At 47.3% G+C, this 243,793-nt stretch overlaps 2 protein-coding genes across 3 annotated transcripts; one reads left to right on the top strand and one right to left on the bottom strand.

Annotated features, from left to right (window-relative positions):
- The first annotated feature begins 702 nt into the window (after positions 1–702).
- On the top strand, positions 703–217,607 carry ROR2 (receptor tyrosine kinase like orphan receptor 2). Of its 2 annotated transcripts, none has more exons than XM_036894644.2 (9): positions 703–1,500; positions 164,966–165,043; positions 184,686–184,973; positions 185,725–185,755; positions 203,331–203,458; positions 206,615–206,929; positions 208,003–208,248; positions 211,314–211,516; positions 212,761–217,607. In XM_036894644.2, the coding sequence occupies exons 1-9, from the start codon at positions 1,413–1,415 to the stop codon at positions 214,201–214,203; spliced, it is 2,820 nt and encodes a 939-aa protein (XP_036750539.2). In that variant the 5' UTR covers positions 703–1,412; the 3' UTR covers positions 214,204–217,607. The 2 variants fall into 2 exon arrangements, 1 of the variants encoding a protein (XP_036750539.2); XR_005026703.2 differs by having other exon boundaries at positions 710–1,500; positions 208,003–208,214; positions 212,761–212,988.
- Positions 48,330–50,699, bottom strand: LOC118917155 (tyrosine-protein kinase Yes-like). Its single transcript, XM_036894645.2, is given in 2 exon segments — positions 48,330–49,238; positions 49,241–50,699. Coding segments are annotated over 2 exon segments (1,632 nt in total). The 5' UTR covers positions 50,462–50,699; the 3' UTR covers positions 48,330–48,827.
- Positions 217,608–243,793: the final 26,186 nt, after the last annotated feature.

Raw genomic sequence — 243,793 nt, 5'->3', positions numbered from 1 at the left:
TCCGCAGTCGGAGGGAGAACGGTGTGAGACATTCCTCCAAACAGACTGGGCAGGGCGGTGCGAGGCCTCGGGACCTTCCCAGGGTCAGGGGCTGGCTGGCTCAGCGTTGCCAGCAGAAAACAGCCAGAAAACATTTATTTCCTGCTGTGCGCAAGGCAGCGAGGGTGCAAAGGCAGGGCTAGGGCGAGCTCCGCAGCCTCGGGGCGGGCACCCAAGGCCAGGGCTCCCCCTAATTCACTCCGGCTCACAGGATATGGTGCCTGAGCAAAACCGCCAAGCTGCTTGATAATCAGTTAAAAGATAAATCTCGTAAAACAAACAACCAGGACGCTAGAGGTTCCAAACCCTTACTTCAAGAGGGCAAAAACAAAGAAAATTCCTCAGTTGCAAACAGGAGGGTCAGGCTTTCCGATTCCAGCCCGTGGCATGTGTTAAGCAAAATCAAGAATAAGCAAGAAAATATGCTATTTGAATTGCATTCAAAATATCTTTTACAAGGGAAGCAAATTGCTTCTGCATGTTCTGGGGGCTCTGCAGAGAACAAATAGTGTTCTGCCTTTAATGGGTAAAATTACACAATTTGCTTTTAACAGTAAACCAAAGCCGCGGTGGCTTCAGATAGAATCGGGCTCCCGAGGGGTCCCTACTCGCAGCTCCAGTGCCTGCAGTTCTGGAGCATTTTGAGGGACGCGGTAGTCCACACCGGGTGCAGCGTGGCGCGGAAGGCCCAGGAGGGTGACGGCGGGGACACTGCCTGCTTCTCTCCTTGAACATTTGGCTTCTCCAAGCCCTCACTGTTCTTCCTCCGGCGCCGCTGGTTTCTGCGACTGAGGGGCTCTCAGATTTGCCCGGGTGGGGGCTGGCGGAACGCAGAGTGGTCCTGAGTTACGGATTTGTTACCAGGCCCCCACCGCCCCCTAAAGGAGGAAGCCAGCTGCCTCCGACACCTCTACAGAGAGGGGGGCGCGGGCGAGGTCTCGCTGGACGCCCTCGAGGTGCCACCTTTGCGTCCAAGCAGCGTGAGGGCCGAGGGCGCGCGCGGTAGGCACTTCGGGGACCGAGCGGTGGTCCCCGGTCCAGCCCCCCAGCTTCCCGCGAGCTCCGCCCGCCGCAGGCGCAGCCCTCCGGCAGGGGGCGCCGGCGCGGGCCTCTCTGCCCATCGGGGCGGGCGAGCCCGGGACCCTGCCTCCCGCGCGCCCGCGCGCCCGCGGTCCGCCCCTCGCGCTCGTCCCGGCGGCTGGCGAGCCTGCGCCTGGCCGGAGCTGAGCGGCGCACCGGGCCGCCAGAGGAGGAGGGCCACGAGTTCCTCGAAAGGACCAACTTGCGGAGTGACCCGGAGAAAGGGCAGCGGAACCGCGGCGGAAAGGGGTGGTGGCGTCCGGCCCCGCCGGCCCCGCGCCCCGGCCCCCACCATGGCCCGGGGCTCGGCGCTGCAGCGGCTGTGCGCCCCGGCCGTCTGGGCGGCCGCAGCGCTCCTGATCTGCGCGCCCCGGACCTCAGGTAGAACCCAACGTCTCTGTGCGCTGGCGGAGGCTCAAGGCTTGCGCGTCCGTCCCCTCCTCCGTGGTTGGGGCCCGTGCCGCCGCGCCGGCGCCCCGGTCCCCGAGCTGGGGGCGCCCGCCTCTGTCCCGCGCCCTGCAGCCCCAGGCTGCTTCCAAGAAGGCGGGCTCTGGGGACGGCTGTTTCCAGAGGCCGGGCGGGCGGCGCTGGCGGGTTTGCGGGCCGTGAGCTTGAAAACGGCCGGCCCTGGGCCCCCAGACGTGTCCGAGGTTCTCAGGACCTGGACTCGGCCTTCCTCCCCGAGGTTACCCTTCCAGGGCTCACGGTCCCCGGGGCCCCTATCTGCGCTGGAGTCTCCCTCCCTCCCCACCCCCACAACCCCGGCCCGAGGCGCGCGCCGCGGCCGGGTGAGGCCAAGAAAGGGGATTCGGGATCCCCCGCCGCTCGCTTGAAAGGGGCCTCGTTTTCCCTTTTGTTGGCCCCTCCCCCTCCCCCACTCCCTGGAGGTGGCCGAAGTGGCTCTTCCTGTGCCTGGGGTCGGGGTTCTTCGGCGGCCTTTCGGCTGCTGGGGCCCAGCTGCCTTCGGGCCGCACTCTGAGACTCGAGATCCGGGACGAGGAGCACAGCTGGACGGGCTGGCCCGGCTCCCAGGTGGCATTTTCCTCGAGAGGCACACGCTGCCTCCGTGGCTCTGCGCGGGCTCGACTGTGTGGACCCCGAGGCGCGCAGGCACTGCTGCGAGGTTCAGAGGGTCCTGGAGGACCGGTCTTAGGGTGCTCGAGGGGCGGCGCTAGCCCACACGGTCCCGACCCCGGCGTCAGCTCCGGCCAGCGGGCCGCCCGCCGGATTCCGGGCACCCTGCCGGGGTGGGGGAGGGCGGTGGTGCCTCCAGGCTGGGAGGTTTGGAAGCTAGGGCGGTTCACCTTCAGCCCCAGAAATGTATGAGCCGCTCCCTTACAAGTAAGTGGGTTTCAGTGCCGCCCACCCCTTTCCTGCAGGCAGATGAGAATTTGGGGAAGCGTAGGAAGGGGACTCAGCTCCAGCCGCATCTTGCTGCCAACTGCGCGCTCCAGGGTACCTGTCCGCCGAAGCACGAGTGCTTGGGCCACCTTTCCTAGGGGGGCGTCGGGGTTTTTAAGCAGATGCTGATTAAGTCAGACATTTCTGGTTGCTTGATTTGGGAAGGGCGTTTGCATTTGTGCTGCTGTCCCTGAAAGCAGAAACCGCTCGGGGTGCTGGGTGCAGTGATAAGTAGACTGGCACACCCTGGGTCAGTCGGCGGGACGCTCGAAATATCCTGGGGACTTCCAGCTCCACAAGCACCCCTCTCCGCGTTAGAGGCTGGGGATCAGCGTGCTGCGCTATGGGAGGGGAGGAGGCTCAGCGCGGCCCCGGCGCCTGGCGCGCGGCGCTGGCCTGGCCGTCGCGCGGCGGTTGAGCGCGCTGCCGACTCCGCCCTGCAGACCTGCCCGCGGCTGGCGGAGCGGCCGGGCGGGGGCGGCGCGGGGGCGGCGCGGGGGCGGGGCTTGAGGTGCAGGAGGTGAGCGCGGGCGAGGTGGCTGGTGCCCAAAGCAGGGTTGGAACTGGACTCGGAAAGTTGCTCGCGTTCCAGGCGGAGTAGTTCAAACAGTGCCGTCGTTTGCAGTCGATTTAGGAAATCTCTGAGGAACAAAGCAGTCCAGTGTCATTTTTCGTTAATTTTTGAACCTAGTGTCGAGGGAACTTTCTTTTTCCAGTAAAGTAGCAATAATCTCTACAGGGCAGGGAGTAGGAAAGCTGTTTATAGTTCTTTTCCTTCTGGAATGCCAGGTTAACTGAAAATCCAAAGAATATGGTCATTCATAGTCAAAATAGGAATACAGTGTCAGGATTACAGGAGTTCTGGTTGTTTGGCATCTTTTCTGCTGTGAAGAGGAATCCCTGTAATTTGAGTGTATTTTATACACAAAACATAAGTTATTATATGAAAACATAGTATAAACAGGGTATTCTAAAAGGACCTAGAAGTTCTGATGCTGCATTGTATAGAAGGTTCTATTCCCTAAGGAGACAAATACCTGACTTGGGGCGGTTCTCTCCTGTTCTGGGGTTCTCCCCGCATTTTGACAGTGCAGTGTTTACTTCTGGCCCAGATCCCTGCAGTGATGGTCATGTGGTCGTAACAAATAAGGATTGTGATCCATTTGGAAGTAAGTAAACGAAAACATCTTGAGTAAGAAGACTGGAAAAAGAGAAGTTTGTATGTATAGTAAGGCCACATGTTTTTCTTATTATGGCTGTGTAGCAAAGAAGAAACACACGTTTGAGATGTTTTTGTATTTAATAGTAAGAGCAAGTTTAACCCTAGCATCTACCTGATAAAGAATGCCATCCTGAATGAACACCACTGACCCCATGTGACATCCAGTGTGAGCTGCCCTAGTAAGTGTTTATAAAAACAGTGGTGTGTGGCCAAGGGAGCTTCAGTCAGTGGGGCTGAACTTCTGATTAGTAAAGCATGTCGTAGTTGGAAAACTGACATCTGCTTACTATTTTGCATGTGAAAAAGCAACATGGGTATAAAAATGTGCTTTTACGGGGGTTGAGGGTGGGGGTGGTGTTTGTATGTCCCTCTTCTGTTATGATGTGATTTGCAGTGAACTACTTGTTTCCCGTGAACGTTTAGCCTGGGTTTAACCTCCAAGACACTTGAGCCTTGCAGAGTCTGGGTTTAACGCTGCTTTTTTCCTTTGGAAGCTTTTCTTGAGCATAATGGGATAGAAATGCAGAAGGGCCACAAACTGAGGGGTAGGGAGGACTAATCCCTTAAAGGGGGATTTCTAAAGCGCAGTCTCAGCTGGAGAAGTGACACTCCTTCAAAATGCATTCCATGGAGGCCAGGAAGTGCAAAGTTACCAGGATGGTTGAAATGGGAACTGGTGTGAAGCTTGGTTTGGCCTCCCTGATGTGCAGAACCCTGGCCAGTCTGATTAAGTACAGGATATTTGTCTACTCTACTCTTCCTGGGAGAGCTCTAATTACATGACCCCAAATTGTAGTCTGGGAAAAGAAAGTGGGCTACAAAGTGTTATCCCCCGTTTACTGATGTCAGCGGCCTTTTGGTGTTTATATGGTTCATTCCCTGGCAACCTGGAGAGGGACCAGAGACCCCCCACCCCCACCCCAGCATCTTTGGTTACCCCGCAGAGAGCAGGACTGGGCTGCAAAGCTGTAGGTTTAGCCTAGTAGGCCTCATGGGGGTGGGGGCCCTTATGGCTGTGAGTCTGTTCCTGGTAAAGAAAGTTGTCATTAAGATAATCTCCTTCTTTAGGGACCCTGCTGGTGACCGCTAAGTAGACCCTATGACAGGTTTCCAAGCAAAGTAACCAGGAGACTGTGCTTTGCAGAGGAACCTTGCTTGTTAAGTCAGAGGTTTGCATGACCAAGAGCACTTGCGTGAAGGACGATTGGATGAGAAGGACTGGTTTGGAAAGCATTGCTTCTCAGGGACCCTTGTGGTCTTTGGTTTTGTGTTGCTCAGTGCAAAGCTCTGACGGAAATGTTCAGGGCTCTGAGGGTGCTGTGGACTTCTTGAGTTTTGAAGTAAAAAGCTAAGCAACAAGAATAGCTCTAGCCCCTTAATTAGGCTGCAACTGGCTGGGGTTTGTACCCGCCTCCTTCTGGTGTGTATTTATTTGGTTTTGTGGAGGAGCTCGCCAGGGTGGAAGTAAGAGCAGGACAGCTCTGCTGGCATGTGCAGTTGTCATGCAATACGTCTGGGGTGCCATCTGTTTAAAAATCAGATTAATAAAGCTGGCAAGGAGTCATTAAGCAATATTGGGAATTTTCAGAAAGCTTCTAAGTATCTCAAAAATAAGGAATTGTGTTGCTGTGGTTTGTGCCACTTTTGGGATTTCTGTGTGTGTATGTTTTTTTTAGGTTCTATTTCTGACAGAACCTAAAAATCAAAAGCCAAAGGGAAGGAAATAATTACAGGAAAATTTAGCCTAATTAGACTGAGTGGCTTGTCCCCTAGAAAGTCTTTAGTTCCAGTGGGAAGTGGTGTGTCTGTCTTTAATTGTCCTTGGAGTGAGCTTCAGTAAGCACTCTGTCACTTTTGAGACGTTATTTGGGGAGACTGAATGCTTCTTCAAGTCGTCCATGAGTGGGGGAGGGTCCCCGCAAATCCCAAATGCTCCCGGCCTAATGGTTTCCACAACCAGCGCCCTGCAGGAGGGCTAGTTAACCCAACTGCATGGTTAAATTCCAGGAATCTCCTTGCAGGCTTGTGCTGCAGAGAATGGTAGCCGCCTGGCACATGTAGAGATTTGGGTTAAAACTGATTACACTGAAGTGACATGGGAGACTCAGAGCCTGCATTACACGATCTGCTTTTCAGCAGGCACATGTGGTGGGCCGCCCAGACGGGCCGGTGCTCAGAGAATGAGGGCTGTCCATCATTGCAGACCGCTACCACCTCTTCGTCCAGGCTCTGCCTGTTTGTCACTGTTGCTTCAGGAACCTCTTGTAGAATCCAGAGCAGGGAGGGGCTTTACCTTGTTTGCTTGGAGTTTGTTTTGCAGACTGGGGGAGATTTGATGGCAGAAGTGAATTGGGTTGGCCCTAACCCGTGGCAGCAGAGGGCCCTGCTTGGAGGGGCTCCACGGATGTGTGATGGCCTTAGCTGTGTGCTTGTCCACTGGGCCCTGCTGACTTGGGGTAGTGGTAGGTTTTGAGCTTCCACATGTACTTTTTGGGGGGCATGGGACTGGTCAAGGTGTGCACACGTGTGCACCCATGTGTGCATGCATGTGTTTGGGAGGGGCAACACCGTGGCTTCTGTACCATCAAGAGCGCATGGTAGTGATGACTGTTTACACACAGTAGGCTGCTGTAATGAGAGGACTTTAAGTGGTGGAGTGGTGGAGGCAGACAGATGTCCCAGGGAAAACGCTAACAGTGCAAATTTCGGGAATCCTTGTGCAAGGAAGGCTCTGCAGGATGCTGGCACGCCGGGGTGCAAAGCCTCTCCCACGTGGAGGCCGGAATCACCGTGGGGAACAAGTGGAGAGCAGGGATGATATTCGACCCTCAGTCTGTCCGTGAGCACTTTCCTCTGCCTCAGCTTCCTCCCAGGATGCTCCCAGGAGGTACACGAATAATCGAATAATCTAGGGGCTTGGTCTGGGGCCCACTGGGGAATTTCTAGGAAAGGTCATCCTGATTGAGGAGCGTCCTGGTAGGAGGAGCATCCTGGGAGGAAACTGAGGCAGAGGAAAGCTCCCTCATCTCTTGGGGTCTGGAGGAGGGACTCACAGACCATAGGCATAGGAACGATAGGCATTGGAAAGGAGAATGAGAAGGGTTTGGGGGACGATGAGGGCTTTGGTGGGCACATGAGTTCCATCTGGAAAGTGAGCAGCCCACACACGGATGGTGAGACGGCCAGGCACGAATGAGGGCTGCAGGCTGAGAAAGCGCTCAGGTGCAACCTCTGGGTCATATAGACAGTCCACCTTGTGGTCCTATTGTGGAATGTTACTTTGTGTTTTCAACTCTTATATAACATTTGGAAATTGGGAGTTTTCTTGCCAGCAGTGAGGTAACCCCAGGTCACCATAGCATAGTCCTTGTATTTACCATTGGATATGTTTCCAGAATAGTTCAAAGGAGTGAAACATTGAGGGCCACAGTACGTCTCTGGGGGCAGATGGGAACTAGGGGAAGCTGTCTTCATGAGAGAGCGAGGTGGTGTGGGCAGGCGTGGAGGGGCTGGCTTGGACGTGCATCCGCTTAGTTTTGCAAAAAAGAAGCACAGAATGGAGAACCTAGAAAGTGGTGTTGGTTCTCTCTGATCTTTGTCTTTTAAATTAAGGTAAAATACACGTGAAGTAGACCCTCCTAACCCTTCTAAGCATCCAGCTAGTGGCATTAAGCATGTTCACACTGTTGGGCAGCTCTTATCACCGTCCCCCTTGAGATTTCTTTGCATCTTCCCATCTGGAACTCTGTCCCCATTAAACACCATCTCCTCGTCCCCCTTCTTCCAGCCCCTGGAAACCACCACTCTATTTTCCATGTCTAGATTTGGAGACTGCAGGTACCTCAAATAAATGGAATTCTATGGTGTTTGTCTATTTGTCACTGTGTTCTTTTCACATAGGCATTTGTCCTTTTGTAACTGACTGCTGTCATGCTTCCCAGGGCTCATCCCTGTGGTAGCGTGTGTCTATCCATTTCTTTTGAAGGCTGAATAACATTCCATTATATATACACACGCATACTATATATGTGCCACCTTTTGTTTTTTTCTACCTCTTGGTTATTGTGAGTAATGCTGCTCTGAACATGACTGTACAAATATCTGTTCAAGTCTCTGCATCCAGTTGTTTTAGGTATATACCCAGCAGTAGAGTAGCTGGGTTATATGTTAGTTATATTTTTAATTTTTTGAGGAATCATTATACTGTCAGTACTTGCTCTTTTCTGTTTTATTGATTATAGCCATCGTAATGAGTGTGAAATGGTATCTCATTGTGGTTTTGATTTGCATTTCTCTAATGACTAGAGATGTTGAGCACTTTTTCATACCATTTGTATTTTTTTGGGAGAAATGTCTATTCAAAACTTTGCCCATATTAAAATCAGATTGTTTAGGTTTTCTTGGTTGAGTTACAGGAATTCTGTACATTCTGGATGTTAGCTCCTTATCAGATAGATGATCTGCATATATTCTTCCCATTCTCTGGGTTGCTTTTCCACTCTTGTGATAATGTCCTTTGATGTACAAACATTTTTAATTTTAATGAATCCAGTTTATTCTTTCTTGTTCTACCTGTGCTTTTGATGTCATATCCAAGAAATCGTTACTGAGTTCAAGGTCATGAAGCTTTTCCCCCATGTTTTCTTCTAAAAGTTTTCTAGTTTTAGCTGTTGTATTTAGGTCTGTGATCTGTTTTGAGTTAATTTTTGTATATGGTTTAAGGTAAGGGTCCAACTTCATCTTTTGAATGTAATCATCCAGTTTTCTCATCACCATTTGTTGAAATGACTGTTTTTTTTTCAATGAATGATCTTGGCATCCTTGCTATTTTGTCATATATTTAGGGTTTGTTCGTGGGCTCTCTGTTCTAGTCCATTGATCTGTGTGTCAGAACTTATACCACTGTTTTGATTACTGTAGCTTTGTAGTATGGTTTAAAGTCAGGAAGTATGAGTCCACATTGGTTTTTTTTTTTCTAGATTGTCTTTGCTCTGTGAGATCCCTTGAAATTCCATATGAATTTTAGGATGGGTTTTCTATTTGCAGAAATCATCATTGGTATTTTGATAAGATTGCGCTGAAAGTATAGATTGCTTTGGAGAGGATGGACATCTTGACACACCTCATAGTCCACCAACATGGGATGTCTTCCCTTTTAGTTAGATGTTTAAAAATTTCTCTCAATGTTTTATAGTTTCCAGTGTACAAGTCTTTGCCATTTGATTACATTTATTCATAAGTATTTTTATTCTGTTTGATGCTATTGTGAATGGAAATGTTTCCTTTGTCTCCTTTTTGGGTGGTTCTTTGTTAGTGTTTGGAAAACTGATTTTTGCCTGTTGGTTTTGTGTCCTGCAAATTTGGTGACTTCATTTATTAGCTTAAGTAGGATTTTTGTGGATCTATATGTAGAGTCATGCCATCTGTAAACAGAGATAATTTTTCTTCTTTCAATTTTGGATGGCTTTTATTTCTTTTTTTAAATTTTTGCCTAATTGCTCTGTGTAGTTTCCAGTACCATCTCTAATGAAAGTGGTGAAATTGGCCATCCTTGTCTTCTTCCTGATCTTAGAGGAAATACTTGCAGCTTTTCACCACCGAGTATGATGTTAGCTGTGGGCTTAGCACACATGACCTTTAGTATGTTAAGGTAGTTTTCTTCTGTTTCTAGTTTATTCTAGTTATGTATTTTTATATAGTTCTGACTTTTGGAACATGCTAATGTTCTACATGTTCAAAAAATAAAACTAAATCACCCAACATGGCAGGAAACTAAAGCCGAATGGAGGTGAGTAAGTAAACCCAACAGTATTGCAAATGAATATGTAACTACACTGATGGGAAAAAGAAACCCAGTTCAAGTGAATGTGGCCCTGTTCTTTGACTATATATCCTCAGTCTGGATTTAAAAGACAAAATCTGCGAATGATCTTGCATTCTTGGTAGGACTGTTCCTCACAGTGGTGTGAGTACAATCATTCTGAAACTGTTTTGCGTGAATGGTGGGACTGGGCGAATTAGAGGTGTGTTGATATTGTTGGAGCCGGAGTTCCCACTGTGGAAAGGGAGATGCGGACATGGGTGGGGGAGGCAAGAAGGGACCTGGAGGGGCTGGATTGGAATTGGAGAGATTGCGTGACTCAGGGTTCCACATATTCACTCACACATACACACACACACACGTAACATACATACATGTATATATATGACAGCATATATTAAGCTTATAAACTCATAATTTATAAAATACATGTTTTTATGCATAATGGTTGCTTCCTAGCACCTCATTAGCAATGAGCGCTGTTAGCACCCAGATGTAGGTTTCTAAATATTGTTACAGGTTAAAGGAACTAGAATGCCTGGGGGAAAGACTGCTTATGGAGCCAGGACAGGGGAAAATACAAGATGATTCAGTAGCATGTTGTTGTGATGAAAGTGAGCGATCAAAAGTAGTGGGAACATATCAAATGCACAGGTGCCCAGTTGGAGGAGTGCCAGTGGTCAAATCTGGGACAATTTAAGCATCAAATAAATAAAGAGGAATATGGAACAAAAAAAGAATCTCTGATTCAACATTGATAATAAGTAATGAAACACATTAGGAGGTTCCTGATGCTGCTGTAACAAAGCATTGCAAACTAGGTGTCTTGAACCAGCAGAAGTGGGTTGTCTCATGGTTATGGAGGCTGGAAGTCTGAAGTCAGGGTATCAGCAGTCCAGGCTCCCTCCGGAGGCCCTGAGGGGTCCTCGTTGCCTCTGCAGCTCCTGGTGGCTCCTGGCATTCCTGACCGTGGTAGCACCAGTCCCATCTCTGCTAGGTCTTCATGTGGCCTCTTTCCTCTGTGTCTCTGTGTCCCTTCCTGTATTTACAAGGACACCAGTCAGTGGATTGAGGCCACTTTAAATCCAGGGTGATATCCTCTCAGGATCCTGAACTCATTACACTTGCAGAGACAATTTCTCCGTCAGGTCATATTTGTAGTTCTGGGTGTCTGAATTTGCGGGGGAACCCTGTTTAATCTACTACATTACATAACTAAGTGGAGGGCGGCTAAGGAGAGGGCACTTCCTCACAGCAAAACGCTAACCCTAAATGTGAGGGGAATTGGAAGCATCATGTTTGGTAGCAGTAATTGTACAGGTTGATTTGGGTAAGTTGTCAATGAATACCCAGCCTCAGTGGAGCAGGAAGTGTTCATGGCTTAGCGCATTTCCCCACAGAGCCCTTGTTTGCCAGGGGTGAATCAGTGACTGTGGACTGGGGACACCAGATATCACCTGACTGGGTGGCTGACCAGCGTGGGCAGATGGACATCACCCTTCTGAGAAGGCCGTCACTTCGGCTGCCTTCCAGCCGGGGATGCAGAACCTGAACTGGTGAGGACATAAGCCAGCAAGCCCAATTGGCTGCTATGAGGAAGCATCTGTGTCTTGAAGGACAAAAACTGCTAAGGAACAGGTCCAGCTCAAAAGGTACGGTGGGACGAGCCAGCTGTTTGCAGAGTGATTCTGGGTGGGTCCGAGCTGGGGCGGGAACAGGCCGCGTGGGTGTCACTGGAACCTCTGATGAGACTACACTGCCGAGGTCAGTTATTTAAATGTGTTGTTAAAGTTAGCTTTCCCAATTTGTTAATTGTATGGAGGTGTCAGAGAAAGCCCTTGCTCTGAGGCGGGATAGGCAGTGTGAGAAGGGGTAACAAGTGATGTCTGCAGCCTAGTCTCAGGGAGTTCAGGAAAAACAAACATGTATGTGTGTGCGTGCGTGCGTGCATGTGTGTGTGTGTGTGTGTCTGTATCTGTGTAGAGTGAGGAAGCCCACCATGGGTAATGTGAAAAATCAGTGAGTCTTGGTATAAAGAGTATGGGTGGGGTGGGGGGGTCATACCTGAATCTCACAACTTTTCTGTAAATTTAAAGTAAAGAACTAAAAATGTTCTGTGGTAGGAATGTGTGCCTGCAGCCAGCGGAATCAACAAGAGAGTTTCAGCAAATTCTCCTACAACAAAGACTCAAACGGTTTTAATTTTACTGGAAATGGTGTCAGACCTCACACAACGATGAAGGGGTGGGGCCGCGTGCCTTCCAGGCCAGACAGCGTTTCATCGACAGGACTGAAAATCGTCACATCTTAGTCAAGTTTCTGGATCGCCAGAACTTAAACATGTTTTTCTTTAGCTTTTTATCATAAAAAACTTCAAACATACATAAAATTAGACTAATACAGTGAACCCCTGTATATTTTTCAGCCAGCTTCAACAGTTACCACTTTCTGTTAATTCTGTTTCATTTCCCCAGCCCACTTAATGGGTCCCAGACAGACTTAATTCTTACCTGTGAATCGTCCAGCATGAATGGTGAGAGCTGTTTCCCATATAAGCCCAGCACTGTTATCCCAGACAAGCATTAGCTGACACGCAGGCCCCGCCCCATTCCCAGCTCACTGGGAAATAGCCCTTTACACTTGGTTTGCTGGCAGCGGGATCCAGGCAAGGTGTGCATGGACCCTGGTGTCCACTGGAGGAGGGCCGATTCTCGCGGCTTTGTGGCCCTGAGTCCCAGCAGGTGCACGCGCTGCTTGCCTGTGTTCCTGACCAAGGCTGCAGGGACCCCTGCAGTGCTGGGCCTGGTGCAGGGGCCCCGGGCCCCCTGGAGGTGCATGGGCACAGAGAGGCCCCGGCCCTTCATCCTGGATGCCTCCATTGTCTGGGCTCTCCAGTTACCACCACCAGGAGAGATGTCCTGTCCTGCTCTGCCCTGCCCTGCGCTTGGTGGACTGTTCTTCATTCTCTGTGCCAGGCTTACTCAAAGTTTCCTAAGGTGCTGAGAGGGAGGGAGGCAGGCATTTGGGCTTTCTGGTCTGCACTCCTCTCCCTCCCGCCCGTTTTCAACAACAGTGCAACAGAAGACTCAGTTTTGTGCTTCTGGCGTGGAGGGTCTGACGTCCCACTGGAAAATTCGGACTGTTGGGTGGAGAGAACTAGTTTATAACATAGAGGAAGGAGAAGGGGGTTTGGATCCAGAATATATGAAGAACCCATGAGATAAATAGAAATAATCGTCCCAGTTAAAAGAGGGATGCTGGGCACAGCAGGCACTTTGCAGAACAACAAATACAAAAGGTTAAAAACTTAAGTTTGGCCTTCTTAGGAGTTAGGGAAACACGGGTTATACAGCCAGTTACCCAGTGAGCCTTGGCTGAAGGGAGAAGTGGGCAATAGGGAGTCAGCAGTGACGAGGCAGGCGTGGTGCTGCTGGTGTCAGCTGTCCCTTGGAGGGCAGTTTGGCTTCACCTAGTGACGTTCAAATGGACACATCCTGCTTTAAAAAAAAACACCTGCATGCCTGGAGGCATGCTGTTCACTGCCCCACCTTTTCTAAGAGTGAGAAGTTGGAAATATGGGCATGTCTTTTAATGGGAGCAGCATGTCTCAACTGTGGGTTATTGTGCAGCGGCCGTGTGAACTTGGAGCCCTGTGGATGCCAGCAGGAGATTTCAAAGAGAGATCCTGAGCGGGGAGAAAATCAAGTTGCAGAAGGCTCTGGGCTGCATACGGTTGGCCTAAAAAGTCTTACCTCCCTCCCCTGTTTCTGGGGTGGTAGTCTCTACAGCAAGGACCCCAGCCTGCAGGTGACAATGATGGTAGTTGCCCTGGGCACGATGGGAGGAGGTCAGAGGAATTTCCAGGGCTTTTGACACCATTATATCTCCCATGCCAAGAAGTACTGTATCGGATCCTTTCTTTAAGCCCTCTGGGAAGACATCTGTGTCCACTGATTACATAAAGAGCAGGGACTGCTGCCGTGGGGGTCGCCTCTTCCCCAAGTCTTCCTTCTTGCTCTGTCCAGCTTTGCCAGAGGGGAAGTTGGGGAAAAACATGGGAAGGCAGTTTATTGAGCAGACAGTAGAAGTTCATAAGCTCTCGAGGGGTGCATTGATCTTTAGGGTGTTCTGTGAACAGGTCAAGAATAGAAGGCTGGAGATGCAGGAGACTCACGTCAGCTAGTTCTCTGGGTTCTCAGACTGTCCCCACGAGTCTTCTCTTGGCTTTACAAACATTTGATCCACATCCCATTCTAAGCATATTTAACCTTTTTAAAGCTGTCATGCAACCCTCCACGTGAGGTTGCTTCAGGCCTGCCCAGCAGGGCGCCAGCGGGCATTGTCTGTGAGCTTGTTTGAGTGCAGATGGGAGCAGCCATCTCTTTCACTCTAGAATCCTGACTTGGCATCAACAGCTGTGGCAGTACTTTACCCTGAGTAAATGGCCACAAGAATCAGAATTTTCTTGATATTATGAAACTAAAGCAAATACAGGAAGTCTTAAAGGATGTTGAGGTGGCACTAGCTTTCAAAACTTAAGAGTTTACAGATTTGATAGCTATCAGGATAGAGGCTCATTGCTCTCCCTTAATGAATTTTTTATAAAGAAAGTACTAGTTATAGGCTGAATTGTATAGCCCCCGCAAAGAAGATATATTATGGTCCTAACTGCCAGTACTTCAGAATAATATGACCTTATTTGGAGAGAGGGTCTTTACAGATGTAATCAAGTTAAAATGAGGCCATATATAAATATGACTGGTCTCCTTGTAAAAAGGGGGTTTTGAACACAGAGACACAGACAATGGGAAGACAATGTGAAGACACAAGGAGGTGACAGCATCTGTAAGCTGAGCAGGTCCTTGGGAGAAACTGGCCCTGCTCACACCTTGATTTTGGGCTTAGAGCCTCCAGAACATTGAGGCCATAGATGTCTGTTAGGCTGCCAGGCTGTGGTGTTTTGTTACACAGCCCATGTACACTCACACATGCATGTCTATGCTGGCGTGCATGCTGATCAAGGACTGCTTTCTGTTATTTGTTTCTGGAGCATCTGTGTAGGTATTTATTTGATAAAAAAGTTGCATGGCAAACTGACACGCCTTCTGCCCCCGAGCTCTCAGTGCCTGGGTGGTCGGCTAAGGGGCTTGGGCCCATGGCTGTTAGTGTCGTGGTCAGGAGTCAGGGCAGAGAGTCTGCAGCCCAGCATGGCCACAGGCAGGGTGCCTCTGTGTGTCCACAGCCTGGCACAGGTGAGTCACTCGGCATCAGAAGGCAAGTGCCTCCTCCTGGAGAGCTTGTTGGCAGGTGCTGCCTCCCCAGACCGCACTGTGGCCACCCTGTGACCTCCAGGGCCCCTCTGTGTGATGGTCCCTGTCCAGGCCTGCCCTCTGGGGGGCTGACTGGTCAGCTGGCCATCTGTCCCCCTCACCTTCCTCCAGCTGCTTGCCTGGCTCTGCAGAGGGACTGGAGGCTTTGAATGGGGGCCTCCAGACTGTGAGGCCCTGAGGTGCCAGGCGCCCATCCTGGCCTTTGTTTCCCTTGGGGGAGCCTGGGTAACATCAACAAGACCTCCCAGAAGAGAACGGGCTGGGTGCTGAGGCTGTGCAGCTGTCAGCATGTGTGATTTATCTGGCCTGGAGGCCTTTGAAGCAGGAGGTGAGTGGAGGCTGCAGGCTGGCCCGGCGGGGAGGCCGCGGACGTGCCAAATGGAGAGAGAGGAAGAGGCAAGTCGGCCCAGCTGGCTCTTGGGTCTGCCGGGTCTGTGAAGGAGCCCTCGGGAGGGCATTTCCATGTTCCAAAGCTCCCCCCGGACAGAGAAGGCGCTGACCTGCTGACTCGGAGTTTGCCACTGGGGCCCTGGCTGTACCCCCGGCTGTGCCCCCGGTAGCTTTGGTTGAGACTCTGCCCTGAGGTGCGGGGCCAGCTGCTCACTGGAGAGACACCTGGTACGGGACGGTGGGGTGGGTATGGGGCCACGCAGTGGTGATGTGAGCAGGAGCTTAGGTGGGGGGGTAGTGTGGACCCGGTGACTGCAGGGGCTTGTGACCAGAAGGTGACTCTTCAAAAAGGAGCCGAGTGGACGCTTTTGATGGTGTTGCTAATGGCCAAGTACGCAAGTGTTTTACTGCTAAGATTCAGCTCACTTCTTTGATGTACTAGTTTTCCTTTGCTATTTGCAAAATTAAGTACTTTATAATCATTTTATTTTGGAAGCAGGAAAACCCGTTATTTCACAAGGCCGTGCCTAGGCACAATTATCTCTACTGGTAAAGTGTTTTCAAAGTTCAGATAAGGTTCACTTTCTTTTTTTTTCCTACTCTGAGCACATTTATTTTATTAAAAAAAAATTAAAAAAAGAACAAGATAGTCAAGTTTCTTTTAGTTGGCTAACCACAAATTTCTTTGGGGTCTAAAAGCCAAGCTGATTTCAAAACAAAACGAAATAGAACAGAACAAAACAAAAGAAGGAAAGCCAAGTGTGAGTCTCAGTTGATCTGCCCAGGATTAAGTTTTTAAAATGTTCTCTATGATCTCTTTTCCCCCCAGCTGTAGAACCCGGGCCTCCCTGTGCTTTGGGTGTGTGTGAGTGGGGTTGGGGGCTCCTCTGGACCTTGAAGAAGCTTTGGCTTGGGACTGATTATCTATTTATAATTGCAAGTATTTATTTAAAAAAATCACTATGTGAAAATCCCCGCAAAACAACACTACATTTTCCATCTTTTATGCAGGCAGATAATTTGAAGAAGCCCGTCCTGGCATGGGTGAGGTCATAGGAACTTTGTTTAGCTTTCTCTGGAATGTTTTAATTTTATATCAGGGTAATAATGTATTTGTTACTTGAAGTAAAAATCAAAACAAAACCAAAAACTCAGTAACAAATGCTGATGGTTCGGAAAAGAACAAAACCGAGAAGGGTGTAAAATGGAAAAGCACATGCCTCCTCGTCTCCCTCCCACCCATGCGCCTGCCCAGGTCCCCTGAGAACATGGCCAGCAGTCTTTGTGCTTCATTCCAGACATTTCCTAGGCACATGCGCTTGTCTCTGCATCTACTTTATTTCTTTTTTTAAAATAATATTTATTTAAAAATTTTTTATTTTGTTATCATTAATCTACAATTACATGAAGAACATTATGGTTACTAGGCTTCCCCCTTCACCCAGTCTCCCCCACAAACCCCATTACAGTCACTGTCCATTGGCGTAGTAAGATGCTGTAGAATCACTGCTTGTCTTCTCTGTTGCACAGCCCTCCCTATGCCCCAACAACATTATACATGATAATCGTAAGGCCCCCTTTCTTTTTCCCTGCCCTTATCCCTGCCTTCCCACCCATCCTCTCCAGACCCTTTCCCTTTGGTAACTGTTAGTCCATTCTTGGGTTCTGTGATTCTGCTGCTGTTTTGTTCCTTCAGTTTTTCTTTGTTCTTATACTCCACATATGAGTGAAATCATTTGGTATTTGTCTTTCTCTGCCTGGCTTATTTCACTGAGCATAATACCCTCTAGCTCCATCCATGTAGTTGCAAATGGTAGGATTTGTTTCCTTCTTATGGCTGAATAATATTCCATTGTGTATATGTACCACATCTTCTTTATCCATTATCTACTTGATGGACACTTAGGTTGCTTCCATTTCTTGGCTATCATAAATAGTGCTGCGATAAACATAGGGGTGCATATGTTTTTTCCAAACAGGGCTGCTGCATTCTTAGGGTAAATTCCTAGAAGTGGAATTCCTGGGTCAAATGGTATTTCCATTTTGAGCATTTTGAGGAACCTCCATACTGCTTTCCACAATGGTTGAACTAATTTACATTCCCACCAGCAGTGTAGGAGGGTTCCCCTTTCTCCACAACCTCGCCAACATTTGTTGTTGTTTGTCTTTTGGATAGTGGTGATCCTTACTGGTGTGAGGTGATATCTCATTGTGGTTTTAATTTGCGTTTCTCTGATGACAAGCGATGTGGAGCATTTTTTCATGTGTCTGTTGGCCGTCTGAATTTCTTCTTTGGAGAACTGTCTGTTCAGCTCCTCTGCCCATTTTTTAATTGGATTATTCGCTTTTTGTTTGTTGAGGTGCGTGAGCTCTTTATATATTTTGGATGTCAACTCTTTATCAGATCATTCATTTATGAATATATTCTCCCATACTGTAGGTTGCCTTTTTGTTCTCTTGGTGGTGTCCTTTGCTGTACAGAAGCTTTTCAGCTTGATATAGTCCCACATGTTCATTTTTGCTTTTGTTACCCTTGCGCAGGGAGATATGTTCATGAAGATGTCGCTCATGTTTATATCCAAGAGATTTTTGCCTATGTTTATTTCTAAGAGTTCTATGGTTTGATGACTTACATTCTGGTCTTTGATCCATTTCGAATTTACTTTTGTATATGGGGTTAGACAGTGATCCAGTTTCATTCTCTTACATATAGCTGTCCAGTTTTGCTAGCACCATCTGTTGAAGAGACTGTCATTTCCCCATTGTATGTCCATGGCTCGTTTATCATATATTAATTGATCATATATGTTTGGGTTAATGTCTGGAGTCTCTGTTCTGTTCCACTGGTCTGTGGCTCTGTTCTTGTGCCAGTACCAAACTGTCTTGATTACTGTGGCTTTGTAGTAGAGATTGAAGTTGGGGAGTGAGATCCCCCCCAGTTTATTCTTCCTTCTCAGGATTGCTTTGGCTATTTGCAGTCTTTGGTGTTTCCATATGAATTTTTGAACTATTTGTTCCAGTTCGTTGAAGAATGCTGTTGGTAATTTGATAGGGATTGCATCAAATCTGTATATTGCTTTGGGCAGGATGGCCATTTTGACGATATTAATTCTTCCTAGCCAAGAGCATGAGATGAGTTTCCATTTGCTAGTGTCCTCTTTAATTTCTCTTAAGAGTGTCATATAGTTTTCAGGGTATAGGTCTTTCACTTCCTTGGTTAGGTTTATTCCAAAATATTTTATACTTTTTGATGCAATTGTGAATGGAATTGTTTTCCTGATTTCTCTTTCTATTACTTAATTGTTTCTTTGTGTTAATTTTGTATCCTGCAACTTTGCTGTATTCCAATATCAATTCTATTAGTTTTGGCGTGGAGTCTTTAGGGTTTTTTATGTACAATATCATGTCATCTGCAAATAGTGACAGTTTAACTTCTTCTTTACCAATTTGGATTGGTTGTATTTCTTTGTTTTGTCTAATTGCTGTGGCTAGCACCTCCAGTACTATGTTGAATAACAGTGGGGAGAGTGGGCATCTCTGTCTTGTTCCCGATCTCAGAGGAAAAGCTTTCAGCTTCTCACAGTTTAGTATGATGTTGGCTGTGGGTTTATCATATATGGCCTTTATTATGTTGAGGTATTTGCCCTGTATACCCATTGTGCTGAGAGTTTTTATCATGAATGAATGTTGAATTTTGTTGAATGCTCTTTCAGCATCTATGGAGATGATCATGTGGTTTTTGTCCTTCTTTTTGTTTATGTGGTGGATGATGTTGATGGATTTTCGAATGTTGTACCATCCTTGCATCCCTGGGAAGAATTCCACTTGGTCATGGTGTATCATCCTTTTGATGTATTTTTGAATTCTGTTTGCTAATATTTTGTTGAGTATTTTTGCATCTACGTTCATCAGGGATATTGGTCTGTAGTTTTCTTTTTTGGTGGGGTCTTTGCCTGGTTTTGGTATTAGGGTGATGTTGACTTCATAGAATGAGTTTGGGAGTATTCCCTCCTCTTCTATTTTTTGGAAAATTTTAAGGAGAATGGGTATTATATCTTCTCTGTATGTCTGATAAAATTCTGAGGTAAATCCATCTGGCCCGGGGGTTTTGTTCTTGGGTGGTTTTTGATTATTGCTTCAGTTTCTTTGCTGGTAATTGGTTTGTTTAGATTTTGTGTTTCTTCCTTGGTCAGTCTTGGAAGGTTGTATTTTTCTAGGAAGCTGTCCATTTCTTCTAGGTTTTCCAGCTTGTTAGCATATAGGTTTTCATAGTAGTCTCTAATAATTCTTTGTATTTCTGTGGGGTCTGTCATGATGTTTCCTTTCTCGTTTCTGATTCTGTTGATGTGTGTTGATTCTCTTTTTCTCTTAATAAGTCTGTCTAGAGGCTTATCTATTTTGTTTATTTTCTCAAAGAACCAGCTCTTGGTTTCATTGATTTTTTTCTATTCTTTTATTCTTCTCAATTTTATTTATTTCTTCTCTGATCTTTATTATGTCCCTCCTTCTGCTGACTTTGGGCCTCATTTGTTCTTCTTTTTCCAATTTTGATAATTGTGATGTTAGACTATTCATTTGGGATTGTTCTTCCTTCTTTAAGTATGCCTGGATTGCTATATACTTTCCTCTTAAGAGTGCTTTTGCTGTGTCCCATAGAAGTTGGGGCTTTGTGTTGTTGTTGTCATTTGTTTCCATATATTGCTTGATCTCTATTTTAATTTGGTCATTGATCCATTGATTATTTAGGAGCATGTTGTTAAGCCTCCATGTGTTTGTCGGCCTTTTTGTTTTCTTTGTGCAATTTAGTTATAGTTTTATACCTTTGTGGTCTGAAAAGTTGGTTGGTAGAATTTCAATCTTTTTGAATTTCCTGAGGCTCTTTTTGTGGCCTAGTATGTGGTCTATTCTGTGGAATGTTCCATGCGCACTTGAGAAGAATGTGTATCCTGTTGCTTTTGGATGTAGAGTTCTATAGGTGTGTATTAGGTCCATCTGTTCTAGTGTGTTGTTCAGTGCCTCTGTGTCCTTATTTTCTGTGCAGTGGATCTATCCTTTGGGGGTGAGTGGCGTGTTGAAGTTTCCTAAAATGAATGCATTGAATTCTGTTTCCTCCTTTAGTTCTATTAGTATTTGTTTCACATATGCTGGTGCTCCTGTGGTGGGTGCATATATATTTATAATGGTTATATCCTCTTATTGGACTGACCCCTTTATCATTATGTAATGTCCTTCTTTATATCTTGTTACTTTCTTTGCTTTGAAGTCTATTTTGTCTGATAGTACTACTGCAGCACCTGATTTTTTCTGTGTTGTTTGCATGAAATTCTTTTTCCATCCCTTGACTTTTAGTCTGTGCATGTCTTTGGGTTTGAGGTGAGTGTCTTGTAAGTAGCGTATAGATGGGTCTTGTTTTTTTATCCATTCAGTGACTCTATGTCTTTTGATTGGTGCATTCAGTCCATTTACATTTAGGGTGATTATCGATAGGTATGTACTTATTGCCATGGCAGGCTTTAGGTTCGTGGTTACCAAAGGTTCAAGGGTAATTCCCTTACTATCTAAGCGTCTAACTTAACTCACTTAGTATGCTGTCACAAACACAATCTAAAGGTGCTTTTCTGTTTCTCGTCCTTTTTCTTCCTCCTCCATTCTTTATGTATTAGGTATCATATTCTGTACTTTTTGTCTATCCCTTGATTGACTTTGGGGATAGTTAATTTAATTTTGCATTTGCTTAGTAATTAGCTGTTCTACTTTACTGTGGTTTTATTACCTTTGTTGACAGCTATTCAACCTTAGGAACACTGCCATCTATAGCAGTCCCTCCAAAATAGACTGTAGAGATGGTTTGTGGGAGGTAAATTCTCTCAGCTTTTGCTTATCTGGAAATTGTTTAATCCCTCCTTCAAATTTAAATGATAATCTTGCCTTATAAGGTAATCTTGGTTCCAGGCACTTCTGCTTCATGGTGTTAAATACATCATGCAACCCACTTCTGGCCTGTAAGGTTTCTGCTGAGAAGTCTGATGTTAGCCTGATGGGCTTTCCTTTGTATGTGATCTTATTTCTCTCTCTGGCTGCTTTGAACAGTCTGTCCTTATCCTTGATCTTTGCCAGTTTTATTACTATATGTCTTGGTGTTGTGTTCCTTGGGTCTCTTGTGTTGGGAGATCTGTGGATCTCCATGGCCTGAGAGACTACCTCCTTCCCCAGATTGGGGAAGTTTTCAGCAACTACCTCAAGACACTTTCTATCCCTTTCTCTCTTTCTTCTTCTTCTGATATCCCTATAATGCGAATATTGTTCCATTTGGATTGGTCACACAGTTCTCAATATTCTTTCATTCTTAGAGATCCTTATTTCTCTCTGTGCCTCAGCTTCTTTGTATTCCTCGAGAATTCTCGAGTTTCTATTTCATTTATCATCTCCTCCACTGTATCCAACCTGCTTTTAATACCCTCATTGTGCTCTTCAACGATTGGATCTCTGACCTGAATTTATTCCTGAGTTCTTGGATGTCTTTCCATACCTCCATTAGCATGTTGACGATTTTTATTTTGAACTCCCTTTCAGGAAGAGTCATGAGGTCCATATCATTTAAATCTTTCTCAGGAGTTGTATTAATAATTTTACTGTGGACCAGGTTCCTTTGGCGTTTCATATTTGTATATGGCATCCTCTAGTGTCCAGAAGCTCTGCTCTCTCAAGCTGCTCAGCCCCTGAAGCAATGTCGGGGGTCTCAGGGGAGTGGTACTGGTGCCTGGGGGGAGGAAAGAGCTGTTCCCCGCCTTCTGGCTCCTGTGCCTGTCTCCACTGCCTGAGCCAGTGGGCCAGTCACACAGGTATAAGCTTTTGTCCCAGAGCAGCTGGATGTGGATCCCTGCTTTCCAGAAGCGGCTGGAATCCCAGTCTCCCTAGGAACTCTGCCTGTCCCAGCTTTCCAACCCCATAATCACAAGAGTATGATGAAAGCACCATGAAATGTAGGTTTGTGCTCCCAGTGCAGATCTCCGGAGCTAGGTATTCAGCAGTCCCAAGCCTTCCACTCCTTCCCTGCTCCGTTTCTCTTCCTCCCGCCGGTGAGCTGGGGTGGGGGAGGGGCTCGGGTCCCACGGAGCCACAGCTCCGGTACGTTACCCCGTTCGCTGAGGTCTGCTCTTTTCTCCAGGTGTGTGCAGTCTGACTCGTCCTCTTTCCTGTTGCTCTCTCAGGATTAGTTGCGCCAACTATATTTTCTAATTGTATCCAGTTTTAGGAGGAAGCCTCTGTCTCTCCTCTCATGCCGCCATCTTTAATCTCTCCTTTATTTTTTTAAGTTGTGGTAAAGTTCACATAACATAAGGTGAACCATTTTGAAGTGCCCAAGGAAGGGACATTTGGTACACGCAGTGTTGTATGACCACAGCACTGCCTCCATCTAGTTGAGAGCATTTCCATCACTCCCAGGGAAAGCCCCTTCCAGGAGCGGTCACTGCCCGTCCGCCCAACTCTCCCAACCTCTAATCTACTTTCTCTCTCCTGATTTGCCTCTTCTGGACATTTCATATAAATAGAATCATAAAATATGTGGCCTTTGTATCTGGCTTCTTTCACTGAGTATAATGTTTTCAAGGCTCATCTACCTTGATTTGTTTTTATATACAATGAGATTATTCCATATGTACTGAGCTGAGGTTTGCTGTTTCACTTAACAATAGTTCTTATAAATCTTTCCATATTGGTGCATGCTAGGTACCTCATTTTTTAAAAAATCGTTTGCTGTTATATGTCATTTGGGTATATATAATTTATTCCACTGATCTCCTGTGGATGGACACTTTTGATTTGTAGCTATTACATAAAACAGGGCTTCAGTGAACATCTGTAGATTATATATATATATATATATATATATATATATATACATCTTTGCACTTGGGTAAAGACCTGCAGAGTCATTTCCCAGCAATGAATATTTTTTCCAAGGTATTTGTGGGCTCTGTGTTGTCTGGTTTGCATATGAAAGCGCATCCCCACCCCCTAGCCCTTTGCAGTTGCTAAGAGTTGGCTGGTCCTGGGAAGGATAGCGAAGCCACAGACTCTAGAACATTGAGAATCCAGCAAATGAGATATGGAGTCAGTGTAGCTGGCCCTGTGATGAGTGGATACCAAGTAGACAAGCACAGATTCTCAGGCAGCACAGGACTGCGGGTGGGTGGAGGTGGCCCCCAGTGCCGTGCCCCTGGCAGGCAGGCCTGCCCGCAGTGGGGTGGGGGACCCAGGATGTTTCCTGGGGGCAGGCTGCCGAGTCGCACTCCGCTCTGGGTGGTTTGGGATTTGGGTAAGTGTCCAGACGGGGCCAAGGGCAGAGCTCACCAAGTGACCGTGAGAGCTCAGCTTCCCAGGGCCTTGGGTTGCCCTCTCCCACCCATGCCAGGATCCAGGGGGGCCACTCTGGGACCAGCATGACCTCTGGCCTGCTGCTCTGGAGGAACATCCTGTCTAGCACTCAGTGTGGGTGTTTATGAAATAGTTATGGTCCAAAAAACACTATGTTGCTCTTGGGCTGAGTCTGGCCTGTGAAATGGGGCAAAAGAGTCATTTCACCAACTTGAATGATGTGCCACTCTTAAAAAAGCATATTATTTTTCATTTTTAAAAATCGTAAAGTGCACACTACGAAATTTGCCATTTTGATCATTTTTAGTGTACAATTGAATTCAGTACATTCACATTGTTGTGCAGCTAGCACCACCATACATCTCCAGAGCTTTTTCATCTTTCCGAACTGAGTCTCTGTCCCCATTAAATACTAACTGCCCATCCCCCTTCCCCAGCCCATGGTGCCCACCCTTCTAGTCTCTCTGAATTTGCCCACTCTAGGCACCTCATGTGAGTGGAATCACAGTATTGGTTCCTTTGTGACTCAGCGGAGTGTCCTTAAGTTTATTCCGAGACCTAACACTCTTAATCTTTCATAAGGGGGTGGGTGCATTTCTGTGAAGGTACATCTTGTGGCAGTGATGAGCAGTAGCATTGATGATGATCTGAAGTTGGAAAATTCACCCCGTATTGATGTTTTAGATTTCTGTTGGAGGGGAAGATATAGGACATCTTGAGTGTATATGAAAACCAGACACTGGAGAAACTAGACAGGACACGTGGAAGCCAAGTTACCTGTTCCCCATGCAGAGGGAACTGTTTCTCTGAGGCCCTGTGGGTGCCTTTTCTACCCAGACATCTTCAGTATGGAATCCAGAGTGGTGTCACACCTCAAGACCCAAACTCCCAAAATTCTGTCAGGTGGATTGGACAGCAGGGAAGATTTCATTTCCTCTGGCTGGTACTCCTCATACAGGAACACCCTAATGCCCAGTTGGAGTTCCTGAGGGTTATGTGTGTGTAGATTTTCTGTCCAGGAAGCTTAGGTGTATGTGCGAATTTTGGGTCAGGGAATAATTATGGCAGGGAATTGGGAATTGGAGCTTGTGTAGAAATGAGTCATAAACATGAGAAGTGGGTGCTTGTGCCAGGCACAGAAAGCAAGCAGTTGTGCATGTGCACATGCGCAAATACATATGCACGTGCACGTGTACAGATATACAAGCATGTGTGCACACGTGCAGGTACACAGGCGCATATGCATGCACACAGGTGCATGTGCATGTGTGCAGATACAGGCGCGTGTGCATGCACACAGGTACACAGGCATGTGTGTACCCACACAGATACACAGACTGGAGGCTGAGAACATGACTGGGGACCTGGCTGGGGGACCCCCATGCACTGGGTGGGGACAGAGCTCACCTGGGAGGGGCTGAGGTCACTTGGTGCAGTGGGCAAAGGCTGTAACTTGGGAAGTGCATTCCTGACAGCTGTGTTGTTCATCTACAGGGTGAACAGATAGATGCTCGGTGTTATGAAGGTGGCATTTTCTAGAAAGCGAGAACCAGTGATGGTCTCAACGTGGTCCCTGGACCAGCAGTGCCAGCAGCCCCTGGGACAGAATGTGGTAGGAGTGCAAGTTCTTGGTGCAGCCCCAGAACCTCCTGAATCAAAAACTTTGACTTGGGCTCAGCAATCCATGTGTCCCGGGAGTTCAAGTGTGTGGAAGTTTGAGATCCACCTGTTGTGTTCCTGCAGTGGGCCTGGGATAGGAGAAGGCTGGCAGGGCCTGAAGGGTGTCACCAAGGGCCAAGGAATTAATACCTGATGTCCCCTTCCTTTAGCTTTGTCCTTGCTTCTCCCTCTCTGTCGCAGGGACAGGGCACTTCCCAGCCTGACCACAGGATTCCTCGTGTTACAGGCAAAGAAGAAAGGCAGGGGGCTGGTAAGCACCCACCACGGAGGACCAAAGCCCCCACCCAGAGGGCCCCTGCCAGCCAGGGACTCCAAACCACGTGTGAGCAGTGCCCGTGGGTGGCAGGTTGTGGTTGGGGGACAGCTGGAGAGACTGAGTGGGCAGTGGTGTGGCCGAGACAGGTTTCAGTGGCAAGTTACAGGCCAGAGGGTGGCCTGCAGTGGGAAGTGAGTTCTGCCATGGCAGCAGCCAGGCTCTGTGTCCAGTAGCCACCTATGGCTGGACTGTAGCGGACAGTGCCCTACACAGCCCTGTATCGTGTCCACCTGTCCCCATCGTTGCACCAGTCTGAGCAGTTATTGAGTACCTGCTGGTTGCCTAAGCTGCTAATTTGTTGGTTTATTCAACAAGTGGTTTCCTTTCTCTGTGTGAAGGTCTGGCTTGGGGAAGGTGGAGGTGTCCTTGCTGGATGTGCTCAGTGGAGCTGGCCCGCCAGGTGGGCTGCGCCGTGCCCTGGGGGTGGGACCACGGCGCTGCCCGGCCAGGAGAACGGGAAGGCCATGTGGCCCAGCCACCCGCCCGGATGGCGGAGCTTGGCGGAGAGGAAATGCTGACAGCCACCAGGGAGTGGACAGGTTTGGGAATGGTTCCCATCGACGGTGAGAGAAAACACTTTCCAAGTCCATTTGACATACAGCGTTTAGTAGGACACCAAACAGTTACCGCTGAAGCTGCTCCTCCGGGTTGCAGAGGTGGGCAGGAGAGCAGGGGTGCGGGCGCCCTGGGAGTGCCTGCAGCTTTCCGCGCCCGGGAAGGTGTGGGCGCTTGTCTCTGAGGTGCCTGGCTGCGTCTGCAGGCCGCTGTGCCACCATGTCCAGCAGCGCGTGCCAGGAGCCTGCTCCGGGCCTGCCTTTGGACAGGGGCCTCCTGTGGGCTGAAGTGGCCATCACTGTCCGCCTTCTTCTGGCTTCCCTTCTGAAGAGTGATGTTGAGCCCTTTCTGTGTGCACTTGGCAGTTGGCTGGCCAGCCTTCTTTGGAGAAATGTCTGTGCATGTCTTCTATCCAGTTTTCCTCGGGCTGTCTGTTTATTATTGGTTCTGGCCTTGCCATCCCCTTGAGGTGGTAGGTGAAGAGCCTGGTGACACAGGCTTGAGGTGGAGACAGGGAGGCAGAGGCCTGAACTGTCCTCTCCCTGCCCGATGTGGGCTTGGCATTCCCCAGCCCCCGTGAGCCACTGCTGTCCCAATTCTCTTCACTTTTGCCATAAATACATTTTTTAAGAAAACTGGGAGGAAGTCTATTTACCCAACTAAAAGATTTACCATACTCGATTGGTTAAAGACTCTGAATCTGCGTAATGTTTTTATTTGAAGTCCACTTTACCTTCCCCTCTTGGTGAGGTCATAGGAAGCAGAACTGAGGTCAGGGGCTTGGGTTAAGCCTACCTTTGCCTCCCCTCTCCGCTGGCAGGTGGAGGACTTCAGTGGGCTGGTGGAAGCAGCTGAAATAAGGATTAATGTTGCCAACTGTCAAAGGGAACAAGTTCCTCCAGAGCCTTAACTAAGTTGCTATTGTAGGAACCCAGGCACACATTTGGTAAGAAGAAAAAAATTAAACGAGGCAGTTAACACGTGAAATGATCCTCTGAGATCTCTGAAAACATCAATACTGGGGCAAGGTGGAGGTGGAGGAATAATATTTGGAAGGTCATGAATCATGTTAGCTGCTCAGACGGTCCTCTCTGCAGAGACAGGGTGGTGCCTGTGGGTTCTATTGAGCCATTTTTTTATGAGCTGGCCTTGAGCTTTAATATGAATTTATACTGGATCAATTTGGTATTTAAAGAAAGAATGGAGTCAAGGAAAGTAGGCTCGTGGAGGAATCCAGAGCCGTCGTGGTATGAAGTGGGGCTGAGAAGTTCTGGTTGCCTGAGAAATCAACTGTTTAAAAGCAAAGGGATCATGTATAAAAACATCAGTTATCAGTAGCAACCATTATCACTTCCTGAGTGCCCATTTAAGAGCAAAGTGTTGCCGTGGGTGACAGGAAGTTCGTTTTTGATGTCCTGTTTATCCTTAGAGATTTTCCAGTGTATCTGGGAAGCTAGGCTCCATACCTTAAAAATGTAAAATCGTCAGTAGTGACTATGACAGAGGAGGGCCTGGAAAATAGTCTCAGGGGATGTGGACTGCAGGGAGAGGTCGCCCTGAGGGGGGAACCAGGAGAGATCTGGGAGTGGCCATGACACACCGCCATGGGCCAGACGAGGGCCAGGGGGTGCTGATGGCTAATTCTGCCATAGTTTGTTTTCAACTCTAGTCACCTGGAACGAAAGAAATTTTTGGGAGATAGATCTGACCACACAACTTTGTGCATGGAACATTGGCAAGTACTTCCTGCTCTTTTTACTTTAACAAAGTCACTGAAATTGGTGCCCAAACATGAAGTCTTGCTTTCAAAGCGTCCAATTCATGGTTTTTGGGATAGTCACAGAATCGTGCTGCTGCACTGCTGTCAGTTGCAGGACAGACCCTCCCTTGCGTCTGCTTGAAGAAGAGATGAGTTTGTTCCATATAAGATAGCCTGTCTTTGGCTATCTCAGCCTACAGAAATGGCAAACGCATACATTCCTGCTTTGAAACATTTGTCTTAAAAGACCTCCTGAAGGCTAGTAAGATTTTCCCTCCACCCTAAAAGTGTTTGTGTCAGGAACCCCAGGTGTGGAGAAGAGCTGAAGGGGACTTACAGGCTGCCCTGGGATCCCTGAAGTCCCACGGGGCTTCAGGGACCCCATGGTGCTGTGGCCTTGTGCGATTTGGCTTCCTAGGGGAGTGGCAGGAGGGGACAGTAGGATTGCTGCCCGTGGGCTATGGGGACATGGATTTCAGTTTGACGCAATGGGGAACTTTCTAGTTACAAAGCAGCCTGAGCAGTGAGCTCTGTGCTGGGACCAGGTGCCACTGGTGAGCCCGAGCAGAGAGGTTTGGGTGGGAGGGGCTTCTGCTTACCTGTCCAGGTGATCTCCTGAACACCCCACATGCCCCGGGCTGCTCCACACTAGCCACGTGTATATGCATGCTGTATACATGTGTTTTATTTTGTATGTACCTGAAGGCATAATTCTGTTAGCTGGAATGAACAGTATGAATTGCTGCCTTTGTAAGTGAAAAATGATTGACTGTTGAGTGAAAGAAACCAACCTGAGAAAGCTACAGGCTGTTCATCCCAACTGCATGACATCCCAGAAGGGGCGGATCTGTGGCAACAGAAAGATCGGTGGTTGCCAGGGCCCGGCGGCGAGGGATGAACAGGTGGAGCACCGCGGATTTTTAGGGCAGTGTAACGGTAGGTACATGATTTATGCATCAGTTAAGACTCATGGAGCTTTATAATAGCCCAGAGAGGGACCCTGGATGTAACAGTGGGCTTCAGTTAACCAGTCTGTCCGTATTGGTTCATCTGTGTAACAAATGCACCACCACTAATGGGAGCAGTAGGTGACAGGGTGCAGTGGGAAGGGGGCCCTGGAAATCTGTACTTTCTGCTCTGTTTTTCTGTATACTTGCTCTAAAAAATAAAGTCTATTATAAAAAATGGTTGAATGGCAGCAATGTTGTACGATTCAACCTTCTCTTAGATTCCTTTCTTTTCAATAATAGTCACTTTATGTGATTCATATGCTCCAAGATTCACCATCTTAGAGTTACAATTCAATGATTTTTCATACATTCCCAGTGCTGGGCAGCCATTACCACAGTCAGTTTCAGGATGTGCTCGTTACCCGCCAGAGAAACCCTGCACCTCCCTCCTGGCACCGACCGTCTACTTTCTGTCTCCACGGATTATCTGTTCCAGATACTTATTAGTGGAATCACACAAAAAGTACAAAGAAAATAATTTAGATCATTTTAAATTCACAGAAAAAGTACAAAGATGGTACAGAGAGTTCCTATACCATACTCTCCGTTTCCCCAGTTATTAACATGGACATTAGTATAGCACATTTCTCAAAATGAATCACACCGAAGTCCATCCTTTATTCATCTGTCCTGAGTTTTTGCCTAATGACCTGTTGCATTCCAGGAGCCCAATCACATTAGTCGTCACGTTTCCTTAAGTTCCTCTGGGCCGTGACAGGTTCTCAGACTTTGTTTTGATGACCATGCCAGTAGTGAGGTGGTCTGGTGTTTGTCTCGGGTTGGCTGGGAATGAAGTCCACAGAGGCGGAGCGTGCCGCCCACCTCCTGCGCACGGTTCTTGCGCCTGCGCGGCCGGCGCTGGTGACGTCCACTGTGCGCCTCCTTCCCTTCTTGTTCTGTCCGTCCCAGTGAGGTACCGCATTTGGTTTCTGTTTTCATCCATGGGTGGGCACGTGACTTGTTCCACTGTCCGGCTCTCACGAATGGTGCGGCGGTGAACAGGGTGTACCAGCGGCTGTAGGACCTACGGTTTCAGGTCTTTGGGGTGTCTGCCTAGGAGTAGAATTGGGTGTCATGTGGTAACTAAACCGTTTGGAGGAACCTTCCAGCCTGTACCCGTGGAGTCTACACCGTGTTCCTCTCCCACCACAGTGTGCGAGGGCTCCGGTTTCCACACACATTCGCCAGCAGTTGTCACTGGTTGTCTCTGGAGGACCCTGTGTCTGAGGGACCCAGGGTCTGGCCCTTTGGAATGACGCCTGTGCATTTTCTGTGCCCTGGAGGTGGCAGTGGGCCTGGCCTGAGAAGCAGCAGTGAGCGGGCCCTGTGCCTCCGTGGGAAGGTCGGGAGGGGCGGCGGATGCCGCGGCCCGGGTCCCCCTGTGCGGCTTCTTCGTGCTGCTCATGTCTCTCGGCACACGGAGGGCTCTGGAAGGTCCAGAGGTGCTGCCCACCGGTGCCGCCAACGGCGAGGGCATGGATCTTCCCACCGTGTGCTGCATGATGAGCAGTGTCCCCAGATCAAGCCTCCGTGCCTTTTTCAGTGACATTAATTGTCTGCTCGAAACCTCCCTCCTGCCAATTTCTCTTCAGGTAAGTATCTGAGTCTTGGATTCTTCCTCCTGAGTTGATTTTGATAGTAGTGGCTGAAGAGCCTAGGACGAAGAACCCTGCAGAGCAGCGGTGGTGGTGGTGGTGGTGGTGGGACGTGCCAGCGTGGGAGACAGCACGGATTCCGGCGGAGGAGGGAGTGTGGAATCCGTGCCAGACCAAAGTGTGGCTCTTACACTATTTAAGGGAGCAATGAAGGAGGCAGAGGGGTCAGGAAATTAATGACCATCGACTGCGATGGCTGGTGATAGAGCAGATAAGAACACGAGTAAACATGTGGGATTAATTTTGGAGCCTCTGGGAAGGAGTGAAGCGAAAGATTTGTGGAAGAACACAGGGTCCCGTGGGTTATTCTGTTACCACAGACTCGGAGGCAGCGAACACTTTGGGTCAGAGGAAGAACCCTGGGCACGAGAAGCCTGTTCCTTCTAAAGGTCGGAGAGGGTCTTTCTGCCACCACTCACGGTTTTCTTCCCCCTTCGTGTGTTTCTTGGGAGAAGGCGGCGGGTAGTTTAGGGTTACTCTGGAGGAGGGCGGTGACCAGTGAGTCTCTGGGAAGGGGTCGGGGCTGGGAGGGATGGCTGCTGATCCGAGGTTCATGGGCAGGGCACTGCACTTGGGAAATGCTTGGCCAGATTGAAGAATTCACCAACAGCAATTTCCCCTGAACAGAGTAAGCTAACAGGACTTGAAATCCATCTGACACTATTCATAACTTTGTGTTTCTCATTTCATCTTGGAATTACTGACCCCAGGCAAGACCATGGAGGGATTCCAGGTGCCAAAACGATTAGTGGCCAAGAAGACGCATTTCCAGGATTTGATCAGATGTGCATGGGCTCCTAGGACAGAATCAGCTTGCTGTCCTGGTCGATCCCGAGTGGTGGCAGTTGTTGTCAAGATGAGACTTCACACACAGCCCAGAAGCTGCTGGGCTTCCTCATGCGGGCTTCAGCTGTCTGCAGATACATTTGGGATATTGTCGAGTTATATCTGGTAGGAAGAATAAAAATATCCACTAGAAGCTGACCTAATGAGCTGGAATGCGCTAGTTTGTGCCCTGAGTTCTTAGCTTATAAACTTGAAGTTGATTTGGCTCTGTGTGTAGCTTCCCTCCTTCCTGGGCCTGGCTGGGAAAGAGGCCTGCCCTGCCCGTGGGGCACCACCTGGCAAACAGGCAGGTAGGCCTCTGGCTGGAGGCCGGTCACACTTCTGGTCGACCGGTGAGCCCCAGCCTGAGTGGTTCTGGGTAGGTGTACAGAGTTCTGGCTAGGAGCCCTCCAGAGAGCATGTGTAGTCTTACTTTGTGAAAGCCTTCTTTGTTTCTTAACGTTTAAAAAGTTGTGGTTACATATATAAATAAACTTACCATTTTAACCATTTTTAAGTTCACTGGCATTAAGCACATTCACATTGTTATGCCTCCATCCCCACTGTCCATCCTCAGATCTCTTCATCTTCCCAAACTGAGACTCTACCCACTAAACACAAACTGCCCACCTTCCCCCCACCTTCCCCTCCCCACCGCCGGTACCCATCATCCTACCTCTCTCTCTGTGGCTGTTCGAGGCACCTCATAAGTGAAAGCTTTGTGCAAATCAGATTTCTTAAACTTTGAAGACTGGTGAAAGCGTAGACTGGCTGAAACTGAGATTTCAGATAGTTTGGGAGAGAACTCCACCTGGGCTTTTAAGTTGTCCATGGGAAGCAGCTCATGCCCCTGGGGGATTTCCTATAGAACAAGAAGTGCCTAACACAGGATTCTGGGTGGAATCCCTCACCCTCACTGCCTTCTAGAGCCTTCTGTGGACAATTTTAGTTCTCGCCTTCCATTGTTGAAGTCCATTATTGGCTGCCTCAGTTGATGTCTCATTTTTAATTAATGGTGGGTCTTGGGGCAGCTGCTGGGAGTTCTGTCCTCTCTGTGGTCAGTTTTGTCCACTAAGTCTGGAGAAGGCAGCTGAAAAGTCCTAGTGAATTCTCCCAGCTGGTGCACCGTAGAATCCCATGCCGTTTTCGCTGACGCCGGACGTTTTTGTAGAGAGAAGAAACTAAACTTTTCAATGTGATTCATTCCAAAAAGTAAAAATCTTCTCGGTCTGAGTATCAAGTGTGGATCCTTGTTATCAGTGCTTGAAGGCTTTATGTCAGATGTTGTCATATGACAGATTTTTGTAGTCATTTTAAATTTTAATAAATATTGTCAGTTTTTCTTTTTAAAAGATGTACCATTTATACTCTTTGCTGGCCTGCCCATATTTATGATCTCAAGATAAAATTAAACTAAAGATCTAATTACTAATACAATGTGGGAAACAGAATATTAAAGAAGTATTACATTTAAAAATTGCTTGAGGAATACAGTTATAACTGATAAAAAGATCCTAAGTTTTCATCTATTGCATGTTTAATGGATGAAATAATTTTGTTGTGAAATATTTATCTGCCACATTCTTTCAAATACAGGGATTTTTGCTTTGACTTAAGAAGAAAGTACATCTGACAGAAGAATTCCCATACAGAAACACACACCTCTTTACTCTGAAATATTTCTAGATGTATGTGAAGGTTATAAAAATAGTACAGTTCCCTGCCTCTTCATCCAGCTTTCCCCCGTGTTCACATTATACATCAAAATGTCACATCTGTCAAAAGTAGGAGATTAACACTGGTGTGATAGTGTTAACTGAACCACAGACTGGATTTGAATCTTGCCAGTTTTCTCACTAATGCCTGTTTTTGGTCTGGGATCCAATCCAGGATCCCACATTTCATTTATTTCCTTCTTTTCTAATGTGTGTGATAGCTCCTCAGAATTGCCCTGCTTCTCCTGACCATGACACTTTTGCAGACATTAGCCAGTCCTTTTGCAGACTGGCCCTCCCTTGGGGTTCCTGTGTTTCCTTCTGGGGAGATTCAGGTGATGTGTTCTTGGCAGGAAGACAGCAGAAGTGATGGTGCTTTGTCTCGGGAGGTGCATGGTGTCCCCACGTCCCTCTGCTGGAGAAGTTAGCCTGATCACTTCTTTTGGGTGGTGTCTGCCAGGTTTCTCTGCTGGACGGTTTTTATTTTTCCCTTTTGGATTAGTACCTATCTCCAGGGAGATACTTTGAGACTATGGAATTACCCTGTTTCTCCTCATGCCTTTGTGTCCATTGATTTTAACAACCACAATAATTACTGTGGTTTTTGATTAGGTTGGCTTTGTTCCATATCTCTTCTATATGCAGCGATTGGAATGTCTACATTCAAAAGAGAGCATGTGTGGGGAACACTGAGTTTTGTCTGTTTTTAAAACGAGCAAGTGATGGGTTGAGTGGAGTCATAGTGATGGAATCCTTTCCTTTGTCCCAGATATTTGTTTGGAGACATCATTTAAAGTTAATGCATAATAGTGGTTTTAAGCATTTTTCCTTTGTTCTATTTTAAGTCACTTCCATTGTTCCATATTCTGAACAGTGTTACATGTTTTATGCATTAAAAATAAAGCCATATTTCTTGGAATATGAGTGTCTCTGTATTCAAAGCTATTTAAGTGTAGATTTCCATATGTGAAGTCAGTAGGTTCTCAGCCTGAGATTAGCACATATCTCCAGGGAGAGACTTTGAGACTGTGACATGCTCCGTAGTCTCATACATAGTTACAGATCATATATGTTTACATGTATACAGTATATATGGGGATGTGATATTAGCCATAGTAATAATAGTGCAGGAATTTGGCATTGGTTTGATCAATTTCTACTCCTGCCAGCAATGTTGCCAGCACCAAGCATGACCATTTTAAGCTTCTTTTTTTGCTAACTCGGCAAGTCGGAAATAATGAGAATCATAAAGCTTGAAAAAAAAAAAGATTATTGGAAGGAAAAGCACAGTATTTCTTTACTTTTGAACACAGTACAGTTTCCCGAGGGATCCAATCCACAGATGGAATGGGAGGGAAAAACCAGGTCCATTGCTGGTTCTTAATTCTGGAGTGCCAGAGGCAGGCGCGGCTCCTGAGGTTTTGGTCTTGGTTCCTGGTTTCCCGATCAGTGGCGGAACCTCTTTCCTTAAGAGGAGCCTTGCGGCTTTGGAGCTGGGAATGCGCGAGCACAGCCTCCCGCGTGCTGTCTCCTGGACCTGCTTGGACCACCTCCCGGGAAGCAGCTGTGCAGACGCTGACCCACCCTGCTCCCCGGAGGTAGGATGCACACATTTGACGCTTGTTGCCCCTGTGGGACAAGCGCTCCCAGGCTCAGAGTCCGAGACGGGTCACTGGAGAGGAAAAGCAATGCAAATTTAAGCCATTTTAATTTTCTCATCCGGAAGAAATCCTATAGGTTGTTTTTGGCAAAGTGGCATGCTGCATTAGGCCCCTGGACTCTGGCGCTCTGTAAATTACAGAGGCTTAGGGTCATTGTGGTTTCTCCTTAAATTCCTCTTGTTGGCATGATGCCGACGGCAGCCGGATCTGCCATGATGGGCTAATTTGGGGTGATGGGAGGGAAACGTTCCCACACCATCAGCAGGCTCCAACTGTCCGAGGTGTCAGCTTTATAGGTTTTCATAGTGAAATTATAAGGGGCTTGCATTTCTAGGAATTTGAGTCACTTTTCTTAATTGGCACCTTCCACTTGAAGTCTCAGTGCTGTTTGTTTTGGCTCTATTAGTGTTTTAACAGCTCGGTGGAGCTCATTTTGGATATCTCTTAAACCTGAGATTAATTTGATTGGTTCTTCATGTCAGTCAATAATCAATTATGAAGGAGCAGTGGAGGGGTGTTGAGTTTATTGTAAGCATCTCTCTTTGGCACTGCTATTGTTTGTGTCCCCATGGCAATGGTGTGCCCCAGATCTCTATGTAAACCCCCCGCCTGTAGGTCAGTACCTGCACCGGCCTACCTCATGGGGTCTTAGTCCTGGGACTTAAATGAGTTAATAGTTATAAAGCCCTTAGGACCGTGCTTGGCTTGTGGAAAGTGCTGGATTGGCATTTAAGATAACTTCTATAAAGCCTGTTTGTGCTCCTTGTTAAAAAGTCATTCAAAACTTAAATTTTTCCAAGTTAAATACTCTATTTAAAAAACTGTCTGCCTCCCCAGAGCTGGGAGACATTTTGGTGGATGTTTTCCACAGATCAGCTACCACAGCTCTTGAATGTGCCGTACCTGGGTGGCTCCGGGGCTGCATCTCCGGAGCAGACTCAGCCTCATGTGGGGTCTACCAGCCTGTTCTTCTGGGCATGGAGGGCATACTCCCTCTTCTCTCGTGACCATGACAGAGTCAGGGACTTGTTTCCAACTCCAGCCTCTCTTCACTCTGCCCCCCTCATTGCTCATAAACAGCAATGTCAGCTTCAGTTCCTAACTTTCCATGCCCCTGTTGCTCTGAACCGCCTTACCTAACCTGTCCCCTGCCTGCCGTGCCCTGCAGGCCCAGAACACCCGATGTCCAAGGCACTTTGGGGTGCCCTTCACAAGAGCCTCGAGGATGCTGAAGCTGCTGTGGAATCCAGAAGTGGCTTCCAGAAGCAGTGTTAGCATCTGAGAGTAACCAGCCTGCTTGTTGTGCCTGTCTTCCGTGCTGTGCTCCTGGTGGCTGGCCTTGGCTCCTTCCCTGAGTAGCACCTCAAATTAAAAGCTGTGCCTAAGAGCTTTTAGGAAGGTGCAGGGTTCGTTTAGGGAAGGACCCTCCTGAGCTCGCATCTGACTGTGCATCCTCCAGTCAGGGCACTTCATTCTCAGCCACTGTGATCCACATCTTGGTGAGGCTGAGACTGTCATTGGTCAGAAGAGGCCAATTTCTGGAAAAACCACAAAGCTTAATGTGAAAACCAGAAACTTGTCTGAGAAGAAAACAAAGGTCACCCTGCTTCATAGGGCCCCGCCCATGAACCCGAGTGTTCATTTGGAAGCCTCTTTGCCAAATTGAGCATCTGCGGTCTTCAGGTACATAACTCGGCCTGTGCCTATGCTAATGAACTCCTAATTCTCTGTTTATTTGCCTGGAAAGGGGATGGGCGCTCCCTGTTCCCACAGCCAGGTTCCCGGCTCCCCATTGTATCCCAAGTGCCCAGATGCACAGAAGACCCTTAATAACTCATCTGGGACTTTTAAAAAATCTTGAAAATTTTTTCATTGTGGTAAATTATACATAACATAAACCTGACCATTTTAACCATTCACTTCAAGCAGCTAAACAGTTAAGTTAAATAGCTCAGTGGTATTAAGTACATTGATGTTGTGCAACCATCCATCACACCTGCCAGTCCACAGAATGTTACCATCTTCCCAACTGAAACCACTAAACACTAGTCCTCCTCCCCAGCCCCTGGCACCCACCACCCGGCACCCACTGCCCTCTTTCCTGTCTCTGTGACTGTGGCTATTGTATGTACTCAGAGTGAGTGGAACCTTATGGGATTTGTCCTTCCGTGGCTGGCTGGCTTCAGTGCAGTGCCGTCAGGAGTCCCCTGTTCTGGGATGTGTTGTTCCTGAGGCTCGTGTCCACCGTAGATGTGTTCCTCATCTGTGTGTCTGTGCGTCTGCCCACGGACGCCGCTGGACTGTCGTGAAAAACGCTGCTGTGAGCACGGTGCCCATGTCGGGGCAACCATGCTTCGGTTCTCTTGCTGTCAGTCTTTCCGGTACCCAGGAGAGGAATGCCCACCGTGTGCTAATTCTGTTCTAAGTTCTGCTTCCTGGGGCTTTGCTGCACCACGGTGTTTGCAGTCTCTCAGAGTTATTTTCCTTAGAGTAAGCTAGGTCACAAACCCGGATGTTTCCCAGGCCACCAGACTCACTTTCTTTCCCTCCCTATGAACCTTCGCCCCACCCCCACTGGAGGCAGCGCGTGTGGGGGTGCGCAGGGGTGGGGCGGCACCCCCCTTCCCTCATGGCAGTCAGTGACTGTGAGAGGCTATGCTGGCAGGAGGCCCAGGAGCTGTTCTCACATCCTTTCAGAAAACTTGTGAAAGGATGACCTCTGCTCAGGGAGTGGAAGGTGGCCCCCTTAGACGTGAGGGTGGGTGGAAGGGCGTGGTGTGCACCGGGGGCCCTTCAGGGTGGCTGCTCCCTGTGTGGCTTTCTCAGAAAGTCGCTTCATCAGTGGCAGTGTGATCCCTTCTGATCCAGATCACCGTTCCCAGCCCTCTCTGTTCTTTGATTTTCCTTCTGCAGAGTCCACCTCCTTCCCTTTGGGAGTAACGGGGTGATGTCCTAGAAGACACTGGGCCTGGCAGCTGCCCAGACCCTCTGTGCAGCCCGCAGCAGGAGTGCAGGACACTGCATTCTTCACGTTCTGTCCTTATGAGTTGGGACAAATAGTCTGCATCCATTTCTGTTTGGAAAGGGCATTCAGACATTAGTGGGCTCCCATGGCACCCCATGATTGGAGGAGGGATCTGGGGTTTGTGATGTTCAACTTGTCATAAAAATGCATACTGTTCCCTGAGAATGTGAGGTCTGACCGTGTTTTGGGGTTTGTGAATCTGGCTTCCTGTGTAGGGTTTATAGATTATTATGCAGATTTCTCACGTACATGGGGTTCTGTTTGCTGCCCTGGGTCAGCCTCTGCCAGCTTGTCTCCCTTGACTTAAAATGAGACGAGAGCCAGTGGAGAGTGTTGCATGGGACAAGTTTCAGTCTTGCAGGATGAAGACCTTTTTTCATGGATGGTGGTGGTGATGGCCGCACACCAGTGTGAATGTACTTAATGCCACTCAACTGTACGCTTAAAAATGGTTCTGATGGTAGACTTTATTTCACAATTTTAAAACTCTAAAAAAAAGAAATGCCTAAAGTCTTGTTGGCACTGGGCTGGTAGGAAGCTGTGTAAGTCTGGAGCCTGCCGCTAACAGTCCTCTGCACTGGTTAGACCATCAGGGAAAGAACTAGTCAGTTTTCTCCCAAATCATTGCAAACCAGCACTTTTCTAAAGCATGAGAAAAAGAATTAATGGAAGAATGGACAAATGAATTAGATATAATCCATTTAATAATGAAAAGACCATAGGAGCATGCCTTACAGGAAAAAACAAGAAAAGCCCTTCAAGCTATGTAATACAATAAACATAGCTGAAGGGCTTTTTTTTAAAACCCCATGACAGTGTGCGGAAGAGCCCACTCTTCACTGGCTCCTGGGAAGCCGGATCGGGGCGGCACCAGCGCAGCAGTGAGGTGGGCCTCTGACTGCTCAGTGATCCAGGCGCCCTGCTACCACGGGCCAGTGGGAAGGCCACTCAGGCTTTGGTGGGAGCGCAGACAGCGAGCCCCCTCCATGGGTTCCTCTCCCAAAAATTCGCAGTCTTCTAAAAGGTTGCTGTGCACAGACTGTGTTCCTTTGGTCAGGGAGGAATTTGCCTTAGAAAATGGAAGTTTTGTCTTTGCTGAGTCCCAGGTGGGTATCCAGGATGACCTCCTGAGAAATCAGTCTCTCCCCAGGGAGAGCAGCCTGCAGCCCTGGGGGCACACAGGCTCCATCCCCCTGCCCTGCACCCCGCTTGAGGGGTTGGGGAGGCTGGCTCTGAGCATACCCATCCTCTTGTAGCCAGAGCTGAAGTTGCTGCTGACCACTGGTGCTGCTTCTCTGGGTGTGGTGTGCTTTAAAGCCTTCCTCTGAGTTTTACTTTATTAAAGTGCCTGCTCACAATTATTACTGTTTTTTTTTTAGAGGATTTTCTTCAAATGAACGGTGTTCTTCTTATTAATAATAGTTTTTTAAAACCAGCAATTCATAGCTGCACATAAATCTAGTCTGTAATTTTCTACACTTTCATTAATGTACAATCTTCTACTGGGTTCTAGAATTTCCCAGAGAAGGCTCTACTCTTGGTTCTTAAAAAAAGAAAAAGCATTCTCGTTGGCTTCCTTTCTTTGTTGATGGACTTTCTCTCCAGTTTCTTTACAGTAGCTGCCATTTCCATTTCCTCTTCTGAAAAGTGTGATGTTTTGCCACATCCACTCCTGCCTTCATCTCCCGTGTGGAACAAGGGTCTTTTAAGAAAGAAAAAACGTTGGGGCGCATGTCTGTGTGTGTGTGTGTGTGTGCGCGCGCACGCCTACTGGTGCACGAATGTCCATTGTACATTCGCATACGCGTGCATGTGTTCTGCGGCTATGAGCACAGCCCTGTCAGGCAGCAGGTGGCATGGAGTTCCCTTTTGTGTGCGCTGCTGCCTCGTTAGCTTGGAAGGAGGCCCCTAAAGCCATGGGCGACATCAAAAATGAGGTGGGGAGTGTGGTGAGCCGGGGGTGTCTGATTTTGGAGACTGGACCTTGTCAGCCTGGGAGGCACCTAAAGTGTATCTGGTTGCCCTCCATCCTCATGCCTTCCTGTAGGGCTGGTGGCTTCTGTGTAGAGAGGAGGCCCCACCCTGATGTCTCAAGGTCAGTGTGGCAGCTGGTATGCTGCCTGGACTCCTGCCTTGGTTTCCCCATTAGGCAATGGAAAGAGCTGAGACTTTTTACAGGGTGGGGGCATGTGGCCCAGGTTCTGCCACCCATTTCTGAAGGTGGCTGGAGGAAGACAGTGCCCCCCTGCCTGGCTAAATGTGCCCGATGCAGCATTCCAGGACCCTGGTTACTCATGCCACACCTGAGTGATGACAGATGCAGAGAAAGATCAGGCACCATCTGGGGGTCTCCTCGCCCCAGGGCCTGTTATCCTCCAGGTGGTCTATCTGACTGAGGGTTTCCACGGGGCTTTCACTCCTACGAGGTAGAGCAGCCTGGCCTCATGGCTGCTCCACCTTGTTTCCTGAATTCCCTTGAATGTGTAAAGCCATTCTCCTTTTAAAATATTTCAGCCATGCACTGACTGCGTGTTTGGAATCAAATTGGAATGTAGCAATGTCCCTTTCTATGGGCAAATCAAGTGTGGGTATTTAGTGCCATATCCTTTTTAGCCGACCTTGGTCTCAGTTGTGTTGATGAGCTCCTAGTGAGCCTGCTCTGCAGCTGGCTGAATCTGTTGTTAGTGCCTTTGTCTGCAGAACAACTCACCTTCTCTATAATGGGGAATGGGGTGGGCAGCACTGTCTTCTGGAACATCGACAAGTTGGGGGAAATCCAGTCTGGGGAAGGAGCCGATTTGCTAGCTGCAAGGAGAAAATTGTTCTCTTTATGGAGAACACTTTAGCTGAGGTGGTTCAGTCTACAAGTGTCTGCCTTTGAAGTATTCCATGGAAGAATTTGGAGACCTGGAACTGGCTTCATTTCTGACTTGAGAAGAGAAAGTATGGATCTACCTTGGGGGTACAAGCCACCCCAGTCTAATACACATTTATTTTGGGGGCTTTTGTTGCAGAAGGGAGAGGGTGCTTGGTAGTGGGAAGGACGGGGTTGAGCCCCTTCCCTTGGCTTTTGCAGCAAGCAGGGCCTGTAGCAGGTATGTCAGCCAGAATCTGAGCCCCCCACCCAGTGTCCGCCTGTCCCCTCCAGGCTGCCCACCAGTCCTTCCAGCCAGGGGCACATAAAAACTTGATTGCTCTCTCCAAGTGTCAGTAAAGCTCCTTTTCCTTGAATTCACACTTGGGGGAGAAGGATTTTTTGTATTTTGTTATTTTTGAGTATAAATTTTTTCTTTATGACTTTACAGTGATAGTATATATGTATCATAAAATTGGCCATCATAACCATTTTCAAGTGTACAGCTCAGTGGCATTAGGGATGGTAACAGTGTTGTGCAAACATACCCGCCATCCATCTTCAGAACTCTCCATCCTGCCATGCTGAAACTCTATCCCCATGAAACACTAAACCCCCATCTCTTCTCCTTTGCCCCTGGGAGCCACCCTCCCACTTTCTGTCTGAATTTTACTGCTCTACATACCTCCTGTAAGCAGAATTGTAGTCTCTTTCCATTGGTGACTGGCTTAGTGGGCTTGGCATAATGCCCTCAAGATTCATCTGTGTTGGAGCAGGGGCCAGAATTCCCTTCCTGATGATAACGGTTTTAAAATGGTCATTAATTTACTAGTGCAGATAAAATGTCACGTTAACTTCATCCTGAAGAAGCAGGGTTATATTTAAATGAGCTCAGCCATGTTCTTGGACCAGGGTGTCAGTGAGGCCCAGGCCCTGCCCCCAGGGTCTGTTGGGGGTGGGCCCTGAACATTGTGGCCCTGTGCATATAGAGTTAGGAGATCCCTAGAGTGGGCACCCGGATCAGCTTTTGCAGGGAACTTTCAGGAGGGGCAGCTGCCCGCCAGGAGTGGGGAGGCCTGGAGGCCTGACTTGCTGGCTGGGGCAGGTAAGGTGGGCCTGCTGCCCAGCTGATCCTGGAGGGAAGGGAGGGAAATGAGGGAGGGTCCTTGTGGGGAGGGTTACCTCATTCTGTGGACGACAAGTGCAGAAAATGGAGGGTTCTTCTTTGGCTTAGAAAGGAGGTGTTTCTGCCACGTAGGAAAGAATTAAAGAAAACATAAGGAAAACCTTAAAAGTAATTGCCTGTCACCCATTTCTCTTCACTTGTGTAGGAGCCCGTGTCTTGGTTATTTCCAGAGTATGGAGAATGCCAGTCAGCCACGTTGAGGTTGTTTCCCCATGGCCCATGGGAGGGGGTCCCACCTGCTCAGGCCTCCAGTTTGTGGAGGAGAAGGGGCTGAAGGCAGAAGGCCTTGGGGCTGGGGCCTTGAGTCAGTGGGGAGCTCTTTTGAGTTATTTTACCTTCCTGAGCCTCAGTTTCTACATCTGCAAAGTGGGCATGGTGGCCTCATTGTGTGGCATGGAGGGAATTGAGGGGGTGCTTGCAGTGGTCTCTTTCAGGAGTCTCACACTGTATCCGAGCACGCCAGTCTGGTGCAGGCTGGGAGAACAGAGCTGTCCTATGCCTCAGGCTGAGAAAAAGGAGCCCTTTTCTTCTTCACCCTCCACAGAGGGACAGGATGTGCTAAGCCAGCATTTGAAGTCACATGGAGCTTTTCCTTCTCTTCTAAATTGAGGGTGGTGGGGGATAAGCCGATGAAGTCATTGTAGGCCTGGTCACATTTGAAGCAACCTGTAACTGTCTCTTAGCTGTACAAGTTTGATGGCTTCCCACAGGCCCCTGGAACCGTCCACAAACGGGCAGCTTCAGGTCTGCATTTCGCATGGGTATAGTCGGATGTAGTATGATTCATACTGGATAGACTCTGTAATCCACCTGTTCATATGTGCCGTGTGATTGAACTGTCCTTATCTGTGGTACAGTTTGCGCCCCACATGGGTACATTTGGGCTGTCAAGTAAAACAGTTGGCTGGGACAGTCCTTGTTTCTTTACATTGAATCACAGGAATGTGGAGGAAGATGGGAGAACTCATGGGTGACGGCCCACTGTGCAGCTTTCCGAAATGAAAACCCTGTAGTTTTTAACAAAATCTGCCCAGAAAAGGGATTTAGCGATCTTGTACCTGATTATACAGTGTGCCTTTTCATTCCCAGAGTTTTGCTTCTTGGTTGTGCTTCAATTAATAACAGGTTCCTTTCTGAGAAACACATGTGCCCTCCTGTCCTAGAGGTTTTGCCTCCACAAGGGACTTATGTTCCTGTTTCCACAGAGTTAAGGAGCAAAGTAGGGAGTGTCTTAGTGACAGCTGTGGGGACATTTCCTCTAAGAAGCCAGCCTGTGGATTCTGAAAAGTCTTCACCTCATCTCCCCCCAGTGCCATCCTCCCTCCATCCTCCAGCTTCCCCTGTGGGCCATCAGGGCACCTGGGGCCCAGGCTGCGGGCTGTGGGCCTGTGAAGAGCAGGAGCCCCCAGGGCCTCCCTGAGCACCACTGCTGGTGGCCCAGCAGCGGGGAGCTGTTCTGGGCACCCCCAGTATTTACACCTTACCATCTTCCCCGGGGTCCTGGGCATGGCTGGCAGGCTGGCACCCCCAGCCTTTACACCTTACCATCTTCTGTGTGGCCCTGGGCACAGCCTGTAGGCTTCACTCGTGCTGCATCTTCCGTCTGGTTGATGCAGCTCCCAGCCCTAGCCAACTGCATGCTGGTGTGGGGTGGGACCTGCAGCCTTATGCCCCCTGGACCTGGGGTCTTTGGGTCATCTGTGGCTCATCTGGAGCCCAGGCTGATGACATGTGCTGGACCAACCCCTCCTGTCTCCATGGCTGCCTCTCAGCAGGGACCCCTGGGATGTGAGGCTGATCTCCAGGTGAAGTAGCCCTGGGCCCAGGCCGGACGCCCTTGGCCTCCAGGTCCTGGGGAGGTGCGTTCACAGCTGGGCTGCAGGGTTTATACTTCCGTGAGACGAATTCTTTGACTCAGGTTTCCTGGGTTGTGTGTGTGACCGTGCAGTGCCCACATGCACTGTATTGGAATGCATGGATGTGTGTGTCTAGTTTCCTGGTGTGTGTGTGGAGTCTATTGTGCGTATGTGTTTGCATGTGCGATGTGTGCATGTATGTGTAGTTTCCGAGTGTGTGTGTATGTTGTGTATTTGTGTGTTGGGTTTCCTGGTTTGTGTGTGTGTTGAGGTCGAGGTGGTGGGTGGGTAAAGGCATAGTTTAGGGACTCTTCAGGGGACCAGGTCTCTGGTGGATGCCTCACCCGAGGCACCTTTACCCCCATTCTGTGCTCCTAGGAAGTCACTTCCCAGGTGTACCAACTTGCCATTTACACATGTGCCTGAGGCACAGCCTGGAGGACAGAGGCCCAGCCTGTGGCCCCACTAGCAGTGAGTGCTAGCACCCCCTGACCAGGGTCTTGCTCTTCCTGCTGCTCCCAGATGTTTGCAGACCCTCCAGCTTGGCCCCCCTGTGCCTTTCCCACCTGATGTCCCATGTGTACCCAGCACCTGGTGCTGAGTTTAACCGACAAGGAAAAGGGGCTCTCCTGGGGCAGAACTGCCCTCTCCCTCCCTGCCTTGCTCTCTCCAGATGAGCCGGGTAGTCCCAGGAGGGGGTCTGAGGCGAGGGGACAGCGTGGAGCCAAAAGGAGGCCTGCAGGAGTGACAGACAGCCCAGTGTCGGGAAAGAGCAGGCCTTTATGTTGGTGGTAAAATGATTAGGAAATAAGAAGAAAATCATAGGTTTGGACAGAACATTGTTTTGTTTAAACTGTTCTAAGTCCATAAGGAAAAAAAAGGACCCTTGGAAGCCATTTAAAAGGGATTAATTACAACACTCCCGTGAACATTTTTCCACCTAGTTCACGGGTTTGAACTTCAGGGGGAAAGGGCCAGACAGGCTCTATTCCCGGTTCTGTTCCTCATTCCTCATTTGGATGAGGCAATTTCAATAATGGAAACAGAAGGGCAGGATGAGGAGAGGCAGACTGGTGGGTGACAATACTTGGTGATTTCAGTTCTGTCTGCTGCACAAGGTCCAGAAGGGGCCAAATCCTTCCAGAAGCTGAAGGGAGAAATCTGGAATTTGATCTCCTTGCAGGGAGAACGGAGGCTCTGAAGGTGGCTGAGTTCTGTTGGTTTTAAAGTAGTGTTTCCGAAGATAATCTTGACTGGGACAGAACTGTGGGGAAGCAGGGGGTCCAAGGTTGCATCTGGAAGATTCAGCGGGAGACAGAAGTCAGCGGCTATGAATGTGTCCAGTGGACTGGCACGTGTAGGCCGGATGGGGTGGCCTGGTGCTGCTTTTTCTTACAGATGACAGGACGCAGAGACCTGAATTTCACTTTTGGAGGGAGGAAGACAGATTTGAGGAAACTTTTCCAATAATGGGTTTTGATTTCTCTTGGACCCTACGGATTTTATTATTGTTTGCAACACAAACTTCAACATTTGTAAAAAACAGAGGCTGTTTGAATACGTGATTTGACATGGGCTAATGCTTTCCTGATATTGAATCAGTCTCACAGCTTCCGCAGGGCCCCTGGGGAGAGGCGCTGACTGGGGCTGGTGTGACACACAGGGACTTCTCTGTACCACTAGGTGCTTCAATCATCAATTAATGGATGGCTGGTTATTTTTTTAAATAGATTTTGTCTTTTAGAGCAATTGAAGTTCACAGCAAAACTGAGGGGAAGGCACAGAGAGTTCCCATATGTTACTTGCCCCCCATACGTGCACAACCTCCCCCATGATCAGCATCCCCACCAGACGGTGCATTTGTCACAGTTGATGGACCTGTTCCCTGCACCCCATACGTGCACAGCCTCCCCCATCATCAGCATCCCTACCAGATGGTGCATTTGTCACAGTTGATGGACCTGCCATGATACGTGATCATCACCCTAAGTCTATGGTTTGCACTGGGCTCACTCTTGGTGTTTGGACAGTTGAGTATAATGACATAATCTGCCTTTACAGTATCACACAAAATAGTTCATCTGCCATAAAAATCCTTGTTGCCTATCTATTTATCCCTCCACCCAAACCCCTGGCAACCACTGATCTTGTTCTTGTCTCTAGTTTTGCCTTTTCCAGAATGTCATAGAGTTTGGGTCATACAGTATGTGGCCTTTTCAGACTGGCTTCTCATTTAGTGGTGTACAGTTAAGGTTCCTTCATGCCTTTTCATGGTTCGATAGCTCATTGCATTTCAGTACTGAGTAATACTCCATTGACTGGGTGGGCCAGTTTGCTTATCCAATTACCTACTGAAGGACATCTTGGCTGCTTGCAAGTTTGGCAATTATGAGTAAACCTTCTGTAAAACGTGTATGTTTTTGCATGAACGTAAATTTGATTCAGTTCATTTGCTTAGATGCCAGGAAGTGTGACTGTGGGATTGGTTGTTAGGTCTGCGTAGTTTTGTAGGAAACCGCCAAACCGTATTCCAGAGTGGCTCCATCATTTTGCAATCCCACCAGCAATAAATGAGAATTCCTGTTGCTCTACATCCTTGCCAGCATTTGGTGTTGTTCAGTGTTTTGTATAGAAAGAACCTTCAGTGAAGAAATAATTGAGTATCCTAAAGGGACCAGAAGGGACAGAATTCCCTTTCATCCTCAGTTATAACAACGGAAATGCCCAGGGATATCCCATGCTTCTGGCTAGGGTCTTGGGCATATTTGGGGCACCTATAAGGTCTCTATGAGAATTTTCAAGGTTTGTGTTTTTCTGTTCAGTAGTTATCTTGTTATCAATCAGTTAGCAAATACACATCCAGGTTCCCTCTGCTTTTCGAGAAAGTTAATGTTACACCACTTTTTTTTTTTTTCAAATGTACAAAGTTGTTTATTTTTCTTGGCAATTTAAAAAATACATAACCATTTAAACTGAATACACATTAAGTTAGTGTTTTGTTTCCTTACTGTACAATTGCTATTATAAGGAACCCATTATTCAGTTAAAACCTAATATCATCAATTTTACCTGGCTTATTTTTCTCAACAGAATTAGTACAGAAACATATAATTTTGTTATCATTTTTTAAATGCTTAGAAAAATTATAATATCATAGTTCACATAAAACCCTTAAAAAATCTTATGTCACAGGTTATAGATGTTAAGGGTAAATGACAATGGCAGTCTTCTTTTAGGAAGAGTAATTCAATACTAAGCAGGTTACGTAAACATAAGAAACCACCATGATTTCTGGTACCAGACTGTAGCCATTTGCATGAAGTTCATCTCTCACATCTTAAAATGGTCTCAATTTCAACATAGATACCATGGCACAAAATTTTTAATCTAATGATTAAATCAGGTAAGTGATGGTAGTTAAAAATTGTAATTCTAAAATAAGGGACCCGATGTATTGCTTTATTTAAAGTGTGATGATAAAAAGAGAAAAATTTTAAATATAAATACCCAACTTTTATTTGTTGGATTCAGTTCCTTTACTGGACAGTTAAACCTATGATGTTGTTTTCTAATTCATACTTTGGAATTTCTTTTTGAGTTAGTCATAAAAATCAGTTTTATTTTGTATGTTTCACTTTATTTTAAATGGACAAAAACTATACCCTCTTTCACCACTGTTACTATTCTGAGTAAGTTTTTCTCCCCAAATCAACTAAATTCTAAGAAGAAAAAAATGATTACCATTATGTATTTTTAAAAAGTGAATGTAGATTTAAACACAAATTTGAAAACTGGAGTTCTGAAAATGTTTTACATGAAAGTTGTATCACTGGATTAAATGAGAAGCCTTAACTTAGGTATTTTTGAGGGTATAACACCCATTTAGTGTTTATGTTAATAATGATTAGCTTTATAATCATACCTTATTAACTCTTAAAATCCCAGAGAACAGTTAAGTGAGGAGCTTGGGGTGCCAGCAAAGTCTCTTGTCTTTCCTTAACATCGACACCAAGCATAACGTCCCATCCCTCTAGCTGCGAAACTTTCACATTTTCTTTTTTCATATTTCTTTTAAATACATTTTCCTGTTAGTCTATATTCAGTAAGAGCAAAAGTGCATTCAAGTCCCTGATCTAGTGATATTTTATATTTGTGGCACCCATCACCATAAGTACACATTAGCAATCTCTCACAGTATCAGTCTGTTGTTTCAAAAGGACTGCTTAAATGCTTGGTCTTATTTTTTCATGCTATCTAAAGATTTAAAAATTTTCCCCTTCGATTGGATATATTGCCTTAAAAAAAATGCAATCTTATGACCGATTAACCCACTTAGTAGTTACTTTCATTATGCTAAATCGAGCTATTCAGAAAACCATTAAAGTGAAAAATTTCCTCTACTTTCCAGTTCCATGAGTATGAGTATTAATAAGTGAATTATTCTTTCAAATTCCACTACTGTCATCTAATATTTAATCAATTTTAGAGTTGTTTATATCCCTTTTTGCTTCTGAGAGCCTGGCCCATTTCCATGCAAAAGGAGACATATATTAAGATTGCATACTGACTGTCCAATTTAGAAAAAACTTCTCAGAATAATGAATGCAAATTTCTAAAAACTGGAATGGAATTGTTTGGTCCCATGAAATTCCTTAATTTTAGATTTTATTGTAGTAAAACTACTTTCATCTCCCAAGTTTTATCTATAATGATAAATAATTTTCTCTAATCAAGTCTGAGTTTGGGGAATAAAACAAAGGAGTAATTTCTAAAATAGTAGCCTGCTGCTCTTCATTGTCATGCAATCAGTCTCACTGTCATCAATATCTCAACTATACTTTCTTTGGACCCTGAAATAAGTTGGACAATTCATCATCGGTACTTGAGAGTTTAACACTTGGAGGAAAAAAAAAGTGGTTTTGTGCAACCATATCTGGAATTCCAGTTTATCATTAAAAACATGCAGAGTGAAGATGATTATCTTCTTTTGATTCCTGTATGTCAGTGAGGAAGTCTACGTAAGTTCTTTACATTTTGGCAGATTTGTGCATATAAAAGGCTGCTTGGATTATAAATTTTCTCCTGGCTGGTACTGTGGCTCTGTAGCAGTGAAGTAGTCTTCCAAGAAGGACTGAATATATTCAAATGTTGGTCTTTCATCAGGGTCTTTCTTCCAACAAAGATTCATCAATTCATGTAGAGATTCTGGACAACCCTGAGGGCAAGGCATCATATATCCTCGTTCCACCTGTTCCAGCACTTCATGGTTTACCATGCCTGGATATGGCACTCTGCCCTTTGTTACCAGCTCTGTCTGCAGAATTCCAAATGACCATACATCAGACTTTATTGTAAATCGACCATATAGGGCAGCCTCAGGAGCTGTCCATTTGATTGGAAACTTTGCACCTTGTCTTGACGTATATTCATTGTCTTCAATTAACCTTGCTAATCCAAAATCTGCTATTTTGCTATTTTGCCTACAAGATTTTCTCCTACAAGAATATTAGCAGCCCGAAGATCTCGGTGAATATAATTCATTCTTTCAATATATGCCATACCATCAGCAATCTGAGCAGCCATATCAACCAGTTGTGGGAGCTTCAAATACTTTCCATCTCCCTCCTTCAGGAATTCTAACAAACTGCCTTTTGACATAAATTCAGTGACAATGTAAATTGGCTCTTCAGAAACAACAGCATATAGTGGAATAAGTTTATCATGTCTTAATTTTTTCATTATCTGAGCCTCTTGAAGAAAAGCTTCTGGCATCATTGTACCTGGTTTTAGTGTTTTGATTGCTACTTTTGTGGTTCCATCCCATGTTCCCATCCATACTTCACCAAAACATCCTTGTCCTAGTTTAACCTCTAGTCGTAAAGATTCTCGAGGGATTTCCCAAGCATCTTTTGCTAGACCTTGAGTCTGTGGTTTCACAGTTGGACACACAGTTGTTAACTTATGGCATAAACCATCAGCATGTTCTGTGTAGTGCTTAACCAATTTCTGCAGAGTATCAAACTGTGCTCTAGTTGTGATATAGTATCCACCGTTGTCAAGTTTCCTAATTTTGTAGTGTTTTACATTGTCACCCCTTACCTCATCCCAATCACTTATAGAGAGGGAATAAGCACCTTTAGTAGTTTCACTCTCTCTTACTAAGAAAATGCCTCTTTGATTCCCAGGATTCAAAAGTAATCTTTCAGCATCTTTTCTCCCCATTTTGCCAAAATACCACTCTTCTGCCTGAATGGAATCTGCAGGGGCTACATAATTGCTAGGGATATAGCCATTCTTTCCTGTAGCAATTGATCTTGCTTCCCACCAGTCTCCTTCCGTATTGTTAATTATTTGAAATCTTTCACCCTTCCTAAATGAAAGGTCTTCCGAAGTTCTAGCTTCATAATCATATAAGGCCACAAATATAGTAACACCACCTGTTAAACCAGCAGGGTAGGAACTTTGCACCATTGAGAATGAGGAAGATGCTCCTCCAAAGGGCGTCACCCCTGAGAATCCTCCAAAAGGTGTTATGGAAAGACTGCTAAAATTAACATATGTTCCCTTTGCTGAAGAGGATGGTATCACTGCAGTGTGCTCTGCTCCATAATGGCTGACACTTGTACTGACAGGTTCTGGAGTGTTTTCAGTTCTGTATTTAATGGCTGGACTTTTGTTCTCTTTACTTTTAATGCAGCCCATTATCAAATCTGCCCTCCAGCCGCGTTCGCATGAGTTGCTGCGGCTGCAACTCGGGTAGCGGGGAGGGGGCGGTGGGCGGAGGCGAGGCCCTCGGGGCCCTCTCCGTCCTCCATCTCCGCGTCCCGAGCGCCCGGCGGCAGCGACGAAGGCACGGCGGGCCCCGGACTCGCTACCTCAAGAGGAGGGAATTCCCGGGCTCCCCACCCCTCGGCCTCACTCTCCACCTCCTCCCGGCGCGGCTCCCGCCTCGCTCCCGGCTCCGCCCCGGGGGCGGGACTACACCACTTTGTTTTTACAAAAGATCTGCATTAGTACCTGTTTTCACTAACCAAAAGAAATCTGAAGAGGATTTTCACTTCTAGAAAAAAAGGTGGAAGCATTCAGTGTTGGCTTTGCAGTAAGCGGTTAGAGAGGCAGCGAGAGGGGCCTGCGCAGCTCCTGGGGAACTACGCTCAGAATCTCAGCACCCAGCCCCGGAGCTTGGAGCTGTCTGCGATCATCTGTGCTTCATCTCGATTTATTCTGTGTATCCATTCCCAAGATGTGTCCTAAGGTACCAGGAAAGCCTAAGAGAGGATATTTTTTGGAGTCTGGGAACACTAACATTTTTTCCATTAAATTAGTGGTAATTATCTCTTTGCTTTATGCCATTTTGGCTTATGAAAAGTTTCATAGGCACACATTACTTTTGGATAGTGAGGGGAAACCTGTGTTATGATGTCAGTGGAGATCAAGTGAGCCTGAGGCACATTGTGCAAATGGAGGTAGGAAATGAGGGACAGAAACACTGGATCTGTGGAAGAACTTCTGTGGTGGAGAGAAAGGCTGGTTGCCGAGGCCCTGAGGTTGGAATAAGCTTGGAAATGCTGGGGGAGCAGCACAGAGCCTCAGTGTGGCGGGGAGGGGTGCTGGGGGAGCAGGTCAGGCTGGGAGGGCTTTCCAAGCCACAGTAGGTAGTTAGACTTTATTCTGCATGTGCTAGGAAGTTTTGGAAGGCTTTGAGCAGAGGAATGTTCTGATCTGGTTTTATGTTAAGAACAGCCTGCCCAGAGTCGAGCCAGAGTGTCAGGAGATGGTGCTCAGTGCCGGGTGTCTAGCCTCGGGGCTGGGCCATTCTACTTCCTTTCAGTGGTGGGCAGGATGCTAAGGTGCCCCAGCTTCCTGCCCACTTCCCAGCCTTGTTTATGATGCATTTCCCTTTTGTCTTTAGGTTATGTTACGTGGCACAGTTGAGTTTAAGAAAGGGAGATGATCTGGCTGGTCTGGTCATGTCGCATGAGACCCATCCAGGCCTAGAAGTCAGGAGTCCACTGTGAGAGGGCCTTGACGTGTGTTGCTGGCTTTCAAAGTGGAGGGAGCAATGTGGCTAGGAATGTGGGCAGCTTCTAGAAGCTGAGAGCAGCCTCCCAGATGACAGCCAGCAAGGTAAGGGGCCTCAGTCCTGTAGGCATAAGGAACTGGATTCAGACAACAACCCAAGTGAGCCCTGAGATACTAGACAGGAGCACAGCCTTGCTGACACCTTGATTTTAGCTTTGTGAGACCCTGAGCTGAGAGCATGAGCACCGAGCCTGGGCTTCTCATCTGCAGAACTGTAAGCTAATCATTGAGTGCTATTTTAAGCCTCTAAATTTGTGGAAATTTATTTTGCAGTGGTGGAAGTACACTGAATGTAGATGCCTTCTGATTGCTTGAAAATGCAGATGCAAAAATCCAATGCAGAATTTAGCAAATAAGAGCTGACAATGTGTTCAAAAAACAGTAATAAAAAAGGTGTATCTTAGGACTAATAGGATGATTCAGCATTAAAAAAATCCTCATTAGCATATTAGAGGGAAAAATAATCTCAGTGGATGCTCTGAGTGCTTCTGCTAAATTTTGGAATTTTTTGCTGATGAAAAAGCTAGCACGGTGGGCTTAGTTAACTCAATGAAGGGAACTTTTGGAAACCTACAGTGGTTGTTACATTTCGGGTAAAATATCAGAAAGTCAGTAACATGATACAGATGGCCACTGTCAGTGTTCCTGTCCAGCACCATTCAGAAGTCCCTGACAACATGACCATTAGGAGAGCTGACACAAACTGCCAGTATTTGTAGGTTACATAAATGTTGCTCTGGAAAATTCAAGAGAATCAACCCACAAGTATTAAAGCTAAGGTGAGCGTTTGCAAGATTATTGGCTATGAGTTAACATAGAAAGCACCCCCAGCTTCCCGAGCCGTCAGGAGTAACCTATTAGAACAAAACCTGAAACTGTAAAACACCTAGGAATAAGTCTCCTAAGAAATGTGCAAATCCATGAGAAGAAAACCATAAACTTTACCAACAGACCCCAGATGGAGACCCAAATGAATGGAGACAGTGTTATTATCTAGGAAGACTCAGTTTTTTTCAAATATCAGTTCTCTAACAGATAATCTATAAATACAGTGTATTGTTAATCAAACTCCCAAAAGGCTTTTTCATCAAACTCAATGAGCTGATGCTAAAATTCATGCAGAAGAGCAAAATCGAAAAGCAGTCAAGACCATTTTGACAATGGCAGTAAAAGTTGGGAGGTTACCTTACTAGATATCAAAATGTGGTCTGAGGCTCTAGTAATTGGCATTGTGTGGTGTTGCCGTAGGAATAGACAACTGCCATGGGCTGAACTGTGTATCTCCTGCCCAAATTCATTATGTTGGCCTCAGAATGTGACTGCATTTGGAGATAAGGTCTTCAAAGAGATTATTAAGGTTAAATGAGGTCAGGAGGGTGGGCCCTAATGCATTGTGACTGGTGTCCTTATAGGAAGAGGCAATCAGGACACAGCACAGAGGGAAGCCCACATGAGGATACAGGGAGGAGATGGCGTCTACACAGCAAGGAAGGGCCTCCGGAGGAACCAGCCCTGCCAGCACCTTGACCTCGGACTTCTGGGCTCCAGGACTGTGAGAAAATAAATGTCTGTTGTTTAAGCACCCGGGCTGTGGTACCTTGTTGCCAGCGCCAGCAAACCAGCACTTGGCTGAAGGAGAGGATGGAAAGGATTCCAGAAGGGAGCCTCGTCTGTGTGAGCATCGAACTTGATGCCGGTGCAGGATGTTGGGTATCCCCGAGGAAGAAGAGCTCCGCCTCCCTGTTCCCAAACAAGCGTTTCAGATGGAACACTGAGCTGAAATATAAAGAAGTGCACTTTTTATAATCTTGGTCTGGGAAGACTTCTCAGTGAAAACAAACAAACAAAAAGCTATGTGGGATGTTCTTGCATTTTTTATGTGAAATATCATTCCATAGTGACGGTATCTTCGAGTGATTTCTACTCCTGTTTTCCTAAGATGATCTTTCACTTTGAAATCTGATGCAGTGGTTTCCTGTTCTGGAGAAGGAGGCCAGGCTGAGGGGCTGGTCGGGGGTCCGCATGGCGCTGGTAGGAGTGAGCTTTGTTTGAGAAGCAACAAAATCCGCCATGTTCCTGCCAGGTCACATTCATGGCTAGAGTCAGCCCTTCCTCGCCAATCCTCACTTTAAACCACATGTGTCAGGAGTACAGCTGTTATGTTTATTCCAAAACATGAAAGAAAAATGGCTCTTTGGGTAGAGGGGTCCTTTTTCTGCTGAAAGAGCCATTAGTAGGCTCAGTGGGTGTGAACCTGGGTTTTCAAACAAAATTAGTTTTATGTGACACCTTTTTGGCCCTTTGAAGCCCAGTTGTGTGGCCTACGCTGTGGTTACAAGTCAGTCCAAAAACCTCTGGATTCGCGGAGGGCACATCTTTGTGTGCGCACACAGGGGTCCCTGTCAACCCCAGACAGTATCTGGGTACCTGGAGCATTTGGCCTCCTCTGTCTGGGGTCATGGGAAATGGATGCTGCTGCTGTCACCAGAGAGGCTGGGATGGCAGACACATGGATGGAGGAGAGGAGTGGCACTGCTGTCCCGAAGCACAGGCTGCCCGAGATTCCTAGAAGTTTCCAGAAGCTTGGTTCGAGTGTCCCTGCTTGAGGCTGAGCACAGCTCCCTGGGGGGCGAATGTCTGCTCACAGGCATGTCCTTGCCCAGCCTTTTGGAATTCCCAGAGATGGCCTTTGAATTGCTCTCTTGCCTCTGATTTTTTCTTCAGTCTTTTCTTCCAGGAAATTGAGAAGAAAATGTTGTTTCTATTTTTAAGAAAAGAACAGTCTGGGAGAACACCTCTGACCCATGCTGGACTCTCACTGCTCACATGGTAGTGTGGGGAGGTAGCCAGCAAAGCCCTTCTGCCCTGCTGCGGGGGGCTGGCTGGGGGCCCTGGAGCCCTGGTGGCTCCTGACAACCCAGTGTCCTTGGGCCCCAGCCAAGCGCCTCTGAGTCTGTGCTGTGTAGGTCAGCCGTAAGACCCTTCATTTCTCACCCTGCTGGCCCCTTGAAGAGGTGAAGTGCGTAAATGTGAACTTTAAAGCTGAGTGCTAAGTTTTTGGACCTCGAGACATTTTTGAGTCACCCTTTTTGAAGCTGGTCTCTCTGGGCCCGGTTTTTGGGAATCGACATGTTCTGTGCTGTTTCTGAGTCTGGTGAGTTTAATAAGCCCACCATTGATTTTGTTACTGGAAGGAACTGGAGACGTCTCCTGGTGTAGCCGGTGCACTGGCCAGGAGGCATTGTGGAGGGTGGGGGACTTGTCCTCAGAGGCAGGGACAGCAGGTCCTGGGCCCAGTAGACCTCTGGACCTGGAGAACTCCAGGCACATTGGGACATTTCAGGGCTGTGGGGTGACTTTCCTGACATAGATTTGAGACGGGTCCTCGCAGTGTGTCTGATGTGTGCAGTGGCCCAGCTGTAGTTTGGGGCCCCTGAGGGCTGGGGGTGGGCCTGCGACCGGCAGCTTCAGCTCTGCAGGTCGGCTGCTGCACAATGGCAGGCATGAGCCTCACCAGAGCCACCAAGATTTAGTGCTGTGTTGGCTGGGCGTGGAGGAACAAGGCATCCGAGCCACCCCATCTCTTTATTGCCTGGCCTCTGTTCCGAACAGAAGTACTCTCTCATCATTTTTTTCTGAGGAATTAATTTGGACCCAATTAGACAGCAAAGAAAAATGGGCAGAGCCATAAATGTTAAAAAGTGGGAGGAACCCCCACCAAGGCACCTTGTGGACTGCCCGCGTACGAATAAATCAAGGAGCAGACTTGGCCCAGAGCACTGCAGCCCCCAGGGCTGGGCACCAGGTGTGCCTGGTGTTCAGAGGGGATCCCATGCAGTGTATGTAACTGTGGGACTGTTTCTCCTGGAGGTCAGTGTGGTTTGTGGCCCATTGTTTGTACCTTCACATCTATGTGAATATCCACCTTCCCCTCTGTGTAAATAAATGGAACTGAAAAATATGACAGGCAGATCCCCTGAGAGGAAACCTTGGAAAGACTCATGAGCCAGGAAATGCAAGTTCAGATCACCAGGGGGTACCACTTTGCCCTAATCATGGTCACAGAATTTAGAAGTCTGATAATTCCAAGTGCTGGCAAAAACGTGCTGCTGTTGGGAGAGGAGGGAGTTGAGGTTGATACCCCACGTTATTGGGCAACCTGGCCCCATGTGGAACAGTGCTGTGGTGCCTGTCTCTGCAGAGCTCCACTGCAAGGCATGTCCCATAGAGACCCACACACAGGGTAGAAAGATCCCAGTGGGTGCTTGTAGCAGCTCTGTTTGTTATTTGCAAAAACGACCAGCGACCCAGATGCCCACTGAAGGAGAACTCTGGAGAACAGTTGCCATATGTTTGCTGATGGTCAAAGCATGGATGGTGTTCACAACAGAGCTTCAGCAGGAAAAGCCACTTGCTGGACACAAATGGCCTGGAGACATTTAACTGCTTATGGAAAGGTTACATCTCTGCAGAGTGAATCTCCTGTGTTGCTTTAGGATCAATACATATGTGGTGAAAGCGTAAAGCTAGTTATGAGAATACTAAATTAATATAAATCTGGGATTGGGACCACTGGAGAGGGTCTGAGGAAAGGAATAGGGCTTTAACTTGGCTGTGTATTATTTACCCACTTTTTTGGGATACATCTGAAACAGTACATCCTAAATTAAAACGTTTCCGAACCAGAAAAGGAAGTGGACCCCAAAAGCTTTACATGATTGGATGTTAGACGTGGAACTCTGAAAGATTAATTTTCTTCCCACGAATTCTCCTGGTGCTCAGGATGGGAGACTGTCACTTGAAGCCAAACTCCGCCTGGCAGGTCCTGTTCCCCACCCCCCACTCCTCACCTTTGTGGGTCTGCCCTAGGGGCTGTCCAAAGCCGTTCTGCTCCGGGTTCCTGAAGAGCTTGAATTTCCCTGCCATCTCTGAAAAAAGAGGCCGGGCATCCCTCTGAAATCCGGGGAGCCGATTGTGGGCTTATATTTATCTATTCATAGGATCCTCTCCTTCTGGGCTTTTAAATGGTAAGTAATGGGTTCGTGACCCCTGGTGAGAAGAAAGATAACCCCAGCAGGTAATACTATCTCCCTTTCATCCGCTAATCTCCCTGTTGCCGACCACATGCGCCGTCTGGGTCTCTGTGCTTGCCGGATCCCTGCAATTACTCCCTTTTGCCATCTCCCAAAGCTGGAAAACCTGATTTTCTTAAGGAGAAAAGAAACCTCATCCCAGGAACGGAATTTAGTTTGTATTTCCAGAGCAGTGTGAGGTGGTCAGGGATCACTTCTGACCCCTCCGGGCAACCCCCGAGCGGAAATCCAGTCGTGGAGTCTGGAAGAAGGCCTTTGTCGCAGTGCCAGGCCAGCTGCACCCGATCCTGGCCCTCCTGCCCAGTCACAGCGGTGTAGACCATCCGGTGTAGACAGGGGCAGTCCCGCCAGATCTGTCCAGACTCAGTAGGCACCCTGGAAGCGGGGAGGGAGAAGGGTTGGTATGAAGTTTTCATTTGTAAACATCTTACTGTGTGTCTCAAAACATTAAGCTCCTTTACAGAGGAACCGCACTGCCATTATCACACTTAAAACGGTGAATGGTGGTTTCATAACAGAAAATATTCAGTCACGGCTCACATGTCACTGTTTATTTTATGCTTATTTTATTTTTTGAATTGTCCAGGTGACGTTGATAAAAGGCCTAGACATTGCAACTGGTTGATGTGGATACATTAAATGACAATGGATATCAGGAGGAAATGCACCCTGGGGAGGGGCTTTGGGATTGTGTTTCCTGAGGCTCAGCCACAACCCTTCCGAGCCTCCTCGCCCAGGCGTTTGGCCCTGTTCTTTGATGATGACAGCCTACATCACACCCACCCTGGTGCAGGAGGCAAGCAGTGGGGTCACGCTTAGCTCCGGCAGCCCCTCCCCCTGCCACCGGCTATGGTGAAGGGACCTCGAAGCCAGTTTGCAGAGGACAAGTGGCTGTCCTCATGTGACAGCCCTCTCACCTACAGAAAGCACAGTCCTTGAAGGAGGCTGGTCCGTTGCTGCTGGAGAGATAAAGAAAGGGGCCTCCAGAACCATAGACCACCCCCCGAACCACTGTCATCTGAGGTTTTTTTTTTTTAAACTTCTCTGTCTACCTTTGCCGATTCCCTCCTCCCTTGGTTCTTCTCTGGCCAGGGGCAGGCCACCGTGCCATTTGGAAACCCTGCTGTCTCCTGGGGGCTTGTTAACAAATGAGGGAGGGTGCGGCCTTTCAGTGCACATTTTGGGAACAGTGGGAAATGGAGAGAGCACTGGCTTTATTACCTCGGGGCTCCTGAGCAACTGCATAAAGGGGTGGGTTAGTGAGCTTTGCTGGTAACAGAATATGCTGGGTTGGGGCAATAAAATGTTTCCTATATTGTCTCCCCCCAGCAGTTAATCAGCTTCTCAGCATAGGAAGTCAATGAGTTAATTTAGAAAATAGGATTAAAAAAAGTTGGTCCAGAGGCTGTTTGGATTTAATTCAGTGAATGTTCATATCTATCCATATTACATCCTTATATTCATTAAAAAAAAAAAAGGCTCAGAAGTTCTGCCGAATAGGAACATATTCAGTGGACGGTTGGGTCCTGGATGTGCTTGGCAGCCCAGGGCTGTGTTACCTCCAGGTCAGGCTGAAACCCAGGAGAGGGGAGTGTCCGATACCATCGGGTCAGGCCGAAATTGAGGGAAAGCCCTCCCCATGGATACTCTGACAATATGAAAAACTCAGAAAAACAGGGGTGCAGAGGATGTAGAAGGAAGAATTTCTTACCTAGGAGGCCTGCCTTTTTTTTTTTTAAGGTAATCAAGGAGATGAGAGTATAGCTCAGTTAGGTAAGGCGTGCCTGAACGTGGGCACTGGAGGTGGTGCCTGTTTGCCGTGGGACTCCTTGGGGAATGCTGGTGGGGAGGGCCTGGACTGGCTGTGTCCCGTGGGCTGTGCCCTGCCTGTGTTGATCTCGGTCTGTGTCACAGAAGCTGTCACGTGGGGCGGGCAATATCGGATGGTGTTGAATGACGGATGGTGGAACGGGGCTGAGCAGGATGGACAGACAGACAGACAGCCGAGAGACGAAGGCAGCAGACTGCAGCTCGAGTGTCACCGCTCCTCCCAGGAGGCCCCCTTATGAGGACACCACTCTGATTGGATTAGGGCTCACCCAAATGACCTCATTTTAACATAATCACCTCTGAAAAGCCTGCATTTCCAAATACAGTGGCCCTCTGAGGTATACTGGGGGTTAGGGCTTCCACATACGAAGTTTTGGAGGGGCGTCATTTGGCCCATGACAGTTACTAACTAGGCTTTTTTTTTGAGTGACATTCTGCCTGGCCAGCTTTTACTATGATGAATAACTCAATTTTGACCTCCTTAGCCTTGTCGCGAATCTTCTCAGGCAGCGTGAGCTCAAACCTGCAAAGGCTCTGAAGTGAAGAGGGGCCAGAGGACAAAGAAGGCCTTACTTTACACAGCTTTTTAACTTCTGAGTTTTGTTCCATGTACACGTATATATTACCTATTCAGAGAATAAATGAAATTGTCTTTGAGAAAAGGAAGTAGAGTGGTAAGAGGGTCAGTGTCCCATCTCTCAGTTTGTCCTTTGTCCTTGAAGTTTAGAAGGATGTGTCATTCTCCCCACTGCCTGTGTGGCCCAGGATGCTGGGACTTGAGGCTCTAGCCCCAGGTCCCATTTGCTGGTGATGTGAATGAATATATACCACCCAGTACGCGCTCCTTTTTCTGTGTTTGATCAATGACCATGGCCTTTGGGAATGCCTGTCTTTTGGATTCGTTTTTTTAAGAAAGCTGGGGCTTTTTGTAGTGAGCTCTTTGCTGGAGAATTCTGGAAATAGGGTTAGCTTTTAACTTTGGTTTCTGGAGAGTAAGGACTTGCCTCATGTTGTGTACTTCTTAGTAAATGATAGATTGATTTAAGCTGCTAAATGGCGTCACAAAGAGGCTATTTTGCCTCATTTTTCCAAAAGGAAAGTGTCCAGCCAACAGGGTCCTGGCGCTGCAGCTTCTGGGGATGGGCACAGGCCCTGACCTGTCCTCAGGGAAGGCACAGAGGTGGAAGGGGCTGCACACTGAACAGCTGCTCTGTTTGGTAGGTGCTGCGGGGCGGGTCTGTGTGAATCACCATGAGGACCCAGAGGAGAGCATGTGCTGCTGCCAGGTGAGGCCCGAAAGGCTTTGGGGGAGCATGCAGCCCCTGGAGCTGACCACGAAGGGTGAGGCGTCTCACCAGGCGGGCAGGGAGGAGGGTCACGGAGGCATGAAGGAGCTCGTGTCCTCGGACCCAGGCTGGGAGGGGCTGACATGGTCTGCTGAGGCAAGACTCACTCATTCGTACTGTTCCACCGCCCACGCCCCCCACCAGTCTGTAGAATAAGTGAATTCAATGAGTGTGCATGAAGGTTAACTCTGGTACCATTTTTCTAGCAGTAAAGGGATTCCACTGATGGAGGAAGCCAGAGTTGGTACTGGGGCCCTGTGAAGTGCTAAACACTCTGGAAATGTTGTTAAAGGGGGAATCTTAAACAAATGAAGGGGGTTCCCCATCCTTAAAGCCCTTCTTTGTTAGCTTTCTTTTGATGAGAAAAATAACTGATTGTCTTTGGTGATAATAGTACCTTGAGTTATTTATAGCTATTCTCCCTGGGAAGCTCTGGAAGAGTTTGCAAATGCAATCTAATTATAAGTCTTACAAGCTCTCACCGAGGTAGGAGGCAAGGATTGTTATCCTTTTGGCCGCTTGCCCCTCCTGGTTTAGCATAAATCTAAACTTGGGAGATGAAGCTACTTGCCTAAGTAGAATTTAATCTGTCTATAGACGTAACAGGGAAAGCTTGTATCTAACAAACTCCAGCTGTAAGTGATTTGATAACATCATTCGTGGTGGTTCTTCAGAATTATTAGAGACTGAATATTGACTCCCAGGAGTGAATGCCACAGGGTCATCTGCATTACCATGTATGTTTCCTAGAAATCCAGTTATTCGGCACATATAGATGATGATTTTATTTTTATGGGTATCCTTCTTTCTCTCAATGTTGTGGTATTTGACTGACTTCCTTGATCCTTTTCTGGTCACAAATCCCCCCAGTCCCCTAGGGAGCTCATTCCGTGTCTTTCTGTGTCTCATCAGTCAATGCTGGGCACATGGCTTACAGGTGGTCAGGTGCCCTGGGACTTCCTGCTCTCTTCTTTCTTTCAGGAAGTGTAGAACAAACCTTGAGTGTGTGGAGGTGTGTGAGGTTGGAGAGAGAGAGGACAGAGGCTTGGGAGTTGGAGGGGAAATGCTGTGTAAATGGTAAGTTTTCTGAGTCCTTGTATGTTCTACCCACTTGTGCATGATAGTTTGGCTGGGTATCATTCTTGGTTGAATGTCATTCTCTGGGGTGGTTGTTTCACTTTCCCTGTAAATAACAGGGATGGTCTTTTTATGTCCCCCAGGGGTTAGGAGAAGGATAAGGAATGGAAGCCTGCGTACAAGGCCTGCTCTGAGCTTGAATGGGAAAGGGTGTAAGGCCTGGTTAGGCTGCAGTTGGCAGTTTGAATTTCTACTCGTTCATCTATCTGTTTGCAGTCCCACTGTTTTCCCCACTTCCCACTCTCTGGAGGTGAATTTATGAGCCTGAATCTTCTTGCCCTGTGTACACCACCTGGACCCTTTGATGCTGCCATCCTTCAGGTGCATCCCTGTACATCCTTGTGGCTCTGGCTCTTCTGCTGTGTCTGCTGACCTGCTTTCTTCTGTAAATTTGTGGGCTCTCTCATTTCCTATGATCATTCTTTTGTTCTTTATATGGTTTTGAGTTTATTATACCTTATTTTACTTCATTCCTATTATTTTGTGGGGTCTTTTTAAAGGAAAACAAAAACATTTGGTCAATCCCACATGTTTTTCACACCTAGATATAATAATTTGAAAAGCACTACAGTTATCCTTTGCTGTTTTCTGTTGGCTCTTAAAATAAGAAAATCAACCAGTTACTTTCTTAAAGGCATTTGGGATTTCTTTTAAGAGCATTTACAGTTCTACACCTTTATCAACTGGATTGAGCACTCTTCTGGGATTTCTACATAGGCTTCATACTGCCAGATGTTTGCTACTTCTGACTGAGTCAACTTCTTGTCTATTTAAAAAATTGCCATCAACAAAATTAGGGAAGCAACTTGGAGGAAATCTTTAGGCATTTCACTGACAGCGCTGCTGAGATTAGAGTGGAAAGCTGCTTGCACTCTGCTATTTGAACCTGTAATTGGGTGAGCTAACTAGAAAATGCCTTTCAAAGTCAGTGAAAGATAACGAAACAATGCATCCACATGTTAAATGCTGTATTAGGCGAAGGTCCCTTAGGGAGGGTCACCTGATAGGAGCCCACTTGTCTTTTTGGCAAAGGCATCCTTTCAGTTTTGATTTCTTTAGAAATGGGGTGCAAACGGAAAGAAACTTGTGAAGCAGACGAAGCTCATATGTGTCTATTTTCTTAGTCATTTATACTTTCATCTCCCACACCTCATTTTAACACGTTTTTTCCATTGTATTGAGTCTTCTAGAAGTGAGCTTAGTTTTCCAGAAAGAGCTCCTTTCACACTAATATTTCCTTATAAATGTTACATATGTAGACAGTGTTTAATTGAATGATTTAATACTCTGACAGGTAAAGTGCAGATGGAAGCAGATGTGTCTGAGTGCTGGTGAGCATGTGCCCCTCTCCCGCCACGCCCCAGGGCAGCTGGGAGACGTGGGGACTCACTGTGGTTGCTCAGGCTGTGTTATGGGGCCACATGGCTAACCAGAGCAGTTAGTGGAGTTGAAGTTGTTTGAGAGCCATTTGCTGGAATAATGCTGCTCTGGCTCAGACTGAGTTTCCCACCGTGGGAGTAGATGTGAAGGGTCTTCTTCCTTCCCTGAGTGTGATCCTGAACTCGATGGCTCCTGTGGGCCCTTCTGGGAGCCCTCGCAGGTGGCTGCTGTCACTTCCCCATGTCCTGACTTGATTTTCTAGGACAGACACCAAATTAAGTCTGTTGAAACAAAAGATGCACAACTCCTCCAGCCAGTTCAGCAGACCACCAGATGGGAAAGCCTTTAATGGAGTTACTCTCTTAGATGCTCTCCTTTTACAATTTATCTCCGAGAAGTGAAAGTTAATTTGTCAAAGGTAATTTACAGCCTGAATTTCCAGGGAGGAAAAGTTTCCCTGAAGGCATCTCTTTATGGAAGAATCTGGGTATAGAATGAGGCATTGGACTCTGGGATTCAGCTGCTGGGCGCTGGATAAATTACAGTGCTGTCAACGCAGCAGTATATATGGCTGGGCCGGGTACACTGTGTCACGGTGGAGGAGCTATGTGCATCTGCCCTGGGGAAAATGCACTTCAGATGTCCATGGGACTGCAGCAAAGAGGCCCTGTGTGCCGTGTTCCCCTCGGTGGCATTTTGGTGCTCTTGCCGGAGCTCATCCCATGGTTGACCAGGGCGGTGAGGGCCAGATACACAGCAGCAGTGCTAGGTGAGGCCCTGTGGAGGTCTGGCACATGGAAATGATGGGATGGGGACAGCATAGGGAGGAGGTAAAGACCAACCTTTACGCTGTTTCATCCAGGGGCAGGAAGCAGACCCACAGGGCCAGGAAGCACTGGTGGGCTGGTGGAGGGCAGGCCTCAGCCTCTTGCTGCTGCAGGTGGAGGAAGACATGATGATAGCGATAATGTCTCCATGAGCTTCAGGGATGTCAGGCTGTACTCAGGATCCCTGCAGATAAGAAGTGTGAGTCATCCCACGCCAAGAGGATGCTGGGCCCTGGGACCTGCAGGGCAAGTTCTTTGGTTTAAGAGCACAGTGCTTTTTATTTCTGTCGGTGTGAGCAGGACCTGTGTCCAGAGCCCCTCTGTCCCCCAGTGTGTGTTGTACTTTGGCTGCAAGCCACACCTTCCTAATTTACCCAGAGGAGCTGCTGAAGGAGATCTCCCGCTGTATGTTTTTACGTTTCTAGCCCAGCTTTCCGGGCTGCCTCGTAAAATGCCTGGCCTGTGTGTGGCAGCCCACAGTGTTGCCCATTGAGCAGTGTGTGGTGTAGAGGACGTGGGAGTCCTGTCTGAGCAGGAGCTGGGACAGGCTGAATGAAAGAAAGGTTCACTTAGTAGTGACCTTACATGACAAGAGTAGAATGCATTCAGCCACGTGTGAACACTGCCTGATGCCTCCTTCAGGCCGAGCAATTTGGAAATCTCAGGGGTCAGTGACATCTGTCCAGAAAGACTAGCCACTTCCCTTGGGTAGTGCAGTTATTTGGAATTGAAATGATTAGATGGATCAAAGGGTGAACAGCAGCACCTGGGTGGTAGCTCCAGGTGCGTTTATATGAGGGACCCAGGTCACAACACTTGCCACATGCCACAGAGTTTGTTTATCTGGACCAAAGCGGGGGTATCTTTCATGCTGTTTTCCAGAAGGCATACAAATAAAAACAAAAAGTGAAACAAAAGACCCAGATGAGGTTGAACAATGCAAACTTCTTTCTTTCTTGGTGGAGAAAATGTGATTCCTCTATAGATCTGTGTAATAAAACACTCCACAACTTAGAGGCTAACAATGATAACCTATTGTTATGCCACCCATTTGTATCGGTTAATGGCTACCTGCGTGGGGTCTCCAGGGTGGCTGTGGTGAGATGTTTCATCTGAAGGCCGGACCAGACCATTTGTCTGAGATGGCACACTGGATGTGGCTGGGGGTTGATGCCAATTGTTGGCTTGGAGCTCAGGGGTCCCCTTGGCCTGAGAACCCACATGTGGCCTCTTCGTGGGTTGGCCTTCTCATGGCATCATGGCTGGGTTCCAAGACTCACTCAAGAGTGAGTGTCCTAAGGGCAAAAAGTGGAATTTGCCCAGCTATGGGCTTCATTCAGAACTGGCACAGAGTCACTTCCTGTATGTTCTGTGGGTCAAAGCAATCCCAGTGCCTACGCTGATTCTGGAGGGTGGGGAAGTAGACCCCAGCTCTGGACAGGGAGTATCAGGGTCACTTTGCATAAGAGCATGTAAAACGTTGCAGCCGTGTTTGGAAAATATAACCTGTCACAAGACTTTAAAATCAAAATTGGATATAAAGTCCCTTTAAAATTGGCATGTACACATTTGTATGTATTTCAGCACATGAACACATCCTAATCTGCAGGTTGATTCATTCATTCATTCAACATTTATGTGGTACAAGCTGTGTATGCATCATGGCCAACAAATGGTGAGATGGAAGAACGGTTGAGTAAAAGATGGATGATGGCTTAGATAAGGACAAACACAGAGTGGCACATATATATATATGTCTGTGTGTGTGTATATCAGACAGCTGTTCTCCATGTGGGGGGAGCCTAGTGTGTCAGCTGAGCAATGAGGCTCTCCCGAGTGGAGTGCCGCATGGCAGAGTTTTGGGCACACAGGGCAGGCTGCCTCAAGTTCTACTTTCTCACCACTGGAGAAGAGGCAAGTTCTACTTTCTCACCACTGGAGAAGAGGCGAGCTCTCGCCTGCGGGCCATGCTAAATAAAGTAACCAGGGGTTTCTGTGGCTGGGAGAGTCCCTGGACCTGGATGTTTGTGGCTCCCTCTGGAAGGTGCTGCTTTAAAGAGTGATGTGAGCTGTAGGCCAGTACTATTTTTGATGTTGGTTTTAACTTCTTTGCTATTGTATTTTTACTTAATATGAACTCTGCTAATAGCATCCTGGAAACTAGAGTAGGCTAATGCCTGGAGTTTTCTTGCTCCTGGGAGTGTCATTAGAATAAATATTTCCCCTAAGTATATAGAAATATTATACACACTTGCTCAGACTCTCCTTAAAATCAGTTCCAAATCTGTGGCTCAGGGCCATGTGCAGGCTGCATGAAATAATGCACTCCAGATTTGTTGAAATATGAGAGCTTTTTTTCTTTTGACGTCTGCACTTTCAGCATTTAGTATTTTATTCAATGTTGAAAAATCACTTTTGATCTTGAGTTGCTTTCAACATCACAAGTATAGATTGTTTTGTGTAACCTCCACCAAAATCAGGATACAGAACAGTTCCAGCAGACCCCAAGACTTCCTTGTGCTGCCGCTTTATAGTTGCCCTTCCCCCTGTAAACCTTGGCAGCCCCTGATCTTTTCTCTGTCCTTATTTTGTCTTTCCAAGAATGTCACATGGTGTAAATCATGAAATGCTGACTAACCTGATCAACATAGTACCTATGTGATTTGCCCATGTTTTGAGGTGTCTGCAGTTCATCCCTTTTTATGGCTGAGCAGCAGTCCACTGTGCACATGAACCACAATTTCCTGTCCACCAGTCCATGGGCATCTGGGTTGTTTCTGGTTTCTGATGATTACAAATAGATGTGTTTTGCTAGTCATCTATTAGTTTTTGTGAGAATATGTTTTCATTTCTCTACTGCAAATACCTAGCAGTGTGTCACAATAGAGTGTATGTTCACTTTTATAAGCAACTGCTAGCCTGTTTTCCAGAGCGGTGCTGCCATTTTGCATCCCCCAGCACTGGAGAAGGGTTCCAGCTCACCGTGTTTGTCCTTCATTTCTGGTCATCCACGTTCCCCTCCCGCTGTGTAACCTACCTCTTTCAGTGGTTCTTTCACTGCCCGTCTGCTGGTGGCCAAGCGCGTTAGCTTTCCTTTACTTGAAAATGTCACCTTCATCCCGTAAGAATGTTTCTGCTGGGTGGGTGTGGAATTCTGGGTTGATTGTTTGTTTCTTTGAGCACTTTAATATTCTGCCCCACATCCTTTTGACCTCCATTATTTTTCATGAGAAATTTGCAGCCCTTAAAATAGTTTTTCCTAGAGAGACGGGAAGATGGTGGCGTGAGTAGAGCAGCGGAAATCTCCTCCCAAAACAACATATATCTATGAAAATATAACAAAGACAACCCTTCCTAGAATAAAGACCAGAGGACACAGGACAATATCCAGACCACATCCGCACCTGAGAGAACCCAGCGCCTCGCCAAGGGGGTAAGATACAAGCCCCGGCCCTGCGGGAGCCGAGCGCCCCTCCCCCCAGCTCCCGGCGGGAGAAGAGCAGGCAGAGCGGGAGGGAGACGGAGCACAGGGCTGCCGAACACCCAGCCCCAGCCATCCGGGCCAGAGTGCAGGGCCCTCGATACTAGGAAAACAGGGCAGCAAGAACAGTGAGCAGGCACTGGAGGCCGGGTGCCGGAGGACATAAGAAAAGCGCGCAATCATTTTTTTTTGCTTTTCTGCTGTTCTGTTTTGGCGAGCGCTTTTTGGAAGTCTTAAAGGGATAGGGACCCCAATACTAGGGAAACAGGGCAGAAAGACTGGTGAGCAGAGGCCTGAGGCTGGCGCCAGAGAATAAAGAAAAAAGAGCGGCCACCCTTTTTTTTTTTTTAATTTAAAATTTTGTTTTTCTTTTTTTCTTTGCGGTTGTTGTTTTGTTTTGGCAGGTGCTTTTTGGAAGTCTTAAAGGGACAGGGCGGGACACTTAATCCAGAGGTAGGGAATCCGGGATCTCTGGGCACCCTAACCCCTGGGCTGCAGGGAGCAGGGAGGCCCCTTACGGAGATAAATAGCCTCCCAGCAGCTCCTGCTCCAATGCAACTCCACCATTTTGGAGTAGCTGCCCGAGCCAGGCAACGCCCACAGCAACAGCGAAGATTAACTCCATAGCAGCCGGGCAGGAAGCAGAAACCCTGTCTGCGCGCAGCTGCGCAGCACAAGCCACTAGAGGTCGCTGTTCTCCCAGGAGAGGAGGGCCACAAACCAACAAGAAAGGAAGTCCTTCCAGCCGTCACTCGTCCCAGCTCTGCAAACTATTCCTATCACCATGAAAAGGCAAAGCTACAGGCAGACAAAGATCACAGAGACAACACCAGAGAAGGAGACAGACCTAACCAGTCTTCCTGAAAAAGAATTCAAAATAAGAATCATAAACATGCTGACAGAGATGCAGAGAAATACGCAAGAGAAATGGGATGAAGTCCGGAGGGAGATCACAGATGCCAGAAAGGAGATCGCAGAAATGAAACAAACTCTGGAAGGGTTTATAAGCAGAATGGATAGGATGCAAGAGGCCATTGATGGAATTGAAACCAGAGAACAGGAACGCATAGAAGCTGACATAGAGAGAGACAAAAGGATCTCCAGGAATGAAACAATATTAAGAGAACTGTGTGACCAATCCAAAAGGAACAATATCCGTATTATAGGGGTCCCAGAAGAAGAAGAGAGAGGAAAAGAGATGGAAAGTATCTTAGAAGAAATAATTGCTGAAAACTTCCCCACACTGGGGGAGGAAGTAATCGAACAGACCACGGAAATACACAGAACCCCCAACAGAAAGGATCCAAGGAGGACAACACCAAGACACATAATAATTAAAATGGCAAAGATCAAGGACAAGGAAAGAGTGTTAAAGGCAGCTAGAGAGAAAAAGGTCACCTATAAAGGGAAACCCATCAGGCTAACATCAGATTTCTCAACAGAAACCCTACAGGCCAGAAGAGAATGGCATGATATATTTAATACAATGAAACAGAAGGGCCTTGAACCAAGGATACTGTATCCAGCACGACTATCATTCAAATGTGACGGTGGGATTAAACAATTCCCAGACAAACAAAAGCTGAGGGAATTTGCTTCCCACAAACCACCTCTACACAACATCTTACAGGGACTGCTCTAGATGGGAGCACTCCTAGAAAGAGCACAGCACAAAACACCCAACATATGAAGAATCGAGGAGGAGGAACAAGAAGGGAGAGAAGAAAACAATCTCCAAACAGTGTATATAACAGCTCAATAAGCGAGCTAAGTTAGGCAGTAAGATACTAAAGAGGCTAACCTTGAACCTTTGGTAACCACGAATTTAAAGCCTGCAATGGCAATAAGTACATATCTTTCAATAGCCACCCTAAATGTTAATGGGTTGAATGCAACAATCAAAAGACACAGAGTAACAGAATGGATAAAAAAGCAAGACCCATCTATATGCTGCTTACAAGAAACTCACCTCAAACCCAAAGACATGTACAGACTAAAAGTCAAGGGATGGAAAAACATATTTCAAGCAAACAACAGTGAGAAGAAAGCAGGGGTTGCAGTACTAATATCAGACAAAATAGACTTCAAAACAAAGAAAGTAACAAGAGATAAAGAAGGACACTACATAATGATAAAGGGCTCAGTCAAACAAGAGGATATAACCATTCTAAATATATATGCACCCAACACAGGAGCACCAGCATATGTGAAACAAATACTAACAGAACTAAAGGGGGATATAGACTGCAATGCATTCATTCTAGGAGACTTCAACACACCACTCACCCCAAAGGATAGATCCACTGGGCAGAAAATAAGTAAGGACACGGAAGCACTGAACAACACAGTAGAGCAGATGGACCTAATAGACATCTATAGAACTCTACATCCAAAAGCAGCGGGATATACATTCTTCTCAAGTGCACATGGAACATTCTCCAGAATAGACCACATAGTAGGCCACAAAAAGAGCCTCAGAAAGTTCCAAAAGATTGAAATCCTACCAACCAACTTTTCAGACCACAAAGGCATAAAACTTGAAATTATCTGTACAAAGAAAGCAAAGAGGCTCACAAACACATGGAGGCTTAACAACACGCTCCTAAATAATCAATGGATCAATGACCAAATCAAAATGGAGATCCAGCAATATATGGAAACAAATGACAACAACAACACTAAGCCCCAACTTCTGTGGGACACAGCAAAAGCAGTCTTAAGAGGAAAGTATATAGCAATCAAAGCATATTTAAAAAAGGAAGAGCAATCCCAAATGAATGGTCTAATGTCACAATTATCGAAATTGGAAAAAGAAGAACAGATGAGGCCTAAGGTCAGCAGAAGGAGGGACATAATAAAGATCAGAGAAGAAATAAATAAAATTGAGAAGAATAAAACAATAGCAAAAATCAATGAAACCAAGAGCTGGTTCTTCGAGAAAATAAACAAAATAGATAAGCCTCTAGCCAGACTTATTAAGAAGAAAAGAGAGTCAACACAAATCAACAGTATCGGAAACGAGAAAGGAAAAATCACGACGGACCCCACGGAAATGTAAAGAATTATTGGAGAATACTATGAAAACCTATATGCTAACAAGCTGGGAAACCTAGGAGAAATGGACAACTTCCTAGAAAAATACAACCTTCCAAGATTGACCCAGGAAGAAACAGAAAATCTAAACAGACCAATTACCAGCAACGAAATTGAAGCAGTAATCAAAAAACTACCAAAGAACAAAACCCCCGGGCCAGATGGATTTACCTTGGAATTTTATCAGACATACAGGGAAGACATAATACCCATTCTCCTTAGAGTTTTCCAAAAAATAGAGGAGGAGGGGATACTCCCAAACTCATTCTATGAAGCTAACATCACCCTAACACCAAAACCAGGCAAAGACCCCACCAAAAAAGAAAACTACAGACCAATATCCCTGATGAACGTAGATGCAAAAATACTCAACAAAATATTAGCAAACCGAATTCAAAAATACATCAAAAGGATCATACACCATGACCAAGTGGGATTCATCCCAGGGATGCAAGGATGGTACAACATTCGAAAGTCCATCAACATCATCCACCACATCAACAAAAAGAAAGACAAAAACCACATGATCATCTCCATAGATGCTGAAAAAGCATTTGACAAAGTTCAACATCCATTCATGTTAAAAACTCTCAGCAAAATGGGAATAGAGGGCAAGTACCTCAACATAATAAAGGCCATCTATGATAAACCCACAGCCAACATTATATTGAATAGCGAGAAGCTGAAAGCATTTCCTCTGAGATCGGGAACTAGACAGGGATGCCCACTCTCTCCACTGTTATTTAACATAGTACTGGAGGTCCTAGCCACGGCAATCAGACAAAATAAAGAAATACAAGGAATCCAGATTGGTAAAGAAGAAGTTAAACTGTCACTATTTGCAGATGACATGTTACTGTACATAAAAAACCCTAAAGACTCCACCCCAAAACTACTAGAACTGATATCGGAATACAGCAAACTTGCAGGATACAAAATCAACACACAGAAATCTGTGGCTTTCCTATATACTAACAATGAACCAACAGAAAGAGAAATCAGGAAAACAACTCCATTCACAATTGCATCAAAAAAAATAAAATACGTAGGAATAAACCTAACCAAAGAAGTGAAAGACTTATACTCTGAAAACTACAAGTCACTCTTAAGAGAAATTAAAGGGGACACTAACAGATGGAAACTCATCCCATGCTCTTGGCTAGGAAGAATTAACATTGTCAAAATGGCCATCCTGCCCAAAGCAATATACAGATTTTATGCAATCCCTATGAAACTACCAGCAACATTCTTCAATGAACTGGAACAAATAATTCAAAAATTCATATGGAACCACCAAAGACCCCGAATAGCCAAAGCAATCCTGAGAAAGAAGAATAAAGTAGGGGGGATCTCACTCCCCAACTTCAAGCTCTACTATAAAGCCATAGTAATCAAGACAATTTGGTACTGGCACAAGAGCAGAGCCACAGACCAATGGAACAGACTAGAGAACCCAGACATTAACCCAGACATATATGGTCAATTAATATTTGATAAAGGAGCCATGGACATACAATGGCGAAATGACAGTCTCTTCAACAGGTGGTGCTGGCAAAACTGGACAGCTACATGTAGGAGAATGAAACTGGACCATTGTCTAACCCCATATACAAAAGTAAACTCAAAATGGATCAAAGACCTGAATGTAAGCCATGAAACCATTAAACTCTTGGAAGAAAACATAGGCAAAAACCTCTTAGACATAAACATGAGTGACCTCTTCTTGAACATATCTCCCTGGGCAAGGGAAACAAAAGCAAAAATGAACAAGTGGGACTATATCAAGCTGAAAACCTTCTGTACAGCAAAGGACACCATGAATAGAACAAAAAGGTATCCTACAGTATGGGAGAATATATTCATAAATGACAGATCCGATAAAGGGTTGACATCTAAAATATATAAAGAGCTCACGCACCTCAACAAACAAAAAGAAAATAATCCAATTAAAAAATGGGCAGAGGATTTGAGCAGACACCTCTCCAAAGAAATTCAGATGGCCAACAGGCACATGAAAAGATGCTCCACATCACTTGTCATCAGAGAAATGCAAATTAAAACTACAATGAGATATCACCTCACACCAGTAAGGTTGGCTACCATCCAAAAGACAAACAACAACAAATGTTAGCAAGGTTGTGGAGAAAGAGGATCCCTCCTATACTGCTGGTGGGAATGTAAGTTAGTTCAACCATTGTGGAAAGCAGTATGGAGGTACATCAAAATGCTCAAAACAGACTTACCATTTGACCCAGGAATTCCACTCCTAGGAATTTACCCTAAGAATGCAGCAATCAAGTTTCAGAAAGACAGATGCACCCCTATGTTTATTGCAGCACTATTTACAATAGCCAAGAATTGGAAGCAACCTAAATGTCCATCAATAGATGAATGGATAAAGAAGAGGTGGTACATATACACAATGGAATACTACTCAGCCATAAGAAAAGGGCAAATCCAATCATTTGCAGCAACATGGATGGAGCTGGAGGGTATTATGCTCAGTGAAACAAGCCAAGCGGAGAAAGAGAAATACCAAATGATTTCACTTATCTGTGGAATATAAGAACAAAGGAAAAACTGAAGGAACAAAACAGCAGCAGAATCACAGAACTCAAGAATGGACTAACAGGTACCAAAGGGAAAGGGAATGGGGAGGATGGGTGGGTAGGGAGGGATAAGGGGGGGGAGAAGTAGGGGGGTATTAAGATTAACATGCATGGGGGGTAGGAGAAAAGGGAGGGCTGTACAACACAGAGAAGGCAAGTAGTGATTCTACAACATTTTGGTATGCTGATGGACAGTGACTGTAAAGGGGTTTATTGGGGAGACCTGGTATAGGGGAGAGCCTAGTAAACCTAATATTCGTCATGTAAGTGTAGATTAGTGATACCAAAAAGAAAGCAAAAAAAAAAAGGGCAGTTCCTGTGTGGTAACCTACAATGAGTTCTACACAAGGGTATAAAGGGCATATAAAAGTGTAGGCAAAGGGTCTGTTTGCGTCTATACAGAAGATCAAAGCCTAATTGGGCTATCCCGAAAATGAACTAAGATACGATATGAAAGAGAACTTCCAACATCGGCACTCTCGGGAAGACTCATGCCAGAAGATGATCATCAAAAAACCCCAACAAAGATCCACGCACTGCTACAGCTATAGATGCACTCATCCCACCAGTTCCTGGACTTGCCATGGGAATGAGGAAGGAGATATCTAAGCTGGCCTGTGCATACAGTAAAACAACAAATTTGACTGGATCTATACTGTTGGAACTCAACCAAGAATTAGGAGAAGTGCAAATTGTAGCGCTCCAAAATCTTACAACTACAGACTATTTACTGTTAAAAGAACATAAGGGATGTGAACATTCCCCAGGAATGGGTTGTTTTAATTTGTCTGATTTCTCTCAGACTGTTCAAGTTCAGTTGGACAATATCCACCATATCATAAATAAGTTTTCACAAATGCCTAAGGTGCCTAATTGGTTTTCTTGGTTTCACTGGAGATGGCAGGTAATTATAGAGATGCTTTGGTTATGTAACTATACTCCTATTATGTTAATGTGTGTGGACAATTTAAGTAGTAGCTTAAAAACCTATACATGCTGAAGTTACTCTACAAGAAGATATGTCAAAGAAATAATCAATCTTCCCATGTTTTCTTCCGCCTGCTACTTCTATAGCTTTTCTTCTTCCTTCCTAATTACAACCCTTAAATAGAATTCGTGCCTCATATCAAATTTACCGAGTATCATAATTCTTCCAAGTGGTAAAGATACCTCAAGACAAATGCTGAGCATAGAAGCCACAGGGCATAAATAATGCAAAGAAGTAAAAAGGTAACCTTTTCAAACAATAAGGCTTCCCTCTCACTTACCAACTTCACATTTCCCTGTATGGCCCCGGAAGATGACTGGTTAGCCAGAGACGGGTAAGATTCCTCAAGGGAGGAACAACCTAAGACAGGCACAGTCGTAGGGGGGCCATCAGGTGAGAAATTGGGGATCAACAGCGGTGAGGCTTAGAACCTCACCCCCCCGTTCTGAGAGAAATCTTCTGCATACGTGGATGTTTTATTGCCCTTGTCTAGCTTGGATTAACATATAGTCTACAGACACACACCTGATCATCTACATTTGCTCTCTTACAACACTAAACTATGTTTTCTACCTTTATCTTGTATCTACCTACCACTTCAGCATTTTATTAAAAATAATAATAATAAAGAGAGAAATGTGGTATCCACATATAAATCAAGTATAAAAACCAAATGAGTATTCATATTTGAACTGACTGTTTATAGTTCATAATGCATGAGCAAAACTGAAAGTTTCTGTGATGACTGCCCTTGTACTGTTCACTATGTAACTTATTCATTATGTAAGAATTTGTTCTCCATGTAAGAACTTGTTTGTTATGCCTCAGAAGATTGGAGACTGACGAAAATTAGGCTTGGGGTGGATTAATGATTGTGCATTGAGCATTGACTCCCCTATACAGAATTTTATTGTCGTTAACAACCATTTGATCAATAAATATGAGAGATGCCCTCACCAAAAAAAAAAAAAAAAAAAAAGGACAGACTTCCAATGGTAAAATAAATAAGTAACCGGGATGTAATGTATAGCATAAGGAATATAGTCAAGATATTGTAACAGCTTGGTAGGGTGATAGCTGGAACCTAGAATTATGTATATAAATGTTTTATCACTGTGTTGTACACTTGAAACTAATGTAATGTAATACTGTGCGTCAACTACCCTTCAATAAAAAATAATTATTTAAAAAAAAAAAGTTTTTCTTCTGTTAAGTAATTTGTTGTTTCACTTGTTTTGCTTCTAAGATTTTTCCTCTTTGTTCTTGTCTTTAGTTTTTTAACAGTTTGATTATTATGTTTTGGGCGTAGGTTTCTTTGAGATTGTTAAGGGTTCACTGGATGTCTTTTTGCCACATTTCGGAAGTTCTTAGCCAGTATTTCTCCACCGTCTTTCCCCCTTCTTCCGGGCCTCTGATGTGATACAAATGGCAGACTTAACTTTGTCTCACGTGTCTGTGACGCTCTGTTCACTTTTTTCCAATCTTTTTTTCTCTTTTGTTCAGATCTGTAATTTTTATCAGCACCTCTCTATCATCTCCGTACTAGGATCAGTACCATCCAGCAAGATTTTTCTTCTACTTCCTGAATGTTCTCATTCTAAATTTCCATTTTTAATTGCTTTGTGTCTTCAGATATTTTGCTGATACATTCTGTCTTCCTTTTGGTTTCCAAAGTGCTTATTCTTGTTGGAGCATTTTAGTAGCAGTTATACTAAATTTTTTTCAGGTAATTCATTGTCTCATTTTGTTTTTAATGTCTGTTGACTGAGATTTTCCTGGTTGTCTGCGTGTTGAGTTATTTTGAATCATACCTTGGAGATGTAAAATGTTGCATGTTGGCTGGGGGACTGCAAACGTGTTCACCCCATGGGGAATGCTGATATTGCTGTAGCAGGCGGTTGATCTTCGGGTTCAGCTGCAAGTTCCCAGAGTCTCTGTGGTGGTGCTTCCTGTGTCCTGCTTCCAAAGCCTTTTGTTGTGCTCTGTGCCACCCCCCCCCCCCCCCCCCCGCATACACACAGTCAGGAACCTGGGTGGTGGCCTGCCTCCCAGTTCTAATCTCAGTATCTGTCTGGGGTCTGATCCACACAGACACAGCCCATGGGTGGTCCCAGGAGTTTGTGAACAGCTTTCTCTGGTTGTCTCTGGAGCTCCTCACGACCTCTCTCTACTCTCTGCTTCCCCAGGGCTCCCGTTTTCATTCCCGTAGCACAAAATCATGGGCTTAGTTGCCTGTGCTGCTACTTACTCACCTTGACTGTGCCTGTGTCCAGGGTTAAGTCTTTGCAGGACAGAAAGAGAAAAAGGCAGTAGGTGTGACCACCTCTTGGGACCTCAGCTCCTTCCGTTGCAGAGGTGGGCTCTTTTCCCTGAGGAGTAGAAGCTTGCATGGTTCTGGGGTGCTGGAGAGAGAAGAAAAGCAGGAATACACAAAAGAAATAAACAAGGTGCTCTCTGTGCGCTCTGGGGAGGCGCATGTCTTTACACCTCCCAGGTGCCTGGCAGGCTTCTCCTGGCCCTCTCTCTTCTGTGCCGATGCCCAGAAGTTGTGAGTTGTGCTCCATGTCACATTGAGGTGTGGGGGCCTGCTGCACTTCTGTGCAGCTGCTCCCTGCATTCATTTGGGCAGAGAAATAGGCATCTTACGCAGAGCCGCAACCCTCAAGGTGTTTGGGTCATGACAGATAATTTGCAAATTTCTTTTTCTATTTTTTCATAAGACACAATAGCACCGACCCCATTTGAGGAGAATTTGCAGATTTCAGATTCTTTTAAGGTCCTTTCCATTTTTTCCCCAAGCAAAAACACATATATGCGGGGTTAATCGAGTCCTTTGTTGATTATGTCCCCCTAGAACTTCAGGGATGGTGGAATCCTTCCACATCTGCATATGGGAGCCATTAGCTTCAGGGGTCCACTCAGCACTAGAAATGTGGCTAGTGGAACTGGGTAGCTGACTTTTAAGTCCTTCATTTTGGTTGGCTTTACGTTCAGTTGTCCCATTTGTCTGATGGTTCCCCAGCTGCACAGCGCAGCTGGCAAGCTTAGATTTGGGTCAAGGGACAGAGCATCTCTCTCTTCCTTGGCCAGTTTGCAGGGAAGCATTTTGCTGTGATTCCACTGACCCCATCCCTGGCTGGAGTGTTCTCACTGAGGTCATTCAGGAGGTGTCCGTTTTTCAACAGGTGTTACCAAATTTGGGTAGTGTACCACATTAGAGGCATATTCTCTGGAGCAGTTGAAAGAAAACACCCTCTGTGTTACACTTTTGGGTGGAGCCTTGTTGACCATCTCTGGCAACTCTGATTAGCTGTCTCCCTTCTTTTCAAAGTCACCTTGGGCACGGCAGCCTGGCCACCAAAGCTGGCGCTTATTCGTTACACCCCTATGTGTCCAACTGTAAAATCAATGTAGACCTTTTCCACAAGCTCGTACCTGAGTGTGTAAAATAAACTCTTGTCTTGAGTCCATATTTGGAAATCAAAATGCTATCACACCCTTGTCTAATTTTATAGGGAATGATGGAGGGCCAACCTGCCAAATGGTGTCTCTTTATTTTACAGTAAGGTATTTGCCTAAGTGCTCTTGGTTCCTTCACATGCTTTTAAAATGGAATGACTTTTCACCCTCCCTAGTTTTACTCCCACAAAGTCAGCATTTTGATACCTTAATCTGTAAACCGGAGGAAAGTAAGTTTGATTAATGTCACATTACTTTTCAGTTAAAAAAAAACAACTAAAGTTGTTTCACCATTGAGTCATTTGATTCTGCAGGACTGTGTAATCTGGGGACTGTCTTCCTGAGCCGAGACGTCACTTACCCTGAGAGGTGTTGCTGGAGGACTGCCGGTAGGTGTCGCACATGCTGCTGGTGCACCTTGGGTGGGGGGCTTAGGGACCGTGGGCACTTCCGTGTGGTTCTTCCCTCTGTTGTCCCGGGAAGGAGCTAGCGGAGACCTGTTAAGCTTATTGCCATATAGAATTACTGCATTTGAAAACTATACTAAAAAAAGTTTTAGTTTTAGCTTTTACTGGGGGGATTTGTAGATCAAAACTGACCGAAGACGCCCCTGTCGGCAGGGAGTACTTACAAGCACAGAAATCCTGACTAAGGCAATTGTGTGGCCTCTCAAGTTTCCCCCTCCAGGAAGGCTGTCGGCTAATGTGACAAGAGGACTTGATCTTTGTGAACCGCTGACTGCCCCTTCAGAGCAGGCAGCAGGAAGGTATAACGGGGTGAAACACAGCGGAAACGAAGCATGTGGCTCATTGGGATCCACGAGATCAGGTTTATCTGATACTTTTAAGGTGCTCACTTACAGTGAAAAGGATTCCTTTTTCTAAAATGTTGTCTGAAGTGAGTACGATCTGAGAATACCCTGGCCTCATCCGCTCCTTTGGCAGGCCCTCGGGGACCCTGGAAACAGATTCTTGGGACTGCTGCTTGGAGGAAGAAACTGTGAGTTAGCACTCTGCACAGGGAGCGAATTTCCTGGTCCAGGCTGGGCGCCTTCCCTGCGCTTTCATCTGTGGTGGCGTTTGCCTGCAAACTTCACACGAGCACCGTGACATCTCCGGGTTGTGATTAAGACTGTGTGACAGGCCTGGAAGGCCCCCTTCGTGATGTGTGTGTTGACAGTGCTGTCTTGTCCCACACCCCTCCTCCCCTTGATGTCCCATGTTCTCAGCCCCCAGGGAAGGGGGATGAGCCTTGGGGGCAGGGGTGTTCATTGACTTGGGGTGGAACGTAGGCTTTTCTCCATTGCAAGAATCAGGTGTGGTTTGGGCCCCAGCCACTTACAAACGTGTCAGAAGTGGGAGGACCTTGTCGCAGGTCAGTTTCTGGTGGTCTAACTAGCATGAGTCCTGGGGCCTTCCAGGTTGTGTCTAACTTCTGGGGACCACAGAGGTGTGTAGTGGAAGGGAAATCTGCATGTACACCAGGGCAAGGATGGGGGCCTCGCCTGCTGAAGAGAATCCAGGAGTTCATCCCCCAGACAGAGCCCAGCTGCACCTTTCCCTGAGACCACCTTGCTTTCCACTTTGCTTCTGCTTCCTCACTTTGGTTCTAGATTTTATGTTGCCTGAACCTGCCTCCCCTTCCCTTCCTACTTCCAGCATCTTCAAATTACTCATTCTTATTGACACTTTTATTGAGACAGACTCAAATACAAATGCAATTCACTGTTTAAAGTGTACGATTCTGTGATTTTTGGTACATGCATAGTTGTGCAGCCATCATCACCATTGATTTTAGAACATTTTCATCGCCCAAGGAAACCCATTCCTTTTAGCCATCACCCCAATCTCTCCAGTGCCCCCACAGCCTCCTGCCCAACTGTCCACTAGTGTGCTTTTGTCTCTAGAGATTTATCAGTCTGGGACATTTCATGTAAGTGGAATCAGGCAATGTGTGGTCTGTGACCGGCTGTGTTTTCACCTAGTGTAGTGTTTCAGGGTTCGCCCCTCTTGTAACATGTACTGCAACTTCATTCCTTTTAGTGGCTGAATGATATTGCATTGCACAGATAGGCCACCTTTTATTTATTTATGTATCAGTGTGGAAATTAAGTTGTTTTTACCTTTTGAACATCATGAGTAATGCTGCTGGGAATGCTCCTGAGCAGGCTTTTGTGTGGATATGTGTCTTAATCTCTCTTGGGGATATACCCAGGAATGGAATTTCTGGTCACACGGTAGCTCTGTGTTTAACATTTTGAGGGGGTTCCAGCCTGTTTCCACACCAACTGCACCATTTTATTTTCCCAAGTCTTTCTGACTGTCTTAGGAGGTATATCATATCATGATTTTGATTTGCTTTTCAAGGATGGCTAATGATGTTGAGCAGCATCTTTTCATGTGCTTGCTTGCCATTCATGAATCATCACTGGAGGAGAAACTGCCCAGATCCCCAGGCCACATCATCGAGTTATTTGTCTTTTTATTATGCATTAGTCAGCTTGGGCTGCCATAACAAAACACCCTAGACTGGGAGGCTTAAACAGCAGACACTTATTTCTCTTTCTGAAGGCTGGGAAGCCCAGAATTAAGGTGCTGATATGGATGGTGCCTAGTGAGGGCTTTCTTCCTGACGTGTAGACAGTCGCCTTCTCCCGGTGGCCTCACATGGCAAGAGACAGCATTAGCTCTGAGCTCATCCTCTTCTACATGGGGCACAATCCCATCGTGGGTGCCCACATCAGGACCTCATGTAAACTTGGTCATCTCTCAAAACCCTGCCTCTAAATACCATCACATTTGTGTTAGGGCTTCAACATGTGAATCTTAGGAAGCATAATCATTCCATCCCTTATGGTATTCTTTATATATGCTAGACACAAGTCCCTCATCAAATATGTTATTTGCAAATCTTTTCTTCTACTTTGTGGGTGTCTTTTTACTTTCTTGATGATGTCCACTGAAGCCCCAAAGTTTTTAATATTGATGAAGCACAGTCTATGTACTTTTTGTTGCTTTTTCTTTTGGTGTCATATGGTAGATACCATTGTCTACCTCAAAGCCACGAGGATAAACACCCGCGTTTTCTTTGAAGTGTTTTATAGTTTCACCTCTTGTGTTCAGGTCTGTGGTTGATTTGAGTTAATTTTTGTATATTTTGTGAGGAAGGAGTTCAACCTCATTGTTCTCTGTATGTGAACTTGCAGGGGTTCTAGAACCAAGTGAATGGTCTTGGCAGCTTTGAGAAAAATCAGTTGGCCATAAATGTGAGGGTTCACTTCTGGGCTTTGAATTTGATTCCATTTATCTATATGTCTATCCTGTGTCATTAACTCACTTCTCACTGGGAAGTGTGAGGCCTCCAACTTCTATTTCAAGATTATTCTGGCTATTTTGGGTCCCTTGCATTTCCATACGAATTTTAGGAGAAGCAGATCAATTCCTGTTGGAACTTTGGTAGGGATTGTGTTCATCAATAGAAAAATTTGAGGAGTATTGCCATCTTAACACTATTAAGTCTTCTAATCCATGAGCATGGGATGTATTTTTTCACTTTATTTAAATCTTCTGTAATTTCTTTCAACAAGGTTTTGTAGGTCTCAGATTTTGAGTTTTGCGCTTTGTTAGTGGTGAAATTTATTTCTAAGTAGTTCATAATTTTTATACTTATAAATGGAATTGTTTCTAAATTTCATCTTCAGATTGTTCATTGCTAGTGTATAGAAATACAGTTGCTTTTTTATTCATTTTTGTATTTCTGTTTTGTATCATGAGCATCAACATGCTCACGGGTGGATTTAATATCCTCCCTTCCTGAAGAAGGTCACTGCATTTGTCCTGAGAGCAGGAGACAACCCTGGGTGAGATTGGACTTTATTCACAGTCAGGGAGCCCCTGGAGGGGGCTGCCCCCTGCCCCGCCTCTGTGGGGGCCAACCGGCCCTTCACAGGCAGGGGAGCGAACTTGCTGTCCTGCTGGCCCCTGGTCGGGGTGTTGTTTTTTCAGAGTCCTGATAGGAAGGGCTGAGGCCCTAACTGTCCTGAGGGCCTCCCGTTTGCCCCTGTGCCTTCCTCAAACCACCCCCGTGGAATCTGCGCTCACCCCCAGAGAAAGGGCTCTGCCCTCAGCTGAACCACCAGCCCTCGGAAGGGGCAGCGGCTGGGAGGGGTTGGGTCGTCTCAGTGTGGTTTTCTCTGTGAGGCTCCCACCGGATGGAGCTGCCCTGCCTGTTGATCAGAGCTTTTCTTGGGTATGTGGGAGAGAGAATTTTAAGTGCTCCCTCTGCTAGGACTGTTACCCCCAGCTGGGGCCTTCATGATCCTCAGGCTTCACCTGGGGCAGCATCAGCATGGGGGTCTCCACGGGTCACCACAGTTCTCACTGACGGACCTGCCCCCACAAGGCCTCACACTTGGCGGGACCCAGGCCAGCAGGGTCCTAAGCCCCCTGCCCTCGGCCTTTCAGCATTTGCTCTTCACGTCTCCTGTGGGGACTCCGGGAGGCAGGACTGTATGCCCAGGATGGTGAATGTGAGGAGGTGGGCTCTGGGACCTGGCATGCCGGCCCAGACGCCCCACTAGCTGTGTGATCTTCGGCAAGTCACTCAGCCTTTCTGTGATGCAGCTTCTGCACCTGTAGGGCACACAGGTAGCATTAGCCTCAAAGGGTCATGTGAAGATGGAGCTGGCATGTGTCAGTGTGCAGCACTCGTGTGGCCTGGGGAGGCACTGAGAAAATGCTGAGCGCTCTTGTTACTACTGTCTGTGAGCAAAAGAGTTTTAGGTGAGATCCTAAAGCCGCTCATTTAAAAAATGTAAACAGACTTTACTTGTAGAGTGGTTTTGGGTTCACAGGTAACTTGGAGGGAAGGCACAGAGATTTCCCATATGCCTCCTAACCCCACATGCAGCCTCCCTGATCGTGAACACCCATCCACGTGGTGTGTTTGTCACAGCTGACACACCTGCAGTGATGGTCATTGCCACCTAGGCTCCACAGTTTACCTTAGGGTAACGTTTGGTGGGGTCCATTGCAGGCTTTGGGCAAATGGGGAATGCCATGCGTGACCTGTGACAGCAGTGCATATTCTCTGCCCTGAAAGTCCCCCGTGTTCAGCCTGTTCATCCCTGCCCCCCCTCCCCTGGCAGCTGCCAAGCTTCCTGCTGACCCCATGGTTCTGCACTCCAGGAGGTCGCAGACGGGAGTGCATGCAGCCTTCTCGGATGGCTCCTTCCCCTTAGTCTGCGGAGAGGAAAAGCACTGAGGATTTCTCCACATCTTCATGTCTGGATGGCTCACTTTTGAGTGCTGAATACTTCTCCCATGTCTGGGCAGCTCTTTTATTCACGTATTTATTTATTTGTTCACACAATTAAAGTCCATTTATTTATTTATTTATTTAAAAAATTTTTTACTAAGGTATGATTGATATACACTCTTTTGAAGGTTTCACATGAAAACACAATGTGGTTGCTACATTTACCATTATTGTCAAGTCCCCACCCACACCCCAATGCATTCACTGTCCATCAGTGCAGCAAGTTGCGAGAGATCTACTATGTCCCTTCTCTGTGATACACTGTTCTCCCCGTGATCCCCCACACCATGTGTACTAAACATAATACCCCTCAATCCCCTTCTCCCTCCCTCCCCACCCACCCTCCCACACCCCTCCCCTTTGGTAACCACTAGTTCCTTCTTGGAGTCTGTGAGTCTGCTGCTATTTTGTTCCTTCAGTTTTGCTTTGTTACGCTCCACAAATGAGGGAAATCATTTGGCACTTGCCTTTCTCCGCCTGGCTTATTTCACTGGACATAGTGTCCTCCAGCTCCATCCATATTGTTGCAAAAGGTAGGATTTGTTTCTTTCTTATGGCTGAATAGTATTCCATTCTGTATATGTACCACATCTTCTTTGTTCATTCAGCTACTGATGGACACTTAGGTTGCTTCCATATCTTGCCTATTGTAAAAAGTGCTGTGATAAACATAGGGGTGCAAATGTCTTTTTGAATCTGAGAAGTTGTATTCTTTGGCTATATTCTAAGAAGTGGGATTCCCGGGTCAAATGATATTTCTATTTTTAGTTTTTTGAGGAACCTCCATATTGCTTTCCACAATGGTTGAACTAGCTTACATTCCCACCAGCAGTGTAGGAGGGTTCCCCTTTCTCCTTATCCTCGCCAACATTTGTTGTTCATAGTCTTTTCAATGCTGGCCATGTTTACTGGTGTGAGGTGATATCTCATTGTGGTTTTAATTTGCATTTCCCTGATGATTAGTGAAAGGAAAGGAGCGACACACAGCAGCAATTCACCGGAGAATTCCGCTTTATTAGGGAAAGGTGCTGGGTTATATAGGAAGGGGCATGGGGTGATTGTGGTATTACTTCTACGGGACTGGTGGCTATTGGCTAGGTGCTGGAATTAGGGGGGCAAGGGGTGACTGGGGTTCAGATGGCGCTGGCAGGAACCGAGGACCTGGACGAGAAGCAGGAATTTCGCCATCTTATGGGTGGGGGCCCTTCATTCCCCTCTTTCTCCTCTGTGGGGTTGTGGACGTTGCTTTCTCTCTGACTGCTTCCTGCTGAACGGGGGCGGAGAAGGGAGTGAGGGCTTGAGGACCGGGAGGAAAGGGTTGATAGGACGCCCCACAGTAAGGACGACTAGATGTGGACTTCAGGTTGGAAATCAATGAAGGTTCCCTGTAACCATAGGTCGAGGACTTGTTGATTCTAATGGTGCCAAGAGGATACGGGTGCCAGAAGCCAGGCGTCTGTGGCCATTGTTTCCAGGAACACTTTCCAGCGGAGAGAGGGGTCCATCTCAGCGTGTGGTGAGGAGGTTACGTGAGGGTGAGGGATCTTCTGTGACTAAAAGCTGGTAGTTCCTGAGTAAAAGCTGGTTGAAAGTTTGATTAGAGATTTTACCGACTTGGGATTTGATAAACTTTACTATACAAGGTAAGAAGAGACAGGCGAGAAGAATGATTATTATAGGGCCTGCAATGGGCCACAGCCAGGTGAGGAAGGGGTTTGTTAGTATTGAAGAGAATGGGTTGGAGGAGTAATACTTTGGGTACTGGGAGTTACCCATGTAGTGAATGGCACAAGACCAGTAGGGACATCACCTGTAGGTGTCTGGCTATCGCCTGCAACAGGCTTGTTTTCGGTCATAGAGGAAGCAGAGGTAGGGAGAATAAAGGTAGCTGCTAGTGAACACTTCGGTGGAGGGAGGAAAGTGGAGGTATAAAGGCTCGGAGCAGCCTTTCAGAGGGCAGTCTGATGTGGCAATGAGGGCAGTAATTTTTGTTTGATGCTGTGTGTAAGTCTGTCTGACTTTGAATCGCCATACAAGGGAGGCTGGGGTGGCGGGGAAGACAATAGGAATGAGGAAAAAAAGCGAGAGAGAGCGAGGGAGCAGTAAAGGAGGAAAAAGTCATGATTCGGGTATGGATGGCAAAGGGGGGAACGGGATTTTGGAGGAAAGAGGACAGTAAGGTCAGGAGTCTGGAGGGAGGGAGAGTCTGTAAACTTTTGTAGGTTAAGAGATCCTTTAGGTGATGTGGGGACAGAATGGTAAGGGGCGCCCCGAATGTCAGTTTATGAGCTTCCTTCTGCAAGAGCTGTCCAGCGGCTAATGCCCGTAGGCAGGGGGCCCATCCCCGAACTGTGGGGTCTAATTGCTTGGAAAGATAAGCTACTGGGGCAAAGGATGGGCCATAATATTGGCCTAGGACTCCTAGAGCTTGACTGGACCTCTCATGAATGTATAATGAGAAGGGCTTCGACAAATCAGGAAGATGGAGAGCTGGGGCTTCCACAAGGGCTCCACGGAGCTTAATGAAGGAATGTCGGGGTGAGGAGGATAATGGTTCTTCAGGGGGGTCCTTGCTGAGGTCGTATAGGGGTCTTGCCAACAGGGAGAAGTTAGGGATCCACGCTCTAAAATACCCAGCCAGGCCTAGAAAGGAAAGGATTTCTGTCTTGGTTTTGGAAACGGGCAGGTCAGAGAGGAGCCGTTTTCTGTCTAAGGTAATGGACTTTCTTTGTTGAGATAGAAGAAATCCGAGGTAAGTGACAGAAGGGGAAGAGATTTGAGTTTTGACAGGGGATACTCGGTAACCTCTGGAAGCTAGAAGGTTAAGTAGGGAGGCAGTGTCAAGTTGAGACTGTTCCCACGAGGGACTGCAGAGTAGAAGATCGTCCACGTATTGTAATAAGGTGGACTCGGAAGCCTTGTGGCAAAACTGTTCAAGTGAGTTGTTCAGAATGTCTTGTGTATGGGTCCGTCCAGATGAAGGCGAAAAAATCTTGGGAGGAGGGGTCCAGAGGGATAGAAAAAAAAAACGTGTCATTGAGATCTAGAACTGAGAAGTGGGAGGCTGAGGCAGGGATCTGCGATAAAAGGGTGTATGGATTTGGGACTAAGGGATGGATAGGGACGATGGCCATGTTGATGAGGCGAAGGTCTTGGACGAGGCGGAAAGATCTGTTGGTTTTTTTTAACAGCTAATATGGGGGTATTAAACGGGGAGTGAGTGGGTCTGAGGTAATTTTTGTTTAAAAGATCTTGAATGATGGGTTGGAGGCCTATGAGGGCTGAAGTGGTTAGGGGGTATTGGGCCTGACAGATATACTGAGAGGGGTCATGTAATTTGATAGAGGCAGGAGGACATAGAGCCATGGAGGGGCTTGTAATATCCCAAACTTTGGGATTTACAGGGTGTATGAGGGCGGAACTGGAGCTTTCATTGGGTAGAGGGGGGTCGTCGGCTATGAGGGCCATCAGAAAGGGAGTGCTGGGGACTGTGGGAGTGGATATAGTTATGGAAACATGGAGGAGAGAAAGGATGTCCCGTCCTAGTAAGGGGATGGGACACTGGGGCATAACCAGGAAGGAGTGGGAGAAAGGTATGGGATTGTCTTGGATTGTGCATAAAAGGGGGGAGTTTTAATGGGAAAATCTGTTTACCTCCTACCCCGACTATAGGAGTAATGGCAGGCGTGGTAGGGCCCTGGTATTCTCGCAAGACTGAGAAGGTGGCTCCTGTATCTAGGAGGAAGGAGATGGGGCGACCATCTACTATTAAAGTAACCCTGGGCTCCTGTTTGGTGATGGAAATGGTCAGGCGAGAAGCCCCCGGGCCCCGTCAATCTTCTTCTGCCAGCCCCACTATGGCGGGCTTAGGATGGGGATTGTTCGTCCAGCCTCCCCTTCGGGTGGCTGGGCAATCAGACCCCCAGTGGCCCTTTTTGTGGCATCTGGGGCATGGGGTGGTAGGAGATCTGGGGGAGGGGCACGCCCTTGACCAATGTCCTTCTTTTCCGCACTTGAAACAAGCTCCTGGGGGGGGCTTGTTTGTAGAGAGGCGCCCAGGTTGTGGTTTTATCAGCTGGGCCAACATTTGGAAATTGGCCTGATCAGCCTTTTGTTTACGGCGTTCTTTCTCCTCCTCCCGGTTATGGAAGACTTTAAAGGCCACTGTTAGGATCTCAGTCTGTGGGGTAGCGGGGCCCTGTTCTAACTTTTTTAATTTAGCTTTAATGTCGGGGTAGCTTTGAGCAAGGAAGTATGTCATAAGGACCTGTCTCCCGTCAGGCGTTTCTGGGTCCAGGCTGGTATACTGTAATAGGGCTTGAGTGAGTCTGTCTAAGAACTCAGAGGGAGCTTACTCTTTCCTTTGAATTATTTCTTGGAGCTTTTGAAAATTGACTACTTTACGAGCTGCGTTTTTCAGACCTGCTATTAAGCAGCCGGCGAAGATATCTCGAGAGCGGAGACCCACGGTGGTGGGGGACTGAAGGGTTCTGGCTCAGTCTGTGGGGGAGAAACAGGTGATGGGGGCAAAGACGGAGGAGGCTCCTGGGACTTAGAGGGGGGCTGCAAGGCTCAGGCTTGATCTGCAGGGTGATGAGGTTTGGGAGGAAATGGTGGTGGAGGAAGGGGGAGGGGCTGTTGTAGGTGAGGAGGGGGAAGGGAGTGAACGGGAGGCTTCTGCGGGGGAGACGGCTTGCAGGCTAGGAGAACTTGGGGGGAGGCAGGGGGAGGAGGAGGCAGCAGCGGCGAGGGAGGCAGAAGGAGGAGGCGGAAAGCTTCGGTATAGGGAATCTCCTTCCATTTTTTCAGGCGTTGGCAGTAGTTAAAGAGATCGTGAGTAGTTAAAGAGATAACGAGTAGTTAAAGAGGATCAAGAGTTCCCCCTGCGGGCCATTGGTTGTTATTGTCTAGGGGGTGTGTCGGCCAATCTTGGGAGCAGTATTTGCAGAGAAGTTTTGGTTTTATATCAGGCGTCAGGGAGAGGGTGGCTAGATGCTTGAGCAGGCATTCAAGAGGTGAGCTTCCAGGGAGGGATGAGGAGGCTCCCATGGCTAAAGGACAGACAGGGGGAGACGAACGGAGATCCTCGGACTGGGAGCAGACCGCAAGGAGACAAAGGGCGTCCCCGATGATCCTTGGTGGTCTGCGGAAACTCGTATACGAGTCGGTTTCTTGGGAAGTGTGGGTCGTCACCCGGACTTCTCTAAGAAGGCAGAGTGCCGGGGTCACGAGTACCTAGTACTAGGAGTTTTCAGTGGAAGGAATTTTCGGCAGAATGAACGGAAGGAGGACGGGGGGAAAAAAGGGAGCGTTCTCATCCACAAAGGAGTCACCTCGTTTATGGCTGTTGGAGGAGGGGCCTGAGGGTCCGCTGCAGCCGTGAAGGCCTAAGGCGGGGAGAGTTCCCTCCTCGTCAGGGAAGAGCGGCCCGCTCCGGGGAAAACTTACCCAAAGGCCTAAGTGGAGTGGTGAGTGTGAGGAGCCAGCGCCGGAAAAAGAGGACGAGGGCAAGCTGCTGCTGGTGTCGGGGGGAAGACGGGGCCCAGTTGGGGTGTCCCGTCTCCCAGGTTTCGGCACCAGTGAAAGGAAGGGAGCGACACACAGTAGCAATTCACTGGAGAATTTCGCTTTATTAGGGAAAGGTGCTGGGTTATATAGGAAGGGGCATGGGGTGATTGTGATGTTACTTCTATGGGGCTGGTGGCTATTTTCTGGGTGCTGTGATTAGGGGGGCGAGGGGTGATTGGGCTTCAGGTGGTGCCGGCGGGAACCGAGGACCTGGAAGAGAAGCAGGAATTTCGCCATCTTATGGGTGGGGGCCCTTCAATTAGTGATGTGGAGCATCATTTCATGTGTCTGTTGGCCATCTGAATTTCTTGTTTGGAGAACCGTCTCTTCATATCCTGTGCCCATTTGTTAGTCAGATTATTTGCTTTTTTGGTGTTGAGGTGTGTAAGTTCTTTATATATTTTGGATGTTAACCCCTTGTTGGATATGTCATTTACAAATATATTCTCCCATACTGTAGGATGCCTTTTTGTTTTGTTGATGATGTCCTTTGCCGTACAAAAACTTTTTAGTTTGATGTAGTCCCATGAGTTCATTTTTGCTTTTGTTTCTCTTGCTCAAGGAGATGCATTCAGGAAGAAGTTGCTCATGCTTATATTCAGGAGTTGTTTGCCTATGTTGTCTTCTAAGAGTTTTATGGTTTCATGACTTACATTCAAGTCTTTAATCCGTCTCGAGTTTACTTTTGTGTATGGGGTTAAACAATAATCCAGTTTCATTCTCTTGCATGTAGCTGTCCAGTTTTGCTAACACCAGCTGTTGAAGAGACTGTCATTTCCCCATTGTATGTCCATGGCTCCTTTGTCATATATTAATTGACCATATATGGTTGGGTTTATATCAGGGCTCTCTAGGCTGTTCCATTGGTCTATGCATCTGTTCTTGTGCCAGTACCCAATTGTCTTGATTACTGTGGCTTTGTAGTAGAGCTTGAAGTTGGGGAGCGTAGTTCCCCCTGCTTTATTCTTCCTTCTCAGGATTGCTTTGGCTATTCAAGGTCTTTTGTGGTTCCATATGAATTTTAGGACAATTTTCTCTAGTTTGTTGAAGAATGCTGTTGGTATTTTGATAGGAATTGCATTAAATTTATAGATTGCTTTAGGCAGGATGGCTATTTTGAAAATATTAATTCTTCCTATCCATGAGCATGGGATGTGTTTGCATTTATTGGTATCTAATTTCTCTCATGAGTGTCTTGTAGTTTTCAGAGTATAGGTCTTTCACTTCCTTGGTTAGGTTTATTCCTAGGTATTTTATTCTTTTTGATACAATTATGAATGGAATTGTTTTCCTGATTTCTCTCTCTGCTAGTTCATTGTTAGTGTGTAGAAATGCCACAGAATTGTGTGTATTAATTTTGTATCCTGCAACTTTGCTGAATTCAGATATTAGATCTAGTAGTTTTGGAGTGGATTCTTTAGGTTTTTTTATGTACAATATCATGTCATCTGCAAACAAGGACAGTTTAACTTCTTCCTTGCCCATCTGGATGTCTTTTATTTCTTTGTGTTGTCTGATTGCCGTGGCTAGGACCTCCAGTACTATGTTGAATTGAAGTGGGGAGAGTGGGCATCCTTGTCTTATTCCTGATCTTAAAGGAAAAGCTTTCAGCTTCTTGCTATTAAGTATGATGTTGGCTATGGGTTTGTCATATATGGCCTTTATTATGTTGAGGTACTTGCCCTCTATACCCATTTTGTTATGGCTCTCTTATTTTTTAAGCCAACTCTTTACCTCTACGTTAGTAAGACCTGCTCTCAGTAGTGCCAGTTCTCAGCCTTGGCCTGGAGGGTTGTTAACAGAGACAGCAGCCCCAGCCCAGAGTATTGGGCTCTGTAGGTCTGCGGCGGGGGCTGAGTGCTGGCATTTCTATGGACTTCCTGGGGCTCCTGTGGCCACAAGGCACTTTGGGGGGTGCTCTGCGTGGGGGTGTTAGTATACCCATGTGTTCATATGTGTACATGTGTATTTTGCATGTGTGTGCATTCCTGCATATGTGCACACCTGTGCACGTGTATTGTGTGTGCATGTGCACCTTTCCATTGCCCAGGTGGGCTGCTGATGGCCACCACTGTACCTGGTTAGTCCTGGGGGGCTGAAGCCCAGACTGGGGGCTGCAGGAACCCACGCCCCCACCCTGGGGACACCTGGAGGAAGCTGGTGCCATAGGCAGGCAGGGTCAGGGTCAGGGTCAGGGTCAAGGCCAGGCTGCCTTTGTTTCCTCTTCCGAGGATAACTAGGGCCAACTGAGTGGGAACCAGAGACCTTGTTCTTTCCTGGGCCTGATGGCCACGCTGGCCTCCTCCTAAATCCTGAGGACCTGTGGGCGTGGCTTCCACCCCCTTTCCCACATTCTCTATTTTCTCATGTTCATTTCAACAGGATTTATGCTTGATTAAGTTACTCTCTTTTATCATAATTAAAGAAAAACGTGGTGGGAGAGTGCTCCAAACTGCTTTCAATGAAAACCAGATTGTTGGACCCGTGGGGAGAGGGGGGCTGCCATGCGTGGTGCCAGCTTTCAGGGGGTTGCCGGCACCTGATGACCTGCCCACGCCCCGCGGCTCTGTACCCCGCATTGGCCTCAGGGCAGGGATGGTGGGGGCAGCTGGGGGCATAGTGGCTGGGAAGGTCCTTCCTGGGGGCAGCTCCGCTGTCTGTGAGCAGTGCTCCAGCAGGCTCCTTCATTACAGAGGCCACTGTGAGCCCTGCAGTACCACTGGGTGTCCCAAAACCCACACTCCTGCAGCACCAGGGGGGCGAGGACCCCAGGGACCTGACTCTGTGAGGTTAGGGCTGGAGGGGGACTGCAGGAGCAGTTACCTCTGTGACCTGGTGGGAAGCCCAGTGACAGTGACAGTGACAGTGCTTTCAGATGTGCAGAGCTAGATGGGGAGGGTGGGGGTGACACTGCTGGTGTTCCCCAGGGGCCCTGGAGCAGGGTCAGGACGCACCATCCACGCCCTGTTTGGCCGCAGCATGCAGGACCGTGCGCCAGGTCCCCTGCTTGGGGGCCACTGTGGGGCGGGTGTGAACCTGAGTCCTGGAGGCCCACAGGCCTAGTCTTGGCCCCCCATTCAGTGGGGGCATCTGGGGAGTTACCTCAGCAGAGAATTGTCGAATCTGTGGCTCTGTGCTTGGTGGGGTCATGGGACTCACAGCCAGTGCATGGTTTCATGGTGGCGATGAGCTGAGATGGCACAGAAAGCAGTCAGGACTGCGGGCGTCCGTCAGACCCCAGGGATCATCCCCACTTTTACAGGGTGTCCATTCGGGAGGTGATGCTTCAGACCACGGCCTTGTGTCTGTGGGCTCAGGCTGCTGTAAAATTAACCACAGCCTGGGCAGCTTCGACCACAGGCTGATGGCCTCCTGGTCCCGGAGGCTGGATGTCTGGGTTGAGTGTGCTGGCAGGGCTGGTCTCCTGCGGCCTCTTCTGCGGCTTGCAGACAGCTATCTTCTCTCTGTGTCCTCACGTGGGCGCCCCTCTGTGGGTCTGTGTGAATAAGACTGCACCCTGGACTGTGGGGAGGCCTGCGTGGTGTCAGGGGAGGGAAAACAGGGAGGCGGGGGGCTCAGGTTTGTCACTTGGCTGACGTCCACAGGGTCCCGTGTGACCCCACACTGGGTGTGCCACACCCCTGCCCTGAACAGCTGTCAGTTCTGGGCTTTGCCCTGAGTCCCATCTTCCATTTAGACCCTTACTGCCATCTGGTTGCAGGAGACCTGTGGGGGTGCCTCACTGCTTGTGTGGACCGTGCCTGTTCCAGCTCTGCGATGGTCAGCACTCCCTCCTCCTGTCTCCAGGGCAGAACTTATGCCAGCCTGGGAGTTTGGGCCTGAGGGCCTTCAGGATCTCCTGAGCATGGCCTGGGGCCAGGCAGAGACCTGGGGTGGGCTGCTTGCTGTGCCCTGGTGCAGAGCCTTCTGGGTTGGGTCCTGTCCAGCATCTCCACGCCTCTCCCAGGGGCACCCTCAGACCTGGTCTGGAAACACGGGCAGGAGAAAAGGCCCAGGGATTTTTACTGAGCTTTCTGGGAACGTGGGGCTGATGTATAGGAGCTTCCTGGATCCACAGAACCCTGGACAGCTCTGTGAGAACTGTGGGCCCAGCTACATGCTACCCCGTGAAAGGTAAGCTCTTCTTCTGGGGATGGGGCAGGAGTGATAATGTAATGTGAGGATACAGTTAAGAGGAACTGAGCTAAATTTTATGTTTTTGAGTATGGAACAATACCTTGATGTGAGGATAATTCCATTCTCCTGAAAACACTTTTAAGCATTTGAGAAATACTGGTTGTGATGATAAACTATTGATAGATGTTTTCACTTGACTCTTCTAAACTATGTGAGGCATCTCTACGAATTACTAATTACTGGCGTACCTCAGAGATACTGCGTTTGCTTCCAGGCCACTGACAGCAAAGTGAGTCAAGCCAGAGCATATAAAAGGTGTGTCCATAATGCACTGTAGTCTTTTAAGTGGGCAACAGCATTATGTCTAAAAGAAATGGACATGCCTTCATTAATAAATACTTTACTGCTAAAAATGCTACCCATCATCTGAGCTTTCAGTGAGTCTTAACCACTGGTCACTGGTAATAATGAGAGTATTTGAAATATTGTGAGAACTTCTAAAGTGGACACACTGAGGTGAGCAGATGCTGTTGGAAAACTGGTGCTGATAGACCTGCTCCATGCAGGGCTGCCACAAACCTTCAGTTTGTAAAAAAAAAACACATTTGTGAAGTGCAGTAAAATGAAATCAGGTGTGCCTCTACAGTTTTAAAAATCAAGCCTTTGCTTGATTCCTGTTGGCTTATCCAAACCAAGTGACTGGTAGTAAGTGTACTTCACTGAGGCCCTAGGTTCCAAGCTGCCCTTCTAACTAGAGTCAAGGCTAGTAAGGGCTTATTCTGGGAGCGTTTTGCTTTGTAACTTCTCTGTGCAAGACCCTCAGCTTACCAAGTGTCCATGACCGTGCCACGTTCTTCGAGGTGCTCTCAGGTGAAGAAGCTGGCACTCCCATAGCATGACTTGGGCTCCTTAAAAGAGGACACTTGACCCTAATTTCTTGAGTTAAATAGTTGGGGAGTGATGTGGGGCCATATCATGTTCACTGAGAGATTAGGATGAAGTGGAATTACTGCCTTATTACTCTGCAGCATGAAGCGCAGACTTGGCAGATGAGTGATGTCCGCGCACCAAGTGTCAGCAGCGGCAGAGATTCGTGTGACAAGGAGTGTGCAGAACCCGGTAACTGTAGTGCAGAGCGCTGCCCTTTTTGCCCTCTCCTGCCCCTTACCACCTCATGCAGGCTGTTGACTCCAAGCTGTAGACTGCCCCAGTGTTAGAGTTGGACTATCGGACTCCCAGTTGGCGTCTGAGGAGTTGAAGAATCGGTTGGTGTGCGGAAAATGCCCTTCATACTTGGTGTCACAAGTGTTGTGAGCAGAGAAACAGTTTTCCTCGCCAGGGCCTCCTGGGGTCTCTCCCCAATACACTACTTTCTCTCAAACATTTGTCTTCAGTTTGGCTTTGAGGGGACCCTAACCCATGATAGAAATACTGCAGACTGTGGCTAAGGAATGCTTTGTTCAACTGCACTTCATGAGTCTTTGCTTTGCCGACTGTTCATCTTTTCCTGTCATTTTCTAGCTCTGCTATTTTATGGAGCTGGTGCAGGCTTCAGAGCACAGTCAGGCCACATAGCACATGTGGAGTCTGACGGAACACAGCTGCGCACGCTGTACTGTCAGAGTATCGGCCTGCGCACTGTTGACTCACCTGTGGGGGTGTCCGGTGGGATGCGTCCTGTTCTCTTGAATTAGCAGCTGAGACCCAGAGCTGAGGACAGATGGGTTGGGTGGCCGCTGCGCTGCAGCCTTGCTCTACAGCCCTGCCACCTTCCAGGGCCATGCCCTCTGAGACTCCTGCTCATGCTCCTTAGAGAAGAAGAAAGGAAGAGGAGGAAGCTGGACAGCAGCCGTCCTTGCCACCTCAGTTTAGTGGCGATGCTGCATGTCCACAGAGGTCATCCGTGCGGGTGGCTCACTGGACATCGTGATGCCTGGGGCCTCGGCTCCTCACCTCGAGGCACTTTCTCCTACACCCCATGCTGGGCTCTGCCGTGCCTGAATGCAGGCTCAGTTCTGGGAAAGCCTCTCCTTCCACTGCCGGGGAGCCGCCCACCCACCCCTGCCTGTTCCTGGTGTGGTCCCACCCCTACCTGCTCCTGCTCAGTGTGATAAATATGCTCCAGTAATTAAATAGACACTTAGATGAAAGCAAAGAATAGATAATCCATTAACAGAGCCATGGAACATGTGGGCATTTATTAAGTAAGTATTCCTTTTCAGATAAGTGGGGAAATAGTGAAGTTTTTAATAGTGTTAGAATAATTGTGTGTGTCTTTAGAGAATCTTGTGTTAGATATCTGCTTTATACCAGTCACAGACACACACACACACACAGACACACACACACACACACACACACATACACACACACACACACACAGATGTAAGACTTTATGACCTTGGGGTAGGAAATTCATTCTTAAATAAGTCAACCAAAACCAAAATAGAAATAATTGACAAATCTTAATAGAAGCTCTCTTGGGCAAAGGATATTAAAAAAGGAATTTACAGAAAGGAATACACAGATAAGCAGTAAAATTAGAAAAAATACTCATTCTTAGTTGTATTTTTTTCTTTCTTACTGCTGCTGTAACAAGTTCTGTAAACATAGTTGCTTAAAACAACACAGATTTATTCTCTGCCAGTTCTGGAGGTCAGAAATCTGAAATGGGTCCGTGGGGCTTGCTCCTTCTGGAGCCTCCGGGAGAGTCGGCCTGCATTTCCCAGCGTCTGGAGGCGCCCACATGCCTGACTGGGCCCCTCGTCTGTCTGCAAAGCCTCAGTGGTGCTCCTCTCTCCTCTCCCCCTTGATCACATTGCCTTTTGCCCCTCAGCCTCTCCTCCAAGGACCCTGGCGATGACACTGGACTCACCCTGATCCAGGGTGATCTCCCCATCTCAGGGTCCTTAATCACATCTGCAAAGTGCCTTGTGCCATGTAAGCTGATATATTAATACATTCTGGGGATAGGATGTGGACATCTTTGATGGATCATTATTCGGTCTGCCACACTAGTATTAGGAAACACAAAATAAGTTACGGTGTTCAGCCATTGTTTTGGTGAGGTTTAAGGAGTTTGGAAATAGATGTTTTCATAAACTGTGGAGTGTAGACTGGTCTTTCATTTCTTAAAATCAACTGTGTACCTGCCCCCAGACCTGGAGAGTCCATGCCTTGGGCTTATGCTCCAGACTCATTGAGTTTGGGGTATGGCAGTGCTGTTTGTGAGGGAGAAAAACTTCTCATTGTTTAGAAATGGGAGCAGTGGTAAAAAGCAAAATTGAAAATGAAAGCAAACTCACAAATGTGGCATTTTTACACCAGGAAATATTACAGAGCAGAGGCAAAGCCAAGGCCCTGCCCTCAGACTGTGGCTCAGTGAGTAAAGACATTTGCAAAATGCATACAGGATGCTGTGTAGGGGAAAAATACACCCAAAGCAACATATTTCTGGAGGTAGAGAAAGATATGGACACATAAATGACCAAGTAAGACCCAGTTCTGTGCAAGGAGCCCGAGGTAACGTCACTTTCACCTGGGAGCAGGACTCAGGAGCAGTGGCCACCCGCTACTCGCAAAGCACTGAAGAGCAAGGGAGACTCTGACTTGAAGCAAAAGTCAGATATTTGGCAGGGAGCCCCCAGAAGCATGGGCCCTTTAGGAAGGTGACTTGGCTCTTGGGCTGTGGCCCTGTATGAACTCGGCCATGTGGCCGGGCCGGAACTGGGCTAAGCTGGATGCCAGTGTTTGTCCTCCCTGGAGTGTGGACGGACAGAGCCTGGAAGCACATGGTCTCACTCAGAGGTGGTCTCTCGCTGCCAGTCCTCTCTGGCTTGTCCATGGAGATGTTTTTTTTTTTATATCTTTAATGTACAATTACTTGAACAACATTATGGTTACTAGACTACCCCTATTATCAAGTCCCTCCCATATACCCCATTACAGTCACTGTCCATCAGCATAGTAAGGTGCTATAGAATCATTACTTGTCTTCTCTGTATATACTGCCTTTCCCGTGTCCCTCCCGCTACATTATGTCTGCTAATCGTAATGCCCCTTTCCCCCCTTATCCCTCCCTTCCCTTCCATCCTCCCCAGTCCCTTTCCCTTTGGTAACTGTTGGTTCATTCTTGGGTTCTGTGAGTCTGCTGCTGTTTTGTTCTTTCAGTTTTTGCTTTGTTGTTATACTCCACAGATGAGTGAAATCATTTGATACTTGTCTTTCTCCTTCTGGCTTATTTCACTGAGCATAATACCCTCTAGCTCCATCCATATTGTTGCAAATGGGAGGATTTGTTTTCTTCTTATGGCTGAATAATATACCATTGTGTATATGTACCACATCTTCTTTATCCATTCATCTACTGATGGACACTTAGGTTGCTTCCATTTCTTGGCTATTGTAAATAGTGCTGCGATAAACATAGGGGTGCATCTGTCTTTTTCAAACTGGGCTTCTGCATTCTTAGGGTAAATTCCTAGAAGTGGAATTCCTGGGTCAAATGGTATTTCTATTTTGAGCATTTTGAGGAACCTCTGTACTGCTTTCCCCAATGGTTGAACTAATTTACATTCCCACCAGCAGTGTAGGAGGGTTCCCCTTTCTCCACAACCTCGCCAACATGTGTTGTTGTTTGTCTTTTGGATGGTGGTGATCCTTACTGGTGTGAGGTGGTATCTCATTGTGGTTTTAATTTGCATTTCTCTGATGACTAGCTATGTGGAGCATTTTTTCATGTGTCTGTTGGCCATCTGAATTTCTTCTTTGGAGAACTGTCTATTCAGCTCCTCTGCCCATTTTTTAATTGGATTATTCGCTTTTTGTTTGTTGAGGTGTGTGAGCTCTTTTTATAATTTGGATGTCAACCCCTTATCGGATATGTCATTTGTGAATATATTCTCCCATACTGTAGGATGTCTTTTTGTTCTCTTGGTGGTGTCCTTTGCTGTACAGAAGCTTTTTAGTTTGATATAGTCCTATTTTTTCATTTTTGCTTTTGTTTCCCTTGTCCGGGGAGATATGTTCATGAAGAAGTTGCTCATGTTTATGTCCAAGAGATTTTTACCTATGTTTTTTTCTTGAGTTTTATGGTTTCATGACTTACATTCAGGTCTTTGATCCATTTTGAGTTTAGTTTTGTGTATTGGGTTAGACAATAATCCAGTTTCATTCTCTTACATATAGCTGTCCAGTTTTGCCAACACCAGCTGTTGAAGAGGCTGTCATTTCCCCGTTGTATATCCATGGCTCCTTTTTCGTATATTAATTGGCCATATATGTTTGGGTTTATATCTGGACCCTCTGTTCTGTTCCATCGTTGGTCTGTGGGTCTGTTCTTGTGCCAGTACCAAATTGTCTTGATTACTGTGGCTTTGTAGTAGAGCTGGAAGTCAGGGAGCATAATTCCCCCTGCTTTATTCATGGAGATGTTTTTATGTTGCAGTTTATTTCTACCCCTCTGGGCCCCTTCATCTGGTCTTTTTGTCTATGTTGAAATGAAGAGAAGTCTGGGAGTTGACAGTGGTTGGGGAGTGGAGCTGGGTTTGGGGCACGTTTCTTGTGATGCTCCTGAAATCACCAGGCTTGGTCCGCGGTAAGATTGGCTGAGGTGCTCTCCTATCACGGCAGCCGTTCTGTGGCTGCCTTTTGAATGACACAGTTTGAAAGCAAACATATCGGTGGGCTTGAGGATGTGGTGACTGTGGTGTGGACTTGAACCATCTGCTCTTGGGGAGCAAGTGTTATGAATCCTGATTTTCCTAGAGAAGAATACTTAGACCTGTAATTGCTTTAAAAGTCTTTGAACACAAAGGGATTGTATAATGAGCTCCTTTCCTTCGTGTATTATCTGGAGATTATTATGAAAATGTCTGCAGCTGTGGGCTAGCATGAGTCCAACATGGTATCATGAACTAAAGCCTTATATCCAGGCATTGTTGAAATAATCGAGCATCAGGCAGGTGAAGAAAGTGGACAGCCCAGAGCAGACACCTTGTACAAGTGCACCCCTCCTCATGTCCCTGGGTGGGTGGACACATGGATGTCCCCCTGTCCTGAAAACCAGCAGAGTTTAGACACAATGTCCCTCCCCTGGTTAACGCACCTTAGGACCTCCTTCTTAATCCTGACCTTGGGAAGGATTCTCTCAGGAAATAGTCCTTCACCAAGCTCATTGAATGGTGTTTTTTCCTTGATTGAGGAGAGCCAGCACGCATGCTTTACTGTAAAGAGAAACTGAGAAATAGGATCAAACCAGCACATTTCCTTGTCTTCATTTGCCATGAAACACATCCGCCCCTCCAGTGCAAGAGGACTCAAGTATCATTTGCTTTGTGCCCCAGGTGATAAAGCCCCTTCAGGTTTCCGCTTGCTCTGAAAGAGTCCACAATATAAATAACTTTGTCTTAAAAGGCTCATCTGTTTTACATTTTGAGGGTGTTTCGACACTGCTGGGTGGGGAAGCTGGCCTGGGAGCTGTGTTGAAGTTGGGGCCTGAGTATTTCCCATCCTGGAGCATGAGTCCGTCTGCTGCTTTCAAGATCAAAGACGGACTCATGTCTAGCCGAGCGGAACTGGAGCTCTGGGGAGTGTAGCTTTGGTGGCCGCAGACATGAAGGATGCTCAATAGCCCTGCTCAGATGGAAAGAGCAGGGCCCACCATGTGCCGGGGGTGCTCCCACCGGAACTCCCGCCCCACACTCGGTGCAGGAATGAGAGAAGCTGCTCTGGAGGGGACACGTGATTTAGTGGAGAGGTGGTTCTTGTGTGCTCAGACTTTATTTTAAAGATTGGGGTTGCTGCTCTGGCTGACGCTCTCATTGTCTCCTCTGTGGTCCTCGTGGCCTGCCCACGTGGGCATGGGGGGGTTGCTGCCGTGAATGTCAGTGTCCCCCCAAATCCATATATTGAAACCATAACCCGCAGTGAGATGGTATTTGGAGGTGGGCGTTTGGGAGGTGAGTGGTGTCAGATGAGCTCATGAGAGTGGCTCCATGATGGGACTGGCACCCTTAAGGAGAGACACCAGAGCTCGCTCCCCGCCACACAGATGGTGAGAAGGCAGTGTCTGCAAGCCAGCGTGTAGATTAAGAGGCCTCACCAGGACCAAATCTGCCAGCACCTTGAGCTTGACTTCCAGCTTCCAGAACTGTAAGAAATATCTGTTGTTTAAGCCACCCAGTCTGTGGTGTTTTGTCCCGGCAGCCCCAGCTGACTGAGAATGGGCAGTTAGGTTTGCAGGCCTTTTCTGGGATCCTTTTGGGGCTTCTGTGTGGCATGTGAATATTGCACAGAAGAGCAGGGGCAGGTAAGATGGGCCCTGGAAGGACCTGCTGGAGCCCAGACAGTGGCCCTGCCTGCTGTGATTAACACTGGCCTTGAGCTGAATGACAGGGCCCAGGAGGGAGGGGCTCAGGTGTGGTGCCCCCTGCCCACCGCACTGCTGGAGCCCTTGTTTGGGTTGGGGGGCTCCCTTCAGCACCCAGCCCGCACCTCTGCTGACACTTAGAATCTCACTCCTCTGCTGTGGGGCAAAGTTCTGTGCTGGGCTCATGGGCTATTGTGAATGCCTGTCATCCTTGACACAGTAGCTCCAGTGTAGTTTTTGGGAAGAATGGGGTCACACATCAAGTCCATGTTCCTTTGCATAGCTGCTGCCTTCTACCCTCTCTGTTCACCACCCCCACCCATGCTGCTGTGTTCTGGGCCTTTGCACATGCTATTCCTTCAGCTTGCACTGCCTTTCCCTCTGTTTCCTGGGATGTCCACTCACTGTTCAGCTATGGCTCTGCCCTTAACATCTCCACCCTGTGCTCCAGTTGGCCTGGTATCTGATCAGCACCCTTAAGCATGTCTTGTGCACTTTGACACATTTCTGGAGGCACAAGTCCACCATGATGCCATTGACATTTGGGCCCTGATGATGGGCCTCTCATCTTCCCTGGCAGGCTAAGGGGCAATAAACAAAAAGACATTTCCAGCCCAGCAGCCTTTCAGAGGTGTTCTACAGAGCTCCAGGGCTCAGGCGAAGTTCAGCCCGAAGGCAGCAGAAAGCCTGGGAAACCCATAGCCCTCTCCCACTGCAAGGGCACGCCCATCACACATGGAAGAGGGAGGCTCCACCTGAGATTTCCTTCAAGGAGGGTGTTCTGCTGAGGGAAAGCAAGTCTGTCCCAGTCAGCTTGGCTGCCATGCATACAGATGCCATGGAGGGGCAGCTTAAAGAACATGTTCATTCCTCACGGCTCTGCAGGATGGAAGTCCAGGTCAGGGGCTGGCATGGTTGTGCCCTGGTGAGGCCCATTCCAGGCTGCAGATGGCCCTTCTCGCTGTGCCCTCGTGCAGTGGAGAAAGCTCTGCTGTCCCTTCCTCTTCTTAGCAGGGGAACAGCCCTGTGAGATCAGGCCCACCCTGTGACCTCACATAACCTTTATCCTCCTCGAGGCTCATCTCCATCACACTGGGGGCTAGGGCTTCAAGATTTTGGGGGATGCAGTCTAGTCCACAACAAAGTCCAAATCTACTACAGAGCATTCTTAGTCTTAAGATGGGAGCCTTAACATGGCCACCGTCATTCAGGAGCCGCCAGCACTGGGCTAGGCCCTTGTTGCAGCTGCCTTGGTGGGGGGCTCTTGAAACTGCCCAGCCCCTCAGGGCACCTCCTGCTCATGTCTCAGCCATCCCTGACAATGCCAGCTCACCATGGTCATTCTGCCCACTGCCTCCCGGGGCTGCTTGCCGGAGGGCCGGTGTCAGGACCCTCAGTGTTGGTATTTGTTGGCACTCAAAATTGTCCTGACTGGTGCCTTCTGTAGTGTGTAAATTATACCCAGTGCAGTTGAGAATTGTTCTTTAGTGTGAATGGTGTGATATGCGTGGGTGTATGTTCATTTGAATCCACCCCACACCATTACACCCATCAGGAATTCCCACATCATCAGGTGGGTGAGTTTTAAGCCTTCCCAATCCAGTAGCTTCTGGGGGCAGCAAGGTGTTCCCCAGTAGAGGACCTGCTATGTTGCAGACAGCCAGAAGGTCGTGAGTAAAATGCAGCCTGTGTGGCCGCGGTTGGCAGGGACGTCAGTGGTGCAGTGTCCTTGCATGGTGAACAAGTGCCTGCCTGTGGAAGGAGCCCGAGCCCAGTGCACCTTTTTGCAGGAGGCCCTTGCCCCACCAACAGTGTTTCTTTGTGCTTGGGGCTCCCGGGACTAACGGCCTGAAGCTGGTAGCTGGAAGTCTGGCCAACGAGGCAGCGGTTTAAATCAAAATAATCACTTTACAAAAACAGTAGGGAGCTTAGCTGGAGAACCATTTCCTCTGCCCTGAAATGCTCACACACATTCTGATTTATGCCATTGGCTCCAGGCAGCTTGCTGAAACCTTGGGAGCTCAGAGTTGTGACCCCTCCCTTTTTCCTGCCCCGCTCCGGGGATGGATAAACATTTCCAGGAGGGTTTGTGGAAAGTGTGTAGCACATGGCGGTGGAAAGGACATGGTCTGCAGGGAGGTGGCTGTGGGGCAGACATGGGGACTGCAACAGGCGGCCAGCCAGCAGGCAACGGCACACTGAGGCTTCTTTTCTTTTGTCCTGAATTGAGATTTTAAAGGCACTGTGCTCGGCCTGTCTAACTGAATGGGGTTACAGGAACTCGATGTTGAGGACCTCTGTTCCTCCGAGAGAAGCAGGGGCAACGCCAGCCACTCAGGCCTTGTATGGGTCGGGGCTCTTGTGGGGAGGGCACACTGCACCTGTCAAGTCGGGGTTTGGGCTTGACACGATGCTCTACCACAGGGTGATGTCTCGGTCATATCACATGGCTCCTCTTCATAGGTACTGAGGCTGTCTGAACTTCCTGCATTGAGCAGGTGTGGATTTGGGTGGCAGGTGGGAGCTGCAGAATCCCAGCCTGGGCCCTGGTCCCTGTCTCATCTTTGATCCAGGAGCGCCCCACTCTCCTCCCCTCCGACTGGGTCTAGTCCTTTGGCTTTTGGTTTTGGTCCACAGAATATGTACCAAGTGCTTGGGGAGTCATATCTGGCCTCTTCTGTCAGCTCTGGTGTGGGCAGAGCATGTGGCTCTGCTCAGGGCCTGGGGCGGCCCTAGATCTGGAGGAACAGCAGGTAGAAAGCAGGGCAGCAGCAGGGGCCTCAGGCTCCTGTCTGCCCCATGGGTTTATTACATATTGCCATTGACCTGCACTAGAAAGACAGCCACGCTGGGTCTGCAGACCTAGGGTGATCGTCTAGTGGGAGTAGGCTCCACCGAACCCTGCAGGTCTGTTTTCTCCCCAAAGAGGAGGAACTTGAAGTGCTATCACCCCTCCCCTCTACCCACCATCAGCATTTCTTAGCAGCATTCTTAGAGCGTTTCAGGGCTGTGGGCTGTCAGGATGTGTTGTGGGGCCTAAAGAACGTTTCTGGGCCCGAATTAGTCCTCGGGACCCCATTAAGTTTATGATAAATGGGTTGTCTTGTCCGGGCCCTGTGGGCTCCGACCCACTCCTGCACCGCTGCCCTCAACCCCCTACAGGGGGCAGCATGGAGGGGAGCTGGTTGTGCCCCATCGGTGGTCGGGGTCTTCCCAAAGTCCTGCTGCCCTCCTGTGGCCCCTAGCCACCCTCAGTTCGTTCAGAATTCCAAGGATAACTGCAGGTGCTCCCTCCAGCTCTGGCACTTGGTCCTGCTGCCACTCGTAGGCTGGGCTGCCTTCCCCCATTCCCGTCCCTGGGTGTTCTCTTGTAAACTCATAATGTCCCAGCGAACGCTTCTAAAAAGCAAGTCCCAAGGCCCCCCTGGAGGGACGGGGGTCTCCTCCACACTCCACTGGTGGGGTGCGCGGCCATCGGCCCAAGGGATGGGTGGGAGTGCCCCTGAGAGGCCACTGCCACTGCCGGTTCCTTCCAGCTGCAGGGCAGCCCGGGTCCCAGGGATGAGCAGGGCCGGCGGTGCGGGGCCGCGGGCGTGGTCTCCGGGTGGCAGCGAGGGCAGGGCCCCTCTGCCCTCGGTCCGGCGCTGGGTGCTCGTCTTCACTTGCATGCCGCCGGGCCCAGTGAACCGCGGAAACGTCCAGAAGTGTCCTGTTTCCCCTCGGGTCTCGGGCCCTGAAGAGCTGCGGACTTGGAAACGCGCTGCTGCATCGTTCCTAGACGGTGGGGCTAGGAGGCCACGGGGTGGCCCGGGCTCCCTCGCCGGGCAAGCTCGCGCCTGGCTCGCCTGGGGTCACGAGGACTAAATGCGGTAACAGGCCTGCACCTGGCACCCGGTGGCGGCAGCAGGCGTGAGGACCGCAGCTCTCTGCCTCGGCCGGCATCCACAGGCCGTGGGGAGAATACCTGAGGAATCCCCAGGTGGGTGACGGGCCGGAGGGCGCTGTTCTCGGGCCTCTGCGCGCCAGGCCTCTCTCTGTGTCGGGTGCAGGGAGCAGAGGGCAACCAAACCCCCCGGGATGCTGTCCACGGCGAGGACACGGCCAGGTGCCTGCAGAGGCCTGCTGGCTCCCTCTGGAAACGGCGCAGATGCCCTCAGACGTCAGGAAACTCTCGGATTCTGGCAGTCGAGGCGCCGGGAACATGCACGAGGATGTACAGGAAGAGGCAGCCCCGCCGGGTTTGGGGCAGGACACTCCCTGTCACCTGGAGAGGCCCTGCGAGGGCCTGGGGGCGGGAGGGTCTGGGGGAGAGAGGCTGGGTGGGGAGGGGGCCCCAGGAGGGTCCGGGGAGGGGGCGGGGACCCGGCTGGGAAAGAGCGCCTGGGGGCCAGAGGCGGGGGCGGGGTGTGTGGAGGGGGAGAGGGCCCTGGGGGTCTGGGGGAGAGGGCCCCACTAGGGTCCCACTGCAGGTACTTGATGCGCGCCAGGGATCCGAGAGTGGATTCGAAGGCAGCAGTGCAGCTTGGGAGGTTAGAGTGGGGTTGCCATGGGTGGGAGGGCAGTCGGGGTGGGGAGGCCGCCTAGGAGGCCCCCTGCTGCTCTGTGCCTGGTAAAGAGACCTCCCCACAGTGCAGGGCCGCACCCTCCTACCCATCACCCAGCAGCTAGAATTAGAGGTCATTTCAAGTAAACCAGCATAAACAGTTGTTTAAACTTAACTTCTGAAGAGCCTCAGGCTTCTGTGGGCCTGGAGGCGTGGCCTTCTCAGGGGCTGTCCTGCCCACCTTGGGAGGTTGGGGCCCATGGAACATTCTGAGGCTCCCTGGGGATTTATTAAGGTACATTCAGTGGAAGAGCTTCTCAAAGTGTCCATGCCACAGAAAGAACCATGTAGCCCAAAGAGAGGATTGCTTTAAGTTTTAAAAATTCTTGATCAGCCTCCAGAAAATGCTGAATGGCCTTGGGCCTGGGGTGCCGATAGTAGATTTATTAATAAGGCATCACCCTAGGAATGGAAACCTTGTGGTCCCAGGTCATGTGTGTAGAGCCCTCATCACCCTGCTCTGTAAGGTGAGGATTGGGGGAGCCTCAACTGATGAGCACGTGGGTGGTGGGATGGGACCTAGAGTACATCTGCCTCTGGCCCTGCTCAAGGGCACCCTTGTCCTGGGGGCATTTTCCTGTCTTCTGCTATATTGTGTTTAAAGAGATACTCCAACTTGTCTTTAATGGGTAGACACACAAGGTCTTCAGGAAAATGCTGATGGCTTTGTTGTCACGTGTCTGTGATGTTTTCATGCATATGAAACATAACTTAATGCAGCAGAATGGTTTGAAAATAGCAGCTCAAGGAGGTGGAAGCTCTTCCGGTTCTGAATCTAGGCCCTTCCCAGGCACAGGCTCCTGCGATCTCAGGCTCCTGGTGCACTGGCTGCGCCAGCCTCCTGGGAGACAGGAGGGGAGCCAGGCTGCCCTGGGTCTGGTTCATCATATCCTCTGCAGCCACAGCTGTTGGTGTCTGTCTTGTGCTTTTTCCTGGGCATGTGGCAGATGCTGTCATAGGGCAGGGGTACACACTGCTGTAGGGACAGGAGCAGGCTGTGGGCCAGCCCAGGGCTTCTATTTTGACCAGGGGCCTCTGAGAGGTAGTTTGGTGGGTGAACGGGGAGAATGTGCCATGGGAAGCCTGAGTTCTTGTCATGGGTCTGCCACTCCGAGGCCTAACTTTGTGCTTCTCAACATAAAGGCAAGGTTGGAAAAAGGAAGAACACATTGATGTTGCCCTAGTTCCTGGGACATGTTAATGAGGAAGCATGGAAGTACAGGCCGTGCGTCTGGGCATTTCTCCTCAGCCAGCCACTGCCTCTTTGATTTCCATAAGCCACACACCTAGGTACTGTTATTTTATTAGAACCCAACCCCCAGTTCCCAGGCCTGACATCCAGCCTCCCTAGGACAATGGGACCCACTCAGGACTGTCTTTGAATCACGCAGGGCTCCTGGTGGGTCTCGGGAATACTATGGGCAGGCTCACCTGCAAGGTGCTGTTCCTCCAGGAGAAGCGGACAGAGTCAGGGAAGGAAGGCTGGCCATGCAGGAGTGGCTTGGAGCCACACAGGTGTGGATGTCGTCACCACCAAGGCCTTTTTGTGAGTGACTGAAAGAAACATGTTTGTGAAAGAGAGAAATGCAGTTGGATGTGGCATCCTAAAATAGAAGGAAGACGAGAGCAGGAACTCTTTCTAAACATACCTTCACCAGGAAGTGGTGTGGCAGCAGCTGAGAAAAGGGCTTCTGGCCCTTGATGCTGCCCTAATTCACCCCTCTCTCCAGACACACACACAGAGACATAGACACACAGATATAAGGGACACATGTGTACAGACACAGATACACGTGGATACACACACTGACATGCAGATGGATGTACCACCCACATACACATGCACAGGGACACACACAGATGCATACACACATGCACAAATACCTATGTTAGACATAGAGTCATACAAACACATACACACATGGAAACACACACACACACATGTCCAGGCATCAGTCCAGGATACTGGAGGAGGTGTTTTGTGAACAAGGTCAGCCTGGCACCCCTCCCTCCCCTCCGCACCCCTCCATCTGCCAAACCACCAAGCTTATTCCCACTCCTCCATTCTGGGCCTGTCATTAGCCATGTGCCTGGTGGTGCAGAGAGCCTGTGCCTTATGGAGCCTGGGCTCCGAGCCTCTTTATTTTAATGCCCTTGACTCTTTGCCCAGGGTCTTACTAGGTTTCCTCTTCACCAAAGTGAAATGTATCCACATTTCCTTCAGCATTCACAAAGAAACCTTCTCTCTACTTTCTGCTGAAGTAGACGTCTACTGTATGCTGAAAAAATGATTTTCTTGTTCTTTGTGCTCTTTTATTTAAAACTGCAGCATAGAGCGTTTGCTTGTATGAATGCTGCATTTCACGAAGATTTGTAACATCTACAGGGTGAGGTGTGTAAACACAGTGCCTGCATTGATGTTTTAAAAGCACCTGGTAAGATCCATCACATTTTCTGGCTGCTCAGGGTCTCTGTCCCCAGGAGGTTGCCCCCCACCTGCTTGAGGGGACGGAGTCATGCTGTGGGTTCCCAGTAGGGTAAGGGTCTGGGCAGCAGCAGACCAGCACAGAAACGGAGAAGTTTTGAATGTGTGGTGCTAAATCAGAGTGGAAACCTCTGTGTTTTGATCTTTGAGTGTTTTTGTGTCCTGGTTTATAAGGTGAGGTATGATACAGGGAGACAGGTAGAGGGTGAGGCAGGATGTAGGAGTGGTTCTGGACTGTTGCAGGTGGGCAAGGAGAAGTAACTGCAGAGACCCTGGGGGAAGATGTTGCCAGCCTGCCTGTGGCCAGGAGGTCCATTCAGGGACAGCCATGCCCTTCCAGGTGGGCTTGGAGAAGAAGACATATGGCTACATCTGGGCAGTCGGGGCCTCCTGACTGGCGGGTGAGGACTGGACACATAGGGCAGGCAGTGCAGAGCTCTGGATGGGCTCATGCTGATACCTTCTCTCTGGGCCTTCAGGTTAATCAAGTCTCAAAACTGTGGTCTGGGTGGCTTGCTCTGTCCCAAAGTGGCCTCATACCACTTGGTTGAAGTGGCATTTACAGACTGTTAGGCAAAGTTGGGCTTTTCAAAAAGGCACTGTTTCAAGAGGTACTTTTTCCTCTTTTGTGAATTACGGTAGACACAGCTTTCAGGAGCAGAAAGGAGAATGCTACATCTCTGCTGAACCCAGGATAAGGGATAGGGTAAAGATGTTAACTGCCTAATAAACTATAAATCCCAAAATAAACTCTGGATAAGGTAGGAAAAGGTCCAAGTCAACATGCAAACATGAAACCAGTCTTGTGAGTGCAATAGGAGTTTGGGTGAACCCTATATTTCCCAAAATACGGATTTGATATGGCACTTTGACATTGAGAGCTATCACCTGTGATTTTTCTTCTTTTTATGTGTTCCAGTTAGAATATGTCAGCAAGTGGCACTTTAATTTACATTTGTTTCTTACTCCTTCACTTCTACTTTGTACTTTAAACTCCAGGCATGGGGAAAATAAATTGAACCCACAATAGCACTTAAAAAATATGTTTTTCTACTTGCTAAGTGTGTGTAAATCAATGTAAGAACTCTGGGCCTTAAGAAGTTTTCTTGTGCACAATTGGAATTTTTCTTCTCTTTTTAAAACACTTTAGACATCCTGGAAATGAGACAACTGGGAGATGAAAAGTGTATGAGAAGCCTCTGAGAGTGCGTGCCTACCCTCTAACTGGTCCCTCCCTCGCCCCCCACCCCAAAGCCCCTGCAGACCATTCACATGTGTATGCTGTTAATGAACATGCAGGGTTTCTTGTGATAGAGCCAGGTTTTTTACCTTCCCTTGCTAAACAGATAAGCCTCAGCATAGATTATTGATGATTTTTTTTGATGTTACAATGTTTGATTTCACTATACTGGATGTGACCTTGTTATATGGTTTTTTGTTTTAAGACCAGGAAACACAGGGCTACTAAAGGGGCAAGGATTTCACAGAGCTTGCTGCTTAGTAGGTAGACCAAATTGTCCTGGCACACTCAGCCCAGCAGGTTGGGAACTTCCAGGAGCTTCAGGCACTCCATCCCCTGACTGGCAACGCAGCTCCAAGGCCTCCCACTGCAATATGCAGCCTGCCACTCCTTCCTTCTGGCGGCACCCGCTCACAAACCAGCTGCCTCTGCCATTGCACCAGGTCAGCCAGAGGGCGGCTCTGCCTACAGCAGCTACAAGGGCATAGCATAGAGGCTCCTACCTGCATGCTCAGCCTACTAGCCCTGGCAGTGGAGGCAGGCACAACAGCCGGGAAGCAGGAAAGAGCTCTTTCCTTGCTGGCAGCCACCGGCGCTGCTCAGCTGCGAGCCCTGCCATAACTCCAGGGGCTGAGCAGCTCCAGAGAGTAGAGCTTCTGGGCACTAGAGGGTGCCACCTACACCAAGTTATTTTGACAAATATGAAATGTCGAAAAGAACCTGGTACAAACCAAAACCCCAAAAACACCAGAAAGAGGGCCAAGTGAAACTGAACTCAACAATCTTCCTGAAAAAGATTTCAAAATAAAAATCATAAACATGCTCATGGAGCTACAGAAAAATATCCAAGACCTCAGGGAGGAATTCAAGAAAGAGATAGAAACTTTGAAAAATACAGTATCTGAGATGAAACATACAATGGAGGGATTTAAAAGTAGATTAGATGAAGTAGAGGAGACGGTAAATGAAATAGAAACTAGAGAACAGGAATACAAAGAAACTGAAGCACGGAGAGAAAAAAGGATTTCTAGGAATGAAAGAATATTAAGAGAACTGTGTGACCAATCCAAATGGAACAATTATTCGCATTATAGGGGTACCAGAAGAAGACAGAGAAAGGGATAGAGAGCGTCTTTGAGGAAGTTATTGCTGAAAACTCACCCAATCTGGGGAAGGAGATAGTCTCTCAGGCCATGGAGGTGCATAGATCTCCCAACACAAGGGACCCAAGGAAGACAACATCAAGACATAATAATTAAAATGGAAAAGATCAAGGATAAGGACAGAGTATTAAAAGCAGCCAGAGAGAGAAAAAAGATCACATACAAAGGAATCATCAGACATCTCAACAGAAACCTCACAGGCCAGAAGGGAGTGGCATGATATATGTAATGCAATGAAACAGAAGGGTCTCAAACCAAGAATACTTTATCCAGCAAGATTATCATTTAAATTTGAAGTTGGGATCAGGCAATTTCCAGATAAGTAAAAGTTATGAGAATTTACCTCCCACAAACCATTTCTACAGTGTATTTAGGAGGAATTGCTATAGATGGAAGTGTTCCTAAGGCTAAATAGCTATCACCAGAGAAAATAATTATGAACAGTTAATTATTAAGCAAATGAAAAATTAAGTCAATTATCCACAAAATCAGTTAAGGGATACACAAAGAGTACAGAATATGATATGTAATATATTAAGAATGGAAAAGGAAGAAAAAGGAAAAAAAAAAAGAACCCTTAGATTGTGTTTGTAATAGTGTACTAAGTGAGTTAAGTTAGACTGTTAAATAGTAAAGAAGCTAGCCTTGAACCTTTGGTAACCATGACTCTAAAGCCTGCAATGGCAATAAGTACATATCTATCGGTAATTACCCTACATGTAAATGGTCTGAATGCACCAATCAAAAGACAAAAGACATAGAGTCACTGAATGTATAAAAAGCAAGACCCATCTATATACTGCCTACAAGAGACTCACTTCAAACCCAAAGACATACACAGACTAAAAGTGAAGGGATGGAAAAAGACATTTCATGCAACTAATAGGGAGAAAAAATCAGGAGTTGCAGTACTTGAATGAGACAAAATAGACTTCAAAACAAAGAAAGTAAGGAGACAAAGAAGGACATTACATAATGATAAAGGGGTCAGGATATAACCATTATAAATATCCAAGCACCCAACATAGGAGCACCTATATATGTGAAACAAATACTAAGAGAATTAAAGGGGGAAATAGAATGCAATGCATTCATTTTAGGAGACTTCAACACTCTACTCACTCCAAAGGACAGATCAACCAGAGAAAATAAGTAAGGAGACAGAGGCACTGAATAACATGTTAGAACAGGTGGACCTAACAGATATCTACAGAACTTAACACCTAAAAGCAGCATGATACACATTCTTCTCAAGTGCACATGGAACATTTTCAAGAATAGATCATATACTAGGCCAGAAAAAGAGCCTCTGTAAATTAAAAAAGATTTAAATTATACCAATCAGCTTCTCAGATCACAAAAGTATGAAATTAGAAATAAATTACGCAAAGAAAACAAAAAAGCCCACCAACACATGGAGGCTTAACAACATGCTCCTAAATAATCAATGGATCAATGACCAAATAAAAACAGATCAAGCAATATATGGAGACAAATGACAACAGTAACTCAACACCACAAAAACCTGTGGGACGCAGCAAAGGCTGTGCTAAGAGGGAAGTATATTGCAGTACAGGGTTACTTCAGGAAAGAACAATCCCATATGAATAGTCTGAACTCATAATTAATGAAACTAGAAAAAGAACAAATGAGGCCCAAAGTCAGTAGAAGGAGGGACATAATAAAGATTAGAGAAGAAATAAATAAAATTGAGAAGAATAAAACAATAGAAAGAATCAATGAAAGCAAGAGCTGGTTCTTCAAGAAAATAAAGAAAATAGATAAACCCCTAGCCAGACTTATCAAGAAAAAAAGAGAGTCTACAAGCATAAACAGAATCAGAAATGAGAAAGGAAAAAATCACTACAGACACTACAGAAATACAGAGAATTATTAGAGAATACTATGGAAAATTATATGCTAACAAACTGGATAACCTAGAAGAAATGGACAACTTTCTAGAAAAATACAACCTAGAAAAATAAGTCTGACCCAGGAAGAAACAGAAAATCTGAACAGACCAATTACTAGCAATGAAATTGAATTGGTAATCCAAAACTACCTAAGAACAAAACTCCTGGACCATATGGCTTCACCCCTGCATTTTATCAAACATTTAGTGAAGACCTAATACTCATCCTCCTTAAAGTTTTCCAAAAAGTAGAAGAGGAAGTAATACTCCCAAACTCATTCTATGAGGCCAGCATCAGTCTAATACCAAAACCAGGCAAAGACACTACAAAAAAGGAAAACTATAGACCAATATCCCTGATGAATATAGATGCAAAAATACTTAACAAAATATTAGCAAACCAAATAAAAAAATACATCAAAAAGATCATCCATCATGATCAAGTAAGATTTATTCCAGGGATGCAAGGATGGTACAATATTTGAAAATCCATCAACATCATATACCATATCAACAAAAAGGACAAAAATCACAGAACCATCTCCATAGATGCTGAAAAAGCAGTCGACAAAATTCAACACCCATTCATGATAAAAACTCTCAACAAAATGGGTATAGAGGGCAAGTACCTCAACATAATAAAGGCCATGTATGACAAACCCACAGCCAACATCATACTTAACAGCAAAAAGGTGAAAGCTTTTCCTTTAAGATCGGAAACAAGACAAGGATGCCCACTCTCCCCACTTTTATTCAACATAGTACTGGAGGTCCTAGCAATGGCAGACAACACAAGGAAATAAAAGGCATCCAGATTGGTAAGGAAGAAATTAAACTGTCCGTGTTTGCAGATGATATGATATTGTGCATAAAAAAACCTAAGGAGTCCAGCCCAAAACTACTAGAACTAATAACTGAATTCAGCAAAGTTGCAGGATACAAAATCAATACATGAAAGTCTGTTGCATTACTATATACTAGTGATTAACTGGCAGAAAAATCAGGAAAAAATTCCATCCACAATTGAATAAAAAAGAATAAAATACTTAGTAATAAACCTTACCATGGAGTTGAAAGACCTATAGCCTGAAAACTACAAGACACTCATGAGAGAAATTAAAGAAGACACCAATAAATGGAAGTACATCCTGTGCTCATGGATAGGAAGAATTAATATTGTCAAAATTGCCATCCTGCCTAAAGCAATCAACAGATTCAATCCAATCCCTGTCAAAGTACTAACGACATTCTTCAACGAACTAGAACAAATAGTTCTAAAATTCATATGGCACCACAAAAGACCTCAAATAGCCAAAGCAACCCTGAGAACGAAGAATAAAGTTGGGGGGATTATGCTCCCCAACTTCAAGCTCTACTACAAAGCCACAGTAAACAAGACAATTTTGTACTGGCACAGAAACAGATCCATAGATCAATGGAACAGAATAGAGAGCCCAGAAATAAACCCAAGCATATATGGTGAATTAATATACGATAAAGAAGCCATGGATATTCAATGGGGAAGTGACAGCCTCTTCAACAACTGGTGTCGGTAAAACTGGACAGCTACATGTAAGAGAATGAAACTGGATTACTGTCTAACCCCATACACAAAATTAAACTTGAAATGGATCAAAGACTTGAATGTAAGTCATGAAACCATAAAACTCTTAGAAGAAAACAGGCAGAAATCTTTTGAATATAAACATGTGCAACTTTTTCCTGAACACGTCTCCTTGGGCAAGGGAAACAAAAGCAAAAATGAACAAATGAGACTACATCAAACTAAAAAGCTTCTGTATAGCAAAGGACACCATCAGTAGAACAAAAAGGCATCCTACGGTATGGGAGAATATATTCATAAATGACATCCAATAAAGAGTTAACATTCAAAATATATAAAGAATTCACACAGCTCAACACCCAAAAAGCAAATAACCATATTAAAAAATGCACAGAGGATGTAAACAAACACTTCTCCAGAGAAGAAATTGAGATGGCCAATGGACACATGAAAAGGTGCTCCACATTGCTAATTGTCAGGGAAATGCAAATTGAAACCACAATGGGATATCACCTCACGCTAGTTAGGATTCCCAACATCAAAAAGACAAGGAACAACAAATACTGGTGAGGATGTGGTGAGAGGGAAACCCTCCTACACTGCTGGTGGAAATGTAAATTAGTTCTATCATTGTGGAAAACAATATGGAGGTTCCTCAAAAAACTAGAAATAGAAATACCATTTGACTCAGGAATTCCATTCCTACGAATTTACTCAAGGAAAACAAGATCTCAGATTCAAAAGACAGATGCACCCGTATGTTTATCACAGCACTATTTACAATATCCAAGATATGGAAGCAACATAAGTGTCCATCAGTAGATGAATGGATAAAGAAGATGTGGTACATGTACACAATGGAATATTATTCAGCCATAAGAAGAAAACAAATCCTACCATTTGCAACAACATGGATGGAGCTGGAGGACATTATGCTCAGTGAAATAAGCCAGGTGGAGAAGGACAAGTACCAAATAATTTCCCTCATTTGTGGAGTATAACAAAAAAGCAAAACAAACTGAAGGAACAAAACAGCAGCAGACTCACTGACTCCAAGAAGGGACTAGTGGTTAATGGGAAGGGGATGGAGAGGGTAGGTGGGGAAGGAGGGAGAACGGGATTGAGGGGTATTATGATTGGCGCACATGGTTTGGCAGGGGTTATGGGGAAAACAGTGTAGCACAGAGAAGACAAGTAGTGACTGTGTGGCATCGTAATATGCTGATGGACAGTGAATGCAATGGATTGGGGAGGTGACTTGATGATATGGGTGAATGTAGGTGTTTGGTATGTAAGCCAATGTTTTTCATGTGAAACCTAATAAAAAAAGACAGGGAAACGCTGCAGAACAGAAAATCTTCAGGAAAGATTTAATATTTTTTCTAATCTGAAATGAACTTTTTAAATAGTTTCCCTTGGGTACCCGTAACTTAAAGAAAAATGTCTTCCTTAATTTTCTTCTGATAGTTCTCAAATTCACTCATCTTAAATTACTCTTAACTCCTCTTGAAACAAATATACTGTGTACCATTTACTGGAATTGCAAACAAAAATCATGCAAAGTTTAAATGTTGTGCTCAGTATGGTGCTTCGGAGCTGAGAGAGCGTGCTGGACAGGGCTCAGGTGGCCTGGGGCAGCTCCCTGGCTGTCAGGTCGCTGTTCTCTCTCCGGGTGCATGTGGAGCCTAGGGCAGGTGGCACCTCATCTTGGCACTCAGCTCCTGAGGGGAGTGTCCTGGGAGCCCGGAAGCAGAGCTGCCAGGCTCAGGAGACTTGGGCTCGGGAATGGCACGGCTTTGCCTCAACGTTATTCTTCCGATTGGAGCAGCCATGAAGCCCAGATTCAAGGGGAGGTGGGTCCGGACCAAGGCGTCCCTGCCATTCCAGCCCGGACTCCCAGGATTCTCCCTTCAGGCCATCTCTGGTCTGCATGCCTGGAGAGCCTGACTTCGTTGGTCCAGGGTGCGACCTAGGAATATGTGTTTTTTAAAGTGCCCTCAGGTAGTTCTCAAGTGTGGTTGAGGTTAAGAGCCACTGTTAAGACTGAACAGAAGTAGGTGTTTGGTACCTAAGCCAACATGCCCAGTGGGGCCTCAGTAAGTACATCCTCAGTTCACTGTTAGACCTTGTTCACTATTATTTTGTAGATCTTACTGGAAGGTTCCATGGGCTTCCGGTCCGTGGCTGTGAGTTGGGAGTGTTATGTTTTTCCTGGTGGGTGATGGGGGGCCAGGGATGGGGCTACTGGGCCACAGAGAGACTTTTTCCAAGGTATGTTGAACCCGAAGCATGCCAGGCATTCCCCAGGATCCTTTTTGGGCATATGGATGGGGGCAGAGGTGGGGATGTGTGGAGAGAGCATGGAGCTCTGAAACCATCACCACAATGCTGGTGAGATTGCAGATGTTTTCTGAAAGAAGCCACCGATTCAAAGTGTTTCAAGATGAGACAAGGCTATTTTTTGAGCATGTTTGGCAAATGAGGCACATCTGTGGTTTCATAGCGATGGCTGCTCTGAGCTTGGCTGGGCCGGTGAGGAGCAGCAGGAGGGGAAGAGGGGTCCGTTTAAGAAGCCCCTTCCAGCCCTGCTGCTACTAGGCCGAAGGGGCTGTTTCCACAGGGTCCTGTTGGGCATGCTGACTCTTGGGGCCGTGTTTACAGACCTGTGCAGGCCTCTGGCCCTCCACCCCAGCCCACCCATCTGCATGACGTCCTTGCTCAGAGACATAAGGCAGAGCGCATTCCTGTGCTGGACTGGAAAAGCAGTCATTTCCTGGCAGAGGGCTTGGTCAAGTCGTAAAGTGGCCTCACTTGAGCAGAGCCCACGCTATCGGGTTTTATTAAGGCTGTGTTTATCTTGAGCCCCATGGGAGTCAGAGCTGTTGCTCAAATGGAACTTTCAGGTAAACCTGTGGGCTGTGTCTTGTGGACCACGCTTGCTTATTCAAGACTCAAAAGTTTTCCTAGCCTTAAAATGGCAAGATTTTTTACTTGGGACCCATACCATTTGAGAAGGCTTTGAAAATTAGCTTCCACTTCAGTGTTTCATTTGGGAATTTCCTGTGTCTGGATAGATGGGTCCTTTGCCCAGTGGTGTGTTCCTGTTTGGGCGGGAACGGAAATCTCGATGACAGTTGCTGTCCGTGGCTTTAAAAGAGCAGCTTTGCTGACTGTGCTGGGGACGTTCTCTCCCCGTCATTCCACGTGGGAGTCTGGCGGGAGGTCTTCTGCCTCTGCTAGTTAGATGTAACCAGAATGCAGGCAGAGCACGTGCCAGGCCTGGTTTAGGATCCAGGTTTGCTCAGTGGGCTGGATTGAAAAATAAACCACAGAACACAGTGGCTTTTCTGGCAGGGCTGCCTGTGAGAGTTTGCAGCGGGAGAATGGCTTGCAGGCGGTAGATTTGAATGCGGGGAGGATAGTCTGGTGGTGTCAGAGGGGCTCATGAAGTAGGGGGCTGAGGGTCCAAGGTTCAGGGGCAGACCTGCCCCACTCTGCCTCCCACCGCGCTGCTCCTAGGTCCCGTGCCCTGGACCATTGTGTATTCTCTTTGGGTAGTGAGTTACCTGTCATTGACATGGAGATCATCTTGCAACCTGAGACTCATTTGTACTTTCCATTCATCAGCCGGAATGGAACTTGGGTGAGCTTTGTGGCCCTGTGGCCCTGGAGGCCAGGCTAGTCCCTCTTGGACCATCCCTGACCTCAGCCAGCGACACCTGAGGCTGGGCGAGACCACCTGAAGTAATCGTGTAGTTCACAGATGCCTTGGTTTTTCCCTGAAGCCGGGCTGAGACAAAGCGGTTCTAATCAGTATGTTTAAGCCAACCCACAGCGGGCCTGAGGAGCTCGCTCTCTGCTCTGTGGGGAGATGGACCGTGAGCCTAGCCCCCTGGGTGGGGCCCAGCAGGCGGACTGGGGAAGGCTGGCAGGATGGGAGTCGCTGAGGGTGGTCGGGTCCCACGGGGTCTGCAGGCTGGGCTGGGGTTTGGGCTACTCTAGTGAGACAAGGTGCCCAGAGCTGGGGTGTGTGGTACCCTGAGGGGCAGTGTGGGGAAGTTGGGGTTCCTATGGCCAGGATCCTCACTGAACTTAAACCACCTGATGATGTAACTGGCCTGTTGCCGGGCTGCCGCTTCCACACCCGTAGGCAATAAGCTATTCTTGTGCTATATAGAGAGCTCGGCCCAGTGCTCTGGGCGGAGGCAGAGACGCTGGTGGTCGACCTACGGCTGGAGAACAAGCCGGGTAATAAACCCTTTCACCCCAAGAACGTTTTGCTGTTGATTCCTTTGGTCACACTGAATCCGTAGCGAACTTGCCCGGGGCTGAAACCCATTGGCAAGACAGGCAGGGAAAAGGGACTGGGGCACCTGCAAGACATGGCTGCCATGCTGTGGGAGTGGGATCGGTGGGCTGGGAGCTGCGGTGTGGGCTTGGTGCACTTGCTCACCTCCCTCCATCCTCTTCTGGGCTGTCGTGGGGCCTGGGGGACTGACCCCCTGCCCCTGTACGGTCGCCGCCTGGGTTCTCATGTCCACCAGGGAGAGCCATGTGCATCATGAGGGCCTCACTGCAGCCTCTTCTCGGGGACCTCTCCTCACCCACATCTGAGCCCTTCCTCCACTGAGGTTCCTCCTCCCACCCGTTGCTTCTTATCTCCCCCACAAACACACATGTGGGGATGGTGTTTGTTTCTGTTGTTTTGGGGTGATTTGGGGAGTGTTTCAGTTAGGATTCAGCATGAGAAGCAGAACCAGGAGGACATGTATGCAGAGCTCGCCCTCTAGGATTGAACGGGCTTGGGCTCTGGCCTGGGCTGAGGCTGCTGACCACAGCCAGACCCCGTCCTCAGGGGTTGCGCCCCCTGCTCAGAAGCTGGTCAGCTGGTCAGTCGGGACCTCGGATGAGCCCCTTCCGTAATGACAGCTGGTGATGGATGTTGATCGCACACCTTCTCTTTGAATGGCTGGACCCTCCCTTTGAATGGCTGGACTGTAGCTGGCTACATGGCTGGGCTGTCACAGGGGAGCATGACTCTTCTTTGTTTTAATAATGCTTAATTTAACATCTCATTGATGTTCTAAAACAATCATCAGTGCTTTCTTCTGTAGCCAGTTTCTGTGTTTGAATTTAAAGTAGAAAGATGTACTAGTGTCCATCTGCAGGAGGCCTCCCCTTCTGGAATGACATGGGCTACCAGCCTCCTGTGTCCCAGGCACTTGAGTGCCTCTCTGGGGCTCTCCCCATTCCTCCAGTCTCCCACCAGGCCAACATCTGTAGGAACTTGGCCTGCTTTTAAGAAACGATGTCGTAACACACAGCTGCCTCTAAAAAACAGCAGCACGAAACCCTTGTTTCATTCCAGCCAAACTCTGCTGGTCCCTTCCAGGAAGTCATTTGATCCATCTGTGCCCCAAAATGCCACTTCCTGCTTGCATTCCTTTTCTTAAAAACAAACTTACTTTGCAAAAGTAATAACATGAATTCTGTAAAAAATTAAAAAAATCATAAACTGTGTGTGATAATTCTTACCTTTCCATTTCTCAAAGGCCAAATGTAGTTACTGGCAACAGTTTGCTGTCTTTCCAAACTTTTCCTTTATACATACAAGAACTTTTTTTGGGTAAAGAGTGTTCATGTTAGCTTGTTGTTGGAAACTTTCCTCTTAATATTGTAACATAAACATCATTCACTCCAAGGACTGGAACTATACTTCCTTATTCTTTTTAATGGCTGCAGAAAAAGCCAGAAGCTCCACTCACTGTGTAAATAAACTGATGGTTCCCTGCTTATAGCCACATGGGAGGCCGCTGGGTTCCTCTGCCCAGTGTTTCCACGCTTCTGCTTCCACAGATGGGTTGGCTTTCATAGCCCTGTGTCTCCCAAACCTGTCGATGGGAGTGGGTCACGACACGTGCATAATATCGCTGTGTAAGCCATGAGGCAATAGGATGCACATTGGGAAGGAAGGAGGCCTCTGGTTAAATGCGTTGAAAATGCAGAATGAGGAAGACTGGTTAACCCAGTTGCTGTGGATTTAGATATGTCTTAATGAAAATGGATCACGGCTTTGTGTTCAGATGCACAGGTGAATGTAAACACACCACTTTGTAGATGATATAATACATGTGATTTGTGAAGAAATATAAACAAATCAGTTGAGTTTTACTCAAAGGAAGGGCCTAAGCTTTACATGAATGGATTGATTCATGATGGTTTATTTATGTGTTTTAGGTTAAAATAAAATATTTATTGTAGATGTACATCATTATTTTGTGACTTCTCCCTTTGTGTGGTTCCATTAATCAGCCGTCTACAAACCCCAGTCACTTTGGTGGGAAGGCGTCTGCTGACCTGCCCAGAAAGTGGCTGCGCCTTCACCTCCTCACTCCCTGCTCCAGTTATTTAAAAATCTCCCTCATGTGTTTCCAGGTATGTGGCAATCCGCACAGATCATGCCCGAGCGAGGCACCTGCCTCAGACGCTTGTGTTCAGTTACAGATATGTGTGTAAACGTGGCCATACAGTCACGAGATGGGGGCATGTCCATTCATCTGTCTCTGAATGTGCTCAGGGAGGCAGCTGCACGAGCAGTGTAATGTTTCTGGAGGTGGGACAGTGTGACAATGGTGCGTTAGTGTATAGTTAAGCTATACCTTGAGGTCATTTGAAAATGGAATTCTCCCTCATTCTTAGCTTGCATTTACTTTCTGATGTCTGTAATCACTTAGACATTATAAATAGGGAGATTATGAGATACCCAAAAGGCTTTTAAGAAAATTAATCACAAGTTTCTCATTTTAAAGAACTATAGGAAACTAGAGATAGGAGGATAAGTTTTCATTACGTTAATTAATATCTAGGTCAAACTAAAAACAAACATTAGTGGTGTAACCTAGATAGACCCATTAATGTCAAGGCCCATTAGAAAGCCTTACGTGGCATTGTTCCACAGGTCTTGCCAATGTGTTAAGACATAAGCAGAAAGCAGGGGAGGTTTACTGGTTTGTATGAGACACAGTTACTGTTTTTAAGAGAATGTGTATCTTAAAAACCCAGGTGTGGGTAAAATGAGAGTTCCTGTAGCCAGGATTCTCACCTGGCCATGGTTGACTAGCTCACTGCACACCTGTGGGCAATACATGGCTTTGGACTCTATAAAGAGCTCCGTCCAGTGCTCTGCACATGACATAGTGGCAGGGCTGCAGGAGAGCAGAGCAGAGGCTGGAGTGGTGGCAGCACTGAGGACAGGCCCAGAGGACGGCTGTGCGGGACGACTGTGCAGAGAGGCCCAGAGGACGGCTGTGCAGGATGACTGTGCAGAGAGGCCCAGGGGATGGCTGTGCAGAGAGGCCCAGAGGATGGCTGTACAGACAGAGGCAGAGACTGGCTTGCTGCATGCAGACTCGCTCTGAGTGAATGGGATTTTAGTGACTGACCTGCCACCTGGAAATAAAGGTGGGTATAACCCTTTCACCCCAAGAACGTTTTGCTGTCATTTTCTTTGGTCACACTGAATCCATAGTGCACTTGCCTGGGGCTGAAACCCATTGGCAAGACACCGGGTAAAAACATTAAAAATCTTGAGGATGACCAAACTCATTAATGTGTTTGCAATAAAAAATGTGTTGGAAAAGCTTTCCTGTATATCACCAACCATCAGAAGCCATGTGGAAAAATTCTGGTGCCAAAGCAAAGCTGGATAAAGGACACTGCAGTCCACCATCCCATCCAGAATGGGTGGGTCCTTCTGAAGTGACCTAAAAAGTTCACCAAAGGAGACAAAACCATGTTAGAAAAATGAAATTTTTAGAAAGGACAATAACTGATTCATGCTCCTGAAGACTAAAGGATTTGAAGATGTTAGTTCATTATTATTTCTTCCCAGGGTGCAAACATTAAACACAATCTTCGTCCATATTCCAGAGAGACCTTTGGGGGATGCTGGACAAAATGGCCCTAGGGCATGTCTGGAAGAATAAAGAAATGGTTGAGTGGCTAAGAAAACGTTGAGTGTAAAAAGTGGTAAAAGGAGATCTTTATTATGTTTTAAAATGTACCATAAAACTAGAAACACTACAACAATATGATACTGTCTCAAGAGATGACTATGAACAGGAGAATACAGACAAGGACAGTTGGACATTCCTCAGAGAAAAATACTCATGGGAGGAATAGAAATCTAAAGACTCAGAATCCTTCAACATCCAGAAATAGAAAATAAGCCTATTGGTGGACCTTTTGGCTATTGAATTGCAAAGTTTTAAAAAACGATATTCTTACACACTGCTGGCAGATGCGTGAATGATGTCTGGGAATCCATCCTGAGAATGTGGGGAGAGAAATCAGCAAAGATTACAGATAGGGATATTTGTCATAGCTGTATTTGGTACAGTCAGAGATGAGAAAGTTAGTGTTCCGTAGCAGGTGAATAGGTAAGTAAACTTGGTAAGAAATATTTCGTAGACATTTAAAAAATCACATTTTCAAAGAACAAGGATACAGCAAAATTGTCATAATGTTACCTATAAGAACATGGGATAAGTTTTACAATATAATATTCATCCATTCAACTAAGACTTAGCCTACCTACTACACTCTGTGCCTTTCTTCTGTGCGAGGGTGCAGCACCTTCCCCACTTCACGCTTCCTTCTTGGGAGCTGTCTTTGCCAGCTAGTACATACCTGACCTGGGACTTGAACCCAGGGAGCAGGGCCATGAGATGTCTGCAACACTAGGTCAGCATGGCCTCCTGTGCTTAATGTGCACCAGGTGGAGACCAAACTCCCAGGCTCTGTTTGAACAGCACAGAATTCCCTTCCTTATGGGGCATGTAGTCCATGGAGGAATATAATCAGCGTAATATATTTTCAGTGGTAATATAACAATAAAAGCTCAACTTACAAAATGACTAACCTTTTAACAAAAAGTGTTTGTGTCAACATGTACAGTGTATATAGTCTGGGAAGTTGGAAATAAATGCACCAACACTTCAATTACTGTGTTTTTCTGGGTCATAGTAGGACCAGTGATTTTTTTGTTCTTCATGCTTTCCAGTACTTTCCATCCAGATTTCTCTAAAATCTGGCTTATATTTTAGTAATCAAAACAAAGGTTAAAAAAACCCCACGGTTTTCTCTTCTCAAAATGTTAAACACTCAGTACTTGTTGCTTATTCCCATTTACAAAAGACCATTTGCTTAACCTATGGGTGAAACACTGGACTTCTTCTCAGAAGGTTACCTTGTACAATTGCAGGGTCATGGACTTCAACCATGATCTATTTGGCTGTTTTAGGATACTTTGGTTATAATGCAAAAAAGATGTAGGGGTGTCAATATTAAAAATACCATTAAATAGGAAACCGGGCCTGGAGAGTGTTTGGGGACATACACAGGTGTAAAAATAAAATAGTACTGTCAGCACAGGTGGGATGATCCCTGGGCCACACTCCTGTCTACACTCTGCATTTCATCCTTAGAGATGGGAAGGCATTGTCCCCATTTTATGTTTCCTTCTTGGGAGCGTCCTTTGCCTGACTAGCACTGGACTGAGCTGAAATTTGAACACGGAGCAAAACCATGGGGCATCTCCTCTCGGAAAAGCAGTTGTTTCCCTGGCAGCCTGGAGGCTGAGCTGCCAGTTAGATTTTCACCTACACTGCGTGGAGGAGGACCAGGAACGCTCCATCCCTCCCTCCAGTGGATCAGTGCTGACTTAACGGCCATGGTGTATTTCCTCAGGAAGGGCCTGCTCTGTCTTTTCCCTGCTGAAAAGTCAGGGTGCTGTCAAAGTCAGCAGTTTGTGGCAGTGGAGAAAATCTGAGGGCTCTGTGGTTTTGCTAAATTGATGCCTCTCTTTGCATGGCCCAATTCAGAGCTGATTCAAAAGTCCTGTGATTCATAAAAGGTGACATGTGACCAGTGCCCCCTTCCTTTGGGGGGGGAGGTGCTCTCAAAGAGGCCTCTCCTCTCCTTGCAGTCTCATGCAGAGGCTTGTGGAGAAATCATTGTAAACACTTGGGGCGATGGCAGGTCTCTCACGTGCAAGACTTCAACACGGCTTCTCAGATACTTTGCTTCTGTTTCACATTTTTGCCCCAGAGTGAGTAGGGGTGAGTTAAGTATGAGCTGGATGTACTGGCTGGTTGTCTGGCTAGTGTGAAAATGCCTGAGCCCTGCACACTGGATCTCCAGGGCTGTGTGGCCTGGGCCTGCCTGAGGTCCCTGTCTGCACCTCAGAGCGTCGGCTCACGTGGGGGCAGGTGGCCGAAGCACAGGCTGGTCACATCTCCCAGGGTCACCAAAGGCTTTCTTCCACAGCCGGGCAGGGGGCTTGTCTTAAGGGCTTCTGTGTATCACAGACTCGTTGCCAGGAACCAGATGTGTGTGCATTTTTCTTATTGTTGCTCTGTCTGAAAGACACATGTTATTTGTCACTGGCTTCCATAAGGCCACAAAGAAACCATTAGAGCCTCGGCCACGTGGCCTGTCTAACTCAGGGCATGTGACTGAGCCCCAAGGTCCCTTCCCCCTTTGCTTCCTGGAGTCCAGAGGACTGGGGGTGCCCTGGGGGCAGTGCTTTCCTCTGGGCTAAAGAGAAGAAATTACAGTTGGCAAGGGGCCTCGCTGGGCCCTCCTCCTGCTGGGCGGGCTGCTTCCTAATTGGGAACACATGGGCTTGTTTCCGGGCAGGCTGATTCCATGTCCTGCCAGGTGAGAGCTGTGGGTGTCTCCCCACTACTGCCCTGCTGCTTGTCAAGTAAATGGGCATCATACCAGGCACAGAGGACAGCTGCCTCAGCTTAGGCAGGCCTTCCCAAATGTGCCTGCTGTGAGCATTTGGAGCAAGTTGGTGGTTGTTGGGATTGGGTTACACTTCAGCCATGCTCCATTTGCCTCCTGCAGTTTGGGGGAATAATTCTGAAGTCTTTCTTCCTTTCTCTTCCTGTGAACATGTTTGCTGTCATAAATAGACCATCAAAGGCACTGTGGCCCGCAGAGGGGTCTGTGCTCAGCTCATGCATGTTCCCATGCTCAGCGAAGTTCATTGTCCCTAAGAAATCTGCGAGGCTCACCTCCTGGTGCAGGAGAGGCCCCACTCGGAGCGGGAATCCCCTGTGCATGGCAGTGAGTGGGGACTCATGGGCTTGTGTCAGACCCTCCTGTGTTCAGCACCCAGTCAGTCATGTCGTGGTGGCCCTGGGGTGTGACTGTCACACCATCCGTCCTGCAGGGAAGTAGCGCCTGGCAGAAGCACTCATAGACCTCATTATTTCTCCCCAGAGACCACACTGCATGCCTTGAGCTCATCGCAGATCTGCTCTTTAAGAGCTTGGCTTGTGCCTGAGGGTGATGGGGCTGAGCGGACAACTGAGGAGCTTGCAGGAGCCACCCTGAACCCCCGGGGACCACATGTAAGGACAACCGGGGTGATGCAGAAGCCCAGGCACCAGGAACATTGGGGTGTGCTTATCCAGGCTCCACCCTAGCTGAGCCAAGTGGAATCCTGTGGATTCCTGCCACCCTGCCATGGAGAGCCTTTTTATTTCCCATCTTTTGATCTGACAGTCTTCCAGTGTGTAAAAACGCTGGTACTGTTAGAGCAGGCCCACAGAACTCTCCATTGTGGTGGGGCTGGCCTTGAAGGGATGCACGTCTCCTGCCTCTTCTGCTGTCAGTGCAGACATTTTTTTTTTATCATTAATCTACAATTACATGAGGAACATTATGTTTACTAGGCTCCCCCCTTCACCAAGTCCTCCCCACACACCCCATTACAGTCACTGTCCATCAGCATAGTAAGATGCTATAGAATCACTACTTGTCTTTGTGCTGCACAGCCCTCCCCATGCCCCCCCACCACATTATACATGCTAATCATAATGCCCCATTTCTTTTTCCCCACCCTTATCCCTTCCTTCCACCCATCCTCCCTAGTCCCTTTCCCTTTGGTAACCGTTAGTCCATTCTTGGGTTCTGTGATTCTGCTGCTGTTTTGTTCTTTCAGTTTTTCTTTGTTCTTATACTCCACATACGAGTGAAATCATTTGATACTTGTCTTTCTCCGCCTGGCTTATTTCACTGAGCATAATACCCTCTAGCTCCATCCATGTTGTTGCAAATGGTAGGATTTGTTTTCTTCTTATGGCTGAATAATATTCCATTGTGTATATGTACCACATCTTCTTTATCCATTCATCTACTGATGGACACTTAGGTTGCTTCCATTTCTTGGCTATTGTAAATAGTGCTGCGATAAACATAGGGGCACATCTGTCTTTTTCAAACTGGGCTGCTGTATTCTTAGGGTAAATCCTAGAAGTGGAATTCCTGGGTCAAATGGTATTTCTATTTTGAGCATTTTGAGGAACCTCCATACTGCTTTCCACAATGGTTGAATTAATTTACATTCCCACCAGCAGTGTAGGAGGGTTCCCCTTTTTCCACAACCTCGCCAACATGTGTTGTTGTTTGTCTCTTGGATGGTGGCCATCCTTACTGGTGTGAGGTGATATCTCATTGTGGTTTTAATTTGCATTTCTCTGATGACTAGCAATGTGGAGCATCTTTTCATGTGTCTGTTGGCCATCTGAATTTCTTCTTTGGAGAACTGTCTGTTCAGCTCCTCTGCCCATTTTGTAATTGGATTATTTGCTTTTTGTTTGTTGAGGTATATGAGCTCTTTATATATTTTGGATGTCAACCCTTTATCGGATCTGTCATTTATGAGTATATTCTCCCATACTGTAGGGTACCTTTTTGTTCTATTGATGGTGTCCTTTGCTGTATAGAAGCTTTTCAGCTTGATATAGTCCCACTTGTTCATTTTTGCTTTTGTTTCCCTTGCCTGGGGAGATATGTTCATGAAGAAGTCGCTCATGTTTATGTCTAAGAGATTTTTGCCTATGTTTTTTTCTAAAAGTTTTATGGTTTCATGACTTACATTCTGGTTTTTGATCCATTTTGAATTTACTTTTGTGTATGGGGTTAGACAGTGATCCAGTTTCATTCTCTTACATGTAGCTGTCCAGTTTTGCCAGCACCAACTGTTAAAGAGACTGTCATTTCCCCATTGTATGTCCATGGCTCCTTTATTGTATATTAACTGGCCATATATGTTTGGGTTAATGTCTGGAGTCTCTATTCTGTTCCACTGGTCTGTGGCTCTGTTCTTGTGCCAGTACCAAATTGTCTTGACTACTGTGGCTTTGTAGTAGAGCTTGAAGTTGGGGAGCGAGATCCCCCCCCCCCCACTTTATTCTTCCTTCTCAGGATCTGTGCAGACATTTTAACGGGCCTGTTCGCTCCCCTAATTGATGTGCTCCAGCCTTACGTGCCTTCATTCCCAGGAACTCACCCACTAGGTGCCCTGAGCAAGGGAGCCTTGTTTTTTGATTTCTTGGGCCAGGATCTGTGTGCCTCTGTCTTGCGGATGAGGCTCTGAGAGCTCACAATATGCTCCTGGTGTGGTGAGGACCCTGGGTTCCATGGAGCCGGCGTGAGTAAATGCTGCCATTGAGCCAAATGTGGTGGGGTGGTAGACAGAGCCACTGGGGTCCTTGCCCCGAGATGTTGTGGGGTTGTCTTCCAAGTTGGAGATGCTTGTGCCCAGAGAAAATGCCTGAGCCAAGTTTATGCTTGAGGGAACTAGAGACTGAAGGTCTGGCCTAGGCAGGCGACTGATCAGCACTTGGGCTGGGGACCAGGCCAGTGGAGGGCCGGATGACAAGAGCTGTGACCTGTGACCAGAGGGGCAGCCCACTTGAGGTGCCGCTGAGGGCGCAAGTAGGTGTGGAAGGGAGGTGGGGATGGTGTGGACAGTGCAGTGGTGGCTCTGTGGTGGAGGGGAATATTTGCAGCCCAAGAGGAAATGGGCAGTGATAAAAATGCGGTGCCAGTGCCTGTCAGAGACCACTGGAGTCGGCTACAAAGCATCAGCCACTGGGCGGCATAAATGGGCCTTTACCATGTCCCAGTTCTCCAGGAGAGATGTCCCGGATCAAGGAGCTGGCCGGGCTGGTTCCCTCCTTGGGTGTGCGGTCAGACCCAGGCCAGGCCTCTCCTCCCTGTGCCCTCTCATGGGCTTCCCAGCTGGAATTGAGGTTCCTGACTTCCTGAAGGTGGGACGACCATGGCGAGCCTGTCACAGTGGAGCTCACATCAGGCACACAGACCTAGACAAGAGCTGTCTTTCCAGTCCTTTTTGCTTTGTCCTTAAAAATTAATGTGAATTTTGCCCTCTGTCCATTACATACCCATGTTTGCTTAGATTTTTAAATTTGCCCCCTAAATTTCGAGTTTAAAGAAATGACCCACTATCTGGGAAGATGGGTGTGTTTCACCTGTGGCTCCTGACTTGTACTCACATGTGTGCATACACACAGAGACATACACACATACATGCACATACACAGACTCACAGACACACACAGACATATATACAGGCACAAAGATATAGACATATCCACACAGACACTCAAGCACAGACATACATAGATTGACATATACATAGGCATGCATACATACGTAAATGTACACACAGACACATAGGTGCACATATAGACCTAGACATGCACACACAGAGACATATGTACACATAGACATGCACATTAAAATACATACACATATAGACGCACACACATAGATGTGCACACAGACACCCCCCAAACATACACAGATACACACACAGACATACACACACACCCAAGCATACAAATACACATGCACACATATAGACATACATACACGTAGACCTTCATACACAAACACCACTGCCTTGGGGCCTCTTGGTGGGAGACTGAGAAGCCTGTATGTCTCTATAGTCATAACTCTTTGAGGGGCCCAGTGGCTGAAGGAATCAGCAGCTCAGTGAGAGAAGCAGGTGGGTGATGACTGGTCCAGGTGTGCCCTGGGGGGCTCTGGGAGCACATTCTGTTCATGGAGCAGGAAGAGAGGAGTGCCACCCTTCTAGGACAGAGACGCAGGCTGCAGACCCATGGAGAGCAGGGTAGAGGGCACTCTGCAGGCCTGAGAGGTCCTGCTTCCACAATGGCTGGTGCTCCGCAGGTCACAAGTAGGGATCTGGAGCTGGAAGGCCAGATTCAGGTGGTGGCATCGTCAGGTTCTGGTGAGGGCTGTCTTCTCCTGTGTGCTCACGTGGCGGGAGGGCGAGGGGACTCGAGTCCCTTCATGAGGGCACTGCCACTCATGAGAACCCCACCCTCATGACCTTCTCATCTCCTAACGCCACCTCATTGCAGGCTAGGTTTCAACCCATGAATTTTGAGGGATACAGCATCGAGAGCCTGACCCAAGTCCACAGGGCCATTGCCAGGTGCCCCCGGGCTCTGCCCCGGCTTTCTGCTGTCTCTTGTATGAGGGAGTCAGGCTTTTCTGTGGCCAGCTCTCACAGATGTTGCACTTCTCTGCAGAGAGCCCTGGGGCTGCCTTGGTATGGGTAACAAATTCTCCACCCCTCCACTCCACAGGGCTCTGTTAGGAAGGATTCTGGCTTTCAGCACACCTGGAGTGCAGGCAGCTGGGGTGGCTCAGCAGGGGAGGGCCGGCAGCGCCACGTCGGGGTTTATGGCTATGACGGGTGGAGTAGGTGGACTCAGGGGGACTCATGTGGCCTCTTGTTCTAGTTAAAGATATTACAAGAGATACTAGGGTGGTTGTAGGGGGTTTGATGGTGGGGGCATTGCTGTTGAGAGGTGTTTCTGCCCAGCATGAATGAAAGACATTCTCTGTGCCTATCAAAGAACAGAGATCTGTCATCCTAGAAGTCACTGATTTACAGTCGTGTGACACAGATTTGAGTAATTAGGGTTGTTGATCACTAGGCATGTGAAACCTATACAAATGTTGGTCGAGGTTCTTGGAAAGAAGTCAAACCAAAGTGAGTCGTGACTTTTTAAAGGTTGCCACCAGCTGAATTGATTTAGTTTGGCAGAAACTACAAAAACAAACATGGAGTTTGGAAAAGCACCGGCACGTGATCACAGCTCTGGCCCCAGAGAAAAGGAAATGCTTTGTGAATTGCACCATGGACCAGCACCGGAGGCTCCCTCCCCTCCCCCCGCCGCCTGATCATTTTAAGATAGTCTGGAACAGCTATAAACAAAAGCTGGAGACCCTGAAACTCTAGTGGGCCTCTCCCTGCTGCCCCATTAACAACCCGCTGGGCTTGTGGTTTCTCTGCTCTTACTCTCTAAGTAAATCTCCATCACGGGAGTTAAACCCAGCCTTGACTTTTTTTCCGTTCCCATGGATACCAGATGGGGCCTCGCCTGGCGAGCTAGCCACGGGGCTGCCTGGATCCCGAGGGGCCCAGACACCGAGTACCTGGGCTTAGGGTCTGGACTGGTGGAGAATGAGGGAGGCTCCTGCTTGGGGCGGTGCTGGCGCCTGCCAGGTGTGGGGAGGTGGGGTCACAGCCGGCAGGGCACGAACCCCCTTTCTGGCTCCTTGTGCAGACAGCCTCTCCTCAGATGGTCCACACTCCACGGCCATAGTCACTCTGGTGCCGACTTGCTCAGTTATGGCAGTCGTGTGTTTCTGCCCGGCCACCGTAGGCCTGGTGAGGTCCTGTGGGTCTGCGCGGATACCTTGATCCATGGACGTTATGGAAAGACCCCATGTTGTGCTCACGGCCCTGCAGTAAACCTGGGATATGGGGGACACACCCACCCAGGCTGCACCTTAGGACTGAGGTCCGCCAAGACCAAGTCAAAGGGCCTCCGGCACCCGCTTCCTGGGGGTGTTGCCCATCATGGTTGACGTGGGGATGTTGGTGCCCCCACCACCTGGGGGCTTCCTCCTGGGAGTTTTTCACCTCTCTTTCAGAAATGTATGGTGGCTTTAATCCAAAAGCGTGGGTAGTCAGTGTAAAAGCACGTTGCCACATTCCTAGGCGAGCTAAGATAATACCTACGTATACTGGTACAGTTTGCTAGTGAACCGCTATACGTATGTATTTCCCACACCCCATTTGTGTCTTTTCTTCCCGAATTTGAGCGCAGAACCAGTAACAGCACCAAGTGATGGTCTTTCCCTGTGGTCCTTGCTTCTTTTTGTCTCGTGTTTAAATCTGTGGATCGTCATGTCACTTACCTTGAAATATACAGACCCCACCATTCTGAAGAGGAGTGGACATAATAAGCTAAAAACAAGGGATTTTGGATGGAGGTAATGATAGTGAAAATGCTTGCAGGAGGGACTGTGATGGGGTGAGGGGCATGGGGGGCAGGCCTGTCAGAGAAGGGGCTGTGGCATATGGAAACTGGGCCAGCAAGCATGTGTCCATGTGTTGGGGCAGGAAAGAGCCAGGCTGGCCCAGACCCAGACCCGCAGGGAGGTTGTGCCTGCCAGTGTGAGGACAGCCTCAGCAGGTGCAGTGAGGATTCAGGGCTTTAGCTGATGTGGGATTGGTGTCTTCAAACCCCTTAGAGGGTTTGGAGCAAGGAAGTGACATGGTGGGGTCTGTGTTTGGAAGGGGCCCTCTGGCTGCGTGCTGACACATTGCCATGGTGGTTGGGTGTGGAAGCAGGGACCTCGGTGGAGGCCACATCGGTGGGCCAGAACAGGGATGGCGGTGGCCGGTGATAGGGTGGGGTTGGGAGGAGACAAGGAGCTGGCTTCCGGACCTGTGCTGGGGATGGACCTGGCTCCTGACCAACCAGCTGCCAGGGCGTGGCTGGTATTTGCCCTGAGCAAGCTGGATCACAGGTGGGCTGCTCTCTGTCAGCCGGGAAGGGCTTTCTCGAGAGGGAAGCCACGGGCTCTGGGCACTCCATGAGGCTGCTTGTTCTGGGTTGTCCATGACCATGAGCCCAGTGAGAAGATGGCCATGGGAGCAGATGGATTGTAGCTGTTCCTCTGTTGGCGGCTGTGCTTTTCTGTTCTTGCTAGGTTTTCGCACCATACCCGTCTTGCTGACATCTGGGTGTTGCCTAGGGATCGGATGATTTCTTTCCAATTGATTAGAAAGGGCCTTCAGTGCTGCACTGCACTGCAACGTGGTCCTTTTTTATTTCTTTGGCATCCCATCAAATAATGTTGGTTTGCAGGGAATTTACACGAAGACCATCAGCTTCTTGAAGGCTGACAGTTGAACTGCTGTCACATTTTCCATCAGGACTACCCCTTGATAGCCAGCAGGCATTTTCTGAGCTAAGAACAGTATTTACATTGTTTATTTGAGGATTAGCAAAAATCCTCTAATTCTCTGTGAGCCTGTCAAAAGCAAGTGGAGCTTGATTTAAAGCCTCAGTCTTGAGCAAAAGGCACTGATTTTACCTGTAAATATTTAATGTTCTCCTTTAAGCACCTTTTCTGACCCATGTGTTCTAATTGCCTTCAAGTTTATTTTTCAAACCATGTGATAACTTTTACTATGAATGAAAATGCCTGCGGTTTCTTTGCTGCTGAGAGGGAGCTATAGTGTTCTGTAATAACTGCTCATCAGAGTAAAACCATTTTATATATGCCATGAATCTGTATGTAATATGGCATGTTGGAAGCCGTAGATCATTTAAAAATGTAATGCATATCATTTATGGTGGAACTGGGTAGTTGACATTATTGGATTTCCTTCTTGAAACATAATACATATAACCATGAACTTTTTCTTAAACCTATTACATAAGTAGACTTTCGCAGTTCATTACGAGAATTCCATTAGTGCATTCACTGGTTCTGACGGAATGGTTGTCATTTTCTGTGCCCTTTTTTTTTGAACAGGTGTCGAGAGGGTGGCAAACACTTGTGGGGGGCTTTGCAGCCACAGCCTGCCTCTCGCCTTTGCCTGTGATGAAGGGAAGTAAGGGTTGTCCCTGAATGTGTCAGCCTGGTGGGCTGTTGAGGAAAGGGGTGTCCTGTGAGTTTATAGTGGATAGAAACCAGCAGTCGACGTTTGAACTCAGTTCACTGTGTTCTGGTTTTTAAATCCCAAAGCCTAAATTCTTGCTTTACAGCCATGCTTGGAGGTACGTATTAATCAATAACTCCTTCTCCTGGGTGTTCAGTGGTCTTCCCACCTTCGTGAGGTCCTTGGAAGGAGGGAAGGGCCCCTGTTGCTTTTATCTTCCAGAGGAGGAATTAGGGGCACTTCTGGAGTCCTTAATCCTTACCACTGGAGTTAACTCCTGTTTTCATGTGGTCCCAAGTGTGCTACTTAGCAGCTGGTCTGTTTTTAGTCGTTGTGTTGCTTACACACGATATTTTTGTTTCATATTCATCAGAAGTCCTGGCTTGTTGGCAGCATGGCTCTCACTGAAGGAAATCTCAAGAAGGCGATTCAAATCTAGGATGGCTGTCATACCGTGGCCCCTAACAACCTGTTGCCTCTGCAGTTAGGGCAGCACCTGCCCCCAGAGCGAGCACAGGTCTGTGATTTAGGCCGGATGCATGCACTTTGGGTGGGTTTCTGTGTCTGGGTGGCTGACAAGCTGGCTGCCACCTTCCAGAGATGGAGGATGCCTTCCGAAAGTAGAAATATGCCAAAGTTTCTTTTACTTTGATTTTCCGTCCTTGAAGATTTCTCTTCCTGACAGAATGCCTTATTTGGTGACTTCTCCTCCTTTAGGAGAGAAAATGCAATACAGTTCAGGATTGTCACTGACTGCTCAGGGTGCCCGGCACAGTCTCAGTGCACTCTCTCTGCTACCAGTAAGTTTTCCCAGTGGATTTTGCTCACTTCCAGTGTCTAAGGGCCTTCTCTTAACTTTGACTGGAGGAGGCCTCGCATTATTGAGTCATAAATGCTCTCTCCTGAGAACTGCATGGTCACGATGGCCGTCTGTGATGGGAGAGTGAGGATGGTCCATTCAGAGAACTTCCTAGAGTGAGCCTGACTTCATACCAAGGGGTGCAGTGTGGCCAAGGGGATGGGGCATGACAGAATCTTCTAGAAGGCTATGCTGGCTCTGGACAGGGACGAACTCAGAACTCAGTTTCTGTGGTTGGATGTTGTAGGGAAAATGGAAGTTGCATGGCCAGGATCCTCCCCTGACCCTGGTTTGCTCCCACACATGTGGGCAGCGAGCTATTAGTGACTCTATACAAAGAGCTCTGGGACTACGGAGGTAGTGAGGCCTGGAGGCGGGGATCCGCTTCATGTATGCAGACTGCCCCAAGGTGGGTGGGGTTCTAGCACTCAACCTGCCACCCCAAGTGTAAAGCTGATATAAGGCCCTTTACCCCCAACATTCTGTGGTCACTTTGGTTTCCTGAATCTGGAGTGAACTTGCCGGGGGCTGAAACTCTTGGGCAAGACAGATATCTTTTGACATCCGATTGCTGAGCAGTTAGTCAGGGACCCAGAAAGCAGGCCCCACAATGCTGGGTTGCTTACGATTCACAAAGACCCTTTCTCAAGTCATAATTTCCCCTCTGCCCATCTGTTTGGCTTCTTTAAGCTTGTGGGCTCTGAGTGGTGGTCCACAGACGGCAAACCCAGCCCGACCCAGACGCGCCAGCCCTAAACAATCTGGTTACTGTTTAAACAACCGGGGTAAATAATGAGCCCCTCCATTACCAAGAGTATAAATACATTTGGACAAGTAAGAGTTCTGTGGAGTGAAAGTTTAGGTTATACGAAAACCTCAGCAGCTGTAGTTTGTAGGCCCTTGCAGGGAGAGGGGTGTGAGTGATGTAAACTGGGGAAGGCCGGCGTTCCGTTTATGTGTATTCTGTCATTGTGCCAGGAGGCCGACTTTGCTACATTTCCTTCGCTGTGAATTGATCTTGAGGGGACAGCACCTGCCAGAAAAAGCTTTTTTTGGCCAGAAGTAAACTTCGCGTAGAGGGCTGGTGTTAATGAGCACCTGGCAGGGCTGGTTAGGGCATGACCGCTAGTTTTGTATGGGGAACTGCAGTTCCTAATTAAAGGCAAACTTCAAAGGCCTGTGGTTCAGGTGAGTTCAGCAGTAAGCGGACAGCATCTCACGTGAGGAGGAGCCACGCTGGCCCCGGCTGTGCGGCCCAGGACTCACTGCGTAGGAGCACAGGAGCTGGGCTGTGTGGGTGTACCCAGCTTTGGCCCAGTTCTCCTGGTGCAAGGGCCAAGTGGAGGCCCTGTCTTTATTTTTTGGCCAAGGTGGGAACTATCTGAGAACCTATGAAATTAAGTAGTTTTTTTTACAAGTGTGAGGCAGAGAGTCACCTGGCTGTGAGGGATTACTGGGCTTTCTCCTCACCAGCGTGCCCGGCTCCTGTCCTGTGTGAGTCAGGGCCACACATGTATGTGCTTGACCCCCAAGGGGCTATCTGCCTTGTGTGTGCAAGTGATGTTTGTGCACATTTTCACTGTCACTGCAAATTCGTGGATTAGCTTCTGAGGCCTGCCCTCATGCATGCCCCCTCCTCTCCAAGTGCTTAGCCCAGGATGGTGGCTTTTGGATATATTTGCTTTAAGATCACCTACTTGGGAAGATGGGCGGATCCAGTGATCTGAACTAGCTGTTTGCTGAATCCACTCACTCTCTTCCATGTGTCCACTTGCAGGAGACGTGAGCGGCTGATTCCACCCGTGGAAGGAGCTAAAGGGATTGCACAGATTTTATTAGAAACGAGGGACAAGTGACCCAGCGCAGGCCCAGCCACGGTCCAGATAAGGAGGCAGCCCTTCACGTGTGTGGGGAATTCCCCAGGCAGGAAGGTCCTGTTTTAAAAGGTGCCGAGGATTTTTTCTAATCAGGTGTGGTAAACACACAGCACGGAAATGACTGGCACACAGGATTGCAGGAAGCAGGAGGCAGGCATGCGGTGCCTGATAGGAGGCTCCAGGGTTGCTCCGGAGGCAGAGGGGAGACGTGGAGGGCACCTTTACTGTGCTTTTATCAGAAGACATGGGCGAGGCAGGCGAGCAGGCAAAGCAGGCTGGGGTGTCCAGGTGCCCCAGGTGTCTGGCTCCTGGCCCTGCTGGGGAGTGAGCAGGGATGGTCTGAGAAGTGGTGGGTTGGCATGTTGGCTAGCCCTGGGGGGCAGGCAGTCTATCTGGGGTCACAAGACCTCAGAGGTCAAACCATCAGAAATGCAGAAAATAAAAAGGAGTGATTCATACAACCTCTTCCTCAAGGAGGCCTCAGCTGGAGAAGGGCTGGAGGGAGGACCTGGATAAAACTGCCAGCTTCCTCGGTTGGCTGATGGCAGTATCCCCCCAGCCCCCCCAGGAGGAGGATGTGTCCCTGCAGGCCTGGGCTCCCCCTTGGGCCCTGTGCTTGGGGGAGGACGAGGGTCAGTGTGCTGCCTGCCAGCATCCTGTCCTCCCGGCTGCCCCCACCTGTGGCCCCTTGGGAACTCTGGTCTTGTGTTTTTCACTGGGCTCAGTTGAGTTTTGTCAGCTCCTTAGACTCCTGTGTGAAACTTCACATTGTACTTCTGCTGGGAAAAGAGTGACAGGCTACCTGGGTCAACACCATGGCCCCCACTGACCCCGAGAAGCTTTATATCCTGTGTGTGTTCTAGAAATACTCTGTGAGAAGATAGACACTTCATTCATGGTCTGTAAACTGTTAACTTGACAAGTCATGAGGACATCTGTGCAGCTATAGCCTTGAGTATGGAAAGATGCTCCATAGGCTGTACAGTGCTTACCAGGTTATTTGGAATGAAAGTGGTCCCAGGACAAGGCAAGGCATATGTGGTAAGAATATCTCAGAATACGTGTATCCTGGAATAGATCTACTTGTGTATATGTTACAGAAATTAACTTTATGTGGTTTCTTGGATTTATTTATATATTGGATTTATTTGGGTACTTTAATTGGATCACAGAACTGTATCATACTGGCATCAGAGTTCATTTACTTTACAAGCATGTGATATTTATGTGAAGAAAAAAGAAGCTAGATTGTTGTGAGAGAAATAAGAGTGTCAGACTGCACGTTGCCAGTGCCTTCTGTGGCTGTGGGTCCAGCTTCATGCACACAGGCAGAGAGGCGTTCCAGACAGTCACAAGTTTGTAATGGCCCTTCCACGTGCGTTTGTGCATCAGCCTACCTTTTACCCTAATGTGGTTCTGGAAACATAAGTTGTGAACATGTCACGCTCTTCGCTTCTCTTCTTGAACCTGAGTGTGTGCTCTGCACTGCCGCATGCCAGAATCCAGCGCCATTTGACCAGCATGGGTGGGGGGATCCATTCATGCTTTGCCCTTTGCTTCCCGTGGGTTGTGGTTTCAAGTCCCGCAGGCTGGCTGGACCAGAACCCTCAATCCTGTTTGGAAATGTGCTTTAGAATCATTGTTTTGATGCTGTTGTCATCATTAAGGACCTTGACTTCCTGTAACTTAAACTGTTTCATTCAAGGATATGTAGGGATTCTGACTGGACCTCAGAAACCTGATGGGGCCTCCAAGTTCTGTCCCCCGTCCTTGTCCGAAGAAGGAGCTGCTGGGCATGGCGTAGAAAGTCAGGGCCGACGGTTCTGCTAGCAGGGCTCTGGACTCTCCCCCAAGGCTACTGCTTGTCGACTTAAAAAAAAAGTCATAGAATGAGCAGCCTCTGGGGGGCTAGTCAGCTCAGCACCCTCTCCACCTCCCATCTTCACTGAGGACTTCTTGCCCATCTGTTCGGGCCCATTTGCATCCACGCATCTTTTCCTCCTGCAGAATGACCCCTGGCCACCTTGCTCAGCCCCCTGGCCCTTGGCACCCTCACCCTCAGCCCGAGCCTCACCCTCCTGGGTCCCTGCATGCCTTGCTCTTCTGGGGATCCTATCCAACCTTCTGCTCAGGACTCCTGCTGCTGGCCAGCACCCTTGCTGCACTGGTGTGGCCTCTCAGTGCTAGATGAGCCTCAGGAGGACAGGGTCTCTTGGGGCCACCTGACCTGCAGACCCGGGTGGTATGGGTGCTTGGGACTTGCTGAGTGAGCCGAGGAATTCAGGGCCCAGTGATCATGGGAGGGAGTTCAGGACTGAGTCCACCCTTGAGGGCTCCTCACGTGCGTGGGCTGTGCTGTGTGCAGGTGGTGGCCATGCCCAGCGCCCGGCAGGTGGTGGAGGACAGCTGTGGTATGCTTCCCCTTTTACATCTGGAGTCATGACGAAGAGCAGATCGTAAATTGCTCGTATGTATCGCCAGCCTGCTCTTTGCTCTCCTTCAGGAGACGAGTGGGCCAAGCAGCTGCAGTGGGCTTCTGACAGTTCACCATCCTGCCAGCACTTACTGACTGCTCTTCTTTTTAAAGGATGCTGGGTTCATTTTCTGGGGCTGCTGTAGCAAAGTAGCACAGCCTGGGCAGCTTACACAGCAGACCTTTGCTGTCTCTCAGTCCTGGGGGCTGGAGGTCCGCAATGAAGGCACTGGCCTTGTCCCTCCTGAGGCCTTTCCATGTGGTGTGCAGGTGTCGTCTCCTCCTGTGTGTTTCCACGGGCCTCCCTCTGTGCTTGTCCATGTCCTGACCTCCTCTTAGAAGGAAACCAGCCCTACGGGATTGAGCCCCACCCTAATGACCTCATTTCATTATAATCACCTCTTTAAAGGCCCTATTTTGACAGTCCCATTCCAAAGGATGGGGGTGAGGGCACCAACACACGGATTTTGGGGGACACAGCTCAGTCCATCATAGATGCCAGTCTGAGAAACTGGGACAGTGAAACTCCTTCTGTCCATGTGGGGACCGAACACTAGTCAGTGGAGGGAAATCTGAGTTGCTCTTCTTCGGCTGCATCTTCTGTTGTGTGGTTGAGGTGGGGGGCCACCCTGCTTCCTGTGCAAAGTGCCTGAGTCACTTGGGCCTAGGTAGCTCTGTCCAGCTCCTGTGCAGCTTGAATACATCACCTTCCCCCTGGGGGCCCCCGGTCCTTGGAAGGATAAGGGAGGTCATCTCCAAGGCGCATGCTCACTGGGCCGAGTTCCTGTGTGTGACCCTCGCAGCAAGCTACCAGCCTTCCTGGATGTGCTGGCTCTTCTGTACCCAACGTTGCAGCTTCCAGTGGGTCCCTGCTTTCCAGGCTGCCTCTGTGACCATGGCCACTGGGCTCATGGTGCTGCCCCCCTGTCAAGCATGCAGCTGCACACAGGCTTCTGTTGGGAGGCCCTAGAACACCCTGTGTCTCCACACAGTTGGAGGTCAAATTTATACAAGTTTTAGCCATCCGTGGGCTGCAGGACATCATGCATTGTGGCTTCCCTCTCCCAGCAGGTCCATGCCCTGCAGCCCTGGTGAATTAGCCCCTCACCACGGCTAGAGTGGAGATGGCAGTGGCCCGAACTTGTCACCAGCCAAAAGCACAGAGGTGGAGGAGGTTCAGCCTTGGCTCATACGTAATGGCTCCTCCTGTAGAGCTGTATGGCCATGCCTCCCAGGTAAGTAACCCATGAAAAATCTGCTTACCCCTAATGCAAAACCAACCTGTCCACCCCTGAGGCCCTTTGGGGCCTGTCAGCTGCCTGTAAGAAGGTGTTTGCCAGCTGCTTCTCCTGTGTGTGATGGAATCCTTGCATGTGAGTGCTTCAGGACGAGCTTGGTTTTTCACTGTGAAGCAGCTAGAGGATAGCTGTGAAGTTTTCCCAGGGAGGCAGGACCTGGTACCCGCACCCTCCTCAATGTCAGGAGCTCCCCGAGCCCCACTGCGGAGTCTCTCCAGGGCAGCCTCAGGCAGCGTGGGAGCTGATTAGCCCAAGCGTGGTGCTGTGGTAGGAGGTCGCCTCGTGTCGCTGTCTTGCACTGGTAGGTCCAGAGGGTGGACAGCAGGCATGTCTGTGGCAGAGCGTTGCTGGGCATTAACAGCACAGCCTGGCTGTGTTCCCCAATTGGTGTGAATTATCTGTTTCACTACTGAATCACCGCAAACGTGTGTACAGAGGTGCTCGTTTTCCTTTACAGCTCTGCTTCCTTCAGACACTGCTGACGGGGTTGGGAATGTGGAACACCTTTCCCTAGTGATGGCATTCCGTTCCCTAAAGATTAACATTAGCCCTTAGAGCACCCATGGGGGTCCATGGAAGCTTCCGGGCCTGGTCTGTGCAGCAGTAAGCACACCTGTTGCCTTTGCCCTCCCTTGCTGCCCACCAGTCCCTGGCCACCCACACGGAGATGTTGCCACATGTAAACCTCTCTGGTGAGGGCGGGGCTGCTGACCAGGCCAGGGGGTGGGGAGGGGTGTTGGCCCAGGACCCACCTCATTGGCAGAAGCTAAGATTTAGGGAGTACAGCATCACACTTCCCCCCTTCAAAGCCCACTGTCCCTTCCCTCTGTCTTTCTCTCCTTCTCTGACCCTCTGGTGTGTGTGTGGGGTCAGGGGGTTTATCAGAACAGATGCAGAGAACTGGGAAGCAAAATTATGTTTTGCCAGAGGAGTGACTGAAAATGCATGTAGTTATTTGCAGAGAAGCAAGAATAAAGAAGTGGAGGAAAGCTGGCACCTGTTCACTGCTGATAGGCACAGTGATGGAGGATGGGGAGCAGCCCACAGACCCTGGCCTAAAAGGACCCCAAACCTGGGCTGGCTCATGAGCAAAATGATAGGCTTCATCACAACATTCCCATTGAGCCAGTTGTCTGCATTTTTTCCCGGGAGTCTTGGCGGAACAGAATGCCTGCCAGGGAGAGAAGGCAGGCAAGAAGGGAGGGCACTGTGGATGACTCAGAGACCCCGAAGAAGGCAAGGCAGGAGGTTGTGAGCTTCTCAGGCGAGCCGGAGCTTGTCCTCCTTCTGGGCGGGTGCAGGTTCTAAGGACAGAACCCAGAGGGCCAACTGTGGAAGCAGCCTCACCCCGGGCGGGGGTCCTTCTGAAGCAGGTGTAATGTCTGTAAATGTGCCTAAACTGAGCATCTGAGTCTCAGGTCCTGTCTGGCATGGCTCAGGTGGCATGATGGTAGCAGGATGTCCAGGCAGCTGTTGAGCTGTGGTCTCCCACCTGCAGTGTCAGCATCAGCAGGAAGCATGCTGGAAACGCAGATTCCTGGGCTGCACCCCTGACCTGCTGAGCAGGAAGCACAGGGTGGGCCCAGAGTTCTTGCAGCGGCTCCCAGGTAATCCTTGCCTACTCAAGCATAAGACGAATGGGGCAGAGGGGGTCGTCCCTCTGTACAGGACAGCATGTGGGGCTTTGTAGGGCCCCCGGCTGTTGTTGGAATCACCCAGGAAGCCTGGCAGCTCTGGGATGCTGCCGAGAATGGGGTTTACATGGCCCCATGATTCTGGAGTGCACCCTGGCTCAGAGCCAACTCTTTCCCGTCTTGGAGCCCTCTACTGTGGGGGGCTTCTCTGTGTGTGATGTTGATAAAGTTTAGGTTGAACAGTGAATGGGCTCCATGGCCCGGGCAAGCAGGCCCTGGCAGTTTCTCGAGCCTGCTTTCTCCATGTGACCCAGGGAAGAGGAGGCACATGGCGCTATCTGGGGACTGATTCACCACTTAGGCATTCAGGTGTCCTGAAAAGCTGTTTGTGCACAAAACCACTTCGAGTGTCTTTTCAGGAAGACAAGGACAGCCTCTCATCTGTCAGTGTGCCTTCCCTAAACCTGAAAACTGTCCTCTGGCGGCCCAGAGGTCTCACTGCTGGCTGTGTGGCGCTCGGGCCACACAGAAGAGCCATGCTGTGTCTGGTGGCCTGAAGGAGTCCCGTCTGTGCCGGTCACACGAGGACAGCTGAAGAGACTCCTTCATGGGCCAGCCATGCTGTGTGCCATGGCAGCTCTTGGCCACTCAGACCTCGGCCTCATTTACAGAGCAGAGTTCGGTGTAACTTCTGTTTCACTGCCTCTAAATATTCTAGATATTTTTTGGCATGGTCTTTGCCCATGGTCTGGTCTTTCATTTAGGAGACAGGTGTTTGCATGTTTTGGTTTTTTAAGCTGCCCCCAGGCCAGGCCGAGGGCAGGGTCCAGGGGTAGGTGCTGAACCGGTGATTGGGAGGTGGGCAGTGGTCTGAATCTATGGGTTGGGGGTGAGCAGAGATTTCCAGTTTTTTTTTAAAGAGAATTACTTTTGAAATCTTACTGTGGCTTAGTATATGCTTGGGTTTACACTTCCCTCCATTGATTGCTTCATTACACGGTTTCAGTGGAATCCAACAATCTTCCATGCAGGTACAACCAGCTCCCATGATCTGAGGCCTGAGAGGTCAGCGTGGGTCGCGCACAAGCTGTGGATAGGGAAGGTGCCCTGCAGCCTCTGCGCGACCTTGTGCAGATTTGGTTAAATTGCTTATTTCCTTTTCACCTTAGTTTACGCATCTAAAGGATGGTTATAAAAATTACCACTTCATAGTGTCACTGACAGAAATAAAAAAGATAGTCTTGTAAAGTCCTTAGCACATTCCATGGCACATGATAAACGTCTGCAGACGAGAAGCTTGGTGGTTGCTCCTAGGGTTTGAGTCCCCACGTGCAATGAGAGCGCCAGCTGGAAAAGTAGGTTAAATTGGGGAACATTAATGCATTCAGCACCTCATATGTTATAGTGTAACCTACAGTGTGTGTTAATTTACAAATATTTGAGCTGAGGACAGGTTTGCTGATGCAGCACTATGTCATTATTATCAGCATGCCCAAGCGTGAATTTCCCATGAGCTCTAGGCTTGGTGTCTTTAAAATGGAGCAGACGCTCTTGGGCACTGGCTGCATGTGGAATCCTAGCAGGTTTTCACTCCCTGCAGCACTTTACCATCAGCACACACGAGGAACTGATGATTTTTATTTTCCTTCCGAAAGTGTTCAGTTGAGGTCTGTTAGCAATGATTTTCTTGTCGGCACCCCTTTGTCACTGCATTTGGTAAAAGGTAACTAGTGCAGTACAGCAACGTTGCAGCCAGCCTCAGAGGTTGGGGACAACAGCTGGCCGTGGTGCCAATAGAGGCAAGGAGGGGCCAGGACACCAGTCAGGGGAGAACAGTGGGCAGCCGTCTGTCCCCTGGCACACTAGCCTGGCCTGTTTGGAAATGGTCTGTCATCCACATTCTCATAATTTAGTTACCTCATTGACCTCCCCCCACAGGTCCGAAATGGAATTTGTCCATCCCCTCCAAACCACCACTGCGCTGTTGCCCTGTTTCTGTTAATAAACCACCCCGGGCCCTTTCTCTAGCCTTCCCACCCAGATGGACACAGAGCAGCCGGCTCTGCTGTGGAAATGCACATCGTGAATGGTTTTTCTTTTTAACAGCAAATTGAAACAACTTTATACTGAACTCCGCTGGATTCTCACTGCCTCAGCATACATATTATGGGTGATGTGTGCTCCTCTGTTGGGCATGTGAGTAGTGCTTTCCCATTAGTCATCCCCCTGGGAGAGCGTCGGATGAGGGTAATACGGACCTTGGTCCTCAGGGTGGATGATGTTGAGGATGGAATGTGATCAGTTGAATGTTTGAGTGGACTTCCATCATCCCTTTTCTTTCTTAATTCAACCCTGGGTGTCTTGTGGGGTGCTTGCTGCCGAGTGTTGTGTATGCTTGTGAGTGTGTGTGTGCATTTGCATGTGTACCTTATGTGTATGCACATATTTTGCATGTGTGTGCACATATGTGTACATGTGTGCATTCATGTGTCTGTATGTGTGCACATTTGTATATGCATGCATGTATGTGTAGGCATTTGCACATGTGCCTTATGTGTATGCATGTACACCTGCTTGTATGTGTGTACACGCGTGTATGTGTATGCATGTGTGTCCATGTGCATGAGTGTATGTGTGCACAAGTGCAGCTTTTCCCCGAGAATACACTCAGAGCATGCTGGCATTTCTCCCTTTGCTTGGAAGTGTCTGTGTTGTGGATTTTCAGTTCTTATGCCAAGATTGTGACTGCTTAGTGAGGAGGTGCAGCTTCTCCGGGCTTGTTGCTTGAGATGAGAATGGAGTGTCATTCACTGGGTGGGTGGGAGATGGGCAGCTACAGTTGATGGAAGGTGAGGGGCCAGCGGGGGGAGTTCTGGCCCTGCTGCTCTGGCCCAGGGCTGTCTTTGCATCCTCACCTGCACTCCGGGGCCCAGGTTGGCGGGATTAATGCCTGGTGAGGGGTCTTTCATCTTGGCTCTGCCTCCCCAAATGCAGTGCCTATTAAGTGGGTGGATAGTAACCAAGGGTCCTGTGACAGTGGCCGGCCGAGTGTGGGCCTCCCAGGGCTGGTTTGGGCCCAGGGTGACTGTATGGCAGCTGTGGGCCTGCATGTGCCCCTGGTGTGTGAGCATGCTGAGGCACAGAGGGGGGTCTCAGGGGACTGAGAACAGCCTGGTGGCTTTTGAAGACCAGAAGCCATTTGACACGGTTGTAACCATTAAATGCTTACTATTCAAGTATTAATATGAAGTCTTTGGATAAGAAGGGTTCTTCTGTGAGGAGGAGGATTAAGGGAATAGACCTCACTCTGCAGAGCTTCTTGGTTTAAACTTTTAAATCATAAAGGAAATAAAAAGGAATTTTCTGTTGGGTCGGGGGTGAGTGTTAATAGACAGGCAAGATAATACCAATGAAGCTGTTGAATGATCCAGGAAATTAAGATAGAGGAAAACCATTCAGAAGTTGTGCGCTAAGGGAATTTACCAGCGGTTCTCCTTTGTGCCTGTGGTCTGCCAGGCCCACTCTCAACCAATTGGTGTGGTTTCATCCTTAAATATTTACCTGTATTGGTCAGCATTCCAGGACCTGGGGTGGCCTGGGAATGTTGGTGGCATCACCAGGTAGGAGCCAGCCAAAGGCAGAGGCCTGGGATGGCACACTGGGAAGCAGGCTCTTGCCCACCTGCTAGATCCTGACCTGGAAGCAATGCCTTCCTTATCTTCTGTGCCCAGGCCAGGAGAGAAGTCAGGCCCTCCAGGCTGCGAGCGCTTGCTGGACGGTCCCAAGCAGGCCGGGAAAGGGATCATCCCAGGGTGGCCAGGTGACTTTGCAGCTGGGGGAACAGGCATGAGATGCTAAAGCTACTCCTGGGTGGTGGCGATGTATAAATGGGACACAGGAGAGACAAGTAAAGAGGCAGAGATGGTATCAAATGCATTGCACTATGAGCTCTGGGTTAGCTGAGGCCTGCAGCGGGGGTCAGCGCTGCTCAGCACGCATGTAGCTTGCTGGGGTGGGTCCTCTTTGGGCTATTCCCATTTCCAGATGAAGACTAAGACCACAAGAAGCTCTCCTGATGTTACAGACTTAGAAATGAGTGTGTTTCTGGTGATGGTTGCCCCCATGGGGTCACAGTACATAAAAACAAAATAAAAAATGTTTTCTCCCACAGAAGATACTGTGTGTGAAAGTGTGTGGTGTAGGTCCTAACATCTGCGCCTTAACTCGGTGAGATTCTAAACACAGCTGTGGAGCAAAACTTGTGTTGTCAGACCACTTCTCAGAGACTGAGGCTCCACGGAAAGTCCAGATTGTAGGGCTTTGTGTGCAAGGGTCCAGACAGGCCTGGGTGGATGCACATCCCTGTTCGTCCATGTGTGGCTGTGGTCCTGCTGACAGCATGTACGTAGCTCTGCATGAGACCATTAGGTGTGTCTCTGCTTGCAGAGTTATGCATGGGGGTCCCTTCCATGTTCTCATCTAGTTTGCATGGATTTGTTTAATTGTTAAAAAAACTCCACATAACAAAGTATAGAGTTCAGTAATGTTAAGGACATTCACATTGTTGAGCAGCTGAACTCCAGAAACTATGTACCCCTGGAACAGTCACTCCCCATTTCCTCCTCCTCTGGCCTCCTGCAGTCACTGTTCTATATTCTGTTTCCATGGATTAGACCGCTCTGAGTACTTCATCTGAGTCATATGTATCTGTCTTTTTGTGACTGGGATTTTTCACTCAGCATAATGTCCTCAGGTTGATCCATGTTGTAGCAGGTGTCAGAACTTCCTTTCTAAGACTGAGTACTACTCCATTGCATTTATATACCTCATTTTGTTTATCCACTTGTCCATTGATGGACACTTGGGTTGCTTCCACCTCTTAGCTGTTGTGAATAATGCTGCCGTGAAAGTGGGTGTGCAAATATCTTTTCAAAACCTTGCTTTCAAGTTTTTTGGGTGTATACTCAGAAGTAGAATTGCTGGATCATATGATAATTATGTTTTTAATTTTTTGAGGCACTTTTCCATAGTGGCTGCACCATTTTCCACTCTGCCCAGCAGTGCACAAGGCTTCTGGTCTCTCCACAGCTTTGCTGACCCTTGTCACTTTCTGGCCATGGATGTGAAGTGGCATCTCCTCCTGGTTTTGTTTTGCATCTCTCTAATGATAAGTGATTTGCTGGCCACATGTAATATCCTCTGTGGGGAAATGGGCTTTCCTGTCCTTTGCCCGTGTTTGGGCCAGTCCCATTGACTCTTCTTGAGGCAGCTCCCTGCCTGGCCCTCGGGGGCCCTGCCCCTTCTCCCTGGAGTAATGCTGTGGTGCCCCCCCACCAACCTTGGGGGCCAGGAAACCAGGAAGACCTCACATTCTTTTCACAGTGGCTCTGCTGACACACTCTGCCCCCTGGGGCTGGATTCAGTCCCTTTCCTGGGGGCAAAAGGGCGAGGTTGCTGGCCCTGTTCACAGAGATGTTCTCTTTGCCGAGCCCAGTATTTGGAAGTTGCCTGTGGCTAAACGGCCTTTTGAAGCCCTGCCATAGAGGGAGTGCTGCCCCACATCCTCGGCTCTGTTCAGTGCTTCGCTTCCTCTGCCCGTGACTGACACTCAGCAGGCTCAGGTGGGCAGTGTAAGAGCCAGTGCATGCTTCATTTTAAACCTTGCAAAGTAAGGAGAGGATTATTTGTGATTGCTTCGTTGACCAGTCAACTTTGTTGACCTAGCGACAGCTCCCATTCTTACCCCCTGGTCACCCAGCCCTGAAAGGCTCACCCCTTGGGCCTGTCTGCCTGGAAGCCAGGACCTCATCAGAGCAGCCCTGCATTGCCTGGTATTCGTGAAGCCTACAGACTCCCAGGCCCCACCCCGCAGAGTCAGGTTCTGCACATAGCAAGCTCTCTGGGTGGTTTGTGTTCTGCATAAAGAGTGAGAGAGCTGGCCCAAGGGGATCAGCTCAGAGTAGACGCCCCTGCTTCTGGCTGTTGCCCAGAAAAAGGAGACATGTTCTCACAAAAGCCTGTCCGCAAGTGTTCTTAGCAGCTGTATTTGGAATAGCCAGAAACGAAACAGCACAGACGTCCTTCCATGAATGAACAGATGAACAAGCTGTGGCCCATTCACACCACAGAATACTGTTTTGCAAAAAGGAATGAATTATTTCTACTGGCACCAAGTTTGATGGCCCTCAAAGGCATAATGTTAGGTGAAAGGAGCCAGTTTCAAAGTTTCTGTAGGGGAGGAAAAACCTTCCTTTACCTTGGGTCTATGGCTGGGGCCTGGGAATTAAACTGTCAAAAGACAGCTTAACAGAGAGGTGGCACACGGATTTGATTGATGTTGATATTTTTATGTATTCAGACTTCCAGAAAAAAAAGTGAAAACCCAAAGAAGTGGTTAGGCTTGGTGCTTATATACCATATAAACAAAGGGTGATAAACTGTGGAGATGGGATTAGAAAAGGAAAGGGGTTTTGGGCTTCTTGGGTGGTAGGTTGTGACAAAGTGATTAGGCAATGTATGTGGGAGACTCATGGTAGGCAAGGGTTAATTGGTAAGCGTTATTTGTGCTGACTGATCTTGGTGCCAGCTCCATTCACGGTGATAATGGCTATTCTTCCCTTCCTGATACAAGGGAGGGGGACACCTTCACAAAGGAAGTGTGTGTCCTGGGTTAGGCAGGTGGGGGAGGGCAGAGAGCTCTCCTGCCTCTGCTGTTTCTCAGTTGTCTTCAGCTCAGAATAATCCTTAGGCCAAAGGGCCATGTCTGGTGCATGTTCTGGTCCCCTTTAGTTACATCCTGTGTGATTCCATTTTTTTTTCAAAAAGACGGTCTGTGCAAATCTTACCATTGACCAGTTCCTGTGTTCAGAGCATCCTCATGGAACTTGCCCTGGGGGATTAGAGTGGCATAGAGACCCCGCAACTGCTTAGCCTCCTGTTGTGGGGTGCATCTGTGTTTGGTAGACTTGTCATAGTATCAGTGTCCACTCTGTCTAGATTCTTCCATGCTTAGATTCTTTACACATAAAAACAGTGAAGAAAGTGGGGTGGGGTGGGGTGGGATCCATCCGGCTCCCTAAATAGTAACCACCCTCGCTGTTGGACCACCTTGGCCTGATGTTCCCATAGCTACAAAACCTTACCCTCCAGGAAGGAGGTTTTCCAGGCCTTTCCTCCTCTCAACTTTTACATGGTGTTAGACTTGGCATCTGTTTTGGCAAATGTTTTGAACAGCACTGTGGCCCGATGTGAGCTCCTTGCTGTCTGCAAGCTAGAGCGCTTGGAAGAATGTCTCGTTTGCATACAGAGTGAGTCTCTTTGGAAGCATGGCTGTGAACTTTACTGTGGCCTAGTAACTAAACATGAAATCGGCTGAGGTTTGCAGGCTTGGAGTAGGGTGTCAGCTCTGTGTGCCCCTGGTCCCTCCACCTGGCCTGTGCTGCTGTCTCATTGGGTGTCCTTCCATTTTGTGTTTACATTTTTATTACACTGAGGTACCACAGGAAGCTGAGACCGTGAAGTGCTTCCTGCCTTGTTTCAGGGCACGTATTTCCTCAAACAGTTCAAATGTCTGGGCAGCCCAAGACTCTCTAGCCTGCGACAACATCCCCACCTCTCTCTATCACCCCAGCCAGGGGCTGCTGGCAGGCCATCTGCCACATCCGGATGGTGACAGTGTCTGCAGTGATGCCTTTCCTGAGAAGCAGGCTCCGCACAAAGAAAAAGGCACAGATGTGGCCCATGTCACGGAGAAGGGAGGCAGGGCCCCGGCGTTGGGGCTGCCCCACCCCCACCCCCACCCCCCGCCCTTGTCAGCTGCCACCTCTCTGTTTGGTGACCCGCGTCCTGCACACCTGGTCCTGGTGCCTGTGGCCCTGGGGGCATCCCTCAGAGGAAGGAGCCACGGCCCCGCCAGAAGCTGCCTCAGTTGCGCGGGCCTTCCTGGCATCTGGTGTCTTCAGCAGAATTGGAAGAGGTGAAAAAAATCAGGAAAATGAGGACAGATGGAGGAAAAGAATAGCAGTTACCGACTTCCATGTAAGGACCGAAAGCACAGTGGAGCAGTGTTTTGAGACTCTCACTGAGTCGTCACGGAGAGAGGTCTCCTGTGCCCAGTTTGCGTTTAAGGAGTCTGAGATGTTGAGAAGCCGATTCTCTCTCCCGAGGAGGTGGCAGGGCCGGGTTGGCATGGCCATCTGTCTGATTGTGAAGGTTGGGCTTTTCCAACACGCCAGAACCTTTTGAGCCTAGGAAACTGGGAGAAGGAAGAGTGAGGTGTTGATGGCTGGACGAGTTGGTATCTCAATTTTGCTTTGACTCTCAAGTTTGCTGACTCTAAACTGAGAACATGCCATGAAATGTAAGCAGAATGGAGCCGAGCCGAGCTTCTTAAGCTCACACTGCTGACGTGTGGGGCCCAGGACCCCTTCGGGGTGGGGCTGCCAGTGCACTGCAGGGCTGGGCAGCATCCCGGGCCTCAACCCACCAGGTGCCACCAGTGTTGCAGCCCCAGTCTGACCGTCAAAAACATCTCTGGGCGCTGCCAGGTGTCCCCTAGGGGCAAAATCTTCCCTTCCCACAGAGACCCATTAGAGAAGAGGAAGGACCTCCCTGGCAGGGTGGGCAGAGAAAGAACCAGAATGGGAAACAGAAAAGGGCTATTACAGCGTCCTCTGATGCCCACACATATAGGCCTCCTAAACAAAATGGAAAAACAGAAAATTAAAGTGAGAGGAAGAGGACAGGAGCGGGATGTGTGTGTGAGGGGGACAGAGAAGGAAAGGGAGGGAGAGGGAGGGAGAGGGAGATCAATTCTAATCAATCTCGGTTGACTTGGTTGTTCTGTCTGAAACGTCTTCCCAGGAAGGTCTCCAAGGGGTGCTTTGTCCACGTGGAATTGCTTGCAGGGAGCAGATTTTCTGGAGGGGAGCCTCTCTTCTGCTACCCTCATCTCAAGGTGCATGCAGCCTCACAGATACATTATGAGCAGGAAGAGCCATATTTCCTCTGAGACCAGTGTTGGGGAAAGAAGGTTTGAGGAAACTGGAGCCCAGTGCTGGAAGGTTTCATGGGAGGCATCCCATGTCGACACTTTTAAGGACAAGGAGGGAAAGCCCAGGGATGTCAGCCCCCTGTTGTTGTGTCCAGGGCTGTAAACCCGCATAGTTCTTTTCATCAGATCACATTTTCCCTCCAAATCTAACCACTTAAGTCAATGGAAAGCTTCAGACCAGGAGGATGAAACCCTAGGGAGTCTGAGTCTCAAGAGCTCGTGTGTGTGTGTTTCCTGGGTGTCCCGCACGTGTGTTTCATGCAGCTTTTTTTGCAGTAATGACAGAGATTCCTGGGTGCTGTTTGGTTGTTAAGGAAAAAGCGCTTTAAAATACCAAGCTGTGAGCACACCTGCAGCCTCCAGAGACAGAAAGGCGAGTCCACCCTGTGGTAATTACCCATGACACTATTCGTGATTGATTAGTTTAGGGCTTCTGGCTGTGAAAATAAAAAAGCCTTAAAGAAAAGCCTGAAACAACCATGATTTATGAGTTTGAGAGCCTCAATTAGATAAAACAATGTATTGAAAAATGTCCCTTTTTATAGGGGCTCCAGGAAAAAGCAGTGTCTGGTGATATGATTGCTAACTTAATTCTTTCATTAAATTTTTCCCTTTAAAAGGAGAAGCTTAGAAAAGACACATAAATTTATAGAAAGAAATAATAGTTGGCAATTACATGCATTTTTATGATAGCCACTAGCACTGGTTTACATTGCTTTGTTATAGTCAACATTAATGCTGCAATACTATAACTATACAATGCAAATATTTGTGTTGATGTTACAAAAATCCTTGCTCTTTATACTGAAGAAATCAGACATCATTCAGTGGTACCCACTGTGTAAAGAGGGTAGATGGAAGATATTCAGGAAATAGAATATAAAGACTATCTTCAAGTTGCCTGAAAGTCATGGCGGCAGGGGTGGGTGGTGAATGCTGAGAAATCTAAATACAGCTACATCTCTTTTGTGCAGTAGGTACTTCAAGTTATATAATTTATTAAATTGTCAACATTCTTAAAGAACTAGAGAATCTCATTGATCATAGAATTTCCAAGGTGAATTATTTTATTTTATTAAAAAAAAATTTAGTGTTTTTTTCATTGGAAAGGAAATGTTTGCTAAAACAATTCTGACATAGGCCCACCCTGTTCCCTCCGTAGTCCCTGCGCTGTTTCCTGTGCAGCCCAGGCTGTGTGCAACCAAAGGGACATCGGGGACACACAGTGTACAGTTGGTTCCCAGCTTGCTTTGCTCACTCGTGAGTCTGTCTTGCCACCTTTCTGTATCTCTTGCACAAATTTGCTTTGTGTTCCTGAAGGGTAGTGGTTTCTTTATCTGTGACTGAGGGTGACAGACACTAGAAGCCCACAGGGTCCTTTGAGGGTTAGACAAGATAGTCCACAAGAAGGGGTTTTGCCAGTGCCCACCAGGAGCTATGAGTTTAAACTTGCAGTGATTGATGTATATACTATATTCATTGTTAGCTATTCCAAACCTTTCTGTGTCTCTACCATCACTATTAACCAGTACTGGCCTGATCAGTATTTGGTTATTCTTCCGTCTTGTGCTGGGCAGCTAGGACTGGAACTTAGACTTGCACCATCCCCTCCAGAGGGCCTGCATGGGGCCCAGCTCCATGGGGCCTGGTGGGTGCGGGCACTTGCCCTCAGATTCAGGCACTCAGACCTGGGGCCAGTAGAAAGTGCTTGCTTCCCTCCCTTCCAGTCCCACTGCAGTTCACCTTTGTTGAATTGACACTGTAGTTATTGAGTCTTTGCAAATACTTTGCATTTGAATTCATTCACAAACTCTTCATGTCCTTAGCTATCTGTATTGGGTTGTTAGTCTTTTTCCCATTCATGCGCAGACTTTACTCATGGTTTCATATTACATGCTGCTTAAGTCTTTGATCAGGTGGAATTCATAGTTTTTCATGAAGAGGGATAGAGTTGCAGCTTTATTTTTACCCCAAATCTCTGCCCTGTCCCAACCATTTATGAATTCATTCTCATTTAGCTAAAAACCCACCTTGCTTATAGCTGTCATTTCCATATATACCTGGGTCATTTCTGGATTCTCAAATTTGGATCTGTCTATCCATATGCTGGTGGGAAGAGACATTTCTCCAAAGATAAGCTGTTTGTATTTTGTTGAGAACTTTGGCATTTGGACTCATGAGAAATATTGTAGTTTTGTTTTCTTGTGATGTCTTTGTCTGGTTTTGGTATTGGGATAATACTGGCCTCATAGAAGGAGTTGGAAAGTATCCCCTCTCCTATTTTCTTAGAGTCTGTGAAGGATTGGTTTTAATGCTCCTCCATACATGTGGTAGAGTTCACCAGAAAAGCCATCTGGTCCTGCACTTTCCTTCCTGGGAAGTTTTTGATTACCAATTCATCCTCTTTACTTATTATAGATGTACTCAGATTTTCTGTTTCTTCTCAAGTCTGTTTCAGTGGTTCTATTTCAGAAGGAGTTTGTCCACTTCATGTACATTGTCTAATTTGCTGTTCATAGTGTTCTCTTACAGTTCTTTTTATTTCTGTAAGGTCAATAGCAGTGCCCTCTCTTTCACTTCTGCTTTTAATTTGAGTCTCTCTTTTTCTTTGGCCGCTGCAGCTAAAGGTTTGTCAATTTTGTTGATCTTTTTCAAAGAGCTGACTTTGGGTTTTGTTGATTTTTCTCTGTTGTTTTTCTGTTCTCTATTTATCTCTGCTCTAATCTTTATTCTTTCCTTTCTTCCACTAGCTTTGGGTTTAGTTTGCTCTTCTTTTATAAGTCCTTAAGGTGTAAACAGGTTATTGATTTGAGATCTTTTTCAACATAGACATTTAAAGCTGTAAATTTATTGCTAAGCACTGCTTTAGTTGAACTCCTTGATTTTCATTATGTTGTGTTTCACTTTTATTCGTCTCCAGGTATTTTCTAATGTTCCCTGGGACTTTTTCCATGATTCATTGGTTATTGAGAAATATTTTGCTTAATTTCCACATATGTGTGAATTTTCCAGATTTTCTTTTGTTATTGATTTCTGTATTTTCATTCCATTGTTAGAGAGCATAGTGTGTATGATTTTTATCCTTTTACATTTATTAAGGCTTATTTTATGGCCTAGACTGTGGCCTGTCCTACAGAACATTCTGTTAAGCTTGAGAAGAAATGTGTATCTTCCCTTTGGGGTGGAGTGTTCTATAGTGTCAGGTCCCATTGGTTTGTAATGTTGTTAAGTCTTTTATTTACTTTCTAATCAACTTAGTTCTTATATTGTTCATTGACAGTAGTGTATTGATGTCTCCAGTTATTATTGTAAAATTATCTGTAAGTTAATTTCCCCTCATTTCTGTAAGTTCTTGCAGTATGCATTTTGGGGCTTTGTTGTTAGGTACATATATGTTTATACTAGATTGACCTTCTTATTATAAAAGAAGAATATATCTTTGTTTTATAGTTTTGTCTTGTAGTTTATTTTGTCTATACTAGTATAGCCATTACAGCTTTCTTATGATGTCTGCATATATATCTTTTCAACCTGTTTGTTTTTTAATATAAAGTATCTCTTATAGATAGTATATGTTTGAAATAATTTTTTAAAATCCATTTTACCAAACTCTTCTATTTTTGATTTGTCCTTTTAACCCATTTGCCTTTAATTTAATTAATGATAAGGTAGGTTTGATATCTACCATTTTGCTACTTGTTTTCTTTATGTCGTTTCTTTTTTGTTCCTCAGTTCCTTGATTCTGCCTTTTCTGTGTTATAGAGATATTTCCTAGTGTACTTTTAAAATTCTTTTATTTCCTCTCTCTTTTATACATGTAATTTAAAAAATTATTTTCTTAGTGGCTGTCATGAGGATTGCTATTACTATCTTATATTTCTAAAGATCTACTTAAGATTAATACTAACTTAATCTAACAATTTTAATAGCAACTACTTTCTTCCAGTATATAGTTGTTGCTTCCCCTCCTCTCTGAATTATTAGTGTCATATAAATTATGTTCTTTATGTTTTAAGTCCAACACAGTTTTATAATTATAGCTTTGTGTAGTTGTTATTTAAAACAAATAGGACAAGAAAAGAGTTACAAACAAAAATACATTCATATTATCCTTTATAATACCAATGTAGTTGCCTTACTGATACTTTTATTTACTTGTGTCAATTAGAACTCCTTCCAATGTCCCTTTATTTCATCTTGAATGACTCCCTTTACTATTTCTTGTAGAGCAGTTTGCTAATGACAGATTTTCTCTTTATTTTTTAATTTTTTCTTTATATGGAAGTATCCTAAATTCATTTTTGAATAAGAGCTTAGCCTTAATATAGAATTCTTGGGCAACAGCCTTTTCTCCCCCCAACACTTTCGGTAAGTCATCCCAGTGGGTGTCTGATGAGAAGCCAGCTCTTAATCCCACTGAGCATCCTTTGTAAGTGATGAGTCATTTCTCTTGCTGCATTCAAGATTCTGCCTGTTTTTCAAGTTTGTTTATGATATATGTAGCTGTGGATAGCTTGGAGGCCATCCTGCTTAGAGTTCTCTAAGTTTCTTAAGTGTTAAGTTTACGTCAATTAATGCATTTTATCAAATTCGGTAAGCTTTTGGCCATTATTCCTTCAAATGTTCTTTCTGCCTTTTTCTTCTCCCTGTGGACTCTCCCTACGAATGTGTTTGTACTCTCGGTAGTGTTCCATAGGTCTCAAGCTCTGCTATTTTCCTTTATCTTTTTATTTTCTTCTCATCAGAGGGATAATGCCTATTCCAGTAAAGGTATAAAACTGTTTTCCAGTTTACTGACAGTTTTTTCTGCCAGTTCAAATCAGTTGTTGAGACCACATAGTGAATTTCAGTTGTCGCTCTCAACTGTAGAATTTTTATTTGATTATTTTAATTTTTATCCCTTCATTAATAGTCTCCATTTGGTGAGATAAAGTGGTGGCAATTTTTTTACTCTTTTGATAACCCTTTTCTTCAGTTCTTGAACATACTTATAATAGTCACAGACCCCTTTGGGACATTTTCTGTGTATGTGGAGTATTTTCTACTTTCTTGTATGTCTTTGCAATCTTTTGTTAACAACTGGACAGGTTAGATAACATTTTAACAACTCTGGTAGCAAACCCCTCTACTCTTCCGTATTTATTGCTGCTATGGTTTTATTTTTGTTTCCCATTCTGCTTTTTGGTGGCATTTTTCTTGTTTCTGTTGATTGTTGAGCAGCCCAGTGCTCTGGGCGACACGGTGGCACAGCTGCATGGCTGCAGGAGAGCAGAGGCTGGAGTGGAGCACCAAGGACAGTGGCCCAGAGGACGGCTGTGGGGGCGGAGAGGCCCAGAGGCAGAGACCGGCTTGCTGCATGCAGACTCGCTCTTAGCGAACAGGAGTTTAGTGACTGACCTGCCACTGTGGAAATAAAGTTGGGTAATAAACCCTTTCATCCCAAGAACGTTCTACTGCCATTCCTTTGGTCACATTGAATCCATAGTGAACTTGCCCAGGGCTGAAACCCATGGGCAGGACAGTGGGGATAAGGATGCACCCATGGAACGTCACCACAGTCTGTGCCGTAAACACATCCATCCCCCAAAGATCCCCTCCTGCCTCTTTATTTATTATGATTATTATTGTGTGTGTGGTAAGAACACTTAACACAGATCCTTTACATTTAAGCCTGGATTCCTGTGGGGCCCCATCTGACTCAGTATTACTGTGTGGCTAGCCAGACACTGGTCAGATTTTTTTACATTCCTCGCTGTCTGTTGTGCCCCTTTTGCTGAGGGGGTGATGCAAGAAGGCATGCCATCAAACCTCAGCCCTAGCTGTTACTTCCTGATGGCACCAGAGGTGAGGGGCAGGTGCCTCTCCTACCCAGGTCTTCCCTGAGGATGTGCTTGAGCTTCTGCGTGTGCACAGCCTTTCTGGTCCTGGAGACATGCCCACCTTTCGAAGTCGCCTGTGATCCTGTCTCTCTCCCCAGTTTCCTTTAAAATTCTGGGCTGGGCTCTTGTTTCCTGCAGCTGTAGTCAGCATGAGCACCAGGTTGTTGTTTTGCTATTACCCCAGGGATGACCACCCCCCGCCCCCACCTTCCCACTGCCCAGCTCTGAGTCAGGCCTGGCTTTCCCAGGTGCTGCAAGCCGAGACGGCACAGTGACTGTGTGGTGGACCCTTATCAGAGCATCAGGGCGTCACATGCACCGGCCGCCACAGCCATGGTAAGCCAGCTCAGTCTGCTGTTGTACCAAGGTTCAGGCTCTTCCCATGAATGGATGATTTTTCAGTTTATTGTGGAACTTTGGTTAATGTTCTGAGGTCTGAAATGGTTGGTTTTAGTTTTGTTTGTATTTTTGTTGTCTAAGAGGGAGCGCGAATGCACTGAGACCCTCATGCCACCATGAGCTGTGCAGGGTGTCTCCCGGGGCCCAGCAGACTGCACCTGAGCTGCCCCACGGAGTGTCTGCTGTGGGCCCGTTGATGATGTAGTGGCACATGGTGCAGGGTAAAGCTGTGAAAGCTTCTCCTCATTCCTTGGAGCTGTAAAGATGTAGACACACATCTAAAAGGACCTGCTGTGAGAGCGTGTGGATCACGGGGCCAGGTGATGCTCTGTGGGGCAGTCTGGGGAATCTCAGGTCTGAGCAGCCAAGCCAGGGGGCATTCTCAGGTGGTGGAGGAGCAGGGCCGGGCCTGCACAGGGTGGAACCATGGCACCACTGTCTGATCCATCCAGCAGGAGCATGCTGCTGCATTGGGCCCCTTCCTACCTGAGCAGTGACGAGGCCTGCCGTCCTTCACTGTGGGCTGAAACTCAGGGCTGCCGCTGAAACGCGAGCCTGATGGTCACACAACACTGCCAGCATTTGCTTGTTCCTCACCAGTCATGGCATGCCTTGTGCACGCCAGGGTTCCAGCTGCTGCCGGGGACTGCCACCCAGAGCCTGCAGCCAGAGGCCACCCCCTCCTGACGCGAGACAGGCATGCTGCTCTGAGGGCAGTGTGGGTGGCATGTGGGCCCCAGATGTTCCCAGTGAGGGTGTCTGTGGGGGATGCCCACTCACGAGCTTGCACTGGCACAGAGGAAGTGAGGGTGGGCTGAAGAGAGATCTGGAGAAGGGCTTTCCAGGCAGGGGGAAGAATCAATGCAAACCCCGGAGGTGGAAGATGCTGGAATTGTTCCCAGGGTGTGTGGGAGAGAGTAGCTGAGGTGAGGTCAGGGGGTATGTGTGCGTGGAGTGGGGCTGGATAGGAGAGCTGGCTGTTCCTTTAAGGAGGTGGAATGTGCTGGAAGGTGTTGAGCACAGGAGCTTCATTGATTCATTTATTCATTCATACATTCACCAAAGGAACAACAACACCATGCTTCAGGTGCTGGGAATAGAGCAGTGAACAAACAGAAACTCCTGCTCCCAGGGAGGGAGACAAAAAAATAAGTGAACAAATTGTCTCTTGGAAATGTTAATCAGAAAAGAAAAATGGGAAGCAGATTCGGCATAGGAATTTTTAAATCGTGTGCAGGGAAGGGTTCAGCATGACCACTAAAGTCAGGTCCTAAGGTCAGGTGGGCCTTGCTCAAGGGGTAGCGTTATAGGGGAGAGATTCAGGAGAAGAAATGTGGTAGCTTTGTGTAAGTATACTGTACGTAGATAAGAGTACATGAATTCCCACATCACTAGGCCATTCCAGCAACCTCTCGGACATGCTTCTCTCCTGTGCCTTCTCAGCCACCACCCCAGAAGTGACCAGTCTTATGACCTCCATTACAGCAGATGATGCGACAGCCTTTTTTGGAATATAGCATTAGTGGGGTCATTCAGTTTGGGCTTTTAACATGTCTCATGTCTTCCACTCAAGCTTATGCTTTGGGGATCATCTTTGCTCTTGCAGGTGACAGTGTTAAAGCCCCTTTTAGAGGTTCCATATGGCTGCTGCTTGGAGAGCGGACTGCGGGGTGGGGGGTGGGCCTGGTGGGCCTGTCCAGGGGCTGCTGTATGATCTGGGAGCCACTGAGACTGGTCAGCAGGGAGAGGTGAGCAGTGTCGGACTGAAGATTGAGCAAACCCCATTTCTTGATGGGTTGGGTGTGGAAGGGCGAAGAGAGCCGAAGACAGCTGGAATCTGTGGTTGTAGCTGTGGAAGGTGGAGTGGAGGCAGGGAACAGTCTGTGGAGGGACGCTGGGCTCGTGTTTGGATAGGTCGAATGTGACGCGTCTCTAAGACACAAGGGAGGCACGAGCAGGTCCTAGGGTGTCTGGGTCTGGCTTTCCACGGAGAGGTCTGGTGTGGAGAGGCACATTTGGGAGTTGTGGGCGTTTTGCTGTCTTTTACACCCAGGGTTCAAGGGTGCAGTCTAGAAAGTATGTGCTTTTGCAGGCCAGCTCTGAGCACTCCAGCATGAAGAAGACCAGAGCGAAGGAGACCCTCGCCAGGGAGGCGAAGGCAGGAGAACTCGCAGTGTGGAAACTCAAGAGCGGTTCTGAGGATGAGTTGCATAAAATGGGGACACGCTATAAATGTTGAGCAATGTCTTTACCAAAAACAGTCAGGCAGCTGCAAGCAGGCTGGGCCCGCAGCCGACTGTGGCCTTTCCTGCTGTGCAGCTCACAGGAGGAGTGGAGTATTATAAATATTATGAGAAAAGGATGCCAGCCCAAGAGGAAGGGGCCTGGGAAGGTGTCACCATGGCTGCTGGGACCTGCTTGGGGAGTCGAGCTCGGAAGTGGAGCCCTGGCTGATACCTGTTCCAGGGCAGCCAGGGGACCTCTTTTGTGAAAGAAGGAAGCTGGCGTCAGAAGGAAGGCTTTCGGGGCTAGGTTCATCAGCCAGTTCTTGGCAGTTCCCTCCAGTGTGTGGGCAGCCCCACCCCCAGCACCTCTGGGCTTAGTCCAGATACAAATACTGCTCATTCCTTCCCACCGAGGAGGCTTTCTCTGTCTCTGTCAGTCTGTTCCACACAGTGGCAAAACTCCCTTTTAAATCAGTATTAATTATAAAGACACTTTAAGGATAAATAACAGTACCTGTTAAGGGTTGAGCTGTGTTCCCCCGAAATAGTTACATGGGAGTTCTAAACCCCAGCATCCCAGAATGTGATCTTGTTTGGAGACAGAGTCTTTACAGAAGTAATTAAGGTAAAGCCAGGTCATGTGGGTGGACTCTAATCCGGTAGGATAGGTGTCCTTACGGGAAGAGGAGATGGGGACACTGACACAGAATGAGGACGCAGGGGGAAGACAGCTGTCTGCGCGCTAAGGAGAGAGACCTGAGAGGAAGCCAGCCACGCCCACACCTAGATCGTGGGCTTCAGCCTCCAGAACTCCTAGTGGCACTCGGTCATGGCAGCTGGAGCAAATTCACACAGAAGCCACCTTTTGAAGTTCACTGTTGCCACCTTGGGTTGTGGCCAACGTTTACCCCTTTGTTTCCTCGAGTGATTATAACTGATGGAACTTTTGCTTTCAAGCCAACTGGTGGACCCCTTCTGCGGACGTGTGTCTCCTCTGCTCATGAAGGCTGGATTTAGATCCCGGTTGGCCGAGGCCACTGCAGAACCATACTGTGCAGACCTCATTGACCCCAACCTGAGGGGTCTCCGGTCAATGCTGGGCTCCGGGACCACAGCATGTGCCGCTGAGACCTTTAACAACTCTTTCTTATGCAAGTAGACGGTGACTTCCATCACTCACTGCCATGGGATGGAACAAGCTTAATTCTTTTCCTGACAAGGGCTGTTTTTTTAAAAAGCTGTCTTTTCCTCCCTCCCTTACCTTTAATTAAATCATTCCAGAGATTCAAGGGGAAAAAGTGATTCCTTGTGTATAGAGGAGTAACTGATACTCAGAGCGTCTTGCATGAAACCAGGTGAAACAAAGGAATCCCAGGTTTCTTCCCCAGCAGCTCTATTTGCAATCCGGCGGGCAGGCGCGGGAGAGGATGTAGGCCCTGCAGCTGGTCGCGGTGAGGGCCCGGTGGGGTCTCGCCTCGTCCTGCCGCGTGCGGGGGCGCTCCTCCTTCCCGCTGAGGGGCGAGAGGCGTTAGGAAAGAGAAGGTCGGTGAGAGGCTCCAGTTGGGTCTCCTGAGCGGCCTCTCCTGTCCTCGGCTGCCTCCCCGTCCTCGGCAAATGCTAACTTGGCCCCGACAGGGCGCCTTTGTCGGGGGCTGCGGGGCTGTCCGTGACAGGAAGTAGGAAAAGCTTCATGAAGGCAATATCGGAGGGAGTTGGGCTTGTGCACAGACATTGGCGGTTTGATGTTTTCACTGTGGAAGTGGAATGAAAGCAAAGTTTAGGTTGGTGCGGGACACTGGTTTACTCCATTTGCAGGCTTTGGATTTTACTTCCTATTTCCAAAGCAGACTTAGGCCAGCCCTTTGAGGAATACAGAACCAGAGGCGAATACTGACCCAACCTGAAGGTAGAAATAATGAAAACTAAAAATTACACACTGTGAAGGCTGCTACTGATTAGGTTCTGAGCTCACCTTGAATACTGTGTGGTTTTCTAGCTGGCAATTAAGACACACAGTGTAACGTTTTGATTCGTGGTCCCAGAAACATTACGGAGTCTCTTCACTGTTGACATACTTTCTCTGGCCAGGTTCCTGGGCTAATGCACTCGCCTTCAGGACTTTATACTCTCCTCCTTTCCAGTTACTAATTTCCCCCCTTAACTCCTGCATTTCCAGTGCCATGGATGTTTTTGATTTGATGTGTTGTTGAGCTGGGCGATTGTTCTGGAACCTTGGCTGACATTTCCTGTTGCAAGTGGGTATACAGTCTGCGTTTGCATTGCAGGCTCTGTGCTTGCCCTTCCAGAGGCCACTAGCCTGCCACACAGTCACCGTCCAGGCCAGGGCCTTTGCCGGGCCCTGACTCCTCTTTCCCATATCCTGTAAGTATACTTTTCATAAGGACCACCAAATCCAGAAGGCCAAGCTTTGGTGAATAAAATACCCTCACTAACTGAAAGGAGACTGCTTTGCATCTTACCACGCTGATGGACAGTGACTGTAATGGCGTATGGGGGGGGGACTTGGTGATGGGGGTAGTTTAGTAACTACAATGTTCCTCATGTAACTGTAGATTAATGACACCAAAAAAAAAAAAAAAAGGAGACTGCTTTGAAGTTGTCCAAATATGCCAGAGATTGCATCTAATTAAATCACATTGTACGGATTCAGATCAACAGGTAGAGATTAATGGATGAAAAGTCTTAGTAACAAAACATTTGCAGAGAAACATAAAAACAGACTACGGCCTCAAACCCAAGGGCATGGGTTGAATTTCATTAGTAAATTCTTGCTTAATAGCGTCTTTGCTGTTAAGGAGAGAGCTAGTATTTTAATAGTACAGAAGAGCCTGGAAACCAGAACAGACCCGTTGCTACTTTGCAGATACAAATTTCTCTTACCTTATTTATTGGTGCCATACCTCAAGATGTCGCGTTCTAGCCCCACGCTGAGAGATCTGAAGATGCTCTTTGGCTGGCGGGTGTTTGTGATTGCTCAGCTTGTGCACCTCCAGCTTTTGGAGGCCCTGAGCGCACCTCTGAGTACTTACCAAGCATCCTCAGATCGGCAAGGGACCTCTTCATCTGGTCATTCTGCAGACACCAGATGTTCAGCCCTGAATGTGTAGAATGTTGTTAAGAGCTGACAAGAACACATGCTGCGTTCCTGTTAAGGACTCCTATCACCATGCCTGACAGTTAGGCATTGAGCTCAATACCAACATCCTCCTAAGGGACTTAACTTCTGTGTATTCCCTGGCTTGCTGTTGAATCTTTGAGTAACCTACAATAAGTCCAGTGACTCTGTAGATCTGTTAGTGTGGTTAGCATTCATGTCTGGCTGTGGGGCTCTGCCCAGTGATGAAGAATGTAGGGTGTTTGCCATAGGTAAGCCCTAGGAGCCTTGATGGTGGGCATGAACAGTGTGATGGGATGTGTAATGTTTTTAAGTACATTTTACTTTAGAATACTTTTTTGTAGAAAAGTTGTGAAGATAGAAGGAGAGCCACGTATACTGCACACTGTTTCCCTGGTGTGAATCCTTACATTAGTACAGTGCATTTGTCTATGTGCCCATATGAATACCTTATTCTTCACTAAAATCTGTATTTCCATAGACGTCACCTAACATCTGTTTTCCTGTCCCAAAATCCTATCTGGGTTACCACATTGTAGTCTTTGCTTCTGGGTATGAAAGTGTCATTTTGACATGGATTAAGCAATACATTTAATATCTCATTGCATTACAACCAGCTACACTTAAATATTGAATGTTCTTCTTTCTTTAAACATCAACACTACTTGACTGATGCCACCAGAGGTTTGAGTTTCCCAGCAGCTTTACCTTGTCCCACCGTGTGTGCTTAGAGAGAAAATCACCACGTTCAGGGGGATGTTAGAGTATCCTGAATCTGACACTCTTGAGGGGCACATATGACGTTCATAGCACACTGTTTAGTATTTTACCAAAATGAAGGGCATGTCGTTTGCCCTGGGTAGTATCGTTTATGTTCAGAAGAAAACAATTAAGTCCCAAGGAGTGAACAGATGCATCTCCTCTCAGAATCTAGGTCTTGCTCCCATCCAGTCAGCCAGCTGGGGCAAGGTACCCATGCCAGGTAAGCACAAGTGTAAAGAAACACTCAGGACAGCCATCTAGGAGCTGTTCGGGGCCTCACACCACCAAGGGCCATCCCCAGCTATGCCGGGCTGACTGTGATTGCCAGGGTAGGTCATGGTGTAGGCAGGTGGCTGAGGTTGTCCCCTCAGCACCAGTGACATGCTGTGACCTGTGGAAGAATGTGCCAGTTGGGAGAAGCAGGTGACATGGGTTCCCAGTGCTCATCCACCATGGTGTGGCCCCTAACCCTGCCTGTTCTGCTGCACAGGGCCCCTGCCCTCAGTGTGTTGTGGCCCCTAATCGTGCTTGTGCTGTGGTACCTTGTGGATGCGGGCTGCTGGCTTGGCCGAGTGAGCCTGTGAGCTCCTGAGCCACCTCATATGTGATCCTGGTTGCCCCAGACATTTCGAGAGTGCCCTCCCTCATCCTTCAGTCATCTCTGAGTCTTGCATGTTTGCTCCACATCCTTTTCTGCTTTGGAGCCACACCTGCCCACCGATTCCGGGCAGTGGCCCTACATGCCAATGAGGCATTTGGTGGCCTCCTTTGCTAACCGCCTAGTCCAGGGCACTGCTATCCAGCCTTCTCATTTTCCTCTTTTTTGCCACTACTGGCCATGACATTTTAGAAATCTAATCGTAAAATTGGTCTTTGTTCCAAAGGCCACAGACTGTATGATTCCATTAATATGAAATGTCGTAAACCGATAAACCCATAGAGACAGAAAGGAGGTTAGTGGGTGCAGGGTCTGGGGAGGTGGGAGTGGGTGCCTGCTAATGGGAATAGTGTTTCTTTGGGGGTGATGAAATATTCTGGAGTTATGTGGTGGGTTAGTTGCACAACCTTGTGAATATACTGAAACCACCAGATTGTAGACTTCAATATGGTGAATTTTGTGGCAAGTCACATCAATTAAAAATCTGATTCTTGTTCACTGTAGAAATGTCTACAAATAAAACACAAGAAGTCATTTAAATTACCTGTACAATTCCAGATACCTAACAGTGATGTGTTGATGTGTGTGGAGCAGTTTCAGTGGTGGTCTTTGTTTTGTGTATGTTCTCTTTCTTCCTTTGGCCTGTTCTTAACCCTTCCTAGGGCCAGAAGGAAGTGCGCCAGACCGTGCTGATGTGCCAGGCCCTGTCCGCACTGGTCTTCACCCACTGGATTCACATTTACCCCGATTACATTTTGTTTATAAATTTTAGGAGGCACAGCATCTTGAGTGCTACACATTGTACCTAAAGTTTATGCAGTGGAGGAGAGCAGTAGCTTTTGATTCTAGAACATAAAGGATGTCCTTACTTCCCAGCTAGGAAACAACAGTGGAGCCTAATTTTGCCAAAACCTAAGTTGTCAATTCTAAGAACTGTGGCGGTTGGACACCCTGAATTGATTCACGCATTTGACCTGGAGAGGAAATGCACTGGGACACTTAGCCTTCGTTGCATTCATGTTCTTGAAATTTTACCTGTTTATCCATATATGTAGATGATATTCCTTGTGCTCAAATGCCCAAACTAACTTTCACCTGAAAAAGATGCAAAATTGAATCCCAGCGTATTTACTGACCAGCCCAACACATTCAGGGGGACTTAGCATTTCCCACGCAGCTGCGACTTTGTGTGTCTGGGTGGGGGTGGCATCTGCTTATGGGTTAACAGAAGCCTCTGGACCACTTCCAGCCCTTGTCCCATGAGGAGGTGCTTGTCCGCGTCCAACTCAGATGTGCTCAAAGGAACTTACACTTCCGAATTGAAAGCTGCCTTGGAAGAGCTGGGAAGCATTCCATAGTGGAATTGGACTAATGGTGCTTATTTTTCTTCAGGGTGTATATTTATTTGACTGTTTCACACCATTTGTCAATTTCTAAGCAGTTAACAATTTTTATGCCTCTTTCAGATGTGTATACATAGTACAAGTGTGTTTGATTTCCTGTGGTCTCTCTCCATTTAAACAGTGCTGAGTGATGGTATGTGTAACATGCCAATTTAAAATTTCAAACCCAAACTGAAGTCTCTAATTCTTCAGCAGAAATCCATGGACTGCCTTGCATAGCTTTGCTTGTCTGGAGCAGCCGAGACTCCGTCTAGGCCTCAATGCTGGGACCATTAGCCCTCACTAGAGGGCTGCATCTGCTCTCTTGCAGCTGGTTGCTGCCCGTTGAGGAAGATTAAAATACATGCAACTGTCAACTCAGTGTGAATGATAAGATTGCCACAGGAGAGACACATGTTTTGGAGTAGTTTTCGAGACTAAAGATGTTATTCTGATGTTTGATGGGGACGATTTATGAAAGATGGCATGGGAGCGTGGCCTCTGACGGGGGATAAGTTTGGACCAGAAGGGTTATAAAGAAGAAACTTAACATACCTGGATGTGAAAAGCTACGACCTAACCAGGAACAGTGTCCTGCGTCAGCTGGCTGGGAGCTGGGCTGAATTCGGAGGGTGTTGGGGACCGACATGTTCCTGGAGCATCCTGTGATTTAGGAACAGGTGTATGGAGAAATTAGCTTAGAGACACTGGTGTCGTAGGTGTAAACAGTGTTTATTTAACAATTTGGAGAACCTTGCGTGCCTGCTTCCATCAGAAAAGCACCTGCACCCTCTTCCCAGGCCCCATCTCAAGAGGGGTCTGAAGCTCCTGTTGCTCTGTTAGTTGTCCCTCATTTAGGAGAGAGGAGTGGGGTGACCCAGTGTTGAATTAGAAACTGCCTTTCATTGGCTTTTTAAAACCTGTGGCAAAGACCCGTTGCATAAAATTTACCATCTTAACCATTTAAGTATTTGGGTCAGTAGCATTAAGCACACTTGCACTGCTGTGCTGCCATCCCCACCGTCCATCCCCAGAACGTCCCCGTCTACCCGGACTGAATCTCTGTGCCTACTGGACGCTAGCTCCTCACCCTCCCAGCCCCGGCACCTGCCATCCTGCTGTGTCCCTGTGACTGTGCTCCCCCAGGCAGCTCCCTGATCACACAGCGTCTGTCCTTCTGTGTCTGGCGCGCTCCCAGTGTGATATCTTCAAGGTTCATCCCCGTTGTAGCCGGAGTCAGGATTTCCTTCTTTCTAAGCTGCCTGTATTCCACTGTATGGGAGTCCCACTCTCTTCAGGCTTTGATGCCATAAACCCCAGGTCTGCCCAGACGTGTGGCCACTGCCACACCCACTGGCACCCCAGCCAGTAGGATGCAGTCAAGGCCAAGGTACCAGGTGAAAGCTGAACGTAAAATGGATGGGAAGGGGCTGCAACGGGATAGGAGAGGGGTCTGTGTGAGGACAGGCAGCTTCTAGGTCTTAAGTCACACCTGCCCATCCACCCTGGGATCTGGGCCCAGGCCCTTCTCTGTACTGTGTCCCCAGCTGAGCAGGTCAGATTTGCTCTCACCCTTGGAGTTCATGAGTTTGGGGGGTGGCTGCTCCCACTGACCAGAGAGTGGGTTACTACAGCTGTAAACGTGAGAAACTAGACTGCAGTTGGTGAGTGAGTTTGGGGGCCTGGAGGGGAATGAGCTGCTGAAGAGAGTTGCCGATTCTGAACTTCTCCAGAATTACCAGTCTGCAGAAGTGTTTCATTTTGCCAGCCAGGGTTTTAATCTCCCCCTTCCAGAACGATGCCTGGGTGTCTGTCATGTGTGCTCCACCTGTGTGTCCTGTTCTTGGGATGAATGGGAGAATCGCTCTCACTGAAACAAGAGATCGGGTGCTACAAAAGCCCTCCCCAAGCGACCTGGATGCCTCCTTCCTCCCGGTTTTCTGTAAACGGTGGCCGTTAGCTGAAATGCTGACCATCTGAGCCTCATTAATGTGTGTGCTGTGCTCTTTTGCCCAGGGGAAGCGGAGGTTCCTGATCCGAATGACCCTTTGGGACAACTGGATGGACTTGACAGCCCTGTTCCAACCCTGAAAGGTAAGCTGTGAAGTGCTCTTTGATGGCAGGTGTTTGCAAGTGTGTCCAGGGATCCGTGTAGAGAGGCTCACTGAATCTGGCAGTTGGCCTGGCAGTTGTGCAGGCGCTGAGGGCTGGTCAAAGCCAGTCAGAAGCTGGCCGTGGAAAGTGACAGGGAGATCAGCAGGTGGCAGTGGTGGGAGGAGGGCCTTGGGGAGCTTGGTGGGCCCGAGTGGAGCCTTACGAGCTGGCTTCCTGGCTCAGCCACTACATTTGCAGACAAGCCGCTGGAGTGGCCAGGCTTGCTCTCTTATGTGACTGTCTGGAGCAGGTGGCATCTCAGTTGGGCAGGTGGCTCTCCATAGGGTCAGCCGGGGGCAGGTGCTTTGTCTTGTCACTTCCGCCTTTCCTAGAGGCCACTGCTCACTCGGCACACTTGGCTTGTAGAGTGGTGAGATCATGTGGCCTCAGACACAGCCAGTGACGAAGATGAACAGGGAGTGGGCCTTCTCCGTGCTTCATCCGCATCACCATGTTGCCTTAGCTCCTTGCCCCTGTCTGCTCGGCCGGCCATCAGAGCACCACCGATAGGCAGCATGGTCCACAAGAGCTCACTTCCCACAGTCCTGGAGGCTGGAAGTCAGTCAGACCCCAGCACGGCCTCCTGGTGAGGCCTTTCCCTGGCCCGCAGACGGCACCTTCCCGCTGTGTTCACGTGGTGGAGAGTGGGCTCTGGTGTCTTCTCTGGGCACCAGTCCCACCAGGGCCACCCGCCATGAGCTGCTCTAATGCCACTCACCTCCCCGAGGCCCACCCCACACAACATCACACTGGGAGCTGGTGAACGTAACAACTAGGTCTCAATCCAGGGCCCAACAGTTATCTATTAAAATAGTCATGTTATTTCTGCTTCACTTTTTTCTTTTGAGCATTTTTCAATCCGTAATCATTTCTTAGCCCCCTGCGTGTTGAGGGTCCCCGTGTCCTCTCAGGAACATGTTCACCTCCATGTGTCCAAGGCTGGGTCTCCTGGGGATTGAGCAGCGATGGCTCAAGTCCACCGGCCTCAGCCTGGGTGTCCAGAATGTCCCTTTCTGTCCTAAAAGGGCTTCTTGGGGCCACACAGGGTGCCGAGCTCCCTTCTTGCCTGAGAATGCTTGCTGGTGCACACCATCTGCCAAGAGGTCAGCTGTTTAAATCCAGGGTGGGTGGGGCCCCACCTGCTGTAGGGGCCCCAGCATGTAGAAGCTCCCTGACAAGGGTCCTCCTCTTTAGTTAAATGTAGTAACTACGAGAACCGGCCTCCTTGTGTGGACCCCCCACCCCAAGGCCCTCACCCGGTGAGGGACCCAGGACAGGAGGAAAGCCCTGTGCTCTGGGAGCTGGTGTGTGGGGCTGGGCCCAGGAACGTGTCTCAGGAAGAACGATAGTAATTGATGGCTAGATTCTGAAGTCAGTTCTTAAGAGCCTGAAGCCCAGGTGGCCCATGTGCACCCACTGGCCACCCCTCTGCGCCAGGCGCTGTGAGAGGCTTGGGCACCTGCTGGTGGTCCAACAAGCACAGCCCCACCCAACTGCATGGAGTTCACTGCCTGGGGCGGCGGGCAGGGGGACAGTCAGCGTAAGGGAAAACAACATTATGAAATCAGGAATTGTGTGAGCACCGAGGTGGAAAGAGGTGAGGGTGGGCGAGCTGGAGCAGAGGAAGGGCTGTGGGTTTGGGGGCAGGGTGTTGTGCTGAGACCTGAAGGCTGACGCTAGGAGCAGATGGGAGGGATGTGTCCTGGGCCTAGGCAGCGGCCTGTGCAGAGGCCCCGAGGCCAGGAGGACTCTGCAAGAGAAGGTAGGACCTTGTGGCGGGAGCTGCTGCGATAGGGGTGGGGCGAAGCCTGCATGGCCCAGTACTGTGGCCCTCAACCATGCATGGGTCTTTAAATATACATCAATTAAAAGTCACTGAAATTAAGAATCCAGTTATTTAGTCCTACTAGCTACATTTTTTTTTTTTTGAGAGGGCATCTCTCATATTTACTGATCAAATGGTTGTTAACAACAATAAAATTCTGTATAGGGGACTCAATGCACAATCATTAATCAACCCCAAGCCTAATTCTCAACAGTCTCCAATCTTCTGAAGCATAACAAATAAGTTCTTACATGGTGAACAGTGCAAGGGCAGTCATCCCAGAAATTTTCGGTTTTGATCACACATCATGAACTATAAACAATCAGGTCAAATATGATTATTCATTTGATTTTTATACTTGATTTATATGTGAATCCCACATTTCCCCCTTATTATTATTATTATTTTTAATAAAATGCTGAAGTGGTAGGTAGATGCAAGATAAAGGTAGAAAACATAGTTTAGTGCTGTAAGAGGGCAAATGTAGATGATCAGGTGTGTGCCTATAGACTAAGTATTAATCCAAGCTAGACAAGGGCAACAAAACATCCACGGATGCAGAAGATTTCTCTCAAAACAGGAGGGGTGAGGTTCTAAGCCTCACCTCTGTTGATCCCCAATTTCTCACCTGATGGCCCTCCTGCGACTGTGCCTGTCTTAGGTTGTTCCTCCCTTGAGGAATCTTACCCGTCTCTGGCTAACCAGTCATCTTCCGGGGCCATACAGGGAGATGTAAAGTTGGTAAGTGAGAGAGAAGCAATATTGTTTGAAAAGGTTAGCTTTTTACTTCTTTGCAGATTTATGCCCTGTGGCTTCTATGCCCAGCATTTGTCTTGAGGTATCTTTACCACTTGGAAGAATTATGATACTCGGTAAATTTGATATGAGGCACGAATTCTATTTAAGGGTTGTAATTAGGAAGGAAGAAGAAAAGCTATAGAAGTAGCAGGTGGAAGAAAACATGGGAAGATTGATTATTTCTTTGACATATCTTCTTGTAGAGTAACATAAGCATGTATAAGTTTTAAAGTACTAATTAAATTGCGCACACACATTAACATAATAGGAATATAGCTACATAACCAAAGCAGACCTACAATTACCAGCCATATCCAGTGAAACCAAGAACACCAGTTAGGCACCCTAGGCATTTGTGAAAACTTATCAATGATAAGATGGATATTGTCTAACTGAATTTGAATAGTTTGAGAAAAATCAGACAAATTAAAACAACCCATTCCTGGGAACTGTTCACATCCCATATGTTCTTTTAACAGTAGATAGTCTATAGTCACAAGATTTTGGAGTGCTGCAACTTGCACTTCTCCTAATTCTTGGTTGAGTTGCAACAGTATAGATCCAGTCAAATTTGTTGTTTTACTGTATGCACAGGCCAGCTTAGATATCTCCTTCTTCATTCCCATGGCAAGTCCAGGAACCAGTGGGATGAATGCAGCTACAACTGCAACAGCGCCAGGATCTTTGTTGAAGTTTTTTGATGATCATCTTCTGGAATGACTCTTCCAGAGAATGTTGATGTTGGAAGTTCTTCATATCGTATCTTAATTCATTTTCTGGGTAGCCAAATTAGGCTTTGATCCTCTGTATAAACACAAACAAACCCTTTGCCTACACTTTGATATGCCCTTTATACCATTGTGAAGAACTTATTGGAGATCACCACACAGGAACTGCTTTTTTTTTTTAAGAGAAAGGAATATTATCAGAAAAATGTACTTCCATAGCTGATCATCTGACACCCTTTAAATGATCAAAATTAAGGATATTTAAAGCATGCATTAATCATTGATTTGCAGTTAGTTTTATCCTATCAGGGAGTAATCCCCCTTTTCTTTCTTTTTTTTTTTGTTATCATTAATCTATAATTACATGAAGAATATTATGTTTACTAGGCTCTCCCCTATACCAGGTCCCCCCCACAAACCCCTTTACAGTCACTGTCCATCAGCATAGCAAAATGTTGTAGAATCACTACTTGTCTTCTGTGTGTTGTACAGCCCTCCCCTTTCTCTAGCTACATTTTTTTAAGTGCTCAATGACCACATGTGGCTGAGGCCACCATGATGGGCAGCACAGAGCCAGAAAGTTCTGTCACCACAGTTCTGCCGGGCAGCCCTGGTAGAGTGCACGCGACTCTCTGGCTGGGGCTGGACCTGACCTGATTCACTGTGTGTGAGGTAGCCTGGCAGCTGGAGGAGGATGGGACTTTGGGAGGAGGGGGAATTTAGGAGGCAGGTGGGCCAGGGAAGAGAGTGGGCAAAGCAGAGAACCCTCCCCAGCCCAGCTGTGGTCACTCTCAGTTGCTGCTGATCCCTGGGCAGTCGCACTGGGGCAGACCTCCCTGCAGGCAGAGAGCTCGGGGCCTGGGCTGGGGGTCTGCATGGGGCTGGGGAGGGTAGAGGGTTCCCCCCAACCCCCTGCTGCTCTTTCAGCCGAGCACTGTCAGTGCCCTCCCTGAGGCAGGGCCGCTGTAGGACTTGGTGTCCTGGGAGGGAAGGTGCCTTTGCTGATGGAGGTGCACATGTGGGGTGGGCTCAGGGTTCTTCAGAACGTCTGTCCGTCTCTGGCCCCACGCCCCAGACACTGGTATCAGACTGCGCTGTGGGTGGGCCTCTTTGACCTCCTCTCTGGTTCTCAAGCCCAGAACAGAACGCATCCTAATGCCCTCTGCCTAGTTGGGATTCGATTGCCCCCCGACTGTGATGATGTTCATACTCACAAGTGCTGTGTTAAAACCGTGTTCGCTTCAGCTTCAGTTAGAGGTTGGAAGCCTGCCTTGGGCCTCTCCAGCGTACAGAAACACCAGAAGTTAGCTGGTCACTTGTATGTGTGTGCGTGCGTGTGTGTGTGTGTGCATGCTTGTACAAGGCCACCTCCTCTGCGGGCAGCATGGCTCTGCCGTGTGGGGAGTGCAGCAGTCTGAGCTTGCTTGGCCAGCAGACAGACCTGGACTGGATGGTGGCTGTGCCTTCCCACTGGGGCTGGGCACTGCTGTCAGCCGAGTGTCACCCCAGCCCCACGGGGATGAAAGGACTTAACCAACAGCACCCCCAGAAAGCAGTGGCTGCACCTTGCCATTGTAATGGTCCGGTATAGTCGTCAGCATGTCCATCAGTTCCCAGGGGTCGAGAATTCAGCAGCCCCGCAGGGATGGGATCCTAAGGAGTGGCTCCCAGGGCATCCTGGGAGGGCCCAGGGGCCCCATCTTCCTCTTGCAGCCAATTCTCTGGTCCCGTGGTGCAATTTTGCCTCCTTCTGGGTTGTGGCTCTTGCACAGTGGGCCACCCTCCTACCTCCCCTTCTGGTCCCCTGCCTGCTCATACCCTCTGTGGTGGAGGGAACTGGCCAGGCAATGCCAGTCTCCTTATTACACATGCTTTATTTTGTTTTAGTTGCTTCAGTGCTTGGCCATGGTTGGCTTGAGTCATATATAAAATGTAATCATAGCTGAATGGACTGTATGAGCTATTTCTTTAACCAGCTACCATTTATGATGGCCACACATCTATAAAATCACAGATGGGTGAGACTGGCCAGTGGGCCAGTCCATCGGCGATACACCACTGTGCCTCGCCCGAGCGCGATGGGATCTGAGAATTAGTTACTAGCACAAAAGCATTTGTGTTCAGATGCACTGGGCCAGTGTTGGGCACTTAACATACAGAGAGTGATCCCAGAGCAAAAAGCCCTTAGGGAAGAGAGAGAAATGCAAAGGATGTTGTGGTTTACAGCTGAAAACCGCCTCAACTTTTCGTATGCCCAAGTTCTGCCGTCATTAGGACTGAAGCGGGCTGTAGGACTGTGGGTGGGAGTTAGTATTTATTTACCAGGAGTTTTGGGCTCCTTGTGACATTAGATGCTCTGTCATTATCATTATTATACTTATGAAAGCATATATTTAGCCTAGAAACCATTTGCTCCTTTGTTGCAAGGTTGTATTATAAATGCACATGTGACACATCTGGGGGTTTGTAAAATCAGTACTTTGGAATGTCTGTGGGAAGTGGATCATATCTGAGAGCCTGGTGGGTGGTGCTGGACACGTCTGTCCTGTAGCCTCCCAAAACAGACCAGGCGTGGCTGCGTCTTCTGCCTTAGGGGAAGAGCAGCTCGTAGTCCATGCAGAAACCAGACGGGTGCTCCTGGCTCTTCCCCTGAGACTGCGTGGTGCTTACAGGTTGTCTCAAGAGCTCTGTAAATCACAGGCCTTAACAGGAATCAGGCCTTAACTCATGCCATCCCTGCTGTTTGTGACATGGTGCGCTTGCTGCTGAACTGGACTCTTCAGAGAGAGAGAACATAGCCATCTGCAGAGCTCCCACGAAATCTCTTCCGCTTACTGAGCACCGCTTCCCTGCAGGACACGTGCAGTGATGAACATGCTGGTGCATTTCTGGTTTATTCTGCTGTTCTTGGTGGGTGTGTATGTGTGAGAGTGTGTGTGCGCCTACATCTGTGATTGTTTCCTGGAGCTCACTATTCAGTGGGGGTCTCTGAGGCTGACAGGGAAATTGAAGACAGCCCCCCAGGTGCAGACACAGGCCTTGTGGTGTGGGCCTGGGAATTCAGGCTCAGGCTGGAGCTGTGGGTCTGGGCCCTGGCCCTGGCGCCTGCATCTCCTGCCGAGTGTCCTCTGGCCATGCATTGAAACTGGGGCTCCCCAGGCAGTGAACAGAGGCATAAAATGTCCCCAAACTCCCTCTGAGCAGAACTAATGTGAGGTTCCAGGCTCTGAGCCCCATGCACTGACTGGGTGGAGGCCATTAACAGAGCCAGTTGGGAATCTGTAGTGCCTACGGGCTCTCTGGGGAGTGGCACGCTGCTGGTGTTGGGAGGAAAGCTCAACCCACAGATGAGAGATTTCAAAGTGCACACAGTCATGACAGTGTGGCCCAGGCCCTCGGACACGCGTGTGCGAGCCCACCCCACATGGGGAGGTAGGGGACGCTCCCAGCTTCCAGGGCCCCTGGGCTGCTCGGCCTCCATGCCTTCCTCCTCATTTCTCCATCTTCACAGGGTCCCCACACACCCCCTCTTGCTCTCTCACGGGTAGCTTCTGGTCACCTGCACTTCAGCTGGGATGGATTCGCTGCAGCGGGTGGCCTTGGCCACCTGCTAGGTGGTTGTTTCTTGCTCCTACCGGAGGTGACCCAGAAACAGTGATTCCTCCTCGTCTCATCGGGTTTGAGCACCACACTGCAAATGAGCTTATCCATGTGTGCTTGTCTGCCTGTCCCTGGTGTGAGTGTGTGTGTGTGTGTGTGTGTCCTGTGTATGTGTGTCCTGTGTGTGTCTGTGACCCCATGCTCTGGCTCCTGTGTACTCCCCTCCTGCCTGTTTTTTGCATGTATGGGTTTGTCCATGTCTGCATCTGTCTTTCTGTCCCTGAGTCTAACTTCCTGTGTCTGAACCCTATATGTGTGTGTGTGTGTGTGTGTGTGTGTCCCTGGCCCTGTGCATAGGCCTGGTCTGTCATCTGTCGAGCTGTCTACTCCCTTCCAGGTCCCTTCTCCTCCCTCCCCTACCCCCCGGCTGCTGTCCCTCTGCATTAGTTGCTTTACTAACAAAGCGCCACAGATGAGGTGCCGCAAACAAGACGTCTCCTCTCACTGTCTGGAGCCATGAAGCAGGTTGGTTCCTTCTGGAGGCTGCGAAGGGAGCCTCTCCCCCAGCTCAGGGTTGCCAGCAGCCTGAGGCCCTCCTTGGTGTGTGACGGCATCGCTCCATCTCTGCCTCTGTTGTTGCATGGGCTTCTTCTCTGTGTGTCTGTGCCCACAGGTCCCTTTGCTTACAAGGATACCAGCCATGGGCTTGGGGCCCCACCCATATGACCTCATCTTAACTTGATGGCATTTGCAGTGACCCTATTTCCAAAGAAGGTCGTGTGCACAGACTGTAGGCATTAGGCCTCTAGCACAGCGTATCGCACTGGGCATTTAGTTCATTGCCAGGCACCTTCCCTCCAGATGTGCACACTCTCTTTGGTACTTTCTCCATTTCACAGGTCCTTTAATTTTGCTTTCTCCTGTTTTTTCGTTTCCCATCCTTTCTGATCTCACACCTTTCACTACTCCCTTGCCCCCATTTTCTGCAGCTGGTCCTGTGCAGAACACTAGACTGCCCCAAGGGGAAGTCTGAGCAGGAGTGACCCACTGCCAGAGCCGCCAGCTGATTTAGTGGCCTGTAAATACGTCCCTGGGGAGGCAGCTTTATGTCCTCTGTGCTCCCAGGGTCTCCTCACCACCTGCCCTGCCAGGCAGGTTGTTTTATTTCCCACTGTCCAGGCCCTGTGACCTTGTGACCCTTAGTCAGTAAGTCTTTCCTTATCTCCTTCCCAGACTAGTCAGTTTGGCCTCATAAACAAGCAGATTCTCAGACACTCAAGTAGTCTGACCAAGCTGGTGAATAGGTGGCCAGCCTGCTGGGATAAAACACCAGTAGTCCTTGATCTGACTGTGAGGCAGGGGTGGTGGCCCCGGCAGTGGGTTCTGCCTTTTCCTCTTCCTTTGGTGTGTTTTCATGCATAGGCTCAGCGCCACTGTCTGGAGTTTAGGGGTGAGCCGGAGCCGGCTGGGCAGTGGGGGATGGAATCCATTAGCATTAGTCATTAAGGCTACCCTGCTGTGGGGAGGGGACCCCTCTTGCAGAATTAAAGGGGAAGCTGTCTGTTCTCTCTACCATGACGTGTGACAGAGCCCAGCTTGCTGGTTTCTCAGCCGCTCATGCCTAGGCCCCCTGCCCCGTCCAGTCGTGTCTGGAGAGGTTCACTAAAGGGAGCCGTACGAGCTGGGGAGAGCCGAGCACTCGTTGGTACCGGCCCCCATATTTTGCACATAATGAAATGAAGCCAAGAGGTTACATTGCTGCCTGTGAACTAAACCCTAAGGGGGAAAGCAGCATTGTGCTTCATCTTCAGAGAACTTCCCAGCCTTCATTTTGGCCTCCAGAGAATTAATGAAAGTCAAAATAGCAGGCCCAACTAACTCAGCCACCTTCCCACTTAAATTACATGCAAGTGCTCAATTACGTATTAGTAAAAGATGTGAATGCTCCGGTCAATTGGCAGGAGAGGTGGAGAAATGCCCAGGAGCCAGAACTAGAATGTAGGCAGAAGTGTGGCAGCCCTGGGCTGCCAGAGCAGGACCCATTCGAGGTGGCGCCACACCATCTGCAGACTTAGGCAATGGCCCAGGGTTCCTGGGAGAAAGTTTTTTCAAGACAAAGTTTGGATTCTGCAGGGGTCATGCAGTTGTGTCATGGGCTCCCCCGTAGTGAAAGGGGGTGTCACTACATGGCTGTGCAGCTGATGTGCATGCATCTGTGGGTCCAGAGTAGAAGGAGAACCTATAAGACGTGGGCACCTTGGCAAAAACTGGTGCAGGCAAAGGACATATGCAGATAATCAAATCCTCTGCTGCACAGATGCTGGAGCAGCCCCTAGACATAAATGCTATGCTGGGGAGAATACCCAGGGGCAGGGAAACACAGAGATTATGTGAAATAAATAAGTACCATAAAGTCACTGATTTCTCTTGGAATTGCATATATTACGTTTTCTTCAATCCAGAGAAATATAGGGGGTTGAGACAAAAATGAAGTTTGATGTTAGAAAAATGAGGGAATTTACATTTCTTGTCCCCATATACAGCCTGTGGAAAGTCATCCCTGCCCCAGCTATTGTTCTGTGAGGCTCCGTTGCATCAGGAGCCTGGGGTTTCAACGTTAAGCCAGAAGGGGACCCATGCGGTCCAGAGAACTAGGGTGTTGTGCCTAAGCCTCCCGCAACAAGCTAGGAGCCTGACGGGAGGTAGTCCTGGGGTGGGGTGATTCTCACCCATCAGCCTAGGGAGATGGAAGAGGGCTGGCCTCAATCCTGCTCGAGATGGGAAGCATAGACTGCTTTCCCATGAGAAATTAAACTGGGACTCACACCTCCAGAAACCAAGTTTACAGTATCAGAATGTTGTGGGGAATCCCAAGCCCAGGAGTTCACCTGAAAACTTGGCCCCACCTGTGGCAGGAACGCAGTCCTCAGGGGATTCCTGCAGAAAAACCAGCCCTACATTGAAAAAATGACAAATGAGAGCCTCAGGAGGAGTGCTGAGTTACTAAACAGTGAGGCCAAAGGAGCAAAGACAAAGGAAAAGGACAGTGGTGGGTTTGAAAAGGAACCAGAGACCTTCTAGAAATGAAAAATAATAGTCACTGAAGTGAGTGATGTGATGGCCAGGTTGAGGTGCAGAGCCAAAGAGGAAAGAAGGATGGGAATATCAGAGTCAGTGAAGAGCATGAGGGAATCCACATGGAAGCTCAGCCTGTATCTAGAAAGAGGCTTCAAATAGGGAGAAGGGAGAGGCAATATTTCATGAGATATTTATTGGTAGAGAATTTTGCAGAATTTATGGAAGGCATGAGTCCTCAGGTGTTGGGGATGGCACTAAGTCCACTGAGGCTAAAATAAAAATAAATTCACAGTTGGTGGTCTTGGAATGGCAAAGACAAAGGGAAAAATATGAAGGGTACCTAAGAAAGGTCAAATTACCTGCAAAGGAACAAGAACCACAGAAGTGTGACTGCCAGGCTAGAATTCTGTACCCAGCTAAACTTACTCCAGTGTGAAATGGGTAGTTTTTGGACCAAGAGCTAGAGCGGTGACAACCACATTCCTTTACCCAGAGAGCAAACGGCACTCAGGATGAGCTCGGCTGAGCCAGGAAGGAAGGAATGAGTGTGAGCAGGGCCGAAAAACTTGGTAGGCAGGTTGGCAAACCTAAAGAAACTCTGATAGTAAAAGTCACCAACAATAATAACCACTGAGGCTTCAAAACAGGCTGTGCCAAAACACCAGGAAGCAGTGACCCCGAATCCATGGTGGTTGGCTGTGTGATGGCAGCTCACGGCGTTCCAAGGTGCTTGCGTCTGGGGATTTTACCTATGAAAAGTAGTTAAGTTAGCTGCTTAAGCAAAACTTTAAAACAAATAAAGGGAGAAGTGATGAATAAAGAAAAAATCCAGAGGAAATAGAAAAGGGGAATTAAAGCACAGAATAAAAACATTGTTAGAACTGAACTCGCCAGTTAAAAAACTCAGATTATAAAGTATATAGACTCCTCAATTAGCATGTTAAATTATATATTGTTTTTGGATTCATGTCTACTGTGTAATCATAAAAAAATATTTAAAAAATTAAAAATATAAAGTAAAACTAGATTAACCTAGTACCCTGAGGCAGCTACATTAATATCAGACAAAATGGTCTTTAGACAAAAGCCTTACGTGGTGAGATAGGACTTGGTGATGTAATTAACTCGAAGTTTATTGCACCCAGTAACATAGTTTCCAATATTTAAACACAACCTGATGGAATTACTAATAGCCATTTGACAAATACAGAACCAATGAACACATATGTCATTGAAACTAATTCGATGAACAGATTATGGGCAACAGAATGGGCAAATTAAAAATTTGAACAAACTTGACAAGCTTTATCTAATGGGTATATAGAAACCCCAGCACAAAGCAGTTAGAGAAAACACATTCTTACCCATCAAATGTGGAATATTTACAGGAACTGACTATGCTAGGCGACAGAGTGAATCTCCACAGTATTAAACAGTCACCCTCATGTTGGCCGTGTTCTATGACAATGGTGAAATTAAGACACACTTATAATAATAACATGTTGCTGAAATTTTAAACATTAAAAAGTAAATTATAAGATATTTGGGTCTGACCAAAAATAATTTATTGGATGGCTAAAGAAGTTGAAGGGAATGTTTACATTTAATGCATATATTAGAAAAGGAAAAAGGAAACTCATTAACTGCAGAAGTTAGTAGATCAGCAACAGTACAAAGATTTGAACAGACAGCTACAGGAGAACCCCCATCGGCCAATAAACCTGTCAAAAGACACTCAAGCTCACAGGGAATTCTTAAGGTGCAAATTAAAACAATAGTACTCCTTCATGTCCTTCAGATTGTTGTCAGACATTTTAAAGCCCCTCAGTACCCGATGTTGACAGAGTCGTGGGGGAAACACTCCCACTCAGATACGATCCTGGAGCACAAATGGTTCCCAGCACTCTTGAGACCTAGACAAACGAAAGAGTTCAAGGTCCTGTGATGTACCACTTCTGCACCCAGGGATGTGCTTTCAAGGACTTCTTGCACATGTGCAGGATGAGACATGAATCTGGAGATAATTAAACACCATACTAGCAAAAATGCAGGGGAAGACTTACTGCCCCTCAGTTGAGGAAAGGATAAAGAAATTGTGGTTTGTACAGTGGAATATTATACAATAAGCAAAATAAATGAATGATATCGACAAAGAAACATCCCAAGCTGACTTCCAGGGGGGCATAGAACAACAACTAGCAAAGACGAAAATTTCAGGGAAATATTCTAAAAATATAAAACAATACCAATATGTGTTGGAATAGTGTATGCCAGTTCTCCAGAGAGTAAGGGAGAAGTGAGGGCAGTTTGGACATTAGCTGTGTGCTGGAATGTTTAATTTTCTTAAGTGTTCTAATTCAAATATACTAAAATGTTAGGACAAAGTCTTGATGTTGTGTACATGGGTGTCTATATTTTATCAGTACCCATATTTTTCTGTGTGTCCTATTTCAGTAGTAAAAACTGTTAAAAAACACTAATATTGAAAAGAACAATTAGGCAGAAGAGACAGATACAAGCAGGGTGAATTTTGAAAGCAAGAAGGCTCTGTTAACTGTTATTTGAGCAAGATGACTTCTTCCTAGAAGACCCAGACATAGAAAATCCAATACAATCAACTCAGAGACAGAATAATATGGCTCAGTAAAGTGTCAAGATAAAAGGAAAATGAGCATGGTGGCTGGAATAATGGCCCCCAAAGATGTCCACGTCCTGCTCCTCAGAACCTGTGAATGCATCACTTTTCAAGGCACAGGGATTTGCAGCTGGGATAAGGTGAAGGATTTTGAGATGGGACGTGAGGATGATCTAGGTGGACACTGTAATCCCAGAGGTCCTTATAAAAGGGAGGCAGCTGGTCAGAGGCGCTAGCTGGAGCTGTTGCTGCAGAGGTTGGAGTGATGCCGGGAAGGGTCACCAGCCTGAGCAAGCGGCAGCCCCCAGAAGCCAGGAAGGGCGGGAAGGGAGCCTCTCAGAGCCTCCAGAAGGAATGTAGCCCAGCAGACACCTTGATTTAGGACTTCTGACCTGTAAGGTAATAAACTTGTGTTGTATGTCACTAAGTTTGTGCTAATGTGTTATAGAAGCCATAGGAAATGAGTACAAAATACATAGAAATCTAATCGTTTTCTTATAAGCCTTAAACCGTTTAGATAGAAATAAAATCAATTCACACAGTAGTAAGGAAAAGTATGAAGCATCTGGAAAACCACTTAAAAAGAAATGTGAAGATTTGCATGAAGAAAGTGATAAAAGCTTTTCTGAATAGATGAGGAGGTCTGCAATCAAGACACAGATCACACTTGCTCAATATTGTCAAGAGGGCAGTTTCAGACAGATCATCTATAAATGCAGTTCTCTCTTATCAACAATCCAGTTTTTAGATGGCGCTTATCAGGATGATTCTAAATTAAATCTGGGAGAAAACTAGCCGTGAAATTGAGAAGGTTGCCTCAAATGGTAACAATGGTTATTGATGTCAAAGCATATTTCAGTCTTCCTAATTTAACAAATGTGACATTGCTGTAACAGCAGGTGCAAGTCAGTGGAGTGTGAGGCAGGGTGAGAAATGAGCCAAGTTGTTGGGGTGCAGCAGCCAAGGGTACACCTCTGGAGGCAGCCTCGACAGAGGCCTGACCCTGTAGAAGCAGCATGGATGTGAGGACGGGGTGTTCCAGGCTGACTGCACAAGGAGGGGTAGCTGGGTGTGTCTTAGGAAGCACAACGGACCCTTCTGTCCCCCACATGCCAGTGGGGAAGAGTGTGATAAGGGTAGAGAAAATTCCAGAAGTGTGGATACCTGGGGAATAAACTAGCTTTTCTCTGTTGTGTGTCCTGTTTTCTTCTAGAAACTCAGTCTTACTTACCTAGGGAGGGCGCTGTGAATGTATCAAGTTTCCATGTTACTGACCTATGATTTTGGTCTCTCTGTTCTTCCATTAGAGTGTGAAGGAGGCACATGGTGCCATCTGTGGAGATTCTGCCCTGTCCCTCCCAGCCGGATGGGCCTGGTCTGAGCCACTGCAGGCAGGACCTCCCCGGTACCACTGCTGGCCATTAGGGACCTTCTGTCTTGTCCTGGTACTCCTCTCCGTTGATGCTTCCTCTGTTGTTTCTGGTGCTCTTAAGCTCCTCCTTAGATGGAGTTGGTCCACTGAGACCACAGCTTTCCCTTCTCCTCAGCCCTTTAGAGCAGGGTTCCTCGGCCCGGCTGCACACCTGGAGCTGTTGACACATGCCATTGCCTGGGCCCCCGGGGTTGCTGCCCTGGGGCGCAGGCAGACCTTTTTATAAGCTTCAGAGACCCATCGTGAAGAGAGCTGAGGCCCCCTGGCGTAGATGGTGTAGGATGGAGGAGAGAATTGGTCAACTTCTGTAGATTCTCCTTTGTTTGCTGTAAAGCGAGGGCGGTGTGGCTGCTGGGGTGAATGTTCATCTAGTTGAAAGTGAAGAGGATCCAGATGAACTGGCTTGGAGCAGGTGAGCAGAGGCCTCCCCCCGGGCTCCGGGCAAAGCTGGGAGTGGTAGCCAGCGCCCTGGGAAGGACGATTTCAACACAGTGGCCCCTGCCCTTTACGTGATACCGCCCCCAGCCACCCCCTGTTCTTACCTGGTTTGTCCACCAGGCCTCGCCTTGCCCATCCCTCCTCAGGGGGCATTTCCTGACCCCAGGGCTGCATCTGTAATGTTGTGTGACCATCACCATCTGTAGTTCCAGAGATTTCCATCACCCCACAGGGAGACTGCCCCCAGTGAGGGCCACTCCCTGATTTCCCCACCCTTGCCTCTGGCAGCCGCCACTAATCTGTTTCCTGTTTCTGTAGATTTACCTGTTCTTGGGTGTTTCATATAAGTGGAGTGAAGAGTTTTTTAATGAGTGAACCAACGATACATGGTGCTGGACTTAAGCACATGTGGATTTCTTCATGTTCGCTGTTGTTACAAAAGCATCTGAACAGGAAATACTGGCTCCATCCTGGCATTAACCCGAGTTGTGCCTCCAGGAGATGGTTTCACAGCATCCCACCTGGGGGATGAGGGTTAGCACCGAGCTCTCCTTATCCACATGGAGGGCAGAGCAGGCAGAAGCTCGTCCTCCTGCTCTGCACCCACAGAACAGAGTCCTCTTGGGGGACACAGAAAGACGAACAGTGGTCAGTGTGTTGGTCAAGGGTGTAGGAGGAGCTATTGGCTGGCAGAATGAAGAATTCCATGTTTCCTTCCCGATTCTATGTAAAAAAGATATTCTTGAAAAGAAGTCCATTCTGAGGGTCTGTTCTGACTGTGCAGGCCTGGGTTCTCCCCACGTTTCCTTCTAGGCTGTACAAAAGGAATGGTCTCTTTAACTTTATATTTTGAGTACTCTCCACTCTCCCTAGACAAATGGTTTTTCCATTTCGAAGATCATTCTGTAGTTTTTAAGAGCTTTAGGCCATCATTAGAGATGTTCCATGCTGATGTATGTAGATGCCCTAAGAAGGAAGGTAGGGGGGGCAGAACTGCTCTCAGCCAGCCCCCAGATGGGTGACATGAGAGCACACAGTGACCACTGGGCCCCAGCCATCAGAACCCTGGGCCTGCTCCTTGTACACCTTTGCTAGTCAGCTCAGAGACACAGACCCTTGCCTTCTGCCTTTATAGGATGGCAGTTGCATGTATCCGCCCAGAAGCCATGGCTTGGTTAGTGGAGAGATGAGAATTATTTTTTAGTTTATGCTAAGCAGAAGAGATCATTGTGACTTTAATATGTCATTTGCTGTTTTAAATTATGATTTGATGACTCTTTTATGTGTCCTACCATGCACTTAGTGTTAATGAGACCTGAAGGAAGTATTTGAATATTAAGCAGCTTGCGAGTACTTGGAAGGAAACCCTCTGATTAAGATGGGCTCTGCCCAGAACACAGTGAAACAATGTGTCTGCCAGATCCCATCAAAGTAACTGCTTCAGACCATCAAACCAGATTGGACTTTGAACTGGAGACACAGGGTCTAGTGTGGGAGGCTCAGGAATGTGGGTCTCCCCAAGCTAAACTTTGCGGTGAGGTTAATGAAGAGCGTACATCCAGATGCCACCCTGCTGGACACAGCCCGTCTTCTCCGGGGTTGTCATTGGCATGCCAGCTACCTCCAGCTTTGTGTCACCCATGAGAATTCTCTTCTACAACTTAATTCAGGGTGTTGAGGGAGGGTTGGCTAGGAGAGAATCCAGGTAGAACCTAAGGGGTTTGTTACCTATAACCATACATCATAACCAGTGCTACTTAGTGACATGTGAAGACGCTCATGAGAGAAGTTAAAGAAGACACCAATAAATGGAAATCTATCCTGTGCTTATGGATAGGAAGACTTAATTTTGTCAAAATGGCCATCCTGCCTAAAGCAATCTACAGATTCAGTGCAATCCCTATCAAAATACCAACAGCATTCTTCAATGAACTAGAACAAATAGTTCTAAAATTCATATGGAGCCACAAAAGACCGCAAATAGCCAAAGCAACCCTGAGAAGGAAGAACAAAGCTGGGGTGATTATGCTCCCCAACTTCAAGCTCTACTACAAAGCCATAGTAATCAAGACAATTGGGTACTGGCAGAACAGAACCCATAGACCAGTGGAACAGAATAGAGAGCCCAGATACAAACCCAAGCATATATGGTCAACTAATATATGATAACGGAGCCATGGATATACAATGGGGGAATGACAGCCTCTTCAACAACTGATGTTAGCAAAACTGTACAGCTACATGTAAGAGAATGAAACTAGATTGTTGTCTAACTCCATATACAAAAGTAAACTCAAAATGGATCAAAGATGTGAATGTAAAATGTAAGTCATGAAACCATAAAACTCTTAGAAGAAAACATAGGCAAAAATCTTTTGAATATAAACATGAGCAAATTTTTCCTGAACACATCTCCTCGGGCAAGGGAAACAAAAGCAAAATGAACAAGTGAGACTACATTAAACTAAAAAGCTTCTGTACAGCAAAGAACACCATCAGAACAAAAAGGCATCCTACAGTATGGGATAATATATTCATAAACAATTCATCTGATAAGGGGTTAATGTCCAAAATATACAAATGCCTCAACACCCAAAAAACAAGTAACCTGATTAGAAAATGGGTGGAGGACCTGAACAGACACTTCTCCAAAGAAGAAATTCAGATGGCCAACAGGCACATGAAAAGATGCTCCACATCACTAATCATCAGAGAAATGCAAATTAAAACCACAATGAGATATCATCTCACACCAGTTAGGATGGCCATCATCCAAAAGACAAGGAACAACAAATGCTGGCAAGGATGCGAAGAAAGGGGAACCCTCCTACACTGCTGGTGGGAATGTAAATTAGTTCAACCATTGTGGAAAGCAATGGTTTGGTTCCTCAAACCAATGGTATAGAGGTTCCTCAAAAAACTAAAGATAAAAATATGTTTGACAAAGTAATTCCACTTATAGGAATTTACCCAATAAAACAAGATCCCTGATTCAAAAAGACATATATGCACCCCTATGTTTATGGCAGCACTATTTACAATAGGCAAGATATGGAAGCAACCTATGTGTCTATCAGTAGATGAATGGATAAAGAAGATGTGGTACGTGTACACAATGGAATATTATTCAGCTATAAAAAGGAAAAAAATCCTACCATTTGCAACAACATGGATGGAGCTAGAGGGTATTATGCTCAGTGAAATAAGCCAGGTGGAGAAGGACAAGTCAAAATGACTTCACTCATTTGTGGAGTATAAAACAAAGCAAAACTGAAGGAACAAAACAGCAGCAGACTCCCAGACTCTAAAGAAGGGACTAGCAGCTACCAAAGGGAGGGGTGGGGGAGGTTAGGTGGGGAGAGAGGGAGAAGAGGATTAAAGGACATTATGATTAACACACATAATGTAGGGAACATGGGGAAGGAGGTATAGCACAGAGAAAACAAGTAATGAGTCTATAGCATCTTATTACGCTGATGGACAGTGACTGCAATGGAGTATGGGGTGGACTTGATAATATGGGTGAATGTTTTAACCACAATGTTGCTTATGTGAAACCTTCATAAGATTATATATATCAGTACTTTAATAAAAAATATTAGTAACACGTGTCCAGACAGATCTCTATCCATGCTCCCTTGTGGAGGAAAACTGCATTCTCCAAATCCACAGTCTCCCACCCACTCAGCTGCCTTCCACCACCCGGCATCTAGGGGCCTCACCCACCATTTGGAACTCTCCGCGGGGCCACTAGAAGTCTCGTAACTTTTCACCCAGTCAGTCAGTCAGTCAGTCAGTCAGTCAGTCATAACGGATATATGCAATCTTTCATCCTGTTAACTTCATTTAAAAAAAAAAATAGGTACCAACCAGAAATCAAGCTGTAAGTTTCAGAAGGTGTATATATTCTGTTGTCATTTGCATATTGCTGTAACCTGGTTTTATCTAGAGTGAATTCATCTGATGATGATTTTTTAATGTGTTAATGGAATTTTAGCATGCAGGTTCATCTTGATGGAGAGGAGCTCCGAGTCCCTGACATACACCACACACACTGCACCCCCCCACATCCACTCTCTTCCTCGATCCCGACTTCCTCCCGTGCCCCTGGGGTTTGCCTCAGCGGAGACTCCTGCCGGGGTTGAACTGGCCACGCATCCTGGAGCAGATCAAACTCCAGGCCTGCTCACTCCGGGTCCAGGGACTGCTGGGCCCGCTCTGCCCACTGGCTTCCTCCTGCTCCCGACTGGAGCCTCCTGCTCTGCCGCCCCCGCGCGCCCCCACCCGGCAGGCCCGTGATTCACCTGCTTCAGGGCGTTTCTCTCCACCTCTCCTTGTTGCGGCTTGTGGCATTGTGGGAGGGAGGATGGACGTCCTGAGCGTGGATTTACTTCCCGGGATAGTGAGACGAGCCTAGACTAGGCAGTGCTGCAGGGAGAAGAGCAGTTGGCCCCGATGTTTGCAGGGTCCATGTTTGCACGTTCGCCTGCTCCCCTGGTCATATTTGTAACCCCCGCCAGTGTCCACAGCGCTTCTGCGATCATTTGCAGATGTGCTCAACACTGACGTTTTGAATTGCCGGAGGCACAGCTGAGTTTCTTCCTTACTGCTTCGCTCAAACTGCAGACAACTGTCCTTGCAGCCTGTGTAGGCCTATGTTTTCTCACTTAGTGACTTTGCTGTTTAAAATGCCAGTCATGGAGCTGAAGTGCTGTCTGGGTTTGTGAGCTCCATGTTCATGAACCGACAGTACACATTAAACTAGGTGTCTTTAAACACACACACAACTTGAGGCTGTGCCTGGATCTGTTGACAGAAATGCTGTGTGTGACCAGAGGCCCGTAGGAACCTGCAGGCAACAGGGGTTCTGTATCTGCTAATCAGGGTTCTTGGCATCATTCTAGGACGTAAGTGCCACTGTAACAGAATGGCCTGACCATGTGGGGGAGAAAAGGGAAACCCTCCAGGCGGTCCGCACAAGGCGCCCCCACAGCCCCTTCTTCCAGCCGCCGCTGAGCTCTGCTCTTCTGTGACCTCCTCCTTTGCAGGTTACTTTCTGAATTTTCTGGAGCCAGTAAACAATATCACCATAGTCCAAGGCCAAACAGCAATTCTGCACTGCAAGGTGGCCGGAAACCCGCCGCCCAGCGTGCGGTGGCTGAAGAACGACGCCCCCGTGGTGCAGGAGCCGCGCCGGGTCATTATCCGCAAGACAGAGTATGGCTCTCGGCTGCGCATCCAGGACCTGGACACGACGGACACTGGCTACTACCAGTGTGTGGCCACCAACGGGGTGAAGACCATCACCGCCACCGGAGTCCTGTTTGTGCGGCTTGGTGAGTCGGGGACTCCAGGAGTGTCGGTGACCCTGTAGGAAGGTTCACACCCCCAGCAGGAGATGGGTGGCAGTTTGAACGAGGCAGCGGAAAGGAAATGAGCAAAACGCTCCCCCGAGGTCTCTCCCATTGAGCACCAAGTCCCGGGTTAGACTGCTACCCGTTTACTAGTAACAGAAGGGAATAGATACCCGTGGTGCTCTGTAAACCTGGAGTGTGGAAAACCAGCCCAGACACAAAGGGGAGCCTCGAGGTTTGGGGGAGGCTGCCTGCTGTCTGCACAGGGCAGGATGGCCCTGGGGCCCTGACGAGGCACCCAACCGCCCACAGGAGCCTGGGCCAGCCGAGGGGAGTGAGGAGAGCAGAGCGTGCTGACAGTTCTGCATCCAGGTGCTAGTCACAGGTGGGGGCAGAATGAACGGTGGGGAGGAATGTGTCCCCTTTCATCGCAGTGAGAAGGTCCCCTCACTGCCCAGCCATTCTGTCACCAATCAGTAAAATAGAGCTTGTGAATCAAGGTTAGATGAGGGGAGGGAGGAAAGGCCACAGAACCCCAGAAACATCTCCAAACGTTGGTTCTCTGTGGCTTCCCTGTCCCTGGCTTATGATTATGGGCAGGGCCAGAGCTGGGCCCCGGGACAGCTCACCACAAATGAGCGCCCTGGACTGCGGCCGCCTTCTCCATTGCTGGATTGGAAAAAAGGTTTATTCCAAATCATGAAATATTCTTAACATGCCTTTTTCTTTTTAGGGCCAACACACAGCCCAAATCATAACTTTCAGTAAGTATCTATTTTCCTCAAGCCATTTTCTCATTTTCTGAGGGTTTCCTTTATGTAAGAATCCAGGTTTTAAATCCAGCAAATGCATGTCTTTGCCAAAGTTGCTAGAAGTTGGCTGGACTTCCCACAAGGATGGGAGGGTGCTGGCTTTGGGCTGGAAGATGATTACATTTCCCATGTTTAGTGTCAGGGGAAACATGTCCTGAAAACTAAGTGTTCTCTCCTTTAAGGAACGGTGACCCTGCGGGGCCACTGAAAAGAGTGTAAGCTCATAGACCGGCTTGCCGGGGCCACTAGGACCCTGGCCTCCAAGCCCTTTTGGAAAGAGGGAGGCAGTTTACTGAAACCCCAGCACTCTGTGATTGATTGCCTCTGTAACCCCTTCTGTAATCGGGCCTCGGGGCAGCCTCCACCACAGGCGGGTCTCTGACCTCTGAAAAGGTGTAAGTCTTTTCGAAAGTCAAACTATTGTATTCTTTTCTTTTATATCTTATGTAATTTCTAATATAACTCCTTTTATGTAATTTCTATAGGTATTATATAATAGAAATATATATAGTATATTGTAAATAACATTTAGTTGTAATTTTTGAAGCATATAGATATCAAATATATTTACATATTTAGATTTTATACAAATATGTAACAGTATTTTTACATTTGTCTTATTTTCAATTGGATTACATGGGCCATCCCTGTAAATAATTTGGGTGGCTCTGGTAAAGTGGAAGTCTGTCGACCCCACCTGTCCACCTGTGCCCCAGGACCCTCCGTTGCATGTGGATGTGCCAGACCAGGGCCTTCCTCCCCAGTCAGCACGGATATGTACCCGGGAGATACGTCAGCTCATCTTACTCACTTGTTTACATAAGCAATGCTATACTTAGCATGTTTAATTACACGTGTGTCACTGTGGCTTAAATTCCATGCTGGTCTCTGTCCAGAGACTGTGCCCTTGGTAAGGGGATTTCTTCTTTCCCTCATCTGCAGGGGCCTCCCTGTCTGCTCCTGAGACAGTTCTCCTACTGGGGGTGTCTGAAGGGTGGGCTGTGCAGGAGCTCAGGAGGCACCTCCATAGCCAGCCTGCCAGGGGCGGGTGTGTGTGTGCACGTCCCTTCCCTGCCACAGCCCGAGAGGCCTGTGTTTCCTCCTCTTCCCAGGGATTTCCATCTGTTTGTCCTGCTGCTCTGAGGGAGGAAATGGGCACCCACAGCTTTATTCTGGCCCCATCAGCAGGGGCCTCTGGTCCCGGCACTGGTGGCCGCTCTGCCAGCTGTCTCATCATGGCCCTGGCCCACTGCCCTTGCAAGCCTCATCTCCTAATGATTTCCAACAATTATTTAGGTCTTATTTCTTGATGTTATAGAAACTAAAATTTTCTGTCCTTTGTCAATAATTACCATGTGGGTTTCTATGTTGTGTCTTGTCAGAGATCCTAATTTCCGTGAAAAATTCTGATGGTATTTTGATTGGAATTACAATGAGTTTTGAGATAAATTGGGTGAAAATTAATGTCTAAATTGAATTGTCCTATCAAAGACCCCTTTTTTCTGCTTTGAGATGTTCTTTTTTTCCTAATATTTTTATTATGAAAAATTTCAAAGATACGGGAAAGTGGAAGGAATTTTATGGTGAGCACATCCAGTAACACACCTACCAAGTAGACCCCACCGTTCACATTCTTCTGTGCTCACTTCACTGTTTATCTTACCATCTGTCTCTGCACATCGGTCCATCTTACTTTTCTGATGCATTTCACAATAAATTGCCTGTATCTGTACACTTAGCCTGAAGTATTTCAGCATGGGAATCATTAAAGGGCTCACTCTCTGTGGGCTCTTGTTTTCTTCTTTCTGGATCAAAACTTGCATGCAATGAAATGCACAAATTTTAATATTCCATCAATAAAGTCCAAGAGATGCAAAAACCTCAGCAACCCAAACCCCTCTCCAGGCACAGAACATCCTATCATTCAAGAAAGTTCCATCATTAAGCTTCCTAGTCAACTCCCCTCCTCTCCAGGCAACCACTGTTCTGATTTTGCTCTGCCATGGACTATTTTGCATGTCTTAGAACTTCATAGAAATGATATCCTACAGCACAAAGCCACTGAAGCCTGCCTTCCTTCACTTAGCATAATGTTTCCAGACTCGTCTATGTTGCATGTGTATCAGTGGGTCACAGCGTTTTACTGTGGAATAGTGTTCCGTTGTATGACTCTACCAGTTGGTTTATTTGTTTTGTTGATGGACACATGAGCAGATTGTGTCTGTTGACTAGTATGAATAAGCTACTTTGGATATTCTCATACCAGTTTTTTGCAGACATACTTTCATTTCTGTTGGGTATGAATTTGTAGGAGTAGAATTGCTGGCTTAGGGGAGCGTTCACGTGCTGAGTTTTGTAAGAAATACCAGACCTTTCCCGAAGGTGGCTGGGCTGCTTTCCGCCCTTACCGCAGGTCCCTGCACTTGCTCAACAACATTTGGTCTCACAAGTCTTTATAAGTTGAACCATTCTGGTGTGTGTGTAGTGGTTCAAGTGATCTCTATGTCATTCTAACTTCTTGAAAAAGTAAGTTCTATCAGTCATTTTAAACTTTCAAACAAATGGTTTATAACTACAAAGTATCCTCTGAATACTAGTTTGACTACATCTTTTTCTGCCCAGGCACATAGGCTTTTAATTTGTGTTATTTTCTGATTTTATCAGTGAATTTGGGATGTATTTTACTTTTGGTAATTTGTTGAGATTTTCTTTGTGACCAGTTAGATATGGTCCACATTTGTGAATATTTCCTGTTGTTTCAATTAAATAAGTGTGCTCTGATGGTCACACATAAATTGATTCATGTATTAGATCACGTGTGTTAAGTGTGTTGCTGAAAGTATCTTGTCCTCATAGGTGTAGACATGTGAAGACACATGAAAGTGGTCCATTCTGTTTTTGTTTTTACATCCCTTTTATGCTTTTCTTGGTTTGAATTCAGTTTTGCTGAACAATAATGCTGTTACACCTACTTTCTTTTTAATTGTATTTGCTAGGAGCTTTTTTTACTATTGCTGTACCACTTTTTTTCAACTTTGTGTTCTGTTTTAATAAGTAGGTCTCTTATAAATAGCACATAGGTATGGTCTTTTTTGTTTGGTGAGAAGGATTTTCCAACCTGGTAGTCCATGGTAATTCGTGTAGGTTATGCTCATTTTAATGAATATACAATATAACATTCTGTGAGTCAATCCCACTGTAATCATCCATGTGCCCTGTGTGTGAAAGTTAGGTTTTTTTCACTAGTATGTACTGTCTCACATGAACTTCTGTCCATGTCTTTTTGTCTTTGTGGGCAAGAGTCCCCCAGCGACAGACATCTGGAGTCTAATTGAAGGCGTGCACCTCCCACCTATGCCAGGTGTGGCCAGATTGCCCTCCAGAGTGGCTGTGGAATTCATAGCCCACCAGCAAAGCACAAGTCATTTCCCTACATTTTCTTGCACGTGGTAATATCAGAACTTAAAATTTTGTGAATGTCTTGAGTGTCAAATAGTAGTTTTACCTTTGATCCCATCAGTAAGTAGTGAAGTTGAATGTATTTTGTTGGTTTGATAGCTGTTGAATTGCCTGTTCCTATACAGTCTGTCTTCTTCATTTGAGGATTCCATACCTGAGTATTCTTCTACTCACTGAAATTTCTTTGTAACCCCAAAGTCAGGACTCTGGGGTGTTTTCACAGTCACTTGTGGACATGTGCAGAGCAGTGAAAAATGTGCACCACCCACGCACAGGTCCCCAGCCAGGCCTTTCCCCGTGTTGGAGCTCTCCTACTGTGAACAAGGCTCTTGTGCTGTTTCCAGTTGGGGCTTTTTCTTGGTGATTTTGCTGTTTGGAATGGCACCAAGTGTAGAGCTGAATTGCCATCTCATGCTCCTAAGCTCCAGAAGGTTGGGGTGTGTCCTATGGAGGACATGCCTTCAGTAGCTAAGCTTCCTTCAGGTGTGAGTCATGGTGGCTATGAGCTCAATGGTAATGAATCATCAGCGCACATTATTAAATGACATGTCTTTAAATAGAGGCACACATAAAACAGATTTTGTATTGATTGGCTAGTGCAAATGGATGACCACGGACTTACAGAACACTATCTCTGACTATCTCTGTACTTCCCCAAGAGCAATGGCTCAGTGTTTGCTAATTGTCTGTGGTGACTATTAAAAAATAACTACTGCAAATAACCAGAATAGACTATATTTTGTCCATTTTTCATAAGGATATTTGTCTCATTCTTACTGATTTGCATAATTTTTAAAGTATATTCTAGATATAACTTTTTACATAGTTTTTATTCCATCCATAATTGATTTTTATGCTAGAATATCTAGGATTGTATTAACTGTTTTTCTATGTCAGTGGCCTGGTGCCTGGACAGCACCTAATGAATTGCCCCATCTGTAATCATTAAATTTAATATCATCCTGTCATATGTGAAATTTCCATACATGTGGATCTTCTAGGCTTCTACTTTATTCCAGTGGCTTTGGTACCTGGAATAATAACACTATTCTATCAGTATGGCTTTAGAACGTATCTTGCTGTGCGTAGAGAAAGATTTTCACCTGCTATGGACAGAATTGTGTCCCAGCCCCCCAAATTCTTATCTGATACGACTGTTGTCCTTATACAAAGAGGAAGAGGCCACAGAGATCTCTCTCTTCCATGACAGTGAATAGTGAGAAGTCAGTCCGTTGTTTAAGTCATGGGTCTGTGCCATTTGTCAGGGCTCCTGTTACATAAGGAAGAGCAGAAGGCAATGGTCAAGTTAAATTAGGGAAATGGCACAGGAGTGGAGTAGGTGTGTTAGCCCGGCTGCCGTAGGAAATATCACCATAGCTGGGTACTTAAACAGTGGAGTGAGCCAGGGCACTCAGTGTCCAGGGCCAGCCTACACGGCCCTTAGCCTCGTAGTCCTTCATTCATATGAAATTCTTCCATATGAATTTTGTCAGTTCATGCTTTTACTGGAATTGCAAAGAAGTTTGATTTTTGCAACTACTTTTTTAGATATGAAGGTGCTTGTGTGGGTTTTCTCCTTTTGACATATTAATGTTATTACATAATAGAGTTGCTGTTATTGAATAACTTTACAGTTCTAGACCCAAACCCACTCGGTCAGGGCGAGTTATTCTTTTAATGTGTTGGTGAACCGATCTGCTAACTTTGTGCTGGCCGGTGGCCTTCTCTGGCCTGAGTCACTGGCCCATTGGCGGTGTCTGTGACTTTCCCTCCCCATTGGCTGCGGTTTTGTTCCATAGACTGACCACCACCTCCTTCATGCTGTGTCTGGAAGTTAAACGGAAGACAGACAGAGGGAGAGTCAGTGGGCTTAAGGCAGAGCTGCCCACAAGTTCTGCTTTGTCACCGGATGTTGCAGCTCATCCTGTGCTGTGACTCGGGTCCTGGTCATTGTTGGAGAGCGCCCTCACTGTTGGTCTGCAGGTGTCCCCCCGTACCTGCAGCTGGAGTCCCAGTGGGGGTTCCCCCCATGCCTGCAGCTGGAGTCGCAGTGGAGGTTCCCCCCATACCTGCAGCTGGTGTCCCAGTGGGGGTTCCCCCTATGCCTGCAGCTGGAGTCCCAGTGGAGGTTCCCCGCATACCTGCAGCTGGTGTCCCAGTGGGGATTCCCCCCATGCCTGCAACTGGAGTCCCAGTGGGGGTTTCCCCCATGCCTGCAGCTGGAGTCCCAGTGGAGGTTCCCCGCATACCTGCAGCTGGAGTCCCAGTGGGGGTTCCCCCCGTGCCTGCAGCTGGAGTCCCAGTGGGGGTTCCCCCTGTGCCTGCAGCTGGAGTCCCAGTGGGGGTTCCCCCAGTACCTACAGCTGGAGTCCCAATGGGGTTTCCCCCGTACCTGCAGCTGGAGTCCCAGCAGTAATGCTGCTGTGGTTGATCCCCAGGTACAGCAAGTCCGAGCTGGCACTCGCTGCTGCAGGTTCTGAAACGTGACCGTGAGCGGTGTGGGTGACTCACCCAGCAAGCCCATCACTCTGTCGCTGGCTGCTGCCCTCACACATCCACACACGTGGATACTGGCATGTGGTGGGCCTCGGGTAGTGTTTGTAGAGGAGAGTCGGGGGTGAAGCCCTCAGAGGTTAACAGATTTATTGCTATTCCAACATTGTGTCCCTTCCTTCCATTTGAAGGTGGGAAGAGGGAGTATATATGGGGAAGAGAGCTTTCAGAACAGACTGTGTCTCCATGTATGTAGGTTCAAAGACAGGGTTATTTCAGCTTATTCAGGTAGCAGTTTAGGTAATGCAAGGGGATTAATGTGAGGCCATGTGTCTCACATTTCATGCGTGGGTTTCATTTTAAAAAGTGGTTCATTTTTAAGATTATAGAACCATGCATATACCAGTAAGGTAGCCCGGTGGGCTGTCATGATGGTAGGGTGGCATGCTAATGGAGTAGCAGGGCAGTAGAGTGGGGTAGGGGGTTGGGGTTGGCATGGTGGTGGGTGATGGGGTAGCGGGGTGATGGAGTACATGACGGTGGGGAGCGGTGTGTGCCCCCTGAAGCCGGAGCATTAGCTCCCATGTTTCCTGTGCTGCTGTCCTGGGCCAACCTCACACCGACAGAGTGTGCACACATCGTGTGCTTGAACAAGTGCCTGCCTAAGGAAAGTGTATTGTCTTTTTGGACAATTAAAAGTGATGTTGATTATTGGCCTCTGGGAAATCACCTCCCTTGGAGCTGTGCACTGAGCCCTCTTATTTTCTTACTTCACAAACTGCAGGTCACCCCAAGGCTTCTGCCATTCTCTACCTAAATGCTCATGAGTCTCCCAGTCTGACTTACCTTCCATCTCCAGGCCCCCAAATCCAGCTACATATTGGGCATGTCCTGACAGCGGACTCCAGACCTCACACTCTGTGTCTAAATGGAACTTAACCATCTCCTACTTCAAATTCCATATACTGCTATTTTTGGGGAATTGTCTTAAGTCTAGTTCAAACTTTATCTTAATTACAGGAAAATAGCACTATAAAAATACTGAAACTGCCAACTGACCAGCCAGTAATTAAAAATGACTTCAAGAGAAACCCAGCTGCCTTACTGTTGGTAAGCAAATGAACTCAGGCAACGGCTGATATTAGCATTTGGTGTTAAAGCCAATAAACCACCAGCCTAGTCACCTTGAGTTGGAAGGAGGAGAGAAGCCAACCTGATTTTTTTCCCCATGACTTCTTGTTATGCTAGGTTCTATTTTCTGGAAAATGTAGCTTTCTTTAAATCCCAGAGTACAGAACACTTGAATAAAAGATAGAAACGTAATTCAATTTAAGATTATGTGATAAAGGCAAAAAGTGGCCAAACACACTGGAGAGTATGCACATGTTCCTCAGTTTGGGCCAGACAGTCTCACAGATGACAGTGTGTGTTAGTTCAGGGTCATGTTAGCGCTTGAGATAACACAGTTAGTGATCCCACTAAGTTTTCTTGTCTTCACTTGAGCCACATGTATTAGCTAACATACCCTATTATGCGTGGATAATAGCTATTTGCACACTGACCTCCAAAGTCACTCAAGGAAGTAAAACCTTCCCAGCTTTGCCTGAGAGGGACCGCCCCCCTGAATACAGGGGAAGAGAGCATTTACTTCCCAGGGAAATGGTAACACGGGAGCCACTGTTCCTCTGCCTCTGGCCGCCTCGTGTGATCCTGGCCTTAGCAATGGCCGTGGCAAAAGCCAGTGTTTCTGAAAGGTTCCACTGACTTGGGTTTTATGACATGAACATTAGTGTTCGGTGTGTTCAGTTGGACCAAATGACATTTTTGCTGTGTCTAATATGACATCAGTATAAGTGGATGCTAGGAGTATTTCATCTTGGAAGTTAAGGGAAATTTAAAGTACGGTGTCTAGTTTTCAAGGAAATTATTCATTCATTTAACAACTTTACATTGAGGGCCAACTATGTGCCAAGCCCGGTCCAAGGTGTTGGGGATACAACAGTGACGGAAATAATCAAACACAAAAAATTCCTGCCTTGTGCTACTTACATTCTTTTTGGAAACTTGTATGTCTGGGCTCTTGAACAAAGCATAATATCTGAAAGATTCCCATGTGGTTTACTCCTTTTTATTGATGACAAGTGTTCTGTTGTATGAAGGTGCTACAGTATGTTTATCTGTTTACTTGTTGATGGACATTTGGGTTTCCATTTTAGGGCAATTGTAAATAAAGCTGCTGTGAACATTTGTGTTCAAGTATTTTTGTGAATATGTATGATGGTAAATGTACATATAAACTGAATAAGAAACCGCTAAACTCTTCCCCAGAGTGGTCTTACACTGCCACCAGCAATATATGATCTTCCTGGTTGCTCCACATCCTTGTCAGCATTTGATGTCATCAGTGATTTAATTTTAGCTATTTAGTGTCTTGGGCTGTGATGGTCACAGTAGTTTAATTTACATTTCCTTGATCACTAAAAATGAAACCATCTTTTCAGTCCACACTCTTGTGAACTATCTGTTGGGCCCTTTGCCCAGTTTTACTGGGTGTTTGTCTTCCTATTGAGTTATGGGAATTCTTGTCTGTATACAGTTCCTCTGTCAGATGTATAAAATGCTTCCTGCCTGCCTGTGGTTTGCCTGCTTATTTTCTAATGCTGTCTTTTGATGAGCAGGAAAATTTAATTTTGGTAAATTGATCATTTTTTTCTGTTATGCATCATGTCTAAGAAATCTTTACCTTTGCCTACCTCAATGCCATAAAGATTTTCTCCCATGTTTCCTTCTTTACATGTTATAATTTTAACTCTTAAGTTTAGACCTGAGATTAATCTTAAAAGCAATTTTTGTGTACAGTGGTGAGTTACAGATTTGAGTTTTCTTCCATATAATTATCCAGTCGTTCCAGCACCATTTTTGAGAAGACTGTCCTGTTCTCCTTGAATGACTTGGTGACGTTATTGAATATCAGGCGGTCATATGTGAAGGTCTGTTTTGGGGTTCTTTGTCATATTCTGTTGATCTGTCTTTACACCCCAATTCCACATTGTCTTGATAATTGTAATGTTATAGTAACTCTTAACAATCAGGTAGTGTCAAGAAACCATAATTATTCTTCTCTTTCATGATTGTTTTGGGTATTGTAGTACCTTTGCATTTGCATATAAATTCTAGAATCAGTTTGCCAATTTCTACAAAAGAGCCTACTGGAAATTCTTTTAACTTTTGATTTTGAAATAACTTCAAGCCTATGGAAAAGTTACAAGAATAGTAATAAGTAATACTATGTGCTCTTTACTCAGGTTTACCAATTTTTATAACTTTGCCATATTTGACTCATTTCTTCTATGCACATTTGCAATTATTAGTTTTTCTGAACTATTTGAGAGTAGGTTGCACTCATTACACCCTTTTGCCCCTTAATACTTCTGTGTGTATTCCCTTCAACAATATTCCCTTAGAACTGTTTCCAATTCAAGATATATGTCTTTGAATTGCTATTTGTACTCCCATTCCCATTTCTTTAATGTCACAGTAATGCTATTTAGATCCTGCTCCTCAGTACAGGATTCTCACCATACTGCTCTAGTCTCCTTCACTCTGAAACAGTTCCTCAACCTTTCATCACATTGACGTTTTTGATGAATGAAGGGCAGTTATTGTATACACTGTCCCTAAATTTGGGTTTGGCCGATGTTTACTCATGATTAGATTGTGGTTATGCATTTCTGACTAAAATCACACCAGGAAGTACCTGGTATCAGTTTATCCATTATTGTAATGTTAATTTTGCTCACTTGGGTAAAATCCATTTTTCTCATAATACAGTTTTTTTTTCTCCTTTGTAAGTGAAAGTAATTTGAGGGGGAAATCCTGCTATGATTTGATGGGGTGGTATTACATTTTGGAGAACTGACCTTCTTTTTTTAAATAAATAAATAAATAAATTTTATTTTGGTATCATTAATATACAATCACATAAGCAACATTGTGGTTACTAGATTTCCCACCATTATAAAGTCCCCACCACATACCCCATTACAGTCACTGTCCATCAGCATAGTAAGATGCTAGAGTATAGAGTCACTATTTGTCTTCTCTGTGCTATACTGCCTTCCCCATGTCCCCCCTATATTATGTGTGCTAATCGTAATGCCCCTTATTCCCCTTATCCCTCCCTTCCCACCCATCCTCCCCAGTCTCTTTCCCTTTGGTAACTGTTAGTCCATTCTTGGGTACTGTGAGTCTGCTGCTGTTTTGCTCCTTCAGTTTTTTCTTTGTTCTTATGCTCCACAGATGAGTGAAATTACTCAGTAATTCTCTTTCTCCACCTAGCTTATTTCACTGAGTATAATACCCTCTAGCTCCATCCATGTTGTTGCAAATGGTAGGATTTGTTTTCTTCTTATGGCTGAATAATATTCCATTGTGTATATGTACCACGTCTTCTTTATCCATTCATCTACTGATGGACACTTAGGTTGCTTCCATTTCTTGGCTATTGTAAATAGTGCTGTAATAAACATAGGGGTGCATATGTCTTTTTGAAGCTGGGCTTCTGCATTCTTAGGGTAAATACTTAGGAGTGGAATTCCTGGGTCAAATGGTATTTCTATTTTGAGCTTTTTGAGAAACCTCCATATTGCTTTCCACAATGATTAAACTAGTTTACATTCCCACCAGCAGTGTAGGAGGGTTCCCCTTTCTCTGCATCCTTGCCAGCATTTGTTATTCCTAGTCTTTTCTATGTTGGCCATCCTAACTGGTGTGAGGTGGTATTTCATTGTGGTTTTAATTTGCATTTCCCTGATAATTAGCGATGTGGAGCATCTTTTCATGTGCCTGTTGGCCGACTGAATTTCTTCTTTGGAGAAGTGTCTGTTCAGATCCTCTACCCATTTTTTAATAGGGTTATTTGCTTTTTGGGTGTTGAGGTGTGTGAGATCTTTTTGTATCTTATATGTTAACCCCTTGTCAGAAATGTCATTTACAAATATATTCTCCCATACTGTAGGATGCCTTTTTGTTCTGCTGTGGTGTCCTTTGCTGTACAGAAGCTTTTTAGCATGACCTGGTCCCATTTGTTCATTTTTTATTTTGTTTCCTTTGCCTGAGGAGATGCATTCAGGAAAAAGTTGCTCATGTTTATATTTAAGAGATTTTTGCTAATTTTTCTTCTAAGAGTTCTTATGGTTTCATGACTTACATTCAGGTCTTTGATCCATTTTTAGTTTACTTTTGTGTATGGTGTTAGACAATAATCCAGTTTTATTCTCTTACATGTAGCTGTTGAGTTTTACCAACACCAGCTGTTGAAGAGGCTGTCCTTTGTATATCCATGGCTCCTTTATTGTAAATTAATTGACCATATATGCTTGGGTTTATATCTGGGCTCTCTATTCTGTTCCATTGGTCTATGGGTCTGTTCTTGTGCCAGTACCAAACTGTCTTGATTACTGTGGCTTTGTAGTAGAGCTTGAAGTTGGGGAGTCTCATTCCTCCAACTTTATTCTTCCTTCTCAGGATTACTTTGGCTATTCGGAGTCTTTTGTGGTTTGGAGAACTGACTTGTTAAAATTATTGAGTATTCCAATCCATAAACATGGTATATATTTCTATTTGTTTAGGTTTTCTTTTTCTCTTCAGGGTTTTGAAGTTCTAAGTGTGGAGGTCTTGTACAAATTTTATTAAGTTTACTCCTAATAATTAAGCATTTTAAGTGCATACTTCTGTAACATTAAATACATTCACATTGTTGTGCAACCATCATGACATCCATCTCCAGGACATTCATCTTCACAAACTGAAACTGTACCCATTAAACACTCACTGCCTCTCCCTGCAGCTCCTGGAACCTACCATCTTACTTTCTGGCTCTGATTACTCTTTCATGTATTTTTAACATTACCATATATTTTCATTTGCTAATTGTTTGTCACATACAGAAGTATAATTATATTGACCTTATTTGTGGCCTTACTAAATTCATAAGTTTTAGTAGTTTTTAAATATATTTCCTAGGATTTTCTATTTAAATTTTGATATCATCTGTGAGTAAAGAGAGTTTATTTCTTCAATTCGATCTGTAGACCATTTATCTATACATAATCTATGTATCTTTCTATTGGTCTATCATACTTACCTTCATCCTCTGATCATAATGGTTAAGATCTCCACAGCAATGTTGGATGGAATTGGTAAAAGCGGACATCTTTGTCTTGTTTCTGTTTCTATGGGGAAAATGTTCCTTATTTCACCATTAAGTAACATGTCTGTGGTAGGATTTTCATAGATGATTGATTGATTTCTTATAGATGATTTTTCTCATAGATACTTTTTATTAGATTGAGAAAGTTATTTTCTTTGTTGAGAGCTTTAGAGAATATTGACCTCCGTCAGCTGCTTTTTCTATGTCACCTGAGATTATGCATGATTTCCCTCTTTGTGGTTTTGGTGATTGGTTCTTAAATGTTGAAAAACTTGTATTCCTGGGTTAACCCAATTGGTCCATCATTCATTTGTATATTTTCTTTTTACTTTTCTGGGGGCAGTTTGCTATTATTTCTTGGAGCACGGTGCCCGTTTTGATCAGGAGGCATCGCTCGGTCTGTAATGTCCCTGGGACATCCTTGTCAGGTATTTGTATCAAGGTTGTGCTTGCCTCATAAAATGAATTAGGAAGTATCCCATACTCCTTTATTTCTGTAAGGGTTTGTGTAAAATTGCTGAGGTTTCTTCCTTAAATGTTTGACAGAATTCACCAATTTCTGTTATTCAAGGCTGTAGTTTTAATTATGGGAAGGCTTTTTATTACAACTTCAAGCTCCTCAAGAGAATTAGGACTACTCTGAGTTTTTATTTCTATTTGTTCTAATATTGGTGTATGTTTTTCAAGGAATGTGTTATTTTTTTCCATGTTGTAGAATCTATGTTCATATATTTGTTCATACTATTTCTTACTATCTTTTAATATCTGTAGAGTCTTTGGTGGTGTCCCCTTGTACATTTATGATACTGGCAATGTGAGTTTTCTCCTTTTCTTAATCAGTTTTTCATTAAGTTTTGTTAATTTTTTAAGGAATTAACTTTTGGCTTTATTGATTTTTCCATTGTTTTCTATTTTATTGATTTCTGCTCTTGACGTTAGTATTTTCTTCTAATTACATCAGGTTTAATTTGGCATTCCTTTTCTAACTTCTAAAGGTATAAAACCATAGCTAATTCAAGCATTTAAATCTGTAAATTTCTAATTACTGCACTGAGAAAGAAAAGAACTTGCTGTTAGCTGCATTCCACAAATTTTTGGTATCTTTTGTAGTTTTCATATTTTACATTTTCACATTCCATTTAAAATACCCTTTTATTTTCCTTGTATTTTCTTTTTTGAGCCCAAAGGTTATTTAGAAGTAAGCTATTTGATTTCCAAATATTTTGAGACTTTCTAAATATCTTTTTGTTCCTGACTTTTAATTTAATTCTGTATGGTCAGAGATTTTATGGTTGCAATTCTTCCAGGTTTATTGTGACTTATTTTGTGCTGAACACATAGTCTCTCTGAGTGAACATGCCATGTGCATTGAAACATGTATGCTGTCTGTTTTTGTGTATTGTTCTACAAATGTCCATTAGGTCGAGGAGGTGGGTAGTGTTTCCACTGATGTTTCTTCACTACTTTTTTTGTCCAGTTCCATTAGTTTCTGAGACACAGGTATTAACATTTCCAGCTATGCTTGTGGACTTTTCTGTTTCATCCTCTAGTTCTGTCAATTCTTGTCCATAAATTATGAGGCTTTGAAATTAGATGCACTCATGTTTTGTATCTGTTGGGTAATACACCCTTTTATTTAAGAATGTTTTTGCTGAGTATGGAATTCCAGGTTCACAGCTCATTTTTGCTCCTAGTGTATTAAAGCTGCCATCCCTGGTCCTCTGTTTCCATTGCTCCTGATGAGGGGTTGGCCACTATTTGTCATGTTCCCACTTTCTTCTTTATCCTAGGTTTTCAACAGGTTGACTATGATATGATTAGACATGATTTCCTTGGTATTCCTCCTCCTTGCTTTTCACTGACATTTCTGAATCAGTGTCTTACTGTTTTTTTAATCAAATTTGGAAAAAAACTGACCATTATTTCTTCAAGTCTCTTTCCTGACTCCTCGCATCTCTCCTGTCCTCCTAGGATTTGACTGCCTGTAAGTTAGGCCCCTTATACTTTCCCACAGTGCACTAGGGCTCTGCTTATTTTTTGTAAATATTTTTGTCTTTGTTTCTGTTTGAAAATTTTCTACTGACTGGTCAGGTTTAACAACTTTTTTTCTGTTTTAATCAATTTGTTGTTAATACCATCTAATAAATGGTTTGACAAGCTATCTGGGCACTCAGAGACCCAGCCAAGTTGACATATAAAACTAATCATCACACCTGCTCTCTGTGATCCCTGTGGCTCAAAACACTCTGATTTTCATTCTGTCCCTGCTGTGTATTATAGTAAATGCAGCCCCCTTAATTCTGGTGACTGAACACTGCCATTTGGCCTCTGCTACTGTAGGATCCTATCAGCCTCACTGAAAGTGAAGGCAAGGAAGGCTCAGAGTGAGCAGGGCTTTCCTTTAAAGGCCACTCATTATTTATATCCAGGCATTTTTCTAAGGTTTTCTTCAAACTAACTTTTAATTTTCGCATGTCCCGTTGTGGGGAGGCGCTGTCAGCCATCCCACCTCCCGGCCCTCCAGGGAGAAGCACTTTCCATCGCGGTGTGATGGCCCCCTTCCTTGGCTTCCTCTCTGTGTCCCACTCCTATTCCATGGCTTTTTTTAACCCATACTGTACTTATTTCTCTCCCTCCTCTCCTTGACCATGAATTTGTTAGTGTATAAGTTCCCTTTTAATCTGTGTCACTAGGCCTTGCATCAGTGCCTGGAAGAGTTAGGAATGTAAATTTCAAAAATTAAATTTCTGTAACAGTGATGTTCTGCAGTTTGGCGAGCATATATTTCACTGTGTGGTTTGGGGTATTTTTATAGATGACAGCTTCTATCTCAGCCCTCTCTTTGGGCTCTGAGTGACCAGTTTTACAGCCTTTTTCCAGCTCTTCCACTTGTCAGAGTTCCCACACTATGCCAGGTAAAGATAAAACATAATTTGGTTTGAAACTAGAAAGTAATTCCCACTTGTTTTCTCAAAAACCTGAAGGACACATTTTCCAACCACTGCTGTTTATGTGTTTGGACTCTCTCTAAAAGTCAGATTGGAAGCCCACTGAGACGAGTAAGCTGTGGCCCAGATGGCATGGCCATCAGCTCCATGAAGCATGTCTTCCCCACGCCCTTTGCTTCCTGCTTCCTGTGGGCTCGTGACCAGGGAGAAGCCTACCGCGGGAGACCGGGCTTTCTCTTCCTTCACTTTTGAAGTGGAGAAAAGAAATTGCTCACTCTTGTGGGGTCAGCCTGAGGACTGGCTGACTCAAATCTCATATCCGTGGTTCAGCTGATGATCGTCAGAGCACAGGCATCTCAGTGATTGTCCTGGCATCAGGGGCAAGTGCCCTGAACCCAGCCTGCAAAGAATGGCCTATGGTGCACACACTGGGGAGAGTTGACTCATTCTCATGCTGGTGTATTTGGCAACGATAGGCATTGGTTTTAATTTAATCAACACTTAACTCCAGCTTGCTAAGAGTGAACAGGGTGGGTTGACTATGCATTGTTAGCACTGTGCTTACATATTTAAACTCTATTAAGGATTCCTTGACCCATAGAAATAATGGCCAGTGAGCTTGAGATAAAGGCCTCCTGGCTCTTGCTGACACCAGGAGCTCCTTATTTACACTATTTATAGCTCTGGGTTCTTTTCTTTGTGAAAGAGATTTTCTTCAAGGACAGAAAAGAAGCAGAGGAGGGAGAGAGCCAGAGGTGGCTGCAGAGAGGTGCCCGACCCTCTGTCTTCACTGCTACTAGTGTGCAGGTTTTCCGTGGGAGGGCAGACAGGCATTTCTGAGTCATTTGGTGGAACTGCACACAATGCAGATTTCACTTGGGCTTTGTCTAAATCAGCATAGGATGGAATGGCAAGTGTTAGGCTAATGGGCAGGTCTTCAGATTAGGTAGAAAACGTGCCACTTAATTACAAGCCTGAGGCACTCATCAGAGGTTTGTCCTGAGAGCCCCAGGCCCCTCTCCTTTGCTCCCCAGCAGACGGCAGCCCTAATACAGCTGCTGTGCCCACTCTCGCTGTCTCCTTGGAGCATCCTGAGGGCCACTTTAAAAGGCACCTGGGCACTTACAGTGGCCGGTCTCATCGGCTGAAGGCAGGACTAACAGAGTCTGTGGGAAAATACTTGGCACAGCCGCCAGCAGGGATGTGGGCAGGCTGTCCCTGCAGGCCTGGGAGGTTGAGCTGATGGCAGGGGGCAGACTGCGCTTTGGTGAGTATCCTGTTTTGTCCCCCATATTTGTACATACAGTCTGTGCTGTCTCCATAGCAGTCATGGGGTCCCACCCTGTTGTATAAGCACATCTCGTGCAAATTGTTTGAGGGCCAGACTTTTTGGAATCCCCTCCATTGTTTTTCTCCATATCAGAGATTTCTCTCCTACAATTTAATTCCTAAAGTTTTTTTATTCTCATGAAAGCCTTGCTGCGATCAGTGGAAATTTATGAGTTAGTGTACTAGTTTTGTGCAGTTTAAAGGTCATATGAAACATGTTCATGTTTAACATTCTGTGTGTGTTTGTATGTGTACATGAATACTTGTGTACACTTTCCATCTTTCACACCCAGTCCTCCCCTGGTTCCATCCCCCCTTGAGGATGCTGGATATTTTATGTAAGTGAATAGACTTTATATTTTAGAGCAATTTGAGATTTACAGGAAAATGGAACAGAAGAAACAGAGTTCTCATATAACCGCCGCCCCCCACATCATGTGTACCCAGCACATACACAGTTTCCTCCTGTTACTAATATTTTGTGGTGTATTTGTTAAAATTGATGAACCAGTATTGATACATTATTATTAAGTAAAGTCTCTAGTTTACATTAGGTACATTCTGTGGGTTTGTACAAATGTACAGATGACGTGTGCCCACCATGACAGTGCCCCCCAGGGCTCTGCCTATTCATCCCTCCCTCCCTGCCAGCCCCTGGAAACCAGTGACATTTTTACTGTCTTCATAGTTTTGCATTTTTCAGAACATCATAGAGTTGGAATCATGCAGTACGTAGCCTTTTCAGATTGGTTTCTTTCACTTGGGAAAGTGCACTTAAGGCTCCTCCATGTCTTCTCGTGGCTCATTTGGTCTGGGCTCTGAATAATATTCCAGTATCTGGATGTACCACAGTTTGTCCATCACCCACTGACGGTTATCCTGATTGTTTCCGAGTTTTGGCCATTATGAAGAAAACTACTATAAACACCTGTGTGCAGGTTTTTGTGTGGACATAAATTTTCATTTTATTTGGGTAAATGCTAGGGAACAAGATGACTAGATCTTAAGATACTGTATTTAAGAAGAGGAAACTAATCAGAGATACTTAACGCCTTCCCCACACTTACAAACTGTGTGTCTTTACCAGAGATGACTACCACGAGGATGGGTTCTGCCAGCCGTACCGGGGCATCGCCTGTGCGCGCTTCATTGGGAATCGGACCATTTATGTGGACTCGCTGCAGATGCAGGGGGAGATTGAGAACCGCATCACAGGTGGGAGTGCAGGCCTTTGTTGTGAGACTGTGAGTGCTGGCGCAGCCACCTGCCATAGAGTAGGCATCCACCTGTGTGTGTCCTGTACTACCTCGGACAGTATGGCCCTGTTCCAGGTGTTTTGCAATAGAAAGTCGGAGACCTTTTGTACAAGCAGTTGCAGTTGGTCACAGATTACCCTAAAATGCTGCCATATGCATGCTCAAGTTAGCAGGTGCAGATGACACGGACCATACTTCTAACATACTTAAGCAGACTGACCGTGTGGGTCCGGAGCCCTGAGCTGCCTTGACCTCACTATATCACCAGGGCCTCTGTCCGAGGGCGGCCACACTGCAGGCAGGCTGGCCCCCCCCGACCCCTCTTCACTTCCTTGTCCTGCCTTCCTGACTCTCACACCCTCTCAGAGTTGCTCTTGCTGAAAAGTTCTCGGGACTGACTTGAACTGTTTGGTAGAGAGGTTTGCAGGCTGTTGGCCGTGCAGGAGGGTGCTGCAGCAAACTCAGAGCCGAGGGAGCCCCAGCTTCCAGGCAACAGTCAGGCCATCAGCTTCCTGCTTCACGGTGTGAGATAATTTAGGAAAGAGGATGCTCGCCTCCATCTCTTAGGAGTCACCGTCTCTGGTTGGTTGTCAGCCCTCAACCCACCCACTTTTACACGTTGATGTAAAGGTCTTTTTGGGGGAATTCTTTGAGAAGTGAGACAATGAGTTAGACCAGATCCCCTGCAAAGCCCTCCTCCTCCTGTCCCTGCGCACCCCACAAACACGTGCACGTTTCTCTCCAGATTGTACAAGGAGCAAGGACAACCTTGTGAAGGCAGCAGATGTTGCAGGCTAACTGGGTTCTCTACACAGCTGTTCTTGACCCTGGGTGCCCACTAGACCCATCAGCCTTCCTCTGATGCTGGGCTCCCTGGGAAATGTGTATAGTTTGCAGAGAAGCTTGTAAAGTGCTGCCCTGGGAAGGGGTGAGAATGTGGATCCCAACTGGAAACTCACATAGGTATCTCTGAAATGCCCTTTGACCTCCAGGTCAACCCTGGCCTTGTTTCCATCCTCAGTCTGGAGGGACTAAGGTCATGGTCATGGAAGGTTCTGATGGGGCCTGGAAGGTGCTGTTGGTCTAATGGGAGGATGTTTTGAATACATTAGTATCTCTCATTGGAGATTTAAAGTAGAACTTCTCAAACCTTGTTAACCCTGACATGCAGTAAAAACTATGACTTAGTGTGCGCATGCATGCGTGTATTTCGTAGAACTGAAATGAGTTACAGAAACAGCATTCACCCTTAACAGAAGTATTGCACTTGACCTTTTCTCTTCAGTTTTATTTCATTAAAGAAAAGAGTTGCTTACAGCCTTAATATGAACCATGCCCTCTGACATCCTCCATTTTGTTCTAATCATCTTTTAAAATGCTTGCCACAGACTCCAGAATTAATTTTGTATCCCACTATTTAGCAAACACTGATTCAAGGCACAAAAGTACCCCTCAGTTATTTCTTCAGGAATTGATTAGAGGGTGAAACAACTCAGATATCCTAATAGACTGATTTTGTAGCATTTTTTAGATAAAAGTTTAAAATGAGGATTATCTAGATTTGTGGATTTTTGGAGAAATAAATTTCTCTAGATGGACTGACTTGTGGTTTGGAGACCACGTTGGCTGTAGAGATGTTCTGCTTGGCAGAACTGGTTCCCTGGACTCAGGGGGGCTTCCCAGGGAAGGGGACCCGAGAGTCCTTCAGCATGACATGTGCATACGGACACGAGCCAGGACATGAGGACCTCCTCGGTGCCTACAATCACTTTCAGAAATAAGCCTTGGAATATGTTCTCGGGTTGTGGGGAGGAGAAATCCTAAAAGGGCCAGCCATGACATTCTGTCAGTGAGCACCCAAAAGAAACCCCGGGTTTGGCCTTCTCAGACAGTCTTTCCCTGCCTGGATGTCCAGGCCAACACGGGAGACAGCCCTCCTGGTGGCTGCCAGCTCCCCCGTGATGGGATTATGCCGGCTTCCAGCGGGGTTCTTCGACCAGCTTCTGGAGGCCTTGCAGCCTGACCGCTGTTCCTCAACTTTGATATTGGCCAGAGGGGACCAAGAGGACGAGGACGATGTGACGGGTGCACTGCAGTGCCTCGGACACAAGCCTGCTACCAGACTCCAGGGGCCATTCGCCTCACTGCCTCTTTATAGGCTCCATGTGGGCTTTCATCCCCAAGGTGCCATCTCAAGAATCACTCTGGATGGATAAAGACACAGGCCCAGAAGGGACTGAGTGTCCACCTACCCTGCAGTGACTGTGGGGCTCCGGGCCAGCTCATCCGGAGGGGCTGCCCTGGGGTCCCTCAGGCAGTGAGCACTTGCAGCGCCACCTGCTGGCCGCGCCAAGAGCAGCACTCCAAGGCATGGGTGCAGCTGGGGTCCCAGACTAATTCCAGCCTCTCCCGTTTTTCGCCGGGTCTCATAGGCTGTAGGCCAAGGAGCTTCCCTTTCTTTGGCTGCCCCACATCAGATCGTGGTAAGCCGGCTGTGGAGGAGAGGGGAGGAGCACCTTTCCACCTGCGTCAGGCCACGTGGCTCCCTTCACCCACCCAGACCAGGCCCCGCAGCCCCACCCCTTCCTCTCACTGCTTCTCCCCCCCAACCCCCCCTCCCCCGTGTGCACCCCGCCCCCTGCCACTCCTTCGTCATCCTGCTTCTCGGGGGCATGTCGCGGGGCTGGTCGTCCATCTGCCGGCACACACTATTCCTCTGCTGGGGGCGCCCCCGCCTGCTCTCCGGAGGCCCCCAGGCTGCTGCAGGAAGACCAAGGCTGGTCCTCCTCCAGTCTCTGCTTCTAGAGGCCGCCCTGTGATGGCAGGGCCCCCAGTTCAGGACAGGGCTTTAGGAAGTGGCTTTTGGGTCTGAAATCAGAATCCTCCTGTCACAGAAGTCTTGCAGATGAGTTTTGGTGCTTGGATTTCCCTCTTTGTTTTTACCCTTTGATGTTTCTAAGTTAAGCCCTGGGACCAGGGACTTCCTGGGTGTGGTGCGGCTCGTGAGCTCCCTGGGGCTGTCCTCCGTGAGCGCCTCTCCCAGGTCTGCACAGGGTGGGGGCTGGGGCGCTGGGAGAGAGATGCGTCCCCCACCTGACGCGGTCTGTCCCCGCAGCGGCCTTCACCATGATTGGCACGTCCACACACCTGTCGGACCAGTGCTCACAGTTCGCCATCCCGTCCTTCTGCCACTTCGTGTTCCCGCTGTGCGATGCGCGCTCCCGCGCGCCGAAACCCCGCGAGCTGTGCCGCGACGAGTGCGAGGTGCTGGAGAGCGACCTGTGCCGCCAGGAGTACACCATTGCGCGCTCCAACCCGCTCATCCTCATGCGCCTGCAGCTGCCCAAGTGCGAGGCGCTGCCCATGCCCGAGAGCCCGGACGCAGCCAACTGCATGCGCGTCGGCATCCCGGCGGAGAGGCTGGGCCGCTGTGAGTCCCCGCGCCGATGGGTCCACAGCCTGGGCCCTTAACACCGGGCCACCATGGGGGGACGGGGCCCATGAGGAGCAGGGGTTTGGGAGCATTGGCCCCAGGCTTGCACCCCAGTGGGGCCCTCCTTCCTTGGGTACTCGGGTAAGTCATTCTGCCCACCGGGAGCCTGGGCTAGACAGGGGCACTCTCAGTGCCTGGTGGCTTTGGCTCTCAGGAGCACCAGAGGAGGGAGGGTTGGCTTCCAAACCCGGGAGCACTGCTCTTCACTGATTGCCTCAGGGTTGCCCCTTCCTCCAGTGGGGACCCAGGAAGGAGGCTGCGTTCACTTCCTCAGGGAGGCTGGGGCTCCCTGAGTGTGGCCAGGCACCTTGCATAAGTGAGGTCTCAGCTGCAGGACTCACTCTGTGTGATCTGGGACAAGTTGGTTACATACTGATTCCTTGTATTATGTGGGGTAATAGCTACTAACCTCGGGAGCTGGAAGAAAGATTGAATGAGTTGATATTTAGAAGTTCTGAACAGTGCCTGCAGCCGCTAAGCACCCCTAGAAGTGATGTTATTCAACAAACACCCCCTGCCCCAGGCTGGCTAGAGAGTGCTGTGTCCTCTGGAGCATGGGTGATGCTCTGACTCTGCTCACACACAGGTGGACCTCCCTGGGTGGCAGAGGGGGCATCTGGGAGGTTCATCTCCCCCCAGCATGGTTCAGTTTAACTTCTGGGGCAACTGAACAGGAGATGGGGTTGACATTCTCATTCAGGATGGGGTGGTGGGTCCCAGAGGTGGATTTGGGGCCATAGAGTAGTTTCCAAAGGGTCTTCTTCCCTATAGATGATGGACCCAAATGTAATTTGTGCACTTGGGAATTTACTTAGAGCCGTTACTTTGAATGGTGCTTCTCTTGGGAGAGATGTAAAACTCTGGAGTCCTTTGGAAGCTCCACTGTGGGCCCGTAGGTGAAGTGGTCCTCTTGTTCTCTTCTGGAGCAGCTGAAGAAGGCTATCTCTTCACCCCCAAAGGAGAGGGCTTGCTCTTCTTTTGCGGGCCCCTTAACACATCCTCTCCCGCAGACCATCAGTGCTACAACGGCTCCGGCACAGAGTACAGAGGGACGGTGAGCACCACCAAGTCGGGGCACCAGTGCCAGCTGTGGGCACTGCAGCACCCCCACAGCCACCAGCTGAGCAGCGCAGACTTCCCCGAGCTTGGAGGGGGGCACGCCTACTGCAGGAACCCTGGCGGGCAGATGGAAGGGCCCTGGTGCTTCACACAGAATAAAAACGTACGCATGGAACTGTGTGACGTGCCCTCCTGTAGTATGTATCCCCTCTCTCTCTTTTTTAATATGTGTTGACTGTTGAGTGCTCTGTGTGGTGATGTGGGAAGGAGGCTGTGGGCACCTCCCCTGGGGCACCTCTGTGGACTTTGTGGTAGTTATAAAAGTAATATCTGGTCATTATAGGACATTTCAAACTATTGCAAAGCCTGAAGAATAATGTGCAAACTAGCCCTCATTTCCTCACCCTGTGAGACTGCTTTCACATCGGGAGCCTTCTGTCAGCCCCCGTGTGTGGTCCTGGGATATTCAGTTCGGCATCTGGTTTCTCCGTTAACATCTCCACACAGTATTTTCTGACATCAGTAAAAATGCCCGTTGCAGTTAGAACCAGCAGCTTAGCTTGTCTGGAGGTGGTGGCATGGTACCCCTCCCCTCCCCTACTCCCCATTTAGCTCCTGCACAGAGACTTGGCAGAGTGAGGAAGAAACAGATCTTAAATCTCTGAACAAGTTCTCCTGCAGTTTCTCTGTTAAATTATAAGTAGTAGAAGAGTGTCATTAGTAGTTGCAAACTTTACAAAGATTACTATCTTTATTTTACTCATTTTAGTCACTTTACCAGCTCCCATGGCCTCAATGCCTGAGATTCAGTTGCCCTCTAGGTCTTACATTTTGGAACCTGGAGGCAGAGGGTTGGCATTAAATTACTGTGAGCAGATGCGTAAAGAGATGAACAGCTGAAGGAAAGCCAGGCTCTCGTTCACCTGGAAACCTCCTAGTGGCCTGGGGCCCGGCATGCCTCCATCCTGCCCTTGAAGGAAGTGAACAGCGGTATTCATTACCGCTTGTGGTGTAACTTGGCCATTCCAAATTTGGCACTCCCTTTAATTCAGCAGGTCACACACAAATCCTCAAGATTGTGTGTCCATTGCAGAAATAAGAATGAAAATGTCAGAAGTGAGATGATAGTATAGCTACTCTATTGAATGCTACAGTTGTTCAAAAACATTCCCCGTGAGGAAGGAGGCTCTTGATGTCCTGTTAAGGCAAAGAAGTGAGCTGCAGGCAAGAGCTGGTTTCTGTCTGCTTGCTGCTCCTTCTTCCCCCGCCCCTCCTTCCCCTCTTTCTTTGTAAAAGAAACAAAAGGAGTAAAAATTCTGTCGTGTGTGCGTGTGCACACATAGAGAGCTCTATTTCATGAAGTTCTGCAAAGACACATACCAAACTTTTAGCAGCAATTTCCCAAGACCTTACAGAAATGTTAAAATATAAGGCGTTTTTACGATGAGCAGTTATTACTTCTGTAATTAAAATAAAACATAAAAGCACATATGTTCTTTGACCTGGAAATTCCAGGAATCTGATATTGCAGAAATATTTGCACTTACAGGGCAGAAATGCAAAGATATTTATTTCAGAATCACTTTTACTAGCTAAAGAAGAAATAGACTGGTTGTTTACATTAGAGGCTTGGGTGATAATGACAGTACATCCATCCACGGAATAGTGTGCTGCTTGAAGAATGCCCAGAGCTATCTGTCTTTGTTAACTGTGTGCGATGTCTAGCTACATACCTATTTGTATATAATAAACATATTACATACACACACACACACACACACACACACACACACACACTCACACACACAGTTCTGCCCCAAAACTGGGGCAGGAAGTGTGGATGATAGGAATCTATCTAAAAATGAATTCTATTTAAAATTTTACCTTGAAAACCTATATGAAGCTGCTGCTTCTGTATGTCAGAATAGTTGGGTGTCAGTGGTTTCATGTTTTACTTAAAATACACAGAAAACTTTAGGTGCACACCAGGCTATTGACTGGTGTAGCCTTTGGTGAAATAGGTTATTAGGAATTACTCCCTTTTCTGTAATACTACAATTATTAATAAGCATGTTCTGTTGGTGATTTCAAGAAGAAAATGATAAAATAAATGGTTGCACAGATGTTTGGATGGTGCTCACATCTCTGATCCTGGCCCGAGGGTCGCAGACTCTCCTCCGGCCTCCATAATGAGAGTGACCCAGGGTGGATTCCAGAACACCTGCCTCTGGAGTGGGACCAGGGCAGTTTTGTGTGTGGCTTTATTTGAGTCTATCTTATTTTAGAGGCAGCCGGGAAAGACAATGCTTTCTCACTTAGGTGCTCATAGTATTCATTTTTAGAACTGAGTGAGCTCTTTCATGGACACGTTGACCAGAAGTCATAGGATGTCCTGTCTCTTGCAGTCATTCACCCAGTTAAGGAGAAAACTGCCAGGAGGAGAGGAGGTGGCATCTGGAGAGCTCAGTCTTCCACCAGCTGGACGCCTCCTGCACTGCATATGCCGGTGCCTGGGGCGGCGGGGCCTGGGGCCACTACAGCCCCCTTCGTGTGCTAGTTGCAGCCTGCCGCTCGTACCTGCCTCCTTTCTGCAAGTCCTGTAGAGGGAGACAGAGCACTGCGCTCCGCTGGCAGAAAGGACAGCCACAGGAAGCCTCAGACCCTTTATACATCTCACTGTCGCTTTTCAAGAATTCTTGTGCCCTGTTGCATATTATATTGGGTCAAACCCATTGGCTACCAGGGCTCTTTTAAATAAAATGCATTTTGATTATCTTAAAATAGTATGTGTTCCCTACGCAAAATGGGGAAAGTCCTAAAATACTGAATGAAAGAAAGGATCGTTTTCATTCCAGTCCTGGGTTTCCTTGCCCGAGGAGGGGGTGTCAGGTATGTTCTGTCAGGGTCGGTGACGCTGAAACAGGCCGCTGGAGCCTCCTGTTTGCCCCGGGTTCCGGCATCAGGAAGAAAAAGGGGCAGGGTCATCACGGTGGTAAGACCTTCCAGGCGCCTTTGTTCTCTCTGCTCCAGTTTGTTTCCGTGGGGGCAGTTTCAGACTGTGTCTCATAAACCCAAGCGGACTGTGCATTTGTTGTCACGTCACCCTTTTTGGTTTGAGGTGCAATTTTGCCCCTTAGTACAACTTACCTGCTTATCCACTGGTGCTGAACTGTTTCCTTTGGAGCTGGGAGGGGGCTGCTGGAGGACTTTGAGTTGAAGAGGGGGTGTTTTCAGAATACTCACGAAGCCTTGCTGTTCACAGGTCCTCAGGACAGCAGCAGGATGGGGATTCTGTATATCCTGGTCCCGAGCATTGCGATTCCCCTCGTCATCGCGTGCCTTTTCTTCCTGGTCTGCATGTGCCGGAATAAGCAGAAGGCTTCTGCCTCCACGCCACAGCGCCGGCAGCTGATGGCCTCGCCCAGCCAGGACGTGGAGATGCCGCTCATCAGCCAGCATAAGCAGGTCAGCGCGCTCCCCTGCCTGGGCGGCAGCACCACTCCCGGCGGAGTGATACCTGTGGCTTTGGGTCTTTTAATTTACCCGATACACACAGTTCTTTTCAAGTGCCCTCCATTTTGCCATTTCTTTCTCCAAATCACATCAGCACTCCTGTGTCCTTTGGAAATGAGTGGTGGGCGTGTTGAGGATCCACGTCCTGCAGGCCCTGGGTTCCTCTGCCTAGACCGCTGCTCTTGGCCTGGGCAGAGGGCACGTCCTGGCTCTGCAGTGCCTCGGCTCTCCCGACAGGACACAGGCAGAGGGCTCACATCACCCTGCCACCCGAGGCCTATCTCCCTTTGAGGGGTCTGGGCCCTGATTGGTCAGTTTGTGGCTGGCTTGGCTTTATTACTATTTTGGGAAAGGACAGGGTGACAGTCTTGTAACAACAGGTGTCCCTTGCCCACCCCTCCATGCCCCAAGAGTTCTTAGGATGTGAGAACACACTGAAATCCAGCACAGGAGAAAGCCTGTCACGGCTCTCCTGGTCTCTGTGAAGGAACCTTTGTGTTATTTGCAAGCTTTGGAGGAAAAATGACTGTGGTCTGGCCTTTGAAGGGGATCTTCACAGTGGTCAAGGGGAGAGTGGGCTTGTGCAGCTCTGTAGCCAGGAGTGTCTCTGGGTGTTTGCCGGGGTACAGGGTTGGCGGGGAGTGGTGCAGGCTGGACAGCAACAAGACATGGAGTCCCCTGTGGCCAGGATGGAGGAGCCAGCTGCACAGAAGGGGTCACAGGTCATAGGGGCCAAGAGACACAGGGTTCCAGAGAAACACAAAGGGTCTCGCTGTGACGAGCAGCAGTGGCTGGACCCCTGTGCGTAGGCATATGTTGGAGAGCAGCAAAGGCCTGGGGTGGGGGACATACCTGGGAGAGAGCAGGCATGATTCTGGGACAGCTGGAGCCCAGCGTGGCTGGGCTGTGTGCGAATAGATACCCACGCTCTGCAGCAGTCTCCTGGATGAATTTGGAGTATATAGTGTGTAGCCTGGTTGGGACCCGCTGAAGTTGCCAGGTACCCTCATGGAATGAGTGTGTCTGAGAGCAGAGGGCAGTGTGTGCACAGGCTGAGCCTGGGACATCCAGGACCACCCTGTCCTCTGTAAGGTGGGGGCACTGGGACTGCCCCGGAGCTCCCCACCCCCAGTGGCCGTGCTCCCTTCTCCTGTCGTGGGGTAAAAATATCTCATTGGGGCTTCTTTTCTTGGCAGGCCAAACTCAAGGAGATCAGCCTGTCCACAGTGAGGTTCATGGAGGAGCTTGGGGAGGACCGGTTCGGGAAAGTCTACAAAGGCCATCTGTTCGGGCCGGCGCCCAGTGAGCAGACTCAGGCCGTGGCCATCAAAACACTGAAGGACAAGGCGGAAGGGTCGCTCCGTGAGGAGTTCCGGCATGAGGCCATCCTGCGGGCTCGGCTGCAGCATCCGAACATAGTGTGTCTGCTGGGCGTGGTCACCAAGGACCAGCCCCTCAGCATGATCTTCAGCTACTGCTCGCACGGCGACCTGCACGAGTTCTTGGTAATGCGCTCACCCCACTCTGATGTGGGCAGCACAGATGATGACCGCACTGTGAAGTCTGCCCTGGAGCCCCCCGACTTTGTGCACGTGGTGGCACAAATAGCTTCGGGCATGGAGTACCTGTCCAGCCACCACGTGGTCCACAAGGACCTGGCCACCCGCAATGTGCTCGTGTATGACAAGCTGACCGTGAAGATCTCGGACCTGGGGCTGTTCCGGGAGGTGTACTCGGCCGACTACTACAAACTGATGGGAAGCACGCTGCTGCCCATCCGCTGGATGTCCCCCGAGGCCATCATGTATGGCAAGTTCTCCGTGGACTCGGACATCTGGTCCTACGGCGTGGTCCTGTGGGAGGTCTTCAGCTATGGCCTGCAGCCCTACTGCGGGCACTCCAACCAGGATGTGGTGGAGCTGGTGCGCAGCCGGCAGGTGCTGCCCTGCCCCGATGACTGCCCTGCCTGGGTGTACGCCCTGATGATTGAGTGCTGGAACGAGTTCCCTAGCCGGCGGCCCCGCTTCAAGGACATCCACAGCCGGCTCCGGGCCTGGGGCAACCTGTCCACGTATAACAGCTCCGCGCAGACCTCGGGGGCCAGCAACGCCACTCAGACCAGCTCCCTGAGCACCAGCCCAGTCAGCAACGTCAGCAACGCCCGCTACGGGGGCCCCAAGCAGAAGGCCCAGGCCTTCCCGCAGCCGCAGTTCTTGCCCATGAAGGGCCAGATCAGACCCCTGGTGCCTCCTCCCCAGCTCTACATCCCTGTCAACGGCTACCAGCCGGTGCCGGCCTACGGGGCCTACCTGCCCAACTTCTACCCAGTCCAGATCCCGGTGCAGATGGCCCCGCAGCAGGTGCCGGCCCAGATGGTGCCCAAGCCCGGCTCCCACCACAGCGGCAGTGGCTCCACCAGCACCGGGTACGTCACCACTGCGCCCTCCAACACGTCTGTGGCGGACAGGGCGGCCCTGCTCTCGGAAGGCATTGAAGATGCGCAGAACACTCCGGAAGACACAGCCCAGAGCCCCGGGCAGGAAGCCGAGGAGGAGGATGGTTCCGTCCCGGAGACAGAGCTGCTGGGGGACAATGAAACTCTGCAGGTGGACGAGGCCGAGGTCCAGCTGGAAGCCTGAGGGACAAGGGTGTGCGTGGGGTGCTTGGGGGAAAGATTGAGCCCCAGGGGTGCCTGGCAGGTGGGGTTGGTGGCCCTGCAAGACACGTGGTGACCGGTGCCACCTGCATTTATTTCCTTGGAGGTCGATGGGTGCCAAGCAGGGCCTGTGCTTTGGCGGGGAAATCAGATGGCATCTTCCCTCCATGTTGCATGTGGATCATATATAGAGAAATTTTGGGGAAATAGGCCTCCCAAGGCGGGAAGGCGGGACCTTGGCTTTGATGCAACCAGCGGCTGCCATTCCCTCTGCTGTCCCCCTGCCAGCAATAGTCTCCCTTCAACTACCAAAGGTCAGTGGGAACAGGACATGGCTGCCTGCCACCTGCCAGGGTCCCATCCAAAAGGGGCTTCTGAAATGGGAGTTCTGTGCTAAAACAAAATGTGCCTTAAAAGAAACTGATGCAGTTTCGTATTTTTGTGAAATGATTTCAGTTATCCTGTATGTGTATTTTGCCCACTTTTCCGGAATTCAAGGAAAAGTGTTTCTTGGCATGGAATGTCACAAAGGAAGCCATGTTGTATAGAGCACAGTATTGTTACTTTGTTAGAATCATGTACAGACCGTAAGTGTAATTTATATGGTTTCTGTGTGCCATTTTCACTGAAGTATTTTGAGCTTTAAAAAATGACCTAGTAATTTAACTGTTTGTGCTGCCCACTTTGGGGTGCCACCTGATTGTATGTTGGTCTGCTTGTGTCTGAACCGCGTGTCAGCGAGGTCCCTGCATTTCAGAGCCTGTGGGAGCAGGCCTGCAGGTGCTGCCAGCCCGTGGGGTGGGGCTCCCTTCTCGCTCCCAGGCCTTAGGGCTCACCTGTAACTCCCATACCTTCGGGCTCACCTGTAGCTCCCATACCTGGCACATCCAATACAGCAAAACAGAACAACTGGTTTGCCCTCTGCAGACTGTGGGGGTATTAGGCCACTTTGGAAGGTGCTGCATGACAGAGACCGTGGGTTTGGGGTGGGCGCTCACTAGCGATTGCATTTGAGAGAATATATGTGGCCAGGTAAATGTGCCAGGGCCCCTGACATTTTTAGACCTGGAGCCTGGCTCTTCTGAGGGCCCTGGGACTGGGCTGGGGGTGGGTGGGGCCACCTGTGCCTCTGCCCCTTCAGCCCAGCAGCCAGCCAAGCCAGCATCACTCAGGAGCAGTGGCCCCAGGACTTGTGATCAGGGGAGGGGCTCAGCACACAGCCGCAACCTGGTGAGACCTGGAGGAGCTTCTGCCTGCCAGCAGACATCCTCTGGGCCTTGCCCTTGGCCTTGGACGGGCTGGGAGAGTTTCTGTTTATTGGGGTGGCACACCCCCTGGGGACAGCCAGGACTCAGCTGGGAATTTGCTGCCCGTATGTGGACAGGGGCCCCTTGCTGCATCAGAAGCTCATGTAGGCCTTTTTTACAAAAGAGGCACTGCCCTCCCTGCTCCCAGGTGGTCCAAGTGGGGCCGGGAATGTGCATTTCTAACAAGTGACCAGAGGATGCTGATGTGCCCTCAGGGCCCACTGAGAGCTTCAAAGCCCAGCTCTGGTGACCCTGGCTGGCCAGCACGTCGGGCCACCCTGACCTTCAGGTCCATCCTGCCCACCCCTTGCCCTATTGCCTGGGTGTGATGGTGCTTGTGGATGGAGCCACACACATCAGTAAAGAAAGAAAATGTCCGAGTTGCATACCCTGCGGTGAGGATGGGTTCTCCATGGGGGGGCAGAGGAGGACCGGGACTGGGGTTAAGGACCAGGAGCCCCGAAGAGCCCCTCTCCTGGCAAGTGTGGGCTGAGTTGCATATTCAAAGAACTCAGGGTTAAATGGAGCTACTTCTCATTTCCACTTATCTGAAAGAGGAACTTAACGTTATCTCTAATTTGGTACACCTGGTGGTTAGCTGTTCGTTGAGACCTGAGAGTAAAAAATGGGAAATAGTGATTTGGCTGCTCTGTCCGCGGCAGAGTCGGCGGTGAGCCGCCCCTGCAGTTTATCGTCACCGAATCCCCAGACAAGAACACAACGTCCCAAGCCACTGACGGCCCCACAGAGCGAACAGTGGAGATTCTGCAGAAAGACATTTGGAGGGTTTTTTGGGGGAGTGGGGGAGGTTTTGATTTGGGGAACTTTTTTTTTTGGCCAAATATAGCATCTGCTTGTTACAGCTTATTCTAATTGTAAAAATCTCAGTTCATCTTTAGAAAGGTATATTGAGCTTTTAAGCCTGTGCTGTTGAACAGAAATGACTTAGTTGGGATGCTCCAGAACAACGGGACCTGGGGTGAAGTTGCACGACTCAGGTAAATATCACTCATACTGTCCACCCAACAGCATCCTGTCCTCGGTCATCCCAGGAGGGAGATTGCCACAGCTACTGAGCAACTCACGGAAGTGCAATTACTTTTTAATCAAGTCCTGCAAAGCCACGAATGCCTTTTGCACTCCTTATATTTCTTGATAAATGATCCTTGCTGAAACAATCTGTCAAGAGCAGTGGCTGATTTTTCTGTACTAATTTTAGGGTGTCTGACTAACTGCTATGGTGTAAAACAGCTTCCCACTAAATCAAGAAAAGCTCTTGCTGCTTTTAACAGGGAAACACCGTGTAAATGTGCGCCCTTTAGACTTAGTTCCACCTTGCAGCTTGCTATTGATAGTTATTTTCAGACACTGATTTTACAACTATGTTTGGGATGAATCATACACAGATGTTGGTTATGTGTGAGATTCTTATGGGAACTTTTTAAAGTGTTTCTGAGATGAGTTTTTAAGAAGATTGTGTCAAGGTAAACTGACGTCAGGGTGCTATTTGGAAACCTTGCCAGCACGAGGCAGGGTGACCTTTCCAAGGTCTGACCTGCTCCCACCTCACCCGTTTTCCCCTAATTGGTCCCTAAAGTAGAAGAAACTCTTAAGTATTTCTTGGCCTGGGAATTAGTGAACATTCAGTAATTGGCTCTTGAAATGAGAATAATGGTTTATTTAGGTAGAGAAAGCCCAGATTTAGGCAACGGACACCGGCAAGAGAAGGCCTTGTGTCCCACAGTGGGCATGCACCCCGGAGGAGGGCACAGTGACAGCCCACACTGCCCAGTCTCGTTTACCCCACAGGCACATGTCCAATGGGTTGTGGTTCTCCTGGGCCACTTGTTTACAAACTGAAGGTCTGTGGCAACCCACTGTTGAGCAAGTCTTTCGGCACCATTTTTCCAACAGTGTCTGCTCACTTTGTGTCTCTGTGTCACAGGTAGTAATTCTCCCAATATCTTAAACTTTTCATCATTATTATGTTTGTGATGTGATCTGCGATCAGTAGTTACAGCTCACTGAGAGCTCAGATGATGGTTGGCTTTTTTTTAGCAATAAAGATTTTTAAAATTAAGTCATGTACATTGTTTTTCTACGCACTGTGCTATTGCACATTTATGTACCCATAACATTTATATGCCCTGGGAAACAAGAAATGCATTTGACTGACTTGACGGTGACACTCCTATCTCTGTGGTGTGCCTGAGTGTAATTAGTGAGCAGCTGATATGTCAAAGACAACAATGGGAAGCCCCTTCGCTGGCCCTGTGCACCCTTCGTCCCTCCACCCGCCTCCAAGTGAAGTGTTACTGACTCCTCGTGGCTCTTTCTGGTGTTTATGTATACATAAGTAAACACCTGTATGTTTTTTTTGTTTGTATTATTATTATTTTTTATTTTGGTATCATTAATCAACAGTTACATGAAGGACATTATGTTTACTAGGGTCCCCCCTTCACCAAGTTCCCCCAACAAACCCCATTACAGTCACTGTCCATCAGCGTAGTAAGATGCTGTAGAATCACTACTTGTCTTCTCTGTGTTGCACAGCCTTCCCCGTGCCCCCCCCACATTATGCATGCTAATCATAATGCCCCCTTTCTTCTTCCCCACCCTTATCCATCCCCATCAGCGCAGCAAGACGCTTATAGAGTCATTACCTGTCTTCTCTGCATACACTGCCTTTCCCATGTATCCGCCCGCTACATTATGTGTGCTAATTGTAATGCCTCTTTTTCCCCCTTATCCCTCCCTTCCCCCCTCCCCAATCCCTTTCCCTTTGGTAACTGTTGGTTCATTCTTGGGTTCTGTGATTCTGCTGCTGTTTTGTTCCTTCAGTTTTTGCTTTGTTCTTATACTCCACAGATGAGTGAAATCATTTGATACTTGTGTTTCTCCGCCTGGTTTATTTCACTGAGCATAATACCCTCTAGCTCCATCCATGTTGTTGCAAATGGTGGGATTTATTTTCTTCTTATGACTGAATAATATTCCATTGTGTATATGTACCACATCTTCTTTATCCATTCATCTACTGATGGACACTTAGGTTGCTTCCATTTCTTGGCTATTGTAAATAGTGCTGCGATAGACATAGGGGTGCATATGTCTTTTTCAAACTGGGCTGCTGTATTCTTAGGGTAAATTCCTAGAAGTGGAATTCCTGGGTCAAATGGTATTTCTATTTGAGCTCTTTGAGGAACCTCCATACTGCTTTCCACAATGGTTGAGCTAATTTACATTCCCACCAGCTAGGAGGGTTCCCCTTTCTCCACATCCTCACCAACATTTGTTGTTGTTTGTGTTTTGGATGGTGACCTTCGTTTTCTTTTTAACGTAAGTGGTCACCTTCTCTGCAAATTGTTTTCTGTCTTGCTTTTTCAATATAAGTGTGTCTTGGGGTCTCAGTGGATGGGGGCTTGTCTGCTGGTGGAGTTCCCAGCAGTGACCCAGCTGGTGTGAAGGCAGGGAGTTTGACACATCCAGTGTGCACTGTGCTTGCCACTGGGCCCTCCCCTGTGCCTGCCACCAGCGTGGTTCCCAGGTACCCCTTGGAGACCCGCAGCACTGGAGGGCTGTCTGCCTGCAGGCACAGGGGAGGAGAAGGCTGTGTAAGGAGGGGCTGGGGAACCCTTGTCCCTGTTCTAAGGCATGTTTTTATAAAGACAAATCAAGCTAATGTTTTTAACTCATTAGTATTTATTTATTTTTTTGCTGATTTGTCCTTTTCACTGTCTTTCCCAGGCAAAAGTCCTAAGGTTTTAGTGAAAAATGTCCAGAGTCAGAGGTGAATTCAGATCTGTCTCTTGGATGTTGAAAGGCCTTGGGGGCATATGCAGGAAACCAGGGAGGGTCAGGACCAAGGGGCTTCCTTGGGACCCCACCTGCAACTGCTACACCCCCACCAGGAAGGTACAGCACTGCTCCCCAGGCTCCCAGTTACTCCACACCCCCACCCGGGATGGCAACAGCTCCCGAAGAAGCTGTGCTCCCCCATCCCCCCCACAGTAACCACACCCACCGGGGGAGCTACATTCAGATGCACTGTGGCATCTGCTTTACTGAGCTTTCTCAGGTCTAGATGGAAAACGGGAAGGGAGTGAGGTCCGGGCAGGGAAAAGAGAATTCAGTGAAGGGAAGGTATCGGCCCTTCCCACACTCCCGCCGCCCCCATCTGTGTCAGCCCCTGTGAATGTTCTTGCTTTTCCCAAACAGCACAGCGTTTCATAGTGCTGACTTTCATTCCCATTGCCTCACCTAACCAAGCATCTTTCTGTATTGTACTGCCTCATACACCTTTTCTATGGTTGTAACAATCATCTTACTGTCTCTTTCTTTGTTTTACTGTATTTTATATTTTGATTATCTCACAACCCCTCCCACTCACACCCCCAGATCTTTATTAGGAAACTGCACTAAAGCCACCTCGTTGGGGGAAAGCCAGTCTAAACTAATAACAAGTATGTGGAACTGTTGAATTGCGTTAAGAAAATTCACCATTACTTTGACATACACAAGATAATCCAAATGAGGCTGTAGTTGCCAAGGAGAAGACTGAGGAGGCTGTGTACCAGTCGCCTGAAGGACGGTCTTAGTGTTCAGGAAGCAGCTTCCTGCCATCTGGTCTCCATTCTCAATTTGCTTGACAAAGCTTTTCCCATGAAAAAGGCAAAGGTGTGCTGTAGCCAAGGCATGAATTTACACATTAGTGGCATCTGCAAAACTTTTGCAGGCTGGGAATAGCTGCTCATTCCAACCTGCAGGCCACAACTGAAGGGGGCACCCTGGGCCACCCGCATCTTGCAGTTATCTTGTGTCCCGTCTCTGAGGTGCAGCCTGCCTGATGCTTACCACCTGGGAAGCCCACAGCATTTTGTAACAAGGCGTGTGTTCTGGGCCCCAGGGAAGCCACTTGCCTTTCCTCTAGGTGGAGATCTTGGGCTCACCCAGCCTCCACTGGCTACCTCAAAGAAGACTGACCGCCAGCTAATTTGGTTCTGACTTATTTCCATAAACATCACCCATTCTAAGTGTACAATTCAGTGATTTTTAGTAACTTTGCAGAATGTACAGCCCTCAATCACCCCAAACTAGTTTTAGAACATTTATACCCTTTCACAAGAATCCCTCATACTGGGTATTCCTGGGCAATCTTCTCTGTTTCCTGTCTCAGTGGATTTGCCTTTTCTGGACATTTCATATACATGGAATTACACAGCATGTAGCATCTGCTTCTGGCCTCTTGGAGAACCTTTTGGAGGTTCATCCCATTGTGGCATGTCTGAACAGTTCATTTGATTGCTGAATAGTGTCCCCTTGTATGGATATACCACATTCTGCTCAACCATCCATCAGCAGACATTTGGATTTTTCCAGTTTGAGGCCATTATGGAAATGCTGCTATGAACATTGGCGTCTGCTTATATCTGGACACATTTTCATTCTCTGAGGTAGATTCCTATTAGTGGAATTTCTGGGTCATGTGGTAGGTGTGATCTTTTCAAGAAACTTCCCAAACTATTTTCCAGGGTGGTTGTACCATTTTGCCTTCCCACCAGCAATGAATGTGAGCTCATTTCCACACATCATCACCAACTTGTTACCATCAGTTTGTTTTGCTGTTTTCTTTCAATTAGAGCCATCCCCTTTCAGGAATATCAAAAGAAAATATTACTTAGATGAAAGGATTGAGGTTGCAGGGCAAGTTTTGCTAATTGTTTATTAATTCTCACTGAACGTTCTTCATTCATTTGTTCATCCAGCCATTCAACAAGTATTTCTTGAACATGCACTATTGGCTTCATTCAGGAGTGAACAGGTTGGAAACTATCGTCCTCATTTTCTCAGGAAGACAGTTATTAAACAGAAAAGGTCATACTAACAGGCTGTCTTTCTGGGGTAGCAGTGTTCGCTGTGTGATGATGCCCTGGACAGAGCACAGCTGTGGCACCTGACGGGGATCCCGCAGGGACGGTTAGGTTGGGTCATGGGCACACTGGTGGGACTGGCACCTGCCGTCCTCTGAAGCACCGTCCACAGACAGGTGGCTGGAGCTTCTCTTGGGGCTCTGCCTCCATCTGGAGGTCCCAACACTTCCTAGATCTCAGACCCCATTGGCTGGCCTTACCCTGGGGCCCCAGGCCCCCGGGCCTGCCTGTGAATGTGGGTGGGGAACATCAGAAGCTCATTCTCACTGACCTCTAACTGGAATGTTGCTTTTCCTCTTGTGATAAATGTAGGAAAAAGCTCAAAGGTGTGTTCATTGTACTCATGGCTGGTCACCAGTAAAAATCAGCTCTTCTCCTGTTGTAATGGATGCCCCACATCTTGTCCCTTTCATCTGTACTCCCGAATTACGCCCATTATCTGGCCTCTGCAAAATCTTGCTACCAAGTTAATATGCATGTATTATCATAATTCTGTTTCTTTTAAATATTTTGATATTTTCAAGACAGTTGTTTTCTTTGTAATTATTTATTTTCTGCATTAAAACCATATATTCTGAGAAGGGACCCAAGGGCAAAAGGGTCCATCTGGGTGCACCAAAGGTTAGGAGCCCTTCTTTATGGCTTCTCTCCCGAGACCACGCCAGCCCTGCCTGCAGACGCAGCCCCACCAGGCCGCCGGCGCTCTTCACAAGCGCATGCAACATAACTGATGTCCCTCTGCGCCCCTTCATCCCTGGGAGGGGTGTCGGAGGCTCGGGCTTGTGAGGCTCTCTCTGCAAGGCCAGGGCTTGCCAGGAGGGAGAACAGCACTTTTTCCTTCTTTTTCATTCAGGTAAATGTTCTTCAAGTTTTAATTATTATCCAATAAGGTAAACTTCTAGTTACTTAAAATAGCTTTCAGTGTGGATTCATTTGCATAAGATGAACATCACATTTCTTTCCTACAAAATACAATTTACTGTGCTTACTTTATGAGGAATAAGTTCTGATAAGAGCTGGGCTGATTACAAGGGTCCTATAAATATGCATAGTCATTGCATAGGTTATATTCTCTTAATAAATGTCATTAACTTGATTATACCTTGGGGACATTTCTTGTTAAAATAACCTCACATAAAAACCTGACATATGCAAGAAAACAAGAGTGCTTATTGGAAAATTCTCTGCTTTAGATATACTGCAGTTAACATGGTTCTTGAAAATAGCATTTATGGACTTAATTGTGGATGAAATGCTGTTCCAGATGCAGATGTGCAATATTGCCAGTTGGGCCACAGAAGCCTCGAGATGCTCTCCAGACTGATCTGCAATGAGTTCATTAGACTAATTTGGTGACAAAAGCTGAGGGGAGCCAGCTGTGTGCCCGCTGCAGGGGTCACATGGAGAACCAGGGAGACCAGGCAGACAACCATGTGTTCAAATGCTGGCAGAGTTCAGTTCTCAGAAGAAGATATATCAGAGTGTGGAGATTCCTTGTGAGAGTGAGGAGTGTCAATAATCTGGTCTTCTTTAAATGTTTTGGAGGAACCTGCACACTGCTTTCCACAGTGGCTGCACCAATTTAGTCCCATCAGCAGTGTACGAGGGTCTCTTTTCTCCACATCCTCCTCACCAGAACCTCTTATTTCTTGTCTTTTTGAGAAAAACCATTCTCACCGGTGTGAGGTGAGGTCTCATTGTGATTTTTATTTGCATTTCCCTGTCTTTACTCACTAAATGTGCCTCTCAAAACTGCTGTGACCAAGAATCATCCAAAAAAGTTTATGTTCAAAGTTCTTTTCCTTATAGCCTGTGATGGTGTTTTCATGCTCTTTAACTGGAAAAAAAAACCGCACAGGTATAGCAACATAGGCTGTCTGTTTATGTAAGAAAGAATAACAGAAAACTGAGAAATACGCTCTCAGTATTAAAAAATTGCATCCCTGTAAACAGTATGAATTTCCAGTTCACGAGGCTAGGATTTTAGAATCATGGAGAATGGTGAGTGGTTTCAGTTCTTACGGGGACAAGAAGCCAATCTCACCCCACATTAGCTGCCCAGGACATGTCGTTTAAGCAGGGCTGTGAGCCGGTCCAGCCTGGGGGGGTGTCCCATCCTCTCTCCACACCACGGACCAAGATGCAACTCTGAGAAGTGCCACTAGAGGCCACTAGAGCATGAATTCTAATTAATCCATTGAGATCCTCTTCTCTTTCCTCAAAATAACTAGTTCACAGCCAGAGAAAAGGGCAGGGCACCTGTTTGGTGCACCAATTTGGGGCAGGGGGGCCATAAATACAAGTATTAATTAACAGAGAAAGATGTGTCCCAGGTGCCGCTTGAGGGAGAACTACCAGCAGCAGGTGAGTCCCCTCCTGTAAGGGTGGGGTAGGAGGTCAAGTCCCTGCGGCAGGGACCCTCTCTCTTTTATTCACTACTGCGTCCCCAGCTTAGAGTAGTGGTGACTGGGTCATTCTTGGCTTTGCGCTGCGGCAGGGTCTTTGAATCTGGGGCCAGAACAGAGTCGCTGGTGGCAGCAGAGCGGAGATGAGGCCGTTCCCGTTCTGAGGCCCGCATTGCTCTCAATGAGGCGCTCACAGACCTCTTTCCAACCACGGGTCAGGACACACTGTTGTGGGGACGCAGGACATCATCTCACCTACCCTTTGCTAAGAAGGAGCTGAAGGATGTGTTCTAGCAAACAGGGAGGAAATAAGAAAGGACAAACGATCCAGGAAAAGCAGCAGGCCTCCTGTAATTCCTTTCCCAAACATGTTACCTCACGGGAGCTGGCTGGATTGGTACCCAGCATCCTCTAGAGCTTGTCACTACAGGTGACTGGAGTTAACCCCTCACTCCCTCCCCTCGACCTGAGTGTCCAGGATGGCCACCTGACACACGCGCGCACATGCTCACACACATATGCACACACACACGCATGCACATGTGTCGGTTCACCCCGAGCAGGGCAGTTCTTTGCTCACTGACTGCTTTTCTTTCTAAACCTCCTCATGCCAATTTCTGGTAAGTGAAATTCTCCACCGCTAGATTTTTAGTACCAAGTTGTTTCTAATGTAATTACAATGTTGTGATCTTGGGGTGAGCCACAAGTATCCTCCAGCAGAAACCCTCAGTCTGCCCTGGAAGGGACTCACCGGAGGTGAGACTGATAGACAGCACAAGGTCAGAGAGGCGAGGGTGGCTGTGAGCGTTAAGTATGTGGGGTGCAGGGTCAGAAGTACTCAGGGTTGATGATGGGGCTCATGACAAAGTCAGGGATGCCACAGACGTTCGCACACCAAGCAGGTAAAGAACACAGAGCACCAACCCCCAGGAGCAAGTGGACAGATGGGGGGGCAGTAAATGCCTCTTTCAGAAAGTTGAGCACCAGCCAGGCAAACACAGGAGCAGGTGAGCAGCACAATCTCAAGTGGCAGCTAATTGAGGGGAACTTCGTTCCCCACGCAGCGTTTAGTCTTTTCTGAGGGCATGTTTAATCAGCAATCGTGTACTTGACACGGAGTCAACCTTAATAAAATCCCCAAAGCAGAGATGTCACGGTCTCTCTTCTCTGACCACAATCCCAGAAAACTGCAGATGGCCGTTATCTTCAGAGGCCAAGGATGATCAGGAGCTGCCTTCCTGACCCTCTTACCTAGTGAGGGAAGCAGACTCTTTGGGTCCTGCAACCCCACGACCCGCGGGTAATCCTTCTGCACCCATGTGCTGTGTGTGAACTGCCCCCCACTGGCTTGTGTGCACCCCCCGAATGCCACCAGGACCACTGTTTGTAGGCATTTCCACACCAAAGGAGGAACGAAGTTTTGAAACAAGTACACCCAGGAGAGTCTCTCTTTTTCTTTCTCTCTTCTGTTGGAAGTAAGTTTGCAGCTATTGATACTCCAAGATCTTTATTTTTATTTTTTCCAGGGATTGTAAGCCTGTCACTGAGCAACAAGAGCGGTGGGACTTGGCATCCTGCTTCTCTTTTGACTCAACAGGTCCCCAGGACCTTTGAGAAAGCTTTTTGGTTGTTAGAGAAACAGTCAGTTAGATGACCCGCCTTAAATACAGGTCTGCCCCCACGCCATTTGGAGGCCTGCGTGTCCTCCTCCCTCTCTCACGTGAGCCTGAGATGGCAAACAAGGACCGGTCTTAGGAGTGAGGGGACGGATCAGGTAAGCACGGACCTGTGGAATCTAGAAGACACGTGAGGGTCATCTCTCTCTTTTTTGGCAGCAAAATTTAATGGCCTCATTTTGTGTTGGGATCTTGTTGAGGCCCTGGTGCAGAGCCACTTCGATAACAGTGCTCACAGAGGTGCACACTCTTTTTTTTTACCCCTCAGGAAGAAACTAAATTACACTCAGGTTAAATCAGACCTTTGATATTTTTCTTTATTTCCTTCACCCTCCAGGTATTAACCTGCACCTGGACCAAAGACTCGGGGCATCTATGCTGTTGTCAGGTGCAAACTGCTGGTGTTGGGATGGGGCAGAGAGATGATGGGCTTCTGAAGAGAGACGCTGTGGGAGATACCTTATCCCACCTCACTCTCCAAAACCCCACAGGGAGGCCTGTGCCCGCTTTGCTGCCGGGAAACTGAGGCCTGAAGCCATCAGGCAAGCTGAAGTGCACTGTGTGAAGAGCCAGAAATGGAGCCAGGGCTGCAACAGGTGTCTGGGGAGTGGGAACAGGGGTGCGCGATGGCTGGGTGGGCCCCACACTTGAGATGGTTTCCCAGTGCCTGCTGCCCACTAGTGCTCCCCTAGGGGGCGGCCTCCCCCTCTGCTCCATCTGAGCACTGGCTGGGAGCACGTGGCTGCAGGACCCCTCTCCCCAGCCAGGGGCTCTGATCCCAGCGCCCCAAGTGGCAGGAGGCTGTGCAGGGCTGGTCCCCAGGGAACAAGTCCCCAGAGTTTGTGGCCCATTTACTTCCTCTCCATTGATTACTTAATGTTAATTTAACTGGAACCCACACACTAGTGAAAATGGAATTTTATGATTCTGTCACCTCGGAAGTGGGGAAACTTATTTTCTTTTTAAAATATTGTAAAGTCACTTTTTAAACACCAAGTTGAAAGCTGTTATTAAAATGATGCATATCACATATCATTGGTTTTATTATGTCATTTACCGTTCCTAGAAATCTTATATTCTTATACCCTAAGTTAGACACATTAGGAGTGAAAGAAACAAATCTTTCAGGAAGTTAATTTTAGAAGAAAGATCTAGCAAAGCACAGTGTGACCAAAGGGGAGAAAAACACAAGAAAGAGTTAAATTGTCCACTAAAAGGCTGCTGAAGATCTTAGATAAAATTATCCCAATTATCGAAAACATTAGGTACCGTAGCTCTTGTTAGAGTGTTCCCAGCTCCAGGCAAGTTCCCTATGGAGTCACTGACACTGAATAAGGACAGCAGAACATTGCAAGTAAAAAGGGGCCCATACCAAGCTTATTCTCATGATGGTCACCTGGCTGCTTACGAGCAGCAGGCCCATCCCCGTCTCTGCCCAGTCTCTGCTCTCTTCTCTCTGCTTCTGCTTCAGGCTCCCTTCTCCAGGCTCTCTTCTCTCCTGCTTCCCTGTGCTCTTAGCACCAGGTGGAAGTCCTCTTATATCAATACTGGCAGTAATGGCTCAGTGCCGGTGGATATACAGGCATGCACCTGTACGGTAGGCTGAGCATTACTGCATCGCATGGACACAGTGGACGAGATTAGGATCAGAGGAGGATTCTGGTCATGGAGTTTCCATTTTCCCTAGAGGTACTTAAATGCCTATCCTCTCTCCATTTTTAAAAAAGTCCTTTTTTTAATGCTCAGATTTAAATCTAATTTTAAGAGTTTGACTTTCCTGATTTTGAAAAGCTATCTCTAGGGGAAAATTCTTCAGGAGTTAGTATTGCCTGAGTGGGAAAACCAAAGAAGTCTATAAAATGAAAATAATCAATGAAGAAATGTCCAAGAGTACCGCTTACTGAAAACTCAGTTAATACTTGCTTGTGTGTTCCATTTCCCAAGAGAAGAGCACAGGTGTCAGGGACATGCCCTGCCGCGTGGGTCCCAGGGGTGGGCTGCAGGGAGGGTTGGATTCCAGGTATGTTTACTTAGGGTTCTCCTGGCTCTGGGATGAGGCTGGCTTGGGGAGATACTTGGAGATACAGGACAGCTTTCTGTCCTGGGAGCTCAGGGAGGGTAGGGAATCATCTCCATGCCCCAGAGAGCAGAATTAAGACAGGGCTGTGTGCAGTGAGGTCCCCTGTCAAGTCAGAGACAGGCTTTCAAATCTGGCTGCTGTCATATCATCTCAGAGGACTATTTGACAGTTTCCTATGAAGTTAAACATACACCCACCATCTGATCCAGAAGCTCCACTCCTAGGCATTTGCCCAAGAAAAATTAAAATCTATGTCTACCCACAGAGTTGTGCAGGAATGTTTTAGCAGCTTTAATCCTAGTTTTCCAGCATAGGAGACTGCCCCAATGTCCATCACCAAGCAAGTGGAAAGCCAACCATGTTACATCTGTACGATAATGGAATACTACTCAGCAATAAACATAACAGCATGTACACACATACACAGACACAGCTGGGACTCAGAAGCATGCTGAGTGGAAGAGACCAAACTGAAAATGGTACACCATATGAGGTTCTAGAAAGGCAACAGTCCTCTGTACTGACAGGCAGTATGGCTCTGTGTACCATTTGCTACAGCAGCCAGAACAAAGTGCCGCATACCGGGCAGCGTAAACAGAAGTGCACTGTCTTGCAGCTCTGAAAGCTGGACGTCCAAGACCAAGGTGTTAGCTGGGCTGGTTCCTTCTCTGGCCATGAGGAGAAGGGTCAGTTCCAGGCCTCTCTCCTTGGCATGTCGATGGTCATCTTTTTCCTGTGTCCTCACATCTTCATCCCTCTGTTTGTGTCCATCTCCATGTCTGAGTTCCCCCTTTTCACGAGGATACCAGCCACACTGGATTAGGAGCACCCTCTACTCCCTTATGACCTCATCTTAGCTAATTACCTCTGCAACAACTCGATTCCAAATAACATCACCTTCTGAGATTCTGGGAGTTAAGACTTTAACATATAAATTTGGAGGGAACACAATTCAACCCATAATACTGTATCCTTTAAAAAAATACTAGTATTAATATTGCTTAGGAAAGAATTAGCTCACTAATTTGCAGGTCTGAATCTTCACTCAGATGGGGGATGTTTTCTGTTTGTTTAAACACCTCTTCTCTATGTTTCTTTCTTCTGCTAAAATTCTTTCTTGTTACACATTCCATTTCCTGGCATCTGTCCCCCAAATCTCTTGTCTTTCTCCTCATGATTTCCTTGTTTGTATTTTTTGCTTTATGCTCTGAGATGTTTATTCTACTTGATCTTCTACAGAAGATCGGAACAAAGACTATCTTATTTACCATTTCATGAATTGAATTTTGAAAATCATGTACTTATTTCTACAGATTCCTTTCATGCTTTCAGTGAAGCTCCTTGAGAATTCCTGTAAGTGTATGGATGACATTCTCATCTGACTCTCTTGATTCTTTCTGTCTAAGCGGGAGGCACCAATTTCACATGTTTGCCACCCTGGCTTCCTCCCTCCAGTGGCTGAGACCTCTGCAGTGGTCTTCCCTTTCTTCCTCCTCTTTCTCATGACTCCACATATCATCAGCCATCAGGAAAAGTTCCACGAGTCTCTTAAGTAACAACAAATCTGCACAAATGTGAAGTTTCTGGTCCCGTTTGGTGGTGATGAGCTGTGTCCCCAGAATGGATTCATGGATGTGAAGGTCTACAGCCACCAAACAAAACCAGCTGTCAACTTGGATACCCTGAGGGTGGGAGAAGCATCCTACCTTAAAGGTTCCACCTCAGGGGCTGGTACGGTTGCATATTCCCCTAAATGGATGTGGAGTAAGACATTAGCTCAAGGATGACAAAGTCATGTATGAAAGTGAAAGCCATGCTCCCTGGACAGATCCTCCTTCAAGCACAATTTCCAGAGAGAGTGAATCCAGAGCAATGGTTAAGTGCTAGTACATCAGGGATGGCAGACCAGTCCAACCCGGTGTTGGACATCTTCCTCCTGAAGTGGCTTCAGGGAAGCCACGTACACTGACCCTGATCCTGCAAACCTAACCATATCACACCTACCTGCACTATATGGGGACAACGAGTACCCTATGGTGAGATGTCTCCACCAACTAGTTTCCACGAAGTGAGAGTCCTGCACGGGACTGAGCCCAGCGGCAGGCTGGTCAGTCTCAGCCTAGGCCGCGCCCACATGGACCCAGCCTCACCCCAGCGCAGTATTGTTCTGGGTGGCTGTGAATATAGCCTGGACAAGCAGGCTGGCTCCTCTATAACCCCTCCCGATCACCATCAGAGGCTTGCGTGCAGACCCTGTGCCTTCTTATCAGAGCCCCAAGTGCTGTCCTGTCTGGCCCACTAGCGCTGCAGCCTTAATCTGTAATCGCCTCTCCCAACTTCCCCCTGTGTTCTGGGATTGCCCTGTATCATCCAGATGCAGGCAAGCCACAGAGGCCACTGAGGAAGAGAAAATGCGGCCTCAGCCTCCTGGTGTCAGATGGTTCCTCACTTAGAGGCGTGCAGACCCTAAGGGGCTGGGGCTGCCGTAGGCACCTTGGCCGGTGTCGTGGCTACATCCAGTCCATCCATTGCCTGTGCAACAGAGGAACTGTGATGTTCCATCGCCAAATGGCTTTCAGATAGAGTGGCTGACGTAAGCCTCTTCCATCTTCTCATAAAGGTCAGATTTAGTGTGAGGTGGTTTTCTTCAGTCATTCTTGCTCCGAGGGAATGCAGTCCCTACCTCCAGTCCTCCTGGCAGCCTCTGGTCTGTGTAGATGCGGATAAAGAAATTCATGACTCAATTGCTTCCAGTCATTCGGCCTTTTCTGACCCCCTAGCCCCAGAACGGGCAGTGCCAGAGAATTCAGTCAACAAAAACAAAACAAAAACAACCACTGGGCTCTCTGGGCTTCCTGGAGGGAGAGGCCCTCTCCCCGCAACACAGATGGAAGCAGGGCAGATCTCAGAGCAACTCCCCGGCAGGCAACTGGGACAGGCTGCCCCGAGCAGATCCTCCCCGGAGCTGACGGGGCAGAGATGGGGCCCCTCCCCGTGGGGCGTCTGCTGGCTGAGCCCTCAGGGACTGTGGACTCCTGGTCTTTGCCTCAGATCTCAAGACAAGGTCGGACCCAGTCCCCGCTGCTGGCTTCGTGGCGAGCATCCCGCCTTGGACTTGCCCTCTCGGGGACACGCTGCTCCACCTGGGGGCCTCAGCTTCATCAGCAACCTGCTCTGCTGGGTCTCACTCCTCAGACGACTGAAAGAAAGAGGGCAGAGATCTGAGCTCAACTGGCCAGCTTCCCTGAACCCTGTTTTATGCATTTTAGGGAACAGTGGTTGTCTGTCTTCCCAGCACACATTCCCACCTCTCCTTTCCAATAATCCTGAGTTTCAGTTTGGGAATCCATGTGCACCTGCGAAAGCCAGACCCGCCCTGGCTTCAGGAGTGGAGCAGGTAACCTGGGCTAAGGGTCACCGTGGAATCAGTTCGGGGACAGAGGAGTGACCTCAACAAGACCAGTTAGCTTAAGCGCTCGCCAGAAACGCTGGGAGAAAGGCTCACCCTCTCTCCTCCCCACGCCCCCACCCATGTGCCTGCCTAAGTGGGGAGCTACAAGAGCTGCTGGCAGGAAGTTGGGGATCACGGTGGAAGCCTCAAATTATCAGTGCAAAACCCAGTGAAAGAGCCAAGGAACTGGGTTCTTTGTGGCATTGTTACGCCCAGATCCATCTGTAAGGCCCTGACTCGCATATCCCAGTGCCCTCTGGATGTTTCCACCTGAGTGGTACAATGGCCCACTCACAAATCATGAAAAGGCATCTTTTAAACCCAAACCTGTTCTCCTCTTGGTCGGGTTTCAGTGAGACTTCCCACCATTAACTCAAGTGCTCCAGGCACTGACTTCAATTTCTGCTTTACCACCTTTCTGCGATCTGATCAGTTCATTAAGTTGTGCTCCTTCTGCCACAACTCAGCCCCAAGTGCACAGTCCTGCTGCCTGTGTGCAGGCTGCCGTCACTCCTATGAAGTGATGCCAGCAGCCTCCCGGCTTGTGTCCTATACTCCTGGACCTTCTAGAACATTCCCCCTCACAGAGGTCAGATTGAACTTCTTAAACTGAACTGGATTTTGCCCCTTCTCTGTGTAAAGCCTTTCATGGTTTTCTGTTGCCCTTAGAAGGAATCAAACACCCCAGCCTGTCTAACACCAAGGTCACCCCTAGTCTGGCACAGTTTACTTCTTGTGGGTGCAGAGGAAGTCACATCAAAACGACCACAGGGTTTCCCTTTAGATTGCTCGTGGGGACTCTGGGTGAGCTAGGTGGGATCAGGGTTTCCCAGCTCCCGGCAGGAAGGGCTGCGCCCTGGCTGGACCCCAGAGTCCCAGGGTGGACAGCTTTCCCAGACAACTTCCAGGGCGCAGGGCCTTCCCCGCAGGATGGAAGCTCAGACCGATGGAGTGCCTTGGCCCCAGGAGCCTCCATGGGGCCAGGAGGAGGGAGAGAAACCAGGGTCTCGCCGTCTCGTTTTGATTCCTAACTCCTACATTTCCCCATTTTGTACCTTGTGCTTTATAAGAACGCTATGCACCATTTCAGCTCCGAGAGGAATAAACCCCATGACACAAGAGAGAGTCATTTTGCGTGGGCGCCTAGCTTTTCCTAAGCTGATGTGTGTGACATGGTACTTCATTTAAAATTTTAATTTGTATTTTTATTTTGGTTTTAATTTGTATTTCCCTGATTACTAGAAAGGCTGAACACCTTTTCATATTTCCTGGCTGTCTGGTTTTCTTTTTCATGAATTGAGTCTTCTTCCTATCTTTTGCTCATTTCTGGTGAGTGAATCATCATTTTTTTATTGTCCTAGAAGAGCTCTTTACATATTCTGGTACTAATCCTTAGTTAGCCAGATGATTTAAAAATATATTTTCTGATACATTGCTTGACTTTGAACTTTGTTTATAATATCTGTCTCACAAAACTTTAACATCATAGAGTTGATCAAGTATCACATTATGCTTTGAATCTTATTAAACAATTCCTTTTCTCTCCTGATGTCTCATTAGCTTCCTGTATTTTCTTCTAAAAATTTTATAGTTTGCTTTTCACATTTAGGTTTCTAATTGTTTGTGTGTGTGTGTTGTGTGTGTAAGGGTGTAGGGTAGCAGACACCCAAGTGTGCCTGTCTTCCTCTGGGATAGCCAGTTGTCCTGCGCCACTTGCTGAGTCTTTCCCTGCTAAGGAAATGCCACACTTGTAATGCACTGTCACATGTATGGGCAACACTGGAACAAATCTATTTCCAGACCATCTAGCTCCACTGTTTGATTGGGCTAAATACATTTTTAAAACAAATGTGTCTTTAACACCAATCATGCTGTATTTTTAAGATTCCATTATTGTGTTGCATGCTGTCCATGTGTGCAAATACATTCTGGCAGACTGAGAAACTACATTCTTGTATTACAGTCAGTTAGCCCTGACTGATCAGACTCACTCATCTGGGTGTGAGGCAGGAAACCCATCATGTGCCTCCGAGCTGCTTACAGGGCCACGGGCCCAGTGCTGCCTGCTCTCACCCCTGATGGTGATCTCAGGGCCACAGGCCCAGCGCTGCCTGCTCCACTCCTGATGGTGAACTCGGGGCCATGGGCCCAGCGCTGCCTGCTCTCACCCCTGATGGTGATCTCGGGGCCACGGGCCCAGCGCTGCCTGCTCTCACCCCTGATGGTGATCTCGGGGCCACGGGCCCAGTGCTGCCTACTCTACTCCTGATGGTGATCTCAGGGCCACGGGCCCAGCACTGCCTGCTCTCACCCCTGATGGTGATCTCAGGAGCACTCAGACACGCAGCACTCACCCTCTTCAGTGCCCACTCAGCAAACATTTGATTGATATGCAGTTTACCTCTATATGCAAAATGAGATTTTTCTTCTCAATACTTGAGGCATGGCAGTCCAAATCTTAAGGAATTTTGTCACCTATCCTGTTATTTATTCATTTACTTTACTTGTGGAACTCCCTAGCATGTCTGAACTTTGTCATGAGATTGAGCATTGCAAGCTTCTGAACTGCCAAGCGATGCACCCACCCTTCAGGATTTACATGGGAATCACTGTGGGGACAATGCTGATGTCTCATTTTCTGCAGTAAGATGTACTTGAGGAATAATTGTTATTTTTCCTTTCCTTACTTTATACATTCAGAGGATTAAATGTGACAACAGACCCTACTGGTGCCCCACGTCCTGTGTCCACACCTTTGTACCATCCCCTCCTGTTTGGTTGTGGGCAGGACCGGAGGCTGGTTTGAACCCACATGCTGTAGCCAAGGTGGTGGACTGTCACCTGTGATCAGGGTGCATTGTATAAGACTCTGTTGCTTACAACTTGCTCTAGTCTCTTTCTCCACTGCTGGCTTTGAGGAAGCAAGCTGCTGTGAACTTACAGCCTCAAGGTAACACACTCTACCAACAGCACCAGGGAGCCTCCCCAGCTAAGCCTCTGATGAGAACCCAGTCCCAACAGGTCAACATCCTGACTCCGGCCTGTGAGACCCATGGCTGGAACCCAGCACAGGGCCTGGGCTTCTGGCCCAGAGAAACCGAGGTGCCTGCTGTGTGTTGTTTTAAGCTGCTTTGCAATCACGTGGTTGTCACGTCGCAATGGACAACTAATACGTTAACTTCCAAATGATGTCGGCAAGTCACTTCTCTGGCTAATGTCTGGGTTGGAACATTCCAGCCAAAATCACTGAGTTTGTACTTATCCAGATAAGAGGTATGAGAATGTTTATGTTAACGCTCTCCCAGCTTAAAGGCGGTTCTAACACGCATGCACACATCCTATTTTCCCTGCCTTTGTTGCATGTGCTCTCAGGCAGGATGCATGAGCTGGCAGCTGGCGGCCGGAATGGGTCAGGTTTTTCCAGCTCACTGTTGTCTCCCCAGCATCCAGAGAGGGCCTGGCACACAACAGGCTCAGCACATACCTGTTGAAGAAATAGGTAAATGGACAAATGGTCATCATCATACTCTCTATTGTTACTGTAATTTTCTGCTTCAGGCTCTGTGTAAGCGTGTTATCCGTGTCATCTCCCTGGATCATAAAATAGTCTCGTTAGCCAATTCTTAATGAAAAGACGGCACCTCTCTTCTATCTAGTGATCACTGCCATCAGAAGGGATCGCTGCTTCGGCTCTCGGGTTTCCTGCTCCGCGGACCCCGTGTCACTCGGGGTCTGTAGGGGCCCCTGGGCGCCAGGCTCTGGCTGCCCTTCCTCTGCCGCTGGAGATGTCTGTCTACTCCCAACAGTCTTGGCTCTTCCGAGATCGTATTTTCTCACAATTAGTGCAGATGGGTGGTCTCATCATGCCGATTCCCCTTCTGTGAATTACTTAGTGTGACGAGGAGTGCCCTCCCAGGAGCCTCTGCGTTGACCGCCCGCAGGGACACGGACACGCGGACAGCGTCTCTCGAACCCACGGTCACCGGCCGGGAGCTCGCACTCACACTGCTTCCATGCGACTGACTAGCTGCTCGGCCTCGCGCCCCGACACCCTGGGAGGAGGTAGGACTCTCACGCCCTCACAGGACACCGATCCAGAGAGCAAGAGCCGCCTAAGGAAAGGGGAGGGTGGGGTGGCTTTTGGTCCTTAATTGGCCTCCCCCCGACATTGAGCACTGAAAGGAAAGAAGGAGGCAGAGAATCCTTTTGTCATTACTGCCTGTTCCCTTTTTATTGCTGGCAAGAGTGAACCACTGGATGGAGATGCTCTCGCAGCTCTGCGCGGACGGCGCTGTCGCGGAGCCCCCAGGGCAGGAGTGTCCACACCTAGGCCGGTCGCCCCCTGCGGTGGGAAGGAGGTGCGAGGAGGGCTAGGAGCTACCCGGAGTGGCCGCTGGGGCCTCTGGGGACCATTCGATGTATTGAATGGGTGCTGAGGGAGAAGAGGGACAGGGTGTTCCTGAGCCTCTGCTGTTGTGCTTAGTTTCTATGCCATTTTAAAGAACCAGTCCTAGAAAATATTAGGTGAACGGGATCCACCTACACACAAGTAGCCAACGGGATCTGAAGTGTGGAGCTGCTCTATTTTACATCAAGGCTGGTGTAAATAAATCTGAATTCTGGTTTCTGAACGGCCCCATGGTGAGGGATCAGTGGGAGGGAAGCTGAGGACAGACCTCAAAGCCGAGGAGACAGAGAATGCCTTTCCTAATTCATTCCATTCAGTAAGTTTGGGCTGCCGGGAAGGCTCCCGCCGGTCACTCCCTGTTGGCATCACACACTACAATTATTCAGTTCTGGGACATGCAGGAATTTACCAGAAGGTGGAGTTTCTTTTTCATTAAATCCATGCGCCTGCCAGAGCTAACAGAGATCGTAATAAAATGATGAGACAAACACTAAGAATTACACTAATTTTAGTCATAATAAAGCCACAAGTTGTCATTTGCATGATGAAGAAATAAGTATTTAGGCAGAGGAACTTTATGATCAACTTGGTAGGTGTGACATGAAAGGCCTCTGTGACGTCTTTGTCCGGGACCTGGGCCCTCCGTCCTGCCTGCAGAGGTTCCTCATGCTCCTCTGAGACCAGGATTATTCACCACATAGTTACTGGAGAGCCTGAGGATCCTGAGCGAGCCTTGGAATACTTTAACTTCATGGATTCGGCTGCTGACAGACTCCTAACCACCTCTTGCCCATGGTGCTCTGGCACCCCTTTCTTATGGAGACTTTTCAGAAGCCTTTGTTTCAAGAATGCTTGAGTGGGAGCTAACACCTACCCTTTATCAAGCAGATTGCAGGTAAGGACTGTGTTACCAAAATTCAGTTCATCTTTAGAAAGTGCTCAATTTATACTGATGGATTAAAAGTTGAGACAAATTTGATAATATAGACTAAAGGGTAAAATGGGACTCATTTCCTACTATTCCTAGGTCTCAAGAGATATTTCCTCTTTGCTTATTAGAAGTATAAGAAGAAATGATGTATTAAAACTCGAGTGGCGTATGTGGAGTATAAGAACAAAGAAAAAACTGAAGGAACAAAACAGCAGCAGAATCACAGAACCCAAGAATGGACTAACAGTTACCAAAGGGAAAGGGACTGGGGAGGATGGGTGGGAAGGAAGGGATAAGGGGGGGGAAGAAGACAGGGGGCATTACAATTAGCATGTATAATGTCGGGGGGGGGCACGGGGAAGGCTGTGCAACACAGAGAAGACAAGTAGTGATTCTATAGCATCTCACTATGCTGATGGACAGTGACTAGAATGGGGTGTGTGTGGGGAACTTGGTGAAGCGGGGAGCCTAGTAAACATAATGTTCCTCATCTAATTGTAGATTAATGATAACAAAATTAAAAAAAAATGAAAAAAAAGCCTCAAGAGTGGGGCAGTACAAATGTAGTAGAGTCTTTAAAATCTTCTGTTCTGTTGCTTTTCTGGAAGCACACAGACATTTACAGACTATTTTTTTTATTACTCATCAAATATTTTGTAGGTGTGCATTTAGTAATGAGCCAGGAGACTGCTGGCTGCTGAGAAGGCAACAGCCAAATACAGGGACTGTTTTTCTGGAGCTTGGAAGCCTCTCAGTGAGACATCAAGCAACAAGCACAGAGTGGATGCGAGTTAGTAACAGAGGGAGCTCTGGGGTCCACAGGACACGGGGGAGACCAGTGGCCTCGCTGGAGCTGGGCTCCCCAGGAGGGCAGGAGCTACCCAGGCAGAGTGGGCCAGCCCAGGCAGGGCTTCCAAGGCGCAAAGGGGAAGGCAGTGGAGGGCCCGCAAGGTGATGAGCGTGGCTGGGCCTAGTGGCCAAGCGGCAAACCTGCAACAGAGCCTTGAAAGAGGCCTTGAGAGCCCGTACAGGAGCCAGACGTGGCCCTCAGCCATGAGGATAGTCAGTGAGGCTTTTGAAGCACCAGAATGACTTGATGGAGGGGCAGGAGGCTCGCCGTGAGTGTCCATCCAGGAGGCCGTCCAGGGAAGGACTGCCCTGTCTCCAGTCTGTCTTACTTCAGGTCACAAGCTCTTGCTTTACATTTTGTTCTTTGTGCATAACTATAATTGGTGGGAAAGTGTTTTGCTGCATCATTACTGAGGTGGTATATAACTCCATCTGTTTGGCCACCATAACTGAGTGCCACACATGTGCGGCTTACACATGGAAATTTGTTTCTCACAGTCTGGAGGCGGGAAGTCTGAGAGGCAGGTGTCAGCAAGGTGGTTTCTCCTGAGGCTTCCCCTCAGCTTACAGAAGCCATCTTCTCCGTGTCTGCAAGTGGTCATCCCTCTGTGTGTGTCTGTCCTGATCTCTTCTTATAAGGACACCAGTCACACTGGATCAGGGCCCACCCTTGGGACCTCATTTTAACTGAGGTATCAACCTCAGGAAAGACTCTGTCTCCAAATATAATCACATTCTGAGGTGCTAGGGGTTAGGGCTTACATAGGAACTTGAGGGGTGGGGCACAGTTCAGCCCATAGCATTCCACTTAAGTAAATGCTTTTCCCAAGATGTTACTGCAAAGGAAGTTTGAAGCAAAGGAGCCAACAAATTTTCTCTTGAAACTTTGGGAGCTCAACCAAAGTTAATTAAATTCATTTACCAGTAAGTGCTTCTTTACACAATGTACTTCTCCAAGGAAAACCTATTGTCACCAAATCTATGTAACTGAATCACGAAAGATGCCTGCCCCCTCCTTCCTAGCCGCCTCAAGGCCTTTTATCCTTTTCCAGTAAGAGAGAAAGAGAACTGTTATGGGCATGTTTACATTTTATCTTTAAACAGAAAGAAATGGAATTAGGCATTGTAAAGCCAGGCCATATCACATGTCAATGCGAAATGAAAACTTTCCTTGGCCAGATGTGGCTCCACCTGTACACACACACCGAGTGCCCTCAGTGTCTCTGCAGTGGAGCATGTGTCAAGAGTGGAAAGAGGAACCGCTACAATATCTGATGATGTGACAGTAAGGATGTTGATACTTAAACAGTCTTCAGTGCTTTTTATTGAATTTAAAAGTCCCACTTTGCCTTAAATACTTCTCCTTTTTCCAATTTTACTGTGATTTGCATCATACTCTCTTACAAAAAAATTACTCTCCAGACCAGAAATTCTTCATTCTGACATCTGTCCAAAAATGTTCTTTCTGCAACTTGCAGTCTTCACTACTTGTTTTAATACCACCACCTCCTTCTTCCTGCTGTCACATTCTTGTAGAAAAGGCAAGTGAAGAGAAAACATTCCTCCTGGGAGCCCAGGAAACACAGCATAATTCTCTGTCGAGTGATTTGCTATGTTTATGTAACCAATAAAAAACAAACACAGACATATACTACAATCAGGAAACTCCACTTTGCTCTATTTTTAAAAACCTGGTCCACTTTCTTGAAGGAGAGCCAGCTAAAGCCAGAGCTTATAGATTTTTTATCAACAGGGACATTCCATGCAATGACTGACATAGAAACTTGTTTAAAAACAGTAAGATGGGGAGGCTAGACCAAATGCCCCCCTTAGCATAGTCCATACTTCCAGGAATTCATAGCTTGACCACTATGGCAGAAAGCTGGGAAAATCTGAGTTTTCCAAGATAGATTAGTGTCGTGTGGTAGGAAACAAAATCACTGATGACATACTGAAACATAACTTAATGACAGCCTGTTACGTATGAAGTGCAGGGTCTTTGACCTTGGAACTGTCATTAAGTATCCAGGGCTGGTTTGTTAACCTAAGATTTTTAATTGTTCTGATATGAAACCAGAGATTATTTGCAGTTTAGTTACTTCACATTCTAAATGAGTCATAGTCACCTTACATTTCATGTAACCCCAATGGTAACTTTGAGAAAGAACTCAACAAGTTTATCTCTAACACTTTGTGAAACATAGAGAAGAATGGAGATTGCTTTTATTTACCAGAAGCAAAACATACTATAGAGATTTGTACTTCTGGGGAAATGGAGATGTAAATTTCCTTATTCTTCCCAATGAATATGACTAAAAACCCTAAAAATCATATATAAAACAAACATTAGAATACTCTGGCAGAGAGAAGAAAGCAGGCTGTTCAGGGGCCTGAGGTCACAAGGAAAGACATGACGGTGAGCTTCCCAGATTTTCTTCTTTGCCTCATATATCTCAGACTGGATACTAGAGAAGCCTGCAACCTGAAAACGCCATGTGCACAGGACAAAAAAAGTTCAAAAAAACACTGCTTCCTCCAGCCAGAGGGCCAGGGAAGGAGCAGCCTGACACACAGAACTTTCAGACAATAACTGCAATGTTCAAAAAAAATACCATGGAAAAGCTGTGGCCCCATCTCCACACTCACATCTGGCAGAGTGGGGAGCCTAGATTTCTACCCCTGACAGGCCAAGAAAGTGCTCCAGCTTCCCATGGGATGCTGTCAGAGAAGGCAAATGAGGAGTTGGGACTTCCATTCACCCGGGAGTAGCAAGCCCTTCTGTAATCTGCAGTGCCAGGGGAGATCAAGTTGGATGGATGGACTTTGCCACTCAAAGTGCACCTTCCCCTTCTAAAGAGTGACATGACAGAAGGTCTAGTGCAGAATAAGGACTTTTGCCACTGAACAGCAGACAAAAGACCCACCCTCCCAACAGTGTCAGTGGGGGCTTCACTCTGTCCGGATTGTGTCATTAGAGGCCTAGTTGGGAGCCTGCAACCCTGCTCCCTTCCTGCAGTAACAAGGAACCCCTCATGGCAATAAAAAGGTGACACCTCACCTCTACTTCACCCACCAGAGTAGTATCAGAAGGGGCCTACTAAACCCAGGTTTAAATGAGCTGTCACAGAACATAGTACCACAAGGTCCAGGTCTCAATCAAAACCACTCAGCATGCAAGAACCAGGAAGATCTCAACCTGAGTGAAAAAAGACAATCAATGGACACCAACACCTGGATGTCACAGACGCAGAATTACCTGACATGGATTTTAAAGCAACATCATGAAAATGCAATTACAAACACTCTTTAATGAATGGAAAAATAGAAAGTCTCTATATGTCAACTATACTTCAATTAAAAAAAAGGGAAATGTAAATAGGAACACAAACACACAAAACACAAAGGCTCAGCCGAGAAACAGAGGATATAAAGAACCAAATGGAAATTTCATAACTAAAATATAAATGACCAAATAAAACATTCAGTCGATGGACACAACAACAGAATAGAAAAGAAAAAGGGAATAAACTTGAATATGAAACCATTAAAATTATCCAAAATCAACCACAAAGAATAAATGGACCAAAATAACAGTGAACAGAGCCTTAGGGACATGTGGGACTATAACCAAGGGTCTAACATTCATGTCATTTGAATCCTGGAAGAAGAGGAGAAACACAGTGGGGTTGAAAAAATATTCAGACAATGGCTAAAAAATACCCATATTTGGCAAAAAACATAAACCTACAGATTACTGAATCTAAGTGAATCCCAAACATGACAAACTCAAAGAAATCCACTCAGGGACACATCACAAATTTCCAAATTGAAGGCAAAGAAAAAAAATCTTGAAAGTAACCAGGGAGAAATTACATATTATCTAGGGGGAAAAACAATTTCAATGATGGTGAACTTCTCATCAGGGATTATAGAGACCAGAGGGAAGTGACAACATTTTTCAACATGCTGAGAAACACTTTTCAACCTAAGAATTCTATATATAGTAAAAATATATTTTAGGAATAAAGGTGAAATAAAGATAGTTTTAGATGGAGGAAAATGGAGTGAAATTGTTGCCAGTATGCTTATATCAAGATAATGGCAAAAGGAAGTTCTCTAAAGAGAATAGAAATGATAGAACAGAGAATCTCAGAACATCAGGAAGGAAGGGAAAACATAGTAAGAGCATAAATATGGACACACACAGTAAACTTACCTTGTCTTCCTGAGTTTTCTACATTATGTTTGATGGCTGGAGCAAAAAAGTTGTTATTTTCAGTGTATACAGACGAAATATTTTTTTAAAATTATATTATAAATTGTAGAGGATAAAGGGGTGTAAAGAGAGGTAATTTTTCTTCACCAATGCTTGAACTGGTAAAATGTCAACACCAATAGACTTTGATGAATTATGATATATAGTATAGTATAATGCATAGCCATATAGTATAATATTTTGTTTAAAAAACAAAACAGATAGTCAAAATTGCTATATATAAATAAAAATTGAATTCTAAAAAAGACCAAGAAACCCAAGAAAGTCAGGAAAAAGAAAACAGAAAAATAAAATGGCAAACTTAAGCCTCAACAGATTAATAATTAAGTATAAATGTTCTAAATATACCAATGAAAAGACATAGATTGACAGAGTAGATTTAAAAAAATGGCTCAGCTATATATTGCCTACCAAAATCTCATTTCAAATATAATAATGTATGTAGGTTGAAAGTAAGAGGATGGAAAAGATACACCATGAAAACATTAAGAAAAAGAAAGCAGGAGTGGCTATATTAATATTGGATTAAGGAGACTTTAGAGTGAAGAAAATTACCAGGGCTAGAAAGAAATATTACATATGATGGGAGAGTCAATCTACAGATAAATATAGTAATTCTAAATGTGAATAAGCCAAACAAAAGGGATGCCAAACATGTTAAGCAAAAACAGAACTGAAAGGTGAGAGGTAAGTCCACACTGGGGACTTGAACACTCTCCTCTCAATAATTTTAAAAGAAAAGCAATGCAGAAGAACTCAACAACACTATCAACACACAGGATCTAATGAGCATTTATAGAACATTCCACTTCAGAAGAGCAGAAAACATTCTTTTAAGAAGCCCACAGAGTGTATGCAAAGATAGATGACATCCTGGGCCAAAAAGTGAACTCAACAAATTTGAAAGAATTAAAATCATACAGAGTATGTTCTCTGACCATCATAGGATTAAAGTAGAAACAAACTACAGAAAGATAACTGGGAGATTATCTTTTGGAGATACTTTTCTCCAAGTGTTTGGAGAAACATTTGGAACCTGACATACACTTCCAAAAATGATCCAGGGCTCAAAGAAGGAGTATCAGAGAAATTAAAAAAGTACACTGTTCTAAGATGACAATGAAAACTCATCAACATTTGTGGGATACAACTAAAACAGTGCTGAGTGGAAAATTTATAGCAGTAAATGTTTACAGAAGAAAAGAGTAAAATTCTTAAATAAACAATATAGGTTCCCATTATCAGAAACTAGAAAAAGAAGAGCAAAATGAACCCAAGGCAAGAAGAAGGAAGGAAATAATAAAGATAAGGGCAGAATTCAATGGAATTGTGAACAGAAAACCAATAGAGGAAAAGCAGTGAAACAAGATACTGTTTCTTTAAAAAGATCCATCAAACTGATGAATCTCGAGCAAGACTGACAAAGAAAAAAAAGAGAAGACACAAATTTCTGCCATCAGGAATAAATAGAGGAAATCATGACTGACTACAGACATCAGAATAGTAAGAAAATGTTACAACTGCACATACATCAATTTGACAACCTAGATGAAATAGACCAATTCCTCAGAAAGTAAACTGCCACAATTCAACTAATATGAGAGAGAGCATTGAAGCCATTTAACAATTAAGATAATTGAATTTATAATTTAAAAGCTCCTGAAAAAGAAATCTCTGGGCCTGGACAGTTTCACAGAATTTCACCAAATGTTTAAAAGAAGCATTAGCACCAATTCTACACAGTATCTTCCACGAAATAGAAGAGAAGGAAACATTTTCATCTCATTCTATGAAGCAAGTATTATTACCCTAGCAGTATTATTATAAACCAGACAAAGATAATATATATAAAAAAACTATAGGCCAATAGATTTGTTGCATCTTCATGAAGATGCAAAAATTCTTAATGAAATGTTAGGCAATATAATTCACCAATATGTAAAAAGACCTAACACCATGTCCAAGCTAAGTCAGGCTGGTTCAATATTTAAAAAAATCAATCAATGTAATTCACTTCATTTATAGGCTAAAGAAGAAAAGTCACTTCATCATATCAATTGATGAAGGAAAAGCATTTGAAAAATTTAACAGTCATTCATGAAAAAAAAATCATAGAAAACCAGAAGTAGAGGGGAACTTCCTCAACCTGACAAAGAATATGTACAAAAAGCCCGCAGCTGAGATCATTTGTATCAGTGAAAGTCTGGATGTTTCCTTCTACAATCAGGAACAAGGCAAGGGTGTCTCTTCTCACGCT

The sequence above is a fragment of the Manis pentadactyla genome, chromosome 3, assembly GCF_030020395.1.
Source record: "Manis pentadactyla isolate mManPen7 chromosome 3, mManPen7.hap1, whole genome shotgun sequence".
Lineage (NCBI taxonomy): Eukaryota > Metazoa > Chordata > Mammalia > Pholidota > Manidae > Manis > Manis pentadactyla.
The sequence above is the reverse complement of the archived record's forward strand: the minus strand, read 5'-3'. Positions and strand labels throughout refer to the sequence as shown.

Excerpts from the sequence above, each read along its gene's own strand:
- ROR2 (XM_036894644.2), top strand. The coding sequence starts at position 1,413 with ATGGCCCGGGGCTCGGCGCTGCAGCGGCTGTGCGCCCCGGCCGTCTGG. Across the intron at positions 184,974-185,724 it reads AGTCCTGTTTGTGCGGCTTG|GGCCAACACACAGCCCAAAT; the intron begins GTGAGTCGGGGA and ends TTTTCTTTTTAG. Across the intron at positions 203,459-206,614 it reads GATTGAGAACCGCATCACAG|CGGCCTTCACCATGATTGGC; the intron begins GTGGGAGTGCAG and ends CTGTCCCCGCAG.